Source organism: Bubalus bubalis, chromosome 1 (assembly GCF_019923935.1).
Source record: "Bubalus bubalis isolate 160015118507 breed Murrah chromosome 1, NDDB_SH_1, whole genome shotgun sequence".
NCBI lineage: Eukaryota > Metazoa > Chordata > Mammalia > Artiodactyla > Bovidae > Bubalus > Bubalus bubalis.
The window spans coordinates 152572671-152861028 of NC_059157.1; the positions used below are offsets into that span (position 1 = coordinate 152572671).

The 288358-nt window shown below is 42.2% G+C and overlaps 1 protein-coding gene, 2 long non-coding RNA genes, 1 other non-coding gene and 1 pseudogene across 9 annotated transcripts; 1 reads left to right on the plus strand and 4 right to left on the minus strand.

Moving 5' to 3' along the window:
• Positions 1 to 9971: 9971 nt before the first annotated feature.
• Positions 9972 to 188214, minus strand: LOC102407618 (schwannomin-interacting protein 1). 6 transcript variants are annotated; one of them, XM_006072850.3, is made up of 8 exons: positions 188127 to 188214; positions 154660 to 155352; positions 44099 to 44217; positions 21784 to 21901; positions 19022 to 19219; positions 17973 to 18096; positions 15350 to 15443; positions 9972 to 10613 (listed from the first exon to the last, which is right to left on the minus strand). In XM_006072850.3, exons 2-8 carry the CDS (start codon positions 155332 to 155334, stop codon positions 10562 to 10564), a joined length of 1380 nt encoding a protein of 459 aa, XP_006072912.1. In that variant the 5' UTR covers positions 155335 to 155352; positions 188127 to 188214; the 3' UTR covers positions 9972 to 10561. The 6 variants fall into 6 exon arrangements, with proteins under 6 accessions (XP_006072912.1, XP_006072913.1, XP_006072911.1 ...); XM_006072851.3 differs by lacking the exon at positions 188127 to 188214 and adding an exon at positions 155870 to 156007; XM_006072849.3 differs by lacking the exon at positions 188127 to 188214 and adding an exon at positions 155567 to 155776.
• On the plus strand, positions 39188 to 41954 carry LOC123334220. The gene is made up of 3 exons (XR_006552051.1): positions 39188 to 39291; positions 39935 to 40001; positions 41798 to 41954. It is a non-coding gene; the product is annotated as an uncharacterized LOC123334220 (long non-coding RNA).
• On the minus strand, positions 63060 to 63131 carry TRNAE-UUC. Its single transcript has one exon. It is a non-coding gene; the product is annotated as a tRNA-Glu (tRNA).
• On the minus strand, positions 130970 to 134896 carry LOC123465919. Its single transcript, XR_006641240.1, has 2 exons — positions 134105 to 134896; positions 130970 to 132203 (listed from the first exon to the last, which is right to left on the minus strand). It is a non-coding gene; the product is annotated as an uncharacterized LOC123465919 (long non-coding RNA).
• Positions 185553 to 188114, minus strand: LOC112585730 (annotated as a pseudogene).
• Positions 188215 to 288358: the final 100144 nt, after the last annotated feature.

Here is a 288358-nt window from a genome sequence, read left to right on the forward strand (position 1 = left end):
TTATCTTATAAATAAAATAGAGCTGTAACAAAAAAGCAAAAAACAAAAAACAAAGGCCATAGCTATTAATACCACTGACTGAAAGACCAGACTCTGATTACAATAGGATACTGCAAATATGAATGGGAGGAGGGACCAAAGAGATTTGGGATGCAGGTAAAGTTGACATCAAGACTGGTTTTTATTGACTTGACCTTCTAAAACAAAATAGATTTCCATCTTTGGCAACTACCTGGAGATTCTGCCACTTGGAGGAAGAGTTTCCAGGCTTTGGTAGCCAGAGAAAGCTAAATAAATATGGAAAGATAAATATATGTGTTTGTTGCTCGGTCACGTCCAACTCTTCGTGACCCCATGGACTCTAGCCCACCAGGTTCCTCTCTCCATAGAATTCTCTAGGCAAGAATACTGGTGTGGGTAGCCATTCTCTTCTTCAGGAGATCTTCCCAACCCAGGGATCAAACCCGGGTCTCCTGCATTGCAGGCAGATTCTTTACTATATGAGCCACCAGGAAATATATAGATTAGAATATACAGACAGGGATATATTTAAATATAAAGATATTTATTTGGTTATGATACTTTTTTGGTTCCTCAAAAGAATTTGAAGCAATATACAGGGATTGGATCCCCTGGAGAAGGGAACAGCTACCCACACTAGTATTCTGGCCTGGAGAATTCCATGGGTTGTATAGTCCATGGGGTTGCAAAGAGTTGGACACGACTGAGTAACTTTCACTTATCAGGGATAATAAAGTAACTTAAGAGTTAAACCATCCCAAGTTCTTAACTAATTTGTCATAGGTGGGATTCGGAACTTGGAAAGTAAAGTTTTGTTGTTCAGTCGCTAAGTCGAGTTCAACTATTTGCAGCTCCATGGACTGTAGCACACAGGCTCCTCTGTCCTCCACTAACTCTCAGAGTTTGCTCAGATTCATGCCCATTGAGCTGATGATGCTATCTAACTGTCTCATCCTCTGCTACCCCCTTCTCCTTTTGCCTTCAACCTTCCCCAGCATCAGGGTTTTTCCAATGAGTTGGCTCTTTGTATCAGGTGGCCAAAGTATTAGAGCTTCAGCAATAGCCCTTTCAGTGACTAGTCAGGGTTGATTTCCTTTTAGATTGACTGGTTTGATTTCCTTGCTGTCCAAGGGACTCTCAAGAGTCTTCTCCAGCACCACAGTTTGAAAGCATCAATTCTTGAGCAGTCAGTCTTCTTTATGGACCAACTCTCATATCTGTACATGATGACTGGAAGAAACCATAGCTTTGACTATATGGACCACTTGACTAAATGGTAAAGCTATTGTTTTCCTAAAGACCTGGCACCTCCACTTGCAGTGTCGTGAAACTGGTCCATGTTTTGGATGGTTTGTATGACCGGCCTGGAAAGTGAAGCCAAAGGAATTCCCAATGAAAAGGCTTTCATCTTGAGCCAAGAAGCCTGAGTAACTTTGAGTTGGGAATGACCATAAGTACTTGTCTCAGAAATCTGAAATGGCCCTATGATTTGGCTTTCATTTTCTTGTGTGATGTAAGAGCAATGCTGTTTGCCCAATTAATTGGTGGTAGAGGAAAATCCATGCAAGCACCTGAAATGAAAGTAATTTGTATGAGAACTTCCTGCTTTCTTTGAAATTCAAAATTCTGAGGATGCGTGAGTATATTCAGCCCCAGCTTGTATGTATAGAGGCTCTTAAGATATGAAATCAAAACAACTTCGATGCTTTAAAGGAGCAGTTAACTGCCTCAGACAAAAACAACTTTTGAATGATTTTATAGTCCAGAATTCTTGACAATGAGTATAATTTGGGAAGTGATACATATATGTGTACTTTTGCAAAGAGGAAGTGGGCACTGAGACTTTTTAGTTCCGTGAGTTGAGGAGGGCATTGTTGGTATGATATTGGCACACCAGTTATGCAGATCAGGGGACTGGGCTGATTATAATGGAAACAAGAGATAGAGAAAATAAGACTTGAAAGGGATGCTAGGGGCTGGTGCACTGGGATGACCCAGAGGGATGGGATGGGGAGGGAGGATGGGGGGGGATTCAGGATGGGGAAGAGATGTACACCCGTGGCAGATTCATGTAAATGTATGCCAAAACCACTACAATATTGGAATTAGCCTGCAATTAAAATAAATAAATTTATTAAAAAAAAAAGAAAGAAAGAGGCAAATGAACATCAAACTTCAAGTGTGGTCAAAAGGGGAATAATTTCAAACTATTATGTTTTATTTTTTACTGTTGGATTGACCCCTTCCTTTTAAAGCCTATTAATTTGTATTTCCTGAGTGATTCTTACAAATACAATCTTGCCTAATGTTTGTGAGGGAAGAAGCCCTCAGATCAGCTTGGAAAGTAGAGGAAATGCAGATGAGGCTTTTAACTGTTTCAGTATTGCCTATAGAACTCAGAAAACCTTAGCAGTTCAGTTCCTTCAAGGCTGCCTTTGCTAAATTGCCAAACCCCTTCTAGGCCTCAGAACTCCTTCAGGTGGGCCTGGCTCTGAGCTTCACCAAGTCCCACTGGAGACTGAAGAATGTCCTTAAGAGACACTGCGGGTCCCCTGCAAGGCACGCCAGGCAGTTCTCTAACTCTGACTCTCACAGAGGAAACACCCACAGGAGATGGCCGGGCAAATGTGTTCCAGCGCCACAGTTTCATCATGGGAAGGCCTGAGGCAGAGGCGCCGGGGTCTGTAGACACTGCCTCGTCACCCGGGCTGCTCGCTGAGGCGTTTCCATTGTCTGTCCTCACGTTCGCCTTTCCTGCTCTAGGCCTCAGCCCTGGAAGTGAAAGCTGCTGTCTCTCTGAAGACCCAGCACCCCCCTGCTTGCAGTGTGGTGAGACTGTTTGGGAACTCCGAAAAGACTCATGTTCTGTTTTCCTCCCACTCTTAGTTTAGCCAGAACTGCAGGGAGTCGGATTTATTTCTCCCATATGAAATATCCCCGCACGGAATTATTCTTCCTGAGGCGTTTATTACTTCCCTTAAAAAATTACTTAGCCTGACAGAGTTGCCTGGTGCCCCGCTCTCAATCTGATTTGCATCTGAGGCAATGACACATCTTAAAATCAGCCTTCTTAAGCAGCAGGGACAAGAGTCCACATTACTGGAAAGAGGAAACGGATGCTTTGTGATAAATAGTAAAGTCCTCTCTCTCTGTTGCCTGTGAGAGTCCACACCTTGAACTCTCACATCTGAATTGCTACTGAAGTGAACCCACGGTTGTCTTTCAAATGTCATTTCTAATACGTGGGGGATGCTCTGTGATCTAAAAAGCCCCCTCACAAGGTGACTGTAATTTCTACTGAGAACTAACAGACATCTGGAAGGAAGTAACTTTATGAGGCAGAAAATTAAAGAACTCACTTGCAGCCTTGTCTATACTTTACCAGAATCAGGATACATGCCACTATTTTCTGCAAAGCCAGAAAGCAAATAAGGTATTGATTGAATATAAAAGAAAAAAGTCTCCGGTAGTAAATAATCACTGAGAAAGTTTGAGTGCCTAGTCTGGAGGGTGAAAATAAAATCTGTTTTACCGTTAGTACTGCTCTTCTACCTCGTGCTGTTAATACAGTGTGCAGAGCAGTGGGTTCAGGAGTTTTAAAAACAAGGGCCACGTTATGAACACAGGCAGAGCATTGTTTTCAAACAGAGGGATGTTCAGAGAGAAGGATGCTATGGCAAAGCGTTACTTAAACTAATTAGTCCTGGTAAGTCATTTCCTACCAAAGCTACGAAATGAAAGGACTACTTCTGAGGAGTGAGACTTTTCATTCTGCGCAGCTAGGGGGTTGCAAAGAGTCGGACATGACTGAGCGACTAAGCAGAGAGACACCATTAGTTCATAAATTATTAAATATAATACTAATTTATACCAACAACTGACTATAAGCCTCAATTAAAATATCCTGGAAAACTCATTACCCATCAACCTATCTCATAATGAATATGTCATATCCTATTTAGAAACAAATAAATGAACGTCAGTGCAAAAGGTAATTGCATTTCTAAGCATCAGAATTCAACTGGGGTGGTAATGGTTGAAGCGTGGTGCTGAGGATTGCAGACACCCATGGCTTTTCCAGAGGATGCCAAAGCAGTCTCCCGTAGTCACTTGATAAACATTTGTGTTTGTGACACCGTAATAAAATCCAGCTTCTTTTTTCTGGCATAAACTGATTGTTTGCTCATGATGAATCTTATTTTGACCTGATCTGGTTTCTGTCCTGGTGGCTAAAGGAAAATATAGACTGGGAGACAGGATTTAAGCTGAACTGAAAAGGTCCATGAACTGAAAAAGGGTGAGTCACTGACCTAGAAGAGATTTTCTAGAGAGAAGAAGCAGAGCCTCTAGCAGTGTGGCGTGGCGACTAAGAAAATGGAATTTGTCTTCAGAGACCTGGTTTGAGTTCCAGATCTTTCGTAAAGGACTGTGGCTGTCCTCGTTGACTTGCATCAGCTATGGTACTGCTAGTTGTGGTGACAAAGAGATTGATGCAGTGTAATGGCTCAAGCATTGTCAGGATTTGTTTTTACTTCTGCAACCATCTGAGGCAAACCCTAGTCTACAGCAGGCAGCTCTCGTTCAGTGGACTCAGGAACCCAACACCTTCCATATGGTGGCTCTGCCTTCCTCTAGGTCCTTGGGATTGTGGCTGGTGCAAGGAGAGAGAAAGCACGGAGATGGCCCTTCTTCAAAGCCTCGCTCGGAATTAAGACACATAATACTTCTTTCACTCCACTGGTGAAAATCAGGCATCGGTCACAGGTACATGCAAAGGGACGGTGGGTCTGAAACCAGTCTCTGTCTGTTTAGCTGCTTCCTAGGAACAACTCTGTTACAACTCTGTAATTCTCTGTAAGAACATGGTGGAGAGGGATGGATTTCAGCAGATGAATTACCTGCCAGAGGGCTGTCTGTCAGAGACAGCAGAGACGACATTCTGTGGAAGGAAAGTCTTTGGGATCATAGATCCAAAACTTGAAAAGGGAGGGACTTAAGGAAGAGTCGACCGGATAGGGGGTTTCAAGCTTGAAAGCAGTGAGATTAAACCTGAGTGAAAGTCAGGCCAAGGGTCTCCTCCCGCAGCTAAGGGGAGGGGTGTTAGGCATCAGGAAGAGTAGGGTCACACCCATTAGTGAAAGCATTGAAGTGGCGGGTCCCAATGGTCAGCATTTCACTTCAAGAGAGATTCTGCCTGCTTCTGTGCTGAGGGCTATCGTTACAAAGATGGCTGAGGTTTGCCTCTACCCTCAAAGAGGAAACAGAAAAGTCTGTGTTCAGGAAGCAGTTGATAATCCTTGGAGCCTAAGTGTGGGTATATGTGTGTGTGTGTGTGTGTGTGTGTGTGTGTGTAATAGAAACAGTTGCGTCAAGGAAGTGACACCTACGTTCTACATATGAATTGGTGTTAGTCAGATTGGGGGTGGGGGGTGGCCCAATTTTGTTTTAAGAAATTGAACTTCTCTACAATAGACTCACCTGGTCTTTCCCACCTTAATTAGCTCTCTGTACTATAAAGTGGGCTTCCCAGGTGGCTCAGTGGTGAAGAACCTGCCTCCCAAAGCAGGAGATGTAAAGAGACCCAGGTTTGATCCCTGGGTCAGGAAGATCCCCTGGAGGAGGGCATGGTGACCCATGCCAGTATTCTGGCCTGGAAAACTCTATGGATAGAGGAGCCTGGCAGACTACAGTCCATGGGGTCGCAAGAGCCAGACATGATTGAGTGAGCAAACAGCACACACGATGAAGTATCTAAACAAAACACCAAGTAATAGTTAAAGAAAAAAGGTGGTAATCACAGAATTAAAGCACAGGAGATATACCTACAATCATGTTTATTGCATCACTGTTTTTAGTGGTGGAGATCTGGAAAGATCCTTAAAGTCCATCATTAAAGGGAATGACTAGTAAAGTATATTCCATCATACTGGGCATTACCATACAGTTTTTTAAAATAGCTTAAGTCTGTATGTACTGATTTGGATGGGTGTCCAAGGATAAAGCAGGTTGCAAAGCACTGAGCTGTATGTGACCCCACCTTTGTGTAACAAATCAAAACAAAACCAAAATGTGTGCATCTATTTGTACAAGTGCTGAGAAAGGTGTGTAAGAATACATTTGGAGTTGTAACATCAATATTTAGAGGAGGGAGGGGGTGCTGGAAGATTGAAGTGAATTTCTTCTTTAAGCATCTGTTTTATAAATGAATGATTAATAAACAAGAAAAAAAAAAAAGCCTACAAGGATGTGTTAAATCTCAAAACTGGTAAAATACAGAATGCCTCCTAAACCCAAATTGTGATCATTTACTTCTCCTTTCAACAATTATTGGATATCTACTGGGTGCCAGGGGCTTCCCAGGTGGCTCAGTGATAAAGAATCCTCCTGCCAATGCAGAAGGCCCAGGAGGTGCAGATTAGATCCCTGGGTTGGGAAGATCCCCTGGAGGAGGAAATGGCAACCCACTCCAGCATTCTTACCTGGAGAATCCTATGGACAGAGGAGCCTCGCAGGCTGCAGTCCAAGGGGTCGCAACGAGTCAGACATGACTGAGTGACAAAGTGCACACGTGCTGGGTATACCAGTTATTTTATGGAGACTATTTTATTCAATCTTTGGAGTAACCCCAAGAGATCCTATGTGCAGGAGGTAAACTAAGATAACACAGAGCCTTAGTGACTTGCTTAAGGTCTAATTACTGGGAAGACAGTGGAGTCAGCCTTGTGCCCAGTCCCTCTGGCCCCAGAATCCATGCATTCTCGCTTACACCTCTTTCTCTTAAAATTGGGAGGAGAGGCAGCCCAATATTTAGGTCAGGAATTCTAGCATCTACCTAAGCCAGGTAAATTAGTAAGGGTCCTAGCTAATGCATGGAGGGGTAACCTAGAGCAGATAAGAATCCTTTTGGGAATAATCCCAGTCCTTGCTGAAAAAGCAAAGGGACCGGAAAACTCAATTTTGAAAGAATCCTCTTGGAGGTGAGTCACTTGGTGACCTCTCTACCAGGGGTAGGGAAGTGTGACAGGGACACTGGTACAATTTCCTCTGAGGGTCTTCGAGTAGTGGGTGAAACTCCTCTATTTTCAGCTGGCTTTGCCCCCAGAAGTGTTTTGAAGGGCCGGGGAAACAGTGGAAGCAGTGTCAGACTTTATTTTTTGGGCTCCAAAATCACTGCAGATGGTGACTGCAGCCATGAAATTAAAAGACGCTTACTCCTTGGAAGGAAAGTTATGTCCAACCTAGATAGCATATTCAAAAGCAAAGACATACTTTGCCAACAAAGGTCCATCTAGTCAAGGCTATGGTTTTTCCAGTGGTCATGTATGGATGTGAGAGTTGGACTGTGAAGAAAGCTGAGCACCGAAGAATTGATGATTTTGAACTGTGGTGTTGGAGAAGACTCTTGAGAGTCCCTTGGACTGCAAGGAGATCCAACCAGTCCATTCTGAAGGAGATCAGCCCTGGGATTTCTTTGGAAGGAATGATGCTAAAGCTGAAACTCCAGTACTTTGGCCACCTGATGCGAAGAGTTGACTCATTGGAAAAGACTCTGATGCTGGCAGGGATTGGGGGCAGGAGGAGAAGGGGATGACAGAGGATGAGATGGCTGGAAGGCATCACTGACTCGATGGACGTGAGTCTGAGTGAACTCCAGGAGTTGGTGATGGACAGGGAGGCCTGGCGTGCTGTGATTCATGGGGTTGCAAAGAGTCGGACACGACTGAGCGACTGAACTGAACTGTGGGTGTAATCTGACTTTTTTTTTTTTTTTTAATTTACTTGTTTATTTAGCTGTGCCAGGTGCTAGCTGCGGCGTTTGAGATCTAGTTCTTTGGCCAGGGATTGAACCTGGGCCCCTGCATTGGCAGCTCAGAGTTTAAGCCACTGGACCACCAGGCAAGTCCCTCTTCCTTCTCGAGTAAGGGGATCTTCAGTTATAATTATGGGCTTCAAACAACTCAAGGGTTTCAAGGCCATGAATTTCTTCAGAACGTATTTCAAGCCAGAGAGACTGCAATGCTTAAGACAAAGAAAGCTCACTTCTAAATTTTTATTGGAAAGGGCAATTCTGACAAGGATTTAAAAAAAATGAAGATTGTCTTTCTTGGTGGGCCGAGTTTTAGTGCAAGGATTTCAGGTTGCAGATGTCACTGTAGGAGGTTTTGGTCACTGCACCTCTCTCACCTGGGCTCAGGCATTTTTGTGGCACTCATCCTTGGTTGGCTTTCCCCTAGAGTTCCAAATTAATAGGAATATACTTTAATAGATACTAAAAATGATTTAAGAAAAGCTAAAAAGAAGGAAGTTCAAGGCCATGGTTCTTAACATTAGTGTCACAAAGGGAACTTGAATAAATCCTGATGCCCACGCCACATCCTGGACCAATTAAATCAGTGTCTGTGGAGGTGGGATGCAGGTACCCATGGTTTCTGAAGTTCCCCAGTGACTCCACTGTGCTGCTGAAGATGAGAACCACTGGCTTAGTGACTAATATCCTCACTTAGCTGGAGCAGCAAAGCTCCAGCAGCTATGCCTGGATTTTCAGGGCTGGGGTCACCTCAGGGGAGCGCTGACAGCCAGTGCAGGGCTTTGGGGCTCAGTAGAGACCTTGACAAAGGGAGGACTTGGGGCTCCACCCGCCAGCCCAGTGGTGAGCACCCTGCTCCACTCAACAGTCAACTCTCAAAAACCAAATATAATTATGGGCTGCATTATTTTTTTATTCCAAATGAAAATAATCTGATTGAGGCCCATAAAGAAATGATGAGTGTTTCAGTGTAAGATGGCCTATTTTAATAAATTCTTATTTCAGGCTCTGAAACCTGGCAACTCTGAATTACTTAATACTTATCAGAATATTTTTAAAAAAGGAAAACGGAAACAGTGGATTAACCTTCTATCTTTGGATTATATCATGGACCTTATAGTGAAAACAGGTGGTCTGTGGGTGGTTCTGGAATGCTGACTGTTCATCTCTGCTTTAGTTTATGACTCTCTAATACCTACATGGACATTCGTGGATGCCATTGATCTTTTGAAGTGTGTGAGTCGCTTAGCTGTGTCTGACACTTTGTGACCTTCTGGACTGTAGTCTGCCAGGCTCCTCTGTCCATAAAATTCTCCAAGCAAGAATACTGGAGCGAGTAGCCATCTCCTCCTCCAGGGGATCTTCCCAACCCAGGGATCGAACCTGGGTCTCCTGCATTGCAGGCAAATTCTTTACTGTCGGAACCACTGAAACTTTCTACCTACTGAGGAACACTCTGTAATTGCGTTAGACTTGGCATTTTTCTTCACGTGACCAAAAGAAGTGATCAAAATGTGAAAAATGGCACCAGTTAGCCTTGGGAAAAGTGTAAATCTGGTGTCATTTGTTCATGCAGCAAATGTGGTTTGGATGCAGTCACTGGCTCTGACAAGTCCAGCAGCTATTAAATCGTGTGTATGTGTTAGTTGCTTCAGTAGTGTCTGATTCTTTGCGGCCCCATGATCTACAGCCCGAGAGGCTCCTCTGTCCATGGGATTCTCCAGGCAAGAACTGGAGCGGGTTGCCATTTCCTTCTCTTGGGGATCTTCCTGACCCAGGGATCACACCCACATCTCTTACGTCTCCTGCATTGGCAGGCAGGTTCTTTACCATTGAGCCACAAGTGTTGAAATTACAACTGATAACTTTAAGCAGGGACAAACATGCTGGCTCTGATGTTGTTGATATTGCCTTCTTTGGACCACACACACACACACACACACTCATACACACACACACACACACACTCACACACAGGCTCCCAACACTCCACAATCTTCCTAGCAATTCCCTGCATTGCCTGTTCTCTGGAGCCCTTTGTTTTTCACTGATAAAGGCTTCCCAGTGGGGGATTTCAGTTGAGGAAGAGTGAAGACAGACATATATATCCAGGGCTTGCTAGTGAGCAAAAAGACATATCCTATGAAACAAAGTTTTAATTTTTATTTTACATATTTATACATAAAACTTTTAAGGAACCCTCTGAATCCAACAGAATGTTAATAGCACATCTAAAAATGAACTTCAGGTAGTCAACATTCACAAAATGTTGAAAACTGATTAAAATATACATATTACGGAGAGCTACAACTTCACTACGAGGCAGGCATGTATTTTTTGACTTGGATAGCACCGTCATTTACAGTTCTTCTTTAAAACTACAGTGAAGAATGACAGCAGTCAATGGTAAAATACTGCTCCAACTCATAATCTCTAAACAAATAAAAATAAAGTTAAAACTACCCTCTTTGATTAACCATGACTTGTGGTGGTGTAAGTACTATACATTTTTTTTGTAACAATATTTTATTAAAATGCCTGATATTGAGTGGCACAGTAAAAAAATTAAAATAAATTAAGAAGCAAAGGCCAATCACCGGACGTTAAGCTTCAGACATTATCAATGACTAACACTGATATTTGTTTGTTTCTGTGCCACCTTTAGCAACAGCATTTTTACAACCACAGAAGCAAAAGAAAGTCTAGCTTGTCCTCTGGTTGGATGGCTTCTTTTCACTTTGCAGGCATTTTCTCGGCCAGGTGCTTCTGTTGACTCTCAGCATGTCTGTGGAATGAATAACACATTATTTAGCGCTGAGGAGGAAGATCCAAACTACTCTTCCATTGGCAGCTAAAACATCCTCCATAGTTAAATCACGGGAATCAAGAAACAGTACTTAATTCAAAAAAAGAGAGAAAAAAAAACAAAAAAAGAAACAGTACTTAATTGAAATGAATGTGCCTTCTTTTGATTTTTTTTCATGGCCAAGCTGCCTGGCGTGCAGGATCTGACCAGGAATTGAACCCGGGCCCCCCCTGCATTGGGAGCATGGTTTTAACCACTGGACCACCAGGGAAGTCCCTAACTTTGGATGGTGATGGATCTTAGTTGTCCAACCAGGGACTGAAGCTGTGCCCTCAGCAGTGAAAGGGTGGAGTCCTAACCACTAGACTGCCAGGGAATTCCCTTCAATTTTTACATTCTATGTATGATTCCTTTTATCTAGTAAGTCACTGGATTAGCCTGAGACGTGTAGATGCCATTTTTCTTTGAGAAGAAAAGTGTTGTGTTTAAAAACGAAAAGGGAAAATTAACTAGGATAATTTATTCAGCAAATGTTTAATATGGTCTTCTCTGTGCCAGGCACACTGCTTCTGGTGATGGGGATTTGGTGGTGAGCAGACAATGAACTCTTTGTTCTCATGGGGCATATATTTCAATGGAAAGAGACAAGAAAGGAACGGACAACAAACAAGGACACAGCAGACAGAAAATATGTGCTAAGCAAAAAAGTCAGAACAAGCTATTGTGACAGAAAGTTAACTGCATGACTACTTTATCTAAATATGCACAAAGATGCAAATTTAAGTATTAACAAGGCCCCTGTTAATAATACAATAATCCAATATCATTCTTACAAAGGGTAGTAATGTCTTTAGAACAAATGATAGGCTTTGGTGGATGCAAAGATTTCCCATATTTGATACTCTTCCTCCCCTCAATTAGTCCTAAGGGCATGATTGGGTCAGTGAGGGTGGGGACAGGGCTGGGTAAACTTTCTTACTCATCAAGTCCTATCATGGCCTGTGAGCCCAAAGGCGGGCCAACCCAGCAGCTGGCCAGTGGAGATGGAGACAGGGGAATGGCCAAGCTGCTGACATCACTCAAACAGGCACTAATCAAACGTCTTCTGGGAGAGTGGTAGGGTCTGAAGGTTGCAAGAAACAAATGTTTTGAAGGAGGATCTTAGGAAATTAAAAATTGGGCAAGAGAAAAGTTATCTAATGCTGTGCTTTCCAGCTGTAATCAAAGGTTCGGGTGCAACTTCTGTGCACTGCCTTGACTTGGGTAGTCAGTGACATCAAGTGTAACTCACTGGTGTTAATGATGCAGAATGTTTCACATCTATGGCACAGGGAAGAAAACCACAAATATTTTCAGAAAAGGGAAGTGACAGTCGTGCCCTTGCCACATGCAGCAGCCCACAAATAATATTCTGATATTCACCGAACACTAAAGGGACTCGGGAAAAAAGATAACAATAGCACTGTATCCCCAAGAAAAATCATGCCTTTTAGCAGACCATCTTTTTTATGTGTGTAAAAGAATCTTGATTATTTTCATAAAGTAGCTCATGGGCCTCACTTGAACAAATTCAGCTCAAGAAATATTTTGATACCCAGTGGCTAAGATTCCATGTAGCTAATTAAATTATGGTTCTTATAGCAGCTTTAAATATGTATCTCTTTGTGTGAATGTGTTGTGCAAACCTACAACACGAGGTTTTCTGAGAGACAAGGAAAGAACAGATAGGCAATAGCTTGAAAATATTGAGAGTTGGGTGTTATTTCTGAGACACATACAAGGGTGAATTTCATTAAAATTTTAGACAAAGGAGGGAAAGAGTTTCAGTTTATAAAACTAAAAGGTTCTCATCAACTATTTATATGAAAGTCTTTAGCAGAATTAATTTCACTCAAGCCCTACAAGAAGGAAATGGCAACCCACTCCAGTGTTCTTGCCTGGAGAATCCCAGGGACGGGGGAGCCTGGTGGGCTGGCGTCTATGGGGTCACACAGAGTCGGACACGACTGACTCGACTTAGCAGCAGCAGTAGCAGCAGCAAGCCCTACAAGAACTCCTTTACATCAACAATCACTTTTGAGGACTTACTATGTGTTTGGCAGCTCCTGTCTTAGGCTCTGAGGACTCTGAAATGAATGAAAATAAGCATTGTGTCTGAAGCTGAAGATCTAATACTTTGGCCACCTGATGTGAAGAACCGACTCATTGGAAAAGACCCTGATGCAGGGAAAGATTGAAGGCAGGAGCACAAGGGGGCGACAGAGGATGAGATGGTTGGATGGCATCATGGAGTCAAAGGACATGAGTTTGAGCAAGCTCTGGGAGACAGTAGAGGTCAGGGAAGCCTGGTGTACTGCAGTCTATGGAGTCGCAAAGAGTTGGACATGACATAGCAACTGAACAACAACACAGCCAGGCTGGGAAAGACAGCAAACAAATGTAACACAATATGATCAGGCCCCACTTGGGAGGAATGCCGTGCTGCCAGAAGCACAAAGAGGGTCCTAGGCCAGTCTTGGGGGTTCAGGGAGCACTACTTCAAAGAAGTATCTAAACCTGTGGTTTTCGAATTAGGCTGTGTATTGGAGTCATCAGGAAAGCTTTAAAAAACTTCTAATGCACAGAAGTCCGTCTCACAGAATAGTTAAATCAGAACCTCTGGCAGTGAGACCCAGGCATCAATATTTTAAAAGCTCCCCAGGTGATTCCAATGTGCAACTGAAATTGAGAACCATGGACCTGAACTGACACCTGAATGGTAGGAGCTGGACAGGTAAAGGAAGCAGGTGAGCAAGCCTTCCTGGTAGCCATGCTCTCAGTCTCTGGGATCTGGCTGCAACATTCTGGCATGGCCACCTTTGGGGAAGCTGAAGTATATTTAGATTCCCCCGCCCCCAACCCCCCGCTCCATGAGCAAAATTATATTTTTGCAGCTAGAAATGGACATAGAAACTACTCTCCACCTGCTCTTGTTTCAAGGGTTCCTCCAACACCTTTAAATAAGTGACTCCTTTCCTCTAAACCCCATGGTTCTGCCCTCCTGTCTCCCACGATCATACCATCTGCAGTATAAACATAGTACACTGCAGACCCAGGTAACAGCTGAACATTCCGAGGAAAGGGAGGGGCCTCTGAATGTCTTCTTTGCACCAAGGAGTGCCAGCACTGCTCGGAGGGACAGAGAAACTGTCCTCTGTTACCACTGGCAAGTCACAGAACTGATGAAAGAGTTTACATATTTTTCAGAAGATGCATGTCCTTGTACAGTTCACTACTGATTTCCCATAATCTTTTTTTTTTAATAATTTTATTTATTAGCTGTGCTGGGTCTTTTGTTACTGCATGTGCTTTTCTCTAGTTGTGGGGAGCAGGGGTTACTCTTTAGTTGCCTTGTGCGGGCTTCTCATCACGGCGGCTTCTCTTATTGTGGAGCACGGGCTCTAGGGCACTGGTCTGCAGTAACTGTGGCTCACAGGCTCTAGAGCAGAGGCTCAACAGATGCGGCTCAGGGGCCAAGTTGCTCTAAAGCTCCTGGACCAGGGATTGAACCCCTGTTTCCTGAATTGGCAGGCGGATTTCTTTACCCATGGGCCACCCATGATTTCCCATAATCTTAACCCCTATATGCAAAGTTGTTAGCCTAACAAAAAGGGAGGTGTCTTACAATTGCTGGTGCAGTGCCTGAATATATCTGTAGGGGGCAGTAACAATATTTGAGTGGTACCGTATTTCAGATGTAGGCAAACATGCTAAGAAGGTATGAGAAGACCTTCTGGTTTTTTGTTTGTTTTTGTTAGGAGCAATGGCAATAACATCTAAAGCATACAAAACAGAGTGCTGCCCATAGGTCTTGAAAAACAAACTTTAAACATAGTTCTGTAGCCTTTATTTTGCTACCTGAGCTACTTTTATAACATTGCATTTGCAAAAATATTTTACACAGTGTCTCACACAGAGAAGAGGTCCCTGTGGTTGAATGCTGAGAGCATTGTCGCTACATATGTTGCCAAGCTTCCCTTGGATGGTTCTGGATCACATGGTTAATTCCTTATGCTATTGTGACAAGAGTTTTCTTTCTTTGGGAGCCTCTACTCTCTGAATACCATTTCTGGGATTAATAGTAATTGTTGCCTTGTGGCTTAAAGACTTTCTATAAACTGACTCAGAAAAGGTGTCATAAGACGGTAGGAATGCTCACAGTTTTTTTATGCACTTCACATACTTATTGTGAGAGGCGTTTCTACAAAGAAAATGACGAAGAAATGCAAGATCTTGACCAGCATTAGTCTAGTTTCCCTATTCCCCAGGGAAGGAGGCATTCTTCACCTCTTTACAGAGAGGGGGCCTGGAGCCAGGCTCAGCTAGAAACCCAAGTCTTGGAGTCTCCCCATGGTGAGAGCAATCTGGTGGCACTGGTGCTGCGGAAAGATGCCAGGGTCCTTGCCTTCTGGGCATGGCAGATGTCATCAGGAGTTGGGTCAGATAACAGCAAGTGCCACTTGGGGGCACCCACCATGTGCTGGAAACATGCCAGCATGGAAGGGCTTAGGGACAACTCCCCAGGGGACCTTCCCGACCCAGGGATCAAACCCTCATCTCCCGTGTTGGCAGGCAGTTTCTTTACCACTAGCACCACCTCACTCCTGCCTTAATTCTTGAGCTTCTAATCATCCCGGGCTTCTTTCCTTTTTTGGGAAGGGTGAGGCTCCACTGACCTGGTCAAGTCCTCGATGTCCACCAGCATGGCGTCCTGCTCCGTGTGCAGCTCATCTCGGATAAGGAGCAGCTGGACCAGCTCTTCATTCAAGCCTGGGGCAAAGGAAAGAGAGCAATAGAAATAGATAAAGCTGCATCAAAGTCAGGATATGAAACTACGTATGGACCATTGTATGTGTACCATATAGACACACACGTATATACAAACAGCTAAACACAGGAGGAAAGTATTTTTGCTGAAATGTTAGGGTTCTCATTAGTTTCTCAGAAGCTCAGGAGAAGTCACCCATTTGAGAGCACTAGTTTGCCTACTTATAGAAGTGTTGGAAGAAAAGGAGAATGAAGTAAATCCAGTTACATTCACATTAAAGTGGGAAAAGAAGTGGTTAGCTGTTAGGAAAGTAGCTTGTTAGAAGCAGTGGGATTTTATTTTGAAGATACGTGAGTGTAAAAGTCTGGGGCATGTTGAGTTTTCCACTGTTCATCTTCAGGGGGCTCCAGCCACACTGAGAGCTGGAGGGGCCGCCGCATCTGACAGGCACCACATTAGATGCCCAGCTGGAGAGGGAGGGGCCCGAGGATGCTCAAAGGTTACCTGGGGCCACGAGGAGGAGCAGCCCAACGTGCAGGCTGTTCAAAGAAAGAGTAATATCTAAAGACATGGGAGAATGAAATATGAAGGACCTGAAGAAATAACCCCTGGTCTCCAGACAACAGGTGCTGAGGAAAAGACTCCTTAGGATTTATACTGGGAATAAAATAGATGGAAACATGGCTAGTCTTCCTGAAATCTGTGCACTGGGTTAATCTGGCTTCTGCCATTGGAAAATATAAACAAGCCTGGGGCTGCTGCTTGCTTTTTCCCCTCATACTGACTTAGAACAAAAGCTTCTGGGTCTGAACACATGCACATGTGGGGAGAGCATTCATTTGGCAAGAGCTCTAGGCCCAGCAACAAAAGAAAGGAAGAGGGTACTCAGCAAGGTCATCCTTGAAAACGCTGGATTCAGACCTGAAATGATGCATTTATCTGCCTTTAGTTCAGATTTGTTTCCAATTTTAAAAAGGAGAAAAAAAATCATACAAAGAAATCTAAAACTTCCTGTACTCCTGAAAAGGACTAGCTGGCAATGTTATTATTTAAAAGTCTAAGGAAGATATTTCGATGGTAAGAGATCAGAAAGCCTTTTAAATCCTTGAAAGAAAAATACTCCTAGTAATTTATTCTCAATGAAAATGAAAATGTAGTAGAACTTCAAAAAAAATCCTATGAATCTATGGTTTCCTAATTAAAATGTGAATCTTTTCTTTTGATTTTAAAATACTGAAGGTATTGGGTTAAGAGGTTAAGACTCGGCTTGCACTGCTGTGGCTGTGAGTTTGATTCCTCGTTGGGGAACTAAGATCCCTCACACTGCCTGGTGTGATTGCCCCACCTCCCCAAAATACTGAAGGTATTAAATTGCCACTGCACATTTTATTTTTCTAGTGAGTTCTTAGGAGAGCTTTCTATACTGGCATAGCGCATGGGAATGTCTTTTCTATATGAAGTTTAAAATTTTTTATTATGGACATTTTCAAAGTGATACAAAAGCAGAGACTTGTTTAATGAATCCCCTTGCCCTATGCATCCAATCAGCTTCAAAAATAATCAACTCCTGGCCAGTTGTAACTGACCTTTCTCCCCTTCTCCAGTGAGGTCATTTTAAAGTGAATTTCAGACATCCTGTTGTTTCATACATAAATGCTTCAGTATGCATCTCTAAAGACAGGGCTTTTTTAAAAAATTAACATAACCATAATGCCTTTATTGTACCTGAATAAGTCAATACATCTTTAATAAAACATTTAGTCAGTGTTCAAATTTCCCCACTTGGTTCCCAAATGCTTTTTTATAGTTGGTTTGCATTGGGTTGGCATGTCTTTTAGGTGGTTTTAATCTATCAGCAATGGACTTTATGGACTCATATGTTTCAAGGCTGGAGTGCTCGAGAGTTCATCTGGACTCAGCAAGATGCCCCAGTGATTGAGCTCTCTCTGTTACTGGCCCAGCATGTGTCCTTCTCTGCACAACCAGCTGAGTGAATGCCACTCACTCACCACAACTCCCAGCACATTTCCGGTAGAGGTCCTTCTTTACTCTGGGGGTAAAAGGCCCACTCCTTCTCACCCTAAAATTTTCACCTATCAGTCCTATACACTTTCGCCACCTGAAGTCCCACAACATAAGCTGTTTTGGATCTGATGAGCTAAAATAAATGTACATACAAATAAAGCTGAGCATATAATTGTATTCGTATAATACATATACAAATATATATAAATATAATAAAAGACCTGGAACTACTAAATTGTATTCTACAAACAGGTGTTGTAACCCAACTATATGCCAGGCACTGTGCTAAAAGCTGGGGATTTCAGATGAATAAAAAGGACCCTTAATCTCTTTGAATCTTGAAAAAGTCTTAAAGTTTCTCAACATTTTATAGTCAAAAATCAAAGGAAAAAAGACAGCGTTGATTCTCTTCCTTTCCTTGCAAGGGCACAGAGGGCCCCAAGGAAACGTGATATCCCATGATATTTAACAATAATATCCCATTTGCCAGAGTGTCTCACACTTACTTTCTATCTGGGAATGGAGATCATTGACTATCACTTGTAGCTGCCCAATAGTCATGTCTCTCAGGTCAGTGGGCTTTAAACTTCTTTTCATCAAGCATTCACTTATATGAGGCAAGTGTGGCAGCTGAAGACACAAAGGGAAGAAACAGAGATGAGAGCAGAGCAGTAAGCACACTGAATACAGGACCGAGTTTTCTCCTAAAAACCCACCTTCATTCACCCACTTCAGGGTCCTCACTGAAAAGCTTTCCCTGTCTGACTTTTCCAATGCAAGGCCCTCCATTCACACATCACACATTCTCAAATGTTATCAGCATCATAATGGGACACTACTCAAATCAAACGCCTTTGGACTGGTCTACAACTTAGAGTCAATAATTAGATCCACAAATGAATTACCAGGGAGCTCAAGCAGTATCAGTTACATAGATTAAATTACTAAGATCCAGTATTTATTAATTTATAGCATGCTACAAGCACTGTGCCAAGTGCTTTGAACACTTTTTCCACTGAATTCTCACAATTATGCTCTGACACAGGTGTTATTATTATCCCCATTTTGTAGATGAGAAAACTGAGACTTGCCTAGAGCCCCACAGTAGATGGATGGCAGGGCTCATCTTAAGCTCCAAAGGCCAGGACCTTTGTCCACGCTATCATACTGTCTTCACTGAACAGTAGGAACAAAGAGTTAAAGTAATAGTGAGTTTGCCACAGCAATGGGTTCTTGAACTGAGACTGCTTTAAAGGAATTAAAATATTCTCACAACAGCTAATACTGCCCCGAAAACAGAGTAGATATGAATGGGGAGCAAAGTTTACGTTTGTGAAATCTGTAGCTTATGCATCCTTCTGTGATACAGTAGGAAGGAAAAAGAAACAGACTTAAATATTTCTCAATGACGTTTTACACAGTGCCTTCTAGAAACCCAAGTTTGCATAACTCTGGGAAAGGACTGAGACAGCCTCAACCATTTGCAGCCAACACTCGCCAGCCAACCACGGCATGCAAGCCCCCACTTAGTTGTGTTTCAGCGCTCGCTGCTTACGAGATCAGCGACGGGAGACTTTTTCCTGTTCTGTTTTTCCACTTCTACTTGCATTTTGGCCATTGGTTTGGCCATGGCAAGGGCCATTTTGGCTTCGGCTTGCAATTTCTTTTGCCTTGTGAGGAAATCCATGTCATCCAGGGATTCGGATTCTTCTTCAGTAGTGTCTCTATCTGAATAGGAAGAGCTCTGTTTGCTCTGCGAAGGGAAAAAAAGCAGCACCTGAGCTTTGTGTGCTGGGTACCACCTTTGGAGATGGACTATAGCCTCCCTGAGCCCTCTCTCAGAGCAGCCAAGAGTCCGCTCCATCAACACAACTCAACTCTTGAGTTGATCTGTACCAATCACAAATAACTTTTATTGAATGATTCTTTATTTACCATTAGCATTTAATGGGTCAGGAAATTCCCCTGGAGGAGGGCATGGCGACCCACTCCAGTATGCTTGCCTGGAGAATCCCATGGACAGAGGAGCCTGGGAGGCTACAGTCCAGGGGGTCAAAAAGAGTTGGACAGGACGGAAACAGCTTAGCACACAGCATTTAATGGAAACAATGTGCTAGCATTGTTCTAAGTTCTTTGCATATTATTTTTTTGCATTTATTTATTTGCTACTTTATATTTAATAATTGGAGAAGACAATGGCAACCCACTCCAGTACTCTTGCCTGGAAAATCCCATGGACGGAGGAGCCTGGTGGGCTGCAGTCCATGGGGTAGCTGGGAGTCTGACACGACTGAGCGACTTCACTTTCACTTTTCACTTTCATGCATTGGAGAAGGAAATGGCAACCCACTCCAGTGTTCTTGCCTGGAGAATCCCAGGGATGGGGGAGCCTGGTGGGCTGCCGTCTATGGGGTTGCACAGAGTCGGACACGACTGAAGTGACTTAGCAGCAGTAGCAGTAGCAGCAATATAATTATTTTTTAACTTTTTAACTAATTTTTATTGGCATATAGTTCCTTTACAATGTGGTATTAATTTTTGCTGTACAGCAAAGTGAATCAGTTATATGTATGTGTGTGTGTGTGTATATATAGTGTATATATATATATATATATATATATATATATACACTCCTCTTTTTTAGCAAGTAACATTTTCAAAGGTAGTTTATCTCCGTAGTATCAATAAAAGGCTGATTTTAGCATAAAAAGTAACATAATTAATAATAGGGAAAATATATATTTATAACAAACTTGAGACTTTTCTTTCTTACTCTCAAAACTTTCTTGAAGTGAACAGACTACAGCAAAATATTTCACCCAGAGCTAAGGTGGTGTGTTACTCCCCAAGTGGACAGGATCTCAGCTATCCAAAGAAGTTCTCATGTGGCACTGTCCTCAACAACTAACACAGTTTCCTGTTAGTTGGTCTTCGATAAGAAAGGTGCTGGATAGAGCTCCCAGAGAGGAAAGAAATTCAGGAACAAGCACTCAGGATCATCAAGCCATCTTTTATATAAGTGTGCAAGGAAAAGTGTTGTTTAGTTGCTAAGTTGAGTCCCACTCGTTGCCACACCATGGGCTGTAGCCCGCCAGTCTTCTCCATCCATGGGCAAGAATACTGGAGTGGGTTGTCATTTCCTTCTCCAGGGGATCTTCCTGACCCAGACATCTGACCTTTGTCTCCAGCTTGGCAAGCGGACTCTTTACAGCTGAGCCACCAGGGAAACCCCGCAAGGAAAAGTAAGCAATGCTTAACCCACATTATCTTTCTGGTTTCTCTGAGTGGTATTTTAAAATGTGTCCACTGCTAGTCTATGCTCATATTTCTAAGACCAATGGGGAAGGAATGGTATCTAGTACATTTTCTATTTTTTTATTTATCGTATTAAATTAATTTTTATTGGCATATAGTTGCTTTACAATATTGTGTTAGTTTCTGCCCTATAGCAAAGTGAATCAGCGATATGTTTACATATATCCCCTCTTTTTCGGATTCCCTTTCCATTTAGGTCACCACAGAGCACTGAGTAGTTCCTTGTGCTGTACAGTAGGTTCTCATTAGTTATCTACTTTACGGCTAGTAGTGTATATATATCAATCTCAATCTCCCAATTCATCACCCCTCTTTCTCCTTTCCCCTCCAGCATCCAGATGTTCTCTACATCTGTGTCTCTACTTCTGTGTTGCAATAAGATAATCTATACCATTTTTCTAGATTCCACATTATGTTAATAATATAACAAATGATATTTGTTTTTCTCTTTCTGACTAATTCAGTCTTATGACAGTCTCTAGGTCCATCCAGGTCTCTGCAAATGGCACCATTTCATTCCTTTTTATAGCATATTTTCTTTTATAATTTTCAGGGCCTATGTGATTTTCCTGATGATTTAATATGAAAGTAGTTGCTAACTTTAACAGAACTTAAGTATCCTCAGATCACAGTTTTAAGTTTTCAATCACTCAAATTTTAGGAGCATCTCATGTTAAGAAGGGCTTCCCCAATGGCTCAGGCAATAAAGAATCTCCTGCAGTGCAAGAGACAGGAAGATCCCCTGGAGAAGGGAATGGCTTCCTACTCTTGTATTCTCGCCTGGAAAATTCCATGGACAGAGGAGCCTGGTAGACTACATACAGTCCATGGGGTTGCAAGAATCAGACACGAATGAGTGACTTTCACACTTCACATGTTAAGAAATGTCATGAGACATCTGTTTTTAAATCTCTGCAATGTTTGTTCCTGATCAACAACAGAAAAGAAGCTAAGTGACCAGGAAAGCACACTCTGAACCTCAGTGGCAGCTCGGAGACTCACCATGGGAGACAAGGGGGTGTCCAGGCTGGTTTCGGTCTTGCTGTCATCAGCATCGCTGTCCTTATCACTGCCGCTATCGTTGACAAAGCAAATCTGCAGGTTCATCCCACTCTGCAGGCTGGGCAGAAGCAAACAGAACACTAATTCCACTCAGCTATTTGTTATCCGGCAGCATCCAAAAACAGTCTGGTTTTGCTAGAGAAAGCAGTTTAATGTGTTCTTCACAGGGAGCAGTGAGTGATCAATATTATGCCCAATTCATAAATGGTAACTTTTACTAGAGGATAAGAAAGATACATTGATAAACAGTAAGGTGATAACTTTTAACTCCTATTGTAGTAGCTTTTTTCCACACAGCAATTCATTGTTGTTTGAAAACTAATTTCAAGCCACATTATAGCACCCGGCGCAATACCAAACACATAGTTGGTACATGATACAAACGTGTTGAGACACTGAGTTTACATTTTTGTTGATGAAGATGAATGGATCCTCAGCCAAACAGGGCTGCCTGGTGTCATCGTCCTGCCCCATGGGGACAATCCAAAGATGCTCATTAAAGAAAGCATCCCGGGGCCAGAGCTCTCAGAAAAAAAGACTCTTTTTATGCCTCAAATAGAAAAAGGTCAGCTATCAGATGAGTTGATCTTTGCATCTCTCACTGTGACAATAATCCCAGAGCTGATTCAGTGTTAGGGAAATTTTATTTGAGGCAGTTGCCAAAAGTCAACTGAGGGAGCTCATTTATGTCATTAAGGAAAAAAAAAAACACACCAGAGGTTCACCCTAGAGAAACTTAAGGAAACTTCCAACCTAGTTATAAAGGCACAACATTGGAACACAGCAAGGCTCTGCAGACCACCTGGCGCCCCGAGCCTCAGAGGCAGAGATGTCTTGGGAGTTCATTATGTTTGTGGCGAATCCGGGAAGCTCCAGGAGGGATGTTTCTGGAAATGTGGTCACAAAGGGCCGCCAGGCTGTGTATCTGCCACACACACAGCCAGGCTGAGGATCCAACTCTGTGTCCTAATGCTCATTTGAAGGCCAACACGTTTCATGACTGTTTGACAACAAAGAGTTTTTCAAGAAGCACTTTCTATTTTCTATTTGAGGCAAAAAGAAGCATCCCTAGTGTCTCCAGCCTGTGTGTAAGCCTTGAGAAAGAAAAAGCAGAAGGAAACTCCTTAAGCAGCAGGGGGTCCTAAGGAGGGTAGCGTAAGCCAGGTTTAGAACAGCGGACGCTGAATCTGCTCTGGCGTTACTGTCACAGTGAGAGACGCAAAGATCAACTAGGCTGATAGCTGACATTTGCATTTCTAAAAAATTCCAGTGGGTAGGGATGCTCTGTACAAAATGCTCAGATGACTCATTGAAAGCACTGGTTTGACTGAAAATAATACAGAAGTCAGAAAAAGAAAAAGTACTGATTTAACACAGGCACCACTGTTACGTGTAGGTACTGCCACCTGTTGTTAACTTCTGTGATTACTGAGAGTCCCAACTTATTTCCCCAGGAAGGAAATGCACCCTTTCTCTCAGTAGGTCCAATTCTGTTGTTCCTCACCCTCCTGTGCAGGCCAGCAGAGTCAGGCCCAGGGCTGGCTGCAGAAGGTGACAGGTTCTTCTGTGATCAGCTGAGGGTGCTTGGAATCAGCAGGACTTAGGTTTGAATTCTCACTTCATTCCCTAAGTACAATACTCAATCTGTATCCTCATCTGTAAAACAGGGTGTATAATTCAGTACTTTGTAAGAAGGAAGCTCCAATACTTTGGCCACCTGATGCAAAGGGCTGACTCATTGGAAAAGACCGTGATGCTGGGAAAGATTGAAGGCAAGAGGAGAAGGGGATGACAGAGGACGAGATGGTTGGATGGCATCACCGACTCAAATGGACATGCGTTGGTGGACTCAATGGATTCAATGGACTCAATGAACAAACTCCAAGAGATAGTGAAGCACAGGGAATCCTGGCGTGCTGCAGTCCATGGGGTCGCAGAGGGTTGGGCATGATTGAGCAACAGAAAGATTGAAGGTGGGAGGAGAAGGGGACGATGGTTGGATGGCACCACCGACTCAATGGACATGAGTGAGTAAACTCCGGGAGTTGGTGATGGACAGGGAGGCCTGGCGTGCTGCAGTCCATGGGGTCACAAAGAGTCGGACACGACTGAGTGACTAAACTGAACTGAGTGACAGAACAACAAAGAAAGATGAGAGGATTTAGCTCAGAGCTGGCATAGGACAGGTGGTTTGTATGCATTCATCCTCCTCCTCTCTACTTTCTGAAAGCCTACACAAAGGAACACAGGATTTTTTTTAATATATACACAGATGCTTTACTAGTATATTATGCATGTTATAAATAGGTTACTATATACATTTTTGAATGATAAAATTATTTCAAATGAACGGAACACAGGATTTTAAAGGTGATGCGACTTTGTAGAGAGACCCTTGAAGTCACATACTTGAACACCTGGGCTGCCACGGCAATTCCTGATGCACAACTGACTCTTTGAGAGCGTCCTGAGCTGACTTGAACTGTTAGGCAGCTTGAACATTTATTGAGATGGAACTTGTCTCCTTTTAATTTTCTTCCATTAGAATATTTTTTTCTGGAGTAATCTAATTATGTTCAGGTTACCCTTTGATCCCATATAAATTAAGCTTTAAAATTCATTGTTTGTAGTTGGTAAAAAATTTTTAAAAAAGTCAACCATTTTTAACAATAAAACTCAAGATCCATGGATTGGACAATAGTGGGAAATAAAAGTGCAAATTAAAAACAGACATATTTTAAAATAAAGACATTTCAAATTAAACCTAATTTGAATTTAGAATTATATCAGTTCAGTTCAGTTGCTCAGTCGTGTCCGACTCTCTTCGACCCCATGAATCCAGCACGCCAGGCCTCCCTGTTCATCACCAACTCCCGAAGTTTACTCAAACTCATGTCCATGGAGTCGGTGATGCCATCCAGCCATCTCATTCTCTGTCATCCCCTTCTCCTCCTGCCCCCAATCCCTCCCAGCATCAGAGTCTTTTCCAGTGAGTCAACTCTTTGCACGAGGTGGCCAAAGTATTGGAGTTTCAGCTTTAGCATCAGTCCTTCCAAAGAACACCCAGGACTGATCTCCTTTAGAATTATATAGTATTTCCTATTTATAGAATAAAGTCTTGAAGAGAAGATGATACTACATAAACAGATTATAAACACACAAAATTACCGATAATACCATTGCAAAATAAAGTTTAAAACATCCACAGAAATATATTTCATTCTGAAGAAAGCTTGATCATAAATTCTGATGTTTTGCCCCCAAACTGACCTTTGTGCTAAGGACCTTAGACCTAAATCAACCATCCCACACAGTGTTTCTAACTCAGGAAAGGCAAAGAAAAAAAAAAAGGGAAGGATTTAGTAGTTGGAGCAATATGAAAAAAAACACCTCAGGTAGAAATTCAGAAAATCGCCTTAGTAACACATTATCACCGTGGGAAGCTGTGCAGACCTTCTTACAGGGGGAGCCTTATAATTCCTTGTAGTGGTAATCATCAAGAATGCTACTCTCAGGAAAAGGAAATTATATGACACAGCAGCTAATAGTTCAGCAGGGATTTTAGTAAAGACATCTTAAAACAGACTCAGGTTTCAAGGAGGATTTGTTTGCCTTTAGCCTTTAAGCGGGTTTAAGATGAAGGCGGCTTTTAGGAAGACTCGACCACAGCTCCCAAGCAGCGGCCGGGCTGTAGGGTGAGTGGGCTCCCCTGGTGCTGCTCAGGGTCTCTGTGCTGCAGGGTCGGGGACCATGACCCCTGTTCGGGGCCCCTTCCCACCCTGGGGAGGCATGGCCGCCCTGAGGCTCTTCCTCTGGCCGCCTGGAGCCCAGGCCTCTGTCCTTCCCACTACAGTGGGGCCTCACTCACAACAAGGCTACAGAGTCTTGGGAAATTCCAGCAGTTGGGGGGCTAATTTGCCTGGATCTCTCCAGCACAGTCTGAGGTGAAAACAAAACACCGTCCTCTTCTTGTTAATTAGTGTATAATTGAAAGCATCCAATTTGAGGTTACTTGATGTTTGGAGTGGCGCTTGGCAGATTGCTACGTGCAAAAGGCTGCTTGACATGTGTCTTGCCTTGGATTTGATTTCTGGAAGGTCTGTGTCCTGGTCACCCCAGGAACTGCTCCTCCTTATGCCACGAACAACCATACTGTTGTCAGGGTTACTGACAGGGAGCCAAGCGCCTGAGAAGGGGCTGTCCTAGATGAAGAAGGCCCAGAAATGCAAAGAGATAAAAAGACCAAGTGTGTCTTCTGGACGTCCCTTTGAGTTCATGTGGCTTTTTGAGTGACAGTTCCTATCACCCAGAATTAGGAAGGCATCTAGTTGAGAGGCTGTTCAGCCTCAGTGTCCTCTTGGCATTCATAGTGAGGGAAGCTGTTACTTGGGGCTTCTGGGTGGCTCAATCGTAAAGAATCTGCCTGTAATTCAGGAGACTCAGGTTTGATTCCTGGGTTGGGAAGATCCTCTGGAGGAGGGCATGGCAACCCACTCCAGTATTCTGCCTTGGAGAATCCCTGTGGTCAGAGGAGCCTGGCGGCCTATAGTCCATGGGGCTGCAAAGAGTTGAACACGACTGAGTGACGAAGCACAGCATAGCATTTACATATATAGGGTTTCCCAGGTGGCTAAGTGGAAAGAATTCCCCTGCAGTGCATGAGACCTGGGTTCAATCCCTGGGTCAGGAAGATCCCCTGGAGGAGGGCATGGCAACCCACTCCAGTATTCTTGCCTGGAGAATCCCATGGACAGAGGAGCCTGGCGGGCTACAGTCCATAGGGTCGCAAAGCCTTGGATATGACTGAAGTGACTAAGCAGCAGCAAACTGTTACTTAGAAAATGTTTGCACTGATTTCTCACTACCATCACCAGACACATTACGAAAAAACACACAATTGAGAGAATGATGGAGTAGCAAAGATCTTACCTCCTAAGAAACCCAGCTACCTGGTGATAACATTTGGTAGAAAGATAATACTTTTTTTCCCTTCACAATACAAGGAAAAGACCAGTTTACTCCCTGGAAGAAGTGATGGCTGGTCCTAAAGTTTGCTGTGACTTCTACTGGGGGCAGCAGCATTGGAAACCCAGCCTTTGTCCTGACCTTGGGTTTCGATGACTGAGAGTGACCTGATGTGATGGCCAGCTCCAAAACCCAGAACTAATTTGGTGTGTCTCAATTTTAGAAACAGGAACCTCCAGCACCAGCTGAAACTTCCTGCATTCACACAGAAATGTTTAAGATTCTTTGGTTCTATACCCTACACCACACGTTGGTTAACTTCACTTGGACAGTTGCATTAAATGTGAGTTTAAAAGTATGTTCACTACTTTCTTGCCCTGGGTTGAACAACCATCTGTGGATTACAGGCAAGGCGTGCTCAGTCGCTCAGTCATGTCCGACTCTCTGCGACCCTATGGACTGCAGCCTGCCAGCCTCCTCTGTCCATGAGATCTTCCAGGCAAGAGTACTGCAGTGGGTTGCCATTTCCCTCTCCAGGGATGGGCAAGACAGGGGTTACTTAAAGAACTCAGATATCTTGCCCCTGATCTGTAACAGCCTGATTATTAAAATGTCACAATTCTTCTCTTCCCTCTGTCTGCTCCCTCTGTAATAAGATTGTGGCTTCTCCATCCAGAGGTAGAGTCTATCTCCTGATCCCTGGGCTGCCCTCCTGATCTGCCATGGCCAAAAGAGTGCAGAGGAAGTGATGGCGTTAGAGTTCTGAGTCTCCCCCTGCAGGGAAAGCTGCCAATGCTCAGGTCCAGCTCGGCCTGCTGGCAGAAGACAGACTTTGCAGCACAGAGCTCAAGTGGCAATTGTCCAAACTGAGGCTCCAGGCACCTGAGAGAGCTCAGTGAAGAGCAGTAGAGCACCTTGCCAACCCATAGCTGACCACAGACCAGGAGGAAGCCCCATGTGAACCCAGGTCTGACCAGCAGTAGAAATCAATGCTAATCATCTGATGCCACTGATGTGGGTGGGTTTTTATTATATATCATCACTGTGGCAGCAGATAACTGGTGAAAGGTTACAAAGCAAGAGACTACAGGCTGTACCTCCAGTGGCCTTTCCCCCATACTGCACTTAATCTCAGGTGTGGATTTATCAAGTCTTGCCTGTGATGGCAATATAACTTTAAGCGCATATACCTCCTGTTGTTGTTTTTTGTTTAGTCATTAAATCGTGTCCTACTCTTTTGTGACCCCATTGTCTGCAGCCCACCATGCTCCTCTGTCCATGAGATTTCCCAAGCAAGAATACTGGAGCAGGTTGTCACTCCCTTCTCCAGGGATCTTCCTGACCCAGGAAGCAAACCCGAGTCTCCCGCATTGGCATGCAGATTCTTTACGGCTGAGCCACCAGGGAAGCCCATGTATTAATCCTGTAGTTGCCTATAATTTCAAGGCAACTGTATGGTTTCCTTAAGAAACAGAGTAAAAGGGCACTTCAAAACGCCTAGGCATTTCAAACATGCATTGCTATCTTCTGTCCAAAACCACTGTGGTTGTGAGAGCCTCTGGCTCTGCTTTTACTCATTACTCAGTATTCCCAACTAGTCTGTGGCTGGGCTGTTAAAATATACTTTTATTTATTTTAATGGATCTTTGATGCATTATTCAAAGGCTTTCTACATAAAGCCTTTCTATATTTGCTGTTTTATGAGAATTTCAAAGGAGATGGAAAATAAAATGTATGCTGTAATTAACCAAGGGTAGCTGTAAACACATTTCATTTTTCTAAGAATTTGTCATGAAGAAGGAATGTGGGAACACCTGAGGTCTGGGTAAGTTCTAGATACATAGGGTGTATGATGGTGTCTATGTAGGATGCACTGAGATGGGTTAAAATGAAGCGCTGCTAGGGACTTCCCTGGAGGTCCAGTGGTTAAGACTCAGAACTTCCACTGCAGATGGCATGGGTTTGATCTCTGGTCTGGGAACTTGATGCTTTTGAACTGTGGTGTTGGAGAAGACTCTTGAGAGTCCCTTAGACAGCAAGGAGATCCAACCAGTCCGTCCTAAAGGAAATCAGTCCTGAATATTCATTGGAAGGACTGATGCTGAAGCTGAAACTCCAATACTTTGGCCACCTGATTCGAAGAACTGATTCATTTGAAAAAACCCTGATGCTGGGAAAGATTGAGGGCAGGAGGAGAAGGGGGATGACAGAGGATGAGATGGTTGGATGGTGTCACTGACTCGATGGACATGAGTTTGAGCAAGCTCCAGGAGATGGTGATGGACAGGGAAGCCTGGTGTGCTGCAGTCCATGGTTTTGCAAAGAGTCGGACAGGACTGAGCGACTGAAATGAACTGAACTGAACTGGGAACTAGCATTCTGCATGCCATGCAGCATGACCAAAAAAACAGAAAAAAATTGTGAAACACCTTTCCCATTTCCCAAACCTTGCTCTTCACTCTTCTTTTCCCTACTGACTGTTTCATATTGACATTTACCACGAGATTTACAGAATTACTATTCAGAAAAGGAAAGGCAAAGTTTCTGTTTCCCAATGTTTGTTATTGTGAAAATATACTATTGCTTATTTTACTTTAGTGGGACTGTGTTAACTTCCTTTTGCTAAAGACTGTGTAGTGCATGGGGTGATCATTTGACTTTTAAGAAATTTAAAAATTTAAAATTGAAGTATAGTTGCTGTACAATATTATATGTTATAGGTGTACAATATAGTGATTCACAATTTTTAAAGGTTATACTCCTCTTACAGTTACTATAAAATATTGGCTCTATTTCCCGTTGTACACTACATCCTTGTAGCTTATTTTACACCTAATAGTTCGTATTTCTTACTCCCCTCCCCCTCTGATGCCTCTCCCTCTTCCCCCTCCGCACAGCCATCTCTCCGAGGTGCCCAATGTGGTAACCACTAGTTTGTTCTCTATAACTGTGAGTCTGTTTCTTTTTTGTTATATTCACTAGTTTGCTGTATTTGGTAAGATTCCATATGTAAGTGATATCATACAGTATTCATCTTCCTCTGTCTGACAATTTCATTGAACCTAATGCGCTCCAAGTCCATCCATGTTGCTGCAAGTGATAACATTTCATTCCTCCTTAATGGCTGAGTTAAGCTGACTTTTTAAAAAGAGTGACATTCATACAACAGGTTCAAATACTGCTGGTCTAACATATAACATCACACACACAGTGATGCTTACAAGTATCTTAGAAAAAAAGGGGATGTTTAACTATTCATTCATTCATTCGGTGATCAGGCAAGAACATCTCTGAAAACCCCACAGCACTGGTCAGCCAGTGCTGAGCCTAAGATCCCCCCCATTCCTCCCTTCCCCATACCTCCTCAGGCCAGGACACAGGCCTTCTAGTTCCCTACAATCCCACCCATTGCCTTTTATCTGGGCAACCTCATTCCTTCAAGCTTCTTCCTGGCCCCTGCAGGCATTTTATAGTTCACAACCCCTGAATTAAGTGGAGGCATGGAGGTAGTTGATCTAGGAAGAGAAACCAGGTCTTTGAACAGGTACCAAATGCTTGGATCATTAAATCACAATATACAAACAGAAATGTGGAATATATAAAGCACTAGGACAAAACTGAAAAACAAACACTTACTAGACACTCCTTTTCCTACATATGAGAAAAGAAACACTTTCACTTAACCTGAACGTTAATTAGCAAGTAAGGTGTTAACCAAGAAGAGCGAATGAGCAGGGAGCCAACTGCAGAAGAAAGGCCGTCTGGCCACTGGAGGTGGGGTGAGCAAATGCAGAGAGGGATGGAAAGCCAACCCTCCAGCAGTTATGTGTCAGCGAAGTTAAGGGTTGTTTCAAACCGTGTGCTAGAGATGGGACTGGGGTCAGGGGCCATCATGTCTCTTCATGTCCTGTCCTGACCCCACATCTTACACGACTCAGGCTTCCGGCTTCTTCAGCAAAAGCAGAGGAAAGCAGCTCCGAGGGTGGGAGAGTGTGGACGGCCCTCTCTGGGTTTTCTTCTCCCAGTTCAGGGCAGACCTTTTGTCCGCTCTCTTTTCTAAGGCTCGTTAGTTCCGGACCCTCCATCGGTATGTGTTCACATGAGGGCTGGTGGGCATCCAAATCCACAGACTCTTCTCACTACTTAAGAGGCTAGGGGTGGGCTAGCACTCACCAGCTTTTCTCTGATGAAGTGCCAGCCTCTGGAGCCTTGCCTGATTCTTCAGGGAGCCATAAATACCTGAATTCCTCAGACAGCTGCTGGTTCTAATTCCACATCAGTATCCATTCCCTTCACTAATGACCACTTACATGTAATTAAATTTGGAATTATACGATCTTAATGTTAAAAAATGCATTTTCACCAGAAATATTTCCTGCATGAATTGAAGACCAGAATGAGACCTCTTCTGATACTGCAATAATGATGGAATGAAACAGTCATCTCTCCTAAGTGCCAAATGTGGTATACTTTCATCTTAATTAAAGCCAAATGATTTCCAAGTCATCTACATCCTCAAATACAAAGTTACCACCTTTGAGCATCTACTATGTTGTAGGCACTTAATAAATATTATCTCTAATTCTCAGATACACATAAAACAAGTATGATGAACTCCACTTTACATATAAGAAAATCAAGGCTCACAGATTAAATTATACAAGGTCACAAAGCTGGCCTTTTATTATAAGAGAGTGTGGTGCCAGGCACTTTAACAAGGCTAGAATAAATTCATGAATGGAAGAATAAAAGAGAAGATGAAAAAATAAAAGCAAAACAAAAAACTGGAAAAAACTTCAATATCTAATGATAAGAGATATAAGTATATTATGGTGAAATACATGATTGGCCATTCTGTGGCTGGTAAAAAATATGAACAGCTATGAAATGGGCAAATGATCTTGATGTATTGTTAAGTCAAAAAGAAAAACCAAACTCTAAAACAATAGGTATAGTATGATTCCAACTCTCTAAACAAAAATGTGGAGATACATGTACAGAAAAAGTGGTAGGAAATACACCTAGATATTTTTTGATGGAAGAAATTCAGCTGACTTTTAACTTCTCTCTTTTGAGTGCCTCTAAATTGCCAACATCTGCTGGATCATCAAAAAAGCAAGAGATTTCCAGAAAAATATCTATTTCTGCTTTATTGACTATGCCAAAGCCTTTGACTGTGTGGATCACAATAAACTGTGGAAAATTCTGAAAGAGATGGGAATACCAGACCACCTGACCTGCCTCTTGAGAAACCTGTATGCAGGTTAGGAAGCAACAGTTAGAACTGGACCTGGAACAACAGACTGGTTCCAAATAGGAAAAGGTGTACGTCAAGCTTGTATACTGTCACCCTGCTTATTTACATCATGCAGAATACATCATGAGAACCGCTGGGCTGGAGGAAGCACAAGCTGGAATCAAAATTTCTGGGAGAAATATCAATAATCTCAGATATGCAGATGACACCACCTTTATGGCAGAAAGCAAAGAAGAACTAAAGAGCTTCTTGATGAAAATAAAAGAGGAGAGTGGAAAAGTTGACTTAAAGCTCAACATCATGGCATCCGGTCCCATAACTTCTTGGCAAATAGATGGGGAAACAGTGGAAACAGTGGCTGACTTTATTTTTTTGGAGCTTCAACATCACTGCAGATGGTGATTGCAGCCATGAAATTAAAAGGCACTTACTCCTTGGAAGGAAAGTTATGACCAACCTAGACAGCATATTAAAAAGCAGAGACATTACTTTGTCAACAAAGGTCCATCTAGTCAAGGCTATGGTTTTTGCAGTAGTCATGTATGGATGTGAAAGTTGGACTATAAAGAAAGCTGAGTGCAGAAGAATTGATGCTTTTGAACTGTGGTGTTGGAGAAGACTCTTGAGAATCCCTTGGACTGCAAAGAGATCAAACCAGTCCATCCTAAAGGAGATCAGTCCTGGGTGTTTATTGGTAGGACTGATGTTGAAGCTGAAACTCCAGTACTTTGGCCACCTGATGTGAAGAGCTGACTCATTTGAAAAGACCCTGATGCTGGGAAAGATGGAGGGCAGGAGGAGAAAGGGACGACAGAGGATGAGATGGTTGGCTGGCATCACTGACTTGATGGACATGGGTTTGTGGACTCTGGGAGTTGGTGATGGACAGGGAGGCCTGGCGTGCTGCCGTTCATGGGGTCGCAAAGAGTCAGACATGACTGAGCGGCTGAACTGAACTGAAGTTGCTATGTGTGGGCATTTAGCAGGAATTAAAAAAGGAAAAGGAGAGAAAATGGGCGAGTTGATTAGCGCTTGTTTGTTGGAGAAAGGTGAGTAGGATTAAATATTTGACAGCTGGAAGAGGACCACTGTGTGTGTGACTCAGATGGTATCTATGCAGAGACCATGACTCATGCATGAGTCAGGCTGGCTTTTGTTTCTGGCAGGGAGGTGGGGTGGGGGCGGTGGAAGATCCTCTTTGAGGGCAGTGAGAAACATATTTTCTTGCAAATGGACATTTCCCTGGATGGACTCTTTGATTCAACTATTGTCATCCCTCCCCAGCCTAGCCTTAACCTCCTTCTCCTTTTTTTATCTGCACAGATAACAGACTCTTAAAGCAATGGATATACATTTCACCATTTGTATTTTTTTCTTTTTTTTTTGAACTTTGCCTTAAAAAAATTTTTTTTTTTTGGCTTTGCCACACAGCATGTGGGATCTTAGTTCGCTGACCAGGGATCAAACCCACATCTCCTGAAGTGGAATATCCCCTGGAGTTGAAGCATGGAGTCTTAACCACAGGACTGCCAGGGAAGTCCCTCACTGTATTTTTAAAGCCAGCCTGCTTATTGATTCTGCTCAGCCCAGGTGGAGTTTAAACTTGTATCTGCCTGACCCACTGATGATTTTCAGCTGCTGGAGCTGAAGTTCAGCTCATACCCCTTCCAGACCTGTGATAAGGTCTGTGCTGCTGCTGCTGTTTAGTTGCTTAGTCACGTCCAACAATCTGCGACCCCATGGACTGTAGCCCACAAGGCTCCTCCGAGCATGAGTCATCCCAGGCAAGAATACTGCAGTGGGTTAGCCATTTCTTCTCCAGGGGATATTCCCGACCCAGGGATTGAACCCTCATCTCCTGCTTGGCAGGTGAATTCTTTACCATTGAGCCACCTGGGAAGCCCTAAGGTCTGTGAGGTTAGGTTAAAGATAGGGCAGTTGAAGACTCAGTGCCTGTGGATGTTTTTGAGTGGTATGGTTGGATTTGGTGCAAATTTTAACTGCAAATTCTTTTACTCTCTTGAACACTGAATTACTGCTTTCACCACTTTTCATGTTTATGTTTTAAAAAAACATTGGGGCTACCATTTAGGCTTGGTCCCATAGTAAGTTTTATCTCAGAGACTTTCTGTTTCATGATTTAATATGTGGTCATCTGATTCCATGGGGTCGTGAAGACATGACTGAGCAACTTCACTTTCACTTTTCACTTTCATGCATTGGAGAAGGAAATGACAACCCACTCCAGTGTTCTTGCCTGGAGAATCCCAGGGATGGCGGAGCCTGGTGGGCTGCCGTCTATGGGGTCGCACAGAGTCAGATATGACTGAATCGACTTAGTAGCAGCAGCAGTAGCAGCAGCAGCAGCATCTGATTCCATTCAGTCATTAGGAGAATGCAGTAGATTTACTGAATTGTGCTAATTCTGTGACACATGGTTATTCATCTTTGGCCATCTTTTAAAGTCCAGATATGTCTCACGATCTCAGTCACCCACACAGCTGGCAGCATAACTGTTCTAATGAGCAGTAGCCCCATCAGCCAACAAACAATATGAGGACCGATGAGAAGGAGGTAGGCTCTGGAAGTTGGCTATCCATGCCTTCTGATGGAAACATGCAGAATGGGGGTGTGGCTTGGAAGGTGATATGCAGCACCTCCTGATGGCACAAGGGGTGACACTGTGGGGAAAGGTGGACAACTCCAAGGGAAACTGGTTAAAGGAGAATTGAATTGTGAATGTGAAAAGGGTGTAGGACTACCTTAACCAATTTCCCTTTTTCTTATTTTTTTGTATGCACAAAAGACACATGTGACAAAAATGTATATCCAAATAAACCTGAAAGAGCTTTTCAATAAAACAAAAATTCTGGAATTCCCTGAAAATCCAGTGGTCAGGGTTCTGAGCTTCCACTGCAAGGGACACAGGTTTGATCCTTGGAAACTAAGATTCCACATGTACGTGGCACAGCTCCCCACTGCTGCCCTGATTAACAAAAAAAATAAAATTCTATGTGTTAAGCAGGCATGTGTCACCATTTACTTGACAGTGATTTTCTGAAATATCTTGCATGGGTTTTTAATGCATGTGATAATCTGATTGAGGTATGCTTTTTCCAGTAGTCCAGGATATGAGAGTTGGATCATAAAGAAGGCTGAGTACTGAAGAACTGATGCTTTCGAATTGCAGTGGTACAGAAGACTCTTGAGAGTCCCTTGGACAGCAGAGAGATCAAACCAGTCAATCCTAAAAGAAATCAACCCCGAATATTCACTGGGAGGACTGTTGCTGAAGCTGAAGCTCCAATATCTTGGCTACCTGATGCGAAGAGCCGACTCATTGGAAAAGACTGATGCTGGGAAAGATTGAAGGCAAAAGGAGAAGGGGGCAGCAGAGGATGAAATGGTTGGATGGCATCACCGACTCAATGGACATGAATCTGAGCAAACTCCAGGAGATAGTGAAAGACAGAGGAGCCTGGCTTTCTATAGACCAAGAGGTTGCAAAGGGTCAGACATGACTTAGCAACTGAATAACAACAACAATCTGAATGAGAATGATCTGAGGGGCACAAAACATTTGATAACAAAATCAAACAAAAGGATTGTGTTAAACCTCCAGATGACAGAGCTCACTTGCAGTCAGTGAGGCTTTTTTCTCGTAGCAGCGAGTGCTTATGTAAAGTCTCAAAGAATCCGGTCCTCATATAAGCTGTGTGTGTCCAGGCACATGGGAGGGACCACTGTCTGTAGGGAGTGCAAATGGCAATAATAAAGTCATGATAACTTGTCAAAGATGATGCGCCAATGAAAAATCATTTCTAGAAGTTCTTTTAATTAAACATTTGGCTGTCCACTGGAACCATTTTTAAATATAAAATGCCAGCCCTGTGGCCTTTTTCTCCCCATCTCCCACCCTTCTGCAGTAGCTCTGACAATTGAATTCTCACTGGTGATAATAATAAAATTCATAAGACCGAGTACAGCTAGTTATGCCTCTAGCAAGATGTCAAATTTCACTTGCACAAAATTAATTGCACCTAATTAAACTGGGGTCATTGGCATTACCGTAAAGTGAGGCTATTTATTAGACAAAGAAAATTTCACAAATATCAATTTGCTGTCCTTTCAGGTTTGTAAAAGAGAAGAATTGCTTACATAATTAAATTTGTTTTGCCATTTTAATAGTACTAGTCCTCAAAAGATCCTCTTCAAATTTTCCTTTACTTTTAAAATTGTGTAATATTTTAGAATACTGGAGGTAATTCTTGGAGGAGGGCATAAAAAATATTAAGAGTTTTCTGCAGAGTACCCGATGACTTTTCAAATAGTATATTAAAAAAAAGAATTTGTAAATGATCATTTGCAATGGCATGTACCTTGGAATTACTCATATGAAGGATATTCTATGCAAATTAATAGTGCGCTTGTGTGAGATTAATATGAAGTTTAAGAGATATGTCATACGTTTTAAATAGGTTGCTGGAGTATGTACCTATTACTTAAGGAAAGCAAATTTCACTGCATTAAAACAGGACAACCTCTTCTCACCCATGCTGGGTATATATGACCACTGTGCTTACTTCTAGGAATTTATGCAAACATTATTACTGTAAGAGACAAAAGGATGATTTACTTTACTGGCAAAATGATGCTGCTTTGACCTGTGATTCCACAGCATATTATACATTCAGATTCTCAATTCCTCACATTCAAAGCTCCTATGAATCCAGTTTCTTTAAAGGTGCTCTGCTGCTGCTGCTGCTAAGTCATGTCTGACTCTGTGTGACCCCATAGACGGAAGCCCACCAGGCTCCCCCGTCCCTGGGATTCTCCAGGCAAGAACACTGGAGTGGGTTGCCATTTCCTTCTCCAATGCATGAAAGTGAAAAGTGAAAGTGAAGCCGCTCAGTCGTGTCCAACCCTCAGTGATCCCATGGACTGCAGCCTTCCAGGCTCCTCCGTCCATGGGATTTTCCAGGCAAGAGTACTGGAGTGGGGTGCCATTGCCTTCTCTGAAAGCTGCTCTAGATCACTGTTATCTGTCCTACTAATACAACTCTTTGGGCTATATAGTGCCTCCCTACTCCCCCTCCCCTCCACCCAGCCCAAACACAAAAGGAGGTGGTGGGTTAATTTTATTGGTCTTGTCTCAGTCATTCACCAATAAACCTGTAAGAACAAGAAAGAAATGCATTTTGATTTGGGGATATTGGAATGGCTGAGACAAGTAAACAGTAATCATTATTCAAACCAGCATCTAAAAAACTCTCTGGGGAACTTCAGTTTTTCATAATCTTCACACTGCATGGAGAGAGGGGTATATAACCTTTTCTAGGTTACAACATCCCATTGCATATTTTATGAAATAGACTGCATTAAATTGCATTTATATTTATATGCATGTAAATAAAATCTGGGCTTCCCTGTTGGCTCAGTGGTAAAGAATCCACCTGCCAATACAGGAGCCTTGGGTTGGATCCCCACAGAAGATTGGGAAGATCCCCTGGAGAAGGAAATGGCAATCCACTCCAATATTTTTGCCTGAGAAATTCCATGGACAGAGGAGTCTGGTGGACTATAGCCCTTGAGCTGGAGATGGCTTAACTACTAAACAACAACAAATAAAATCTATCTAGGGAAAGGGAAGAAGAGTGGGGGTCAGGTTTATTTTGTGTTTACTCTGAGAAAAGGAGAATGGAAAAGGCAGAAATAGCTTTCTCTACAATATCCAAACAGGTTGTCCTGTTTGAAAGATGAAAGATTTCCTAGATGTCTATTACTAATGACCACTTTGTCTTGTATTTTCATAGCAGCCAAGCCAGTTTCCATTCCTTTGATATTAATAACATTAAGCTATGTAAACTAAGAATCCAAAATATAATGCTGATTCAAAATTAATTTGGTCAAGGAGAAAAATTTTATAGCAAAGTATTGTACTAGTCATAAAAGAAAATGAATATTTTTTGAGAACATGAGTAATTTCTTAGAAAGCTTATTTCAAAAATAGGTAATTCATTTTCCTCATTTCCTTTTAAGCTTTTAGCTGAAGCATTTTTAAATAGAAAAAACCGACAAAGGTCATACGATCTCCATTTGAAAAGGCTGATTATGTGTGGATTAGCAAATTTGGAAGAAAAATATGGCACTTCCTGTACTTGCCACATTTCAGTATAAGTCAAATTTAATTACTTGAGTTATGAAGCAATATCAAAAATTCTTTTGCTGCAGTATTGGGCATGAAATGTCTTTATGGGATTATAGTAAGTCTAGCTTACATTTAATAACTTGTCATTCTTTTAAAAAGTGCTTTAGGAGATAGCACCAATTAGAAAAATTCAGTGGGGCTGAAACCCAAAGGCCAACTGAGAAGAACTTACATTTGCAGTAGCAGCTTAATAAGCACGTCTTCCCAAGGGACCTTCATGCCACTTCACAATTTCTCACATAACGCGTATGAAGTTAATTTTTACAGGTAATCACACACCCTTTAAAATGCATAAATAGAACTCTATTATTTTGCCAAAGGATCCTACTTAACCAGGTAAGCCCTGCCTTAAAAGAAAGCTTAGCACTTCAAAACCCGTTGCTTGGTCAATTAATTTTAAGTCCTCAGCCTCATTTAAAATTGAGTACTGAGCTCCTTAAAGTAGTAAATTCATCTAATATTTACCTGGTTTTGATTATTTAACTAATTCAGCACATGTGCTTAGGTGCATTTTGGAGTGCCACATCGAGACCTCAGAGTTCTAACATCCCTTAAGTACTTCTGCAAGGAAGAGGTAAGGTATTTCCAGCTTAATGAAGAATTTCAGGAACTGTAATACATTAGAACATTAATTCTAATAGGGATGAAGAATATGGGTTACACAATTGCAACTGAACATCTCCTCAGGCTTTTCTCCTACATTATTACTGAACAAAGGGAATGGCAGTCAGTCTTTGCAGACTTAAAATTTACAGGGATAAAGTGATATTTCTTACAAACATTAAGTATCATTATTAACCATCATCCAAAAAGTCATCGTGTTCTCAGAGAGGATGATCTCATCCGAGGATGAAAACATCTGAAAGAACAGGATATAAATAATCTTCCTTATGGCGAGTCAACAAGGGTAGCTTGTTCTGAGCTCCTGTGAAGTACATATGTGTTTAGAGAGCTGTGTCTCCAAAGGGCGTGGATGACTCACTGATTCTCAAATGATGCTCTGCTAGAAGAGTGTCAGGTGGGCTCTGAGGGTTTACAGGGGAGGGGTGGTGAGGGGCAGTGAGGGTGGAATGGAGGGGCACTGAACGGAAGTGGTGGGGGAGGCATATTCTGGGCAGGGTTCTCCCAACCCCTCTCCTTCAGTCCTCCTGAACCAGAGGTCAGCTTTGTTTTACATACATGGTTTCGGCACACGATTTTATCTGCAAAGATATTTCTTCTATTAAAAATAATGAAAACCTTTTGGGACTTCCCTGGCAGTCCTGTAGGTTAAGACTTTGCTTTCCAATGGGTAAGGGGGCAAGTTAGATTCCTGGTCAGGGAGATCCCACATGCCTCATGGCCAAAAAACCAAAACACAAAACAGAAACAATATTGTAACAAATTAAATAAAACCTTTAAAAATGGTCCAGATTAAAAAAAAATCTTCAAAAAATAATGAAAATCTTTATGAGACATCTAGTTACAAATGGCGTATGGAACACAGGTATTTATTTACTCTCGCTTCTGAAATCCTACTAAAATAATATAAAAGGAAGGAAGAAGGTATAAACCTACAGGGACGAAGAAAATGGAAAAGGAGACAATGGCACACAAGAGAGTTAGGAAAAAAACAAAACACAGATGGATGAGCGGCATCTGACTTTATTTCAATTTGCTAGATGCCTGCAGGGGAGGCTGGTGGAAGAAGCACGTGCATTTTCACTGCAGGATCCTGGAAATGCTCAGGTACATCTGAAGCTGGGAGAGTGGGGTAGACTGTATGTGGAGAAGATTGATTAAGCAATTGAAAGAAAAATCTAGACCTTCTAACTTGCCCTGTCTACCTGTGGTCTGGCAGAATGAGAAAGTGTACTACCTAGAGAGGCTGAATGAGAGGAGTTCCAGGCTGGGGCTCCCTCAGGCACAGCTGAGAAGGCAATGAAAGGCCTTATTGAAATCATGGGAATTAAGTACATGATGAATCGTCAACCATTAGCCTGCTCAAGTCTTACACTAGCAGCCAGGCTTAAAATTCCTCAGGACAAAGTTGCAGAGGTTGTCTCTGGGTAACTTACAGTCCAAGAGAAAAGAGATTTAGATACTTTAAATTGGATTCGTCCTAACAAAATAGTTGTGTTTTCACCTGACCATTCTAAACTGAAGTTTGTGCGTGCGTGCTAGGTCACTTCAGTTGTGTCCATCTCTTTGCGACCCTGTGGACTGTAGCCCGCCAGGCTCCTATGGGATTCTCCAGGGTGAGAATACTGGTGTGGGTTGCCATTTCCTTCTCCAGGGGATCTTCCTGACTCAGGGATGGAACTGGTGTCTCTTTCATCTCCTGCACTGGCAGGCAGGTTCTTTACCACTAGCACCACCTGGGAAGCCCAAAGAGAAGTTCATCATTCATTAATTCAGTAACTGTTCAGTGACTGACTATTAGACACTATCTAATAGTTATGATGGTGAACAAAACAAAGATCTGCTCTCTTGAGGTTAATATTTTAGTACTAGAGAAAGACAAAGAGCAAGTTAAAAGTATATTTAATACAATGTCAGGTAATGATAAGGGTCACAAAGAAAAACGAATCAGGGTAAGAGGCTGGGTGTTGACTTTTCAACTGGGTGATCAAGGCATGTTTCTCTGAGGAATCAGTATATGGCTAACAGGCCCTAACCAGAGGGTAGTGTTAGGACTTGGAGCTAACAGCTCTTCGAGTTTTATACCTAATTATTAACAGAAATGAAAACAAACAAAAAAATAAACTCAGAAGAAAAATCGTGGGCCTACAGAAATCAGAAGAAAACATTTTGAACAATTTAACTAAAATTAATACCTTTAGTAAAATGAGAAAGTATGATGTCATGAAAAAATTTGAAAACATAAACAAAATGGATAACTTCTTAAAAAATACAACTTACCAGAACTGACTTATGAGCTAATTTAGAAATACTGTCCCACTCTTAGTTTAAAGGCTCAGGACTTCCCTGGTGGTCCAGTGGCTAAGATTCTGCACTCCCAATGCAGGGAGCCCAGGTCTGATCCCTGGTGGAAGAACTATACCCCATGTACCTCAACTAAGACCCGTTGCACCCAAATAAATAAATAAATGAATATTAAATTAAAAAAAAAAAAAAAAAGGAAATAAAAAGTAGGTACAATCTTAAAATCACTTAAAAAACAGTAGCAATTAAATCAAACATACAAAGTAGGCACCAGGCCCAGAGGGTTATACAGGTGAGAAACAGCTCATTCCAATATTATGTACAATGGAAACAGAATAAAGAATCCAACAGAAATTTGAATAAGGTCCAAATAGATATACCACATAAAGGGAAACAAAGAGTTAATAAGCACAATGAAATACCATTTAATACATATGCAGTTAAAAAATATAAAAGAAATTGGCAATATTGAGTGTTAGAAAGGCTATGGATCTATAAGAGCTTTGAGCTATTGCTGGTAGGAGTGTAACTTGTGCAATTGTTTTGGAGAACAGTTTTGGCATTATTTTCTAAGTAGGAACATTCATGTATTTTTCTAGGAATTCCATTCCTAGGAATGTACCAAGAGAAACCTGCACATGGACGGCAGAAGACATGTACAAGGATGTTTAGAAGCAGCACTATTTACAAGAGCAAAACCTTTGGAACAACCTTTGAAACAAGCCAATGCCTTTCATCAGAAGAGTGGCTCCATGAATTGGGATACATTCACACAGTGGAATGTAATAGAGCACTCCAACTATGGACTGGCAAAGGGAAAAATGGGGCAATTAAAATTTCAGAATAAACAATAAAATTTCTCAAATAATCATAGCTTACTACACGGTTCAAGGTGAATAATATATGATCTTAATAATGTAAAATCAAACAGTTATTTTATCCCAAATTCTGAAATAATTACATGGGGAGGTAAGGGGGATATATAGATATGTCTGTGGGAGGGCTGTAACAGAGAGTTAAACCCACGCTTTCTGTTATTTGGTAGTCAAAAGATGGTTTAAAAGAAAAGCTAAGAAGATCAGCATTTTATTCAAAGACATAAACACCAGCAGCAATAGCTAAGGAGTTAAACACTATTATTTCTGGAGAGTGAGGTAGGATAGAGAGGGATAGGACCAAGGACTGTTACTTTTGTGTTGTTATTATACACTCTGTAGTTAATTCTACTTTACTTTTAAAGCCATGTCACACACACACACACACACACTTTGATTCTGAAACGCAGACCTCCCATTTGGACCAGATGGATATGACATGGCCAAGCAAAGAAATGGGATTTCTAAAAGAAAACTTTTTGGGGCTTTGGGGAGAGAGTAGTAACAGAGATCTAGAAGACTATCTATGGGTCTACTCTCCTCATTTTACAAAAATGAGGAAACTGAGGTATGGTAAAACTAAGTACATTGTTCAAGTCTCAGAGTTAAGCTGACTCGGATGAACCCTCAGGTGTCCAGGTTCCTAGGCCAGAGTCCTCCTGCCACTTCCCACTGGGAGGAGAAAGAGGTGCTTCAACAGCAAAGGCAAAGGCTTCCAGCTCTGAAATGACATATGAAGAGATGGAGGGAATCCTCTGAGCCTGTGCTGGCCCCACGCCCACCAAGGAGGACATGCCTGAACACTGCGTGGCCAGGTCTCAGCCCCTGACTCCAGGCTCTAACCCACTGGCAGTAACTCCTTATATGCACATATGTGTGCTTTCTGATTTGTGCTGATTTAGGTAAATCTGTAAGGATCAGACAGAAGTATGAGGCTTACTGAAAGACAGATAAAATAGATATCAAAGTGTCTAATACTGGACCTCATATGAAGGAAAGAGTGGAAACCAGTTCACTGGTTGAACAAATGCATGAATGCTATTATTTGTCTCCCATACTTGGTTTATCATGGTAAGTATATCTAGTATTTATACAGGGGATATTTGCTCTTAAGAGAGTCCAAAGGAAGAGACAGATATTTTGACAAGAAACAGATATCTGAAGAGGGATCAAGAGAATGCTGATGCATCTTCAGTTACTACCATCTTTCAAAAACAGTGTTCTACGTGCTTTCACCACTTGGAATACCTGTACTCGTAACAGTTAATTTTGCAAACTGTCTATACCCCCTCAAACAAAGTGTGACCTGTGGACTGGCAGAGGAACATCAGCTGGGAGCTTGTAAGAAATATAGTATCTTAAGCACCCCCCAGACCTACTGAATCAGAATCAGCATTTTAACAAAACCCCAAGTGACACATTTGCACATTAAAGTTTGAGAAGCTCTGATCTACAGTCCTATTTTCTAGGTAGAATTATAATTTTAACATATTTTCATTGGAATTAGAAGCTATGCAAATAATCAATGATACCCTGAAATCAAGATTAAAAAAAAAAAGACAGGTTAAGCTTGCAGTAAATATTCAATGATCAAAGTGGGAATTGTATTTCTCAGTTACCAGTATTCATTGTTATCAAATGTATCAGAGGGGTGAGTCTGGATGTTTTGGGATTGCTTAATGGCAAATCTGGTGGTCTGCCACAATGTTCCAAATATCAGTTGGCTTGCTTAAGAGTGTAGCTTGATTTCACCATCACAAAGTGAAATCAGTATTGTGTCTAAAAATGAAATATAGAAATCTGACCCCAATGGCTGGGCAAATGGGCCCCACATCCCCAAAACTAAAACCCAAAAGACCAACCCAACAAACAGGTGGGGAGGGATCTGTCTAGCACACAAATAAAGGTGGTAGTATTATGGGGGAAAAATACTCAAGGATTTAAAGGATATCTCATTAAACATAGAGTCAGATGACAAAATCCATTAGGTATATATGAAAAAAATCAACTCAAAACAACACTCACCGGGAGGAAAGGCTTGGCTTCCCGCTTTTGCTACAGCTGGTATAAATTCCTGGGCCATCATCAAAGAAGCTTCCCAGTGCCAACTTCTGTCGGATAGATTCCCTCTCATTTTTCTGTGCCTAAAATTTCAGGAAAATAAAACATGCCGATAAGCAGGCAGATACATCACAACCAGAGGCAATCTAACTGCTAGGTCTCTTAGAACTGTAATATTAGACAAAAATAAAATAAAACAGGCCACAGCACAAGAGCATTTGAATTAATAAGAGCTGAAATGCAACCCGTCATCCCTGACTCCAAGTCTGTGAGTTAATTTCAGTTCTTCAGAGCACATTACGATCACTAGTCTAGGAAATCACCCTCATGGTACTAAATGGTTGTCATCAGGATGGAACTACAGCTGACTCTTGAACAACATGGGTTTGAACTGCTCAGATCCACTTACAGAAGACTTTTTTCAATAGTAAATACTATAGTACTTCATGATCCATGACTGGTTGAATCTGTGAACCACACACAGGCATGGCTGACTGTAAGTTACAGGCAGATTCTCTACTGTACTGAGGGTCAACACCCCTAACCCCCTGTTAGAGGGTCACCTGTAGATTATTTGGTGCTTTCATCTTTCTTCTTACCTGCTAGATATGACAAGAGTAAAAGAGTAAAAGCATGGAGGACAAGCACTTTGTCCTAAATCAAATCGCTTTTATCTTAAATGAGGGCTCATGTCTTTTGCCTTCTTTACCTGGTCCCTTTCAGTCCACTTTCTCTTTGGCAAGAACATCAGTTCATTCAACTGGCAGGCACCAAGCCTCTATGAGAGGCAGGAGCCATACTGTGACGCTGGAAGTAGGGCTCAGGATGGATAGACAGAGCCTCTGCCCCCACCCAGCTTACAGTCTTGATGGGGACATTTGTTTTTGTTCAATATCCTGATCTCACCGGGTTTAGAATGTGAGAAATCCTAACACAGTGCTTGGAATAGCTGGAGGATTCTCACTGGACCCATCTGTTTCATATTTTGAAGGGAAGTCAGGTCCATGTGCATAGGAACAGAATTTGGTAAACTACGCTACTGGGATAATTTGGATATGTTTACAACACTTGGCTTCCCATAAAAGTCCCATAAAAACTCACCATGCTGAACTTCTAAACCCTTTAAACAACAGGAGAGGAGATTAGACATGATTTCCTTAGTTAAAAATAAACCCACAAAAAACAAATATAATGAGTTGGATATCCTGGGGTGAGAATGAGACTTAGGTTTTCTGTTTTTGTGGGGTGAGGGGGACTGTGAGAAGCACCATTTTAAGTTTTGAGCAGGGAGCTGAAGACGATGCTGACCAAATTATATTACACAACACAGCTCCGGTGATGGGGTGTGGTCACAGAATACCCTATGACCCTGATTCTCCCAGGAGGTGGTTCTGGGGCCACATTTGCTGCCACCAGTACCCACAAGTTACAGCGGAAGCTCTGATCCACCATCTGAGCCTCACTGTCACGGTAATGAAATGTACAGCCTGCCGTAAGGACAGGCTGAAAAAGGGCTTCACTTCATCCCCAAGTGAAGGGCAATATACTACAGGCTAAGGAGGCTATCTAACATGGTAGTTACTAGTCACATGTAGCCATTTACATTCAAATTTAAAATTAATTCAAATAAAAAATTCAGTTTCTCCGGTCTTACTACTGCATTTCCAGAGCTCCAGAGCCACAGGTGGCTCTAGCAGATACCATATTGGAAGCTCAGAATAAAATATCCGACAGCGCAGCCCCGCTAAGACAGCGTTAGCTTCAACAGTCTGCACCAGGATTTCCTGCAGAGACTTAAAAATGCACATTCCCATCGCTTCTGAGCCGTCTGGCTAAGATCAAGTGTAAAATACACACTCCTAGTCTCTAGCACCGGATATTTAGTTTCAATAGGCTTTCCTTCTAGTTCAAGGAAAGCTCTTTATTTTCCTTTTTTCTAACATTTAAAAATTCTTGGACACTATAACCATTCTTTCAACTTTCATATTTAGCAATTATATTTAAATCTATCCATCTACTCAGGTATCTTCCTATTTTGTCACGTATCCATGGAACTGTGTCATACTAGCAGCTATAGAGTGTGTGTGTGTGTGTGTGTGTGTGTGTGTGTGTGTGTTACACAGCCACAAGGTGAAAGACTGCTTCTGTACAGTTACAGATGTGATGCTGATCTCATTTGATTACTGGGCTAGGAGAGCACTGAGCCCTGAGAAGGTAACCACAAGGTTGTAAAGGGACGTAAAGAATGCTCTTAATCTCACTAACCACTTGAAACTGTATTTTTGGAAACCTTAGTTAAAGCAACCCACCCTTCCAACTATGCAGGGCTGGTACTTACTGGTGATGGTCCTGCCAAAATAGAACCACACTTGACATCTTTACTTAAAACAAATTCATTTCAAAGTCCCAAAATCTGCTACGCAGATTGAACATAGTCAGAGAACTTATTTCTGAATCCATGTAACAGACAAGAGAGATTATTACTCAATGTCCTCTACAGTCAGAAAACTGTTGAGTGGAATGAAATATCCAAATATAAAATCAGTAGATCATAACATGAGTGTTAATGACCAATATTGTCCAACATTATCCTGGGGTCTGGAAGAGATTTTCTTTAAAAAAAACACCTATCCCGGGTGTAAAGGTGTTAACATACCCTTGATTCCATGTCTGTCCTGATTTACTTGGTATGTTAAAGCGATAGATAGTAGCTGCTAAGTCACTTCAGTCGTGTTCAACTCTGTGCGACCCCATAGACGGCAGCCCACCAGGCTCCCCCATTCCTGGGATTCTTCAGGCAAGAAGACAGGAGTGGGTTGCCATTTCCTTCTCCAATGCATGAAAGTGAAAAGTGAAAGTGAAGTCGCTCAGTCATGTCCGACTGTTAGCAGCCCCATGGACTGCAGCCTACCAGGCTCCTCCGCCCTCGGGATTTTCCAGGCAAGAGTACTGGAGTGGGCTGCCATTGCCTTCTCCTGATAGATAGTAGAGAAGCTCTTAAAAATATTCTTATTCATGTTAATTACAATTTTAATACCAGAATACTTAATAACAGTTTAAAGAGGTCTGTTTTATGAATGGATAAAGAACTTGTGGTACATTTATACAAAGAAATATTACTCAGTCACAAAAAGGAACAAATTTGAGTCAGTTGCAGTGAGGTGGATGAACCCAGAACCTCTTATACAGAGTGCAGTAAGTCAGAAAAAGAAAAACAAGTGTTGTATATTAATGCATATATATGGAATCTAGATAAATGTTACTGATAAACCTAGTAGAGAACACACTTGTGGACACAGTAGGGGAAGATGAGGGTGGGATGAATTGAGGAAGTAGCATTGAGATATATATATATATATATGTATGTATACACACACACACATATATACAATCATGTGTAAAGTAGTGGAAAGTTGCTAAATAACACAGGGAGCCCAGGCAGGCACTCTGTGATAACCTAGATGGGTGGCATGGGGGAGGGGAGGGAGGTTCAGGAGGGAAGGGATATATATATATATATATATATATATATATATATATACCGGAGGCTATATATATATAGACTGATTACATTGTTGTCGGAGAAGGCAATGGCAACCCACTCCAGTACTCTTGCCTGGAAAATCCCATGGACGGAGGAGCCTAGAAGGCTGCAGACCACGGGGTCACTGAGGACACAACTGAGCGACTTCACTTTCACTTTTCACTTTCATGCGTTGGAAAGGAAATGGCAACCCACTCCAGTGTTCTTGCCTGGAGAATCCCAGGGACAGCAGAGCCTGGCGCACTGCCGTCTATGGGGTGACAGACAGTCGGACACGACTGAAGCGACTTAGCAGCAGCAGCATGTTGTTGTAGGGCAGAAACCAACACAAAATGTAAAGCAACTTTTCACCAATTAAAAAAACAAATAAAATTTAAGAAAACAAAGAGGACTATTTTGTAATACACAAATGTCCCCCCCTTATCCTTTTCTCTCTCTGGATCAAGAAAAGTACAGGGCTTCCCTGGTGGCTCAGTGGCAAAGAATCCACCTGCCAATGAAGGACATAGGTTTGATCCCTGATCTAGGAAGACCCCACATGCCACAGGGCAACTAAGCCCAAGCAACACAACGGCTGAGCCTGTGCCCTAGAGCTCTGGAAAGGCAGCTACTGAAGCCTGTGTGCCCTAGAGCCTGTGCTCTGCAACAAAAGAAGCAACCGTAATGAGAAGCCTGGGCACCGAAATGAGGAGTAGCCCCACACTTGCCACAACTAGAGAAAAGCCCATGAAGCAATGAAGACCCAAAACAGCCACAAATAAACAAATAAATAAAATAACAAATTAAAAAAGGAAAGTATGAGGAATATAAAAGTCACCATAATCCCACCACTGAGACACAGATCACTGCTAACATTCTGGTATAGTTCCTTTTAGTTTTTTCTAATCTTATGTGTGTATTTTTCTCTTTTTTCTAAAATTGAGATCACATTGTTTATTATACTTTGAGAACTGCCCTCATTCATTCAAAATCCTTTAAAGATACCATTGTAAATGGCTGCATGCCATTCTATCCTCTGGAGTTATCTTCTATTGTTACCCATTTGGGTTGTATCCAATTAAAAATGACATAGAAGTTAGCATTTTTATATCAGTCCTTGCCCACATGTCTGATTATTTCCTCAGGATAAGTTCCTGGAAGTGGAATTACCAGATCAGCTGAGTGTGAACATTTGTTGAGGCGCTTGACACATTTTGTCACATTGCTCGAGAGGAAATCTGTTCCAATTTACATGCCCACCAGCAATGTGAAAGGGTGCAGCTTTCACTATATCCTGGCTAACACTGAGTTATTTTCACTTAAAAAAAATGCTATTGGTTTTAATTCGATGGGGGAAAAAAGGGCTATCCTTTTTAATTTCTTTGATTACCAGTGAGATGAAATATTTACATTTTTTCAATTAACATACTAGCTTTTCTGGAAACTACTTACTATGAGCTTTGCTTATTTTTCTATATAGGTCTGAGAGTTCTGAAAATTTTATAGAAAGCATATGATTCATCTTTTTGAGTTTGGAACCTAAGTGTTACATAGTTCAGTCAATAGTGCACTCCATCTGAAGTATCCGATGGCTCTGTGCTTGGAAAACCCTTCCCAGTCCAGAAGTAAGGGCTCCCACTTGATGTTGGAGGATTCATTGAGAAAACTTATGTAAATTGCTTAGTAGTAGTACCTGCCCTATGGTAATGTAAATCTGCAATAAATAGTAGCTGTTATGATTAATCCTCCAACCATTCTTGCTCTGAAGCTGAGGAAACAGAGGCTGCAGGAGGGTTACGCTACTATTAGATAGAAGAGCAAGGATTCAAGTCCATCGTTCTGGGGCCACATCTCCCGGCTCCTCTTCCACATGGATTAGTCAAGTGTCCAGGCGGACACCATGCTGGAGATAGATATGTATCAACTTCTTTCCTGAAATGGATGTGACACTTTCTCAAAAAAGGAGAATACACTTGACTTTAAAACATATACTCTGCATGGCTAATCATAACCACAAATATTTACAACACAAATATCTTCTCATCGGAGCCACTCTCTTGCCATCACTGCTCAATCTTCCTTCTGGAACAAATGTGATTCCTAACATTTCAAATTACTATATTCAACTGACTAGTAAAACAGTTTTTCTCTTAAACTTCAACAATTGGAACCCAATTTCCTTCCAGTTGCCCACATGTATAAAGTAGGAGTGTGTGTGTGTGTATGTGAAATGGAATATTCCTTGCCAAATCAGTAAACAAAGGATACCATAGTCCTCAGCAATTGCGGCCCAATGAGTTGGTGAGCCTTGAGGAAACTCAGGAAGGAAAGAATATCTGCCATCTAGCAGCCGTCAGACTGCAGCCACTCCCTAAGCTGAGCCCTAAAAAAACTCAGGAAGTGAAAACACAGGATATTGGCCCCAGATAGCTGAGGTGCATATCAAAGGAATGATTTGAGTGAGCCTAGACTCTAGCATCTTTCCATACATAGAAAAGTGCTAAATTCCTTAATTTGGGATATCTGGTTTTCTTTAATTAACAGTCATCTTTTGCTGTTCAGATCATCTGCCCTTTATTACAAAACTTTTCTTTTTAATTGAAGGATAATTGCTTTTCAGTATTGCGTTGGTTTCTACCAAACATCAACATGGATCAACTGCAGGTTTACCCATTTCCCCTCCTATTTGAACATCCCTCCCGCCTCTCTCCCTCTCCCACCCCTCTAGGTTGTTACTGAGCCCCAGTTTCAGATCCCTAAGTCATACAGCAAATTCCCATTGGCTATCTATTTTACACATGGAACTGAACTTCCCCTCAATGCCTCCTTGGAGCAGTTCTCTCAGGGTTACTTGAGATGCTGACTACTGGGCTTAAAGTCCTAAAAATTCCCACCAAATAAAACGTAACTCTCAACTTCGAGGTTGTAAGTATTTTTTAAGTCTACACTTGTGTGCACGTATAGTTTCGAGGTTCTTTTGTTCTCTAAGGAATTATACCTGCAGGGCAGTTATGTCTTCTAAGCCACCAAAGCCCAAAGATGCCCCAGGGTGAAGAACAGCAAAGTTCACAGGAAAAGGAGGAGGCGGACACAAACTACACTCTGCGACTGTGTTTATGGCAAGTTGAGTCACGTCCACTCCTAAAACAGCCTTGGGAAATACTGTCATAAAACCAAAGTGAAACATCTAAAATCGATGTTGCTAGCAAAATGCAAGAGGGCACCTGAGGAGGAGCGGCTCATCACTATGAGACAGAATGGCTCTCACGACCCTCATCAAGAGTGAAAATGCGCTCACAGATTCACCATTGTCCAGTCACAGGCAGTTTTTGTCCTTGCCTGTCACCGAATTTCCCACTGCCACTCTCTGAGCCTGGACAGATAAGGCTCACAATGGCTTTTGAGTGCATCACGTGAGCAGAGATCTCAGAACATGGACCACTGAGCCCTTGGACACTCCAAACGCCAGGGCTCAGCCTTTCCCATTGTGTTCTAATTCCCCAAACTCGACAAGAATCAAGACGGGCGTTTGGTAAAAGCAGTGCTCAATCATGTCCTACTCTTTTGCGACCCCATGGACTGCAGCCTGCCGGTATCCTCTGTCCATGGAATTAATTTTCCCAGGCAAGAATACTGGAGTGGGTTGCCATTTCTTCCTTCAAGGAATCTTCCCAACCCAGGGATTGAACTTGTGTCTGCCTGCACTGGCAGGCAGATTCTTTCCATCTCCAAATCTGGTCCATCCCAAATTCTTTTCATACTTTCTTTGGGATGTGGCTGTACCCAGTCCTTACATACCCGTTACCCACACCCCTCCTCTGGTCCTGTCTTCGTCTCTCTCAGTTCTGTTCACCTTGCTCGCAGCATCTGGTTGCTGATGCAGGAGCCACCTAGTCTTCCACATGCTGATCTTATAAATTTATAAGCAGAAAATTGTGTATTTTGCACATTTCTAAACTTTATTTGACAAACTGTATTTTTGTGAGGGCAGCTGCAGGCCCACCAGGGTTCTCAGAAACACACAACATCCTGCGCCCAAACCTATAGCCAGCTGGTGCTCAGGACACTGCCAGCAGCTGCTTCCTTCTGACCCCTCCACAGATGCTGGTCCCATGTAGCCGGAAAGCGCCTGACCCAGAGGAAGGGGTTCCTTAAACTCCCTAAAGCAGGAAGACACATAAGGAAGCTTGGCTTAGAGAATCAGGGAGAACAGTTGATGCAAACGATTCAGCGGCGCTTTGGGAACAAAGGCAGACGTGAGCTTAGGCGCAGTGACAACCTGAGGCTGGATGGGATTCAGTTATGGGGAAGGAAGTAGGGGAAAGGAAAGCATTTCTCCCTGGTTTCTTGTTTTCCATCTCTTCCCTGGGTTGATCTTCCCCTCCTCCCCAGCTCCATGGTTTCCTACTTCTACCTGTTCACTATGGGAACAGAAATGGCCTGTTATTATTGGATGTGCTTATTTTACCATGCTGTCTCAGTACAATTCACTATAAATCCTGTAAGATACCACTTCCAGCAGCCTCCTTCCTGCCTTGCTAAGGTTGTTAACTCTGTCAGGGCTTCTTATACCCCAGGGTGCATACCAATCACCTGGGGATATACATTCTGATTTAGGGCCGGAGAGCTTGCATTTCTTTCTTTTTCTTTTTTTAAAATTGGGGTATAGTTGCTTTGGGCTTACCAGGTGGCACCAGTGGTAAAGAACCCGCCTGCCAATGCAGGAGATGTAAAAGATGCGGGTTCGATCCCTGGGTTGGGGAGATCCCCTGGAGGAGGAAGTGGTAATCCACTCCAGTATTCTTCCCTGGAGAATCCCATGGACAGAGGAGCCTGGTGGGCAACAATCCATAGGGTTGCAAAGAGTCAGACACAACTGAAGCAACTTAGTCCACACGCAAGTTGCTTTACAATGTTGTGTTAGTTTCTGCTGTACAATGAAGTGAATTGGCTATATGTATAAATATATCCCCTCCCACCCCACTCCTTCCATCCCACCCTTCTAGGTCACAGAGGTGAGCTCCCTGTGTATGTAGCTACTTCCCACCAGCTATCTCTTGTGCACACGATAGTGTGTGTGTGTGTGTGTGTGTGTGTGTGTGTGTATATATATATATATATATATCAACCTCATTCTTGAGACCTTGCCTATCTAACACACTCTAGGAGTTGCAAGGAGTTAGTAGGCTCACAGAAGGTCCTCTCTCCCTCTCTAAGCTCAAGAAGCCTCCAGGCATGAATGTTCTTTCTCCATCTTTCACCTAGGCGTCCCACGTAAGTCTCAGGAAATGTCTGTTAAAGTGATGACATAAACATTTTCCACCAGTGGGGAAAAGGAAAGCAATGTGCCATTGAGGATAAACCTCCTGAGGTCTGGCAGCTGCCTTATTCCAGGAGCTGATGAATACCCTGGTCCCCCAAGGCCCAGGAAGAAACTTGGGCTGTAGGGACCTTGCTGTGAAGCCAGCATGCCAAATGGAGAATGGCATAGATGGGTACCCGCACAACGTGGTCTTCTCTCTCTGTTCACAAGTTTCTTTAAATCAGTAGTGCTCAAATTTGATTATGCATGAGAATCACCTGGAGGGTTTGCAAAACCATACACTATTTCTCTGATTCAGAAGGTCTGGGGTGAGGCTGAGAAAGTGCATTTCTAACAAGTTCCCTGATGCTGCTGGCTCAAACACCTTGAGAACCATGGTTTTAAACACCTGAACCGATCAAGGAACTACACAGGGCACAAAGCTGGTACTCTTCAACTGAGCACAGCTGTGTTGCCTGTGGACTGTCCAGATTCTGGATCCAGGTGCACTGCATTGGTAGCTGTCTGCTCTCTGCAGACAGGCCTTGACAGGATGCCTGTTTTGAAGCGATTAATGTGCCCGTTGCTTCAGTGCAATCTATTGCCTAGTGATATCTGGCATCATTGCTATTAGCAGCATCTACCAGGGGATGCAACTGGGATTCTGGAGCTCCCTGCAGAAAAGAACTCTTCCTTTAGGAGAATAATAGTGACTCTTATTTCTCTCCTTAAGAAAGGAACTTTTACTCTAAATTTATAGGCAGCATTCAAGTGCGAAGGAGTCTAAGACTTTTAAACATTAGGAACCAGAAGGACAAACTATTTGTTAATTTGGAAAATTTTCTTTTTAACAAAAAATAAAAACAAAACCCCCCAAATATTGATAGTATTTTCTACTTATTTTCTCACTGAAACAACTACAGGTTTGTCACAAGATCAAAATATGAACACAGCATTCTGTAAGAATACAGATTGCATGCTTTTGAATGGCAAGGGCAGAAATACTTGCTCTGGGCAGGTTATTTCAAGTTCTTTCATCTGATTTCATCCCCTGGGAAGGCCTTTACGATTCTTAGTGGAAATGTAAGTTAAATAACTAAGTATCTTCCCATTGTATCACTGAAATGGATATTAAATCTGGGTGCTTTTTTTCAGTTTGTCTTTCTGACATTTTCTATTTCAGACACTGACACTAAACAATCCAGAAAAGTTTCCTGAAGTGCTGTTGAAATCTCTTATCTTTGCATCCCTACACTGATCTGCCTAAACAAGTCCTTTGGACTAGATGTCAGGCCGGGCTGTTGGGCGATGTTGAGGCCTGGGTTTGGCTTGCTCAACATCAGTACTCAGGAGAGAGGTGCCCTTGGATCAAGTCCAGGACGGGTATCCAAGCAGGGCCCAGGAGCCTCCTGACACCTATTTTACTTAAAAATTTGCCAACAGCTAAAGTGTTGAGATACCAGTCCAGAGGATGGAGATTTTTTTTTCTTTTTTTCACTCTTGGTTAATCCTGAGGATGGTTTGGCCTATTTACTGCATTCCTTTTCCTCCAGCTATTGGGAGAGGGTATCAACGAAAGGAGGCAGACAGAAATGCTGGGTGCACCTTGAGCTCTCTCCTTTTCTCAAATGACTGCCTTCAGAGACTACTTTTAGCAGGACAGTGTTATCTGGGACTCTATTTTTAACAGGCACCATCTTACAAGTCTGTAAAACCATCTCGGTCATTCCGTATCACTGTCGGAACACAACAGTTCCAAACACCACTGCAAGGTGATGAAACGGCCAAACTACAATCAGCCACAGGAAGCTGGGTCCCCTACCTCCCATGTCAGGGTGGGCTGCCCATGTGGGGGAGTTGAACACATGTGCGTGACCAGGAAGGGGTGCAGGAGCCCAGAGCAGGGCAGTCAGAGCCAGGAAGACCCACGTCAACCTCTCCACTGTGACACCTAATAGTGCAAGTTATGAAAACACTTTAAGCCCCAGTTTCTTTTTCTGAAAAAATGGGATAAAGATACCTTATTTTTTAGGTTGTATTAAGGATGAAATAAAATACTATATAGAAAGTACTTGACCCAGTGTCTGACCCAGAGAGAAACTCATTAAATGGTCCAGTTGTTAATATTAAAGAGAGGGGTGGGGTAAGTTGCTGAGAAGAGTGGAGAAAGGGATGAGAGAGATCCAGAAATGTCCAGAACGGACAGATCCATAAAGACAGAAAATGGATTAATGATTGGGGGTGGGTGGGTAGGAATTAGGAGTAATTACTAATGGGGACAGGCTTCTTTAAGGAGGGGAGCTGATGAAAACATTCTGAATTAGATAGCAGTGGTTTGTAGAACCCTATGAATATAACGAAAACCATCAAAGTGTACACTTGGAAATGTGAATCTTAAGGTATGTGAACTGTATCTCAGTGAATAAATAAACCTCACTCTCCCTCCCACAAACTGCGTGTGTGAGTCTTTTTTAAACTGAGACAAAATCCACATATCATATATCCGAAAAATCTATGGGTTCTGAAAGAACTCATTCCCTGACCACGCTGGCTCACCGAGGTGTACCAACCAGGTGATAAGATGCAAAGAAGCCTGAACGAGGAGCCAAGAGGCTTCATATTTACAAGACCTAAAACCAATCTGGCCAATTTCTCCCTTGAAAGAAAAGGAGACTCTGGCCCAGAGAGCGGAAGAGACTGTCCCTGGGGGGCTGAGGTGGGGCTGTCCAGGGTTCAGTAACTTAACGGAGTTCCTCAAGCGCATTCAGCCTCACAGATAGGAAGACGTGAGGGTGCACAGAGGTCGACGGCTGCTTTTCCTCAGTAATTGCGTGGGGCGGGCAGAGCTCCCGTCTGGAATGGCAGCTGGCATTCTGTGCTCCTGTTTATTGCAGTTTATCTCAAGCAGTCATTTCCATTCACCTTTTTAAAAAAACATGAGGCGCAGCTGTGGCTTCACTTTAAATATTGTTCCTTCCAGCCTTTTAATTTTTTCACGGGCTCCTCCCTAATCTTTCACCATAATTGGATGCACCACACTGGAGACGGCACCCCGGAGAAACAAAGCCTGGCGAGCCGGCTTGCCCATCCTCCAACCACACACGGCTGCGGCTGCGGCTCCTTCTGCCAGGAGTAGCCTGGGGACAGAAAGCCAGGCCGGCTTCCCTGTGTTTGCTCTGCTCTGGCACGAAGTGGGAGCCAGTCCTCTGCTGTATTTCATGTTAAATTTTCTTGATTTCCCCACCTCTCCCCTCCACTGGTACAGTTTGGATCTATCCCCCGCCCTAAGATGGCATAGGCTGTGCCTTTTCTAGGTCCACATCAGCCATCTGAACATCCCTCCAGATGGCATCAACTTCAGGGTAGCCTATGTGTGTGTGTACCTCCCCATGTGGACTGTAAGCTCCCTGAGGGAAAGCCCAACCTCCCTTCTGTGATCCTGACCCCGAGCACAACGCCAGGGACCCAGGAGGGCTCTTGGTGAGTGACAGCTGAAGGAATCAGGACACTGACCTGTGTGCCTTTGTGTCTTGAAGACAATGGGCTGTGTGACCAAAGGGCCAGGGGCTGCTCAGAGCAAGGCGGGGCCATAATGCACTGAACGTTCACACCTCGGATTCTGCCAAGGTGCAGGCTTTCCTTTCTAGATACTCAGCTATGTTTTTCGTTGAGTACAGTCTTACTACTGTTCCTGAAAAAACCAGAGATCCTAAATGAAACATCTTTCTTACCAACAGGACCTTCCCCAAGGAAACGAAACAGATGCGTACTCTTTTCCTTCCTCTGCCTGGGTGGAAACTAATTTCAGTCACTGTAAAATGACCTTTCCCCTGAAGGCTGTTTGCCTGACTTTAAAACAAACTTGTAAAATAATCCCTATACACAGGGCAGTATTTATTAGTGCAACTGGTATAGGAAATTCTATTGTACCCAGGCAGGGATATACCAATTTTCAAATTGTTTTGGACAACTGACCTCAGAATATAAGGAGGTAAAAGAAGAAATTACTAAAACTTTTGCTTTTGGTTATATTTTAAACATCTTAGTTTTGAAAATACCTATTTGTGTACAGTCAGTCCTCCACATCTACAGATTCTGCATCTGTGGATTCAACCAACCACAGATCAAAAATAGTTGGAAAAATACTTCCAGAAAGTTCCAAAAAGCAAAATGTGAATTTGCCATGCATCCAGCAGCTATTTGTATAATATTTACATTGTATTTACAATTATTTACATAGCATTTACACTGTATTAGGTAGTAGTAAGCAGGCTTCCTTGATGGCTCAGTAGGTAAAGAATCTACCTGCAAAGCAGAAGACACAGGAGATGTGGGTTCAATCTCTGGGTCAGGAAGATCCCTTGAAGGAGGAAATGCCAACTTGCTCTAGTATTCCTGCCTGGGAAATCCCATGGACAGAGCCATCTGGTGTGCTACATTCCACGGGGTCACAGAATCAGATATGACTGAGCATTCAGAGGTTAGAGAGAGGTGCTATAAGTAATCTGAAGATTATTTAAAGTATACAGGAGGATGTGTGTGTTATATGCAAATACCATGTCATGCTTGAGCATCCTGGGATTTTAGAATCTGTGGGGATCCTGAAACCAATCCCCTGTGGATACCAAAGGACTACTGTATAAATTTCATACACACAAGATGGATTTTTACAGCGGTATATGTGTAATTATGGGGCTTCCCAGGTGGCGCTAGTGGTAAAGACCCTGCCTGCCAATGCAGAAGACATGAGAGACTCAGGTTCAATCCCTAGGTCAGGAAGATCCCCTAGAGGAGGGCGTGGCAACCCACTCCAGTATTCTTAGAGCTTGGAGAATCCCATGGACAGAGGAGTCTGGAGGGCTATGTTCATAGGGTCTCAAAGAGTTGGACACAACTGAAGTGACATAGCATGCATGTGTAATTATGAGTGGGATACGTGTATGTTAATGGCTTAGGTTCAAAAACATTTTACTGATAAATATGAGATCAAAAAAGCCTGCAGACCACTGCTTTATGGCATCTAAGTATGTAAGTTTTCTACTTAGTAAACCAAACAGCAAAAAAAAAGAAAGAAAGAAAGAAAAAAAATATGTTAGAGGGGAAAAAAACTTAGAAAAGGAAGGTTCTAATTAGGAAAAGTAATTTTTATTTTAGGTAACTTCTTTCTTATCTTTTGTGTTTTAAAGAAGGCCTATATCACCTGGCTTCACTAGACATTCTTAATGAAATGGTTAATAGTTTTTTTTTTTTTAAAGCATAATGAAGCCTTCATAGTTCCATGATATGTATACAATTTGAAAGCACTTTGCCTGAGAAAGGTAGATAAAGCTAAAATGATTAGAGAACAACTCTCAGATTTAGGGTCCAGAACGACACATACTGATCTCTGTGTTTCATCTCTAGATGAAACACATCTAGAAGTTTCATCTAGTAGTCTTCTATACTAACCTCTGAGATACAATTTCTCCTAAAGTCACACGTGGTGTGCTACTGCCTTGGTGAGATAAAGGGTGATACAATGCAACTCTGTTTTGTTGTTGTTGAGGTGTTAAAGCTACTTGAGCATTTCATGTTTGACACTTTAGTCAGCATTGTTATCACGCAGCCCGCAGATCATGGTTCAGTCATTCCTGGCATCTGGGCTCTGTTTCTAAGCAGATAAAACTACAGTGGTCATTACTTTATTGTTACTGCATTAGCAAATGGTATGTCTTTCATTTCTCCTAAGTGAAAACTGACCTACACTTTCCTTTTTTGAGAAACGCTGTGACAAAGAAAATGTGACCAGTCCTTTGGCACTGAATGTAGAGGCAACGTGAGACCTGAGCACTTGTTCTACCGGGTTGGGTAAGTGACTCTGACTTCTGAGCATCCCAAGTATCTTTTGCACACCCACTTCCGGCAGGAGGGGACATCAGAGAAGTGTCAGGGTTTCAGGACACTGAGCATTTATCCCCTCGGGCGCTCATTTCCTTTTGGGGATCACAAAGGACAAAAGCCACACAGAGCAACCCTGTAGGTCCTTTAAACCTCTTTTACAAATTTAAGTTTCAGTTTCTGAGAAAGAAAAGAAACTTTGAACTGCCCTAAGAAATAAAGGATATACTTAAACAGCCCCCCTACTCACACACAATTATGCATATAAGATCTAAACTGCCATATTTTACATTATTATATATAAAGATCTATTAAGACAGATCTTCTATCTCAGTCTAGGGGGAAAAAAAAGTTAGTGACATATTTGATCTAATTAAAAATTTAGGAGCAAGTTCTACTGTTTTAGGTCATCTGCTTCTGAGGGAAAGAGGTCTTTCTTTCCAGGCCCTGATTTTTCATACTGTGCTGTGTCGTGACCTACACTTGACTTACAGGAAATAATAAGGGGGAAGGACATAGTGTTTAGCCTTCTGTGGACAGACAAGTATATACTGGTAGTTTAATTTCATGACCTCACCCATGTAACTAAAGCTATTTTTACTTGGGGTTGTTATTATGAAACGATTACCATATAAAACATACTAAAAATATATTTACTGACTTGCAAAAGAAAATGCAAGCCAAGAATTAGCAGATACTGTACCAGTTTTTTTTTAAACCCCCACACTTCTCTTAGTAAAACTTCATAGTTTTCATTGTTTAAAAAGATCAAACTGAAAAAAAAGGTCAAACTTAGAAAGATGGATTAAACATGCTAGTGGTTACTTCTTGCAGGTGAATTGTCAACAGGTCAATAACTTAAAAATTTATTCCTTTCATAAAAAGCCTAACTAGAAACTAAAAGCACAAGAGAAGTTTTCTTCAACTTCAGGAGAACAACATGTGCATTCTAGTTACTGCTATAATACGTTAATGAATACAAGCTGAAAAAAGCAGAAGGAAGTACTCTCCCAACTTAATGCGTTCGATTCTGTGCATTGAGCTTTCCTGAATATATTATGGCAATGGCCACTGAGTGTGGAATCTGGCCACTCCTCTAGGGTTATCTTTCTCCCAGTTAGAAAAATGGTCCGATTGTTTACAAACAAAAGAGCTCTCCCCCCTTACCTTTTTATAATTCCCCTCCATATCCAATAGGGATTCTTGACTGATGATGTCATCCATTCCATCACTGTCCAAATTCATCCTTTTAACTCTTTACAATTTCACTTAAGAAATAAGATCCCATGAATCCTGATAGGCTGATGTGCTGTTGCCCAGGACCCTGGTTCCCACTCATGCTGACATGGAGAGCCAGCTAAGAGTCTGTGTCCGGCTGTGTGTGACCTTGCCCCCTTCTGTCCCAAAGACACCGCCCCACCCGGCCCCCCTGGTCTGTTCCGCGCTCCGGCACAGGGGCAGCTGCTGTTCTCTAAGGCTTACTCTGCCCTGACACTTGGCTGGTTAAGAGTCCAGCCTTTCCACATCTGCTGTCACCTTCTTCCCCTGAACTGATCCTGCCTGGATGCCTCTCCCCAGCACCTTCTCTACCCCCAATCCAGGAAAGGCCAATTTAACCCCTGAACTTCCCGCTTCAGGGCTGAGTGTGGATAAGAGTTCTGGAGGAAGCCAGCAATCTTATTCTGAACTAGGGATAGAGTGTACGGGATAAAAATAGATGCAAAGCCCTGCCTCACAGACTTCACTGGAGAGTTAAAAGCCGGGTATTGCATGACAAAACCAAACAGTATAATTTAAAAGTTAACCTGTAAGACAGATGTTTGCCTTTTCCCCCTTGCCTTTTTCCTATAACCAATCATTTCTTCAAATCAAATGTGAAACTCTTATCTTCAGGGAGAAACCCCAGCACAAGAATGAAATTCTTCTCCAACACAGAGAGGGACCCCTCTGCCTCCGGAATCGTTGCTTTGTTCTAGTAATATAGGCAGGAGAAAAAGATCCATCAACTTTTTTCTAAGAGCCGGTGGCGGGCTTTCACAAAAGAGGACGTTCCTTGCTGCTGCTCTTTTTACCCTTTTCCCATGGCTTTTGGCTTTGTTTACTGGCTTTACGTACAGAGAAGGAAAAGGCCCACAGCTGCAGGATGTTTTGATGCAAGAAGCAGACTAACAAGTGCGCACACAAACATACGCTCCTTGTTATCAACTTACTATGGCCATAAACTAAAATATATACGCGGTATTTTTTTGAAAGTTACTGTGTGCAGGAGAAACAGGTCAAAGAAGAATTCAAGGGCCAAGGCTCCATTTAGCAGCATAATCTTACAGTCTAACAGGCTTAGACAGGAAGCAGTAAATGTACCAGTCAATAGGTTTTCCAACGTGAATGCTTGAATTGACCAGCTTCAACGCTGTTAAGAACAGAGTTCTAGGGCAAAATGCTGTTCAAGACAGTTCTTGACATCTGCACCTCTGCTGACGTGCTCACATCACTTTAGTATTTTCTCTCCACAAATTAAAAAAATAAAATCAATTTGTGGAAGACTTGCAGGATAAAGTTGTCTTAACGTGGTTTTCTGTAGCACTATTTCCATAAAGCAAATACTTTCCTCTACAGCCCCTAACTCAAATCCAAACCCCTGCTTAACTCTACCCTCATCCCCCACCCCAGGTCCTGAGACTGTCTTGTGCCTTTGTCAGACAGTCTGATGGAGTTGTGTCTCCCAAGCCACACTTGTCTTTGGGCAGGCCTTCTCCTAGCAGAGATCTCCCGTCTTACTCTCTTCCAGACCCCAGGACCCTTGCTCTGGACAGGGGTCCCACCACCTGCATGCAAGAAGCCCAGTACACCCTCCAGGCCTGAGAGGTCATGCTGGTCACTGCGTGCTGCCATACGCTGGGTGTGTACCCAAAGCCAAGAATTTTCCAGAGGTAAGGCTTTGGGGTTAAAATAAAGGATGCTCGACTTTGAAGGACCTCTGCATACTAAACTCTGCCAAAGGAGGCTAGTTAAAATGAAGGAAGCACGCATCTTATTACATGACATATATTAACATGCTTCCCAGATGGCACTAGTGCTAAAGAATCCGCTTGCCAATACAGGAGACATAAGGGATGTGGATTCGATCCCTGGGTTGGGAAGACCCCCCCAGAGAAGGGAATGGCTACCCACTCTAGTATTCTTGCCTGGAGAATCCCATGGACAGCGGAGCCTGGTGGGCTACAGTCCAGGGAGTTGCAAAGAGTCAGACACGACTGAAGCGACTTAGCACACATGGCATACCCTTTATTGGGGGTTGCTATAGGCTAGGTACTTTACAGGTGCCTCTTACATTTGTCTTCAGTCCTCACAGGAACCCTCTGAGGTAGATATTATCATCAAACTGCATTTCACAGTGGAGTGAGAAATCAGTGAGGCTAGGGAATTGCCCCAGAGTGGCAGCTTGCTCACGGTCAGGCCAGAATTTGAAGCACAGAATTTGCTTCTGTGGCCCATATTCTACATGGGTGTGGAGACTGCCTCCTACTGTCTGCCCCTCTAAGAAACAACTGTACCCAACAATAATCAAATGTAGCTTTTAAAAATGATATCACATGCTGCCACTATTTTCTAAATCACATATCTGTAACATGCAGCACGTGTCACCGCTGTCCCCTGATGATCAGACCTCAAGGAATGAAATAAAAACTCCTTCATCGATAGTTGTGACTTAACACACTGTACAGTGAACTTTCCTTGCAGGTTTACCCTGCTGCTTTTAGACTGCTAATGGTTTTTCTCTAACACCATTACAGTTTCAAGCCTTTCTCTAAGAGGGCAGAGATCTGTGTTATTCATCTTGTTTTTCCCACAGCATCTAGACACCACCTCCCACATGTTAAGTGGACAATGAATATGCTGAATAGATACATGCACAGAGGAGAAAGGTTTGGGCTGCTTACAATGTTTCCTCGGAATGCTGTCCATGGAAGGAAATAGTAATAGTTTATATGAGTGCTTTTCAACCGAAATCTTTTTTGGAAACCACATACACATAAGAGGTAAGTAAACATGGATCTGCCCAGGTTGAAGGAGAGGGCCTACCATGAATTTCAGTGATTTATGCCTCTTACCTAGGTTAGCATCTAGTGCATTTAGCTATCTATAATCAGGAGCTAACATGCATGCGATTATAAAAATTTATTTATTTATTTGGCCGTGCCACGCAGCTTGTGGGATCTTAGTTCCCTGACCAGGGATTGAACCCAGGCCACAGCAGTGAAAGTTCTGAGTCCTAACCACTGGACCACCAGGGAATTCCCAATAAAAATTTAGATATTACAAGACTTAGTAAAGTACATAAAACTATACATCTAATTATTATCTTTTGACTTTAATTTTAACAAGCACGCACACATGCTAAGTTGTTTCAGTCATGTTCGACTCTATGACTCCATAGACTGTAGCTGGCTAGGCTCCTCTCTTCATAGGATTCTCCAGGCAAGAATACTGGAGTGGGTTGCCATGCCCTTCTTCAGGTTTTAACAAGGTGGCCTTAAATATACAGTTAAAAGGACTGAACTTTCAATATTAACTACGTATATGTATAAACATATTCAAACTAATTTATATGCACCAATAATATATTGACCACATACATATATATGTGTGTGTGTGTGTATATATATACACACACATATACATTTGTAATAGATTACCTTTTGGAGAAGGGCATCTCAAAATCCAAGATGGAAATTTCCCAGCTGTACAACAGGAACAAGGGTTAGTCCCAAGAAAGTAATAAAAACCATTCTCCTCCTCTACTCCCTATATCTTTTCTTGGCAAAAGTGATCCTCTACTAAGTTCTATGTAGAGACAAGTGATAAAACACCTTCTTTTAAAAGTTGGTCTCCAGTGGTGATGAATGTATTTTGCGACCTCCCTAAGTGAGTGCTCAGGACATAGGCTTGTAGCCTAGACCCTTTCCAGAAGGAGCTGTATCATTACTATCTGGATGGCTTGTGCCAGCTTAAAATATATCCTATCTTCCTGTCACAAGGACTGATCTTTGGTGCTTTCTAGAGCTTTGCTCTGTGTCCTCCAGCCACAGCATCTACATCACCTGGGAGTGGACAGGAAATGCAAACTCTCAGTTCCCACCCCAAACCTACTGAATCAAAACCTGCAGTCTTACAAGAGCTCTAAGATTTTTGAGTGCACTTTACATTTCAGAAGCACAGCTTGAGACCTTGAAAAAATTCAGTATAAGCCATTATCTTATTTTTGATCATATTTCTAGGCTTGGTGGTAAGACCCTGACTTTACATGCTTGGGATCAACACTGTAATTAATTTCACTTCCAACTGGTTCAAACGAATACAGGAAATGAAAAAAGCAAAACACCACCTTAGAACACTGGAGCTGAACTTAATGTTTGGTGGTTTTGTAGCAGCCATGCACAAACAAGAGGAGAACAGTCAGTCATGTCCTTACAGAGAACTTTTCCTGGTTTCTTCTTTACCGGGCTTCCCTGGTGGCTTAGACAGTAAAGAACCTGCCTGCCATGCAGGAGACCTAGCTTCGATCCCTGGGTCAGGAAGTTATCCTGGAGAAGGGAATGGCTACCCACTCCAGGGTTCTTGCCTGGTGAATCCCATGAATAGAGGAGCCTGGACATGACTGGATGACTGAATCTTTCAATTCCTCTACCGCTGCCCTCTCTAAAATGAACTCTGCCTGCAAAACATGGGGCCAGATACTAATGCTTCCTCTTAGAAAATGTACACAGAGCCACTTACAATCCCTGAGGTTGAAAGGGCCTCTGCTCACCCGCCCTGCCCTGAAATTCAAGGACCAGAATGGAGAGCTTCAGTTTCCTGTCAAGCCATAATTTGAACTGTGAGGCGCATTGGTCACGTGAGCTAATGCTTTTAAATGATCATTATCGGCCACTGGTGGAAATTATTGACTCTGAGAACACAGACCGCATTACTGGGAAATCACTTATGCACTGTCAAAAGATCTTTCTATTCTTATTAATGGAAACTCTTATTTCATCCTGATTAACCCTTTAGCGTCCCACCGCCTCTCCTTCAGCCTTAGCCTCCAAATTCCATGTGCTACACAAACCGACACTGATTTATAATCTCTTTTAAAATTATTTTTTTTCTTTTGTACAGTATTCATCTAAATTTGCTTTGCTTTTCAATTAAGGTATTCTGATAGCTAGATAAACCGTGAAAATCTGTATATTGTTTTGCAGAGGACGTTTCATTGTAGATTTAAAAAGTTAAACTAATGGCATTGGGAGTGTGCAGTGGAGGAAGTTAAAGCGTTGGAAGGAGACAGAATGTCAATTGTTTATCCGTATCAGAAAAACTGAGGACCACAGGCTCAAGCTTTCCGCCCATCTGAAGACCTGAGTATGAGAAACGCCAACTGTGGCCACTGGCTGACGATGCCGCGCTTCAGAGGGGGACCATTGTTAACGCCCTCGCTATGTTTCTCTGTGCTCTTAGCATTCTTTCCCCCTTAATGGCTCTCCTACGCTGATTGTCACTAGGCCTTTGGATGACTGTTTTCTTCTGAACTCGAGCAATTTTGTCAAAGTACTTTCTATTTCAGGAAGCTTGGTAATTTCTGATGCTTCCACATAGTGCTCAGGGGAATACTAAGCACACCAAAATCTCACATTTTCCCTTGGTACGGAGAATATAAATAAATAATAGAATACGATGCTATTAATCTTGAGCTTCTGCATGTGAAGTCTTAGTTACCCAAGACTGTGCGTGTGTGCATGTGCGTGCATGCACGTGTGTTTGTGTGTGTGTGTGGAGGTGAGGTCTCTGCTCTCCATGCAAGCACTGACATGTATCATCGCAATGTGCCCATTTCCTTCCAATCCCCACCACCACTCTCTTTCCAAGAGAAAATACTAGACTTTTGGCTTAAAATATGCATTGCACATTTATTTCTTAAAATCACTTGATGTCTAAATCATGATGTTTGAGGCTCTCAGTGCTACTTTAAATAGGAATGATGTGCTTGTACTAAATTTCTATTTCAGATCAGGCCCATACTGAAACCCTGTTAAAATGATTTTTTTCCCTCCCATCTGGGCACTTATCACTGTGCTCCTTTTGTGGTAAAACATATACATTATATTTTCAGACATACAGCCTAAAAACAAGTGCAGATGAATTTGTATCCAGAACTATTTTCTTAATTTTTAAGGTGATAGACATGTTATTCCCTCTTCAGACAAACACTGTATCTCAACAAGGCAAAATACAACTGTACCCTCAACCAGGCAAAACAATGAAGACAACGTATTCTTCAACACTCCAGGGAAAAAAATTCTCCAATCAAATAAAAATCTATACAACAAGACATAAAAATAACTTCATTGAACTTTTACTCATTTATTTTTCATTGAACTTATATTTTAAAAGCCTGTATCAAATAGTGCACTAAATGCTTTGAAATTCCCCTATTAGGTCAGTGTATTTTTTTTTTCCCTTCTGTGGATGAAACTAGGCTTAAATTGAGTGGAATCTTAAATGAAGTCAAATTTGATACCTTGTTTTCTCATTCACAGGAAGAGGGGACTGGAAAATGAGCCCTCTCTTGGCCTGGTGTCAACGGGGACAGACTATATTTCCTTTCTTTTGTTAACCAGTAAATAACCCACTAGAGAGACTTCCCTGGCAGTCCCGTGGCTAAAACTCTATGCTTCCAATGCAGCGGCTGAGGTTTCCATCCTTAGTCTAGTAACTAAGATCCCACATACCATGCATGGAGGCAAAAACAAAACAACACAACAACCCACTAGAATCTGGGCATGAAGGTCTGTTTACTACTTTCTCCCAGCAAGAGCTTTTTAAGATACCTTGATGTACTACTTAAATTGATATACTCCCTAGTTTTATCATTTGAGACCAATACAGGACACCTTTCACTCTAAGTGATGGGTACAATATTTCAATTGGGCTGAATCATTTTGCCCAAGGAATATTTGGTGTTTCAGGAGGCAGTAAAATTACCCCTCTATAGGATAAGAAGATTTATGAAAACTTTGCAAAATTCAGTATATTAAGAAAGGTGTCTTGAGGATGACTACTAGCTTCCACTGACCACGGGTGCTTTGAAGAAGTGCTTGGGGACAGACCATGAGGCTCACCTTGGGGAACCTCTCTTGGTGAAGGAGAAGTAGGTGTGGTGGTATATTCTTAATGACTGTCTCTGGGAAGGGTGGGATGTGTGTCTCTTTCATTTTGTTCCTTGCACAATGTCCCTCATCTCAGCACATGGGATGGCAACTGGGCAAGAGGCTCATAAGCCACATACAAGGAGTAGAAATTTTCATACTTCCCATATTTTCTTTAGGATAAATTTCCAACTCCTTTGCATGGCATTCAAGGCCTAACTATGGGAACTTCCCTGGTGGTCCAGTGGCTAAGACTCTGATCTCCCAATGCAGGGGGATCACCTTCACCCACTCCCAGTTGCAATGCACCGATCTGAGCTCCTCTCTGGTATTACGAAGCAAAACCATTATCCTGGGGACTCAGAACAGGACCAACTGCAGAAAATGCAATCAGTCCAACACACATTTATGGAACACACAATCTGTGTATAGGGCAGGAAATGAAAATCAGGTGTTTGTCCTCAAGGAGCCTGTTGTCTAATCGGGGAGGCAGACTTATATGTCACTAGCTGTAAATGGGTTCTTACAGAGGTAAAAACAAGATGCACTGAGGAGGAGAAAGTTTCCTGATGGAAGTGACACGAGCCTCAGAGTGCACCAGCTTGCAACAGGCATAAGCAGGTGTAGGGATAGCAGGGTTTCCAGGCTGAGGCAGCACAGCAAAGAAAAAGGATTGACGGCTGTGTGGGGGCAGGAGGACAAGGTGGGGAGGGAGGCGTGTTTCTGTCCAGGGTTCAGATCATGGCCTTTAAAAAAAAAATAATAAATATATTTTTAGTATTTATTTCTTTATTTGGCTGTGCTGGGTCTTAGTTATGACACAATGGATCTTCAATTTTCATTGTGGCATGCAAGATCTTTAGTGTTGGCATGTGAATCTAGTGGGATCTAGTCCCCAGGGATCAAACCCAGGCCCCCTGCATTGGGAACATGGAGTCTTAGCCACTGGACCACCAAGGAAGTCCCCATGATTAGGCCTTAAATGCCATGCAAAAGTTTATCCTAAAGAAAATGGGGAAGTATGAAAATTTCCACTCTGCTTTTTCAAGATCAGGTATGCATTTGAAGGAGAGTCTCTTTATGCTCCCAAGGGAGGAAAAAGATGAGGGTCATTCACATACCATTTCACTTTTTTCCTCTTTCATTTCTACTGGAGCTGAGACCATGAGAGTGTGGTTTATATCTGGAGTGGTCATAAAGGAATTTAAGCAACAGAAAGAAAGGGATAAAAGTGTGTCACTGGTTTTATATACACATTAATCCCCAAAACTGACTGCAGGGAAAGAGGAGAAAATCTTTGGGAGTTTTTAAGCAAAATGGACCCTTTGACCTAAGCTTGTGATTTCAAGTTAACAGTATTTTGACGCTTTCTATCTGAGATCGTGTAGAGGAATCTGGTCTCTTAAAGGCTGCCAGGCCCGAAGCTGTGGGCAAGGCTCTTTCCTGAAGAGATTGGCTTCCTCCCAAGACTGGAAAATGGAGGCCGATAGCTCTATCTTTTAACATGGCTACAACTGAAAATGACAAGACATGCTTCAGTAACCTCTGTGCTAATGTAAATCCTGCAAGGGAGAAAAGTATACAAAGATGTCGACAACCTGAGAAACTTTAAAAATAAAATAACCATGAAAAATTCTGCCTGAGAATTTCTCTCTGAACATCCCCCCACTCAGATGAAGTTGTTCATAGCATGGCACATCCATCCACCTCCAACAGGGGGTTCAAGCTCTAGGAAGCAGTGAAAATCTTTTTCAAAACAATCATCTATTTGGAAAAGTAATACCTGAGGATCAGTTATACTCTCTATATTAGCAATAAATAATTGGGAAGTGAAGCATGGTTTCCTGGGGCTGCTTTATAATCTTCACTGAGCCTTTTATGTAAACATTGGGAGAAAGTGGCTCTTAATTCATGGTAACTGACTTGTTAATGCAGAAAGGTGGCCTCTGGCAGGGACCTGCCAACTTTTATGCCAGGATGTTTAACAAGAAAAAATACCATTTCACAGATGAGAAAAGTAACAAAAAATAAAGGGATAATCTGATCCTAAGACACTGAAATCAGGGCATGTTGATGGCAGGGAGTTGGAATAGGAATAGGATTGAAAATCATCCCAATGGCCATTAAAGTGTAAGAAACCACAATGCTATAGAGTGTTTACAGTGCCTTTTTTCTTACTCAATTTTACATACAATAGTCACATCCATCCATATTATTTGAGAGCGTGTTCTTAGCACGGAGAGAGCAGATGGACACAAACCTAAAAATCCTTGTCCCCATGGAGCTTCTGTGGATTAAGGAAGACAGAAAATAGACAAAAATGTAATCTGATGGGCTTCCCAGGTGGCACAGTGGTAAAGAATCCATCTGCCAACGCAAGAGATGTGGATTCAATCCCTGGGTCGGAAAGATCCCCTTGAGGAGGAATTGGGAACCCATTCCAGTATTCTCACCTGGAGAATCTCATGGACAGAGGAGCCTGGCAGGTTATAGTCCATAGGATCGCCAAGAGTCAGACATGACTGAGCGACTGAACACAGCACAGCACATGCAGTCTGATGGACGGTGATGAACGCCAAATAAAAAAGTAAAGTGTAATAGAAAGATTGGGATAGAGTTGGGGAATTGGAAGTTGACACAGAAAGTCCAGAGGAGGCCTTCACAAGAAGGTGAACATGAGAGCAAAGATCTGAAGAAAGTGAGAGTAAGCTGTGGGGGTCACCAACAGGACCAATACCTGATGCCAGGGTGAATCTGAATTTCAGGTAGAAGTGAACAATTTTTTAGTATAAACATGCCCCAAACAGGGCAGATTGCTTGCTAAACCTGCAACCACCTGGGCTCCCTGGAGGGAAGCACATGCCAGGCAGGAGGGACAGCACATGCAGGAAGCATGAGAAGAGGGGGTGAAGGGGCAGAGGGGGTGAGAGAGGAGTCTGAGAGGAATCAGGGGTGAGGTGATGTAAGACCATGGGGGCCCCTGGTGGGATGCGGGCTTTTATGCCGAGGAGGAGAATTATGAGATGGGTGACAGGCTCTGATTTAGGTCTTAAGAGAGCATTTGGGTTCTGTGTTGAACACAGACCACAGAACAGGGGCAAGGGCAGGAGTCGTCTGGAGACTGCTATTGCTCAGAAGATGATGATGATGGCGACAAAGGTAATAGCAACACACGCCCAGACATGCGCACCAAATTACCCAAGTGAGTCTGAGGGGAATGGCCTCTGGAGCCCCATTCAGGGTTTCTCCATTCAGAGACCGTGGTATACAGGACTTCCTGACAGTCCAGTGGTTAAGACTCTGCTTCCACTGAAGAGGGTGTGGGTTCCATCCCTGGTCAGGAAATGACCGTATGCAAAAAAAAAAAAAAAAAAAAAAGAAAAGGGAGGGGAAATATATATACCTATGGCTGATTCATGTTGATATTTGGCAGAAAACAACAAAATTCTGTAAAGCAATTATCCTTCAATTTAAAAAAAACACACAAATAAAATCAGATAAAAAAAAAGAAACTATGGCATACATTATGGATGAAAGGAATCAGTCCTACAAATAAATTCCTTCTACTCACTAAGATGCTAATCTAGGGACTTTGTTTTAACTACTCTATTATCATCCTTAAGAATAGATAAATCAATAAGCAAGCCTTCATCAGAAAAGGGGACATTTCTAAAAAACATCATTGTTGATATTACCAGTGACCATGATAACATCAAGAACTTAGAGAAACTGCCCTTTCAGAATCTGTGATGTTAGGTGGGTTCTAAAACTAAGTTTTCCAAGTAGGATTGAGACATGGCTTCATGGCTAATATTTCATTATTTGCTGAGTTATGAACAGAGGGAGAGCATTTCAAAAGGACAGACACATAAAGTTCTATAAAACCCCATGGAGATGTAGAATCTATTGCCTATTATCACCTGCCTAATGAACATAATTTTATGCTAAAAATAAGCAATAAGTACTTCAAAAACTATTGAACACACAATCAGTGTTATATGTTGTAGTTCATATAAAAGAAAATCAATTTGTTTTCCTCTGGAAGCAGAAGGCTAAACAACCCCTCCCCTCCTGATGGCACTGCTGATATTTGACCAATCTGTGACTTATAAAACCAGTGACTCCATGTTCAACCAAATGAAAAGATCTAGGGAATAATCTTGTAGCATCTTGCCTTCAAAAAATTACATTACATAGCTTCTCTAAAAAGTGAGCAGAAAAACAATTTTAATTATTATAGTAATTTAATCACCTGGAGCCATGCCATAAGTAGGTTAGTCTCTCCATAAAACTCGACACTCTCCACTTCCCCACTGTATTATGTGAAAGTTTTGTTGTTTCCTCAGCATCATGACCCTTTTCTCATGCATGGTAAGAACTCCTATGAAGCATAATCTTGTTATCTAGGATCTATGGACCTAAATGGACTATAAAATGAAAATACTATAAGACAAGCCCACAATTACAAAATTCCAATTATTAAGCAGAGAAAAAAGTGCATAAACATATTTTCTAGGCATACATTGCTTAGCTGGGAAACGACTGCTTTGAGTCTTGTGAGATGTACTATTCTGCCTGCATACATTCACTACTGTGAAATCCGACCTTCTGAGAAACACCTGCTGGTCTCAGGTATCTCACCTCACACAAGGAAGAGGCATTGTTAAATTAGAGACATGGTCCCTTGGAGCTTCTAAACTCAGTCAGTTGAGTGATACCCTGATATTAACTATCCACGACTTGGACTAGCCGTGCTTACTGCTGCAGAGAAATTACTCTGAGAACCTTCTCGTTGTCTGTTTACAAGGAGGATATTTTCAGTGTTGCTTCCACAGTTCTAGTCACACTCTAGAACTGGTCTTTTGAGATCCTCTAAGTGCTTACTTCAAAACTCCAGACAGAAAATTAAGGACAGAGATGAATACATGTTACTAAAAATTTCCTATTTGGAGTTTTTTACGCATGTTGGTACCTTAATTCTTATTTACTAGTCATTTAAAACAACATACTAGTAAAAATAAGTTTGGAGAGACAAGTGCAACTTTAAATGTCAAGTGCATACCAGCTGGTGTTTGAAAATTTCTCAGATCATCAATTATTACTTTCGATTTATATAATTTCCTTCAAGACAATCCTAAAAACTAGACGTGAAGCAACTTGCATCCTATGCAATGAGCAAAAATATTTTTCCCTTTTATCTATGTGAAATTCCACCCAGATTTATCTTTTCCAAAGCCCCTTAAATTCAAAGTTTAACGCGATTTCTCTTATTTTGCAGAGACATACAGAATGTGCAAAACACAGATCACCTCAGCGGATTTCACATATGCTTTAAAGGCCAAGAAGCAGAGTTTTCTGCCCCATTACTCCCCAGAAAATCTAATTACAATTCAGATACTGTATGTGATGGAGGCCAGGAGTGTAGGATGGCAAAATCCCGTGAAAACCCGGAAAGAGGCAACCTGCTGCTCTGGACGAGGAAGGCCTCCTCTCCCAAAGGATGCCGGCCTCACGATCAGGCTTTAAATCTTACCTGATACGAACAGTTCTCCTGATGTACCATCTCAGTGCATCCTAGGGAGCAGACCCCAAAGCAGGACTGCTCAGCGAGGCTGCGGAGGGAAAGCGCGGAGCATCCACTGGCTGAGAGAACGCCAGGGGAAGGCAGGGGCTCCCCGCAGATTAAAATGGATGCTGTTTCGCTGATCAACCTGCGCAGTGGCACTGCCTGCGCTGGGAAGCGCGCAGCGAGCCGAGCTGCTCTCCTCGGAAACCAGCAGTAAGGCTTACAAACATGGAGCTAGGACCGGGCTGGGGGAGGGGGCGCGCTCATCACTGGCACAATCAGCCAATTATATTATCGGCACAAAGAAAAGGATCAGTCTGGGGCTGGTGTGACCTTCTGGTGCTTTATGAAGGCAGTTAACTGATGTGGAAACATTCTAGTCCTCATTAAAGGGGAAAAAGGCCAGCGAGGGAGAGGGAGAGAGGCAGACACAAATCAATGTTGCAGTTGAACATTTCTAACCTCCGGCATCATCCTTCCTGCCCACTGATGTTGCTTGCCTGGTGCTTGTGAAACGAGAGCCCTTAAGGATCATTTCAGAACTTTGAACAGGCGAAAGGGAAAACAATCCATTCTGAATTTTGATACCGAAGGGGTGTTCTCTGTGTTGAGTGTTTGAAGTGTTTGTCAACTTTATAGCTAAAATGAGGACCTTCATTTTTTATAAAATATTATTTTGGAATTCTTTTGATTTTCTACTCATTTTTGGTTCTTATTTGCTTTTTAAGTCAAACAGAAGAAGATGAAATAATTATTCCCATAACTTTTTAGGGAGAGGGCTTAGTAAAGTATTAAAGTCAGTATAATTCATTTCATGAAAATAAAACTAAAGTGCAAGTTTTTTTAAAAGGTCATATATATATATATATACACATACATATATATAAAACCCAGTGCTATGACTTGAATATATAGACACCCTCTATATATACAGCAATATGATCCTAGAAACAGACCATTCCATGTAAGTGACCATAATAGAAAGGATTCTGGACTTCCAGGTAGTAATCAAAGGACACACAAGTTGGACCATACATGTCTCTGCTAAAAAGAGGAGCCAGTTTTGGACTTCTTCAGGGCCGTTGTAGGATTTCAGTTTATAAGGAGGAACAACTAGGCCTATAAATTCTTGAAGCTGTAACGATAGAAAATTTAAAAAATAAACACAATGAAATTTCCCTATCTATATTTCTCAGTTGCTACAGGCAACTCATTTTGTTGTTTCTTAATAAAAACAAGTGGTTCTCAAAATGATTTTCAAACAAATGGAACCCAGTAAAATCTTGACTGAATTTAAACCAAGTTTAAAAACATTCTTAAGCTATTTTGCTATATCTATATCTATCTTCTTCAATACTCTTTTTAATAACTGCAAAGTCTTCATTATGCTATTAATAAGAAAAACAAGTGCTGTTGCCTGATGAGTGGGATCAACACATTTGACAAGTTTTCATATCAAACTCAATCTTAGAGAGTGCTGAGAGTTTGTGTTAAGGATATTTGGCGAAATATTTTTAATCTTATAACTTAACAACATCTCTGTTGCTTGGAAAGAGAAAAACCTATTTTTCTGTATGTTCTTAATTTTCATGACTTGAGATTCTGACAGGAGAGAAGTTGGCTGAGTTCAATTCCAAAGACACATTCACAAGCCTGGCTTCAGCTTCCTGGTTAAGACAGTGGAAAGGTGACAGGAAAGACCCAGCTGGTGATCTCACAGGCTGCCATTTCTGCATAGGCTCGTTGGATTCCAAGGAAAAAGCACTCTGGACATGCACCCTGCCAAACTTGAGGGCCTGGAATCTAGGGGATAGCCAGGCCACTAACATGTACAAGACTTCTTAGGCCAGCTTGTTGGCAGGTGGTCCAATGACAGCTTGATGAACGAAGCAGACAGCTGAGCTAGATGATGAGTCTTCTTAAACAGAAAAGAGGACAGAAAGTCTTCAACGAAAGCAAACAACAGGCAACATATCCCCATCCTAAATTTCATTCCTCCCTCTTGAGCAATCCATGTACGACAGAGACAGAGGCTGCTTTGTGGAGTGCCTTGCTATACAACTGCACAGATGAAGGCTCTGGAATCTGAAGTATGTGCAAGGAAAAGTAAGCCAAAGTTCCTTTGCAAGGTAGCAAATAAGATGAAATGGAAATCTTATGCCTGATATAGGAGGCACAGTCGCAACTTTCCAAGACAGAACAGCTTTACTCCAAAGGCTGCTAAAACTTTAGTCAGGCTACTATTTTGACAATCTAGGACCCTAAGACTCAGGAACATGCTTTCAAGCTATACAAGGCCTAAAAAGTTGCTTTCTGGACTCTGTTCTCTTCTGAAAACTGAGAGCTTCGGGATATATTACATAAACTTCTAAAGACATTTATCATGTGTTGTTTAAAAAAAAAAAAAAAGCCTAAACATGATCCCACTCTTCACAGTTGCTGTTCCATAAATAGTGGAAGTGACTCAGAGGTGGCTATGGGGAGAACAGATTTCTGACAATTGTCTCCCAAATCCTGTCAAAAAGCCCTCTCAAGAGGTATAAACAAGGTTTTAAAAAAAAAGGAATATATCAAGCAAGCTTCCTTCTATAGTCATTCACTGGAAAGGACTTTGTGTTACAATTTAAATTATGATTTGCTAGTACAAAAAAACTAACAGAAATCAGCTGTTCCAAGACCACATAAGCTAGAAAAACTTACCAAGATACAGTAACATTTATTATTTTTGGACTAAAAAATATTGATGAACTGTTTAATATACTTCTGTATGTAGCATAGAGATGCTTTTTGTTTTCTTCTCAGGTCTTCGCAACTTTTCTTCCCATAGAAAGTATTGGGTTTCAGATTTAGATTTTTGGACTAAAAAATATTGATGAGCTGTTTAATATACTTCTGTATGTAGCATAGAGATGCTTTCTGTTTTCTTCTCAGGTCTTCACAACTTTTCTTCCCATAGAAAGTATTGGGTTTCAGATTTAGATGGGGACTTAAGAGATAAACTGTTATTTTCCAGATATGGACACTGAGGCCTAAGAGAGTGGTGACATGCCCAAGAACATAAATCTTCCAGCAACAGCAGTAAGAAGAAAAAAAAAATCCTCCAGATTTTCTTGTGAGTGAGTTCATATAAAAAATGCTAAATGAAGGCCACAGGACTTGAAGAAATAAACCCCTTTTGACTGAACTAATGTAGGCTGGCCTTGAAATCAAAATCTATGGTAAGGTAAGAGAGAGGCAGCAGAGTGGTTTGACCTAAAACTGAATTCAAGGTATGTTTTAAAAGGAGAAAAATTAGACTATTGCCTCATTAAGCCATTTTTCCTGTTTCTTCCACCAAGCAAACTATTATGTCTTTAAATCCTGAAAAGTACTTTTTTGTTTGTGGCAATTAATAGCAACAGAATGAAGATGACCGACAGACACAGGAAAGATGGTCAGCATCACTAATCATCAGGGGTATACGAATCAAAACCATAATGAAATATCACTTCACATCCATCAGAATGGCTGTCATCGAAAAGACAACAAATAACAAATAACAAGTGTTGGAGAGGATGTGTAGAAAAGGGAACCCTTGTATACTATTGGAATGTAAATTGTAGCAGCCAGTATGAAAAAGAGTATGGACAGTTCTCAAAAAAATTAAAAATAGAACTGCCATGTGCTATGCTGTGCTCAGTCACTCAGCCATGTCCAACTCTTTGCAAACTGCCAGGCTCCTCTGTCCATGGGGATTCTCCAGGCAAGAGTACTGGAGTGGGTTGCCATGCCCTTCTCCAGGGATCTTCCCAACCCAGGGATCGAATTTAGGTCTCCCGCATTGCAGGTGGATTCTTTACTATCTGAGCCATTTGGAAAGCCCATATGACCCAGCAATTCCACCTCTGGGTATGTTTCCCAAGAAAATAAAAACACTAATTCGAAAAGACATATGCACGCTTATGTTCACTGTAGTGTTATTTACAATAGCCAAGATATGGAAGCAGCCTGTGTCCATCGACAGATGAATGGATAAAGAAGCTGTGGCATATATATATGTGTGTGTGTATATATATATATATATATAAATAAAACTCAGCCATAAAAAAGAAGGCAGTTTTTCCATTTGTGACAACATGGATAGATCTAGAGGGTATTATGTTCAGTGAAATAAGTCAGACAAAAACAAATCCTGTATGATTTTATTTATATGCAGAATCTAAAAAACAAAACAAATGAACAAACAGAACTAAAGAGAAACGGACTCATAGCTACAGAGAATAAACAGGTGGTTGCCATGGAGAGGGGGTAGGGATTGAAAGAAAAAAAAAGGTAACTATATGAAGTAATGGATGCTAATTAGCTTGATTGTGGTGATCACGTCACAGTGTATGTTAATAGGAAACCATCACATTGTACACCTTAAATATATACAAATTTTGTCAATTATACCTCAAGAAAGCTGAAAAAAAGATTAAAATAAATTTTTGCAATAGGAACAGAATGATGGGGTGTTTCAGATAGTAAATATAGTAGTAAAAAGTCACATCTGCAGATCATCTGAGCATACAGTTTCAAGAGTGAAGTACTGGGGTCAGGGACTGACTTGGGAAAGGTATAAGAGAACTTTCTGGCACAAGCTGAATGACTTGAAAGGGCTCGGCTTCCAGAGGAGTATATGTTGTCAAAACCCATTGAATAAAACATTTAAGATTTGTATATTTCATTGTATGTCAAATGTACCTCAAAAGAATAAAAATGATCTGGTTAATGATATGCAGCTGAAGAATTTAGGGGGCAGTTTAGTGATACCTTCCTTTGAAATGCATCAAATAAATGAGATGAATGAATGGAAAGATAACTGGAAAGCTGTGACAAAGCAAGTTTAGTAAAACAGTAATTGTAGAATCTGGATGGTGCATAAATGGATAGTCATCTAAAAAACTTTTCAATTTGTAAAGCTTTGTAATGAAATATTATGGAAAAAAAGGAAGGTATTGGGGGGATGGGGAAGATGAACAAGAGAGTCATTGTCTTAAGCAATAACTTTTAAGCTTTTCCTTAGGAACTTGCGGAAAGCTGGTAGACATTGTATTGGATTGGCCAAAAAAAAAAAAAAAAAAAAAATCATTCAGGTTTTTCCGTAAGATGATACAGAAAACCTGAATGAAAAGAAAAGGAATTGTAAGGAAAATTGACCCTGTCCACATCAAGGGGAATTGGGTCCTTGGATGACTTGCCCAAAGAAGATTACAGCCAGCATCACTAATGACAATAAACCTTAGAAAATGGCTTTACGGTTTACAGAGTACTTTCCTGAACATCTTCTTTGACTCTTACAACCTTGTAGCTGAAACAAAATCCTGTTATGTGCCATGTGAGGCACTGTTTCTGCCCCCAGGGAGTTTGGTGAGGGAGATAAGGCAGTATACAAATGACTATATATAGTGTTGAATGAGTAAAGTGCTACCAAGGAGATTTTGTTGTTTGCTCACTAGGAATTCAGAAAAGCAAGAAAACACTTAGCTAGGTTAGCTGGGAGACTGCAATAATCATGTTCATTTGGTTTTCTACTTCTTGAGTCTATTTTTTCTATTTCTAGATTAATGTAACTTTCCTTAGAACTTAGATCATGGTTAATTAATGCAGTACTATTATCCCCAACATTTAATACTTGGCCTATAATAGGCTCTCAATATTTTTAAATGAATAAATGAATGCTTATGACTTTTAGAAAGTTACTTCATTGCTCTTAGCCTCAGTTTCCTCATCTCTAAACTAAGGATGTTAATTCCTGGTTTATTGGGTTGATGACATGATAAAATTAGAATAAATGTAAAACAGCTCTAAGGGGCCCTAGAAAGGAACAGAAAATAGATTTCCACCCCCACCCCCCACACCTGAATTAAAAGAAACAACAACAGTCCAAGGAATAAAAAGAGGCTGGAAGGATGGAGGTGATAGTGGGAATGGAAAGTTGAAGACAGAGGGATGCATTTCATGAGACTGTGAAAAATACATTGACGGAACGTAGCCAGTGATCCGACCTGGAAGAGTGAACAGTTCTGAGACCACTGCTGGAGTAAACTTGGTGCTGTGAAACCAAACAGAGAAGTTAGGAGGAGGAAATGATTCTGAGGGGTTGGGTTGCAGTAGTGGTCTTTTATTTTCCACCATAAAGTTTTGAGTTGAAGGTGTAGGAGGTAATGGGGGTTCAAAAGAGAAGTCAGGCCAACAGAACATGGGGGGTCTTCTGCAGGGACAGGATAGTTGCAGAAATGGATTAGATGAAGGGAGAGATTGAAGAGAAAGGACTAATAAGAAACAGAGACATTGCTATGTTGGGCACATCAATCCCCACAGAGCTGGGGTTGGGGCGTAGGGATTAGACTTGTTAATCAGCTGACCTTGAGACAAAGAGATTACTGTGGGTCATCCAGGGCCAAGTGTTATCACAAGGGTCCTTATAAGGCAAAAAGAGGGGGCAACAGAGGAAGAACCAGAGAGATGGCAGCGTGAGGAAAACTCTGCCCAATGTTGTTGGCAGTGAAGACAGAGGAAGGATCCCAGTCCAAGAAGGTGGGAATCCTTTGGAAGATGGAAAAGGCAAGGAAGTGGATTTCCCCCTAGAGCCTCCGGGAGGTGACAGCCCTGCTGACACCAGTGAGATTTCCTAGGGACTTCCAACCTCCAGAATTGTAAGATCATAAATGTATGTTTATCTATTTCAATAAATAAATGTATGACAAACCTAGACAGAGTATTAAAAAGCAAGAGACATCACTTTGCTGACAAAGGTCTCTATAGTCAAAGTTGTGGTCTTTCCAGTAGTCATATACAGATGTGAGTGCTGGACCGTAAAGAAGGCTGAGTGCTGAAGAAATGATGCTTTTGAATTGTGGTGCTGGAAAAGACTCTTAAGAGTCCCTTGGACTGTAAGGAGATCCAACCAGTCCATCTTAAAGGAAATCAGTCCTGAATATTCACTGGAAGGACTGATGCTGAAGCTGAAAGTCCAATACTTTGGCCACCTGATGTGAAGAACTGACTCACTGGAAAAGATCCTGATGCTGGGAAAGATTGAAGGTGGGACGGGAGGAGAAGGGGACGACAGAGGATGAGATGGTTGGATGGCATCACCGACTCGATGGACATGAGTTTGAGTCAACTCTGGGAGATAGTGAAGGACAGGGAATCCTGGCATGCTGCAGTCCATGAGGTAGAGAAGAGTTGGACACAGCTTATCAACTGAACAGCAACAAATGCATGTTGACTTAAGTCACTAAGTTTGAGGTGATCTTTTACCTAGGGTGAAAGCCAGCATTTAGAGGGCAAGAGGAAGGAAGGGGCGTGGGGTGATAAGGTGAGGAGAAGAGGAAAACCAACACAGTGGGGGATCAAAGGGAGAGAGCTCCAGGGTTTCAAATACTGCAGGGAAGCACAACCATCAGTTGTTAAATTTGACAACTGGGAGGTCATCAGTTTCCCTCGAGAATAATTTCAATACTAGTGTGTTAGGGGTAGAAACCAAGTTACAAGCCATTAAGAAGTTGAAGGACTGAGTAGAGAGCAGTTTGTAAAGAAGGTTGTGGATAAATTAGAGCATCAGGTTGATAGCTTGAGGATATAATGGAATCAGAGAGGTGGTTGTTGTGGTTGATCTGTAAGATAGAGGAGATCCAAATGTCTATGTGGGCATCAGGGAAGGAGCCAGGAAGAAGGGAAAAACTGATGGAAAATAACTGGAAAGACCAGATCCTGAATGAGTTAGATCAGGAGCACATAACAGGGCTTCATTTAGCCTTGAAATTGAAGATATGGGGAATGAAATTACAAAGAAATGTTGAGTAAAGAGGAGCCTGTAGTGGAGATGCGGAAAGATGAAAGTGCACAGACTGGCATCTTGATTGGGTCCTTGACAGAAAGACCTCAAGGATGGGGAGGCTGGCTAGAATGGAATCAGAGAAGGAGGATCAGTGTGGGAAAAGCTCTTCCAAGATATCTTGTAGAAGGTGTTGCTGTATTACTTGAGAATATTCGAGAAATGCTGATTAATGCTATATAAGAACAAGAAAAACAAACGGGATAGATGAAACCTATAAGATGTGTTAAGTACAGACAATGAAGTATGTAAAGGGTTGTGAGACACAGATGAAATGTGCAGGATTTAGACAATGAGGCAGAATTCATGAGATGTGATGTATTAAAGAGTAAGTTAGTAACCTGGATGCCTTAGTAATTCAAGCTGAACACAGAAAGGGATGGAAAGACTAGAGAAGCACTTAATATTCATGACATGCTAAACAACCCCCATGCCCTCAATATTCATTAGATTTTACATTGTCCACTGGTGGCACACATTCTGTCCCTACTTGTCCTCTGCCCAAGAAATACAATTCCACAACTGCTCATCAGGTGAGGGAGCAAGTTGCAGAGGGAGCCTGAGGGACTTGCCCCGTGTCTCTGATCAAGCAGGCTGTGTGTCATTGGCAGACACTTTCTGTCTAACTGGGCCTCCTCTCTGAAACCTCAACCCTGGCTTCTGACTGTATCATCAACAAGGAAGGTGGTTGTGGCAGAAAGGTTGGATACACAAATATTACCTAATCCTAGACTCAGGCAGTGCAGTCCTTCACATTCCTGTAGCATATCCTAAGTAGGATTCTGGGACCAATTCCAGTTGGTGCAGGGGAGGGCGTTTCCCCACAGCATGTCATTCTTGGATACCAACTAAGTATCCTACAAGTCAACTCAGTTCTGACACTCTCTACCTGGAGACAGTATCAGAGCCCACAGGTTAAAGGCTCGATCCACATGATTGTCCCCCCTCCCTATTTCAAATGCCAATTGCAAGTCCAGGTTATTACTTGCACTTTTGACCAACGGGCTAGAGATGGGAGGTTCAAGCAAATCCCTCCTTGAGCTCAATTAATTTGCTAGAACAGCTCACAGAATTCTGAGAAACATTTCGTTCACTAGATTACTGGTTTATTATAAAAGGATATAACTCAGGAGCAGGTGGTGCTAGTGGTAAAGAACTCACCTTCCAATGCAGGAGACGTAAGAGACATGGGTTTGATCCCTGGATTGGGAAGATCCCCTGGAGGAGGGCATGGCAATCCACTCCAGTATTTTTGCCTGGAGAATTCCATGGACAGAGGAGCCTGGCGGGCTACAATCATGGGGTCACAAAGAGTCGGACGTGACTCAGTGACTGAGCACTTACGCATAGGCGCCATCAGATGGGAAAGATGGCACAGGGAAGGCGTGGGGAAAGGCTCAGCTTCCATGCCCCCTCCCCCAGCACTCCACTCTCCCTAAACTCCCAAGTGTCCATCAACCCAGAAGCTCTCAGAACCATGTCCTTTTTGGATTTTTATGAAGGCTTAATTTCATAAGTGCAGCTGATTAAATCACAGGTCAGTGGTGATTGATTCAACCTCAAGCGCCTCTCTCAGGTCAGGAGGTGGGACTGAAAGTTCCCATCCTCTATTTCTGTGGTTGACCCTCCAGGCAACTGGTTCCCATCCTGACGTATGTTCAAAAATCACCTCACTAACACAGATAGCAGGAGAGACGCCTTTATCACTCTCATCACTTAGGAAATTCCAGGGGTTTTAGGAGCTCTGTGCCAGAAAGAGGGAAGAATGCCTAATCACAATATCACACTAAGTATGCCAGCTCATCCCATCTCTTTCCCTTGCATCTTGATACGCATTTTAAATTGATTGAATAAGCTGTGATCTGAGCATCTTAATTTGGTCTGAGACTTCTTGGAGGAGTGCCTGGTAGTGGACTTGGAGACTACTATTGCACCAAGGTCATTTCCCAGAGAAAAGGATGCTTGGTATTTGTATTGTCCACAACTTCTTCCCACATCCTCTGAGCCCCAAAAGTGGGAGAGAGAGAAGGCTAAAAATAGGTTGTAATTTTTTATCCTTATAAGAAAATTACCTGAGAGTCCTACAAATGTACACCAATTAATTTACTCAAAAGTTTTTAACTATTCTGACAATGGTTCCACCTGTGTCTATTATTTCAGATATTAAAAAAATAGTTGCCTGAGTAAATTGTTAGCGTGAATCAATTGCTGTCACTTTTTCTTCAAGTATTCAAGCCTGCTTTTCAAAAGAAAACTCATATATAAAACAAACCAAAGTGTTTTCAATCAGAATAAAATTATTTTTCATTCAAATTGATACTATTTACTTATTAAATCCTTGACTGGGAACATGAGACTGATTTTTTATGTACAAAAATTTGAAAATAGACTTTATAAAAGTCAGTGACCGTCTTATTCCAACTGCATGCTTGCTTTATTTTGTTTGTGCCACACCAAGAGAATCCTGTTTCACACAGATAAGTGGTTGGAAATGGTAACAGTCCTTCATAATAGCTTATGCTGCATTCCCCGGATAGTCTTCATTAAACATGTCCAGGAGTTTGAAAGCAACATTAAAAAACATTTATTTTAAAACTGATTCACTAACAACATACAGCAACAGCTCACATTCCTTTTTATAGACAAGATAAGAAAAGACAGAGTACCCAGACTGACACTAGGTCATCAACCTGGAAACAGACCTCTTCAGGTGATACACTGGGCATTCACTTGTGATTTGCACAATCTACCTATTAGGCTTGATGTGGGAATGTGCCCAAAAGATGTGTAGACCTAACCTGACACTGAACTCAGTTGGGCCTCTCGGACAGCCCAGCTCATTTTTCCTACCTGGACATGAATTTTCAGCAAGACCAGTACGGAGCCACCACATTTGTGGTAAATGACACATTTACAAGTTCAATTTTGAGGACTGTAAAAGACTACTTACCCTGGCAGGATAAATTAATATGCTGACGTCAGAAAAGTGGGTGGAGAGAAGTTCTTTGCATAGATATGAGGGAATGAGACCCTACAACTTGGGCTGAAATGTCGTTATATACTTCTTACCATGGCTTTACAGGAAAACTCTTTTCCCAATGCCCAGAACCTCACAATTTCATTTGTTCTCTATTCTGAATTACATTCACATCTCAGAACTCTTTCATTTCCACTTTAATTTTTTAGGGGCTGAGGTGTTCAGCAGTTCACAGAATAGGAGCAAACGAACCTCTAAAAATACCTCCTGCAGCCCTGGGGTTTCTGCAGACACAATCTGAAACCTGATGCATCAGATGGTGCTATAGCCGCTGCCTCCCTCTCCCTCTAGAATAATGAGATGGTTTATATTTCAATACAATCTGCCAAAGCACTTGTTTATTGGACCCAGTCCTAGTCTTCTCCCCATAGTACTCTCTGGCCAACCCTGCCTGAAATTCACAGACTGCATAAGAGCCAGTTATTGGAGAAAGATAGTAACTGACTCCTAGATAAATTTCGGTGAAGTCTATATGGTTTCATCCCAAATTCTGCCAACGTTTATGGACCATTTCTTTTAGTCTCCATTTAGTCTCTGACTTTGGAGTCAGAGAGAGCAGTGGCAGAAAAAGTGAAAAGTAGTATAAACCTGTCAGGGTTAACACAAGACCTTCCAGAGAAAAATAAGCTGGTTCATCAAGAGGGGCCAAGCCAGAACTCACACAAACTGTGTGTGTGTGTGTGTGTGTGTGTGTGTGAGTGAGAGAGAGAGAGAGAGAGAGAGAGAGAGAGAAAGTAAGTTGGTTCGTCAAGAGTGGTCAAGCCAGAACTCACACAACGTATGTGTGTGTGTGGTTTGTGTGTGTGTGTGTAGGTGAAGAAGGGAACACACCTCCCTTCAGCCCCTAATAGAGTTACCTACCAATATAAGTGCATTTAGCTAAAGCAACAGGAGGTCCCTGACCACAAAAAGGGCAGTTCATTTTTCTCAGGTGTTGGTTGATTTAAATCCAGACTCAGTATAGGGAAGGGAACTGACCCTCATCTTGAAGAAAGGTGACCTCTAGTGGACAAGTGTGTTTTGCAATCAGTTCAAACTGAACAGGATTAGAAAACAAAAATAATGTTGAAATCATGCTCCATTGTCTTACTGAAATTTCAGTGATATTTTTAATACTAATTATAAACATAAATACATAAGTCTTCACTAATATAAGAACGTAAATGTCACACTAATGTTAATACATTCAAAGTTACAACCTAGGCCATCTTTGATGGTTTCCAGAATGGATGGAGCCTTGAACCAGGAGTCACAGGCCTGGATTCTGGGCTTGACTGTGCCTCTGATTAGGTGTATTCTCTTGGGCAACCTCATATATAAGAGCCTCTATTTCCTAATCTATAAGATGGGTTTATTTACAAACTATCATCTCCCTGCACCCTCTCTCTTCCCTTCAGGCCATCAGGCTGTTGTCTTCTAAAATTAACTTTATTCTTTATGATGAGGCTTTCAAATCAGTATCAACAGCAGCAACAAAACAAAACAAAATTAACATCACATTTTATATTAGCACTGGATAGTTCCACAAAAACTATTTGCTTTCAACTTAAGATCTTTCCTAATATAAATGTTATGAAAGGTAATGATTTTTAACTTTTCTTCTTACATTGACTGTGGGAAAAAGCATTTCAAAAGCTAAACACACTAGATCATTAGTTTATTATGAAATTTCAGTTTACTTTGAAAGTTAGAGCTACTATTTTCAAAAAAATTTTTTATAAAATAGAGTAAAAATAATAAAAAGAAGGAAAACATTATAATTTATGAGTATATATCTCTTCTGAAAACTACCTGCTCACCAGCTTCATATTTTCCTGCTTTATCACTGAACACAGGACAGAGCATAATAATTCAGGATTATACTCAACATAATCTCTACTGCTACTGCTGCTGCTAAGTCACTTCAGTCGTGTCCGACTCTGTGTGACCCCATAGACGGCAGCCCACCAGGCTTCCCGTCCCTGGGATTCTCCAGGTGAGAACACTGGAGTGGGTTGCCATTTCCTTCTCCAATGCATGAAAGTGAAAAGTGAAAGTGAAGTCGCTCACTCATCTCCGACTCTTAGCGACCCCATGGACTGCAGCCTACCAGGCTCCTCCGTCCATGGGATTTTCCAGGCAAGTGTACTGGAGTGGGGTGCCATTGCAATCTCTAAGGAACTATTTAATATTAAAATTCTTTAGTGCTCTTTAAATCTTTCCCCCCCTCCTCAATACAAGAGTTGTGTAGAAAGGCTACTAGTTATAATGGGATTTAATACTAGTTAGTTATAATGGGATTTAATACTTAAGAGCTTCCTCAGGTAGATTCTCTAACAAGCTTTCCCAGGGCCAGGTAAGCAGCAATCTGGAACGGTTTTTATCATCTTTCTCATTCTTGCCCCTTAAGAGAGGTATTCAAATGATTTTAATTGCTAAAAGGTAGGAGAGAAAATGCTGGTCTAAAAAAGTGTTTTGAGGGATAATAAAATGCTAGAATATCAATGAATTATTACATTAGCTTGCTTTATCTTAAATCTATAATTAAGAAACTTTCTCATTTTATAGAAATAAATTTTTTCAGAACAGAAATCTACTAGTTAGGAAACTGTGCTGCTCTGCTCTGACCAGTAGACAAGGGGTGAACTTGTTAAGGGTTAAGATTAGTCATGGGTTCATGAGAAAGACAAATTACATAGGATATCACTTACTGTGGAATCTAAAAAAAAAAAAAAACAAAACACAATGATACAAATAAACTTATTTCCAAAACAGAAATAGATCATAGACATAGAAAACAAACTTATGGTTACCAAAAGAGAGGGTGGGGGAGAGGGACATTAGGGATTTGGGATTAATAGATACACACTGCTGCTGCTGCTAAGTTGCTTCAGTCGTGTCCTGACTCTGTGTGACCCCATAGAGGGCAGCCCACCAGGCTCCCCCATCCCTGGGATTCTCTAGGCAAGAATGCTGGAGTGGTTGCCATTTCCTTCTCCAATGCATGAAAGTGAAAAGTCAAAGTGAAGTTGTTCAGTTGTGTCCGACTCTTAGTGACCCCATGGACTGCAGCCTACCATGCAGGCTCCTTCGTCCATAAAATAGATAACCAGTAAGGTCCCACTATATAGCACAGAGAACTATATTCAATATCTTACAATAACCTATAATGAAAGAGAATGTAAAAAAATATATATAAATATATATTTAATATATATAACTGAATCTGTTTACTATACACTTGAAACTAACACAGCATTGTAAATCAACTGTATTTCAATGAAAATTTTTTAAAAAGCTCAGTCATGGATTACTCATAAGCAATAAATTCAATCTGCACATTAATCCCAATTCCCTAACTTAACCAGTTTTCCTTTGTGAATAGCAAAGAGCATCTCTTTCAGGCACATAAGCAGGGTCAACAAAATGCCCACTTCTTGTTGAGTGCTAGGACTGTCCCACTGTGTTCGTGCGTTCATTATTTACTAAGAAAGCCAAGACAGAAATGAGCGGTCCTTCCACGATCTGGTGCTTCCCAGAACACCTGTCTGCCTCACTCCGATCTCTCTCTCCTCATCTGAGATGACGCTGAGGGAAGGTGGAGTTCACTTGCTCACATTCCTACCATTCAATCAAAGGAGGGGAAGAAAGGAAAGTAAACATGATCCATTTTGTCCAAGCATCCACGTTTCCTCTCCTCCTCTCATGGCCTCTGTCCCCAGTGTAACTTGAGGAACAGCTGAAAAAGCTCACGGCTGCTTTGCAGACAGACTGCTTTGCACTCTGGTGGTTCCAGCTACTTGTGTTTTGTTTTGAGGTTTTAGGAATCAAATTTGCTTTCCCAAGGACAGAAGTGATTTCTTCACCAGAGCCCTCACTACGACCGAGGCGATCCAGCCTTTGACCCTAATTTTAGATGGCATAAATTTATAAAACGTCACTTTCAAAGAAGTTTAGCTTCGTTCATTCACCCAGCTGCCCCCGATTTCATAGTCTCCATAGCTGCATACTTTCTTGATCTCATTCCCAAATTGTTATACAAAATTAAGCATTTGTAGACTTCCTGTTTGTGAATGAAAAATCCTTCTGAAAACATAAATCAGATTATGTCACGTCTTGGCTTAAAATCCTTCAGTGGTTTCCTACAACATTTAGGCTGAAATTCTAAATCCCTAACACTGCCTGTCACAGGCCCTGCTCTACTCTCCAGGCTTCCTCTGTGCCTCTCACCTTGCTTAATTAGCTCTGGGCACACTGGCTGCCTTTCAGTTTCCTAGAAAATCCAAGATTGCTTCTGTCTCAGGCCCTTCTCAGGAGCTGTTTCTCAACCTGGAGTAACACCTCTGGGTTCCAGTTGGAGGCCTTTCCTTAGCCTCCAAGGCTAAATAAGGTCCTGCCTCAGAATCTGCCTGCAATGCAGAAAACCCTGGTTTGATACCTGGGTCAGGAAGATCCCCTGGAGAAGGGACAGGTTACCCACTCCAGTATTCTTGGGCTTCCCTTGTGGGCCCAGCTGGTAAAGAATCCACTTGCAATGTGGGTGACCTGGGTTCGATCCCTGGGTTAGGAAGATCTCCTGGAGAAGGGAAAGGCTACCCATTCCAGTATTGTGGCCTGGAGAATTCCATGGACTGTATAGTCCATGGGGTCGCAAGGAGTTGGATACGACTAAGTGACTTTTACTTTCAGATTCACTTAGCACACCGTGTTTTCTTTTGTTTTAAAGAAATTTTTATTTATTTATTTGGTTGTGTTGCGTCTTAGTTGTGGCACACAAGATCTTCCTTGCATCAGGCAGGATCATTTGCTACCGTGCATGTCACTGCAGATGGTGACTGCAGCCATGAAACTGAAAGACGCTTACTCCTTGGAAGGAAAGTTATGACCAACCTAGATAGCATATTCAAAAGCAGAGACATTACTTTGCCAACAAAGGTCCGTCTAGTCAAGGCTATGGTTTTTCCTGTGGTCATGTATGGATGTGAGAGTTGGACTGTGAAGAAGGCTGAGCGCCAAAGAATTGATGCTTCTGAACTGTGGTGTTGGAGAAGCCTCTTGAGAGTCCCTTGGACTGCAAGGAGATCCAACTAGTCCATTCTGAAGGAGATCAGCCTTGGAATTTCTTTGGAAGGAATGATGCTAAAGCTGAAACTCCAGTACTTTGGCCTGCTCATGGGAAGAGCTGACTCACTGGAAAACACTCTGATGCTGGGAGGGATTGGGGGCAGGAGGTCAAGGGGACGACAGAGGATGAGATGGCTGGATGGCATCACTGACTCGATGGACGTGAGTCTGAGTGAACTCTGGGAGTTGGTGATGGACAGGGAGGCCTGGCGTGCTGCGATTCATGGGGTCCGAAAGAGTCGGACACGACTGAGCGACTGAATTGAACTGAACTGAACTGAACTGATGTACTCTCTAGTTGCGGTATGTGGGCTCAGTTGCATGTTGGATCTTAGTTCCCTGTCCAGGGACTGAACTCATGTCTCCTACATTTCAGGGTGGATTCTTAACTACTGAACCACTAGAGAAGACCCAACACCATGTTTTCCTTCTTAGCACTTTATGGCAACCCACTCCAGTATTCTTGCCTGGAGAATCCCGTGGATAGAGGAGCCTGGCAGGCTACAGTCTGTGGGGTCACAAAGAATTGGACACAACTAAAGTGACTTAGCACACACACAGTATGTAAGTATCTGTTAACTTGTGGGATGTATAATGCTGATTTGCTCTATTGAACTGTGTACTTCATCCAGCTTGTCCATCCAGCATCTAGCACAGTGCCAGGCACACAGCAGGTAATCAATAATGGAAGGAAGGAAGGAAGGAAATCCTTGAAATTCTCTTGCATCAGGCCTTGGGATCCAGGGCAGGACAGTGCCTGCAACTAGCTGCTCTTAATTCAATTCATCATTGTGGCAAAGCTGGTGAAACAGCCACATCTTCATCCCAAGACAGCGGGGGAGGCCTCACCTGTACACCAAGTGGCTGATGGCCAGCTTGTGAGCTAAGCCGGGTGAGGCATTCCGGCTGCATCTCCCTCCTTGTGAGCAGTGGCTCAGAGGGGCCCCTCACCTTGTAAATTTGCCTCAGAAACTGGATCGACTGTGCCAGCTGGACCTGAGAGAAAAAATAACCATTTACAGCTCCCCATGGAAGGTTAACACATTCTAAAATGCATTCACTAGACTACTACCCCCAATTGAATTCAAAATTAATTCCCAAAAAAAGGAAACAGCTTAGTGTATTTTTTTCCTCCCTTCTCAATTTGCCACCGGCAACTTGTGCATCTAAAAATAAAAAAGATATTGATAAGTGTACAAAGTCAGAATTCTTACATTTAAGGAATGACAAAGTGTCCCAACTAGTTTCCTAACCAAAAGAATAAGATGCAAAATGACCAGTAGGAAGGTGAACTGGGTTTGTGAAAGACTGACATTTAAAAATTTGCCTGCCTCCCATGGAGGTTTAGGCTGGAGGGAGAAAAAGCACAAAAAGAAAAAAATGAGGACTTTTGTTTTCTTAGAGGAAAACAAACAAAGATGACAGCTTAAAAACAAGCAAGAACCTACAGTTTGGGTTGTGGTTTTACAGAAAGTGTTCTACTGTTTGAAGAAGAAAAACTGGATGTGGCTTGAGTCTACCTAATCCCAAAGCGTGCTCTTTGTAGAAAATACCTCCTATTCCACAGTACATAGCATCGTGCTCTCCATAGTAAAGGTGCTACCAAGTTTCAGGACTCCAGGCACTGACCTGCCCTCTCTCAGTGATGAGTTAATTGTGAATCAGAGTTAAAGAATGGATAGAGTACAGGTCATGCATACAGGCTAAGTCACTTCAGTCACATCCTACTCTTTGCGACCCCAAGGACTGTAGCCCATCAGGCTCCTCTGTCCATGGGATTGTCCAGGCAAGAATACTGGAGTGGGTTGTCGTGCCCTCCTCCAGGGGATTTTCGACCCAGAGATTGAACCCAAGTCTCTTATGCCATCTGCATTGGCAGGTGGGGTTCTTTACCACTAACGCCACCCAGGAAATGCATAGTACAGGTCTGGAACTGCAGAATCTAGATAACTAACAGGTGCTTCATTTAGCACAAATCACCACAATCCAGGTTTGATGCCTTAATCTGTATAGAGACTTTGCTTTTCACAGACAGTGAGAGAATGAGGCAGGTTTGCTGACTACCCCCAGATCAATAACTGGAATGCACACCTGCCCTGCCCTGGTGTCTCTTTCTTTCCTTCCTCTAAGGCCACTGCTCTAAGATGTACACTCTACAGGGAACAGATGTCTCCAGTAAAGCCAAGAGAGTTCCTACAAGGAAGTGAGAAAGGCTCTCAGGGAAGGACTCAGTATTCTATTTGGTGTGATAATTGAGTCATGCTTCACTTGGAGTTAAAACTAACTTTAAGATTTTCAATGTATTGATACATGGGGGTAATGAGAATAAATGAAGAATCCTTCTGAAAGTGATGCTGGTTCTTAATGTTGAAAAAATCTATGATTAAAAATTGGGTGTTGATCCAATGTTCACTGCAGCAGTTTGCAATAGCCAAGACATGGAAGCAACCTCAATGTCCACCAACAGAGGGAAGGAGTAAGAAGTTGTGGTATGTATATTAATGGAATCTATTATTCTCAGCCATTAAAAAGAATGAAATAATGCCATCTGCAGCAACATGGATGGACCTAGAGTGTGTTATACTGAATGAAATAAGTCAGACAGAGAAGGAGGTGTTGTTTGATATCCCTTCCATGTGGAATCTAAAAAGGACTGATACAAAGGAACTGACAAGACCAAAAGGGACTCACAGACTTCATGAATGAGCTTACGGTTGCTACAGGGAAGAAAAGGGGGAAGGGATAGTTAGGGAGTTTGGAATGGACATGTGTACACTATTGTATTTAAAATGGATAACCAACAAGGACCTACTGTATAGCACATGGAACTCTGCTCAGTGTTATGTGGCAGCCTGGATGGGAGAGGAGTTTGGAGGAGAATGGATACATGCATATATGTATGGCTGAGTCCCTTTCACTGTTCACCTGAAACCATCATAACATTGTCTGTTAATCAGCTATCAGTTCAGTTCAGTTCAGTTCAGTCGCTCAGTCGTTTCTGACTCTTTGGGACCCCATGAATCGCAGCACACCAGGCCTCCCTGTCCATCACCAACTCCCGGAGTTCACTCAGACTCACATCCATCGAGTCAGTGATGCCATCCAGCCATCTCATCCTCTGTCGTCCCCTTGACCTCCTGCCCCCAATCCCTCCCAGCATCAGAGTCTTTTCCAATGAATCAACTCTTCACATGAGGTGGCCAAAGTACTGGAGTTTCAGCTTTAGCATCATTCCTTCCAAAGAAATCCCAGGGCTGATCTCCTTCAGAATGGACTGGTTGGATCTCCTTGCAGTCCAGGGGACTCTCAAGAATCAGCTATACCCTAACACAAAACAAAAAGTTTTAAAAATTGGGTGTGCCTAAGATTTCAGATGTATTCAATTATTTTCTGATTTACAAATTATATAGTTAGGGTGTTTTCATTATTTTCAAATTACCCATCACTGAAACATTGACATGTAGAGGGGAAGATAAATCCAGTGGCCTGACTCTTCCATGGTCATTTTTTACCTGTTATTTGTTCTTTTAGGGGTTGGATTTATAATCACAGGGCCAGCTACATACTCTATAGGACCCTGTGAAAAATGAAAACGGGGACTCTTTGTTCAAAAATTATTAAGAATTTCCGTATGGCAGCAGCAGAGCATGAAGCCAAGAGCCAGTGCCTTTGAAGTCTGGCACCCTGGGTGAACTGCAGAGGTTACACAGCCATGACACCCATCCTGGGTGGCAGAGGAGGGGTGGAGAAGGAACCAGACATATAGACATTTCCTTTGAGATGTCCATGGGTTCTCAGATACAAAGAAAAGAGTATCTTTGATTTTGGCAGGCGAATATCAATGGCAAGATGAAACTTCCCTCAATAGGAGAGGAAATGAAACTTAAGAGGCTGCTGAGAAGGAGAGGAGAATGACCTTGACCAAGCACACACCACATGCTGGCTGCTGGGCCCCGAACTGGCCTTGAGATTGGCGCTATTCTTTCTCGTTCCAGCGTAGGACTGAGTCCACACTACAAAAGCAGAGTTAACTGAGGTCAGTTGATGGGTTTAAGCTCAGCCACTTCCAGGTTAAGAGATACAGACACTGGGACAGCTGGGGCTATTCTGTACTGGAGATTTCTCTCCTGACTCATATCCTCCGCCTAAGACCACTCAGCCCCACCAAAGATATCAGCCCAAAGACTCCAGAGGTCTGTGTGTTCTGGGCAAGAACTCACCCTCTGCCTCCAACACGAGCAGTGTTCCCCTCAGTGTTGGTCTCAGAGACAGACCATCAACCTTACTGAGAGGTCTTTTTGCTCCTAGTCATGTTCCTTCACCCCTCAGGGCATCCCTCATCCACCTGTATTCCTTTCTGTATGGCTCTCTAACCCCCATCTCAGGCCAGCTCCTCCCCCTGCCAAAGTCCCCAAAGCCTTCCCGGGGGGCCCCACTTCACTGTCTTGCTCTAACAGGCACTGTCTCCCCTATAGCTCTTTGAAGTGGCAGCTCTTTGCCTTCCCACCTCCCTCTCACTAAAAGGGTCTATTGGATGGGCAGTGTCTTCCTATTCACCTCCTGCTTTCCGACCTCTGCTGCTCTCCCTAACACCCTGCTCAGGCTCCTCAGTCACCCCTAGTTAGCCCTCCAGGTTATAATCACCTATTCCTCCCCAGGTGACTCTGCCTCAAGCCTTAAGGAGTTCCTCTCCTCTGTGAGTCCTGTTGTATTCCTAGGAATTTCCATGTTTGCTAAACAATCCCTCTAATATCCTGACCTGTAAATTCCTTGACTGCTTCTTTTTTCTGCTTTTGGCTGCGCCTCGGGGGATGCAGGATCTTAGTTCGAGGACTAGTGATGGGACCCTCTGTACCCCTTGCAGTGGAAGCTCAGAGTTTTTCACCACTGGACGGCCAGGGAAGTCCCTCTTCTTCCATTCTATCTCAGTTATACCTACTCCCATGCTCTTATCCTGACCTTGCCATCACTGATCAAGCCTCCTATTCTCCAACAATCTTGCCTCATCACTCTGCCTGACTCTCTAGTAGTCTAATTTCAACAATTCTTCAACTGCACTGGGCCCTACACCCCATTTCTTGCCCACCTTTCTACCATCCTCTCTCCCTTTACATCCCCCCTTCTCTCTATATACATCTTAAACTCCATGGCCCATCGTTAAAACCACCAACTCTCTCCCTGACTTTCACTTGCCCCTCTCACTTTGCACTCCTTTGGTTAAATTCCGACTGTGGATAACTCAGCTCTTTGCTACTCTGTGCTTGTTCTCAGGCTGATATTTGTGGCTGGAGAAAAATACACAAGCATACCAACTGATCTCACTTGAAATTCATGACCACTAACCCCAAGGGTGCCTTGCTGCTGCCTGGCCTCCTCTATATTCCCCCGTCCATTTACTCCCACACTCCTGTAGACAACCACAACACTCCTTCAGAGAGTTGTCCAGATTCGCTGTCTACAATTTCTCTCTGCCCTTTCTTCTCTTTTGAACACCCTCCAGAGAGGAGGCTCTTGTGCACCCGATGCCACTGAAATGGTTACATCTTCCTAAATACCAAGATCAAATCTCACTCTTTCTCATGCCACATCAGTGAGTAATAGTCAATACTGTAGGCTTCCTAGACAACATTCTCTCCTGGGTCTTTTCCTACATTAAAGGTCTGTCCTCTGTGGATTCCTCCTCATTTCTTCAACCTTTACCCACTGGAGCTGTGCTGTCCAATATGGTAGCCACTAGCTTTGAGTGGCTATTTATATTAAATTATCATTTTAGTTCCTTAGTTCCTAAGTGCTCGATAGCCACACCTAGTGGCTAGTGTCCTGGATGAAGTAGATAGAGAATGTTTCCATCATCACAGAATATTCTATTGGGCAGCGCTGCACTAGAACACCCAAGGCTCAGTCCTTGTGAAGGAGGAAACAGAACACGCTCTATCTTGAAAGCAGGACTCCATCTTGGCCGGATTGTGGACTTTAAGCTATATGCCCAGTATCTATGGAAACGACATACCAACTGGAAAACCAGGCCCCCAGAAGGAAGAGCCCCAGGGCTCTCCTTTGCTTAAAAGAATACCCTAATTAATACCCTAATTATCTGTGTAACCAAATAGAATCATACATTCTATTATGCTTATTGGGGTATGACCACAAGCCTATTGATAATTGTCCACTGTTAACTATCCAGGCTTAAGGCATATGAATCATGGGTTAACTTTGATTGTATGTTTCTTTTTCCTTTGTTCAGACTAGTTTCAGGGAATTTTTGGGAGGTGGGTTTGGGCACGTAAGCTTAGGGTATATAAGGTTTTCACAACAACTGGTCGGGGTCCTTGGCAAAGAGGAGACTCTGTCTTGGGCCCGCGGGTGTAATAACTGTACTCTACTATCTACATTGTCCTTCTGAGTGAGTTTGTTTCCCGGGATGCGTGGCTACAACTCTTGGGCTTCTTCTCTATCTGAACTCCCTCTCCTCAAAATATCAGCCAGTCGCTTGGCTGGTGGACTCCAATACTTATACACCTAACCTGGACCATTTCCTGAATTTCACATTCCTTTATCTGACTGCCTACTCACCAATTCCACTTGCATGTTTAATAATTATCTTACTTTTATCAGTCCTAAAGCGAACTCCTGATCTCTTCCAACCCCTGACTTCTGCAACTCTTCTACCTGATCTTCCCCATTTCAGAACCTGACAGCTCCATGCTTCTAGTTCATCAGGCCTAAACTCTGGGGGTCATCCTGGACTTTTCCCTGCTTCTCACACCCCACTACCTACCAGCAAATCCTCTTTGGCTGAACCTTCAAATACATCCACTGTCTTCCCACTTCTCGCAACCACCATGACTACCATTCTGCTGTGAATCATCACCATCTCCCACCCAGATCTTTTACTCAGACTTCCTGCTTCCATCCTTCCAATTTCTTCCACCTTGGTCTACCCTCAACAAAACAGCCAGAATTAATTCTTCCAAAGGATAATCTGAGTGCATCAATTTTCAGGTCTGCTCAAAATCTCGTAGCGGGAACGGGAGCCAGATTCTTGCTTGGAGCCCAGGAGGCCTCTGTCCTCTGCCTCCCAGCCCTTGGAGGACATGTTCTTTCCCTTTACCTTCTCAATTTCCACCACAAAGCCTCCGTTATTAGTCCTCGATCAAGCTAAGCACTCTGCTTCTCACGCTTGGAGCTCTCTGCTCCAAGAGAGCTGAGAGCTGAGCTCTGCCCCATGTAGCCTGTGACTTACTCTCATATTTTCTCCAGGTTTCCCTTCAAATGCTTCCTTAATCGTGAGGCCTTATCTGACCCACCCATCTAAAGTCATGGTATTCTCACCTTTGTGCCACTCAGGGAACTAGATACTGCATGCCGCAATGGAAAAAAAAAAAAAAAAGGATCCTGTATACTGCAATGAAGACCTGGCACAGCCAAATAAATAATAAAAAAAATTATACAAGTACTTATTTGTTTATTGTTTAACTCCTGGTATCATTTCAGCCTTAGGACTTGAAGGGACCGTTTTGTTTACAGCAGTCTCTAACATGTAGAAAATTGTCTGACATGTGCCGGGCACCTTAACAAATATTTCTTGAATGAATGACCAAATAGAGGCACACATTTTCATTCCTTTCTTACTTTTCTTCAGGTTTTAATCATGTTGCTCTAATAACTACCTGTACCCCTTTGCGGTAAGATCCATTTCAGACAGAACAAAAGCTAAAGATTTTTAAAATATTCTATACTCTATTGATAAATTCATTTGAGAATATATATATATATATACATTTTTCTTTAACTTGTCTGTAATCATAATTTTTAGAAGTTTTATTAATCATTTCCTCTCAAAGGAAGACATCATAATTTCAAGTGTTTAGTCTTGGTGTCTAATTTACCTTTAAGTGGCAGAAGTCACTAATGCTTATTCTGATTAAGGTAGGTGCAGGGGGGAAAGGTAAGAATACTCAATTCTAGAACTGGTTTTGCTCTCTTACTCTGAGAAAAACACTTTCAAATATTGAATTCACTTTGGGGTTGCCCTGATAGAGCCACTTAAGTCTTTTTATAGAGCATCCACCTGAGGTCTGGGCAGAGAATTCTGAGTGACCAACAGCAGAGCTGTGCAGGCTGCCAGGTGTGTGACCCTGGTAACCAGCACAACCTTCATTCAAACCTGGAAATAACCGACTGATCCCAACTATTGATAAGACCCTCTTACCCAGAGAGAGATGGTTCCCAGGAACTGATTACCTGAGCCATCTGCCCTGAGGGTATGGGTACCAGGTAGGGGTGGTGCTATGCTAAGCCGCTTCAGTCTTGTCCAACTCTTTGCCATCCCATCGAGTGTAGCCCACCAGGCTCCTCTGTCCATGGGATTCTCCAGGCCAGAATACTGGAGTGGGTTGCCATTTCCTCCTCCAGAGGAACTTCCCAACCCAGGGATTGAACTCGCATCTCTTAGGTCTCCTGCATTGGCAGGTGGATTCTTTATCACTAGTGCAAGCTAGGAAGCCCAGGTAGGGTGGAGTTGGGGGTTAAGCCCCACCCTGTCTCCAGCCTCACCTAGGAGACAAGAAAAAATCACATGCGGCAGAATCTGCAGGTAGGGGTGCTGCAGGCACCAGCTCAGCCCCCCTTACACCACTGGCCTGCAGAACAAAAAGCAAGAGACAGATTCTAGACAGCCCCCCAAACCAGGGCTTAATCAAGAGGACAAGCTGTAGCCCTGTATTTTCCAGTCTCTGTAAATTCCTTGGGAAAGTAAAGATTTCTCTGCTAAAAGAACAACCATTTCCTTAGGAAGCGTTTTAGGGATAAGAAAATGTTTACTCAACTGGAGTGAACTTGCAAGTGCAAGTCAAACAGAGAAAGAGCAGAACAATTACCTTTTGGTGATGGTGGGTCTCCTCTGTCTTGTTTGCCTTAGAAGACGTATGGATATGGGCTAGAGAGAGTGAGGTGGTTTAAAATCTGTCCACAAATTCTCTGATACTCTCCCCTTGAAGAGGCAGAGCCTCATTCTCTTCCCCTTGAGTATGGGCTGGACTTAGTGGCTTTCTTTTATAGAATAGGAAAAAAGAAGAAAAAAAGCAGAAGGAACACAGAGACTAGGTTAAGAAGCACAGATTTGTCTCTCTCCCCAACCTCATTCACCTGCATTGGGGGAACTTAGCTGCCAAGTTGCAAGAACCCTCAAGCAGCCTATGGAGAGGGCCACATAGTGGGGAAGGGAAGCCTTCAACCTCCAGCTCCGTGAGTGAGTCACCTTGAAGAGGACACTCCAGCCCCAGTCAAGCCTTTGGATGACTACAGCCCTGTGGACATTCTGGCTAAAACTCACCAGAGACCTGGAGCCAGAGCCACTTAGCTAAGCAGCATCCAGATTTCTTTTGTGCGTGTATGTTAAAGAATGTTTTTTTTGATGTAGATCATTTTTTTTTAAAAGCCCTTATTGAATTTATTATAATATGGCTCTGTTTTATGTCTTGGTTGTTTGCTGCCAGGCATGTGGGATCTTGGCTTCCCGACCAGGGATCAAACCCACACCCCACGCCACACCACACGCACTGGATGGCGAAAGTCTTAACCACTGGACTGCTTCCAGATTTCTGACCATCAGAAACTTTGAGATAATAAATGTTTGTTGTTTTAAGCTATTCAGTTTTATAGTAAACTGAAAGGGATGTGTAACTAAGACAGATAAGGACATGAAAAGACCACATAAACTTTTCTCATGTTTAAGTTAAGAACCTATAACATAATTTTGTTAATGAGGAAAAAAATAGTCTTCAGCTGAGAGGAAGAAAAAGGACCTGAGAGGAAGCACAGACTGGAGCAGACCTCTGGGCCAGCCATGCCCAATCCTTGGGCGGGTAAGTTGGCTCCCCCAAGCCTCAGTGCCTCCTCGCAGTGGGGTTAAGAGACCATGTGAGATGATGAGTGCCACGTGCTTGGCGCAGCTCCTGATGCTGAGAGACTGATGGCAGTGACAGGGATCCTGCCACCAGGATCCAGGCTGCCCTGCACACACACAAAGGCCCAGCAGACCCCAGACAGTGCTCTGCCCGTGGCTCCACACTGCCCCTTCCTAGGGAAGAGGACACGAACCTGAGGTGATCAAGAAACAAGAGAGAAGCAGGGAGAGATGCTGGTGACAACACGTTCGGGAGGCTTATAAGTTACCAGGCTTGCTGCACTACTGGCTGCTCTGTCCACTTTGGTTTCGAATCTCAGTGCTATCAATCCCACTTTAAAGTATCTCTAACAGAAGGCGATGGCACCCACTCCAGGACTCTCGCCTGGAAAATCCCACGGACGGAGGAGCCTGGTAGGCTGCAGTCCATGGGGTCGCGAAGAGTCGGACGCAAATGAGCGACTTCACTTTCACTTTCACTTTCATGCGTTGGAGAAGGAAATGGCAACCCACTCCAATGTTCTTGCCTGGAGAATCCCAGGGACCGCGGAGCCTGGTGGGCTGCCGTCTCTGGGGTCGCACAGAGTCGAACACAACTGAAGTGACTTAGCAGATACACAACTTTGCAAACCCTCTTTTGGTGCTGACCACTGCATGATTTGCTTGATTAGGATGTTTGCTGAGACTTCAGTCAACTTCAGGTGCTGAAGGTCTCATCATCAGATGAATGTGACAGGGTTGCATGTTTATTTTATTTTTTAAAAATATCACGAGGATTTATTACATAACTATTTTTAAAAAAATATTTATTTCTTTATTTATTGGCTGCGCTGTGTCTTATTGCTATGTGTAGGGTACTCTCTAGTTGTGGAGAGTGGGGGCTACTCTTTACTTGTGGTGCACAGGCTTCTCATTGCAGTGGCTTCTCTTGTTGAGGTGCACAGGCTCTGGGGCTCACAGGCTTCAGTAGTTGTGGTGCAATGGGGCCAGGTGCCCCACGACATGTGGAATCCTCCTGGACCAGGGATCGAACCTGTGTGCTCTGCATTGGCTGATGGACTCTTAACCATTAGACCACCAGGGAAGTCCTGCATGTTTAAAGTCAAAGTTTCTGGAAGGCATACTGTGGTGTATGCATATATAAAGGAAAACCAAAACAAGTGAGAGTACTGTGTGCCTGAGACCATTCAAAAGTCAAGGCTTAGAGGCTGTGACTGGCAGAAGTCCTGCCCATAGTAAAAATGCAGTGACAAAAGTACAATGAGGAATTTAACTAGAAGGTGACAGGTTACACTCAATTCCTCCTCTGTTGTCATAAAAAAAGCTTTCCTTGAAAAGATGTTTTAATCCACTCAGTTGCTCACCCTAGGGTCACAGGAGTTAACTTAAATCTGATCTAATCAGTAGTAAGAAGGTGTGTTTTTTTTTTTTTTTTATAGTAATCCATGAGGAAAACAAGCTGAATTGTAGGCACTTTTTAAAAAGTCAGCCACAAAAGTACAGATATGGGCCAACACCAAAACGGATGCACAAAAGTGGAAAAATTACTTTAAACGCGGCTAAGCGCTTCTTAGTGTGACTTTCTTTCCCTGGAAACAAGATGCAATTCAGTGTCCACGTTGCTTTGTGTGACCCTTTAAGGTATTAGACTCTGCTACTCTCACTGGTCAAACCCACTGCTTGATTTTCTCTCTAAACCTCACCAGCCAGGCACGACAATCTTTCTTAATCCACAAAGAAATTTTTTTTTTTTTTACTTGAGTATGGGTTGTATTTTCCATGTTCATGGGCTGCTGTCAGCTTAGTTTTATCCATCATAGATATTTAATTCCTTCACTTGGGGCACACATAATCTACTGAATGCTTCAGATAAAGCAGTCATATTGACAGCGGCAAGGAATAGAGATGAAATAATACAGAACCTCCTTCTCAAAGTGCAGACAGGAACATAAACAGACAAGTATACTATACATCACAGATTTATTCTATTTATACATAATTTATGTCATAGGTTAGGGTACCTATCCAAGTCTAGAGAAAGGAGGGGTCAGGAAAGGTTTTCTGTAGTTGGTGATGGCTGAGCTAAGTTTCAGCAATGAGTGGGAATTGACTGGGCAAGTAAAGGACAGAGTAAACGGGATGGAGAAAACATTTCAGGGAGAGGTACAGCAGAAGCAAAGGCATGGAAGCTAGAAACAGTGTGAACCAGGCAGGTCAGAGAGATTGCTTTCTTAGAGCACAAGGGAGTTGCATAAAATGAGGCCAGACTCATATGGGAGGTCTTGATGCCACATTTAGATTAGGTTTTGGGCTTCCCTGGTGGCTCAGACAGTAAAGAAACTGCCTACAACGCAGGAGAGGTGAGTTGGATCCCCAGATTGGGAAGATCCCTTAGAAGAAGGGCATGGCAACCCATTCCAGTATTCTTGCCTGTGGAGTTCTGTGGACAGAGGAGCCTATGGGCTATAGTCCATGGGGTCCCAAAGAGCTGGACATAACTGAGAGACTAACACTTTCACTTTTTCACGAGGAAGTCATTAAAGGATCTAAGAAGGAGACCCACCTGAACAGGTAAGACAGGTAGACTAGGGGAGGGATTTAAAGAGTGCAAGGCTGGAGGCAGGGAGACCAGGTGGGAGAAGCTATAGCAGCTAGATTGAGAATTAGTAGCATTTGCAGGATTGGGGCAGTAGCTGCAATGGAGAGGGGAATGATTTGAGACACATTTAGAAGGGAAAACTGGCAAGACTTGGTGACTGATTTATTCTAGGAAACGAAGAGCGGGGAGGAATGTGTATGTTGGTGGTGGCCACTGCCATTATCTGAGAGGAAAAGTACTGGCATAGACACAAGTTAGAGGAGAAGATGATGACCAGTTAGTCTGAACATGTTACATTTAAGATAGTTTGTATACTTTATTTATTCTCCCACTGTCTTCAAAAAGTAAAGGAGTGTTGAACATCTCTAGTGGTTCAGTGATTAAGACTGTGCTTCCAATGCAGGGGGTGCAGGTTCAATCCCTGGGCAGGGAACTAAGACTCCATAGGCTATGCGATGCAATTAAAAAAAAAAAAAGTATTGCAAAACAAGTAAAAGAGTGTATAAGCTAAACTTAACTTTGATCTAAAATAAAGGTAACAAATGCTGTGTTAATGGACAACATCACTGATCCATCAGAGCACCCTGTTCACACAGCCCAGGCACAGCTCCAGCATCCTTCTCAGCACACTGCGCTGTCCCCAGAGGGCAGCCACCATGCTTCATACAACATGGTGGCCACTAACAGTCCAATGGAGAGTGCATGCATTGGAAGCCCATGACGCCTCCTAATCTAAAGGCTTGAGAGAATATCATTCTTTAAAGTTACATACCATCATTTGGAGGTACCCTTGTCAAATTTAAATATGCAAGACTACACTGATCTTCAGTAGCAGGGTCATAAAGAAGTCATAACATATTCCTGTGGGCTTCCCTGGTGGCTCAGATGGTAAAGAATCTGCCTGCAATGCAGGAGACCCAGGTTTGATCCCTAAATTGAGAAGATCCCCTGGAGAAAGGAATGGCAACCCACTCCAGTATTCTTGCCTGGAGAATTCCACGGACAGAGGAGCCTGTACAGTCCATGGGGTCGAAAAGAGTCAGACACAACTGAGCGACGCTCTCTCTCTCTCTCACACACACACACACACAACATATTACTGAGAGATTCCTAACTTAGTTTAAGCCAAGGCAGTGCAGACTACGGTGATCAATAGAATTTAGTTTAATGTTTATTAACCGCCTACTCTGTGATGGGCCAGTGCTTCTTGATATGATTTAAGTAGGTCACAAGCCTGGAAGGTGTCAGGAATGGGCAAAGATCTTGCTGTTCAGGTAAGATGATTTGAATTTCATCCCCCTCTTTGAGATCACAAGGCACAGCAGCGTATTAGAGACAGAGAAATCCTATAGTAAAGAAATCCACTGAACTAATTTTAGCCTGGTATCATCCAGAGTTATTCTGGCCAGGGAAGCCTCCTGTCACATACTGCAAGTGAAATCCGGAATATTTCAATCCTCATAGCATATCCATTTTCCAAAGGAGGAGCAAAAGCTCTAAAGTCCTGAAGGAGGAAACAGAACAGGCTCTATCTTGAAAGCAGGACTCCATCTTGGGCCGGACTGTGGACTTTGAGCTACATGCCCAGTATCTATGGAAACGACACACCAACTGGAAAACCAGGCCCCCAGAAGGAAGAGCCCCAGGGCTCTCCATCACCTAAAAGAATACCCTAATTATCTGTGTAACCGAATAGAATCATACATTCTATTATGCTTATTGGGGTATGACCACAAGCCTATTGATAATTGTCCACTGTTAACTACCTAGGCTTAAGGCTTATGAATCACGGGTTAACTTTGATTGTATCTTTCTTTTTCCTTTGTTTAGACTAGTTTCAGGAATTTGGGGGAGGTGGGTTTGGACACATACACTTAGGGTATATAAGGTTTTCACAACAACTGGTCGGGGTCCTTGGCTAAGAGAAGACTCTGCCTTGGGCCCCCCGGTGTAATAAACTGCACTCCACTATCTGCACTGTCCTTCTGAGTGAGTTTGTTTCCCGAAACTCGTGGCTACAACAATCCCACCAGCAGAGAGTGGGCTAGGGAGATCTTAAATTCGGATCTTCCCTTTCCAGCTTTAGGGTCCGATTCACAGGATGACTGACGGCTGGGGCCATATCCTCTCAAGGCCAAGGCTGACTTATCTGGGTTACACATTCACTTTATAAAGGACCTGTCAGGGTGAGCTCCAGTATTCTCATGGGGCAGTACCCACAGCAGGTAGGTCAGCCAGGTTTTCTGGAGCACTCTCCATTGAGAAATGGAATATTTCCTGCCATATCAGCAAACAATGTCAGACATGAGTAATGGCAGCCACCACAAAAGGTGTGCTGGTAAGCCTTGAGGGAACTCAGGAAGGAAAGAATGGCTGCCGTCTAGCAGCCATTCCCCACAGGATACTAGCCCTGATAGGTGCATATCAAAGGAATGACTTCAGTGAGCCTAGACTCTTGCATCTTCCCATACAAAGAAAAGTGCTAAATTCCTTAACTTGGGATATTTTGTTTTCTTTAATTTCCAAAAAAACTTTTGACCTTCAGACTACCTGCCCTTTGTTGCAAAACTTCTATATAACCTGGCTTTGCCCCATCCCCCTCCTCCGAGCAGTTTTCTCAGGGTTACTTGAGATGCTACCTCCCAGGCTTAAGTCCTAAGAATTTCCACCAAATGAGACACTGTTGTTGTTCAGTTGTTAAGTTACATCCAACTCTTTGAAATCCCATGGACTGCAGCACACAAAGCTTCCCTGTCCTTCACCATCTCCTGAAGTTTGCTCAAACTCATGTCCATTGAGTCAGTGATGCCTTCTAACCATCTCATCCTCTGTTGTCCATCCCCTTCTCTCTCAACTTTTAGATTGCATATATTTTTTCTGTTGACATTATCAAGGCTGATACCTCACTTTATCTTTAAAAGTCCTTCACCATCTGCCCCCTTTTTTCTAGGCTTTGAAAAACGATTTCATTTTCTCTGCTGCGTCTTCGAGAGAAGCTGCAGTCTCTAGGCCTTTGTTGATGTTGTTGCTGCTGTCTGGAAACCTTAGGGATCATTCGATGCAGTTGGGTTTCCCAGGAAGTGGACTCTGAGGTGAGAATCATACCAGGACCTTTGTTGAGGAACTTTGGGGATCAGCCCTTCGAGGAAAGAAAGGCGGCAGGACAGGACAGAAGAGGAGGTTCAATTCTGACACAGCGGCCGCAAAGGCCTCACTGCCCCTGTAAGAGCTTGGAGCCGGGCTGGCCCTGGAGAGCGGACCCAAGCTGGGAGAATCGGGTCTCATCTTCAACCAGACATCGGATATGGGCTGCCCCAAAGAGGTATGACCTTGGGGAAGGCAGCTCTCTTTGGCCAAGGGCACCTAGGGCAATCCTTAAAGAGGGTCTCTGATGAGAACTGTCGACTGCCAGCCTTCCCAGCAGCATGGAGGTGGGGAATGAGTGCTTCATTTCTGAAGGGAGTGGGTGGTGTCATGCATCTGGGCTGCCTGAAGGTATCTTCCACCTTGTTCAGGTCATGCTTCCTACTCAATTACTCAGGACCAGCACCTGTCCACATCCTGTAGATGCCAACAGAACTTAGTGTCTGAGGTGTGGGCTCTGTTATACTAACTTTACTTTTAGCATGTTTCATGGGCTTTATCTCCCTACCTAGATTGCAAAGACCATCCACATTTTATATTTCTCTTGTATCCTTAGTAGTGTTTAAGAAAGTGATCAATAATGTAATGAAATGAGTAAGGGATGTGGAGCCTAAAATTCTAATTTTAAATCCCAGAATTGCCACTTACAGATGTATGAAATTACATGTATGACTTATAGTTTTGCGAATCTTAAGTTTCACCATTTATAATGTGGGAAAATAGAAATCTTTACTTTATCCAAGCTCCAGGGTTGCTCTGAGAACAGTAAGATGGTGAACTGAAGATGCTTTGTAAACTAATAAACTAAAACCAGTGTTTTCCAATGTTGTGTACTAGACACCCGTTAAAGGGAAAAAAATATTGAGCCAATAAATGTAAAACTAAGTATAAATTCCTTACGCTGATCATATATAAAATACAAACAAACAAATTTATAAATAAATATAAATAAAAATGATATACAATCAATTTCAATGAGCAAATATGGAGTTATTGTGACAGATGCTGCTGCTTTATTGGCTTTTATACATATGGTACTAACTTCAAGCAAGCTTATTTGGATTGGAGATGCCTATATTCTGTATGCTATGCAATAATTCCATTTTCTCAACACTTGCCTCCATTGTAGCCACTGTGAAACCTGTCATTTAGACAGTGAACCATGACATTCTTTGACCTTCACACTGAAATATTTATGTATGTTAAGTCCTCTTCTATTCCTTTCATTTTCTATTTCATTTACCCATTAGAACATACATCAGGATTTCAATTTAGCTGAACAAAGTCCATAAAACAATGAATTATAACATTAAGGGACAAAAGAAGTGTGAGATTTATTTACTGAAAACTACAAAAAATATTGCTGAGACAAATTAAAGAACCCTAAATAAATGGGGAGATGTTCTATATTCATGGTTCAGAAGACTCAACATTATTAAGACGGCAATTCTCTCCAAACTGATCTATAGATTCAACACAATTCCTATTAAAATTCCAATAGGCTTTTGGCAGAAACTGACAAGCTGATCTTAAAATTTACACAGGAAAGCAAAGAACCCAGAAATACCTAAGCAATCTGGAAAAAGAACAAAGTTGGAGAACTTACACTTTCCAATTTCAAGACTAACTACAAAGGTACATTAATCAAGATAGTGAGGTACTGCCGTAAGGATGGACATGTAGATAAATGGAAGAGAATTGAGAACTAGAAATAAACCCTTTAATTAATAATATTTTGAAGTATAATTTACATTTTGTGTTAGCTTCTGGTGTACAGAGAAGTGGTTCCATTATATATATATAGTACTCAGTTAGGGCTTCGCTGGTGACTCAGATGGTAAAGAATCTGCAGCAATGCTGGAGACTGGGGTTCCATCCCTGGGTCAGGAAGAACCCCTGGAGAAGGGAATGGCTACCCACTCCAGTATTCTGGAGAATCCCATGGATAGAGGAGCCTGTTGGGCCACAGTTCATGGGCTCATGAAGAGTTGGACACAACTGAGCAACTAACACTTTCACTGTGCTCAGTCACTATATATACATTCAGTTACACACATACAACATTCTTTTTGGCTTTTCTATTATAGTTTATTACAAGATATTGAATATAGTTCCCTGAGCTATACAGTAGGATCTTGTTTATCTATTTTATATATAGTAGTATCTAATAGTACTATAGTAGTATCTGCTAATACTTCTAATTTATCCTTTTCCCCCCTGCTCCCCTTTGGTAACCATGTTTCTTTTCTATGTCTGTGAGTCTGCTTTGGTTTTGTTTATATGTTCATTTGCATCATTTTTTAGATTCCACATATAAGTGATATCATATGATTTTTGTCTTACATTTATAGTCCACCAATTTTTGACAAGTGAAAAAGTTGGCTTAAAACTCAACATTCAGAAAACTAAGATCATGATGTCCGGTCTAATCACTTCATGGCAAATAGATGGGGAAACAATGGAAACAGTGACAGACTTCAATTTTGGGCCTCCAAAATCACTACAGATGGTGACTGCAGCCACGAAATTAAAAGATGCTTGCTCCTTGGAAGGAAAGCTATGACCAACCTAGACAGCATACTAAAAAGCAAAGACATTACTTTGCCAACAAAGGTCCATCTAGTCAAAGCTATGGTTTTTCCCAGTAGTCATGTTTGGATATGAGAGTTGAACTCTAAAGAAAGCTGATCACCGAAGAATTGATGCTTTTGAACTGTGGTGTTGGAAAAGACTCTCGAGAGTCCCTTGGACTGCAAGGAGATCCAACCAGTCCATCTTAAAGGAAATCAGTCCTGAATATTCATTGGAAGGACTGATGCTGAAGCTGAAACTCCAATACTTTGGCTACCCGATGGGAAGAACTGACTCATTGGAAAAGACCCTGATGCTGGGAAAGATTGAAGGCGGGAGGAGAAGGGCCCAACAGAGGATAAGATGGTTGATGGCATCACCGACTTGATGGACTCGATGCATCTGAGTAAGCTCCAGGAGTTGGTGATGGACAGGGAAGCCTGGTGTGCTGTAGTCCATGGGGTCACAAAGAATTGGACATGACTGATTGACTGAACTGAACTGAAACCATTAGGGGAAACTACTACAGTCTTTCAACAAATGTTGCTGGGACAACTGGATATCTGCATGCAAAAAGATGAATTTATACACTTCCCTCATTCATAAACAAAAAATGAACTCAAAATTGATCAATGTAGGGACTAAAACTATAAAACTTCTAAGAGAAAAATATAGCTCTTTTGTGGCTTGGGTTAGACAACACCAAAAGCATGATCAATAAAAGAAAAACAAAGAAAAAAATAAACTTCATCAAGATTAAAATTTTACACTTAAAAAATTACCAATAATAGGACTTCCCTTGGTGATCCAGTGGTAAAGAATCTGTCTGCCATGCAGGAGACACAGGTTCCATCCCTGATCCAGGAAGATCCCACATGTCGTGGAGCAACTAAGCCCATGTGCCACAACTACTGAGCCTGTGCTCTAGAGCCTGGGATCCACAACTGCTGAGCCATGTGCCTCAATTCCTGCAGCCTTTGCCCCTAGAACCCTTGCTCTGCAACAAGAGAAGCACCACAATGAGAAGCCTGTGCACCAAAACCAGAGATTAGCCCCTGCTCTCCAAAACTAGAGAAATTAGTTGCCTGAGCAGCAGTAAAGACCCAGTGCAATCAAAAATAAATAAATAAACAAACAAAATTATACAAAAAATTACTAATAATAATGGGCAAGCCATGGTCCCAGAGAAAATATATGCAAATATTGTTTTTGAAAAAGGATACATATCCAGAATATATAAAGACCTCTTACAAATCAAGAAGACAAACCAGTTTAAAAATGGGCTAATAATTACATGAAATAAGGTTTAGCATCGTTAGTCATTAGGGAAATGCAAATATAAATAAAAGACCATTTCATGCCCACTAGAATAATAGAATCAAAAAGACAAAATAATTATTGGTGAAAATATGGAAAAACTAGAACCTTTACACATTGCTGATGGGAATGTAAGATGGTGCAAATACCATGAAAAAGCCTGTCAGTTTCTTTAAAAAAAAAATTAAACATTAATTTACCATATGACTCTGTAATTCCATTCCTAGTATCTACCCAGGAGAGATAAAAATAATGTATCACAAAAGACCTGTATGTGCTTTTAGCAGTATTATTCACTATGTCAAAAGAGTGAGAAAAAAATCACGTGTCCATCAACTGGTGAAAGGATAAATGAAACATAGGGCAACCATATAATGGGATCTTAGTGAAAGAAGGAATGAAGTATTGATATATGGATGGAGCTCAAAAATAATAAGCCAAGTGAAAGAAACCATATGCAGAAGATTGCATATTGAATGGTCACATTTATATGAAATGTCCAGAAAAAGCCAACTTATAGGGACAGGAAGCAGAGCCATAGTTCCCAGGTGTTAAGAGTGGGATTGAAAATTGTCAATGAGCAGGTAGGATATTTTGAAGGTGATGGAAATTTTCTAAATTTGGATTATGGCGATGTTTGCACAACTTTGAAAATTTACTAAAAATCATTGAATTGTACATATAAAAGAGGTAAAATTTTATGGTATGTAAATTATATCTCAACTTTAAAAATGAGGAAGCTAACGTTCCCATATAATAGGATATTTGTAGATAGTTAAGTCCAGGGCTATTTTGATGCGTTTTGTACTCACTAGTGAGTGAAAGTGAAGTCGCTCAGTCGTTTCAGACTCTTTGTGACCCCATGGACTGTAGCCTACCAGGCTCCTCTGTCCATGAGATTTTCCAGGCAAGAATACTGGAGTGGGTTGCCATTCACTTCTCCAGGAGATCTTCCCGACCCAGGGATTGAACCTGGGTCTCCCACACTGTAGGCAGACACTTTACCATCTGAGCCACCAGGGAAGTCTAGAGACCCAGCCTTTTCCATCTTCAGCCATCCCTAGCATGTGTTCTTGCCCTCATGGTTACAGCTTGACTTCTGTCCAAGGAAGAATAGGAGAAAGAAGAGAGCATACAAGGCATTAGCCTGCTACATTGGCCACCTTTAAGGATCTTTCTGGGAAGCCCCACCCCATAGCTCTCTTACATATTACTGGCGAGAACAGTATCTTGTGGCAATTCTTAGTTTCAGGGAAGGCTGAGAAATGTAGTAGTTGTTGTTGTCCAGTTGCTCAGTCATGTCTGACCCTTTGTGACCTCATGGACTGTAGCATGCCAAGCTTCCCTGTCCTTCATCATCTCCCGGAGCTTGCTCAAATTCATGTCATGTATTGAGTCGGTGATGCCGTCCAATCATCTCATTCTCTGTCATTCCCTTCTCCTTCTGCCTTCAATCTTTCCCTAGCATCAGGGTCTTTTCTAATGAGTCGGCTCTTTGCATCAGATGGCCAAAGTTTGGAGCTTCAGCTTTAGCATCAGTCATTTCATTTACTCAGAGTTGATTTCCTTTAGGATTGACTGGTTTGATCTCCTTGCAGTCCAAGGGAGTTTCAAGAGTCTTCTCCAGCACCACATTTTGAAGGCATTAATTTTTCGGCACTCAGTCTTTTTTATTGTCCAGCTCTAACATACACACATGACTACTGGAAAAACCATAGCTTTGACTATATGGATCTTTGTAGGTAAAGTAATGTTTCTGCTTTTTAATAAATGTAGAAAATTGGAATGTAGAAATGTAGGAATATTGTCAAATCAGGAAGAAAGAATGAGTGGATATCGAGTAGAGCAGCTAGCCATCTCTGGGGTGGAGAAACACTTCTTGGGGTCAATGGAAACACAAATAGAACCAGCACTGTTTACATAATCGAGGAGGACTCAATTATAAAGTGATAATCCAGATGATCCAAATGCTTCTTATTAATCGTTTCGTATCCAAAGGAAAACAAAAACAATCAAAATCTCAGTGAAAACACAAGAGTTCCAAACAAACTGTTAGCTCTGTTGAGAAATACTAATGTGGAACAAATGTCTATTGTTATTCGTATTTTTATTTCTAAGACAAAAACTTGAGGACCGAGCCACTTGGAACAGTAGAAAGAACAGCATCCTTGAGTTTGGAAATGTCTGGATTCAAAACTTGCCCACCCTCTTTTAGTGCCTATGCCTTAGGCAAATGCCAAAGCTTATCTAAGCCTCAGTCTCCTCACCTGTACAGGAAGCATGATGACACCTCCTTCACAGGGTACTGGGTAGAGGGGATAAGCCCTCAGGTGTAATAGCTCTTGCCAGTGCCTTAACCTCCCTCCTTCACGGTCACACTGCAGAATGACACAGGGTGCCTCACGCACCCAACAAAGAAGAGTAAGCCCTACTTTTTTCTCCTGCCAAAATTAAACAGCTGTCTCAGAGTTCTTCAGCCATGGTTTCCCTGTATTTCTCAGGATGAAAATTTTTCTCAAGAGAATTCCTAATTAAATATTATCTATTCACCACACACAATTACAACTGCAGGGTGTGGAAGGGGGAGGGGAAGAGCAAAAAGCCAAGCCAAAAAATACACTTAAGCAAACAAAAAACAAAACCAGGGACTTCCCTGGTGGCCCCCTGGTTAGGGGGGCCTGCCAATGCGGGGAGACCTGGTTTCATTTCCTGGTGTGGGAAGATTCTATATGTTGGGGCGGGGCGATGAAATCTATGCACCACAACTATTGAGCCCGTGTTCTAGAGCCTACGTACCGCAACTAGAGAAAGCCCACGTGCAGCAATTAAGACCCATTGCCACCAAAATTAAATAATGAAAACAAAACCAAATCAAAGAAAGCACCCTGAAGATAAAAGTTAACACGTAGACAACAAACTTTTAAAAATACTTTCATTTTTGTATCCAAAGTGTTGTAACCTTTCTAATAGAATTAGGAATGTTGTTCATGCGCAATCAGAGAGAGCACTTAGAAAAAACACACCAACTACATTTATGTCCTTAGCACATTAAAAAAGTGCCAGGCCTGTGCCAGGTGCTTGGGTAAGCAGGGGCGCAGGTGGGTCTGCTGGCACCAGCCCCAGGTCATCCGTTACTAGTCCATTATTCATACATCAGTTTGACAAAACCAACAGAGATCCTTTTTCATCACTTTCTCCCTGAGGCACAAACAGTTTAAAAGAGGAGACTGTTCAAACTGGCTGATTGGGGTCAGTTTGCAACTTCAGTTGTTGCTTAGTTGCCAAGTTGTGACAGACTCTTTGCGACCCCATGGACAGTAGCCCATCATGCTCCTCTGTCCATAGGATTTCCCAGGCAAGAATATTGGAGTGGGTTGCCATTTCCTTCTCCTTGCAACTTTAGTGGCTTTTTAAAAGTCAGTTAAACACTGACTGGATATAATCTATATTTCTATAAGACCACTAGGTATCCCGAAGGAGAAGAACAAATCCAAAGCGGAACTGTGAAATTTGTCAACTGAATGCTAAAATAATATTTAGTACCCATCTTCATTCTCTTCAAAATATTCAATTTTATTAATAATGATAGCCTCAACAATAAATAGCATTTCTTTTACTTAAGAGCCAAGAGAGGGCTTCCCAGGTGGCGCCAGTGGTAAAGAACCTGCCTGCCAGCGCAGGAAGCTGTAAGAGACACAGGTTCGATCCCTGAGTCGGGAAGATCGGGAGGTGGGCACAGCAATCCACTCCAGTATTCTTGCCTGGAGAATCCCACGGACAAAGGAGCCTGGCAGGCTACAGTCCATAGAATCACAGAGTCAGACATTACTGAAGAGACTCGGCATGCACGCACGCATGAGACAAGAACAGGCTAGCAGAACTGATATACTTTAGGAGACAAGGATATAGTCCGTTTTTTCCAGTCCCTTTGTATCAGTGATTTAATTTTTTCCCATCCCGTGACCCATGTTCCCATTTTGCTTTTCCCTGTGAAAAGGGGGAGAGAAAGACTGTGTGGGACTCCTCTCGGGGAGGAGATCTTGCAGGCTGCGAGAGGAGAGGGCCCCGGACTGAGCCAGCGCAGCTTCCCGTGGTGCGCAGCAGCTGGCCTGCCAAAACCCAACAGCTCTCGGGGTTTCTACAGCCGTGGCTGCCACCGTTTCCCAGAACTCGCTCCTGGAGCTTCGACTGCGAAATCCTATCTATCCCTTCGTGCCCTCCACTGCGAGTGGCAGTTCATTCTTCTCATGGGTTTGTGCAAAAGACCTCTCATCCTGCAAGCTGTTGTGTGTACAGTTGAATCAGAAGTCAGTGAAAAGCAAAACAAAACAGAACCGCATTCTATTTTCTTGAGAGCCATCCTATATTATGGCCACTTTCTCGCGTTTCCTTTTCACCCTTATCCCAAAGTGTGGAAGGCAGAAAAAGCCCTGTGACCCAAACACACAGACCAAAGAAGGGGCCCATCCGCTTTGTCAGCAGATCAAAGGAGAGCTCCCAGCAGTTGTTCTTGCTACTCTGCACAGACGTCAAATCAGTTTTCTCTGCTATCCTACCACGTAGCGACCATTTCACATCACAGAGCATGTGAATTTGGGGTTGCTGGACTATTTTCATATTTATGTATGTATATATCTCAAACACAATTTTGGTAGCTTAGTTTTATTATTGTGAGTACAATTAGGCTGATCTATTTGATCTTTGTAAGTGAAAGCAGTGACTAGGGTAGGGAAGAGTAGAGCTGAGCAACATCTGGGTTCTTCACCAAGCATCCAGGCTTGGGTGCTTGGCGTTGCCGACTTCGCAGCCAGGTCTGCCCTAAGAGAGCACAGCCTCCATTTAGGGAAGCAGACATACTTTGAATGACTGTTCGCAGGTGTGACAAGGGTTACAGAGTGTGCCCTGAGGGTGCGAGTCTGCAAGGTCAGGAAGGCCTGTATACTGGGTCTTGAAGGGTCTTTGGAACAGTTCTAACTAAAATCACATATGCATTACAGTTTGCTAAGTGGCTTCAGTCGTGTCCGATTTTTACGACCCCATGGATTGTAGCCTCCTAGGCTCCTCTGTCCATGAGATTCTCCAGGCAAGAATACTGAAGTGAGTTGTCATGCCCTCCTCTAGGAGATCTTCCCAACCCAGGGATCTAACCTGCGCCTGTTACTTCTGCACTGACAGGCGGATTCTTTATCGCTGAGCCACCTGGGAAGCCCTCTCATTGTACAGGTTAACTCAAATCTCTGGATCCTCCCTCCAGTGCTCTACTCCAAACACTAGGGGTCAGCAGCCTTCCAAAAGTCATGAGGCGGCTAAGAGCCCCAGTCCTGGGGTGCTGCTGGGGTGGTAGGGGCTGATTCTCAGAACAGGGAGAATCTAAAAGACACTGTGGATGCCTTCCCAAACCCCACTTCCAGTCTTTTAGTAACAATCTTAACTTTTATTTGCTCAGCTGCTCTTGCGAAGTCCAAGTGTTTGGGGGAAACTGATCTGAGAGAGGGATCTGTGGCTCTGCCTAAGTGAATTTGGGCTTCCCTGGTGGCTCAGCAGGGTAAAACATCTGTATGCAATGCAATGAAGCGACTTCACTTTACTATCCCCAACTCCACAGGATTGGTTCAAGGATAAACAGGTGACCCTATGTGGGCCAACAGAGATTGAGAAGTAATTTTCTGTGGATGACGGGCAAGTAGCTTCCTTTCTCTTCTGGGAGAGCTTCTGTTAAGTCTCCCTCCCTCTCCTTTTCTCTCTCCCAGGATTAAGATGAAGAAATCCCAAACCCTAGAGATATAAACACCAGATATAAATCTGGTGGTAACCACCAGGTGTGGAGGCACCGCTATAAGATGAAGGTAACTGGGGAAAAAAAAGAGTAGAGTGGTGAAAACAGACATTTAAAAAGCAAAAAACCCCAGGGACAGAACACAGCCCCTGTTCTTTGTTACTGACCTCACCTGCTCAGCCCTAAGCAGTCTGTACCCTTACTGCTTTAAAACAGTGTCATTTCCTACAGTTGACTCTACTGAGGTTTTATCTAGTCCACTGGTTCAGTAAAGAATCAATGAGAGGGTTGAGGGGTCTTAACACAACTCAGACGGTAAAGCATCTGTCTGCAATGCAGGAGACCCAGGTTCTATCCCTGGGTTGGGAAGACCCCCTAGAGAAGGAAATGGCAGCCCACTCCAGTATTCTTGCCTGGAAAATCCCATGGACGGAGGAGCCTGGTAGGCTGCAGTCCATGGGGTCACTAAGAGTCGGGCACGACTGAGCGACTTCACTTTCACTTTTCACTTTCATGCATTGGAGAAGGAAATGGCAACCCACTCCAGTATTCTTGCTTGGAGAATCCCAGGGACAGAGGAGCCTAGTGGGCTGCCATCTATGGGGTCGCACAGAGTCGGACACGACTGAAGTGACTTAGCAGCAGCAGCAGCAGCAGAAACACAACTCCAGGCATCAGGAAAAGTTGACCCCAACATCCTACTTTTCTTAGACTGTTACACACACACACACACACAAACATTGAAGGGGTCCTAGTTCCTTCTTGTATTTTTTAAAGATGAGAGGCTATGGTGACAAAGGGTTTAGATTTTTGGAGTCCATCAGACCCAAATTCAAATCTCAGGAACTCCCCTTACTACTTATGTGACTAAGCCTCTATGTCTGTAAGTGAGAATGAATAAACCCTACCTTTCAGAGTCACTTTGAAGTTTAAGCATAGTAACATGTAATGGGCTTGGCATTCAAAGAATGGCTGCTATCATTATTATTTCAAAGTTCCTTGAGTGGAAGGAGCACTCTGGCAGAAAAGCAGCCAGCTCTCTAAACATTCTTCTCAGTGTATTTATAGTCTGCCTTCCCAATCAAGGGGGTCTGCATCCTCGGATCTTGTATTATGTTCACAATCCACTGTAAATGACTATGGCACTTGAACACTGAGGATTTTGGTATTGGTGGTAGGTCCTGGGTACCAATCCCCTGCAGAAACGGAGGAAGGACTGTATTTACTTCCCACCCATGATGAGATTCTCTGGGTATATGCTTACTTATTTTATTTTCTTGCCCTCCAAAATCACTGTGGATGGTGACTGCAGCCACGAAATTAAAAGATGCTTGCTCCTTAGAAGAAAAGCTATGACAAGCCTAGACAGTGTATTAAAAAGCAGAGACATCACTTTGCCAACAAAGGTCTAGATAGTCAAAGCTATGGTTTTTCCAGTAGTCAGGTATGGATGTGAGAGTTGGACTGAGTGCTGAAGAATTAATGCTTTCAAACGGTGGTGCTAGAGAAGACTCTTGAGAGTCCTTGGATTGCAAGGAGATCCAACCAGTCAAACGTAAAGGAAACCAATACTGAATATTCACTGGAAGGACTGATGCTAAAGCTGAAGCTCCAATACTTTGGCTACCTGATGCAAAGAGCTGACTCATTGGAAAAGACCCTGATGCTGGGAAAAATTGAAGGCAGGAGGAGAAGGGAGATGGTTGGATGGCATCACTGACTCAATGTACATGAGTTTGAGCAAACTCTGGGAGATACTGAAGGACAGGATAACCTGTCCTGTGTGCTGCAGTACATGAGGTCACAAAGAGTCAGACACGACTTAGTGACTGAACAACAACAATGCTTACTGATCAGTTGGCCAAGAACTTTGAAATCCTTGTTCCTTGTACACAGTCTGTATCTATGTCAGGCAGCACAGGCTTTGAAATGGAAGTTGACAGTTTCAGATAGTCATTGCAGTTTTGGAGTTAGTGATTTACTAATGATGTAATTCCTAGGTAGATTGTGCTAAAGCAGTGTGAAAAGGAGCTACTAAAAAATAAGATTATTGTCATCTTTGATTTTTTTAAATACATAGGCTCCTAAGGATTTCTACCATTTATTCAGAGTAAAAGTTTAGGACCTACATTAGCACATCTGTTCCAGTATTCCTATCCTAGGGCAAGTGCACATATGGTATTCTAGAACAAAAGGTTGATCACAGTCAATCTTTCTCTTTTCCATTCTTTCTGTGCAGAAAGTCCCCCAATATCTGTTCTTTCTCTCTTCCTATTGACAGCATATGCCCCATTCCCCCATCCCTTCCCATAAGACCACATATTTCACACTCCTTTGCACCCGGGTGTGTGTGTTCACAACCACATGACTGCATTCTGGCTAAATGGGTCTAAGCAAAGATGTCATGTGTGACTCCTGGAAAGTGCCCTTAAAGGAGAGGAGATGTGCCCTTCCACCTCCCCACCGGCCACACTATGACATGATAGTAGGTGTTTCAGCAGCCAGGCTGGACCACAGGGCAGAAAGTCATGTATTGAGGATGATGGAAGAGCAAAACCGAAAACGAACAGTCATCTTGAAACTGCCTTAGATGCCTGACTTTCACACTTGTTTTTACATGCATGAGAAATATAACACTATCTTATTTGAGGCCCCAGCATTGAGTTGTATTTTTTTTATCACTCGTTGCAAAACCTAATCTGAATGGACACTTGTGTATATCGATTGTTTATGTTTCCTGCATGCATCTGTAATATCAGAATGGCACTGTGTCTAATGTGACACACCACTTATAAAGGGGATGTGGGTTCATCGGTGATTTCCATCATACTCCCAAATCCCACTCACATCCTACAGAATGAATTCTATCCACGGTATAACATCAGAAAGGTCATCTCTCAGACATGGAAAGAAATACAGATTTTGTTTTTTTAAACCAAGAACAAAACCTTTTATTTTACAGAAAACCCTATCTATTCAAGATGACTGCTTTCTCCTACTTTGGCTGGCAATTTTATGAAATGAAGACTATTTTCTTAGCGACACAAATGCTCACTATCAGTTAAAAGTACAATACTTGTTACTTGCAAGCATCAATTAGATACAATGTAGTAAGAGACAGTGGCTTCAGACAGTGGTCAGGGGCCTTGACTTCAGATCTAGGAGAACTTGTAGGCTTTGCCACTTACTTGCAATGTGACCTTGGTAAGTAACACAACCCCTCACTAGCTCCAGTTTCTTTATCTATAAAATGAAACCTCTTTCAGTATACTTGTAAAAAAAAACCAAATAAGCTAATATATTCAAAGTACCCAGCACACAAATAGTGCTCTAATAACAAATGCTTCTTTCCCTTTGCTCTTTAGTTTTTTATTTGTTAAAAAAGAAAGCCTATGGAGTTTAGATCAGTAGAACTGTCATTTTAATAAGTTCTAGTCTCTAAAACTTATTGGTTTTATAACTCTATTGGACTTGTTACTTAAGAGTCAGCTTCTTCAACTGTCAATCAGGTTTATAACAAGTGTGATATCATTAATTATAGCAATAACAATTATTGGCATGTTGCATGATTATCAAGTGTGAGGCACTACACTAAACCTTTTATTTTTATTATTTCAGTGAAACTTGTTTTTTTTTCCTCCTAGAGATGTTTTTAAAAATGTAAGTAAAAATAAGCATGTGATTATAAGGATACAGTGTATAAAAGAAATTTATAAAATTGTAAGGAACATACAAATACAGCAATAGTATTGATCAAATCAATTACTTCTTTTAGAAGAAAATACCTTAATTTTAGAAAGAAAAATATTTCACTCGTAAAAGGAGGTGCAAGACATTTGTTTCTTCATAAAACTTGTATTAAATTTAAAAAATAATCTACAGCTACATAATGCCAGAATAGAGGCACTTATTTACCTAATTGGTTACAGAATATATTGATTTTCTTTCTTTTATACTTTAAGTGGTCCTTTGATTCATTTGATTCAGGAAAAACTATCTGATAATTCCTAGGAAAAAGGTATTATGTACTCATATGTGGTGTGTATTAATGTATATTTAATATGCCTGCATGTACTTTCTCTGTTTTATTTATAAATAAATGTTTGTGTTCCATAACATGTGTTTGTAAATTGACTAGAATTTAGAAGTTTCTCCCTTTAGAGAGAAACAGCATTGGCTAATATCCCCAACTGAAAATTCTTTCTTATACAAGAATATTCTTGCATAAACAAACTTATTTTTGTATATAACTTTTGTATAAAAGCAAGAACATTTTGGCTAATTTGGGGTGGGCTGCCGTCTATGGGGTCGCACAGAGTCGGACACGACTGAAGTGACTTAGTAGCAGCAGCCTATTGGATATAATGGACTGTAGGATTCAGTGGGGAGTGAAAGGGTAGAAAAGCAGATGCCAGAAGTGGAGGTTTTTGTGGGGCAGCCTTGGAAAAGATCAAAGGAGAATCCAGCCCACAGATAATTTAAAAAAATGGACACAGTTGCCAACATTTTAAAAGTGGAATTTTCACATTAAAAAAAAATCCCATGACTTGCGCTTCTGCAGAGTCACACACAGCTGACAGCACACAGCACTGTCTGGACCTCTTTGGGTGAAGCCTACTTTCTCTGTACCTGTGGCGGGGCAGGGTGAGGAGGGGTACTCCCTTTAGTTACAGACCGGCCTGGCCTGTACTGAAGACAGATGAATCTTCACAAATGATTTAAGGTGTCTGAGTTTGCACACACACACCTCTGCCCTGTGAAAACGGAAGACCGTGCACCTGTAGGTTGTGGGCAGAGAGTAATGATGAATGATCTGGCATGGTTCAGTTCCCCTTCTGTCACTGGGACCCTCTTGGCCCACCAGTCTTGAAGACCACACGTGGAGAACCTCTGCCCACAGCCACACAGCAGCAATTACCATGGCGGTCCGTATTCCTCAAACCCAACGGACTCATTGCAAAGTTCACCTTCCAGCACCAGACACCTTCTGTGTAACATAAAGCCAATAATGATATTCTGCCCCTGAAGGCGTTTGAGTCTGTGACCCTGGCATTGAGTCACTCTGAATTGGTCCCTTTTCCTTATCTGTTAGTGGAGGAGGAGCAACTGCAAGAGGGGCTCCTGGAGGAGGTCAGAAAACTCTGGCTCTTGGGACTTGGGTGTGTTGTTCTTGTGATCAGAGATGTCCATCTATCCTGTGCACTAGGAGGTTGGCCTGAGAAACATCCACTCAACTCTACTGACCTCTCCTTGTAAAAGTGACATCAGCAAGGTGGGCACCGACTTGGTCATAAAATCAGAGAGTTATACATGCTTCATTTATATCCACTTGTGTTACATGCTGAATGTAGCTCCATGAGGGAGGAGCTTTGTTCACTACAGGACCGTAGGCAGTTAGAATGGTACAGTACATGGTACATAATAGATGCTCAATTAATGTGTATGGGATAAGTGAATGAATAAAAGCACCACTTAATTCTCTTTAGAGGCCTCCTCTTTCTAAGACCGTGCCTCCATTGTCTCTCACCTGGAAGACCTCAACAGCCATTCAACTGAATGGGACCCCAGACCTCAGCATAGCTCCCCCTCATATCCAATCTCCACTTTGAGTTATCTTTCTAGAATCCAATCTCTGATATCTCTTCACTTAAAATCCTGCTATAGGGCTTCCCTGATGGCTCAGTGGTAAAGAATCCGCTTGCCAATTTGGGAGACTTGGGTTCGATTCCTGATCCAGGAAGAGCCCACACGTTATGGAGAAACTAAGCCCTGGCACCACAACTACTGAGCCTGTGCCCTAGATCCAGGGAGCCGCAACTACTGAGCCCACGGACCACAACTACTGAAGGCCGCATGCCCTAGAGCCCGTGCTCTGCAGCAAGAGAAGCCACCGCAATGAAAGGCCTGCACAGCACAATTTGAGCGCAGCCTCCACTCACCGCAACTAGAGAGAAGCCCATGCGGCAATGAAGACCCAGCACAACCAAAAAGAAAATAAATAAAACTGCAAAAAGAAAAAATCCTACAATATGCTTTTCATTATTCTTAGGACAAAGTCCAAGTTTTTAAATGAGGCCCCCGGCCATCCTTCCCGCCCCGGCCAGCCTTACTGAGTTCCTCTGCATGCCCAGAGGCCTCTTGTGCACCCTTCCTTCTCATCTCCACCAGGGGGGGTGCACACTCCCATCTCATCCATCAGCAATCAGCATCTGTCTTCCACATGCTCTCACCACCACCCTTCATTCCCTCACTGTGCTTGCTGTGCCCTCTGTCAGATGGTCTGTCTGCAGGCCACACTGTCAGGTGGTCTTGTGACCCTGGTCACTTGCATCCCTGGCATCTAGCTCATGGAAGGCCTGGCACAAAAGAGGCAGTGAGGAAACTTTCACTGGATAAATACATTCTATTTTGTGCTGGGTTTGGTGCCATGCTCTTGGTAATCCTCCACGTCTCATGGATGAGAAAGCTAAGGCTACAGAGGCTAAGTCATTGCCCAGGTTCAAGCACAAGTCTGTGGACCTGAGCCTACTTCCTTTGCACTGTGCCACGTGATGGCACCTGGCACCTGGCACCTCCTCTTCCAGGTTAGCCACCTCGGCAGTTCACTTGTGTCTGATCTCTCCCCACAGCACTCACAAGAAAGTTACTTTATCTCAGCAAGAAAGAATGCTACCAGGAGCAGATGGAATGTTTGCTGTTACTCAGGAGTGTGAGTGTTGCTTTGAACACCAGAGCAAAGGAATGTAGGTCAAATGATTGCCCTGCCCAGTATCTCCGTCTATTACCCAACTTTTCTCATCCTATGTGTGAGGCCACAAGTGGAAGATAGCTAAATGGAAAATTCTAGAAGCTATGCAACTATCATGAAAACAAAAACTCATTAAATCAAGGAAGGGATTTTAAAATCACTTTCTGTTTCAGCTTATGATTATTCTAATGCAGAGGTTCAGATTTATTCATTTGTTAAGAGTCAAGCAGGTATACAAAATCACAGCAGACCCCTAAAAACATAAGTCCTATTTAGCTATTATGAAAATAAAGTAAATATGATGATAAAGAAAAATATATAACAATAATTATGGGTCAGGTATACACATCACAAGTTAATCCTCTAACAGCCCTTAAGTTATACACTATCAATGTCTGCATCTGTAAAATCTGCAAAGCACAGAGAGGTCAAGTAATTTGCTCAAGGTCACACAGCTAGATGGGACAGAAAGGAATAGATCTAGCCCAGCTGCCTCCAAAACCTGTTCTAGGCAATAGCAACTTTCTAGTTTGTATAATATGAATATAAATTACAGTCTCTAATACCTAGTTTTATATTTTTAAGAAAAATGTAGTACAGAATTAGTCTAACAACATTCCAATACTAATTGTATCTTACAAATGTGTCGTCTATAATAAGAAACTTCATAAAGTTGATGTTTAATTTCTTTTAAGGGAAGGAAGAGAAAATCCTTTGGAGGAAAAATTTCAAAGAAAGTCTTAAGAAATAAGCGGTTATAGGAGTTTCACATTTTAACCTAAGAGAAACGTAAAGACATCTAATAAAACCAAGTTTTACAATGACTTGCTGGTTAGTGTTACCAGTGGGGCAAAATAAATATCCAGGGTCAAAAGCACACGATGACCTTACTACTTAATCAAGTCTATGTTGCAGACATGGGAGCAACCATTCCCTCCCATCAATTTAGACGAATTAAAATAATAGATTTTCAAGTCAATAGTTTTTAAGAGTGTGGGGTTGAACTAGCAGCTGTGAATCTCCTGAGCAGCAGAAATTCAAACACCAAACAAAAGAGAAGACAGTTAGTCATGGAAAAATGGGTAATTCAGTCACTGATCATATAAGTCCTTGTTCTAACTGAATGACATCATCTGAAAGCAAAACACAGTGATGCTTGTCCAGAAAGTTCCAGTCGTTTCCCTCCCTGACATTCAGAGTGCCTGGTTTGGGTTTTTAATCCCCCTTTCATGATTTCATGGCCTTGGTATGCTCAGAGTAATTATTACGTTGCTTTTCCATGGTTAGTGCAAGACTTCTTTGTCACCAAGGTATGCTCTAGATCAGCACTTTGCTTTAGTACAGTGACTGTCAACTCTTTGCATGGCAACGTCTATTTCCCAATGGCAAACCTCCTTTACTATGGTTACCATTACTTACAAGTGTCACACAGAGGGAGGGCTGTAGTGAAACAAATGGTGTTCCCCCGTTACCTCCAGGTGCTGCCACCCAGTCATGCTATGCTTCCATCTCTGCTTTCCTCTGGGGGATCCAGGGAGGCCGCAGGCACGACACTCAGCCCTGGCAGGTCTCCTTTGCAAGAAGTAGTGCTTTAGAGATGCAGTGGATTCCAATCAATCACTTCATGTCAACCAATAACCCATCGCTTCTATACACAGCCCATCTCTCACTACATTCTAAAGATTCTCCATGCTTTGCATCACTTCTGTTTCTGCCCTTCTCTCTTCTGCTACCACCTTTTGTCTTAGTTCAGGAGTGTGCAATTAGGACACTTATCCCCCTGCAAGAATCACTCCCACCACACCAGATGCCACCCCCCAGCACACCCCTCACCTTCCTCTTCCACGCTGTTCAGAGTGATCTTGCCGAAAATCCAAATCTGACCTGCAGTGGCTCTGCCTGAGTCCAAACACCTCAGAGAACACAGAAGACCCCTGTGATTTCTCTTTCCCCTACAGCATTGTCTGTGGTTCACCAAACCTTAGTCTTCTTAGACACATAGGGTTTGCTTCATTTAAAATGCAGATGGCCAGGCTCTAACCTCAGAAATTTTGATTCATTACATATGCTAGAGGCCCGGATTCTGCATATCCGGTGCTTCTAATATATATCTGATGCAGCACAACCCTGGGTAAACGCTGTTCCTCAGCATCCCTCTTGCTTCCTTCCATACATCCTACTCCACGGCCAGATGCTCACCAATGCAGCCTCTCTTCATAATTTTCCATGTGCCATTTCCTCCACCTGGAATGCCTTCTCCTGCATCCTCCTGGCCAATTCGGGAAGATTCATTACTTTTCTAGACCCAATTAAAGATTCTTTTCCTCTAACCTACTCAGATGAAGTACTTCTTCCTTCCTTCCTTCCTTACTTTGGGCCACCACTGTGCCTAGTTCATCACACTGACTACCCTATCCTGAGATGGTATGCATGTGAGGCATCTCTACATGAAAATCAAGATACAGTTTCCAATCCCAGCTCTGCCCCTTCACTAGCTGTCAGTCCATTTGGGTTGTTGTGGCTCAGATTGTGAAGAATCCACCTGTAATGTGGTAGATCCAGGTTTCATCTCTGGGTTGGGATGATCCCTGGAGAAGGGACTGGCTACCCACTCCAGTATTGTTGCCTAGAGAACTCCATGGACAGAGGAGCCTGGTGGGCTACAGTCCATGGGGTCGCAAAAAGTTAGACATGACTGAGAGCAACTAACACGCACGAAAACCATAGAATGGGTGATAAACAATAGCCACTTATCTCTTTTAATTCTGGAGGCTGAGATTTTGGTACTTGTTTTTTAATTAAAAAAAAAAAAAATTAAGCCACACCCAGTGGCATGTGGGACTTTAGTTCCCAGACCAGTGATCAAATCCATGCCCCCTAACCATTGGGATGCTATGGAAGTCCAAGATTTCCTTCTTTGAAGGGCCCTCTTCAAAGAAGAGTGCATGTTCGCGTGCTAAGTTGATTCAATCATGCTTGACTCTTTGTGACCCTATGGACTGTAGTCCTCCAGGCTCCTCTTGCCCTGGGATACTCTAGGCAAGAATACTGGAGTGGGTTGCCATGCCTTCCTCCAAGGGATCTTTGTGACCCAGGGATGTAACTCATGTCTCCTGCAGCTCCTGCACTGCAGGCGGATTCTTTACTGCTGAGCCTTCAAAGAAGAGGGTTTTTGCTATATCCTCAGGTGGCAGAGAAAGGAGCTCTGGTCTCTATTACTCTTCTTATAAGGGCACTAATTCCATCACTGGGGCTTCATCCTTAGTCTATACTTAATTAGCTTCCTAAAGCCCCACTTCCTAATATCATCATATCAGGAGTTAGGGCTTGAACATATGAATTTTGAGGATACACAAATATTCAGGCCATAACAGCAGCTGTGATATCTTGGAGGAGTTACTTAGTATCTCTAAATTTCATCTATAAATAGAGCCAAGAACAGTACCTACCCCACTTAGCTGTTGGTTACGATCCTAGTAAGTTATCATTAGGGAGGAAACTAAGGCAAAGAGATTAAGTGAAATTCCAAAGATCTCAGGTGGCTCAGACGGTAAAGCTCTGCCTACAATGCAGGAGGCCCAGGTTTGATCCCTGGGTCGGGAAGATCCCCTGGAGAAGGAAATGGCAACCCACTTCAGTATTCTTGCCTAGAGAATCCTATGGATGGAGGAGCCTGGTGGGCTACAGCCGATGGGGTTGCAAAGAGTCGGACATGACTGAGCGACTTCACTTTTCACTTTCTTGGGATTAGCCTCCAGGCAGTCTGGTTCGTGCCCACATTCTTAACTGGAGACCTGTCTTCCCTACAAGGAAATGAGCTGGCTAAGGGAGGAACAGAGGTTTGCTGAGCTGCCAAGTGTCTAAGTTTGGTTCTGTCTTACTCAGAGGTCACAGAGTCTTCAGCAAACTGTTTGGCATAAGAACTGGGGTGGGGCTGGTAGGATGAGCTAATGGACTAACTGGCTGTGTCCACATCTCAGCTCTACTGAACTGTTTTCGAATCCTTTACTCAGCTGCCACATTCTCCAGGTCTCCCCATTCTGCTTCACTTCTGCGAGACCAAACTCAACACCACTTCTGCATTCAGATGTGAGAGCCTTCCCCAGAATCAAGTCAGAATCTCTGTTGGTGGGTCCCAGGTACTGGTATTTTTCAGGAGCACCACCCACCTTCTACCCATTAGCCCAATAGGCAGCTAGAGTTGAAAACCACTTCCAGAAGCTTCCTCCTCCCTTGGGCAGCTTCTGGCATCTCAGGATCATCTTTTTGTTGAGACCTACCATTCTATTAGGATCCTATTTATTGGCCTTGCATAGGAGTTCTTCATCATTTTTATGTCAGGAGGACCTCTTTGAGGCCTATGGATGTCTCCCCCCTCTCCCCGCAAGGCCAGTGTTTTTCACATGCATGTAGTAAAAACATATGATTACAAGGTAATCACCTTATTAAAATACAACACATTGACCACTAGGGGTGAATTCTTTGACCCTGACTTAAAGGTCAGGAATATTGTTCTCTTGTGTCTAAGGACTGAGTACACCTGTGGGGTTCAATAAATGCTTGTTGGAGAAATGAATTCAAGTATAAGTTGAGGATCACTGTTTTAGTAGCAGAAAAGAACCCTATCTGAAGGACAACGTACCATTTAAGAGCTGATGAAATTCAAATGTTATGCAATTTATTTCTGAAACAAATTCCCAAGACATCTGAAAAATTTAAAAATTGGTAGTCTTCTAAAAAAAATCAATAAAAAGTTTGAAGATGGTATCATCACCTCCAGCCTTTGCAAAATGTTATTTATTTATTTATTGCCTATCAAAACTGTAGAGAAGGAAACTGTGGCTAACTCTGGGGTCTCTGTACTCAAATAGGAAAAGTGGGAGGATCTGAATTTTTTTCCTGCTGTGGTAGGCAGAATAATGGTGTCTCCCAAACATGTTCATGTCCTAATATAAATGTCCTTACATGCCAAAGAGATTTTATAGACATGATTAAGATACTGGGATGGTGAGAGTACCCTGGATTATCCAGGTGGTCCCAGTGTATTGATAATTACAAGATCCTTATAAGAGAGAGGCAGGTAGAGTCGGAGCTGCTGCTGCTAAGTCGCTTCAGTCGTGCCCGACTCTGTGCGACCCCATAGACGGCAGCCCACTAAGACTCCCCTGTCCCTGGGATTCTCCAGGCAAGAACACTGGAGTGGGTTGCCATTTCCTTCTCCAATGCATGAAAGTGAAAAGTGAAAGTGAAGTCGCTCAGTCATGTCCGACTCTTAGCGACCCCATGGACTGCAGCCTAACAGGCTCCTGTCAATGGGATTTTCCAGGCAAGAGTACTGGAGTGGGTTGCCATTGCCTTCTCTGAGAGTCAAAGAATAAGATGTAAAGACAGAAGAAAAGGTAGGAGTGATGTGGGACCATAACCCAAGGAGTGCAGGCAGCCTCTAGAAGCTAGAAAAGGTAAGGAAACACATTCTCCTTCAGCCTCCAGAAGAATTGACCTTGCCAACAAACTGATTTTAGCCCTGTAAGGCCATTTCAAACTTCTGGTTTCCAGAACTAGAATATAGCAAAGATGAGATGTTTTAAGCCACCAAGTTTTTGGTGATTTATTATAGCAGCAGTAAGAAACTAATGCATCTGCCATGTGAAATAAGTAATGAAATGGCCAATAAATACAACGTAAGAGAAAGAACCAAGCATACAGGTGGGCTTGATCCTTTATGCCCAAGTTTTTCAATGCTGGTGGCTTATCAGAACCTTTCCAGATAGATAGATAAATAGACCACACAGACAGACACAACACAACAAGCTAATGCTAGGGTCCCAACTGAATCAGAATCTTAGGGCGGGATGGGAGATGCCTTGGGTTTGAATTTATTGAAGGCTCTCAAGGGATTATGATACTCAGGGAGAGCTAAGAATCTTGCCCCATACCAACAAAAGTAGGTTAGGATATAGTCTGTACACAGCCTTTTTCAAACAAAATAAATATACACTATATGCTATTTATAAACATTCTCATTAATTCTTATAAGCATTGTGAATCAAGAAGACGGCAAATATAAAATGAAAACAAGCAGAGAGAATAAAGTAGTCAGCCTACAGTTATGGGCAAATCTCTGACATAGTTAAAAATAGACAAGTTCCTTCCAAAATGTCAATTCGGTGCTCTAGTCACTAGAATAGAATACATCTCCCTACTCAAGTCCACATCAAATCTCCATTCTGATGAACAAACTCTTAACCATTAAGTTAGTATGAAAACCAAAGACCTAAAAACTGATGAAAGTATGTGAGTTATTTCTTTTTAATTCTTTTATTAAAACCTTGTAAACAATAAGCCAGCCACTCAAATCCTTTTTGGAAGTAGGAAAGGCAGTTAACCAGATCCTAAACAAACTAGTAAGTCTATAGATTTAAAAAATTTTAAAGAAAAGTCTTCTAGGCCAACGACAACTAAAATGCTGGTTGTGCAAATGAAACACAAGTAACTAAGTAATGAATACTTTGCTGCTGAATTTAATAATGTCTAAAAAGTCTACCAAAACTACGAATTATTACCAACAATAGTCAAAACAGTAAAAACACGTTACCATTTCTAGAACACTATGTCCTAGACACAATGTCAAATGCTTTGCCACATATAATTCTTCAACAACCCTGTGACATTAGTGTTATGGATGAAGCCACTGAGCTTATCAGGGTAAGAAACTTAGGAGGTTGAGCTGGAACTCAAAGCCAAGCCTGTCCTAAGCCCAAAGCTCTTCTCACTGCCCACCTCCTCTGCCTTCAGGATACAGCCTGGCATTGGACAAGCCCTGCTAAAGGGTGGTTCAGCTGAGCTGAACCCAACACAAGGACGGCATTATCACTGCCAACTCCATCATCTCTGAAATGAACAAACAAAGGAATTGTAGCAAAAAGTGATACCCATGGAAATCTAATCTTTAGGAGAAAAATGATTCATTTTCTAGACACAAGATAGACACACACGCAAGAATGGTTCTTATGAGAACATACTTTTATACCCAAATAAGAATGAGACGTAAAATCTCAAAAGTGAAATGATAACATACACAGTCATTCTAGTCTCCAGGAAACTTAAACATTAAAAATAAATTGAGATTGAGGCTTCCCTGGTGGTCCAGTGGTTAAGACACTGTGCTCCCACTGCAGGGGGCAGCGGTTTGATGCCTGGTTGGGGAACTAAGATCCTACATGCTGCCTGCTGTGGCCAATAAATAAATAAAGAAATAAACAGAGATTTTCCTTTCCCTCATTAATATAGAAGTGTTTCCTAATAATGACTGGGGAAGCATCAGTAAGATCAGCTATACGGATTAATAGATTTCCTCGGTGAGGTCAGTTCCTTGGCTACAGAGCGCCACCCGTGGTGTGGTCTCCTGTGATCTGACTGTGGCTGCTTTCCAAGTATGAGCCCAGTATGCTCCCCAAGGTATGCCATGTCCTCCAGGGGCTGTGCCTTAACCCCATGAGGCACCTCCCAGGAAGATTCTGGTAACACCATCTCTGCCAGTTTGTGGTGTCCGTTCTGGTGGAGGTGGCTGCTTCTTGCAGTTACGCGTCTCTGGGTTACCTCGATGAGCGTTTTTTGCTTGGTCAGCCTCCCTTCACTCGTGTAACCAGTTCCCTGTATTAAGTCAGTTCCTTGAAATTCCTAGATTGCTTTCTGTTTGCTAACTGGACCCTAGACTAGTGGGATTTCCAGGTGGCACTAGTAGCAAAGAACCTGCCTGCTAATACAGGAGACTTAAGGGACTCGGGTTTGGTCCCTGGGTTGGAAAGATCCCCTGGAGGAGGACATGGCAACCACTCCAATATTCATGCCTGGAGAATCCCATGGACAGAGGAGCTTGGCAGCCTATGGTCCAAAGCGCCGCAGAGTTGGACACGACTGAAGTGACTTAGCATGCACACAGGCACCCTGAATCGGTAGGACAAAGAGACTGAAAGCCTGAGAATGCACGTGCATTTGCCATGTCGCTGAGATTCCCGTGGATATACTTCTTATCTGCACTGAGATCTGGGGACAATAACCCAGGGGCAGCTCCCACCACCTACCCTCACATCCGAAGGCTATTTATTCAGAAAGACTGGCTAGGTGAGTGGGTTGATGGCAATTAAGCCACAGATTTCTAAGAACCAGCTTTAAGGGTCTGTCTTTCCACAAAAGACCAAACTTTTCATACTGAGGAAGGCAAATGCAGAACTCTTTTAAAAAAAGAACACTGAAACAAATAATATACACATAATGTTTTGGCAACACAATTCAGTTCAAAGGTCTGTATTAAGCGAAGAATCCCATTCTTAACTATTAATAAAAATCTAAAAATAGCACAATGGAGGCAGAAAGCCAAAACTCAGGGGAAAGTGGCTCCTAAATGGACATGGAAGATTCTGAAAATATGAAATGTGTAACTGTTTTTTTTCAAACTCAAATCCCTATAATGTACAAAGAAATGTGAAAATAGCCTTTGAAGGGGAGATTGTAAATTCACTCAAAGTACAATCATGAAAGGCTACCCAACATATAAAGGACACACACTAACCAATTCTAATGCTGCCCAGTCTTCTCTTTCATAAAAACAGTATGTGTTATAGCTAATGAAAAGTTACTATAAAAAGTAAATTTTTAATGATTTACTACAAGTATTTCCAATCTCTGTGGACTTTCAGCCCCACTGCTGAGTACAGTTTGCAGTACAGAGAGAAGCATTCGTTCAGACCAGTACAAACTAAGTGTCCACTTAGGGCTGCTGCTGCTGCTGAGTCGCTCCAGTCGTGTCCGACTCTGTGCGATCCCATAGATGGCAGCCCATCACGCTCCCCCGTCCCTGGGATTCTCCAGGCAAGAACACTGGAGTGGGTTGCCATTTCCTTCTTCAGTGCATGAAAGTGAAAAGTGAAAGTGAAGTCGCTCAGTCGTGTCCGACTCTTAGCGACCCCATGGACTGCAGCCCACCAGGCTCCTCCGTCCATGGGATTTTCCAGGCAAGAGTACTGGAGTGGGGTGCCATTAGGGCGTCCATTCCTTAAACAATAGCCCTGTCTTAATTCTTGTACAAGGTCCAGGGAGAGAAGGCCCTGGCCACAAGACCTTGAGAACATGACCGACGTTGTGGTGAGGAAGCTGTAGCAGACAGCTCCCTCTGATCATTGCTCACTGTTCCATGAAGTGGCCCTATGGAGACTACCCCTCCCAAGCAGACACCATTATTCTAACCACTATGGTGGTTAATGTACATCCTTGCACTGATGTTTTGCACAGCAGCTTTGTAATCTCGGTTCATTTGGGTCCATCCCTGAGAAATAAAAACCTTTATTATGATCACAAAGTCAGTTTCTGAGCCATGAGGCGAAGGAGCAGCCCCAGGATTACATGAAGCAGTTTGTTCTCAAAGTGTGGTCCCTGCATCAGCAGCACTGGCATAACCTGGGACTTGTTAAAACTGCACATTCTTGGGCCCCATCCCAGACCTCCTGAATCAAGAGAACAGGAGCCAGCACTCTGCTTTAACAAGCACTCCAGGGATTCTGATGCCTGCTTAAGTCTGAGAGCCATTAAATGGAAATGAGATAGTCACTTGGGGGTGGTGGGAGGGAACTGATGTTTAATTTTATGTGTCAACTTGGCTAGGCCATGGTGTCCAGTTGTTTGGTCAAATGCCAGTATAGATGTTGCTGTGAAGGTTTTTTTGGGTTTTTTTAGATGTGATTAAGATTTAACTTCATGGGCTTTGTGTAAAGCAGATTACCCTCCACAATGTGGGGCAGACTCATCTAATCAGCTGAAGGCCTTATGCGAAAAAATTCTGGGGTCCCCTGACAAGGAAGGAACTCTGTCTCCAGACTGCCTTTGGACTCAGAATTCAAACATCAACTCCTGGTGGCCTGTCCTATAGATTTCAGACTTGGCAGCCTGGACAAAAGTTATTTCCTTAAATCTCTAGATAGATAGATAGATTGAAAGACAGACAGGCAAAAACAAACACATCCTACTGGTTCTGTTTCTCTGGAGAACCCTGACTAATATAGGGTGGTTCATAGGCCTAATGTATGTGTCTATATAAGGACTTGGAGAAGGAAATGACGACCCACTCCAGTATTCTTGCCCGGGGAATCCCATGGACAGAGGAGTCTTGCAGGCTACACAGTCCATGGGGTAGCAAAGAGTCAGACATGACTAAGCACTACATAAGGACTAGCATTCTACCTGTTTCTTCTAGTACTGTATGCTCAGTGCCCAGCCTATAATAGGTTCTTTCTATGTGTGTGTATATATATATATATATATATTTTTTTTTTAATATGTATTTATTTTTGGCTGTATTGGGATTGCTCAGCAGTGTTTGGGCTTAGTCTCCCCACTGTGTGTCGGATCTTCGCTTTCCAATCAGGGATCAAACCTGAGTCCCCTGCATTGGAAGGCAGATTCTTAAGCATTGGACTGCTGGGGAAGTCCCTGTTTCTATATTTTTGATAAATGTATGATCTGCGTTAAACTCACTGGGAAAGGGAAGTGGATAATTTGGCTCTGAGAGGGGGCTCTTAGCAAACAGTCAACACTGTTGGAGGACTCTTGCACTAAATTCCGGTGAGCAATAAACCTCTCCTCAGGAATCTTCTAGAGTATATAGATGAACCAACAGGAAATCACATCAAGGAATTGTGTTTAGTGTTTCTGAGTTTAATTTCTTACAAGTGAAAGCATGCTCAGCACTCAGCAGGCCATTCTTAAGATTCTGTTCTATCCACAGGAGCCGCTGGTTTAAGTGCCATGAGCACGGTGACTGCATCTTGTCATTTCTGCTAGGCCTTGTATCTCAGTAGATTCTTATCAGTACACTGCTTTTCTGAAAAGAGTAAAATTGAAAACTTCACCTCAAATATTGTCTGTTTTAGCGTTTCTGCCCCAATACATCAATCTAGAAAGTCTTTTTAAAAAAACGTCCTTTCCTGGAACTCAGGGACAAGGACATTCCCCCTCTACTTCTGTGTTAGCCACTCAGCGGGGCAGCTAATGAAGAATGAAGGCAGGGCTTGGTCTCCAGGCTAAGCAGACTACTCTGAGCAGGGGTCAAATCACCTTCATTAAACTATTTTTTTAAATGAATAACATTTATTAAAAATTATAATATGTGCCTAACAAAATTATGTAAGTCAGACAGAAAGTAGATGTAGTTAAGGTGTTCACAGACCTTTCTTTCTCTGGAGAAAGAGCAAAGATGTTGACTAATTTCAGATTTTGATAAGTATACCATTTTGAAATCTTAGGGATGGTAATTCTATCTGCCACATGAAATCGGAAAAAGTAAACATTCCTTGGCTAACCTTTTCCATCCCACCTACTGAAGCCCAAGTCAAGTGTCATGGAAACTATGCCAGATGTTCCACGCTGACTGACCAGCTGAGACTGGGCTGAGGAGGTCTGGTCCCAGCGCAGTAGGGAGACAGGAGGACTCTGGGCTAACAGCTGCCTCTTCAACACAGTCGTCAGTCCTTGGTTGAATCTATGTGCTCTCCACTCACCTTAAAAACATAGAATTTGAGGAAAGGGATTCATCATTTCAGTATGAGTCCATTCAGTCCAGGAGACACCCAGCCAGGGGGAGACTCTGGGGCAGGGTCCTCCACAGGCTGCTGCTGCTGCTGCTAAGTCGATTCAGTCGTGTCTGACTCTGTGCGACCCCATACACGGCAGCCCACCAGGCTTCCCCGTCCCTGGGATCCTCCAGGCAAGAATACTGGAGTGGGCTGCCATCAGTCACTCAGATCCCGGGGTCTGAATGTACAGCCCTGAGCCAAGTGTGCATGAATGTGTGGGGGATGAACAAGGATTGGAAAATCAGAGGAAGGTGCCTCAGCAACTTCCAGGGTTTGAAAGACAACCCAAACCCAAAGAAACAAAACAGGCTGGAGGTTAGGCTCATAGTCTACCTTCAGCCTGGATGGGAGCTATTTTGAGACAAATTCTAGGTATTTGCTGCATCATTTAAATGTCTTAGAATAAAAATAATTAGATCGTGTATGTGTGTTAGTCGATTAGTTGTGTCCGACTCTTTGCAACCGAACGATCTGTAGTCCACCAAGCTCCTCTGTCCATGGAATTCTCCAGGCAAAAATACTGGAGTGGGTTGCCCTTTCCTTCTCCAGGGGATCTTCCCCACCCAGGAACTGAACCTGGGTCTCTTGCATTGCAGGTAGATTCTCTACCTGCACCTTATTAACAGAAAAAATGAAAGGAAAACTATTTTCTTATAGAAACCAAACAAAACATCTCATTTCCCTTCCCCTCCCTCCATAGAAGGACAGAAACAGCTAATTGTGTGTTCTCAATGGTCAGACTGTTTAAAATAACAATAAAAAGTACACACACAAGAAAGCTATAGACGATGTATTGAAATTTCCTAATCAAGTGAGTATCACAGAAATAAATCTGATGATTTCAACCAATCTGTTTTATAGAAACCAAGTAATCACTGTCAGTGAAAGAATAAGCCGTTCCAGTGCCAGACAGCTCTTTTGTTTCTGCAAGCAGCAGTGTTCAGCGGATACCCTGGATGTTTTGTTAAAACTTCTGACTAACATCCTCTTTATTATTCAGATTGATTAGGAAAATATATTTTTCTTTTGACAGAGTCGGGTTGCTTTTTAAGGAATTACTTGTTTCAAATTACATCCTTCTATTGAGCGCTGGAATTTGACACCTCATGCATAACACACTGCTTGTCGCTCCCCACCTCCCAACAGGAAACGTGGCCCTGTGGGGATGACTCTGTATTTACATTCAGCCTCACACATCAGCATTTACCAGCGTGAGGCCGAGGGCTGTCAACTCCTGGCTCCTAGTCAATATTTAATCACTGTGCAGTTATGGAGGGAGAAGGAAACATTCCATCTCCCAATAACATGCCTTTAATATGAAAAAAGCTCTCATTACATTTATGGATGCATGGTTACACTTTTCAGAAAAGCTATCAAATTGAGAAGTTGCACAACTGCTCTGATATGGCATTTTAAGTGTATTGCCTTTGGTGGGTGGATAGATAACCTGAATAATACATAATTGTGATTTTTAAAAAAGTAATATGGACCTTTGAGTTCTCCCTAAAACTTTTTTCTTTTTTAATGGGTGAGAGTTTTGGGGGGAAAAAAAAACATGGAAACCTTGTCTAGTTCATTACCTGTAGCTATAGTTCAATCTCTAGGTAATAAAGCAAAGGATGTATTCTAAGGAGAAAATTCAGATTGGTTTTGTGATTTTTACTTGGTATTAAGGCATTTGCCATTTTTTAAAAGTCTTTATTGAATTGGTAACAATACTGCTTCTGTTTTATGTTTTGGGGGTTTTGGCTGAGAGGCACGTGAGATTTTAGCCCCCTAATCAGGGACCTGAACCTGTACCGCTGCATTGGAAGGCAGAGTCTTACCCACTGGACCACCAGGGAAGTCCTTGAAGTTTTGTTTTTGATGGAGATGTATAAACAATTTTCTCAGTCCCAGCACAATGCTATGAAGCCATTTATTTTTCCATCCATTTTTAGGATAACTGAAAGAACAGAAACCATTGGTTAAAGGAATACAGTGATGGAAGCCAATGAGAGGTACCCATGTTACAAGGAATCCTTTGGCTGTAACCTGACAAAAACATCTCCTATTTCTTGCGTAGCAAATGGGCCTGAGCTGGAGACGTTTTCACCATTTAAATGAGATCTGCAGTGTTCCACAGGGAAGGTTCATGCATTACTTACAGTGTCAAGATGAAAGGAAAACTGCAATGAAGGTGAACGCTGGAAAGTGAATCACAGTAATAAGTATTTAAAATGCCTTAGCTCAAAGGCACACAGTTCTTTTTCATTCCTTCTACTAACCAAGGACCAGATGAACAGGTGTGGACTTGTTCAACTTGATGATATGTGGCAGGAAACATTTTTACTTCAAAGTTGCAAACCCTATTTGACAGTTCAACAGCTTTTCATTGTTGGTGGGTAGAGAGAGGATTAAGCTTTACCTCAGCTCATACTATTCACTGGTCCTGCTCAGACATGGTAATTACCTATAGCTCCTAACCAAGGCTCCAGATCCAATCATCTCAAGTTGGATGGTTGGGGGAGGGGAGGGGTTTCTCTCACCTCCCTGGGTGTTGTTCAGTTGCTAAGGTATGTCCAACTCTTTGCAACCCCATGGACTGCAGCACTCCAGGCTCCTCTGTTCTTTGCTATCTCCGGAGTTTGCTCAAATTCATGTCCATTAGTCTGTGATGCTATCTAACCATCTCATCCTCTGCTGCCTTTCTCATTTTGCCTTTAATCTTTCCCAGCATCAGGGTCTTTTCCAATGAGTTGGCTCTTCACATCAGGTGGCCAAAGTACTGGAACTTCAACTTCAGCATCAGTCTTTCCAATGAATATTCAGGGTTGATTTTCTTTAGGATCAATTGGTTTGATCTCCTTGCTGTCCAAGTGACTCTCAAGAGTCTTCTTCAGCACCACAATTCAAAAGCATCAATTCTTCAGCGCTCAGCCTTCATTATGGTCCAACTTTACATCCATAGATGATTAATGGAAAAAAATCATACCTTTGATTTCCCAAACATGCCTGCAGAGCATTGTGGGGATTTCTGAAAGGAATTCCTAGGATGGAGTTCTCACATGGCCAGCATCAGAATGCCTGACCTTCTGCCCCGAATCCTGTGAGCATCTGGCATGTTAACATTTCTACCCCATCCTGGGTTAGTGTGTCTAAAGCACAAATAGCTCACGAGGAAAAAGGCAGGGACTCCTGTTTTTAACATATTCCCAGCCTACAGCATCCAGTAGACCTGAGCAGAAAACCCACCAATATGCCACCTCCTTTAAACCAAAATACTCTAGAAGTTTCTGGAGCCTGAGAAGTTTAACATTAATTCACCTTGGAATTTAAGTAGCTTCTTCCCTCTTATTTTTCTAAAAGGCTCCATTCCCCACTGTACCCCCATTCTCTGGGTCCAAGGAAATGGCATTTCAAATATTGCCTCTTTTATTAAACTCCTTACAGCATGAACAGTTTTAAAGTTTATTATAGGAAAATTGCACAGTGATTTTATTGTGAAAAAGATAGCTTTAAGAGTGTGGTGGAAAGTTCCAAAAGTGACGTACAGACTCAAAAGGCTGGGATGTTTGCTGAGAAAGACAGTGATTTTGGTCAGGATACTCCTGGCTGATTTCCATGTGCCTTTCCAAACTCCCTCCTGCTCCACAGCCCTTCCACCTGGGTAGTTCTTGCCAGCCCCCCTTGTACAGGGCTCCCTCCTCCCTAGATCGCCATTCCATTGTCCTCCCCCACTGCCTCTGCCCCCTGGACCTCTCCTGCATAGCACTTACCTTGGATATTAAATAACTAGCTGAGTAAGTTGTTTAACGGCCCCCTCCCTCACCAAAATAATGATGCCATTTGGGCAGGATCATCACTCTCTTGAGCAAACTCCATGAGTTTGAGCAAGCTCTGAGAGATAGTGAAGGTCAGGGAAGCTTGGTGTGCTGCAGTCCATGGGGTCATAAAGAGTCAGACACGACTTAGTGACTGAACAACAACAACTTCTCAGTGTCTACTACAGCAAACTACTGAGTGAATGACTATTAAGTGAATAAGTGCACGAATGGGCAAAATCAAAATCATAGAATGCGGTGTGTTCAACTTCACCATATCCAACCTTGTCCCTCTTCCTGGTTCTCTGGGTGATGGTCTCTTCTAGAACTACTGGCACAGATAAAGCCACTGCTGAATGTGGTCTCAGGATTTTTGGAGAGAAAGCTCTGGGTGCATTTCCTTGATGGTAAGGGCTCCCGAGGCTCCCCATCCATTTGAGCTGCCTGGAACCTGAGGGACCCCCTCATCCCATTCTATGCATAAAATAATTTAAGAGGAGCCACTTGCTCAAGATTGAGTGTCAAGGGAGTGAGAATGCAGTTTTCTCTCCATGAGCTTCCACTCAACCAGAGGGTCATTACGTCCCCTTCAAGCCAATACGCTGGGTGAGTTTTTGACTGAGCCTTAACAACTGGATAGATTTGATGATTAAATGTAAGCACAGAGGGTGGGTAGTAGGGACTTTTAAAAGAGAGAAAACAAACATAAAGCCACACATTTATGTTCAAATGAATTTCTAATTAATTATTAATTAATTACTTAAAGTTTCAGCTTATGAAAAATTCTCAAATACAAACAGGTGGGCATAAGTAGATATTCTATATCACAAGATCACGGATATTTAGATGTGGTCATAGCCATCAGGAAAAATAAGCAGTTACTGTGTTATAGAAAGTTAGAGGGGCTACATTCCAAACAGTTGGTGTAGTGGTTTCTAGCTGAAGTGGAAAGTACATGGCCCTTGGAGCCAGAAGAATGTGTACTAACTCTGTGATCCCATCATATACTTCAGATGTTTTTTGTTTTCAATATTGTTTATTTATTTGGCTGCATTGGGTCTTAGTTGCATCACACAGGATATTCATTGCATCATGTAGGATCTTTCATTGCAGCATGTGGGCTCTCCATTGGAGCATGCGAGCTTAGTTGCCCTGAGGCATGTGGGATATTAGTTCCCTGACCAAGGATTGAACCCACACCCCCTGCACTGCAAAGTGGATTCTAACCACTGGGCAACAAGGCAAGTCCCTACTTCAGGGCTTTTTTTTTTTTGTCTATAAGATGGGAGTAACAGCATTCACCTGGCCCCACTGTGCATTAGGCAAATACACGAAAAGCTCAGTGCCTGCCCAGTAGGCACTCAATAAGTAAGAGCTTTGTTTTTCTCATTAAAACAGGTTTAGGGCACGTCTCTGCAGTTCTCACAGCATCATGGCCTTCTTCAGCAGAACCTGCACATTTGTGTTTTTATATGATTCATGTGGGTCTCTGCAACTCAACTGCAAGCTCCATGAAGGCAAGAAGCCCCATGACACAACAGCTGCATGTGAGCTTCTGCTCGTCTCTATCTCCCACGCCCAAAACACAGCAGACCTGCAACATATAGTCACTGACTGAATAAAGCTTAGCTCTGGAGAAAAAAATAATGACATATATTAAGGAAAGTCTTGGCAGACATCATATTGTAGACTTCTCACTTCGCCAAAAAGTTTCACATAAGCAATTTTAAAATATAGCTTTTGCTCCAAAATAAATTCAGAAAATTTACCCTTTCAAAGCTCAGAGACTCGTTATACTTAGACAACATAAAAGCACAATTTCTATAAAATAAGAGGTGTCTAGAAGACAATCTTTAAAATTCACATGAAAAACATGAGATTTTTACCATAATATTAGTTGTTTCTTGTCCCTAATCACAAAGAAGCTACTATTACTATTCTGGGTCAGGTCTGGAGACTGCTGGTAACTACTTCCTTATACACAGTCTGAGCTGCACCAAAGGACACATCGGTGGATAGACCTAGACTGTCACAGAGAGTAAAATCAGTCAGAAAGAGGAAAACAAATATTGTGTAATAACTCTTGCATGTGGAATCTAGAAAAATGATATAGATGAACTTACTTGCAAAGCAGAAATAGAGATAGAGATGTAGAGAACTAATGTATGGATGCTGGGGTGGGGAAAGAGGATGGGGGCTGAGATAAATGAGATTGACATATATACAGTACTATGTATAAAATATACAACTAATGAGAACCAACTGTGTGGCACAGAGAACTCTATTCAGTGCTCTGTGATGACCTAAATGGGCAGGAAGTCCAAAAAAGAGGGAATGTATGTATGTATATGTATAGCTGATTCACTTTGCTGTACAGCAGAAACTAACACCGTTGTAAAATAATTATACTCCAATAAAAATTAATTTCAAAAAAGAATAAAAAACAAAGGACACGTGTGGACTGGCATCAGAGGGCACCTTTCAGCTCAGTGTTTGAATACTGGCTCTAATATTAATACCACCAGCCATAGGTTGAAGCCCTGTGTGGTCCAGTTAGATTTGCTCCTTTCCAAGGTCACTGATGCTCTTCAGGGTTACAGATTTTGACTTTACAGGTTTTGACTTTACTTCTGGCCAGTCACCGGATAAATGGGTACCATGGCACCAGGGTCAGAGAAGTAGAGGGAGGGCAGGAGGACAAGACGCCCTGAGCAGATGAGTCATGAGGTCTCAGTGGAGGTGTCAGTGTGGCACGTTCTATTTGTAACACCATGAAAGTCTCTTTCACTTTGTGTGGTTATTTCCTTACCTATAAAAACGGAAAGAACTGAGAGCCCAGTGTGAGTTACCCTGCCCTTGGACCAGCTGAGCTCTAAGGTCCATCCCACCTTTGATATTCAGTGATTCTGTGAAAGACTCAAAATACCTTAGAGGCATGTACTTAGTGCCCTTGGGCCTACAACTGTCACATTTGAATCTGAGTCATAAGTTTAGAGACTGCTTTTTAGTATCAGTTTGTTGTTATTCAGTTGTGTCTGACTGACTGCGACCCCATGAACTGCAGGAGGCTGGGCTCCCTTGTCCTTCACTATCTTCCCGAGTTTCCTCAATCTTTTGTCCATTGAGTCGGTGATGCCATCCAACCATCTCATCCTCTGTTGCCCTCTTCTCCTTTTGCACCCAACCTTTCCCAGCATATCAGGGCCTAGTTCTGGAACTGATGAGCTAGTTCATCAGTTAGAGTTCCTGATTTTAAAGCAATAAGACCAACCCTAGTTGACTTAAGCTCACAGAATCAACAGGAGATGGACATTGAGAAACTCAGGGATGTGGAAAACGTAGGGAAGGTGAAGCCGTGGCCACGATCCCCTTGTGGGAGGGGTTCAGCGGCCGTCACCAGCTCAAGGAGGCCTCCCACTGCTCCTGAGGGCCTCACAGGGAATACACTAGACCCAAAATCCCAGGGGAGCTCCTCCACTTGCAGCAGTGTCAGGGGAGGGAGAATCTGGGCTGAGGTCTCTAGAACAGGAGTCAGCCACTTGGCGATTGTCCTCCCACCAAAATAACACACAACAGCAAAGAGTTAACTTCCTAAGGAGGACATAGGTGCTATTAGGAAGGGTAACTCATGCCAGGCAGAAACCCCATGTACATCCACCAGAGGAGCAAGAACCTAAGAATACAGAGGTCAGTGATGTCTGTATGTTCTGTCTTTAAGCATAGTGTCCAATGAATTTCAAAGGAGTATATAAATTGAAGCAGTGGGTCAAAACAATTTTAGTCTGAAATATCCTGTGATAAACCATAATGGAAAAGAATATAAAAAAGAATGTCTATATGTGTATAACAGACACTTTGCTATACAGCAGAGACTGGCACAACATTGTAAATCAACTATACTTCAATTAAAAAAAGTGAAAAAAAAAAAAAACAAAACCCAACCATTTTGGTCTGGAGAACACAGTTTTCAACTCGATTATATGGGTTCTACCAAAAGAACGTTTACTTAGTAGTAGCATAATCCACAATACATTGAACATGTAATTAACAAAGAATTCTGGGAAATCTGAAGAAACCTTAAGAGGAAATCACTGGGCCTGTCAGCCAAACCAGGCCACCCAAAGGCAGGGAATGAGTAACCAGGAAACCCTCCTTATGAGAAGTCACTGAGTCACAGGGACATCTTTCTATGGCTGAGAAAACTATGCCTGGAGCCCATTACCAGTTTAGTTTTGAAACTTCAGAGTATTCAATCAGTCCGCAAATATTGATCATTCTCACATGCCAATTTTCTTTCCTTTTTCATTTTCACAAGTCTCAAACCTCTTTCCTCACCATTTTTAGTCTGTGAAATCTCCAACGTGTTCCTCATGACCCTCCCTCATTTCACATCTTGAGTGGCCTGTGTCCCCCAGGTCACTTACACCTCTTTCTAGTCAACTCTCACTCCCTTCTGCTGGAATGTTCACACTACGGGCTCACTGAGCCTTTCCAATTCCACCTGACCCTTTACTTTAAAGAACGAGACTCTCAAGCCAAAACGCTGCTCCCTCATTAAAAACACAAGTAAACAAAAGATTCAGAAGTTGGCGAGCCAAATAACATTCCAAAGGACAGTGACAACTTGTGGCTGGCCACAGCCCATGAAACTAGGCGATGACTCAGGACAGCCCCCGCCTCCCGCCTTCCTGCTTGGAGGAGCCTCTCCTCCACAGGTCTGTGTGATGGTTTCTCTCTTCACCTGGCTCTCCTGTCCCTTCATGACACAGGCTTCCTCCTTCAGGGGAGAGACTGAGAGAAGACAGCCTTGTTGGAAGAGAAGCTGGGAGTCCCATCTTCAAAATGCATTTACAAAGCAAACACACAAGCAGAACTTGTTTGAGTTTCAAGTTTGCTTGGGATGACTTTGTGGGAGCCGAGGGACAATATGAAGCACTTGACGCTCCCCTCTCTCCTCAAGCCACAGCCTACATGTTATTCATTAGCTTTGTTGGGTTGGTTTTAATACATACTTCTTAATTTTTAAAGCTAATATAAATCCAATTAAAGCCTGCAGTTTAGATAATAATACTGTGCCAATGTTCATTTCTTAGTTTCAACAAATGTACCACAGTTATAAATGACTCACACACACAAACTATTGTATTTGAATAAATATTAAAAAACAAATGTATTTCTCTTAATAATTATATATATATATTGTATATAATATATATTATATACAATCTTAACATCAGGGGAAGTTGGTAAAGGATAGTCAGAAACTGGTACTATCTTTGTATCTTTTTAACATCTCTGTAAATCTAAATTTATTCCCAGGTAATAAGTTTGTTTTAAAAAAGCTAAGTGAACACTTTCTATTTTTTCAAAGGAAAGTGAAACAACCACCTCAAACTTGTCTCATTTGTTTGAAATCTGTTGACTTTGGACATAAAGCCAATAGTTCTACAGAGTAAAAAAAAAACAAAAAAAAACTCTATACTTTCAATGCTGCTGCTGCTGCTGCTGCGTCGCTTTAGTCGTGTCCAACTCTGTGTGACCCCATAGACGTCAGCCCACTAGGCTTCCCCATCCCTGGGATTCTCCAGGCAAGAACACTGGAGCGGGTTGCCATTGCCTTCTCCAATGCATGAAAGTGAAAAGTGAATACTTTCAATAGGTCCTCCTAAATACTATGTAGTAACAGCTACAATTAAATAAAAACTCAAAACAATTCAGCAGTATTAAAGTTTCATTGGATTCTATATAACAAGAAATTTTATTAGAACTCACCCCTACTGTCACCCCTTGGAATTAAATGGTCTCAGAGGAGTTTCCAGAAGATAAAAGAACTGAGGCCACATATCCTGCAGTGTGTCTGGGTCTGTGTGCACACACATGTTTATGCTTAAGACAATCTGTTCTTAAAGACCCCTTTCCTTTTCATCCTTTGCAAATAATGAAATACCCCAAATCCAAATCAATCAATTTCTGAACTGCTTTGAAGATGAAAGAGAAAAGAAAATTCTAAGTAATGGAATGTATATAAAAATAAAGAGGAAGGTGTGTAAGGTATCTTTTATTTTTTTTCTCTGGGTGTTAACTGCTTTAAATTACTTTAAGCACTGAAAGTGGGGGAGATACTCTGGTGTCAGTAAATCAGGCCAACACTCCTTCAGGAGTTTTCCTCCCTGAGATCTCTCATTTCTAGACTCTTATCAAACCTTTCAGCAAGTTACCCTCATCTCATCCCCACATCAGGTAAGTCATCTAACGTCTTTGGGTCTCAGTTTTCTTACCTGTAAAATGAAGGGGTTGGGTTAAGAGTAGGATGGAAAACTGGTAGCCCAAGGGCACCTTTTGAACTGCAGATCTGCATCTTAATTCCACAAAACTTGTCTTTATTTAAAGTTATTTGCAGTGCATTTAGTATTCAAAATGCATCCATGCTCAGTTGCTCAGTCGTGTCCCTCTGACTCTTTGCAGCTGTAGCCTGCCAGGCTCCTCTGTCCATGGGATTTTCCAGGCAAGAATACTGGAGTAGGCTGCCATTTCCTTCTCCAGGGGATCTTCCTGACCCAGGGATCAAAGCGGCATCTCCTGAGTCTCCTGCACGGGCAGGTGAATTCTTTACCACTGAACCACCTTGGAAGCCCCAGTATCTAAGATATTTTTCCTAAAAATCTGGGTCCTGGGTTTCTCCTGACATATCAGAACTCTGAGACTCTACCTGGCACAGCAACAAGTCGGGAGTATGAAAGAACAGCTGTCTTCTGTCCCAGGACCCATCCTCCGCTGCTCTCATTAGTTCCCAGCGTGGCCTCTGGAAGCATTAGAATTTGCCACCTTCGCTATGGAGTCCCTTCCAGCTCTAACAGTCACATTCTCAGTGTGATTGTTTACTAGAGTTTTAATTTGCTTCCAGAGTACTAGAATTTCTGCAGAGGTCTTACATGTTAGTACAAGCACAATCACCATACATTTGCTTTGTTGAGTTTCTATATGAAACACAAGAAAAATACATCTAATGAAAACACCATACCATAGGAGAGCCAGTATTCAGAAAAACTTAAAGTTACTGCTGCCTGAAATTATTCTTCTAGAATGAGCTCTTACTTAAGGGCTATTTGGGTCAGAGAGTGGGGCCACTGTTGACCAGATGACAACTCTAACAGGAGATGAATGGTTACATAATTTACGTAATTTAAGTATTTAAAAATAAAATCCCAGTGGCCTTCTCTTACTCCTCACAAAACCAATTTCAGAGTGGAAATAAAAAGAACAGAGCACTTAAGATGTTGTTACTCATAATAAAATGTCAGACCAGGTCAAAATGGACCCAAATTACGTAAGATTGCACAAAGAAAAAAAATTGTAATTTTCATAAGTGGCATAATTTTTAGCCACCGGAACCATGAGGAGAAAAACAGAAGGCTATGTTGGTTTTGAAACTATTTGAAAACATGTTATTTTTATAGGAGTGGAGATGAGGCCTTAATGTTCTTTTCTAAGAAGACACTGTGCTAGGTTCCCAGAGGTCCAGACCCTTCTTATTTTAGAAGGAAGTTGAACACTACTCTTTCTATGGATGGAGAAAAGGAGGTACAACTCTTATGCTGCCGCACTTGACATTTAAAATGCCCCAGCCTTTCATAACACAGCAGCTTTTCTGTTTTTATTTTTTAACGCTTTAACCTCAAATCTAAATTTACAACACGGCTAGAGATCTCAGGAATTATCAGGAAATTACCTCATTCCCTTTAAACTTTTTTAGACAGCAAAGTTCTTTCCATGTATGGCAAACAAAGAAGGAAACAGAACCAAGTTACAGAATCAAGAAGCTGCTACGACTTACCTGTTATTTTGTTCGGGACATGTCTACAGCCTACTAGTGAACAGGTGGGCTCTGACCACAGCTAGCTGGCAGGGGAGAGTGCCTGTCCTCAGCTCTTCATCATCAAGCGGTCCAAGAGGGAACCTGGCAGGGACTCTGGCCACCAGAGGTACCCAGCACAGAGGAGCCACTTTCTTACCGACTTTGCATTGGTTCTCAGACAGGTCACCTGCACAGGTGTGAAAGGGGAAACAGAGGCAGGCTGCAGATCACAGTGGGGAGGGGTGTCCTGGAGGAAGAAGTGATGGGTATGTGCCGCCATGGGGACAATGATCTACCGGCCTGGCTGGTGGGTGTCCAGGAGGTAGGGGCAGAAACTCCACCTTCTGGAGGCTTGACTGTGAGGCTGCAGAAATGGTGCTCTGTTTTCTGCTCTTCCTCAAAGACCTTGAAACAAACCCCATCCACCTGGGCAAATGGAGCATCACCTGGAAAAGCCCAAGTCCCCACAATTTCTTGATAGAAGCTTTTTGAAACATTTTGTAAAAAAAAAAAAAAAAAAGTCTATGAATAACTAAGACATTATTTCTACAAGGAAGAGTTGTGAAGAATCAGTCATGTCTATTAGGACATGGGTAATAAAACTCTTGAAGTGATGAATTTGCAGAAATCAGTTGCTGACTAATGCATTGCTCCCTGTAATCCATAAAAATTGAAGCTTTTTTTTTTTTGTATACTGGGCTAATACCCCAAGGAAGATTCACAATCACTTTCATGAGCCATAAATATTAAGGAAAGACGTTTAAAAATAGAAAAAGAGAGAAAGATGAACATGATATTGTTGATGATGGATATACCAGAAAGGCCATTCAATTACAAATATAAAATATTTGGATGGAGATACAGGGGTATCAGTAAAATGGACATATACAAGAGGTAATTATTAGGAAATCTGATATACAAAGCTAGATTGAAGAAAACTGGTAATTTTTTCACTTCCAGTAAGCTTTGGTTTAAGAATAACCTCATGCCACTTAAATATAACTAAAAAATATTTTACAAGTACTTAAATAACCATCAACCTGAACAAGGGGCCGAACAAGACTGGTCAAGTTCATTCCTATCACCTGGGTGTTTCCTAATCTAAATCATCACCTTTTGAATTACATATACTTTACTGAGAAAATACCATGGAAGTAGGTAAAAATAACCTAAAATAACACAAATATTAAAAAACAGGTCAGGTGGAGAGAACAAAATTAGGTTAAAATATTTATGAATGAAAACAGAGCAAAACAAGTGATAAAGATTGGTGAAAGCACATGCTGGACATAATTAACAAAGAAATATATAGGAAAATAACAGAATCACTCACAAAAGTGAAATAGCAATCAGACCAAACCAAAACAAAGCAGACAAACCAAGAACATCTGGAATAGTGAGCACCCTTAGGGATTTCATGAAGCTTGGCAAGTGAAGGTGAATTATCACAACTCTTCTGGACCTGACAAGAATGAAAAGTGATGGCTCAGTTCTACAGATTAAGACACATCATACAGGCAACAGAAAAATCCAAACACATCTCCCTTCCCTGACATCCATTTTTCTATTCCTAGTTCTCACCCATATTCTTTGAAGCCAGAGTCCTAATGGAGACTATTCCATGGGCTGCTCCTGAACTCCATAAATGCCTTTCTTTCTAGTCTTTTTCTTGGTTTTTGTCATTTTGCTCTTTTGGAGGCTCATAATAAATGATCACTTGAAACTCTGTGCTGTGCTGTGCTTAGTCGCTCAGCTTCATCTGATCCTTTGTGACCCCATGGGCTGCAACCTGCCACACTCCTCTATTCATGGGGATTCTTTAGGCAACAATACTGGAATGGGTTGTCTCCTCCAGGGATCTTCCCAATTCAGGGATCAAACCCAGGTCTCCTGCACTACAGGTGGATTCTTTACAATCTTACCCACCAGGCAAGCCCAAAACTCTGTCTAGATAAAACAAAATCAGTTTCAAAACAAAATCAATCACCTTGCTGAGTGAGTCACAGAGAGGTCTTCTCTCTGTCTTTTTGAACACAGGCACCACGTCACAGCGGGACAGTCGATGGACAGATTGTAAACAGAAGTGATGTACACAACGGTGAGCCCTCACACTCGCAGCTTCCTCCTCTGTCTCCTGGAGCTCAGGTGAGTCCTTGCAGGGTTCTCAAGGGCCACTTAGCCCTGAACCCGTGACAGGAGAGGACTGAGTGTCCCCCAGTGCTGGAAAGGAGGGTGGACAGTCAGAGAAAGGTATTTACAGATAAGAAAGGACAGGAAAAAAATATCTGTCAGCTCAAGGAGAGCACTGTTCTGTTGGTAGAAATACACACGGTGATGAGCTAAACTCTGAATGGAAGAGACCAAGTTTATAATTGTATTACAATATGGGTTTAAAAAAAAAAGAGAAAAACAATAAAATGAAACTTTTTTATCAGGTAATAAAAATTAGAATCTACTTCTAGTCGTGAAGCTCTTAAGTGATGAGCCTGGATCTATCCTCCAATTAAGTTGTGAAAAGACTTTCTTAAAAAAAAAAAAGATAGCTGAAGGGGACAGAGTTCACAAAAAGTGGAAACTGTGAGCCAGGTGACCTGAGACTGGTTCGGTCCTGGGTTGAGGAAGGTGGGTGAAGATGTTTAATCGTCATAAGCCTGTTTCTTCCTCTGAAAGTGGCGAGGGTTTGATGAGTTGACCTCTCAGATCCTTTCTATCTTTAAAATCTTACTACTTTTCTATTAAAAACGCTCAGTTTCATAACTGACACTCGAATTTCTCAAAAGCTGTGTGCAAAATAATCTCCCGGTGACTGACAGTATAAAAGCAGTAAGTGTGTAAAGCGTCATCAGTCCTAAGAGCTCAAGGAACATAAAGCAGCTAAAGAAAAACATTTGCAAAGGCCTTTGTTGTTTAAAAAAAAACAAAAAAACAAAAAAAACTTAGGATTGAATTTCAGAGGTAAGAAAAAAAAACACATTCATGGCTTTGGTGCAAAGGTCCAAGAGTAAAAACAAATTTCTTTTAAAATGCAAATGTAATGTCACAGAGTTTAGAGAAGCTCTTAAGGAAGGACCTGAAATTACTATTATTAGGACTATGACTAATTCATAGTCCAATGAATCAGCTCATAGTATAGCAGCTTTGAGCAAATTTAAAAACTAAATTTGTAAACTAAAATTTACAAAATGCATTAGTACAGATAACAAGCATCCATCAAATGGCTGCTGCTGCTGCTAAGTCGCTTCAGTAGTGTCCGACTCTGTGCGACCCCATAGATGGCAGCCCACCAGGCTCCCCCGTCCCAGGGATTCTCCAGGCAAGAACACTGGAGTGGGTTGCCATTTCCTTCTCCAATGCATGAAAGTGAAAAGTGAAAGTGAAGTCACTCAGTCGTGTCCGCCTCTTCAAGACCCCATGGACTGCAGCCTATCAGGCTCCTCCTTCCATGGGATTTTCCAGGCAAGAGTACTGGAGTGAGTTACATGCTAATGGATAGAGCAGCCTTGCAGCTCTTAAACAGGAATCAACATAAATTAGAAAAGCAGACAGTGATGACACTAAATATTTCAAAGTAAGGTGATACACAGAATACAGTCAGCCCCCAGTCATTTCCAGTTATGGTTTAAAAAAAAAAGTGATTGTAATATGGTCACGTCGTACTAAGAAGGATAAATGGTAACTGCAAACCACTCAGAATGTTTTCACTGTGGTGTCCCAGGCTGAGGAATCACATAACTTATTAAACACAAACTTTACTATATTTTGCAGGAATAATAAAGATGTCTTAATTTAGTCTATAAAAACAGGAATTCATGTAATTTAAACATAGCCTAAGTAACTAAGGAAACAAACTACTTAGCCATTCAAAGCTACTTTAGCAGTGTCGTTGATGGAGGAGTAACTGGGTTGTAATTCTTATAGAATAATACACTGAAAACAACCTGTAATTAGTACCATTCTAGGAAGAAATGTAGGTAATTTAAAGTTTGCTACTAGTTAATAGTACAAACAAATAAAAAGACAAACTGCTTTCAAGTACTTTGGAAATAACTTCACCAGGAGAATCTACTTTCAATTAACATGTCAATTAAAATTACTCTTATCTTCTCATTAAAAGAGGGAAATGCACCTGTCATAGATGGTAAAAAAAAATAATAAAATGGTGATTAAAATGTTTCAGGTCTACAATTAGAATTCTAATTCAAAAACGAGTCCTTTTCTTTTTCTGAACAATGGGTATAATGACTGCAGGTTGGATATAAGATGTGATCCTGGTATTTTGCTGGGGCTTTCTCTTAAGGCAGAGGGCAGCAGTTACCCCAATCACTTGAAGAGAGATGTCCCGCCAGTCCCCAAGAACACAGGAGGAATACAGCAACTGGTGGGAGAGGAAGCCAACATCAAATTGGGCAACTTTTTTAGAAAACAGGCAACTTCTCAAACAGTTAAACACACACCTCTCATACGATCCAGTCATTCCACCCTTAGGTATTTTCCAAAGAGAAGTAAAAGAATATGTCCATGGAAAGACTTGTATGTGAATATTCATAACACTTTTATTTGTAATAGATAAAAACAAATAAATAGAAACAACCCAAAGGTCCCTCAACTGGGCAATAGAGTATATCCATAAAATGGAACTCAGCAATCAAAAGGAATCAAAGCACAAAATAATTATATGTTGACTGAAACATGTCAGACAAAAAGATGAGTGCATATTATATAATTCCTTTTACATTAGTTTTAGAAAATGCAAGCTAACTCATAGTGATAGAAGTGAAATCAGCGGTTGCCAAGGGACAGAATGGGGGGATTACAAAGCAGCATGCGTTTACTTTGGGGAGTGAAAGATAGGTTCATTACCTCGACTTTAGCCATGGTATCACAGGTGTACGTACACATAAGTCACAACTCATCAGACTGCATACTTTAAATGTACAGTTAATTGTACGTCAATTCTGCCTCAGTGGAGTTTTGTTATTTTTTAATAAAAAAATCAAAAGGAGAAGTCAAAGGGAGAAGAGGTAGAACAGGCTCAACGTGAGGGATCACAAAGCCTGAGACAATTTCACAGAAAGACCATTGAGAAAAAGGGGTGAAGTTATACTCCATTTAGGAAGAGGAGTAGGCTGAGGCAGTGGGCACCCCAACTCCACTTGGGGTGATGGGAAGACAGGAGAATGACTGTGACAAACTAAGGTCCTGGAGAAGCAGGAGGAAGGGAAAGCCAACCACTTGGGACTGTGTTCAGAAGCGGGAAACAGGAAGAGAAGTTCAGGTTTCCCTAAGAGTTATCCATACCAGTTCCCAAAGAGTAGGCAGGAAGACAATGGGCTTTGCCGGTGGCTCAGATGGTAAAGAATCTGCCTGCGATGTGGGAAACCTGGGTTCAATCCCTGAGTTGGGAAGAGCCCCTGGAGGATGGCATGGCAACCCTTTCCCGTATTCTCGCCTGGAGAATCCCCATGGACAGAGCCTGGTGGGCTACAATCCATAGGGTCCCAAAAAATTGAACGTGACTGAACAATTAGGCCAGACAAGGCAATGGCACCCTACTCCAGTACTCTTGCCTGGAAAATCCCATGGATGGAGGAGCCTGGTGGGCTGCAGTCCATGGGGTCGCTAAGAGTCGGCCACGACTGAGCGACCTCACTTTCACTTTTCACTTCCATGCATTGGAGAAGGAAATGGCAACCCACTCCAGTGTTCTTGCCTGGAGAATCCCAGGGACGGCGGAGTCTGGTGGGCTGCCGTCTGTGGGGTCGCACAGAGTCGGACACGACTGAAGTGACTTAGCAGCAGCAGCAGCAGCAGAGTGATTAAGCACAGCACAGCACAGCAAGTGAACATATGGGGGCAGGAGTCACATAACTTGGTACTCTAGTTCTGGGTTGTGTGCGGCCCTTGAGTTTACCAGGAGCCTTCACACACCTGCAGGTGCAGGGCGGGACCGTGAGAAACACAGGGACATGGGATGGGGGCAAGGTCTGGCCAACTGAAGGGAGGACTTCGGGGAGTAGTTCTGGTTGTTGGATGGAACCTCACCCCCTACCCAGCGCCTCCATAGTGCCAGGCATCTTTGGGACCCATGGGAGCTACTGGGGATAAGGCAGTGGAGTAAAGTGACCTCGCTGCCCTCAAGGCTCTGACATCAAGGTGAGGGGCTGGGCCATCTGAAGCCATGCAGGTTTGTGCTGGAGCAGCCCAGAGAAGACAGCAGCAAGTCAGGTCACCAGAGGCTCCTTCAAGACTCCCCAGGCCCCTCCTGCTCTGGCACCAAAGACAGTTCCCAGGAGCATCCACGCTCCTCCACCTCCACTGGCAGCAAGAGATTAGCTACTTGAAACTGTCACAAAGTTAAGGTCAGCCCTAGGTTTTTCATCCTACCCAACACTGTATTTTTAAATTTGCCTCTAAATCTTCCCTAGATTAGAGACAGCTGATTGTCAACACATCTTTGCAATCTCAGTCCTTCGTTTTGAGCCTGTCACTGTAGGTGAGAGGAAGAAAGAGGCATGAACAAGGGTGAGGAGGCTGTCACTGCTTTGATGGACAGAATTCAATATTATTCCATTCAAACCAAACCAAACCAAAGCCTGTCTGTGAGAAGAGACTCATAAAGTCATGGGATTTTGATGATCTCCTACTTTAGTTGTCCTTAACACTGAGGAAACACAAGAGAGGACCTGCCATTAGGAAACCCTTTAAGTTATTTCAGGAAGGTAGAAGCTCTTTCCTGTTATTTCAATTAATTTTAAGCATCGAAAGGAAAAAAACCCAATCTAGCAACAGAAGAAAGAACAAAATCCCTTTCATGATTTTCTTACTGGGGTCTTCTGCAAATCACTTAACCTCTCTGGGGCTCAATTTTCTCAATGGTACAATAAGGGGACTGGTTTTTAGGTCTGGGGCATGTGAGTCTTATAAACCATTCATTCATTCAATATTCAAGAACTATCACAGATACTAGGTTACAGCAATAAAACAATGCAGGCTAGCCCACTGCACTCCAATTCAATTCTAAAAAGACCAAAAATGAAGAACTGAATAAGATCATGTCAGGCAGTGACAAGCACTAAGAAAATACACAAAGAGTGCCTGGGTAGAGGGTGGAGTGGCTTACTCTGTACTTGGGAGGGGGCTTAGGACAGCCTATCTGAGGAAGTGAGTTGAGTACAGTCTGGGATGATGACAAGGAACCAGTCACTCAATTCCACAGAGCTAACAGCACAGGCAAAAGTCGTGAGGTGGGAATAGCTTATTTGGGTCTCCTCACAAGTGAAAAAGAGGTGCCCTTCTTTTTCATTTTATACCCTTCCTTTCAGTACTATGTGTTAACTTCACTTAAATATATTTGCCCACAGCCCTTTTTAAAAATGATTTATTTATTCATGGCTGTGCTGGGTCTCCGCTGCTGCACGGGCTTCTCTCCAGTTGTGCAGAGCAGGGGCTACTCTCCAGCTGCAGTGTGCGGGCCTCTCATTGCCGTGCGTGTGTGCTAAGTCGCTCCAGTAGTGTCCCACTCTTTGCAACCCCGTGGACACAGCCCACCAGGCTCCTCTGTCTATGGGATTTTCCAGGCATGAATACTGGAATAGGTTGCCATGCCCTCCTTCAGAGGATCTTCCCGACCCAGGGACTGAACTCTCATCTTTACATCTCTTGCATTGGCAGGTAGGTTCTTTACCACTTGCAGTGGCTTCTCTTGTTGCAAAGCACAGGCTCTGGGGTACACGGACTTCAGCAGTTGCAGCACATGGGCTCAGTAACTGAGGTTCCCAGGCTCTAGTGCACAGGCTCAACAGTTATGGTGTTTGGGCTCAGTTGCTCCGGAGCATGTGGGATCTTCCTGGACCAGGGATTGAACCCGTGTTGAACCCGTGTCTCCTGCATTGGCAGGCAGATTCTTCACCAGAGCCACCAGGGAAACCTGCACACAACTTTTTATTTATTTATTTTTCATTGAAGGATAATTGCTTTACAGAATTTTGTTGTTTTCTGTCAAACCCACACCCAACTTTTTAAGGAGGTGCAAAAACTAGCACTTGATTTGAGCAGTTCCTTCAAGACAGACTTCTTCCACACCAACTCCTTTGTGACTCTCAAGCTTCTGTCCCCAGGGTTATAAATTCTCATACTTTTTCCAGGCAGGAGTAAACAGGATTTTAATCAGTGTTTTCCATACTTTTATGACAGTGAGCCACAGTGCAAAAGAAATCCTACACTGTAACCCAGTGTCTACATACAACTGAAATACAGCTTTTTAAAAAATCAGTCACTGTAATACATTATATTTAATTTTATTTTTTTTAAAAGTGATAAGGTAATTTCATGGAGAACTTACAGTTTGATAATCACTATTCTAACCCAATAATAACTAGTAGTTTTGTTCAAATTTTTCCAAACTATGGAAAAATGCAATATTCAACAACCTCAAAGGCCATTTCCCCCTCCCGTTTTTCCTGTACACATACTTGCTTTAGAGCAATGGAACCCAAATTTCTGTGAAAGAAATGCCCAGAGGGGACATCTTCAGGAGGGTCAGGGAGGGAAGGAGGAGGAACCCACACAAGAAAACTGTTTACTAGGTGAGAAGACAAGACACCTCAGGTTTCAAAGATAGCCCAAGAAGGAAAGATTCAGTCTCCACAATAGCTAGAAAGGAGTGTGTGTGTGTGTGTGTGTGTGTGTGTGTGTGTGTTGGCAGAAGCAGGTCTATTAGGTGAGCCATTAGATTTTAAGTTCCGAGAAGGAAGTCAATCTGTATCCCTACCTTGCTCATCATAATTCCAGGCCTATGTGGACAGATGTGTCACTGCAGTCCTGGGAATCAAACTTTGAATTTAGCACAGAAGTCATGAAGAGTCCCTTGGACTGCAAGGAGATCAAACCAGTCAATCCTACAGGAAATCAACCCTGAATATTCACTGGAAGGACTGGTGTTGAAGCTGAAGCTCTAATACTTTGGCCATCTGATGCAAAGAGCTAACTCATTGGAAAAGATCCTGAGGCTGGGAAAGATTGAGGGCAGGAGAAGAAGGAGGCGACAGAGGATGAGATGGTTGAATGGCATCACCGACTCGATGGACATGAGTTTAAGCAAATTCTAGGAGATAGTGAAGGACAGGGAAGCCTGGCATGCTGCAGTCCATGGGGTCCCAGAGTCAGACACGACTTAGTAACTGACCAACAACAACAAGAGTGCTCAAGAACATTCTGAATAATGGAGCTCATTGTCATCATTAAACCCTAACTTTGCATGCATAACCCAATGATTACATTTTCCTGGAATGTAAAAATGTCAGGCCATAGTAAAGGAAACTTATTTATCTTCAAGTCACTGTTTAAGTCCAGGGAGCTTAATCAGATATTTTTTCTCAGCACTAAGTGGGAGAAGGATGTTTTGAATTGCAAGATACAAGAGCAAGTACTGGCTGTAATGGAAAGATTCCGTGTCTGCTAGTGGCCATGGTAAACAGCTGGGATTAAAACGAGTGTGTTAATTTAATAGGTATTTTCTCAAGGGACACTAACCAATAGGCTCTGTCAGCCAAGGGCTCTCTCTCATAGAAACCATGCCAATTTCTCTGTGAAACACAGTTACTGTCCTAACCCCTGAAGTCAGAAGTGCACGCACCCAATTTCCAGTAGCCCTGGGGCCAGGAAGCCAAAAATTACACCTCCAAGCAAGCATTCTCCCACACTGCCGCACAGCTGCCACACACAGAGAGACTCTCATTTAAACTGTGTACCCTTCAACCCCACGTACGATCGTCATTAATGATTTCAAATTACAACTGTTGCTTTCTCCCAAAACAGTGATAAATAGAGGAGCTACTCTCAAAATGCTGTTCTTTTAAGTCATTTATTTGCTCTCCTCTCGGGGGCAAAAAGATTTGTTGAGACAAGTGTGAACCTGCCAGAGCTTCTTATTATAGATGCAGCCCCGCTTCCCTCCCTCTTTTCCACTCCAGTACCCTTTCCTCTCTGGGTTTCCTGAACTGAGGCACAGGCCTCTGGTAAGGAACTGCAAGTGGCTCCTTATCAAAACTAGGAGGGATTCACCGGACAGTGGGGTGAGTCAGCCGACAGAGGAAAAAACCACTCCCTTATCCTAGCAGGTCAACAATAAGTCGGGTTTCAGAAAGGGAAAAAGTCTGAGTAGGGTGGTAAACCCATTCCAATTCCAGAGCATCCGCACACACGTCAAGAGGGAACAAACAACGCGTGCTGCCTCACCGGAGGTGTGGGCAGGCGAATGCATGCTTCTGTGCAGGGACAGCCTATATATGGGCGAGACATCAGTGGCAGAGAAGGGAGACCCACCACGCTTGACAAAACCACAAGTATTACGACTTGAAATATCACCCGCAGGGTACCGGCTTCGTTGCCAAAATCTCCCCGGATTTATTTTCAGGCAAGTGACTCACAGTCTCGTCTCCATAAGTAATTCCATTAAAATGAGTCGCCAGTTCCACTAACCCGACTTTCCGTTGCCCTCTGTCTGCCCCTCCCTCCTCTCCGCCCATCCTGCAATCCCAGACAGCTCAGAGACTGAGCAACCATACCCTCGGGAAGCAGAAGGCAGCCTCACCGGCCCGGCCCCCACCCTCGCGGCAGAATGAATGGGGCCGGCGGCTGGCGCGAGCGCGGGGAGGGAGCGTGCGGGCCGTGCGCGGGGTGGGTACGTGTGTGCGCGCGTGAGCACGCACCCCGGCCAACTTACGGAGGTGGAGTTGGTCCTCGCCTGGCCTTGGTTCCGCACCTCCTGCTCCCGAAACTGCAACCCGGCCAGATGCTTCTCCAGCGCCTCCCAGTCCATAGGGGGAACCGGGGGCTCCTCAGGGACGCACGTCCCGCTGTCCGTGGGCTGAAGGCAGAGGCCCCTGGCCGCCGGGCCCCGGCCGCCGCGCCGGCCCCCTGCCGGCTGGGGCTTCTGGACCGCCCGGCGCGGGGCCCGGGAGCCGCTCGGCCGGCCGGCCACCACCACGTTGCCATTGTGCCTGAGGTCCTGGGGCTCTTGCGGGTGGAGGTTGCCGTTGGGCACCGGGGGCGGCATGGCGGTGGTGGAGCTCCTGCCCCCGCCGCTGCGGGTCCCGGCGCTCACGTCCCCCGGCTCCCGGGCCGGACAGCGGTCATCCCTGTACCCTCGCTCGTGGCGCCCGTCCTCCTCTTCCTTCTCTTCTCCGTCCTCCTCCGGCGCCCACTCATCAATCACCTTCTTCTGGTAGACCGGGAAGGGCTCCTCATAGTCCTCCAGGGCAGACACCAAGTCCAGGCTGCCCCCCGGCGACGACGAGGATTTGCACTCGGAGCAAGGGGTCACTTTGGTGGAGTTGGACTGCGAACTGGCGCGGCTGCTGTTGCTGCTGCTGCTGCCGGCGTCACTGCCTAGATCCATCCCATCCTCTCGGTAATCCTGGGGGGAGGAGGCAGAGAGAGTGAGCCGCTGGCCGAGCCTGCTCCGGCCGCCCGCCGCCCGCCGCGAACGCCCCGGCCCAGTAGTGCCCCGCGCCCGCCAGGCTGGAGGTGCGCCCCCGAGAAGGCGTCGGGGTGGGAGCCGGCACCAGCTAGAGGCTTCCCTCATCGCATCCCTTCCCCTGCGACGAGCGGATTTCCTCCGGGCAACTGACCCTCAAATCAGCAAACGGGGTGCCCAGGCGCTGGCGCGCAGACTTTTCATAACAGGGGCCCCTAGGCGCGCGTGGACTTTTTTAACCATTTTGTGCCGGGTGCGCCCCCGCACCCCGCTCCAGGGATTCTCCGAGAACCACTTTCCCAGAGAATTCTAATTCCCTGGGGGCGGGGACCAAGAAGAGGGTGGGAAGCTACTAAATTCGCACCTCGCGCGAGGCGCGGAGACCACCCCCTACCCGGCCCCGCCCCGCCCCCGCCGGCGGCCCGGAGGCCGGCTCCGCTAGAGAGCTGAGCTTTACTTTCTAAGGAACCGCAGGCAGCTCGGAGGTCTCACTCCCGCCTCCGCACCCCTTGAGCCAGCCCCGCCTCTGCTCGCTGGAAGGCTCCGGGTGGGGGGCGCTCTCGGCTCCCACTGGGCAGGGTGGCTCCCGCCGCCCCCAAAGGTGTGCGGGGCCGGGGCGCGGCGGCCGTGGCTGCAGGCGCCGCCGCCGCCCTGGGGGAAGGAGGACGCGCCCTGCCGGCGCGGAGCGGGTCCCGCCACCGAGCATGCCCAGAGGCTGCCGGGCGCGGCGGAGTCCGCTCTCCCGGCTTTCTCGGCTACAGGCTGGGGCGGGAGGCCGGGCGGGGACGAGGTTGGAGGGGCCGGGAAAAGGCCCAAGGGAAGGGGACTCGGGGGCTTTAGGGACGCAGACATGGCCACTTAGCAGGGCCGGCTCCCAGGGGAGAGTGGTGAATTTTAACCCCCAAACACATTCATATTTCTTGCGCGCGCCTCAAGCCCTCTCTGCGGGGTTCATTACCCCGCCTAAACCTCCCGGCACCCCAAAGCGAAGGCCCCTGCCTCCTAAACCCACGCGGAAGTCCCCGGGTGACCCCTTGCAGGACCTCCCTCCCCCTACACGCGCACATACACAAGCCCATGTGGGAGCCCGAGTGACGTGTGCTCCGTGGTCATGCACCATCATTTCCCTTCCACCTTCCTCCTCGCCGCTTCCTCTCCCTCCACCGCCCAGCTCCTGTCGCCTGGCTCCAGCCTCCCCTTCCAAGTTCAGGCTGTGGGTGGAACCTGTTGCTTTAGCACACGTTTTCTTTCCCTTCCTGGCAGCTCGCTGAGAATGACCTATGAGAGGTGTGTGTATGAGGAACAGAGAAGTGCAGATGGGACTAGTATCTGGCATGGAGGTGGGGAATCTGTTCTAAAGGTTTGGGCATGCCTCCGAAGTCCCCCTTGGCCACCTCCAATCTAGGAGACATTAAAGGAGGGGAAGAGGTGGGTGTCAGGTCACATGCCGTGTGGCTTGGCTTCCTTCAGTTTTTCGGAAAACCGAATCAAAGAAACCTTTGCTGGGTTTTTCAAAACACTACATCGGCGTTAGTTCGTTAGCTCATACTCTTTAGGAGCAAGGTTCTATGAAATGAAAGAATGGACACTTGGAGAAAGGAGTTGGGTCACAGAGCATCTTTTAAGGATTGAGAGTTTTCTGTGAAGAAACTGTTAGCCAACTCTGGGGAAGAAGGAAATGCCCTCTTTTCCGATTATGAAAAACAGTACTTGGAACGTAAGTGTTCTTCCACAGGCCAAAAAAAAAAGAAAGAAAAAAGATACACGAGGTGATGGATGTAACTAGGTGCAGGGGTGGGGGGGTCCCATATATATATATAGGGTCCCATATATATATATTTAATTTATAGATATGAAATCACCATGGTGGACACTTAAAACATCTAATAATTTTATATGTCATTTGTACTTCAATAAAGCAGGAAAAAAATTTTTTAAGAAAATGAAGAACAAGAAGAAAAATATAAGTGCTTAATTTTACTACAGATTGGGGAAAACCAGTTTCCTTGAACTTCCAGATTTGGGCCTGTTACTAATTATTCCCTGTGAATTCTAGTCTGGACCAAGCCACTACCCTGGCTTGGCACCCTCCAGATTGAGAAAAGGGGGAATGCTTGGAATTCTTTAGTAGGGAGTGGCTGCCACCCTGACATTTCTTCTAAGTCCTAAACGGGAGAGACCCTTTGTTTAAGTGATTTCTGTGAAATGAGACTCTTTTCCTCTCTTAGGTAGGCTTGAGCCAGGGAAGATAAGCTAATCTTTTCACTTGTCTGGAAGCAGCTATCTTATTTATGAATAACAGGAAAGGGGCCTTCTGGTCTGTCCCGTTTACAGCTCTTCTGTAAAATAGGACGGAATATAACTTAAAATGTCTTTTATGGTAACATCTGTAAACAGCCTGCCTCCTGCTCCAAATATGGTTTGATTTTGAGGTTGTTGCGGAGCCCTGGGTCAGTGGGCTGCCCCCTGTGGAATAGAGGTGGCCCTGTGAGTGTCCAGAGATAGGAGTAGAACACACTATGTGCTGAAAACTAGGGAGCTACTTTTCAAGTCACCGTGTGAAGGCTTAGGTCAGAAAAAGCTCGTGCTCTGTGGCAGGACACAGGTAGACGGACAAATGTTGATCAACTGGGGCGATAAAGGACAGCTGTGGTCTCCGGCCAATTTTCAAGCATCAGGACCCCCTCAGCCAGCCCCTCAGACTCCCTCCTGGGTTCAGGCTTAGCCCCCTGCTGCCCAGATGGTCTGTGTTCAGGGAATGTAAAATGACGCCTTAGCAAAACATTTGGCAAGATAGATCCCTGCCAAAAATGCACGGCATTTCAAAGCCAAATAGAAACATCTTTGAATTATCTGTCCTTTTAAATTATTTTCTGACCAGATATTCTGGATCAGATGGGAAAGTACCATGCCTTTTTTTTCTCTTTTCTCTTCATACAAGGTGCCTAGCTCGCCCAGTTTGCATCCTGCTTCCAGCTTTCCATCTCCTGCCAAGAGCCGTCCCACTTTGGAACATGAAACCCTGCCAACTGCTAGGCCCAGCAATAGTCTACAGATATGTCCAATGGGATGAAGAAATGATTTGCAAAATGATGGAAAAGCCCCGTCTTCCTGTTTACAGGAACAGTTCCTCAAGTCAGGGGCTTGGGGCTTAACAGACTTAGATTTATCCCTGCAGCCTCTGTAAATTAGATGTCACACATGTGAGTCACCTGGGTGTCATCCCAGACCAGCGCTTTCAGCCCTATCAATCACCAGGGTTCTGTCCCTCTCAGTGCCCACTGCTCCCACCCTAGTCTAGACCACTGTGTCCTGAAATTACTAAACAGTCTCCCTACTAACTCTGCCCATTCTGTGTAAGCAGCCAGAGTGCTTTTCTAAAATGCAAATCTGAGGGATTTTCCTGGTGGCCCAGTGGTTATGAATCTGCCTTCCAATGCAAGGGACTCAGGTTTGACCCCTGCTCAGGGGAACTAAGAGCATACGTGCCATGTGGCAACTAAGCCCATGTGTCACAATGAAGATGCCACTACCACCTCCACCCACCCCTCCCCCATACACACACACCATGCAAATCTGAGCAGCTTTCTCCTGGATTCATTAACCAGGGCTCCTTACTGCTCTTAAAGGAACTGCTTTCTGTCCAACCTCCCCCAACTTCTTTTGGTTAATTTCTACTCATCCTTTAAGTCTCAGCTTCAATGTCACTTCTTCCTGGAAGGTTTCTCTGATTCTGTGTACCCATCAGAAAGGGATCATATGACTTTACCATGTTCCCATGACACTTCACTTATCACATAAGCTATACTCAAGTTGCTGTTTAATTGCTGATCATCTTTGCTAGACTAAAAAAATCCATTTTAGATCAAGACCCACGCCATACATACATATAAAAATATTAAAAAGTTTCCTAAAACTCTTAGTTTGTAAAATCCTATCCTAATCCATTTAAAACAAAATGTAGTCACATTTCACCATTGACTTTACAACCCTCGAATGGATCAGAGATTGGGTGTGAAAAAAAGACTCTAAATTCTATATAGGGAGGGGCTATTTCTATCTTGTTCCTGGTAATTGGAATGGAATAGGAACTCGATTGATATTTGCTGCTGGAATTATTAATAGTTACATTTAATCCTCAAAAACCCTATTAAAAAAATACAACACCTAGTATCTCTATCTATAGGTAAGGAAGCTGAAGACAGGTTAAGCAACTAATGCCAAAAGCTAGAAAGCTGGGTGGCAGAGCCAGATATTGATTCCAGGTAGCTGGGCTTCAGAATCCTCTCCCTTAGTCACAGAGCTAAGAGCTCAGCATCCCTTGGTCCAGATGCATATAGATGAATTGACTAAGCCAAACTAATTCCTTACAGCCACCTCAGTGAGTTCTCTGTCTCCTGACCTGCAGAGGCTCCTTGCGCAGTGTTTATATCTATACAGAGGACAAGGCAGCTGGCAAGAGCAGCTGTTCCCCTCTGCACATACGTGCTCCAGTCAACGTCCTCAACTGTCAACAAGTTCATCAGTAATCAGCAAGTCGGGGCACTTCATTGTCTAAAAGGAAGAGTCTAGACATCTCAGAAAATGAATTTCACATTATTATGAACTCCTTTAAGAAGGCAGCCACCTGAGATTGAGGTCTTCATTTTGACATGGATAGGAAACTGGAATAATACTCAAAGGGTCTGGATGAGATCACCTTCCTTAGAGATCAGTGCTATTTATAGGATTTTAATCTGTAAAGGCAACATTTGTGAAAAGACACAACTGAAATATTTAAATCATAAGGAATAAGAATAGGTAGGGAAAAGATTTATTTGCAAAATTTCCAAACTAATTCTGAAGTTATTAGCCCTAATGCTGAACCTTCTCTAAGTTGTAGCATTTAGAGTAATAAAGATATGGCTAGCAAAGGGGTTTGTATTTTATCTTTATTACATGAATTACATGCAAGTCACATGCAGTACACAGATGCTCTCCTGTTTCATCACCTGAGTGTGACTATATGGGAATATTTAACAGCACTGTGGGGCGGAGTGTCCTGGGTATAGAACATCTGGGCTTTCTTTCCTGCAGTGTCTCTAACCACTTTTGTGACCTCAGCTTCCTCATGAAGGAGCTGGATTGCCTGCTCCCAGTGTTAAGCAAATAGTAAGAATTAACTGACTGAATGATTAAGTGAATGCACTAAAAGGCTTCTTCTAGCTTAAGGACCTTTTAGAAATGTCTCTGCATCATTTTATCACTTTCCTTCTTGGGAGGTACAAAGTTGGTTCCTCCAGCAGTTCAAAAACAAGGTCTATCTCCCTTAGGTAGGTTGAATACATGGTGTGTCTCTTTTATTTCTGTAGGGCAAATGAATTGATTTAACTTATTAGTCTGTACGTGAAGCTATTTTGGAGATGGTTCCTATACACACCTAAAATAATTTTTTTCTTCCACTTATAGAGCTATGCTTTAATGAAAAAAACACAACTTAAAAAAAATTATCTGAAATATTTTGATTCTCTAGCAAACCATGACATTGCATTTATTTCCTGTGCTTTCCTCAGTAAAAATGAAATAGCAAAATCTAGGCAAAACTCAGCTCATCAAAGATAGCTCCAATGACCTATTTTCTAAACCTGAAACCAGGACACTTGGCTTAACAAATACTACAGCACTCACAGAAACTAGGTGAATGCGTGTTTGAGATGAAGATTACCCTGAAAGATCTGTAAGCACTGGCGAAGAAAGCAAGTCTAACTGTGGCAAAAGGACAGCATCTTTATCAGAGAAAACTGACATAGAATGTGTCAGTCAGGACCTCAGCATATGGCCACACAGACTGTGCCCTGAACAGTGCCAGGAGGCTTGTGAACCCCACCCCAGGTGCCCACCAGGAGGGGCCATTTGGTTCCCTTTGCATAGATGACAGTGTCAATGATGCCCTCTGGAGTTGTTCAGTATACAACAGTACACATAGGCTCTGGTGGGAATTCCACTGGTAGGAAATTTCTTCTCTGTTGACATGACTAGAAGAGGAAGGCTGCTGTTCTTTTCCTAATCAAGTCATACCACAGACTGGATGGCACGAACACAAATTCAACTTGTCGAAAGCCTCCAGTCTTTCTTTCCCCAGACGTTTTCTGTCATCAGGTTCTACTTTCCATAAGTTCCTAGCACTTCTTGAAAATGCAAGTCTGTCAGCAACTCTGAATTTCTTTTTTGAACTTTATTGAAGGGTATGCGTACGTGCTAAGTTGCTTCAATCCTGTCCAATTCTTTGTGGACTCTGTAGACTGCAGCCTGCAAGGCTCCTCTGTCCATGGGATTCTCCAGGCAAGAATACTGGAGTTGGTTGCCATGCCCTACCCTAGGGGATCTTCCTGACCCACGATAGAGCCCACATCTCTAAGTCTCCTGCCACCTGGGAAGTCCACTGAAGAGTATACATTACATAAAAGGATGTTTAGGAAAAGCTGGGAAATTTTGTAGACACACTGCCTGAGTGGAGGGAAGCATTACAAGTGATGGGCACTGAAGCCCACTTGCCCATCACTTGATACAGGATGAAGTGCGGAGAAAGTGTATACCTTAGGCTTCCCTGGTGGCTCAGTGGTAAAGAATCTGCCTGCCAAAGCAGAAGACATGGATTCTATTCCTGGTCTGGGAAGATCCTACATGCCACAGAGCAAGGAAGCCTGTGTGCCACAACTAATGAGCCTATGCTCTGGAGCCCGGGGACCTCAACTACTGAGCCCATGTGCTGCAGCTACTGAAGCCTGCATGCCCTAGAGCCCGTGCTCTGCAACAAGAGAAGCCATCACAATGAGAAGCCCTCATACCCCAACTAGAGAGTAGCCCCCAATCACTGCAACTAGAGAAATCCCCCACATGGCAATAAAGACTCAACACAGCCAAATATGCATATATATATGTATATATATATATGTGTATATATATATATATGGAAGTAAAAACTTCTGGTCACTTCTTGACATAACGTTGGAAGCATTCTAAAATTTGAAAGTGGCTACTGGCATTGTCGGTGTAATGTGAGCAAGAAGAATGCATTGGAAAGTGGAAGGAGGTGGTGAGGTGGGACAGGAGAGAACTCTTCCAAGAGACTTGACTCTGCCTCTGCCTCTGCCTCTGCCTCTGCCCAACTCTACATTTAGGGGCAAGGTGGTCCCTGCAGCTCTTGGGGCCACTGGCCTCATCATGAAAGGAGAACTGTATGAAATCATCAGATGCCTCCAAGGGTCAGGCAGGTGAGGCAAATGAGTGAGGCTGGCAGCAGGGGCAACAGGAAGTCACAGGCTGAGCCGCTAAATCACTGAACAGCACAGAGCCATCTGAATTAAAATTCAGGACAAAAAGCAGGTTTATCCTCATTAGAAAAGACTTTGATGCTGGGAGGGATTGGGGGCAGGAGGAAAAGGGGACGACAGAGGATGAGATGGCTGGATGGCATCACTGACTCGATGGACGTGGGTTTGGATGAATTCTGGGAGTTGGTGATGGACAGGGAGGCCTGGCTTGCTGCCATTCATGGGGTTGCAAAGAGTCGGACACAACTGAACGACTGAACTGAACTAAACTGATCCTCAGTTTGGGCTTCCCTGGTAGCTCAGTGGGTAAGGAATGCACCTGCAATGCAGGAGACCTGGGTTCAATCCCTGGGTTGGGACGATCCCCTGGAAGGCATGGCAACCCACTCCAGTATGCTTGCTTAAAGAATCCCCATGGACAGAGGAGCCTGGCCAGTCACAGTCCATGGGGTCACAAAGAGTCGGACATGACTGAACAGCTAAGCAGAGCATACATCCTCGGTTTATCCCTGGATCACCATTTGGACCTCTGCTCTGAGACCTACATCCTGAGAATTCTAAGTCCATATGAAATGAGTTAAAGAGGCCATATATCTTAGCTTGTACAGGACAGTCCTGCTTTATACCTGCTGTCTTCACATAATTATTAATGGCACCCTCCCTTACTCGCAATAGTGCCCCAGTTTCCATGATAAATTACATGATCATCCCAGTTAAGGGGGAATCATCAATGACTAAACATAAACTTTGTGGAGCAGTATTTCCCAGATCTGTCCAGACCTTCAAACGAAGTTAAGCAGGTTGGGCAGCACTGCTTTATAGGTTATTAATCTAAATAAATCTCCAAAATAGTGCAACAAAAATGGTTCAGTAAAAGCATTATGACATGAATTTTAAAATTACAGAAAGTATATGAGAGGCTACCAATTTATGAAAAATGTTCAACTTCACTAGTAATCAAAGAAAGGCAATTTCAATCATAATGAGGCAAAATTTTGCCTGTAAAAATTATTTAGAATGACAGTGTCAGTGTCAGGATGGGTGTGATAGAAGGAACACTCATATATGGTTAGTGGGATTATAAATCGGCTGAGATATTATATGATAACATCTCTTAAATGTCTTTACAATAGTTATACTCCATGATCTGTTAATCAACAAATGTTTATTGAGCACACATTACATGCCAGGCACTGAGAGATAGACAGGTAAAAGAAATAAATACTAATTGCCCTAAAATGAAATTTCACTGTTGCAGAGAAAAAGACATTACAGAGGGGAAAAAATGTAACAATTTGGATTACAGTTTGTAATAAGTGCCATTCTAAAGGAGATCAGTCCTGGGTTTTCTTTGGAAGGAATGATGCTAAAGCTGAAACTCCAGTACTTTGGCCACCTCATGTGAAGAGTTGACTCATTGGAAAAGACTCTGATGCTGGGAGGGATGAGGGGCAGGAGGAGAAGGGGACGACAGAGGATGAGATGGCTGGATGGCATCACCGACTCGATGGACATGAGTTTGAGTGAACTCCGGGAGATGGTGATGGACAGGGAGGCCTGGTGTGCTACGATTCATGGGGTCGCAAAGAGTCAGACACGACTGAGTGACTGAACTGAACTGAACTGAATAAGTGCCCCCAGAGTCACTGGCTATGACACTGAGAGTGCATGGAGGTAGTGGATGTGTTGGAGGAGGAGCAGGAAACAGGAAGTCACAGGTTGATAAATTACTGAACAGCACAGAGCCATCTGAATTAAAATTCAGGACAAAAAGCAGGTTTATCCTCATTGGAAAAGACTCTGATGCTGGGAGGGATTGGGGACAGGAGGAAAAGGGGACGACAGAGGATGAGATGGCTGGATGGCATCACCGACTCTTTGGACGTGGGTTTGAGTGAACTCCGGGAGATGGTGAATGGACAGGGAGGCCTGGCGTGGTCAGGCTGAAGAGGGAGAGAAGAATCTAACAGGCAGAGGGAGCATCTTGGACAAGGTTTTGAGGTTGAAAGACGCTTACCACAATTGAGTAACTGAAAGGAAACCACTGGTTGGAGCAAGAGAGTTCAGGGAAAGTGGCGAGATGAAGTTGAAAGGTGAGGAAAGGTTGCCATGAAGATCTTTATCCTAACAGCTACTTAGGGGTTGTAAAAACAGACTTTTTTTGACACTTTCTCCATGGTGAAGAATTGCGTGGGGACAGGATAGAGCAGGACAAGAGTGGATGCAGAGAGACCGATTAGGAAACAAATATAGCAGTCCAGGAAAGAGATGGATGTGGCTTAGGTGAGAGTTGGGGAGATAGGGTGAAATAGAAATACTGAACATATATTTCCAGGATAGAATCAACTGGATCTGGTGACTGAATCGATGGAGGTAGTGAGAGAGAGAGATGTCACTGACAGTTTCCAGGTTGTTATCACAGGGAATTTAGTGCAAAGGTCATGTCTCTTTACTGAAATGGGCAGTTAGGAGGAGGGTGTTTGGGTAGGGGAGCATAAAGAAGGAAAACATTGACTCCTTTTTGGACATTTTCTGTTTGAGATGGTGTAAGACATACAAATGGAGATCACAAGAAGGTATTTGGATATGTAGGACTGGAACTTAGAAGAATGATCTGGGGCTGGTGATGTAAATATGGGAGTTGCAGCATATAGATGTGAAAGTTTGGTATACGTGACATTGGAGACAAACAGAGAGAGTGAGAAGAGAAGTCTTTAGCCCTGAGGAACTCCATCATTTATAGATCTTAGGTAAGAAGAACGGGGTTTGTAAGAAAAACAAGGAAGAGAATGGGAGGGGAGACAATAGTTACTCTGTAAAAAATGTAGCCTAAGGACACAGAAATGAGGATCTGGATTTACACATAAAGATGCTCATTGTGGCATATACAATAGTGAAAAATTAGCTTCAACCTAAACGTCAAAAAATTGGAAGATGTGTAAATAAATTGTGACATATTCATTCTGTGGAATAAATGCAGTCAAGTAAGATGTTTTTGAAAATTATAACATTAAATGAATAAAGGAGGGTATACTATTATACACACAATGTGATCCACATTTTAAAAAATTAAATGGATATATACCTAGAAAAAGATGTAGCCAAATGTTAATGGTGGTTAACTCTGGAAGGTAAAATTGCAGGTGATTTTTTAACATTTGTATCTATTTGTATTTTTCAATTTCTTTACAATCATCAAGGAATAGGTTGTAACATTTTTTCAAACTAGAAAACAAATTATGCATATTTATTTTATTCAAAATGAATGATTCTAAATTTGTTAAAGAATCCCATTAAAATGATTGTTCCAATGAGAGAATTTATTTATATAAATTCTGTGATGAATCTTCATATAAAATAAATAATTTTATAGTTTCAAAAATTGCTTGTTTAATAAATAAATAATAAGCAAATAAAAATAAATTTGACTAATTAATAAATAATGAGTAAATAAACTCCAGGAGATAGTGAGGGACAGGAGGCCTGGGGGTGCTGCAATCCATGGAGTTGTAAAGAGTCGTACACGACTTAGTGACTGAACAACAACAAAATGGCTTATTAATATAAAATTTTTGAATATAAGATTTTCTTTCAAAATTCTTTCTTTTCAATTTTCTTTCAAAAAGATTGAATCAGCACACTTCTGAAAAAAAAGTTTGAGACCATAATGAATGGAAGCAGGGGCTGGCAAACTTTTACGGTAGATGGCTAAGTAGTAAATGTTATTAACTCTGTGAATCATACAGTCATACTGAATGTTACTTTTTTTTTTTTTTCCTAAGAAACCCTCTAAAAATGTAAAAACTCCTAGTTTTCCAGCCATACAAAACCAGGTTGTAGGCTTGATCTGGCCCATAGACCATAGTTTAATGAGCTCTGGAGTAAAGGATGAATATGCTAAGAACAACACATAACGGACTTCTCAGGTGGTCCAGTGCTTAGGAATTGCCTGCTAATGTACAGGACACAGGTTTGATTCCTGGTCCTAGAGGATTCCACATGCCAGGGACAGCTGGGCCTGAACGCTACAACTACTGAGCCCATCACCTAGAGCCCAGTGTTCTGCAGCAAGAGAAACCACTGCAATGAGACACCTTTAGGCAACAAAAGACAGCCAGCGCAGGCAAAAAAATAATAAATTTTAAAAATTAAAACAAACCAAAACATTAAAAAAAGAACAACACATAACTACTTTCTCATTAAAAACTAACATAATATTGGGATTGAATGTTCAATTATTAAAATCCTAGAACCAGTTGGGATCTATTTTCAACAGGAAGCAGAATAAACAGAAAAGATCCAAAAGTGTGTCTAGTGTGTGTGTGCTCAGTCGTGTCTGACTCTTTGCAACCCCGTGGACTGTCTGTGGGATTCTCCAGGCAAGAATACTGGAGTGGGTTGCCATTTCCTTCTCCAGGGGATCTTCCTGACCTAGGGATTGAACCTACATCTCTTGCATCTCCTGCACTGGCAGGCAGACTCTTAACCACTGGAGTCACCTGGAGCAAACTTTAAGAAGAAAGTCTTTATCTTTTTTAGTGGAAAACTGAACCTGTACAAATACATCACGAAGTTGGTAGTTTTACCTAGAAAGTAAAAGCTAAAGAAAATTTTCTTATAAAATGAATCTTTTCATCATTCTATAATCTTGATTTTTGGTGCCATGAGGGGAGTGTTACTGTTATATCCAGGAATCTATTCATTTGTTCAAGTCATAACCCTGGGAGCCATCCTTGTCCCTCCCATCTGTGCTTCACCTCCAGTCACCAAATGATGGAGCTTCCCTGGTAGATCAGCTGGTACAGAATCCACCTGCAATGCAGGAGACCCTGGGCTGATTCCTAGATCCCAGATTGATTCCTAGAATCTGCAACATATTTATTCTAAGGTTATATTATTTGAGCTTCTCTGGTGGCTCAGATGGTCAAGAATCTGCCTGAAACGCAGGAGACCTGTGTTCAATCCCTGGGTTGGGAAGATCCCCTGGAGGAGGGCAGGGCAACCCACTCCAGTATTCTTGCCTGGAGAATCCCCATGGACAGAGGAGTCTGGCGGGCTACAGTCCATGGGGTTGCAGAGTCAAACACGACTGAGCAACTAAGCATAGCATAGAGTGCTGTTAATGCTCCAAGCAGATCCGTGTTCTTGGCCCCTACACCCACCCCCCAGCTGCTGTGAATATTGGCTTATGAAGGCTCACAGCTATCCTCTATGGTGCAATTTATCCCTCTGCCTGCATCAGGCCAGGAATAGACCATCTGATCCACATGCTACTTGGCATTTCTCCTGCCCCATCCTGCTCCTCTCACTTTCTTACAGGCTTATCCCTTAATAAACCCCTTGATAGGAAGAACTGACTCATTGGAAAAGATCCTGATGCTGGGAAAGATTGAAGGCAGGAGGAGAAGGGGACGACAGAGGATGAGATGGTTGGATGGCACCACCGACTCGATGGACATGAGTTTGAGCAAGCTCTGGGAGTTAGTGATGGACAGGGAGGCCTGGCGTGCTGCAGTCCATGGGGTTGCAGAGTCAGACACAACTGAGTGACTGAACTGAACTGATCTGAAATCACCTGTATGCAAATCCCTGTCTCAGACTCTGTTTCTAGGGAACCTGACCTAAGACGTCAAGATCCCATGATTCTGCTTCTTAATATATTTGGCTTTCTGACCACTACATCTGCCTGGAGAAAGGAAACAGGACTGGGTTATTCTTATAATTTTATTCTAATCCAGAAATACATTTCAAAATTTACTGTATGACATCAATAACTTTTATGAATACCAGGAAATAGTTCTTATAAAATATGTAGTAATGATCTGATAAACAAAAACACTCATAAAGACAGACAAAGAGCATAGGAGAGATTTAGCTTTAGGTTGATATTACTAAATAGAATTATTGCTCGTATTATTTGTACTAGTGAGTGGAAGCAGCTGTATCTCCAATATTATCAATTTTGCTAATTGTTATTGATTATATTTTAAAAACTGTACTAATAACCAATAGCCTATAAATAATCTTTTATTATAAGGCTTTTCCACTTTATTATACTGTAATAGTTTCCTTGGTCCTTAATATGATGTGATTATTTGCTGACTTGGAAGAATACCTTTATTAGAATATGCATATGTGTTCAATTTATCTTCTCAATTACACCTACATTAAAACCTTCCAAATCAAGTTTGCAAAAACAGACAAGCAACAGAGCCTATATGGCTTGTGATCTCCTGCACTATTGCATCTGGTTAATGATGACAATAACCTTCAAGAATAAGCACTGAATTAATCGAAGGGTTCTGTGTGTGGCTCCCAGGGAAGTGTGCACTGCAGTCCAAGGGCTGGATCCAGAGCAAGGTGAGAACTGGAAGCATGAGGAACACAAATCCTCTGCAACATCCAGGGAGATGGTATACGAAAGCAGAGTTTCACCAATAGAAACGTAACCGTTTTTCACTCTTTCCTCTAAAGTGATTTTACTTTTCTTATTCTGGAAGAAGGAAATCAGCTGCTTCTCTACTTTCTCAATGAAATACATTTTGCTTCAGGTTATTCATAGTTACTCTCAACTGACGAATCTATTATGAAGAACAAAGTCGACCATTCTTTGGTTTGATAATCACTGAAACTGAGTGTTTAGTGCTCAGGTAGCCATTAGCTCAGTTGGTAAAGAATCTGCCTGCAATGCAGGAGACCCAGGTTTAATCCCTGGGTCGGGAAGATCCCTTGGAGAAGGGAATGGCTACTCACGCCGGTATTCTTGCCTGGAGAATTCCATAGACAGAGGAGCCTGGTAGGCTACAGTCCATGTAGTTGCAAAGATTCAGACACAACTGAGAAACTAACACACACACACACACACACACCAGGTTATTCCAATGCCTATAATGAGTCTATTTCCTGGGAATTTCTTTTCACTCTCATCAAATAACTTCAATGAATGATAGTCACATTCCTCAACCTGAGCATGGGCATCTCAGACTCCTGAGCATGGGCTCAGACTCCTCTCCCACTCTCAGTGGAAGAGTCAGGCTCTCCCTCATGTGGATCTGGGCACAGGGCTAGAGGGTGGCCAGGTTGGTCTGAGCTGGCAGGGGTGGACAAGGGACAGAATCTGGGACTAGACTCTAGTCTAAGGCACAGTCACTTGGCTACCACCTCCAGGATTTTGTCATACTATGTACCACCTCTGGCTTCCTAATGAGTCAGCAGGTAAAGAATTCTCCTGCAATGCAGGAGATGCAAGAGATGAAGGTTCAATCCTGGGTTGGTAAAATCCCCTGAAAGAGGGAATGGCAACCTGCTCCAGTATTCTTGCCTGAAAAATCCCATGGACACAGAGGAGCCTGGCGGGCTACAGGCCATGGAGTTGCAAAGAATAAAACAAGACAGCATGCACACATACCACCTCTACTCCAACTTATACAATATTTTACGCTAAATCAATTGTTGTTCAATTACATTCATTCAAAGGAGAAACTTTGTATTACTATGATAAATGGAGTATGAGTATTATGTGCTGAAATAGAAGTAAAGTATACACATATGACATTTTATCAACTTAAAAATAATTTTAACACCTCTGAAATTGAGATGTATCTTAGAATTAATGGCATCTTACAATTATAATTGTCAACATCATATTTTAGTAGCACATAAAATAATGATGTGTTCTACTTATAAGTGATATATTAGATTTGATGAAATATAGTAAATTCTATAAAAACAATGTTACTGAACTTTTAAAAATGAAAAGTAAAAGTGACAAATGAAAAACAGAATAAATCAAACTGACTTATAAAATGTGTGGTTGGGGATTTCCCTGGTGGTCCAGGGGCTAAAACTCTGCACTTCCAATGCAGGGAGCGCAGGGCTCCATCCATGGTCAGAGAACTAGATCCCACGTGCCACAACTAAGAGTTTGCATGCCACAACTAAAGATCCCTGCATGCCACAACAAAAACTGAAGATCTCACGTGCTGCAACTAAAACCCAGCACAGCTAAAAAACAAATAAATGGAATGTATGGTTGAATATAAGTTTCTTGTTGATTATCATGGAACTTTAGATCAAACTAACTAGAAATCCTAGGATTTCTAGTTAGGATTTCAGACAAAAATAACGATCCACATTAATGAGACAAACCTGTTAGTTTCTATATTAACCCACTAACTTGCATTAAGACATGGCTATGTGCATGCTTGCGTGCTAAGTTGCTTCGGTAGTGTCTGCCTCTTTGCAACCCCTATGGACTGTAGCCTGCCAGGTTTCTCCATCCATGGGATTCTCCAGGCAAGAATACTGGAGTGGGTTGCCATGCTCTTCTCCAGGGGATCTTCCTGACCCAGGGATTGAACCTGCGTCTCTTATGTCTCCTGCATTGGCAGGTGGATTCTTTACCTCGAGCACCACCTAGGAAGACCAAGGATGTGGTTAAGACAGCTCAAAAATATTCAACTATTTAATCTGCTATATTTAAGTGTACATATACATACTCAGCAACTTTAGGAAGTGATATTTCAACATATCACTTAATAAAACACAGAGGTACCTGTAAAATTCAGTATGTGGGAGTCCTTCCCTCTTGGTGTGAGTCATGGTTGTCTATGCTTCTAATGGGTGCTGCTGAGGGTTCTGTTATTGAGGGCTTGGAACACTTATGATTATGCCTGAGCACTGCACCCCTGATTTATGAGGTCTAAGTAAGCTTGATTCCCATGACAGTACTACATTTGTCTCATCCTAAGCAATATTCTCTGTGAAATTACAGGTTTTATGCGCGCATTCCCTTCTGCAAAATATATATGAATGTAAATACAAGACTGTCAAAAGACATTTGTCTGAGTATCACCTAAAAATTACTGTGTATCACACTTTGGGCAACATTCATCTTGATGGAACACCAAGCAGAAAGGACTCAGCAGAGACGGGGACAGTTGGGTTACAGCTAGAACCAGGGGGGTCAGGTGGGGCGAAGAAGGCAATTAGGAGGCAAAAAGCCTGCAGGAGCTGTCCAGGACCTAGGCCTCTGGAGAAGGCCCTGGAGTAGGGAGGTGCTACCTTCAGAAGACAACAACATTAATTTCTCCATTTCTCTGTTCATTCATTGACATATCTACCATGTGCTAGGCACTGTGCTGGGTTCTGGAAAGAAAGAGTTGAAAGAGGTCAAACAGCTCACAGCGTAGAAAGGAAATGAACAGCAGTGATTATAGTTGGGCTTCAAAATATTAGGGTGGGTGTAGACAAAGAGTACAATGGAAAAAAGTATTGGAACGGGGCATTTAACTCAATGTGGATCGCCCAGGGAAGTCTTCCAGAAGGAGTGATGCTTGAATTGAGTTTTGAGGTGTAAGTGAAAGTTGCTGAAATCCTCCATACGCTGAATGACAGAAGGATACCCCCATCTCAGGGAACAGCGAGGTCAAAGTTTAGCAGTTTGTTAAGAAAGCATGATCTGTCACCCACAAATGAGAGATGTTAATATAACTGGAAAAGAGAAAGTGAATATCAGAGGATGGTAGAGAAAGAAGCTGGAAATGGTAGGAAATCACAAGCTGGATGTGAAGGATACTGAACTTGACCTTGAAGTTCACAGAGAGCCCCGAAGGATTTTAAGCCAGAAATGGCTGGATTATATGTGTGTTTTATGTGTTGACTGATGCTGAGGAAAAGTAAATTCTGTATTAAAACATAACCTGAAGGCCTCAGCCAGAGTGCTAGACAGTCAGCACGTAGAGATCTGTGTCATGTAAAAAACTGAAGTATGATCAGGACACAGGACTGTGGGCTGCTGAAAGGGTGTGAAAGGGCAGATGATTAGCACTGCGGATGTGAGGTGCTGAAGGAGTCCCACACAGGCAGGAGGAAATCTCCCAGGTGGGAATAAGAGTTTGTGAAGAAAGGAAGAGGAGGCGCCAGTGCTAACTTTCACAGTGAGCCTAGAGGGCTGGCTGAACCTCCAGCAGACCACAGTGACAGGGAAGGCTGGCGAGTGCTGGAGGCATTCCCTCTGTATATCCTGAGATAACCCATTGTGTCAACTTTTATTTATACATCTACATTTTATTTATATACTTATTTTTTTTTTAAAAAGTTTTTACTGTGGAAACACTTCAAACATGTACATAATCGAATAGCGCAACGAACCCCATGTATCCATCACCCGACTCTAGCAATTATCAGCCCACAGTAGTCTTATTTCCTCTATTAGCCTTCCACTGGATTATTTTGAAGCAAACCCCAGACATCATACCTTTTTAAAACAATGATCTTTATCCTTAACCCAAACCTGTGTCAGAATCATAGGATATGACGAACTTTGTACTGTGGCTAATTAAAAAATACTGAAAATTCACAAATACAGAAGCAAAGTCTACTCTCTAGTAAAGAGAAATTCATAATAAGACAATATGAACATGATGTTATTTAGAGAAAGGGGTATTTAGAGAATAAATCTCAGTTATTTAGAGAAAGGGGTAAAACAGAATAATTTAGAAATAATGCTCATCTGGTAAGCAAAGTTACTAGTAAAATCCTACAACCTGAATTAAACTAATGAGGTTAAATATATGAGCAGTGTTCTTGCCTGGAGAATCCCAGGGACGGGGGAGCCTGGTGGGCTGCCGTCTATGGGGTTGAATAGAGTCGGACACGACTGAAGCGACTTAGCACCATATAAGCAGGAAACAGAAGAAAATTGATTTGAAAATGTGTATACTAAAGCATCAAAGAAATAAGCTATTAAATAGGAAAAGCAGAAAGACCTGGGCTGACGGTGGGATAGGGAAACAGATTAAGTGTAAGTTGGAATATAGCATAGCTCATTTAAAAGAGATCCCAATTAATTCCTTCATGCAATAATTACTGAGCGCCTGCCACGTGCAGGGCACCGTCATGTCTCTGGAATGTCACCGGCCTTTAGTAAACCATCTTCGCTGCTTAGAGGAGGTAACAAGTGACCTGAGGGCAAGCAGCTGCGTGTACCTGATTCTGCCTGAACCTCATCCAGATTCTTTATTAAACACCTGGCTTCTTGAGAAATAGAGGCAACTGGAAGGGGTTCAAAGGAATGGAAAAGAAAATAATTAGAGGAAGAGGTTGGTTTTAACAGAAGGATCAAAGGGAAGAAATATTGGGAACTTGGCTAAGCTGGGGGCTCAGGGTAAAAAATGAGCTATCTGAGACATGTAAAGAGTGAAGCTACATAAGAAATATTGAGGTGGTGCAGAGGGCATAATGGAGAGCCTCGGACAGAGGAAGAGAGGGAAAGGCAGCGGCCAGGGGCAGGATAAGGCACTCAGGAGGCCCAGGGCTACAGACAGCACATTCTGACATCAAGTGGGACTCTGTCCAATGGTTACAGAGTGTGGGCACTATTTTTAACCTTTCAACTTTAGAAAAGAAAGCATTCTGAATCACTGCTAACCTTGATGAGCAGCATGGGAAGGGAGAGGAAAAAGTATTTTCTCTCAAATGTAATTCATAGATAAGTTCTAATGCTTCTCACTCCCACAATGGTTTCTCCAGTCAGCAAAATTCTTACCAGGGATGGCAGAGCAACAGAGTATTAGTACTCTGGTTAATGTTTTACCTTTTCACTTAAGGTCTTAGTGACCTTATTTTGGCAACTTTTTTGGTTCTTGATCAGTTTCTTTCATTCAGGCTCTGGGTCTTTATTTTTGTGGAAGGAATTACTTTTTAAAAAAATTTTAAACTACATCATAAATACAAATCAGGGTCTACAAGCATTTATGTAGAGTTTAAAGAATAATGATGACATGAACACCAGCATTTCCCATCTCTCCAATTAAAGTCAGATCCTTCTTTGAGGCCCTCTGGGTATCATACCTTGATCACTTTTCTTCCTCTGTCTCTTCTTTCTATTCCTCAACATTATCCTAAAAGTTAGCTTAACCCCTTCCTTAACATTTTACAATAGGGTATGATCCAGAGCTTAGCTAAACTACTCCAAGCTATTGCTGCCTCAGCATTCAATGTTTTGGCTAAGAGGCCTGTGAGGGGGGGCGGGGTGGGCTTAAACTGACGCCAGCCCCTCATGTCATCAAGCACACGCCCTGAATAACAGCCTGCAGACTCACAGCAAATGTGCACTCCTGATATAACTCCCAGGGTTATATCATCGTCTTTCACCTCCCAGGGCTTTCCCCTTGTGCACCCCTTAGATAAGACCCCCAGGAGCTTACCAAAAAAGTGAAAGCAAAGTCGCTCAGTCATATCCAACTCTTTGTAACCCCATGAACTGTAGCCTATGAGGTTCCTCCATCCATGGAATTTTCCAGGCAAGAGTACTGGAGTGAGTTGCTGTTTCCTTCTCTAGGGGATCTTTCCAACCCAGGGATTGAACCTGGGTCTCCAGCATTACCAAAACCCTGCTCTTTTTGGTTCCAAATATGGCTTATTACTGTCATCATATCTCTGGTTGTATCATGGTCTCATGGTGGGCTCTTCCCCACTCTCAGGACAGCACTATTGAAGGCCAAATGGACTCAATTCTTTCCACAGAGGACAGAAAAATTAAAAATATAATTGAGTTCATGACATTGGCTACTCAAGTTGCTTAGACAAGTAGGTGGATGAACCTTAAGTAGCACATCACTACACTGAAGTTGGAGATGTACTTTATTCTTCCCTGTGGACAGTGTTCTGGAAGAAACTCTCATTCAGTACCCCTCAGAAATGCCATTGGCGATTCCACATTTCTGGGGGCAGGGACTTCCTGCCCCAGCCCTGCAGAAGCATCCGTTGGGCAGCAGGCCTGGTGCAAGGAAGTGGCACAATGAACTGCATTTCCCTTTTCCTTTTGACCCCTTTCCTGAGGCTGGAGTCACCCGTGCGTGGTCCTCCCTGATTACACTAAAGCTCATCAAACTCTTGGCCACTGCCCAAAAGTTTTGCCTCTGCACCGAATCTCAGTCCCCTCACATCCAAACTCGTGGAACTGGACCAACAGGGGTTTGTCAGGCTCTGGACCACCTCTGCTGGCAGCCCCAACCCCCTCCCTTCCTCCCAGCACCACATCAGCAAGGTTTTACCATTTTTGGTGACTTGGCTAAACAGGCCAGGGGGTTCATCCTATATGACCTTTCCTATGTTCTTTAGCAATTCTAATTGAGGCCAGGGTGATTATGAATTTTAAATAAGTGAAAGGATCAAAGCTGATGAAGACAAGATACAGGCAGTTTTAAACTTTCTGATTTTTTTTTTTTTTTCCCACCTCCCTAAGAACAGCTTAAAGAAGCATGAAGTCATGAAGTAAGGGATCTGGAAACTTCTACTCAGCAATTTTATACTAGGTTTTTACAAATATAAGACATTCCATTAAGGCTAAGTAACACTCTGGTATTTCTAAAATCCTGTGAAATTGGTGTATCTCAGTGGAGACATAGGGTATTAGAAACTGTGATGTCTGAAAATTATTGCTATAATATCTAAAATTCCCTCTTCTCTCTTTTTAATTCCAAGAAGTCCAAGATCTTATGGGCAGAATATATGGCTTTTAGCAAAAGCTGGCTCTTGAGGTTTGAATTGGCTCAGGCTCGTTCTTCTCTGTTTTTAGATTCTCTCTAGTCATTCATTCAACAACATTTACTAAACATCTAGTAAGTAAGTGTCAGGTACAGTGCTAAACTCTGGAATTTCTAAGAAAAATCCTGACATTGGTACCTCCTTTTGAGGGCGGGGGGTTTGAAGAGCTAATAGAGAAAGAGATGCAGATAAAGAAAGAAAAGCAGTAGTGTTCTAGATGTGCCAATGGGAGCATTTTCAGGAGCCAATGGGGGCAGCATGGGGACAGTTATTAATTCAGGGAGAGAGAGAAGTAGGAATTGGGTGAGGTGGATGGTTTGTTTTGCAAGAGGCTAGTCAAGGCTATGGTTTTTCCTGTGGTCATGTATGGATGTGAGAGTTGGACTATAAAGAAAGCTGAGTGCTGAAGAATTGATGCTTTTGAACTGTGGTGTTGGAGAAGACTCTTGAGAGTCCCTTGGACTGCAAGGAGATCCAACCAGTCCATTATGAAGGAGATCAGCCCTGGGATTTCTTTGGAAGGAATGATGCTAAAGCTGAAACTCCAGTACTTTGGCCATCTCATGCGAAGAGTTGACTCATTGGAAAAGACTCTGATGCTGGGAGGGATTGGGGGCAAGAGGAGAAGGGGACGACAGAGGATGAGATGGCTGGATGGCATCACTGACTCGATGGACGTGAGTCTCAGTGAACTCTGGGAGTTGGTGATGGACAGGAAGGCCTGGCGTGCTGTGATTCATGGGGTTGCAAAGAGTCGGACACGACTGAGTGACTGATCTGATCTGATCTGATCTTAGGGAAGCCATGAAGACCTTGAACTGAATTATGAATTACACTCTCAGTGCACATCAGAGTCTGAACAAACGTTTGATCAACTCTTTTTCAGAAGCCCAAGAAGCTGACCTTGTCCAAATTCACACGGTTGGGACAGGATCTGTTACTGTGTAACATTTGCTGTTTCCCTTCCATTCCATGGTCTTTTTTCCCCTCTTTTTGCAGCCAGCTGTGAAGGGCCACTTTTGCTGGACCACACTTGTACCCAGAGGTGAAGACAAAGCTTCTTCTTTGTTGGTATTTACAGTTCAGTGAGACCACTTGCTTTTTTAATTCCTAGGTGTTTGGTTTATATAGATTGGATGTGTAAAATTTAAAAATAAAATAAAATTAAAAAAAATAAAAAGACAATAGTAATTAAAAAAAAATTCATTTGGGGGTGGGCATTGGTTCTATCCATTTTCTCTTTCTCTTCTTCAGTTTCATCTCAAAATTGGAAGGCAAGATGTGAGTCTGTGAGTCCCTGGCTCCACCAGCTCTAGCTGGAGCCTGTGGTATGGTGTTTCACCTTTCTGTATCCAGTCCCAAGTGTTTCTTTGGTGATACCTCTCTCTGCTCTGCGGACACAAGATTCTGGTGGAAAGACCCACCACCTGACTTTCACACTCAGTGGAGCCATTCACTGGCACGAGATGGCCTGAAGCCAGCTGCCTTTCTCTTCTGCTCCTCCACCCCTTCAGCTCCGCCTGGGGGTGTGTCTCCCCCCAGCTATTGGAGAAGTACGTTCTTCTGCAGGTGAGCTAATGGGTTTCCGTGTTGTGCTTTATGGATCTCTGCATTTGCAGGGACATTGTGGGGGCAGGGCAGTATGGTGGCACCTGTCATGAGGGGACAGGAAGAAGAGATAGCCATGAGCTGAAAAAAGAAGATAGCAGCGAGGGGAATTCTCTAGAATTTTGGAAGCTGAATTGCCTCTGTCGGGGAGTAGCTGATGCACCTGAAAACTATTTGCAAGACTTTACTGCCCTAGTAAAATTAGTACTGAAATGCCTGGAACCTCTTCAGGAGATTGTGATGTTCACTTAATGTTCCTCTTCTGGCAGAAAAAAAGGTGAACTCGGTTATTCATGTGATTAGGCATCAGTTGTGTAAAATGATGCATGTAGGCTAATTCCTATTGACCCTTCAGAGGGAGAAATCACATATTGTTATTCAAGTAGCGCATGTAATTTTATCTCTTTTTACAAGCCCAAATCAAATAGATTACTTCCCTGAGCTATGAACAACTTGAAATGCACATAGATCTTCTAGGTTAAAGTGCAAGAGGATAAGGACTTGCATTTGAAAGAGCAAAGTCTGTAATTTGGTGCCACAAAGATTCTGTTAAATGGCTATAGAAGAAACCAGCAGATTCCAAAACTGTAAAAATTTTAAAGGAGAAATAAAAGATAAAAGGGTTTCCCTGGTGGCTCAGTGGATAAGAATCCGCCTGACAATTCAGGAGACATGGTTCCATCCCTGATCCGGGAAGATCCCACATGATGTGGAGCAACTAATCCTGTGTGTCAGGATTGAGCTTGTGCTCTAGAGCCCAGGAGCCGGAACTACTGAAGCCCGTGTGCCCTAGAGCCTGTGCTCCACAACAAGAGAAGCCACTGCCATGAGAAGCCTGTGAACAGCAACTAGAGAGTAGCCCCCCTTCACCATAACTAGAGAAAAGTGCACAGCAACAAAGACCAGCATAGTTAAGTTTAATCGCTCAGTCGTGTCTGACTCTTTGCGACCCCATGGACTGCAGAACACCAGGCTTCCCTGTCCTTCCCTGTCCATCCCTGTCCATCGCCAACTCCTGGAGCTTGCTCAAACTCCTGTCCATCACGTCAGCGTTGCTATCCAACTATCTCGTCCTCTGTCGTCCCCTTCTCTTCCCTCCTTCAATCTTTCCCAGCATCAGGGTCTTTTCCAAGGAGTCAGTTCTTTGCATCAGGTGGCCAAAGTATTGGAGTTTCAGCTTCAGAATCAGTCCTTCCAATGAATATTCAGGACTGATTTCCTTTAGGATTGACTGGTTGGATCTCCTTGCAGTCCAAGGGACTCTCAAGAGTCGTCTCCAACACCACAGTTCAAAAGCATCAGCTCTTCGGTGCTCAGCTTTCTTTATAGTCCAGCTCTCAGATCCATAAATGACTACTGGAAAAACCATAGTTTTGACTATACAGACCTTTGCTGGCAAAGAATGTCTCTGCTTTTTAATATGCTTAAATATGCTTAAAGACCCGGCACAGCCATAAATAAATAAATAAGTAAATAAATAATTTTTTAAAAGATAACATGGGGTTGTCATGGGAAAAAACATTTTATATTTACTTACTTAAGCAGTCTTCTTGAAGGTAGAAATATTGGCTTAGCTAAAAAGTTCGTTTGGCTTTTTCTATAACATATTATTGAAAAACCTGAATGAATCTTTTGGTCAACCCAATACTTCTCAAAACCATTACCGTGACTCCCCTGCCCAGGCCACCATTGTATCGCCTCTACTCTGGATTACTGAACTAGCTGCCTGTTGAATCTCCCTGCTTCACCTCCGACCCTCACAGTTCACTAGGCTCTCAACCAAAATTATTTTTTAAAGATCATCTTTTAAAGCTTACAGTTCTCCACGAGCTTGTCACTGTCCACAGGATAAAATTCAAGCTTCTTACCCCAGAAACTCCTCAGGCTTTCTCAACAGAGACAGTATGTGGAGGACAGGAAGAGCAGGACAAGTCTTCTTGTGTGCTTCCATCCACAGCAGTGCAAGACGTTTAGCATCCCTGGTCCTGCCCACAAAAGCCAACAGTGCTGTCCTCGACTCTGTATTTTGCATCCAAATCACCAGCTGCATATCCTCACACACCATCTAGGTAGGGGAAGGAGGGTGGCATCACCCCCAGCTCAAAATCCCCACTAGGCTACCTGATCTGGCGCCTGCCTACCTCCAACCTCAGGATCTCTGCATGAGCTCTTTTCTCTGCCTGGACTGTTCCACTCCCAGACTAGCCATGTTTGGCTCCTTTTCCACATTCATGTCTTATTTTAAATGTCACCTCCTCAGAAATATCATCCCTGGGTCACCTCTTCTAAAATAGCAGTATACACACACACAGAGTCACTCTCACTATGTATACTTACCACGATACACAATTTTCCCCTTTGTTTACTTGTTTATTGTCTGTCTCCCCTCTCTAGAATGTAAGTTCCATGAGAACAGTCTGTTTTGTTTGCTGCTATACCCCCAGAGCCTGGGGATAAATTTTTATAAATATTTGTGGATTGAATAATAGATGCCATAAGGTTATTTTTCATTTTACCACATACATAATACATACTGGGAAGAAGCAGAACAGCATTATCAAACTCATTTTTCAGATAAAGTACCAAGACACTAAAAATAATAAATCTCACACTGAATATTAGTGATGGAGGGAGGAACAAAACCAGAAATGCCATTGCCGCCTTATTAAGTCACAGTGGATTATTCAGGACATGGTGATCTGTTAGGTCACAATGAAAGACATATAACATAGAGTTGTTGGTGTTTAGTCATTTAGTCATGTCTGACTCTTTCGTGACCCCTTGACTGTAGCCCACCTCGCTCCTCTGTCCATGGGGTTTCCCAGGGGAGAATACTAGAGTGAGTTGCCATTTCCTTCTCCAGGGGATCTTCCCAACCCAGGGATAGAACCTGTGCCTCCTGCATTGGCAGGCGGATTCTTTATCACTGAGCCACTAAGGAAGCTCCTGTAACATACAGAGACATACATAATTAATCAATTCTCTTGTTTCCACCACTTTGAGGCTAAATGTCCATTGTGGCTACTACTATATGTATATTAACTGGATTTCATTTTACTTTACAAGCTATTATACCTTTTCAAATCTAGCCTCAAAAATTTAGATTCACCCTTTGGAGAAGGAGATGAAAAAGGAAATGTTTTATTATTCTCTGTGAAACAAGTCTGAAAACCCATCTCTCATCTGATTCTGCTGCTGCTACTGCTGCTAAGTCGCTTCAGTCGTGTCTGACTCTGTGCGACCCCATAGACGGCAGCCCACCAGGCTCCCCCGTCCCTGGGATTCTCCAGGCAAGAACACTGGAGTGGGTTGCCATTTTCTTCTCCAATGCATGAAAGTGAAAAGTGAAAGGGAAGTCGCTCAGTCGTGTCCAACTCTTCGTGACCCCATGGACTGCAGCCCACCAGGCTCCTCTGTCCATGGGATTTTCCAGGCAAGAGTACTGGAGTGGGGTGCCATTGCCTTCTCTGCATCTGATTCTAGTAGCTGACAAAACTGATCCATGAACAAGGCATCACATGGGGCATAGCAAACACGTGGCAACTGGCTTCTCTCTCCACTCCTGCATCACAGCAGGTACAGCTCACCAATCTTAGTACCTCCTCTTGCTGAGCACCCATTCCATCTGGGACTCTCAACTGAGTGTTTCTGGCAGCAACTAGCAATGAACTGGAGTTGACATACAAGTTAAACATCTATTTGCCAGCCCTAGAAGAGTGGAAAGAGTAAATCTTTCCAGATCAATCTGAGTGTGAATACCACATTTGCTCTCTGTCACGTGTGAGATCTTGGTTACTCACTCTCTTTCTGTTGGTCTCATAATACCAAACTTGTAGGGTTGTTGGGGAAAATTACAAATAATGGCAGTAAAGTGTTTACCACCATGCTTGTTGCTATTAGAATTTGCTAAATAGTAGCATAGAACTGTGGTGAGGAGAAGGCTTTGTTTAACCCCCAAGAACAGAGAGGAGATATTTTGGAAGGCAGGAGGTGGTGCAGGTTACTGGAAACAGTAGATTGAGACTGAGTGTTGGACTAGATGAGTGGTTCCTAAACAAATTGTACATAGGCCCCAGCTCAGATCTACAGGTCGGAAACTCGGGATGGATCCCAGCATTGTGTGTGTTAACAAGCCTTGCTGATGCATGCTCTCTCTAGTTTGGGAAGCACTGCAGTAGGGAGAGGGAAGGCAGAGGATGGATAGATGTGGTAAAGTCAAACAAGAAGCATGTGTGCTCACCTGGTGATTAATCAGAGAGGAAACAGGAAGTGCCTCCCCTAAAAGAAGATGTGGCCATGAATATGCTCCACCCTAGCAGCCGCTTCCACAGGCAGGATAGCAGTTTGCTATAACTAAGGACAGACTCGGAGCTCACCAAAAGAGAATGGGTTTGTAGTACAAAGCAAAGGAATAGCTTCCCAAATGCGGCCCAGATGTAGGGAGACCACAGACTGGAAACTGAAAGGCTCCTTCTCTGAGCACAGGAAGGTGGCCCTTGTTCTTGGTGGTTTCAAGTGCAGCTTTGACTGAAGGCAAACAGCTGATCTAGACACTTCCTCAGGCTCCCCCAGCTTGGTAATTTCATGAAAGAATTGCATCTGACAAGCTCAAGGTGCCTGGGGGCAGTGGGAAGGAGGGGGCATCAAAGATGTGTCAAGAGATCCAACTCCATGGGGATCTCTCTGCTCCACCTGCTCAACCTGGACCATTGCATTCCCCCATTCCAACTCTTTCTGCCAGTATACAGACACAGAAGTACGTCTGCTGCTAAGTTGCTTCAGTCATGTCTGACTCTGTGTGACCCCATAGACGGAAGCCTACCAGGCTCCCCCGTCTCTGGGATTCTCCAGGCAAGAACACTGGAGTGGGTTGCCATTTCCTTCTCCAATGCATGAAAGTGAAAAGTGAAAGTGAAGTCGCTCAGTCATGTCTGACTCTGCACTTCCAACTTTCCTGTTCTTCCCACAACCACGTGTATGAGTATTACTGTCATTCCCAGGAGGCAGACCATGGACCTGAGGCTCAGATACATAAAGGACCTAGCCCAGAGTCTCACAGCTACTTTAAGTGGCCGAGGGTAGATCCTAAATACCAGTGTCCTGACAGAGGTGGTGTTAATCCACTGCTAGAAGATTGGCTACAGGGGTGACCTACCCTTATTTGGGTTAAAAATGACAGCTCTCAATTCCCAGCCAATGCATGTGCTGTGATTTGTGTTTCCAGTGGAATGTTTCTGCTGCTGCTGCTATTTATCATCACCTTTCTAAGCTGGTGGAAGGAATGTTTTCAATTTAACATTGTGTCCTACACACAGCCCCATTGCAGGTGTGGCAACCCTGATCTTAAATGGACAGCAGTGAATGATTAAAACTCTGAGAGTGGCACTAACCATGTTCTTAAAGACAGCAGTGGGAATGTGTTAGGAGATTTTACTGAAAGTTAGTAATTGGTTATTACTGAACCACTTATAATATGTGGCTTCTAATAACTACAACAAAAAAAATCCATTAAAAATGCCATTTAAACTTGCTTTTGGATAGACCACCTTTATTGAGATTCTAAGGTGGTTACCCTTGGACTGCAAGAAGATCCAACCAGTCCATTCTGAAGGAGATCAGCCCTGGATTTTCTTTGGAAGGAATGATGCTAAAGCTGAAACTCCAGGACTTTGGCCACTTCATTCGAAGAGTTGACTCATTGGAAAAGACTCTGATGCTGGGAGGGATTGGGGGCAGGAGGAGAAGGGGATGACAGAGGATAAGATGGCTGGATGGCATCACTGACTCGATGGACGTGAGTTTGAGTGAACTCCGGGAGTTGGTGATGGACAGGGAGACTGGTGTGCTGCGATTCACGGGGTCGCAGAGTCGGACACGACTGAGTGACTGAACTGAACTGAACTGAAGGTGGTTACCATTGTTCTTCACGCATATGGACTATCTTTGTGTGCATGCATGGTTAAGTTGTTTCAGTCGTGTCCAACTGTTTGACACCCTACAGACTGTAGCCCGGCAGGCTCCTCTGTCCATGGGATTCTCCAGGCAAGGATACTGAAGCGCACTGCCATGACCTCCTCTAGGGGATCTTCCCGACCCAGGGATCAAACCCACGTCTCTTATGTCTCCTGCATTGGCAGGCAGGTTCTTTACCACTAGCACCACTTGGGAAGCCCGTGGATTATCCTTACACCATAGGGAAACAACCAAATATTCATATCTCTGAACACAAAATAGGTGGAAGTGAGTTTGATTTAAGAAAAACTTCTGAGCAATGAGCCTGGTTAATAATTAGGAATGGATTTTCTAGGGACTTGGGCATTCTTTCTTGAAGGAGGGTGGGGAGAAGGGGGTGAAGTAACAGGGATTCTAAAGTTGTGCTAAAGAGCTGGTTTCTGCTCTCAAAACTCATTTCCTCCTCTGCAAGGAACAAAATAGTTTCCTAAGTCATAGAGAAAATAATGAAAAATAATATTTATGGAGTCTCTACTGGATTCCAAGATTCCTCTAATTTATTTATGATCTGTGATTTTGTTTTTAATTATCTGAAGTCTTAGGATCACATAATTTATACATTTTTGTTGATTGTATTATCTCCTCTAATGTTTCTAACAAGTTGGCCAAAGCACCATTGCCAATCACATATGATGATTCTACAGTTATATGTGTTTTGGAATAGTAATTTAAAAGACCGTCCTGAATTATAACTTTAGTTTGACTTAGTAAAGAATTCAAAAGCAAAGTTTGCCACTATAGCTCATGAAACTAAATTTTAAAAGCATGTGACCTTGTGTGTGTACTAAGTCGATTCAGTCATGTCTGACTCTTTGTGACCCTATGGACTGTAGCCTGCCAGGCTCCTCTATCCATGAGATTCTCCAAGAAAGATTACTGGAGTAGCTTTCCATGCCCTCCTCCAGGGGAACTTCCCAACTAAGAGATTGAACCCACATCTCTTATGCCCCCTGCATTGGCAGGTGGGTTCTTTACCTACCACCTGGGAAGCCCATGTGACCTTGCTTGCTTGCTTCCTTGCTAAGTCGCTTCAGTCGTGTCCGACTCTGTGCGACCCCAGAGACCGCAGCCCACCAGGCTCCCCCGTCCCTGGGATTCTCCAGGCAAGAACACTGGAGTGGGTTGCCATTTCCTTCTCCAATGCATGAAAGTGAAAAATGAAAGTAAAGTCGCTCAGTCGTGTTCGACCCTCAGCGACCCCATGGACTGCAGCCCTCCAGGCTCCTCCGTCCATGGGATTTTCCAGGCACGAGTACTGCAGTGGGGTGCCATTGCCTTCTCCGCATGTGACCTTACAGATCGCCTATGAAATATGAAAAGAATTAAATATTCTTTATATGCTTTATACATGAACTGCACTAAAATGTCTTTCATTGAATAAAAGGCAACATTTTAGATACAGGGGATTTTGATTAAACTGGTAATAGTTAAGACCAAAAAGATAGAGTGGACATTACCAGCTTATCTTCAGCCCTTGCCTTTAGCAGGCTAATGAATACAACGTGAAACACAGGTGAGTCTTGCTGTTCTATGACACAGTGAAGGGATATCCTCCATATTTAAATATATTAATGTAATCAGTTATATAAACTTAAATGCAAAACCAATTTCCTATAGGTTTTGAGATGGCATTCACCATCTCTTTGAAGAGCTGAAAACTACTCATCAGGTCCAGTCATGTCTTTAGAAGGGGACAACAGAGATAGTACTTGCTGGACTAGCATTAGTATCAAAATTCAAAAAGCTGATCATATTAATTTAACCATGAGTCAGTCTATATAAATCAGGACTATCCAAAATAAATATCCTACCAGGTATTCATGATTGGAACACTGCTATATGAGGTCTATTTAAATGTGGTACATATAAAAAAGCTCATGAGACATTTCTGTTTTGTAATAAACAAGGCAATGCACAACTATTACTCATTAGTAGCTTTTCTGGGATAAACTATTAAGTCTGCCCTTTCTGCCATTTTTTAATGCCTGTGAAGATCATTTTTGTTCCACGAATGTACTTCTTGGGATTCTCCATATACCCCATCAGTGTCTCCTATCCCCAAGAGATGCCTTTGTTCCTGTTGGAATCTGTGTAAGAAAATCCAGGGGCCTGACCTGTCTTTGGCTCAATCTTGTGCCTGCCTCCCTTATCCATGGTATGGCACTGGATGCACTTCTGAATAAAAATCTTCTTGTCCTTTTCAACGTTACCCATGTTTAGATCGTTCTCTTTTCACAATGTCCTGCTCTCCAAGTCCAAGGACATGCAGGTCTGAGCCTATGTCCTGGTAGGTTCCTCTCATTCTGATGACGTTGTTAATTATTTACTCTCTTTAGAAATAAGGAAACCAAGGTTCAGACTGGCTGTGTAACTCGCTTAAGGTTATGGAATAAATGAAGGGATTGGAAAATTTAACCCAGATCTGCTCAGTTCCAGCTCCAATGGATCTTTCCATTTTACACTGGAAAGTCCCTCACAGAAATGCCCCGTTTAATGGTGAGGAAACCGAGGCACAGGTAAAATAAATCGCTTAAGAGATGTCCTCTAGTTGATGTGATTGAGGGTCAATATGTGAAATGTTCAGGAAGCCACATCTTTTTTCCCTTTAACACTTTGATTTAGCTTATAAAAGATCACAGTATGTTACTTTTAGAGATTTTCCAGCTTTGGGGATTAGACTTTGTTTTTCTTGGCAGTGTTCATATTTGAAAGCAGTATATTCGACACTGCTTTCTGGATTTTAACTTGAAACAAATGAAGTGAAATTATACTCACACTCCCTGCTCTCTTCCAAATTATGAACTCAAAATTTAACTTTATGCTCAGGACATCAGCTTTTCGGCAAGCTATAATTCTCACTTTGCCCAGCCATCACAAGTGAGAAAAGAGGAACTCTTGCACCAACAAATCCCTGTTGATAAAACAAACCTTTTTTTCATGGATGTTCTGTCTTTAGAAAACAAGTAGATAGAGCACTTGTTAGTTAATAATAAAACAAATTCTTCAGTGACTACTCAGATGAATGAATATTTTTTAGAGGCATGGGGTATGTAAGGAATTTTAATCCAGCCTCCGGGTTCACTCCCCCACACAACAACTGTAGAGAAACCACTGGCCTCTGAATGATGAATGGTCCCAGACTCAACCAGGAGGGAAGACAAGCCCAATCCTATCATTTGGCATCACTCTTTTTAAAAATTCCTGGGTGGACTTCTATTTTGGCTGTAGCTGACGAATGGGCTCAGTTAAAGAGCTTTGCATACATTGTAAAATGACCATCAAGTGTTTCTCCTCTTATGCCATCCTGTCTCTTTTCACCCTATCCACAAAATCCCAACCCCAATCCCCAAATACTTCTCAGCCTCTCACAGACACACTTCTGCTAACACATCTCTAGCTGTTAAAAAGTTCTATTCATTAATTTCAAATTAATATCTTAGGGGGCTCCAGGCCATGGGAGAAAAGAAATCAGGAAACTGAATTAGTAAATGACAGAGCAGTAAGCAGCTTAAATGAGACTTCTTGCAGCTCTTTGCCTGTGGATGACACAGAATTTCTGAGCTTAGAAAAGCTCTTTTCTCTGCAGGTGGTACTGTGGGGATACCGGAGATGCGGTTCCACGATCATAGATCACAGTCTTATCCATTTGTTTTAGTCTCTACTGCAATACTCCACACAGGCATCCCCACCCCCGCCCGTGCTCTGTGCAGTCAAATCCTACTTGCTAATCAGCCAGGCTGAATGAAGGGTTAAGGCTGCAGCCTTCGATGCCAGCAGACGCTGCAAACATTTCACATTCACTTTCTACAGTCAACCCTGTAGCTCCATCTCCTGTAAAGCCTTCAGCATTTGCAGAAGTATTATTTCCTCTCACCTCTGTCTGGCTTAGACTTGCAGCTGACCAGGTTCTATAGCTTAGAAGTCCAAACTCACCCCTGCAGGGTCTTACCTAGAGTCTGTCCCTCCTCCCCTGCTTGGTCCTGGAAAGCCTCAGGGCCTCCTGTAACCTTGATGCCGCCTCCCCACTGGAAGTTGAAAGCATCCTCCTTGGCTGCATTACTGCACATTTTCCTAGTAAGCTTTTTTTTTCCTTCAGCTCAAACTTCTTCAAACAACACCATCTCTATTGACCCTGAATTTCTCTAGCCCTCTGTAAGGGCATTTCCAACTGGCATGGCCAGAAGAGAGACTGTAGAGGGCAAATTGGGGAAAGAAGGTTTGGAAACTCACCTGCACAGCTGCGAGGAGAGGAGCAGACACAGGATGGGGCTGCCTGCAAACTTCCCAGGGACCATCTGCAGCCAAATCTCTTGGCCTTAAAGCGACAGGGCGCTTTTCACCATATAAGGAAAACAGTTTCACTTGTCTGCTTTGGGACCTGTTTGGGCAAAGCAGCTCCTTCTCTGGACATTGCGGAGGCTTAAACCAACTGGGAAAATCTGGAGCCTGTCAGTTCAAGAGGATCTGTACATAGTAGGCAGCTTGAAAACTGCTGGATAAGGTACACGAATGGTATTTGGCAGGCCATTTTGAAGACTGGAAAACCCTTTATCTGGGGCTTGCGCCCTACAGAAAGGGTTTACAGTGACTGGGAAGTCTGCCTCAGTGACAGGAAAGGGCTCTGCTCCTGTTTCAGATTTGGCTTCCTGGAAACAAACCAATGATCTTGCTCATCTCAAAAAGAAGAGGCAATTGCTCCTCGCTTCCTTCAACACTCAGAAGAGGACAGCAAAGTAGCGGGGCTTGTGGTTGGAGATTTTGGTTGTTTAAGATACTTTAGCAGTGCTTCCCTCAAAACGAGGGAAATGGAGATGATTTTGTTATTTCAGCTCAGCTGGCAGAGGCCCTTCCTAAACAGACACACATATACAGACCTTGACCAAGGACACCTCCACTCATGAGCACCCCTTTCAGGCCCCCTTGGCTGAAGCCCACAGTTGAAGTCTGAAGAGCGCTTTTATCTTAACCAGAAGGGATAAGAGTGTGTTTTAGCAAGAGCAAACATTTTCTGTTTGGTACAGAAAATGTTTGAGGTGTATTAAAAGAAATTGTAAAATTTTAGATTCTGAGGAAAAAAGTGGAGCTTAATTTAGTTATCACTTGGATGGTCACACATTTTTCTCTTTTTTCCTTCCTTTTTGCTTAATATATTTAATTAATTATTAATTTTTAATTGAAATATAGTTGATTTACAGTATTATGTTGGTTTGAGGTATAAAACATATAAGATATATGTATATGTATGTGTGTGTGTGTGTGTGTGTTTATGTGGAGAGGGAAATGGCAACCCATTCCAATATTCTTGCCTGGGAAATCCCATGGACAAAGGAGCTTGGCAGGCTCCATGGGGTCACAAGAGTTGGACACAATTTAGCGACTAAACCACAATATATATATATCTGTACACACACACATATATACATATATGTATATATGTGTGTGTGTATGTGTTAGGTGCTCAGTCATGTCTGACTCTTTGTGACCCCATGGACTGTAGCCCACCAGGCTCCTCTCTGTTCGTGGAGTTCTCCCAGCAAGAATACTGGAGTGGGTTGCCATGCCCTTTTCCAGGGATTGAACCTGGGTCTCCCACATTGCAAGCAGCAGATTCTTTACTGTCTGAGTCACCAGGGAAGCTCATATATGTGTGTGTGTATATATATATATATATATATTCTTTTTCCTTATAGGTTTTTACAAAATACTGACTTTAGTTCCCTGTGCTATACAGTAGGTCTTTGTTGGTTTTATATATATATTAGTGAGTATATGTTAATCTCATCCTCCTAATTTATCTTCCCTGTTCCCCTTTGGTAACCATAAGTTTGTTGTCTATGTCTGTGAGTCTGCTTCTGTTTTGTATATAAGTGCACTTGTATCATCACATACCCCCACTTCCCCAACACACACGCTTTTTCTTCACTGAAACTAAATATTGTTTCTTTATTGCCAGCTGACTATGCCTAATACTTGGTATCTGTATCATAGATTTTGGATTAAAATATATATATATAATTTGGCCCTTGATTCTATAGTCTCATGCTGCTGCTGATGCTAAGTTGCTTCAGTCGTGTCCGACTCTGTGCAACCCCAGAGACGGCAGCCCACCAGGCTCCGCCGTCCCTGGGATTCTCCAGGCAAGAACACTGGAGTGGTTTGCCATATCCTTCTCCAATGCATGAAAGTGAAAAGTGAAAGTTAAGTCACTCAGTCCTGTCTGAGTCTTCAAGACCCCATGGACTACAGCCTACCAGGCTCCTCCGGCCACGGGATTTTCCAGGCAAGAGTACTGGAGTGGGGTGCCATTGCCTTCTTGTACTACCTTCATATTTCACTTTCTTCCATAGATTTTGAGTCTTTAAGGACAAAGGTCACTTCATATTCTTCCATACTCTGCTTAATACCTAGCATGGAACAAGCATAGAGCAGGCGGGGAAATACTTGTTGGATTAAATCAGTTGAATAGGACTCAGGGTTTTATATAATGTCTACCTAGGTTTATGAATAAAATGTGTTTTTATAAGATTATTGTTGTTAAATAAAGCCATGATTTCTTTTCTTGGCTTTTATATCAACTAGTATTTATTTTCCATGCCGTCACATTTTCTTCAAGGGGAAAGGTTAAAGGAATTTCTTTGAAAGTAATCATTGTGATAAACTCTTTGACCTAGCAATCTATTCTTAGAAAATTAATCTAAGGAAATAATTAAACAGAAGCAAAACATCTGATAAGTAGAGATGTTCATTACATTGCTGTCTGCAATAGCAAAAGCAAGAGATGACCTGAAGGCTCCAAAGTCATTTACCTTGATACATCAATAACAATAGTTCACATTTAATGATTGCTTACCATGTACCAGGCACTGTTCTAAGCACTTTAAGAAAATTAATTCGTTTAATCATGACAAACCCATGCCGTTGGCGTTGTCATCAACCCCATTTTACAGACCAGAAAACTAAGGCATAGATGTTAATAAACTTACATTTGAATCGAGGTGCTTTGGCACTAGCATTTAGACTAGCATCATCCTAAACTCAAGGAGGGCACGGTAATCCAATCCAGTGTTCTTGCCTGGAGAATCCCATGGACAGAGGAACCTGGCAGGCTACGGTCCATGGTATCACAAAGAGTCAGACACGACTGAAGTGACTGAGAACACATGCACTCATCCTATGTCTCATCAGGATTCGTTGAGCATAATAGGCATCGAGCATAGACAGAGTAATAAAATTAATCAAATGGCCTTCACATAGTCATTAAAAATAATAATTATGAAAGCTCTATACAAACTTGGAAACATGCTTATGATATAAAGTTAACTGAAGCAGAAGATAAAATACCTATGATTATAACTAGTGTTAACTGTCTATAAGAAATGGAAGGCCTTATGCAAAAGAGAAAACAGTTATATAATAGTTTTGGACTATGATATGATTTCTCTAAAATGGTCTTAAATGTTATTTATGGTTTTCATTTTTAAATTGATAAGAATTAATACTTGCTACAAATACATTGACCTTGGCATTCTTTTGTCTCTAAGCCCATCTAAATGATGCTATCAGCCTAGATTAGTGAGTGTCAAGAGGTTCTTTTGGTGGTGCTATTATCCCAGGGGAGCTCTCTGCCAGCCAAGTGATTCACCACACTTGGGGAAGAGACCTGTATGTCGCATCCCCACACTACTGTTCAGTCACCCTTGAATTGACTGTACATCAAAATATTTTTCAATGTCCATTTTCACCTAGTGTCTTATGATTTGTGGACCTGCCCTGGTGGCTCAGTGGTAAAGAATCTTCCTGCCAATGCAGGAGACGTGGGTTTGATCCTTGGTTGAGGAGATCCTCTGGAGAAGGAAATGGCAACCCACTCCAGTATTCTTGCCTGGAGAATCCCATGGATGGAGGAACCTGGCAGGCTACAGTTCATGGGATCTCAAAAGAGTCGAAACGACCTAGCAACTAAACAACAACAAGGATAAAGCTTTATGTGATAGTGTTGTTCAGGAAAGAAGTATAACCTACATTTTTCCTTATGTAGGAAGGCTTCCAGTGAGGGATTCTAAATCTGATAATATTTATCAGTAAACAAACAGATATGTCTTAGAAGATGGGTTTATTTTAGGATTAAAGAGGGCAACTTGGTGTAAATTAACCAAAAATTAAGACATTATATGTATTGCTTGAAGCCGTTGAGGGTTGTATGAAATGAATATATTTATACCTTATAAGGTGCTGCAAAATCAAACAAGTTAAGCTCTAAAAAACAAACTGAAAACTTGCTTCCGGAGGCATTAATATTTTTATAGTTTTGACCCCGTAATCATACTTTCTTTTCTAAAATTGAAAGTGAAACTCTCATTTGTGTCTGACTTTTTGGACCCAATGGATCCATGGAAACAGTCCATGGAATTCTTCAGGACAGAGTACTGGAGTGGGTAACCTTTCTCTTCTTCAAGGGATCTTCCCTAGAAGATCCTAGGGATCGAACCCAGCTCTCCTGCATTGCAGATGGATTCTTTACCAGCTGAGTCACAAGGGAAGCCCAAGAATACTGGAGTGGGTAGCCTATCCCTTCTCCAGGGATCTTCCCAACCCAGGAATCGAACCAAGGGTCTCCTGTACTGCAGGCACATTCTTTACCAACTGAGCTATCAGGGAAGCCCTTTCTGAAATTAGGTCAGAGATATTCTCTCATGGGAGAAGGGAAAAGAAAGGGGGAGGAGGGACTTCTCTGGTGGTCTAGTGGCTAAGACTCCGAGCTCCCAAAGCAGGTGGCCCGGATTTGATCCCTGGTTAGGGTACTAGATCACACAGGCCACAACTAAGACCCAAAGCAGGTAAATAAATAAATATTTTTTTTTAAAAAAGGAAAGGGACAAGAGACCATGTGATTCCAAAATTCCAAATGAATGTGTAAATAAAGATTTAATAAACTTAATAACATGCCTAAAGGAAAGTAAAAGTTTTTTTTCTAATAAAATGTTAATAATATAAACTAGAATTTCATAAAGCTGTAGATTGAGCAAATTTATTTAATATTCTTTTCAGCTAAATACATATCACATAATATTAATAGTATGTTACCCCTTTTGGAAAAGAAAAAGCAAGTATAACAAAACCCAAACAAACAAAATAAACTAAACAACAGGTTGAGTAGTAGGTATTAATCCATCTGTGGTCACAGATGCTTTGCACATGATGGTTAGAAGCATCAGTCAAGAATATAATTTTTCATGCATTATCTTTATGTTCAAGCTTAAGGTGAAGCTTATTCTTAGGAATATCAAAGTTATGTGTTTTTTTTTTAAATTTACATTTATTTTACAGTTTTATATTTGTTTTTCTAAAAATATATGTAGATGCTGATAGTAAAAGTGAAAAGGGAACATTCCTGCTGAGTCCCTTATGGTTTGTTTGAGCTTTTTTTTTTCTGAATATATAAATGAATATTATTGATATTTGGGGTGTACATTCCAGCCCCTTGTGAGTTACCATGCTCCTTCTGAAGGTGGGAATTTACTCATTCTTTGACAAAATTTGATGAAAGTCTACAGTATCCTGGGCTTAATGCTGAACCCTGGGGATGCAGCTGTGACAGAATGGGCAAAGTCTCAACAATCATGAAGCTTACAGTCTCAGGGTGAGAGAGACCAATAAAGGAGAAAATGTCAGGCAATGATTAACTCGTTGATGAAAATACAATATGTGAAGGAGATAACTGTGTTGCTTAGAAAAAGATTTTCTGAATTCTTGACTTTGAAGCTGATATCTTTCTTCTTAGTTCCTGTAGCACTCTACCTTGCAAATGGTTGGTACTCAATCAGTATTATAGAATCATGTATTTATTTTTAAAACGTGACAAAAATTTCTATTTTATAACTTCATTGGTTCAGAGAGTAGAATTTATTTTTTAATCTCCAAATCAGATGGCATTCTCAATGGCTTTTTTTTTTAAGATTTTTTTTATGTGGACCATTTTTAAAGTCTTTATTAAACTTGCTATACAGTATTGTTTCTTTTTTTTTTTTAATGTAACATTTAATTTTAAAAAGAAGGCATTGGCAACTCCCAGCAGATTGTTTTAAAGGAATTCCATCAGCTTCTTCTAGTCATGCTACAATTTAAAGCAATCATTCTCAAAGTGCAGCCGGGGTCAACAAGAGCCGCATCTCTTGGAAAAGCCTTTGAAATGCAAATTCTTGGGTCTGACCTCAGCCTACCAAAGATATTGTGGGACTTGCCTGGCTGTTCCCCCAGTGGTTAAGACTTCACCTTCCAATGCAGAAGGTACAGGTTCAGTCCCTGGTCGGGGAGTTAAGATCTCAATGGCCTTTTAATGTAAGCTTTCTCTTCTATGTTTCTGGTATATTCAGCTGTCATTTATACTAGTTACAAAAGAGCAAATGCAAAAAAAAAAAAAAAAAGTCAAATTCTGGCCAAGAAACATCTGCTAAATAGTTGGCATTATTCTTAAATGGCCTTCTCTTCAAGCCATTTTGGAAACTCCCTAGTTGTGCTTCTGTAAAGGGTTGCACCTGGGGAATGGCACAGAGGCTTTTATGAGGAGCGCTATTACAGGCTTCTCGCCAGGGCTGAGAGAAGAGAGGCTGTAGCAAGCTCTATTTTATGGTACAGTGAGGTTAGCCATTTACTGTTCCCATAAGCTATTTCACTTGCAATAAAGGTCAATGGGCCTTTTTAGGAAGGAGAGCTAGGCCCCTGTCTAAAACGGCCATCTTCTTCGACAGTCAAAAAGGCTGCTTTAGATTCTTCTGGAAAGTGGCAGGATGTTTATTTAGCTGGGAGAGTGGTTCAATATGATCAGCTGATGAGCAAGGCAATAAGAATTCACCGACTTCAGGGGGGAAGATTTAAATTCTAAGGTAGCTTGACCGCAAAGCTAAGCAGGGCGTGGCTCACTGTGGGTCTGTTGCTACCTTGACACATGAACTCTGCCAAGAAATACATTTCTTACTTGGCACTCTCTATCCTTGGACTTTCTGGGAAGCTTATGTCATAAATTACCATGGTTTGCAACCCTTGGCATCTTCAAGTCCAGTCTGGCAGAAGCAGTTCCATTAACAGTGTATTTTTCTTTCTTTCTTGATAGTTTTAAAGAAAAAAATAATGTTTCTTTAATATAATAATGTTTAATGTTTAATATAATAATGTTTCTTTAAATATAGGATAGGATACTGGGCTGCTATGCTTTTGTTCACTATCTCCTAAAGATATTTTGAAAAACTGCACCCTCCTTCAGTTTTATGTTGTAATATAAAACATTTTATCAAAACCTTGAATAGTAGCAAAGGGTATAATTTATGGTCTGTTGTCCATACTGGCTTTTTCAGAGTGATGTGTGTGTGTGTGTGTGTGTGTGGTGTGTGTGCATGTGCACTCAGTCCTGTTTGACTTTTTGCTATTCCATGGACTCTAGCCTGCCAGGCTCCTCTGTCCACGGGATTCTCCAGACAAGAATACTGGAGTAGATTGCCATTTTCTCCTCCAGGGCATCTTTCCAACCAAGGGATCGAACCCACATCTTCTGTGTCTCCTGCACGGCGGGCAGATTCTTTACTGCTGAGCTGTCCAGGAAGCCCTTTAAAGTGATATTTACTTAACTTGTTATAATAACTCCAAGAGAATGTAAATACTATAGCAAATTGATATCCACTATCATCCACTGAGTAATAGTTGCAATTTTACATCTTTTTGTTTTCTCCTTTTATTTTTATTTCTATTCATTTCCATAATTGTATCCCAATAAATTGTATTTTTGTGATTAAGAATATTTATCTATTTCATGCACATAACAGTGCATCTGTGCTCAGTCTTGTCCGACTCCTTGTGAGCCCATGGACTCTAGCCTGCCAGGCTTCTCTCTCCATGGGATTTTTCAGGCAAGAATACTGGAATGGGTTGCCGTTTCCTACTCTAGGGGATCTTCCTGAGCCAGGGATTGAACCCACGTCTCTTGTGTCTTCTGCATTGGCAGGTGTATTCTTTATCAACTGTATCACCATACTTCTGTATAAAAATAAAGTAAAATTAAAGCTTTTTTAATAATCTGTAGTCACAAGATCTGTTAAATCATCTGGATTAAGTTGTCATGACAATCATTACTGGAAATACCTGTAGCAGAGACAATGTGTGTTCACCACATCCTTTTCTCTTTTTGGAGGTATAGGAAGTTTATATTTCTTAGTTTCCCATTGGAAGTGTGAACAGAAATGATGTATTGTTTCCTATTCTAGTTAACAGTGAGTTGAGCTCTGTTTCTTTCTCTCTCTTTCCCTTTCTGTGTCTCCTTCAGTTTCCCTGTTGGAATCCTAAAACTCTGAGATGGCAAAGATGAGAGATGGAAGCATAATTATCTAGGGCCCCCTTTGAAGAGAATCCTCAAAGAGCCTCCTTGTCTGAACTGGACTGTGATATAAAAATTAGCAATATGCTTTTGGTGTGTTAAGCCATTGAAGTTTTAGGTATATTGGTTACTAAGGTAGCTTACACTATCCTGATTAACATATGCCATAACTGATCAAAACAACATGGATATATTACAACTTTTGATAGTTCATTATTAAGAAAAATAATTTTTAATTTTTGAAAATGCATCTAAATAAAAACACCAAGACATCTTGTTCATGTAAATGGAAGTAGAGATAGTTATAGCATGTCTCCCAGTTGAATTATATGCATGTCTTAGTGCAAATCACCATAATGAGATTTTGTAAAATGAGAGAAACACTACAGGAAAGTTGAAATAGGAAAGGATTTCTTAGGCAGTCAATTTAAGGAACAAGTTATATAAAATGTAAAGATCTGGAACTTAACTCCTTTAAAAGTCTCTATATCTATATACCCCTTTGAAAGTCTCTATGAGTGTTCAGCGACACCTGTATTCCGCATTTAAGACATGTCTAGGAAAGAGGAAGAAGAGTCAAGGGTGGAGTGTCCCCTGACCTGATCCTCTTTTGGCTGCTGACCTTCACCCAAATCCTTGGTCTATCTTTTTCTACTCTTCCTTCTGACTCCCACTAGCTCACAATGAAAAATATCCTGATGAAGATTAAAGTCTGTAACATATAGAGAGTTATTTTAAATCAAAAAGAAAAATATGATTACTTCAGAAAAAAAATGGGCAAATGATCACAAATGTCAATTCACAAAAGAAGAAATACAAAATCCTAATACCCACAGAAAACAATAAAGCCCACTTGGAATTCATAAATATGCAACGTAAAACAATGAGATACCATTTTGGAAATACAATTGGAAAAACTAACCTTTAGTGATGGTTGGGAAGAGAATAACTTCTAGAGAGCCATTTGGCAATACATGTCAAAACTTTTAAAAATATATATAAAGTTGAGCTAACAGCCCACTTCTGAACATTATTCTAAGAAATAATCATGAATAGGTTAAAAGAAAAAAGATTCAGCCTTGAGCTTTACCACAGATTTTTTAGCCAAGGTTCTTTTAGTCAAAAGTATTAGGTTGTGAGGCATCTTTCATTTGAAATGCCTATTCTCTATTTTCTGGTTCTCTTAGTTAAAATTCTTGATTGATTTAGACTGATTACTTGCTGAGTGCTGATTGATTGGCTGACTTCATCCAATCAACCATCATTTGTCTGGGAAGAGAAGTGTCATAGGATACACAGAGTTACTTCTTCCAGGGGCTATTTATGGAGTGAGGGCTAGGAGCTCCATGCTCCATAAGAGACAGGGAATGAAATCAGCATAACCTATCTAGAATGGTGAAGAAGAGGAATCACTTAAAAGCCCAGCCCAGGATATGAAGTGAACTGTGACACCATGCAGTGAGATGATCATCAAAACTGTTCTTACAGAAGACTATTCCAAAAGACATAGAAATATATTTCTGATATATTTCTATTTCTAGAGGAAACAACTTGTTGCATACAGAATAAACAGGCTCATATTATTTTTAAAAATGTTTACATTTATAAAGAAAGAAAGTATCATTGGCTGAATTCATGTTCAGTTCAGTTCAGTCACTCAGTCGTGTCTGACTCTGTGATCCCATGAATCCCAACACGCCAGGCCTCCCTGTCCATCACCAACTCCCGGACTTCACTCAGACTCACGTCCATAGAGTCAGTGATGCCATCCAGCCATCTCATCCTCTGTTGGCCCCTTCTCCTCCTGCCCCCAATCCCTCCCAGCATCAGAGTCTTTTCCAATGAGTCAACTCTTCGCATGAGGTGGCCAAAGTACTGGAGTTTCAGCTTTAGCATCATTCCTTCCAAAGAAATCCCAGGGCTGATCTCCTTCAGAATGGACTGGTTGGATCTCCTTGCACTCCAAGGGACTCTCAAGAGTCTTCTCCAACACCACAGTTCAAAAGCATCAATTCTTCGCCACTCAGCTTTCTTCACAGTCCAACTCTCACATCCATACGACCACAGGAAAAACCATAGCCTTGATTAGACAGACCTTTGTTGGCAAAGTAATGTCCCTGCTTTTGAATATGCTATCTAGGTTGGTCATAACTTTCCTTCTAAGGAGTAAGCATCTTTTACTTTCATGGCTGCAGTCACCATCTGCAGTGATTTTGGAGCCCCCAAAAATAAAGTCTGACACTGTTTCCACTGTTTCCCCATCTATTTGCCAGGAAGTGATGAGACCAAATGCCATGATCTTAGTTTTCTGAATGTTGAGCTTGAAGCCAACTTTTCACTCTCCTCTTTCACTTTCATCAAGAGGCTTTTTAGTTCCTCTTCACTTTCTGCCATAAGGGTGGTGTCATCTGCATATCTGAGGTTATTGATATTTCTCCCAGCAATCTTGATTCCATATTATGCTTCTTCCAGCCCAGTGTTTCTCATGATGTACTCTGCATAGAAGTTAAATAAGCAGGGTGACAATATACAGCCTTGATGTACTCCTTTTCCTATTTGGAACCAGTCTGTTGTTCCATGTCCAGTTCTAACTGTTGCTTCCTGACCTGCATATAGGTTTCTCAAGAGGCAGGTCAGTTGGTCTAGTATTCCCATCTCTTTCAGAATTTTCCACAGTTTATTGTGATCCACACAGTCAAAGGCTTTGGCATAGTCAATAAAGCAGAAGTAGATGTTTTTCTGGAACTCTCTTGCTTTTTCCACGATCCAGTGGATGTTGGCAATTTTATCTCTGGTTCCTCTGCCTTTTCTAAATCCAGCTTGAACATCTGGAAGTTCACAGTTCACATATTGCTGAAGCCTGGCTTGGAGAATTTTGAGCATTACCTTACTAGCGTGTGAGATGAGTGCAATTGTGTGGTAGTTTGAGCATTCTTTGGCATTGCCTTTCTTTGGGATTGGAATGAAAACAGACCTTTTCCAGTCCTGTGGCCACTGTTGAGTTTTCCAAATTTGCTGGCATATTGAGTGCAGCACTTTCACAGCATCATCTTTCAGGATTTGAAATAGCTCAACTGGAATTCCATCACCTCCACTATCTTTGTTCGTAGTGATGCTTTCTAAGGCCCACTTGACTTTTCTTTCCAGGATGTCTGGCTCTAGGTGAATGATCATACCATCGTGATTATCTGGGTCGTGAAGATCTTTTTTGTACAGTTCTTCTGTGTATTCTTGTCACCTCTTCTTAATATCTTCTGCTTCTGTTAGGTCCATACCATTTCTGTCCTGAAGTAACAGGCAAATTTGGCTTTGGAATACGGAATGAAGCAGGGCAAAGGCTAATAGACTTTCATCAAGAAAATGCACTGGTCATAGCAAATACCTTCTTCCAACAACACAAGAGAGGACTCTACACATGGACATCACCAGATGGTCAACACCGAAATCATATTGATTATATTCTTTGCAGCCAAAGATGGAGAAGCTCTATACAGTCAGAAAAACAAGACTGGGAGCTGACTGTGGCTCAGATCATGAACTCCTTATTGCCAAATTCAGACTTAAATTGAAGAAAGTAGGGAAAACCACCAGACCATTCAGGTATGACATAAATCAAATCCCTTATGATTAAACAGTGGAAGTGAGAAATAGATTTAAGGGACTAGATCTGATAGATATTGTGCCTGATGAACTATGGATGGAGGTTCATGACATTGTACAGGAGACAGGGATCAAGACCATCCCCATGGAAAAGAAATGCAAAAAAGCAAAATGGCTGTCTGAGGTGGCCTTACAAATAGCTGTGAAAAGAAGAGAAGCAAAAAACAAAGGAGAAAAGGAAAGATATACCCATTTGAATGCAGAGTTCCAAAGAATAGCAAGAAGAGATAAGAAAGCCTTCCTCAGTGATCAATGCAAAGAAACAGAGGAAAACAACAGAATGGGAAAGACTAGAGATCTCTTCAAGAAAATTAGAGATACCAAGGGGACATTTCATGCAAAGATGGCTCGATAAAGGACAGAATTCATGTTAAGAGGACTGAATGTCTGTGTCACCTACCCTGCCCTCCCCTCATTCTAATATTGAAACCCTAACTCCCGATGTGATGGTATTTGGAAGTGGGGTTTTTGGCAGGTAATTGGGTTTAGATGAGGTCAAGAGGGTGGGGCCTCCCAGATGGAATTAGTGCTCTTAGAAGAAGAGGAAGAAACCAGAGTCTTCTCTTCCTCCACCACGTGAAGATACAGCAAGAAGGGAGTATTTGCAAACCAGGAAGAGGGCTCTCACCAGACACTATGCAACCTGGGTCTTGGACTCCCCAGCCTCTAGAACTGTGAGAAATATCAATAAATATTTGTTGTTTAAGTCAGTCTATGGTGTTTTGTTAGAGTGGCCTGAAATAACTAAGAGATAAAGGAAAATACAGTGCAGTTTCAAAACTACAGTGGTAGAAATATTTGGATGGTGGGATTACTGATTATTCCTTTTCTAAAAGAGAGTTTATTTTTATTTAAAAAAAATTTTGGCCATGCCCTGAGGGATGTGGGATCTTAGTTCCCGGACCAGTGATTGAACCTGTGCCCCCTGCATTGGAAGCACAGAGTCTTAACCACTGGACTGCCAGAGATGTCCCAGTGATTATTTCTTATCTTTATGAAACTGGTTTTTCTAAATTAATTAGTTAACATTTAAAAGTATTTTAATAGAAAGACATTAAGTTTTAGAGGTAGTTCTCCAATCTCTTAAGAGAATTCAAAAGAAACGAATTAGAATCTAAATTCTGGATGAGCAAAGGTCAAGGATTCAGACAAGAAGCTGCAAAACATTTACCTGATTCCTGGTACACTGTACATACACAGGCTTTGTTCATGAGCAACAGCAGATCCTAACGGCTGGAACTGCAAGAGGAAGAGATGCTACTGAAAGGACCACCTCCATTGCTCTTTCTGGTCCCCACTTTCCTCCAGGGGCATGGATGTGAACTCTAAGGCCCTTCAGTGGTACTGTATGATTTTACATATGAAGACATGTAAAATGGAAAAGAGAACTAGACCCAGAAATAGAAGCCCCAGATCTAGTCTGATTGTTCACTAGTTGGGTTAACTTAATGAAGCTACTAAACCTTCTTGAGCCTCCTCAGAGACAATAATAGGAAATCCACTTTCCTTATATACTTCTTGTGACAATTGAATGAGATAATATGTGAAAGTGCTTGAAAAAAATGATATGATACAAATGTGCACATGCATATATACACAAAATGTGTTTATTACAAATGTCTATGTGTATATATTACACAGTTGTGGATATAATAATCAGAAGCTTAGTTCCCTGACTTGACCTTGACTAAGTGTAAATAAAATGACAGATTACTGTGGACTTGATGAGATGCCTTGAGAAGGAAATGTTCTGTTGATCCAAATATTTTGAGAAATGTTGGTTATTACTCTTTTCCATAAGACAGAAAAGAAAAAGTTAGAGAATATTTACTTTCTGGTGAAAAGAAGAGCACAATAAATAAGGACTATTGTTGAAAGTCAACCTAGGGGAACAAAGGTCTTATTTAAATTTAAGTATTTGCCTACAGTGTTTCAGAAAATAATAAATGATAGTTCCTCTCTTTTCATGTTTACTGAGTTTTTAAATATTAGCAGTGAAAGGGAAAGTCACTCGGTCACGTCCGACTTTTTGTGACCCCATGGACTGTATAGTTCACGCAATTCTTCAGGCCAGAATATTGGAGTGGGTACCCTTTCCCTTCTCCAGGGGATCTTCTCAACCCAGGGATTGAACCCATGTCTTGAGCATTGCAGGTGGATTCTTTACCAACTGAGTCACAAGGGAAGCCCAAGAATACTGGAGTGGATAGCCTATCCCTTCTCCAGAGGATCTCCCTGCCCAGGAATCGAACCGGAGTCTCCTGCATCGCAGGTGTATTCTTTACCAACTGAGGAATCAGGGAAAAATATTAGCAATAAATATAATTTCCTATACCGTACATGTTTTACAAGCTTTGTGGCAATCTCAGACTTTGTGGTGGTCAAATGTTAGCAATATTAGCAATAAATATGACCATTAACCACAAAGTCAGAGATTACCACAAAGCTTGTAAAACATGTATGGTATAGGAAATTATATTTGTTCACTTGGCTATAAAATATGTTATAGGAAATTATATTTGTTCCCAAACTGAATATGAACTCTTTGCTGTGGATAGTAAGCTCATTCTTCAGTCATCAGACTTACCAGCCCAATTAAACCCTAGATATATGTTGGATAGATTCTCACATGAGTCCAAATGCTTCAAACCCTTGATTCTAGCTTTCTCTTGGTAGATCATCTGAAACAAATGTGATTCTGGAAGAGTCAACTTCGAATACGATGAAGTCTGATTTATTTCACAATGCTATCTGAAATTACATCTGTGGAGTGACAGTGGGAAGTGAGGGGAGAAAAACAAACTTCTACTGTATGAACCTGTGTGTTGAAATATTGTTTGTTTAAGCATTTACTACATTTGTAACAGTAAGCTCATTTTAACCACTTTGAATACAGCACAGCACTATACAAATTGTTATTCATATAAGGGCTGACAGGGAGGAAGTGAAGTGTTAGTCACTCAGTTGTGTCTGACTCTTTGCCACCCCATGGACTGTAACCTGCCAGGACTTCCTCTGTCCATGGAAGTCTCCAGGCAAGAATACTGCAGTGGGTTGCCATTTCCTTCTCCAGGAGATCTTCCTGACCCAGGGATCGAACCCCAGTCTCCTGCATTACAAGGAGATTCTTTACTGTCTGAGCCACAAGGGAAACCCCTATGGGGACAGGGGAGGCTTAATGGTCTCTTCTTCCATGTTCTGAAGTGGACCAAAAACTGCCATCCAGTTGCTTGTCATGAAGCTGAATCTGTTCATAGATGTATTTTGTCAACTCCCACATTATCAGCCTGCCTGTTGGTATTCATTAAAAATGATTTAATTACCAGCATTGAAAAACTCAGGTGATTTTTGCATCAAAATAAAATGTGATGGGTAAAATAGTTACTCTGCATGCATTCCACACACCCCTCTTCCCTGACCCTCTCACCCCCCACCCCAGAGGCTGGGCAGCTAAAAATGACATTTCTAAGTTGGAAGGGACTGAGTTTTAGCTTAGACCAATCAGATGCACACAGAGGAGATATAAAAGGCAGAGGCCAGTTGCCCCTGGTGGCAGGCTCAATCAAGGATGCTTCGGGCTTTTCTGTAACAGCAACCGTGTCAGCAGCTTTGTGGGGACCTAACAGGTGAGGTATGGCTCTGGAGCTGGCAGTGACAGCATTCACAGCCACCTAATCTCTAGGCTGTTCCTAGAGCTAACAGTTCAGGGAAAACATCCAGAATTCCCATCTTCCCAGCTGAGCCAGAGTTGGCAGCCTCCTCGGGGGCGGATTCTTCATTGTTCTTCTGGCAGTCAGCCCTGGAGGCCCAGCTTGAACACACTGTAAGCACCTAATTCCCTGTTTGAAGCCCTTTGCCCTTTGTGCTTAAAATAGCTGGAGTGGTTTCTGTTTTGTGGAACAGAACTCTGACAAATACACAGGAATACGAGGAGTTCTGACCACATCCGGCCCTGATTCTGGTTATAGTAACAACAGACTAGCAAGGAGCAGTGGCCTGTAGGTTGCATAGATCCCACCATGCCTTAGTGAACCTCCCAATGGGAGGCCATTTAGAAAATGCCATTTTTACTATATTTGTAGTGTGTGTGTGTATAACAGATGTCTCGTTTTTCTTAGTTATTGTACCTTACTGGACCCTATCAGGATTTTTGTTTGCCACCTCACTAATCTTGACCTAAAGCTTGCTGGAAAACTATGTTTTATTTCTTAAAGAGCATAATTCTTTCATTTTGAATATACTCCAAAATGCCCCCAAATCAAAACCAGAATGCTGTACATCTAAACAGCATCATTTAGGTCCCCTAGAGAATTGCTTTTATTGAACCATGAAACTGGTTGTATTGTTAACCCTAAGAACGTTGAGTAAATTGTAATGTCACCTCTATGACAACACAGTGAAGAGGTGTCCTTCCAGTCCATTTTATCTTACAAGCATGTAAGAGATCAGGTTTTGCTCTTTGCCCTGGCTGTCAGAAAGGTAAGACCAAGGGCCGCCTGAGTGGCTGGATTCTCAGAGTGTACATGAAATCACACTTGTATGTTGTGTAGGAACCCTAGCCCTGATCCAGTCTCATTGTTACTACTCTCGTTTTATCGTCATCTGGATTTCTTAACATGTTAAGAAAAATCCTACTGTATTCTGTTTGAATACAAATCCCTTACAATTATACAGTGGTAGTGAGAAACAGATTCAAGGGATTAGATTTGATAGACAGAGTGCCTAGTGAACTATGGACGAAGGTTTGTGACATTGTACAGGAGACAGGAATCAAGACCATCCCCAAGGAAAAGAAATGCAAAAAAGCAAAATGGCTGTCTGAGGCGGCCTTACAAATAGCCATGAAAAGAAGAGAAGCGAAAAACAAAGGAGAAAAGGACAGATATACCCATTTGAAAGCAGAGTTCCAAAGAATAGCAAGGAGAGAGAAGAAAGCCTTCCTCAGCGATCTATGCAAAGAAATAGAGGAAAACAACAGAATGGGAAAGGCTAGAGATCTCTTCAAGAAAATTAGAGATACCAAGGGGACATTTCATGCAAAATGGGCACAATAAAGGACAGAAATGGTATGGCCCTAACAGAAGCAGAAGATATTAAGAAGAGGTGGCAAGAATACACAGAAGAACTATACAAAAAAGATCTTCACGACCCAGATAATCACGATGGTGTGATCACTGACCTAGAGCCAGACATCCTGGAAAGAAAAGTCAAGTGGGCCTTAGAAAGCATCACTACGAACAAAGATAGTGGAGGTGATGGAATTCCAGTTGAGCGATTTCAAATTTTGAAAGATAATGCTGTGAAAGTGCTGCACTCAATATGCCAGCAAATTTGGAAAACTCAGCAGTAGCCACAGGACTAGAAAAGGTCCGTTTTCATTCCAATCCCAAAGAAAGGCAATGCCAAAGAATGCTCAAACTACCACACAATTGCACTCATCTCACATGCTAGTAAAGTAATGCTCAAAATTCTCCAAGCCAGGCTTCAGCAGTATGTGAGCCATGAACTTCCAGATGTTCAAGCTGGATTTAAAAAAGGCAGAGGAACCAGAGATCAAATTGCCAACATCCTCTGGATCACAGAAAGCAAGAGAGTTCCAGAAAAACATCTATTTCTGCTTTATTGACTATGCCAAAGCCTTTGACTGTGTGGATCACAATAAACTGTGGAAAATTCTGAAAGAGATGGGAATAGCAGATCACCTGACCTGCCTCTTGAGAAATCTGTATGCAGGTTAGGAAACAATAGTTAGAACTGGACATGTAACAACAGACTGGTTCCAAACAGGGAAAAGAGTACGTCAAGGCTGTATATTGTCACCCTGCTTATTTAACTTATATGCAGAGTACATCATGAGAAATGCTGGGCTGGATGAAGCACAAGCTGGAATCAAGATTGCCGGGAGAAATATTAATAACCTCAGATATGCAGATGACATCACTCTTACAGCAGAAAGTGAAGCACTAAAGAGTCTTTTGATGAAAGTGAAAGAGGTGAGTGAAAAAGTTGGCTTCAAGCTCAACATTCAGAAAATTAAGATCATGGCATCTGGTCCCATCACTTCCTGGCAAATAGATGGGGAAACAGTGGAAACAGCAGCAGATTTTATTTTTCTGGGCTCCAAAATCACTGCAGATGGTGACTGCAGTCATGAAATTAAAAGGCATACTTGGAAGAAAAGCTTACTCCTTGGAAGAAAAGCTATGACCAACCTAGACAGCAAATTAAAAAGCAGAGACGTTACCAACAAAGGTCCATCTAGTCAAGGCTATGGTTTTTCCAGTGGTCATGTATGGATGTGAGAGTTGGACTATAAAGTAAGCTGAGTGCCAAAGAATTGATGCTTTTGAACTGTGGTGCTGGAGAAGACTCTTGAGAGTCCCTTGAACTGTAAGGAGATCCAACCAGTCCATCCTAAAGGAGATCAGTCCTGAGTGTTCACTGGAAGGACTGACTGTTGAAGCTGAAACTCCAATACTTTGGCCAGCTGATGTGAAGAACTGACTCATTTGAAAAGACCCTGATGCTGGGAAAGATTGAAGGTGAGAGAAGAAGGGGACGACAGAGGATGAGATGGTTGGATGGGATCACCGACTCAATGGACATGAGTTTGAGTAAACTCTGGGAGTTGGTGATGGACAGGGAGGCCTGGAATGCTGTGGTTCATGGGGTTGCAAAGAGTCAGACACTACTGAGTGACTGAACTGAACTGATTCTGTTAGAAACCCGTTGTATTTTTATTTTTTTAAAGCATTCCTTTAAAAAAATTTTTTTTTTTTTTAAATTCACTTATATTAGGCTGTGTTGGGTCTTCATTGTTGTGCAGAGGCTTCTCTCCATTTGTGGTGCTCAGGCTTCTTGTTGCGGTAGCTTTTCTTGTTTTGGTACGTGGCCTCCAGAGTGCGAGGGCCTCGGAGGGCTCCTGGGCTTTAGAGCATAGGCTCAGTAGTTGTGGTGCAAGAGCCTAGTTCCCCGTGGCACATGGGATCTTCCTGGACAAGGGATCAAACCTGTGTCCCCTGCATTGGCAGGTAGATTCTTAACCACTGGACCACCAGGGAAGTTCTGAAATCCATTTAAATCCTTGTTGTAATATGATGGAGAATAAATATTTAAATAAACTGCCTCTACTTTCCCTGCTCTATTCCTTGTAATATGTCTACTAGACCCCCGTTCTCTCTGCCTTCATGTCCTTAAAGCATGTATTTCTGCCAAAAACTTAATGGATCAAGGCTATTCATGGGTGTGCTTGGGATTCTGCAATCTAACAAACATTCTAAAGATGTGGTCAAGCTGAATACTGAGGCACCTTTTAGCAAAAAGCAATTTGTTCAGCTATTATTACTGAATAAAAATCCCAGGAGCTATAGATTTGACTGTCAGTTTACATGTGTAAACTAAATGCAAGATGCAGTCTTTGGGGGAAACAAATAATTACACTTCTTTTGATGACATAAGGCCAGGAAATATCTTGCATCTTATCTATCTTAAACCAGCATGCTTTTTTCATTTTTAATTAAACATTTTATTTATTTATTTATTTTTAAATTTTATTTTATTTTTAAACTTTACATAATTGTATTAGTTTTGCCAAATATCAAAATGAATCCGCCACAGGTATACATGTGTTCCCCACCCTGAACCCTCCTCCCTCCTCCCTCCCCATACCATCCCTTTGGGTCATCCCAGTGCACCAGCCCCAAGCATCCAGTATCGTGCATCGAACCTGGACTGGCAACTCGTTTCATACATGATATTTTACATGTTTCAATGCCATTCTCCCAAATCTTCCCACCCTCTCCCTCTCCCACAGAGTCCATAAGACTGTTCTATACATCAGTGTCTCTTTTGCTGTCTCGTACACAGGGTTATTGTTACCATCTTTCTAAATTCCATATATATGCGTTAGTATACTGTATTGGTGTTTTTCTTTCTGGCTTACTTCACTCTGTATAATAGGCTCCAGTTTCATCCACCTCATTAGAACTGATTCAAATGTATTCTTTTTAATGGCTGAGTAATACTCTGTTGTGTATATGTACCACAGCTTTCTTATCCATTCATCTGCTGATGGGCATCTAGGTTGCTTCCATGTCCTGGCTATTATAAACCTTAAAAGCTTCTGCACATCAAAGGAAACTATTAGCAAGGTGAAAAGACAGCCTTCAGAATGGGAGAAAATAATAGCAAATGAAGCAACTGACAAACAACTAGTCTCAAAAATATACAAGCAACTCCTACAGCTCAACTCCAGAAAAATAAATGACCCAATCAAAAAATGGGCCAAAGAACTAAATAGACATTTCTCCAAAGAAGACATACAGATGGCTAACAAACACATGAAAAGATGCTCAACATCACTCATGATCAGAGAAATGCAAATCAAAACCACTATGAGGTACCATTTCACACCAGTCAGAATGGCTGCGATCCAAAAGTCTACAAGTAATAAATGCTGGAGAGGGTGTGGAGAAAAGGGAACCCTCTTACACTGTTGGTGGGAATGCAAACTAGTACAGCCACTATGGAGAACAGTGTGGAGATTCCTTAAAAAACTGGAAATAGAACCTGCCTTATGATCCAGCAATCCCACTGCTGGCCATACACACTGAGGAAACCAGAAGGGAAAGAGACACGTGTACCCCAATGTTCATCACAGCACTGTTTATAATTAAACATTTTATTTTGAGATAATTATAATTCACATGCTGTTGTAACAATAATATGAGTGATCTTATGCCTGTTGCCTGGTTTCCCCCAAAGGTAATATTGTACAAAACTCCAGTACAATATCACCACTAGGATACTGGCATTGATACAGTCAAGATACAGGACATTTTCATCACCATGAGAATCCCTGGTGGTGTCCTTTTATAGACACTCCCGTCCCTTCCAACCTCACTCATAACAACTACTAATCTTTTCTTCATTTGTACACTGTTTTCAGTTCAAAAATAGCTAATCTCTTTTTTAAAAATTGGGATATAATTGCTTTACAATATTGTGTTAGCTTCTGCTATACAATGAAATGAATCAGCTACATGGATACATATATCCCCTCACTCTTGGATCTCCCTTCCACCCCGCATCATCCCACCCATCTAGGTCAAACTGCAATAAAGCATCACCTCACACTGGTCAGAATGTCCATCATCCAAAAATCTACAAACAATAAATGCTGGAGAAGGTGTGGAGAAAAGGGAACCCTCTTGCACTGTTGGTGAGAATGTAAATGGATACAGCCACTAGGGAGAATAGCATGCAGACTCCTTAAGAAACTAAAAATAGAGCTATCATATGACCCAGCATCCCATTACTGGGTATATGTTATTGTTCAGTCACTAAGTTGAGTCCGACTGTTTGTGACCCCATGGACTGCAGCACATCAGACATCCTTGTCCTTCACTATCTCCTAGAGTTTGCTCAAATTCATGTCCATTGACTGAGCTAATCTCTTTTGATGGCATAAATGTTCATCACAGATAACTGCTCTACACTACATCACCCTTTGGCCAATCCCATCCGCCCTTTTCTAACCTACTCTGTACCTGAGAAGGCCAGCCTTTGAAGATTACATCATCTAGGCTCTCTTGTTCTTTGGTTTCCAACTGGGGTCACTGGAGGCACTGGCAGAAGATGGAGGGAATGGGAGAAGATAAACCTAAGAATAATTACCCCTTTGTGCACAACCCCTCTCTCCTGAGGCATGGGGAATAGAGGGGAAGGAGAAGAGGGAGAACCACTAGAGAGGAGCAAGCACCCAGATGAGGAAATGGACAGAGACCTTGACCAGTCGAGGTGCCTGCCTTCAAGGGTGAAGGTACTTGGACAATGAATTAATCATTAATGACCTTGAAGGACTGAAGATTAGGGAGGAGAACAGAATCCAATTACAATTGAGACTGAATTCCCTAAAATAGGGGAAAAAATTCCTGACCTGGGTAAGAGTAAGATTTAATTAGATTCAAATTAAAAAGAAGAATTGTGGGATTTCTTTCATAACAAGTTTGTGGACCATGGTTCTCACTCCCGACCACTAATGGTTTTGCGCTCCCAGCCTCAATGCTGAAATACATAGTGTCTCCAAGCTACTAGTTAGCAGTTTGAAAGGTTTTGCCTTTAATGAATAAATTGTCATTGTGATATTATGGTTTACTTATGGATGATAGACAACGTTTAATAAACACTATGTATTAGGCTCAGATTAAGCATTGTACTTTTGTTGTTTCATTTATCTTAGTCACCAATCCTGTGAGATAGGTATTTTCCTAATTTGACAGGTTAAGACTTCTTAAGTGCAGAAAGCCTAAATAACTTGCCCAAGGACACACAACTCATAAGTGAAAGGTATAGAATTCAAGTCTATCTTTTAATAATTAGGGTATCTTGTTTCTCAGTGAGTCATACTGTTTTCCAACAGGAAATGGGCAGACAGGGCTGCTCCTTGCAATGACCTTGCTTGCTCTGCCCTTCTCCCCTCTCCTGGATATCTCCTACTTATCCTTGATTAACCGTCATATCCTCAGGGAGCCATCCTCACCTTCTTGCCCTCTTGAAAGCTCTCACAACACTGTGGATTTCTTATTTGCAGCACCTGTCACCACTGAAATTTATATTTGTTCATGTGATTATTTGGTCAATGTCTGTCTTCTCTTCCCTAGACTGTCAGCTGCATGAGAGAGGTCATTTTGCCCCATTACATCTCTACCATTTAGAAAACAGTTCTTGATAGATAGTGAGTGATCAAAACATGTTTATTGGTTGGTTTAATAGGTCCTTTTATCTTTATTTCATAGAGTTACAGATTCTCAGAGTCGGAAGTCACCACAACTTCTAACTAACCCACATTCATCTGTCAAAAGTCCTGTAGAATTATTCCAACCAGCTGGTCTACCAACTGTCCTTGAAGCATCTTTGAACCATCCTGACTGCTAGTGCCATTGTTCAGGAGACTAATGAACTCTAGTGTTTCCTTCTACCCCCCGGAAAAGCCTTCATCTAAGTCTTCTTTGAGCTGCCTATGTCCAGTGTGCCTGGGATTATCCTCATCTGATCATTCTGTCCACATTCTATGGAATGTAAGTACATCATATTTAGTACTCAGGATAAAGATATGAACTTTATATGTTTTCTGACCACATTTATTAGACTCTAAATTAAGACGCTTTTGAACTGTGGTGTTGGATAAGACTCTTGAGAGTCTTTTGGACTGCAAAAAGATCAAACCAGTCAATCCTAAAGAAAATCAGTCCTGAATATTCATTGGAAGGACTGATGCTGAAGCTGAAGCTCCAATACTTTGGCCACCTGATGTGAAGAACTGACTCATTGGAAAAGACACTGATTCTGGTAAAGACTGAAGGCAGAAGGAGAAGGGGATGACAGAGGATGAGATGGTTGGATGGCATCATCAACTCGATGGACATTAGTTTGAGCAAGCTCTGGGAGTTGGTGATGGACGAAGCCTGGAGTGCTACAGTCCACAGGGTCACAAAGAGTAGTACATGACTGAGTGACTGAACTGAAACTAAGATTCTAACTTTATCTCCTCTATGGCTGATATGGAGTTTGCAGAAATCTTCAACTTCTATTTAAAATATGTGTAAGAGGGAATTCCCTGGTGGTTTAGTGGTTAGGACTCTGTACTTCCAATGCAGGGGACATGGGTTCTATCTCTGGTGGGGAAACTAAGATCCTGCAACTCTTGTGGTGCTGCCAAACAAAATAAAAAAATAAAATAAAATATGTGTAAGAAAGGAATTATTTAATCACTGTCCAGTATTTCCCAAGTCCCTGTGCTAGGCCCTTTTCTTCCATGCCACTCTACTCCCCAGCATCACTGGAGGCCAAGGATTCTCATTCCCTCTACTAAGGGACTGGTATGAAGCTTACAGGTATCCTGGATAGTAAAAAAAAAAAATTACATGGGGAAGTACTGATGGAGTTCAGAAAAGACTTGAGGTATGAGTAAATGTTCTTCGGTTGGACAATCCACAGGTAGTGAGAAGATGCCCGTTGATAGAAGGATTAGCAAAGCAGATATTTTCATTTTCTTTGAAAATATTTTTTATTGGAGTATAGCTATTTTACAGTGTTGTGTTAGTTTTTGCTGTTCAACGAATTGAATCAGCTGTAAGTATACATATACCGCCCCTCTTTTGGACCTCTCTCCCACCTTCCCCCATCCCACCTCTCTAGGTCGTCAGAGAGCGCTGAGCTGAGCTCCCCGTGTTGTACAGCAGCCTTCCATAGCTAGCTCTCACACACAGTAGTGCATATGTGTCACTGCTGCTCTCCCAATGGGTCTCACCTTCCCTCTCCCCGCTATGTCCACATGTTCATTCTTTACAAGAAGATGTGGTACAAATACACAATGGAATATTACTCAATCACAAAAAGTGAAGAAATTGGGTCATTTGTGGTAACATGGATGAATCCAGAGCCTATCATGCAGACTGAAATAAGTAGAAAGAGAAAAACAAATATCATATTTGATGCATATATATGGAATTTAGAAAAATAGTAGAGGTAAAACTATTTGCAGGGCAGGAATAGAGATGCAAAGCAGCTCTTCTGCCTACACCTGTGTGCAGTGTTCTTTCAAGTGGTGACTGGTCACCTTATTTTCCTCCTGGTACTGAGCTCCAGCAGTGTTGGGCAGTCTTTTGATGTTGCCTGTCTTCACCTCCACCAAGCCTCTTCCCTGTGGTACTTCACAGGGACTCCAAGTCCTTTTTGATTCCATTCCCTCACCCCAAGCGTTGTCCTATCTCTATATCTGCTAGTCCTTCTTGGGAGGGATTGGGGGCTGGTGGCTTGGCCCTTGATCTAATCTCTTTCTGTTTCTATGTCACGGTCTCTGGGCTCTCAAGATGTCCCTTTGATTTGCAAAAGCCTGCTTCAGAGTTGCAAAGCTGAACATGTACCATTCTTTTCTTTTATTCTCAATCTAATCTTTCTACTCTCTTTGAGATAGTGTGGCCAAATAAAAGAAAGTGGGGGGATAAAAGGGCAAAATTAATTTTTAAGGATATTATCCTGTTATAATTGTATTGCTGCAAAGCCCTATCTGTATTTGTGCCATTTCTTTTGGCCTCAAGAACAGGATTCAAATATTTATAAAATGGAGGTCTTTTTGGTGTTAAAGAAAGAGATTGTTTTCTGTAAAGGAAATTTTAATTTCCAAAAGAATTGCTCAATACAAAAATATTGGGTTGGCCAAAATGTTCATTCGGGTTTTTCTGAGTGATGTTATTAAAAAAACTTGTTGGTCAACTCAACAGATCCTCATAAAAAATGTTCACTCATTAAAAAAAACATTTATTAAGTTATTGCTAGGTGATAGGAAGCTTGCTTTTCCACTTGTCTGATTTAAAGAGGGGGTGTTTGGGAATCATAGGAATCAATATACTGATTGGCAACAAAGAAGACAGTCTCTAATCAGGTGAGATAATATCTAGTGAGATTTTAGTATGCATATGTTAATTCATTCAGTTATCCATCCAACACATTTTCTGAGCCCCAGATCAACCTTTGGCACTAAACATTTAGGAAAGACATGGCACCTGCACCCACTGTATAGTGGACTGATAGGCAGATAAAACAATAATTACTTTACATTGTATTTAACGTTATTTGATGCAAAGAAGGCCTTGGGAGAGGGAGTCATGGAGGACTTCCCAGAGGAGGTGAAGCTTAGGTTTTACTTATAGAGAGGAGTGGGAGCTTAAGAAGTGAGAAATATGGGATGGACACTTTATTTATTTTTAAAATATTTATTTATTTGGTTGCACTGTGTCTTAGTTGTGGCATGTGGGATCTTCGATCTTCACTGCAGCATGCAGGATCTTTTTTAGTTAAGGCATATGAACTCTTTATGCATGGGGATCTAGTTCCCTGACCAGGGATAGAAGCTGGGCCCCCTGCGTTAGGAGCACAGAATCTTAGCCACTGGACCACGAGGCAAGTCCCAAGATGGACATTTTGGAACGTACAAAACACAGAGATGAAAGGCACAAAATTATGTTTGGAGAATGAAATTTGCTTGGATTTACACCAAGTAGATAGCATATTCAAAAGCAGAGACATTACTTTGCCAACAAAGGTCCGTCTAGTCAAGACTATGGTTATTCCAGTGGTCATGTATGGATGTGAGAGTTGGACTGTGAAGAAAGCTAAGAGCTGAAGAATTGATGCTTTTGAACTGTGGTGCTGGAGAAGACTCTTGAGAGTCCTTTGGACTGCAAGGAGATCCAACCAGTCCATTTTGAAGGAGATCAGTCCTGGGTGTTCTTTGGAAGGAATGATGCTAAAGCTGAAACTTCAGTACTTTGGCCACCTCATGCGAAGAGTTGACTCATTGGAAAAGACTCTGATGTTGGGAGGGATTAGGGGCAGGAGGAGAAGGGGACGACAGAGGATGAGGTGGCTGGATGGCATCACTGACTCAATGGACATGAGTCTGAGTGAACTCTGGGAGTTGGTGATGGACAGGGAGGTCTGGCGTGCTGCAATTCATGGGGTCACAAAGAGTCAGACACGACTGAGCGACTGAACTGAACTGAACTGAATTGAGAATGGCTTTTGTCCAAACACGGTTCAATGTGCAAGAAAGAACTCAAGTTCTCTGAATTTCTGTGTTCCTTCTTTCTTAAGAATAAAAACCTGACTGCGTAGGTGGATGCCATTCCAGTGTGTGCTGGTATGGATGAAGTGCATTATACTAGGAGACATTTTGGGTGCCTCAAAATGTTTCAGGGCACTGGAAAGTGGAGTTGTGTCAGGGGTTGGTGCCAATAGTGAAACTGCTTGAGGATCCTGTTTTTGTAAAATACTGTGATAGGTCCTGCTGTGGGACCTCTAGTTCAATCCTACAGTTCCTTTGAGACATAATTCACCCATATCTCTATGGTAGAGCTTCTCTGGTGGCTCAGACAGTAAAGAATCTGCCTGCAATGTGGGAGACCAGGGTTCAATCCCTAGGTCAGGAAGATCCCCTGGAGAAGGGAATGGCAACCCACTCCAGGACATTTGCCTGGAGTATTCCATGGTTAGAGGAGCCTGGCGGGCTTCAGTCCATAGTGTCGCAAAGTGTTGGACACAACTGAGCGACTACAGTTTCACTTTACTGTAGCAGGTCAGCTACAAATCTTGGGTGAAATTCATTTCAGGCTGTTGGCAAATAGCACTTATTGTCAAGCTTTAACTCAACTTTGCCTCTACTATGTGTTCTCAGGTTGATAAGGGGGAAATGATTATGGAAAGAGAACGTTTATGGAAAAAAACTTTGAAAATCAGTTTCCTTCCATGTGAACAGTTGACTCATTGGAAAAGACTCTGATGCTGGGAGGGATTGGGGGCAGGAGGAGAAGGGGATGACAGCAGATGAGATGGCTGGATGCCATCACCGACAAATGGTTAATGGAATAAGGTTTTTAGTCATTCAGTCTAGAAGCACTCTGGAATTCTACTTGATTCTGCTGCTTGGGTTCTTGAATCATTTGATAGTTTATGGATAATCCTCCTTTCTCTCTCCAGTCCAGGCAGAAATGTACTACACTGGGTTCTAATCATCGGCTGCATTAAGATCAGAGGTATGAATTCAACTCAAGGTCCCAAACAAATGGCTCCTTCTTAATACCTTAGCACTCAGAGAATGGCAATCAGAATAAATGTATATACTTTGTCAACTATACTGACAATTATATAAGAAAAACTTTCCATCTTTATAAATGGAAATGCAAGAAAAATTGTATAATTGGCTGGCTTTCTTCACAAGCCTGCTTGGTAAGTCTACTTGTCATCACAAACTTTTGCTATACTTTGGTTTGGAAAATAATCCTTTCATTGAACTGCAAAAAATACTTTTAAGTTTTAAAATGTATAAATCATGTATAATAAAGAGTATGTAGTTGAACTTTAGAAAATTAAGTGCAGGAATACCATTGCACTTTTAATTTCAAATGCTACACTCATTTTCTGAAAATTTCAAGAACTAATCAGAAATTAACATCAGGTTCTAAATTCACCTGTTAGGAGGAGTCTGGGCAATTTATGTTCAGAGTTCTTTTTTTTCCCCCCAGAATTCAACTTAGCTTTTTGCTCTTAGTGACTTGCTGTCTCAGATGTAGAGAGCTCTGCCCACATTTGAAGTTAGGCTATGACTACAGAGGTAATTACTTTACAGATGTTCTCTGCTTAACAGTAAATGGTTTTCCCCTTATCCATGTGGAACACTTACATGTTATTTGCTGAAAAGATCTCAAAAACATTATAAACATGAGGTTGCCATTGTAAACAAAACCAGTTTCCAAACTACTCTTCTACAGAGTAATCTGGTCCAATTCACTGTAGATAGTTTTATATATTTAGTATTTTTTACTTGTAGTCCAAGAAACCTCAAGATCATTCCTGACTGTGGAGGTTCTCCAGCAGCTTTATTAGCGATGCTGGGTTTTGTGTTTATTAAAATAATTTAATATCTTATCTTTATGTACAAAGAAATATTGTTGTTGTTTAGTCTCTAAGTTGTGTTCAACTCTTTTGCTCCTTTGTCTGTGGGGTTTCCAAGGCAAGAATTCTGGAGTAGGTTGCCATTTCCTTCTCCAGAGATCCTCTCCAGAGGATCTTCCTGACCCAGGCATCAAATCCTTGTCTCCTGCACTGGCAGGCAGATTCTTTACTACTGAGCCACACAGGAAGCTCCTACAAAGAAGTATCAAGGTATAGCTTGTAAGTGCTGTGAAAGTGATCATTGGTATTCAAGCAAACCACCTTGTCTGTGATTATTTGGTAACGGTCACAGGCTTCCATTCCTCAAGCAGCCAGGCAAGTGTGTGAGGCAGGCTGGCTGCAGACTCTGGCCACCTGAGAGGTATGTGTTCTTTCCAAAGAGAGTAGAGGTTTATTTATTTATTAATGTTTTTTAACTTGGGGTGTAGTTGCTTTACAATGTTGTGTTCATTTCCCCTGAATCGGCTATAAATATACATACATCGTCTCCCTCTTTGACCTCTCTCTACTCCCACCCTTCATCCCACCGAACTAGGTCATCAACTAGCTCCCTGTCCTATACAGCATGTTCCCACTAGCTATCTGTTTTACACATGGCAGTGTTTATATGTCAATCCCAACCTCCCAGTTAATACCAGTCCATACCAATCCCTCCCACTGTACTGGTTCCATAAGTTCATTCTCTACAGTTGTGTCTCTATTTTAAGAACAGGGCTTAATATTGACAGCAGCCACACAGAAAAGTGAGTCCAAAATGCTGTCTATCACATTTGTTGGCTCTACTGGAGAACCCCCAAACTCAGATTTCTATTTGAAATCTCTGGATTAAAAACAAAAATGGCGTGTGGGTCAATTGGCCTCAGGCTACCTGTTTTTAGACTCTGATATACACCTGTATTAATTCATTGCTTTGCTTGTTTACTAAACAGACTAGGATTCCCTTCACCACAGATCATGTCTTAGCAGTTTGGGTTTTCCCAAAGCCTAGAGTCTAGTGTCTGGCACATAGACAAATATGTTCTAATAAACTGAACTGATCTCTAGATAAATGAGGGCCAAAGAAGGGTGCTATTTTTTTTAGAACTGGACAAAGCTATTAAATCTTATGGACACTTTGGAAAGTTAAACATTCACAACTATTATAAACTGTGTCCATTCTTTTTAGCTATCTTCAGACTTCAAAGCTCACTTCCATGGATGTGTTTTGTCAAGAGAAGATTAAGTTTGGCTTTATGTATGCTTTTGGAGAAAAAGATAGACAAAGAGTCTTAAATAATTTGTGTAAGAAGATTAAAGGAACAGGCATTGGCTGAAATCCCATTATTATTTAGATTATTATAATTTGTTGGGATATTAAGAATATTATGGTGGAATTAACAAATTACTTTGATTTAGTCAGGATTTGCTCACAAAGTGAAAACGTGATAAAATGAAAAAAAATTCAGGGGATTTCTTCAGCTCCTCTAGCGCTCTGAAAACTGAGGTGATGAACCAAGGACTCAAGAAAACTGACGAGGTACATGTATAACTTCGGCTGTGATTTTTTATAATTCCCTTGCCATTGCTACAAGTGGGTAGGTAAACCCTCTCAAGTTTGGGCTTCCATGGTGGCTCAGTGGTAAAGAATCTGCCTGCCAATGCAGGACACACAGGTTCGATCCTTGGATGGGGAAGATCCTTTGGAGGCAATCCACTCCAGTATTCTTGACTGGAAAATCCCATGGACAGAGGATCCTGGTAGGCTACAGTCCATGGAATCGCAGAAGAGTCAGACATGACTTAGTGACTAAACAACAACAAACCCTCTTAAACTTATGAATTATCCAAGTCAACACTGACTTATTTCCCAACTGGGACTTTTAGGGAATTTGTCAGGATTTTGCAACACCCTGACCTTGAGCATAAGGCACCTCCAGGTGTGGATTTGGATTGGGGTGGGTGCTGTTATTGTCATTAGCCACGTTGTACAGATGAGTAAACAGAAGTTTAGACATGATAAACCTAGACTTCAGTCTAGATCCGTCTTCATCAAAAGAACATGCTAGTAACCAGTATACCATTCTGTATTCTGATTCTTACACTTTCAGAAGTCTGGTCCACCTCCTGACTACTCCTTGCCCTGTGCTACCTTATGTAAATAGTTCACACAATAAAATAGAATAGGAGGCAAAAAAGATCAATCAGGATTAAAAGGGTCACTACATTACCTTTAAAACACAATAAAAATTATTAGAAAAATGGAGAAATCTACAACTGTAATGAGGGATTTAAAAATTTATGTTAAAGAATGCTAGATCATATTGAAAATGTGAAATCTTTTGAAGAATCTTGCATATATAAAATAGGCCTCCTTTTAAAATATTTAGCATATATTAATTTATATAGGAAAATGAAAGTTTAAACATAAATTCTACAAAATCAAGATCATACAAAGCACTTTCTCTGATGACAGTGCAACTAAATATCAATTTATCAGTTAAAAATTTCCATTTATTTGAAAATTTAAAAATCAGACCTAAATAATTCATCATTCAAAAAGGACACAGTGTTGGTAGTGGGAGATTTTGTATGTGTGTGGGGTCAGGGGATACATGGAGACCCTACTCTCCACTCAATTTTGCCATGACCTAAATGTTCTCTAAGAAATAAAGTTTGTTAATATTTAGAAAAGTATACACACATATATTCTCACAATGAAAATGATGGAAACTTTAGGGTCGAATGACATTGAAAGTCTGTCTAAAATAGAAGAGAAAAATCGATAATTTCCTCTCTAGATAGCCATGACCACTCTACAAAGTCTTGTGTATATGCTATTATAGCAAATGTTTACTCTGCCAAGCTTTGTATTATATTTAATTCTCATAGTATCTCTATGAGATAGGAACTGCAATTATCTTTATTTTAAGATGAGGAAAGATTGCTTTGCTCAAACGTCTAACAATGGGAATTAGCCTTACATAAAATCTAGGTTTTTCTAATTACCTACCATCCATCATCCATATGGTCAATACTGCCTGAGTGTGCATGTGTGCTAAGTCGCTTCATTTGGGTCTGACTCTTTGTGACCCTATGGAATGTGGCCCACCAGGCTCTTCTGTCAGTGGGATTCTCCAGGCAAGAATACTGGAGTGGGTTGCCGTGCCCTCCTCCAGGGGATCTTCTTGAGCCAGGGACCCAACCTGCATCTCCAATGTCTCCTTCACTGGCAGGCGGATTCCTTACCACTGTACCACCTGGGAAACAAACCCTTCTAAAGAGTGGGCATGGTTGCCTCTGAGGCCTTCACCATGTGAACAGAGATGACCTGGCATTATAGAACACCAGCCCCAAGGACACTTACTGTATCTCCTAGTTGTGGGTATCAGCCATGTGAGATCTCTGCCTGGTGCATCTTCTCCATTTCTTCTTTGAGAAAGCTTCTTTAATGTGCTTCTCATGAGCACAAGCAACTTGCCATGTGTTTCCTGGGATCCCTTTCCATTGTTTTATAGATACTTTCACTGTATTTCCTTATGCTGCCACTAGGTAGCATTTTAAGAATTTCCACATGGTCCTGCTGTACCCAGGTTTAATGATGAAGATTTAGAGGGAATTCTGCTAAGATTCTGCAGGCTACCCATGTCACTGTTCAATGTCCAATCTTTTTTTAAAAATCATTTAAAAAAATTTTTATTAAAATTTTTTTTATTGCGCTGGATCTTTGTTGCTGTGTGCGGGCTTTCTCTAGTTTTGGCGGGGGCTTCTCTCTAGTTGTGGTGCACAGGCTTCTCATTGCAGAGGCTTCTCTTGTTGAGGAGTACAGGCTCTAGTCGCATGGCCTTCAGTGGTTGTGGCAACAGGCTCAGTTGCTCCACAGCACGTGGAATCTTCCCAGATGAGGGATGGAACCTGTGTTCCCTGTATCAGCAGGTGGATTCTTATCCACTGTACCAACAGGAAAGTCCCTTATTTCATTCTTGCTGCTCACCTTGGATGTGACACCTCATACAGCCACAATTTGAACAGTCTTCCAGCACACTTTCAGTTTTATTGAATACTAGACCACCTTACCTGCCTCCTGAGAAATCTGTATGCATGTCAAGAAGCAACAGTTAGAGCCAGACATGGAACAACAGACTGGTTCCAAATTGGGAAAGGAGTCAAGGCTGTATATTTTCACCCTGCTTATTTAACTTCTATGCAGAATACATCATGTGAAATGCTGAGTTGGGTGAAGCACAAGCTGGAATCAAGATTGCTGGGAGAAATATCAAATAACCTCAGATATGCAGATGACACCACCCTTATGGCAGAAAGTGAAGAGGAACTAAAGAGCCTCTTGATAAAAGTGAAAGAGAACAGTGACAAAGTTGACTTAAAACTCAACATTCAGAAAACTAAGATATGGTACCTGGTCCCATCGCTTCCTGGCAAATAGATGGGGAAACAATGGAAACAGTGAGAGACTTTATTTTTTGGGGCTTCAAAATCACTGCAGATGGTGACTGCAGCCATGAAATTAAAAGACGCTTGCTCCTTGGAAGAAAAGCTATGACCAACTTAGATAGTATATTAAAAAGCAGACATTACTTTGCTGACAAAGATCTGTCTAGTCAAAGCTATGGTTTTTCCAGTAGTCATGTATGAATGTGAGAGTTGGACTATCTGAAAAGAAAGCTGAGCACCAAAGAGTTGATACTTTTGAACTGTGTTGTTGAAGAAGACTCTTGAGAGTCCCTTGAAATGCAAGGAGATCAAACTAGTCAATCCTAAAGGAAATCAGTCCTGAATATTCATTGAAGGGCTGATGCTGAAGCTGAAAATCCGATACTTTGGCCACCTGATATGAAAAACTGACTCATTGGAAAAGACCCTGATGCTGGGAAAGATTGAAGGCAGGAGGAGAAGGGGACAACAGAGGATGAGCTGGTTGGACGGCATCACTGACTCGATGGACATGAGTTTGAGCAAGCTCTGGGAGTTGGTGATGGACAGGGAAGCCTGCAGTGCTGCGGTCCTTGGTGTTGCAATGAGTCAGACACGACTGAGCAACTGAATTAACTCCCTTGCTCACCTCTCAAGTCTGCTTTTGTGATAAACACCCCTGATTGCTCCATTTAACTTTCCTCCCTGAGTGCTACCTGCTTTTACTGGGTTCACACTAACCCTCAGAGTGGGGCCTAGCCATAAATCCAGATCTAATGTACTGGTTAAGTTCACAGGCACTGGAAGCAGGCAGACCTGGGGCTGAAATCAAGCTATAGAACTTTCTAGATGTCAAGTTATCAACATGTGCTTAGTCACTCAGTCGTGTCTGACTCTTTGCAACCCCGTGGACTGTAGCCCACCAGGCTCCTCTGTCCATGAGGATTCTCCAGGCAAGAATACTGGAGTAGGTTGCCATGACCTCCAGGGGACGGAGGGATTGAACCCAGGGATCTTCCCAACCCAGGGATCGAACCCAGTTGTCCCACTTGCAGGTGGATTCTTTACCAACTGAGCCACCAGGGAAGCCCCAGAATACAAGAGTGGGTTCCCTTCTCCAGGGGAACCTCCTGACCCAGGAATCAAACTGGAGTCTCTTGTGTTGCAAGCTGATTCTTTACCAGCTGAGCTACCAAGGAAGCCCTGTTATCAACATATACAAGTGTAAGTCTCATCTTCTATATAATGGGAATATTCATATTTATTATATGGGATTGCTATGAAGAGTAAATGAGATAGAGCAAATGCCTAGGCCAATGCCCAGCCCATGGTTAACACCCAACGAACGGGAGCACTGGTGTTAGTGTTATCATGTCCCCATGGGCATCCTATGTCTCTAGCCCTTCAGTTTTCACCAGCCATGGAGACATAGTCAGTACATCAAAAAATGGTATTTAATAGAGAACAGATATAATAAAATAATGAGGCAAAGTCAAATTTAATAAAGTCTACATAGTTTAAAGTAATAAAATGTTCCTCAGGGTATAATAAAATAGTAAAATTATAGAGATAGAAGGGGGTCTTAAAATAACCAAATTCAATCCCTCACTTCATGTATGAGCCCATGAGACCCAGAAAGGCTGAACAGCCTTCTCTGAGCCCCTCCGCTAACTGAACAGGTGCGCTGCAATGCGCATCCATGCCTGCCTTTGGCTGGGATGGTTTCCTCTACTATGTATATACTTGATAATGGTGCACTTGAGATTTATCTTTTGGGCTTGGTCTAATGACTGGGATTATGATACAGAAATAGAAAATAAAAATCCCTCAGTTGTGCCTCCTAGGCTTTCCAATGAAATGGAAGAATCCACAGGAACAAAAAGAGACATGCTTACAAAGTATTGGGGACCTAGTCTTTCGGTCACGGAGCCCATATCCATTCCCCTTACCAGTAGACAGGGTTTGATTCCAGAGTATGTGTTCCTACATTTAAATGTTATGTTCAGTAAAAGAACAAAAAAGACTCAAAGAGTTCCTTGCAAAAATAATTAGAAAATTACTATGATGATACACAAGAGGAGTTTTGTTGTATCCTTGCATTCCAGAACTGTGAGGTTAGAAAGTAGAAAATCAAAAAACAAGACACCATGACAGGCCACTGCTGAAAGTAGGCTTGGGTGGTGCCAAGTGTCAGGTTTAAAGGTTGCTCATTTTTGTTTCTCTTTAACTATTCCTTCAATCTCATAGTCTCTTGCTAATTATTATGCCTAGACAAATATGATTGTCAAATTTTAATTGCACCATCACAGGCACCTTAAAAATGATGATAATAAAATAGCAATTGCAATCTGCTTTGGTAATTTTTGGACTGTAACTATGCCTTAATTTGAAATACATTTTGTTTGTCTTCAGAGTAGTTATTATAATATCCAACTCTTTTTTTAGATTACCCATTCCAGTACTGTTTTTCTAAAAACTTTATTGGTGCATACTAATACCATAATAATTTTTATCTTTCAATATTTATATTCAAGCAGTTTTGCCAATTAAACTTGGTTGTATTGCACACTGTTTATTTACTTATTCACTCACTCACTCATTCATTCATTCATTCAATAAAATGATCAGAGTACCTATCTCTTTCAGGCACAGTATTAACCCCCTGGTGATACAGAAGTAAATAATAGCACCATATTCATTCTTTTGGCTTTAATTGATCACAACCCATATGTTAGTGACTTTCAGATCTCCATTTCAAAACTTGTCTTAATCTTCTCCTCTGAGTTTTAGGTCCATGCATATTCAAATATCTACTGGACAATTTTACTTGTTTATTTTCCTCAAAATCTATGTGTCCCAAACTGAGCTTATTTTCTTTCTCTTAAAACTGCTCTTTACATGCAAACATTCCCAATTATTGGAATGATACCTATGCTCCTAATCTAGAAATTTGGGATTATCTCTGACTGCCTTTTCCATGTCTTGTTTTCTAATAAGTCAATGAATACTGTCAATTCTACCTCATAAGCAGTTTTAAAATTTGTCTACATTTCTTCACCCCAACTGGTACTGCCTACTTGCACCTGCTATCATCGCTCACTTGGATTAGTAATAGTGTCCTCATTTGTGTTCCTACATCTAACCTCTTTATGACCTCCCAACCACTCCACTCTCATATGTTGCACAGCGATCATTCTAAAAGGTGAGTCTGATCATGTCACTCTTTCCTTATAACTGATCAATGGCCTTCCTATTATTTGGGGGGTAAAACCCCAAATTCCATAAGCAAGGTTTCTGCAGTCTTCTGCTAGCTGGAGCCTCTCCCATCTCTCCAATGTCGCGTCTTGCCAGTCTATTTCCATTTGTAGTGAACTTGTTTCACTACAAAGGCCTGTGATCTCTCATTTTTAGGTCTTCTGTGGGCTGACTCTTTTCCTGGATCATGCCTCAGCCTCAACTGAAAGAAGGCTCACTAGAGAAACCTTTCCTGACCTTCTGGCTTGTGTTAAGAGCTCCATAACCCACTGAACCGTCTACTTTCTCTCCTATGGAGACACCCATTTTCTTGTTATTTCTCCCTTTCTAGACTATAAGAACTGGAGAGTAGAAAATTTGTCAAGCTGCCCATTATTGTATGAAATATAGTCAATAAATATTGGCTGAGTAAATGAATGAGACTGACAAAATAAATGTTATCTATGATTGAAGCCCTAATAGAGGTATTCATAGAATGGTAAGGAACCCAAATGAAGGACGTGTACATTGGGGTTAGGATTCCACGAACACATATACTGCTCTGAGCACAGTGCACAACACACAGTAAACTCAGTCTGAAGGACCAGTAAAATCAATGAGAGTTAATATGCCTTTCATGGTGAAGGGTGGCAAGTTTTGCCACCCCAAAGTATGCCTCTTTGGCAAAGGGTTACTTTGAGTTGATTTTTTTGAGAAACAGCAGACAGAGAAGAAACTTTGAAAACAGAGTAGAAGTTACCCTTCTGTAAGGAAAGTTTGGGCTTTCCCAGTGGCTCTGTGGGTAAAAGAATCTGCCTGTGATGTAGGAGACACAGGAGATGCGAGTTTGATTCTTGGGTTGGAAAGATCCCCTGGAGGAGGAAATCGCAGCCCACTCCAGCATTCTTGCCTGGAAAACCCAGGGACAGAGGAGTCTGGTGGGGTCACAAAGAGTCGGGCATGATTAAGCATGCAGACACAAGGGAAATTCATTTTTATAAAGAAAATCTCCATGTATTAGGATCTCTCTTTCTTTCCCTTTCCCTACCAGGGAGAGAAAAAAGACTCTAAACCACCAGATGAATGGTGATTTAAAAGAAGGTAAATCTGCATAATGACCCTCCTGCTCAAGGTTATCTCCCCATAACTGGCCTCCCCCACACCATTTTTATTTTAAGCTTAAGATGGTGTTTGAGCTTGAATTCTAAAACCATCTTTTTCAGAGTTATGTATTTTTCCCTGGGTATATCTCATCTATATGTGAGATATATATGTTAAACTTCTGTTTGCTTTTATTAATCTGTCTTTTGTTACAGCTTAGAAGTTAGACAGATAGAGGGAAAATTAATTTTTCCTCCCTTATGATGAGAAGGGCATTCCAGGAGGAATCAGCACATGTAAAACAAGGCATGTGTGACTAGGCTATGGGAACCACTCACTGTTTTTCACGGTTGGAAAAAAGAGCACAGGTTGCTGGGAAAGGAGGATACAAATGGAGGCAGGATCTAATCATAAACTATGTGTTATAAAACCAAGGAGTTTGAATGTTATTTTGCAAGCTGTGGGATTCAGGCCAAGAAATGACATATATTTTGGAAAAAACTCCACGGTGGCATTCAGAGGGATGGATTTGATGGACAGAGGTAGGGGACTCAGTATGGTGTGTGGTGTTCGTGGATTAGATTTGACTAATCGGTGAGGAGGTTAGAGCAACACTTCAAGCCAGAGGTGATAAAACCTAAATAAGACCCTGATGCTGGGAAAGATCGAAGGCAGAAGGAGAAGAGGGTGGCAGAGGATGAGATGGTTGGATGTTATCACTGATTCAATGGACTCGAACTTGGGCAAATCTGGGAGATGGCGAAGGACAGGGAAGCCTGGCTGCTGCAGTCCATGGGGTCACGAAGAGTTGGACAAGACTTGGTGACTGAACACATGTATGCCTGTGGCGGATTCATTTCGATGTATGGCAGAACCAATACAATATTGTAAAGTTGAAAAATAAAATTAAATTAAAAAAAAAAAAGCTAGCGGCAATGAAGACAGGATTTGGCGATCCAGGGATAAGGAAGGGTTGGTGAGCAGGGAGGATCTTGGATCATTTCTAGTATTCTGGTTCAGGTGAATTTATGCATGGTGTCACTTCTTTGAGAGTTCAGGCTGATTGGAGGGGAAGATAAAGAAGGTAATGGCTTAAATGGGACATGGAGACACTTGCCAAAGAAGTAAGAAGACAGTGGTTAGAGTCTCATATCAATACCACAGAAGGTAGCCAAGGAGGCTCGACTCTGAGTCCCAGACTAATACCCTGAACACCATCAAGTCCTCAACTACTCAGACAAAAACCACACAGTATCTTAGACTTCCTTGTCTCTTGAAGACTTCAAAATTCTCAGTGAAAAGAGGAATGAAGGAAGAAAAACCAAAAACGACATACGGGTGAAGTGGCCTGACAGGTGTGAGAAGGGGTGTGAGAAGCTGACAGGTAATATTGAGGTGAGAGTGGGGATCAAGTGGTGATTTATTTGGCCAGAGGAAAGGACACGGAGAATAAGGAAGAGTGGGGACTCTGAAGGAAGGATCAGTAGTAGGGTAGGACCTGAGGATGTAGGTGAAAGCCTGTAATGGAAGAGGAAAACATGGCCTTGGCTATGTTGAAGTCACTGTAAGTGTTTGGTAGCTGAGAATGACCTAAGCTGTGAACCTTTCTCTAAGACTGTTCACTTTGCTGTGGGTCCTTTTCAGACCTCCATTCAAGACACTTAAGACAGGCTCAGCACAGGGCCGATAGTGCCCTGCACAGCCCCTTTCCTATGGAAGGCACTCTACAAATATTTGTTGAATGTATTCATAAATGAACATCAAAGGTACAAACAGTGGTTTCCTTTGGGAGGATTTCAGGCCACAGGAAACTGGAGCAAGAAGCCCTAGAATTGTTGGGCTGGAACTTGTATTTTACAGTGGGGACAAGTCTTCTAAAACTTGGTGGCCTGTGAATTGCACCACACAGCAATCAGTCAAGCACGGGCCTGCTATGACAGATACATCTTGTCCAATCAACCAGTCTACCAGGAATCACAAAGCAATTGAACAGCTCAGTTGGAAGGGACTGAAGTGCTGTTGCGTGAACCCCAGATACCTGGTTTCAAGGAAAATTGAGCTGAAATATCCCCTTATTCTATCAGCTTCATCTCTGGAATTAGCAGTGGGCTCAAAAGAAGACTCCTTTCTTGTATCAGTGACAGGTCTCTTGCTCAGTCATAAACTTGGCAGACTTTGGTTATTCAAAGATATGATCATTTAATAAAAAAATTTTTTAATGTATTTGTTTTTTTAATTGGAAGATAGTTGTTTTTATAATATTATATTACTTTCTGCTGTACAGCAAAGTGAATCAGCTATAGTTTTACACTATATCCCTTTTTTTTTTGTATTAAAAAATATGTACTTCTCATAACAAAAATGTTTAACTACAATGCCTTGGAATTGGAAGCCCTTCAAAAGACTCTGTTGATTCCAACCTTAAAGGTTAAATATATCATCACATGATGAAAAGGAAAATTTAGGTTTTACAGGAAAGACCTTATTGAATCACAGGTGTGTGTGTGCACCTGCCCATATTCACCTATTTGTACTCACCACGGGCCTGAATTTACTAGCACAGGCTGAAAAAGCACCAAGTGAGGAGTCTAGTGAGACAAGCTGTCGTTGCTGTGGAAACCATAGCGCTGATCTTCAGGACACACGTACGTATCTTCACTTCTAACACTGTATAAATGACTTAATAATGGATGGATTCACTTTTTGAAGATAATCTCTAAAACTTATTAAACTGAAATCTTAAAAATGGGAAGATTCTGTAGTTTTGTTTCTGTAAATTTTGGCTCTAGGTGAGTTTTTTTTCTTATAGCCAAAGCTCTGAAAATTGGAGGATTTTGTTATTTCCCTTAAATGCAGATGTACAGAACTGAGGCTGATTCCATAGGACTGATGTGGGCTATATCAACAGTTACAATCAGAGATAGGCTAACAAAATCATGGACATTTCAGTGTATTCTGAATGTGTTTTCTAGTTGGTCTTCGGGAACATTTCAATCCTAGCTGAAAGAGGCACTTTATTCTCTAGTCTAAAACTTTAATGGTCAGCATACCAAAAGTGTCAGCTAAATTACATTTGTTGAGATCCAATTAATCCTTTCTGATGACTTTATCTACTTGGTTCATATCCAAGACTGCTGGCAGGAGAATCATCTCTGTATTTATTTCCAAATACAGATTTCACATACTTTCTCTTTATATATATATTTATCCTGAAAGGAAAGAAAGATCTTAGAATCTGTGTGAAAATAAAGTTTCTGCTTCAGTGAAAGCCAAATTATTTTGAATAACATTAAATGCTGTGATATTTTTAGGTGATAAGTAGAGTCATTTTTGAATTGTCTATTTATGGTATGCATTCTCATTTTAAAACAAAACCCTCCCTGTTGACATTTAGGGGTGACATAATCATGGTTAACAGTACATCCATCTTAATTTTGAGATTAAAAGAAAATGGATGGACTTCCCTGGTGGTCCAGTAGTTAAGAATCCATCTGCCAATGCAAGGGACATGGATTCAATCCATGGCCTGGGAAGATTCCAAATGCTGTGGGCAGCTAAGCCCCTGCGACACAGCTATTAAGCCCATGCACCAAGAGTCTGTGGTCTACAATAGCAAAAGCCACTGCAGTGAGAAGTTCATGTATCGTAATGAGAGTAGCCCTCATTCACAGCAACTAGAGAAAGCCCACACAAAGCAATGAAGACTTAGCACAGCCAAATATAAATAAATAAAATACACCAATCTTTTTTAAAAAGAAAAGAAAAGAAAATGGATTTCATCTTCATAGCTACCAGCCAAAGTAAATATATTTTTGTTCCAAATCTTTAATTATCTCAATAACACTATTTTTGATCCGTGTTATGGACAGAGGAGCCTGGCAGGCTACAGTTCATAGAGTCACAGAGTTGGACACAACTGAAGTGACTTCGCACACACACACACACACACACATGAGAAATGCATGGTAAATTAATACAATTTGCTAATGGCCTGCTCTTGAAACCTATAGGCTGATTGAAGACTTATATAACAAAACTCCGTGGTCCACACATTTTTGTCACAGGATAATTTTATTATCCTTTCCTGGTGGCTCAGATGGTAGAGTCTGCTCGCAATGAGGGAGACCCAGGTTTAGTCCCTGGGTGGGGAAGATCCCCTGGAGAAGGAAATGGCAATACACTCCAGTATTCTTGCCTGGGAAATTCCATGGATGGAGGAGCCTGGAAGGATACAGTCCATGGGGTTGCAAAGAGTCAGACATGACTGAGCGACTAACACACAATTTTGTTATATCAAGTTCATGGTTACACGCACTGTCTTTTTATAGAGACTGGATAAGAAAAGTTGTTGATGCAGCAGAAAAATATTTTGAAATATTACTGACTATATGTTTCCTTCTAAGTAATTTCCTTTGACCCTCACCCTGAGAGAAATTCTACATCTTAGAGAAGGGAGAAGACAAAGAAGCTGGTAAAAACAGAGTCATACTTTTAGCTTTGAGTTTTCAAAGACAGTCTTCAAAGCCAGAGCTTTCAACTCTGAAAGCAAGATTATCGATAAGAGAAACATTTTCATTGTTATTGTTTGTGTTTTTCACTCCAAAAGTCTTGAATATCAAGACAAATCATGCAAATCTCAGAGCATAGGTAAAATAAACACCAAACAGAAAAAATTCTTACATAATATATTATTGCACAGAATATTTTCCTGCAATATGAAAGGGACAAAAACATTTCTGGAATGGATGAGTTTAGCAGAGAGGGAGAGGAGAAACGAGAGCTCCCTTTGCAGTTCTGCTTGAGTCTGGGTAGGGAGGCTAGTGGGGTCACAAAAGACAAAATGGACAGAAAAGTTTGGATCTGACTATAGAGGGGATTTTTGCCTGGCTTACTGTCTGGGAAAATAGAGCTCCCTAAGTGAGGTTTCAGGCAGAGAGGACCTGAGGCTATCCCAGGTCATATGGCCCCAGAAGGTGGTCCAGCAGCTGGGAATTCTCCATGTTTTCTACAGGCACAAGCTAGGACTTATGGTCAGGGCGAACAAGAGTTAGCTGAGGGAACAGTGTGCAGAAGTGAGTGTGGGTGCTTCGATAATGTGTACAGTGAGGAGAGAGGCCAATGAACGCCTCAGGAGGGGAGAAAGCAGGGTTAGAATCCAGAATAAGATAGAATACCTCTCAGACCAAAACATAGGCCACAGGACTCGAAAAGATCAATCCTCATCCCAATTCCCAAGAAGGGTAGTACCAAAGAATGTGCTAACCATTGGACAATTGCATTGTTGTCCCATGCTAGTAAGGTCATGCTTAAAATCTTGCATGCTAGGCTTCAGCATTATGCAAACCAAGAACTTCCAGATGTCCAAATTGGGTTTAGAAAAGGCAGAGGAATCAGAGATCAAATTGCCAAAATTCGCTGGATCATAGAGAAAGCAAGGGAATTCAAGAAAAAACATCTACCTCTGTTTCATCAACTACACTAAAGCCTTTGACTGTGTGGATCATAACAAACTGTGGAAAGCTCTTAAAGAGGTGGGAATACCAGACCATCTTACTTGTCTCCTGAGAAACCTGAATGCAGGTCGAGAAGCAACAGATAGAACCCTGTATGGAACAACTGATTGGTTCAGGATTGAGAAAGGAGTACCACAGGGCTCTCTGCTGTTACCCTGTTTATTTAACCTATATGCTGAGCACATCATGAGAAATGCTGGGCTGGATGAGTTACAAACTGGAATCAATCAAGATAGGCGGGAGAAACATCAATAACCTCAGATATGTGGATGATACCACTCTAATGGCAGAAACTGAACAGGAACTAAAGAGCCTCTTGATGAGGGTAAAGGAGGAGAGTGAAAGAACTGGCTTAAAACTAAATATTAAAAAAAAAACTAAGATCATGGCATCTGGCCCCATTACTTTATGGCCAATAGAAGGGGAAAAGGTGGAAGTAGTGACAGATTTCCTCTTATTGGGCTCTAAAATCACTGTGGATGGTGACTGCAGTCATGAAATCAGAAGATAATTGCTTCTCATCAGGAAAGTTATGAAAAACCTAGAAGTGTGTTGAAAAGCAGAGACATTACTTTGCCAGAAAAAGTCTGTACGGTTAAGGCTATGGTCTTCCAGTGGTCACATCCAATTGTGAGAGCTGGACCATAAGGAAGGCAGAGTGCAAAAGAATCAATGCCTTTGAACCGTGGTGCTGGAGAAGACTCCTGAGAGTCCCTTGGACAGCAAGGAGATCAAGCCAGTCAATCTTAAGGGAAATCAACTCTGAATACTCATTGGAAGGACTGTTGCTGAAGCTGAAACTCCGGTATTTTGGTCACCTGATGCCATCAGCCGACTCATTGGAAAAGTCCCTGATGCTGGGAAAGACTGAGGGCAGAAGGAGAAGAGGGCACCAGAGGATGAGATGGCTGGATGGCATCAATGATGCAATGGACAAGAATTTGGGCAAACTCTGGGAGATAGCGAGGGCCAGGGAGGCCTGGCGTGATGTTGTCTTTGGGGTCACAAAGAGTTGGACATGACTGGGCAACTGAACAACAACAGTGAGGAGAGAGGCCAAAGTATGCCTCAGAAAGGGAGAAAGCAGGGTTAGCATCCATAAGAAGATAGAATACCTCATAGACCAAACGGCCATCCAAGGATATGCAAGACATTGGAACTTACATAGTTCTGAGTTACTGAGTACTGATGACTGAATATTTACCTGGAAGACACCATGTATTACCTGGAGATGTAATCAATACATTTCAAACTCTCACACCAACAGAAATAAAAGCAAAAGAGCTAAGTTCAATTATGGAGAAAAAGGCATTTATCTTTCTATATTAATTATTTTTTAATCCCCAGAGATTCTATTTGACCCTTTTAAAAAACTGCTCTGACAATTTCATAGATTCATGATTTTTTCACATATTTTCAAGCTTTAAAAATTTCTTTGACTATAACAAAGCATTTTTCACTTTTTTTAATAACCTGAGTATGGTAATTCCAATATCTGAAAGTTTCTGAGTGTCAGATTCTGCTGTCTGCTCTTCCTACTAGTTCTTTTTTCTTTTATGTTTTTATTTTTGGCTGTGCTGGTCTTCATTGCTGTGTGTAGGCTTTCTCTAGTTTCGGTGAGCAGAGGTTACTTTTCATTTGCGGTATGAGGGCTTCTCATTGGGCGGCTTCTCCTGCCACGGAGCACAGGCTCTAGGCGTGTCGGCTCAGTAGTTGGAGCACTGGGGCTTGTGGCTCATGGGCTCTAGAGTGCAGGCTCAGTAGCTGCGACACACGAGCTTAGTTGCTCCACAGCACGTGGGATCTTCCTGGATCAGGGATCAAACCCATGTCCCCTGCACTGGCAGGCAGATTCTTATCCATTGTGCCACCAGGGAAGTCCCATGTTCTTTCTACTAGTTGTTCTTCCTGCTGCCTTGTTTTTTTGTGTGTGTGCTTAGTTACCTTTGATTCTCTGCTGTTCATACCACTTGAGCAAGTGTATGTTGAGGACTCTCAAAGGCTCGATAACATGATGCTAACTTCCTCTAGAGAAGGTTTGCACTTGCTTCTTTTGGGGGCTTGGGTAGACAGTCTGGTATCATTCTAAACTAGACTTTGGGCAGTGATACAAATTTGGGGCTGCACATTTTAGGCTTCCAATATTCCTGTGGTTATAGTCTTTTGGGGTCTGGGTGGGATTCCTTTTCTTTGTGCTCTGATCTGTGCTGGGCTAAAACAACCATTTTCATAGCTCTCTGATAGGGGTGGGAGGGGATGAACTGACCTCTGGGGGAGCCCATTGTGTTTGTATGGGGTTCTCCTATTATACTCTCCACATCGACGGGCCCTGGGATCTGATTTCCATTCCTCTCACCCCAGGATTCCACTGAGGCCACAGCTCAGTTTCATAGTCCAAAAAGGCAAATGCCCTTGGAACAAAAGCAGCTTCAAGTGCTTGGCCTACTTTTCTTTGTTGTCATCTATTCTGAGCCTGGTAATGCCTTGCTAATGTTTTGGCTTACTGATGCTTTTTAGTGAAGATGAAAGCATATTTTATTCAGTACTTTTAGTGATTTTCAATAGGAGAATTGGCCTGAATAAATTAGCTCAGCATTGCTGGACATCAGAAGTCAAGCTTGAGTTATATGGGTGTGAAGTTCATGTTCACTAAATCTATGATGAGGTAAGAAAAAAACTGTTCTCGACTCTGGAATGGATAAGAAGAACTGGGAGAACTTCCCCTTCTTAAAAGCTTTTCGTAGTTTTGGCAAATAAAGCAAATTGTTTGGGTAAGTTTGGGAATTTAAACAAGCTCTTTTTGTAAGGATAGTAGAGCCACTTAAGGAAAAAGTGTGAGAAAAATTGAATGGTGACATGCTGATTACAGAATTAAAAAATTGCAAATAACCATCATTTACTTTTTCCCCTTAAATTTTGGGTCTCTGATTCTAAACACAATCTGAAACATAAATATGAAGCAGACAAATTATTGTTCAAAATTAATTTTCAAGTAACCGGAAAATTGGAGAAGGAAATGGCAACCCACTCCAGTATTCTTGCCTGCAGAATCCCAGGGATGGCGGAGCCTGGTGGGCTGCCGTCTATGGGGTCACACAGAGTCGGACACGACTGAAGTGACTTAGCAGCAGTAGCAGCAGCACCCAGAAAATAAAAACCCAAAGTTTTTACATTAAGACATGAAATAGCTTTGTCATGAATTTTGGGTCATGTTTCCTATAATGGAGTTAATTAATTATTTCTACCATGAAATTTGAAAGGATATAAAACTAGGAGAAGATCAGGTTCCTATTGTAGAACGTAGAATTTCTTTGAGGCGGGGGACATGTACATAAAAATGTAAGCTCCACAAAGGGCAGGAACTTTTGTCTGTTCATTACCGTATTTCCAGGGCTGAGCGCAGGCCCTGGTCTGGAGCAGTGGCTTGATAAATGTGTGTTGTATGAAGGATATAACTGAGATAGGTATAATTTAACAATGAGAAATTGTTAAACCCACTTGCCATGAGCTGATCTGAGCTCTGAATGACACAAACAACCCTGAGGATGGAGGGTTAGATGAGATCCAGATGCATCTCAAGAAGTTTTTTAAATTTGATGCACAGACTATGGACTGTTGATAAGGAAGCCTCGAAGTGGGAGAGATGGGCAGGGGTTTCATACAAAGAAAATGGAAGTGTTTGCAGATAGGAAAGTGATGCAGGAGGTTTAATCTAGGACAGTGTTGTTGCTATTGATGTTGTTGCTTTTAATTTATTGTATCCACAAGAGTTTTTTCCCTAGATAAATTTTATGAGGTAGTACAAGTGAAGATCTGGTTGGAATGAAGATGGAGAGCTCTAGAGCCAATCTGTTTTCCCCAGTGACAGCCCCTTGAGTTCTCAATGGAACCACGAGAGAGCTTCTCTGAGTAGTCTGAAGGCAGCTTATTTTAGCCCAAATAGACAACTGGTCTGGGGAGGAGCTGGGGACAAGGTCAGTGAGAAGGCATTGAAAAGGCAGGAAGAAAGCCTTTTGTCATCAAGGGAAAATCTAAATATAATGAGGTGATTCAAAGGAACCATGCCACATTTATCAAATGTAGATCTTTAGGAGTATTCTAAAAATGATTGAAGGAAAACACAAGGGCAGCACATCAGCTAACAGACAGTCGTAGTAACCCAAGTATGAGCTGTGAGGCTCTGGACTTCAATGTTCATGTGAATACCTAGGTAGCTTTTTTAAAATTCAAAATCCTAATTCCTACTTCCAGAAATCCTGAATCAATAGGTTTGAGATGGGGCTCAGAAATACGAATTTTAACAAGCATCCTTGATAATTCAGATGCAAGATCAAACCTTGAGAAATACAGTTATAACTGAATATTTCTCACTTCTACTTTCCTCCTCTTTGTTTATTTTATAGTTAAAAGCTTATTAGGGACCTAGAGATGATCATGGTAAGTGAAATAAGTCAGAAAGACAAATATCATATGTTATCACTTATGTGTGAAATGAGTCATAAAAAAGAATGAAGTCATGCCATTTGCAGCAACATATATGGACCTAGGGACTGTCATACTGAGTGAAGTAAATCAGACAGAGAAAGACAAATATTATATCGCTTATATGTGGAATCTAAAAAATGGTACAAATTGACTTATTTACATACCAGAAAGAGAGTCACAGATGCAGGAAACAAACTTATGGTAACTAAGGGCGAAAGAGGGGTAGGGATAAACTGAGAGATTGGGATTGACATATACAACACGTTACTACATATAAAATAGATAACTAATGAGAACCTACTGTCTAGCACATGGTACTTTAATGTAATGACCTATATGGGAAATGAATGACTTATATGGGAAATAACCTACTTGGGAAAAGAAACCCCAAGAGTGGATATATGTATACGTATAACTGATTCACTTTGTTGTATACCTGAAACTGACACAACATTGTAAATCAACTTTATTCCAAGAAAAATTAATTTTAAAAAGTATATTAGGGACTTAGAGATTATCAAACTAAATGAAGTAAATTAAAGACAAATATATCTCATATATGTGGAATCTAAAAAAGTGATACAAATGAACTTATTTACTAAATGGAAATAGACTCACAGACAGAGAAAACAAACCTACATTGCCAAAGGGGAAGAGAGGTGTAGGGATAAATTAGGAGCTTGGGATTAACAGACACTCAATATTACATAAATTATAGATAAACAACAAGGACCTATAGCATTGCACAGGGGACTACATTCAGTATCTTACAATAACCTACACTGGAAAAAAATCTGAAAAAGAATATATATTTATATACATATGTGTATGTATATAACTGAATCACTGTGCTATACACCTGAAACTAATACATTGTAAATTAACTATAATTCAATTTAAAAAAGTATATTAGGAATAAGGAGAAAGGAGTGATTTAAGTTAGCACCATCTTAAATTAAAGGCATCAGTTCAGTTCAGTTCAGTTCAGTCACTCTTTGCAACCCCATGGACTGCAGCACGCCAGGCCTCCCTGTCCATTGCCAACTCCCAGAGTTTACTCAAACTCATGTCCATTGAGTCAGTGATGCCATACAACCATCTCATCCTCTGTTGTCCCCTTCTCCTCCTGCCTTCAATCTTTCCCAGCATCAGGGTCTTTTCCAATGAGTCAGGTCTTCGCACCAGGTGGCCAAAATATTGGCGTTTCAGCTGCAGCATCAGTCCTTCCAATGAATATTCAGGGCTGATTTCCTTTAGGATAGACTGGTTGGATCTCCTTGCAGCCCAAGGGACTCTCAAGAGTCTTCCCCAACACCACAGTTCAAAAGCATCAATGCTTCCATGCTCAGCTTTCTTTATAGCCCAGCTCTCACATCCATAGATGACTACCGGAAAAACCATAGCTTTGACTAGATGGACCTTTGTTGGCAAAGTATGGCATCCGTGGAATACACAAATAAAATAATGGATTGAATGTCAGTTGTGAAATTTGAGCCCAAAGGGAATTTAATAAAGAATGTGTTGGTAGAAATAACTCCAGTTGCCAAGGGACCCCAGCTCAAGTAAGGTCATGCTCAGAATGCCTGCTTTGTTTAGTGTGTTTAGGTCACCAGATGGTCAGTCCATTCCAGTCATTTTTTCTGTGATCATGTCCTCTTAGGCTATCTAGAAGAAGTACACAGTTTCCTTCGAAGATCTAGATTTCCAGAGATTTAGTATGTATCCCAGTCATCTACTGGTTTGAACTTATCATCCACAAATTCATTTAAGCTCTTTTTGATATATATATACATATATGTATATACGTATAGTAGTTCATTGACATCCCTATAACCCTAATGTAAGTGGGCAGAAGTAATCAAGCAGCTGAATTCTGATGATATGCACCAGCCACTTTCTCATGTTTCTGAGCTGGAGCTGAGGTCTTTCCTGAAGTCATTTCATGCTCTATTGAGTTTCCTGGCAATTATTCAACCTTAGCAATGTCTTCTTTAGAAACTCAGTAGTTTCCCAGGTGGCTGAGTGGAAAAGAATCTGCCTGCCCATGCAGGAGACCCAGGTTTGATCCCTGAGTCAGAAAGATTCCCCTGGAGTAGGAAATAGCAACCCATTTCAGTATTCTTGCCAGGAAAATCCCATGGACAGAGGAGCCCTGTGGGCTACAGTCCATAGGTCGCAAAGAGTCAGACACAACTGAGAATGCATGCATGCAGTCACTTAATATGGCAAAGAAAAGGGAAGGAGAGAAAACTAATATTTACTGAGTGCTCACTGCGTACTACATGTTATTTCATTGAGAGGTTGGGTTATTTTTACTTTAAAGATGAGGAAACTGAGGCTCAGAAAGGATAAGTCACTGCAGTTGAGAGAAGTGAAGTAAGTCACTTAAGATTCCTTGCAGCAAGACAACAGAGGAAATCAAATAGGAAAGGAAACAGAAAAGAGCAAGTTTTGATCACTGGTGGCCATTGAGAATGTCCCCAGCCATTGAGAATAATGTGTATGCTCTGCTGGAGGGCGTGGGCTCCTGTGGAAGCATCTCTGTGCAAGATCCAGCATCCCCATCCTGGAAGCTCCAGACAACAGTCAGAGAAGGCTTCAGGCCACTCCCTGTGCCTGCCCGCTCAGTTGCTTCAGTCGTGTCCAACTCTGTGTGACCCTGTGGACGGTCACCTGCCAGGCTCCTCTGTCCATGGGATTCTCAGGGCAAGAATACTGGAGTGGGTTGCCATTTCTTACTCCAGAGGATCTTCCTGACCCAGGGATCAAACCCGTGTCTCCTGTGGCTCTGGCATTGCAGGTGTATTCTTTACTGCTGAGCCAGTCTTCCCACAATTTCCCCAGGGAGGTGTAAAGACTGTAGGGAATGGGTACAGCCTTACCTTTCCAGAAACTATCTACTCCAGACCCTCATTTTATAATCGGAGTACCAATGGGGCAGAGGTGGTGGTGATTTGCCCAAAGTCACAGAGAAAGATAGGAGCCAGGTTGGGAGCAGAACTCAGACCTCTTAGTCCCTGAGCACCCCCGTGCTAACCCAAGACAACATGGGCTTCCATTCGCTCCTCTGAAAGTCTAGCTATGAAATCAATGGGTAGTGTAGAGATGCTTTTGAACAGGAAAGATGAGGAACTCATCCCTAAACTAGCAAGACTTCAGTTAGAGAGAGCTGTTAGAGCAGCGCTTTTGTACCAGGTACTAGAGAATCTGAATGCTCCCTTGGATGGTTTCTGTGAGCTCCAAGAATTCTTTTTCTTTTTGAAAAATATTTATTTACATATTTAATACATATTTATTTATGGCTGTGTTAGGTCTTAGTTGCCATGTGTGGGCTCAATTGTTGCAGCGTGAAGGCTTAGCTGCCCCACGGCATGTGGGATCTTAGTTCCCTGACCAAGGATCAAACCTGCATCCCCAGCATTGGCAAGCAGATTCTCAACCACTGAACCACAGGGAAATCGCAGGAAGAGTTCTTGATGGTCAAAGTTTGGAAAAGCTAGATTAAAGTCAAGCAAGTTGCTTTTCTGAAAGACCTCTTGGAGCCTTTAATATATAAATGTGATACTAAAACTCCAAGATCTGTCTATTAAGTCCATTTGTGGACAGGCTCCCCTTCTCACAGTCCCCCCACGTCCTTTCCCTGCCCCAACACAGAACCCCTATTATAAGCACATCGGAAGTTCTGTGGAACATGGCTAGTTGGATAACATCAAGTTATGACAAGCCAAGTGACTCAACTGGAAGAGTTTTTCAAAGTCCAACTGATAACACAACCAGCAAAAAGAAGAGTGGAGAGAAGTAACCCAGAAAGAAGAGAAATGTCCACTGAACAAGTAAACTGTGGTACGTCAGTGACTTAATGAAATAGCCTTCAGGCATCAAAATATGATAATTTTGGGGATGCCAAGATAATGTGGGTAATTTTTATAGACTACCATTAAGCAGGAAAAAACCCTACAAATATAAAATTTTATTTATGCTATGATTGCAACTGTATGAAAAATTACATGTGCTTGTGATTAGGAACTGGAAGAAAATATGAAATAATAAAATCAATCTTTATTAGGGACATAGACTCACCAAAGGCTTAAGAATATTCTATTACTCGTAATGATGTTAGTTTTACAATAAAAAGTAAGGTAAAGAAACATCACTTGAGAATCAATTTCCCCCTTTTTTTTTCATTAGAATTTTTTTTTTCTCCTCATTCTCTGGGAACCCAAACCTTCTGCAGGATTATAAGAAGTTTGGGGAAATGCTGTTATGCTTGCTTCTCCCACCCATGATAAAAAGGAAATAAAGAAGAAAATTCTCACTCAGCTGTGCAGCTCTCACTTGCTGCAAGGAAGAGAGTAACCCAGACCTCGTGTGACAATATGGTTAACACAGCACCTGTAGATCAGGAGACCCTGAGGGATCAGTGGCCATTTCTTAATGTACACAGTGTTCTGCCCTTTTCTTTCAGATCAATTAGACATGTGAGTTAAAAGGCCAAAATTCTGAAAGCTGATATTTGGAACATATGTAGCTGTATATTGGATTTAGGATCTTTAGTTGTAATTACCAAAAAAAAACAAAACAAAAAAAAAAAAAACTTTTTAAAGTTTTCTCTTTTTTTTAAATTTTATTTTATTTTTAAACTTTACAGTATTGAATTGGTTTTGCCAAACATCGAAACGAATCCGCCACAGGTATACATGTGTTCCCCATCCTGAACCCTCCTCCCTCCTCCCTCCCCCTACCATCCCTCTATTTTTAGATTGAGCGCTCAGAAGAGAAACAGAATGCTATTCTTCCCAGGTCATGCTGTTCATGTGTAAAAAAGAATATTCATCACTGTAACAAACAGCTTTAATAACAGGAGGCGAGGCAAAGCTTACACTAAGTGTGAAAACATCCCCATTCTCATGGAGTCTATAATCTAATGGGAAGACATACAATAAAGCAGTTAGATCAGTGAAGTAGTCCATGAATGCCACAAGGAGAAAAATGCAGCGCAGAAGGGAGACAGACTATGTGAGAGGGAAGGTCTTAGAGGAAAGATGGCATTTCAGTCAAGTATCTGAGTGAGAGAGGCTGGTGGTGGAGAACTCCAGGCAGAGGTGCTAAGTAAGTTAGCCTGGTGTGAGAAAGGAGAGCAAGGCAGGTGAGGGATGCGGCTGAGCGCACTGTTGCTCTCAGCAAGTAGGGAGGGATTGGTATGAAACGGGGCAGTTGTGCATTAAGAAAGTGCACACTTCTACAAGTGGATGGACAATGTGGAACTTCTCCTGAGCCCTGCACTCCTGGAAAACAGTGACGGTTAAGAGATCTCCCTCCACTTCTGTGTTCCCGAAAATGGCTTACTGCCAAGAATCACCCTTCCCCATGTGACTCAGATAAGGCAGATGATGACTCCCTTGTCTGCCTTAGGGACATGCTCTCCCAATGCCCATCTTGTTTCATAACTGATTAGGTGAACCATTTGTCTCCCCGTTCCTGACTGATGGAGACTTTCTCAGAGAAGCATCCCAACTGAAAAAATCACTTCCTCTGCAAGTCCAAGGAGAAACCATGATGCTCTGATTTTCATATCTGGGGTATTCTCCTGATTGTAGCTTGAAGAATAAAAGCATTTTCTTCCTCACTCCATTAAAAAAAATCTCTGACAGGGTATTATATTATAAAACTATAAGAGGGATTTCCCCCCCTCATAACACATGTTTGCCAACAAGCCCTCTCTAAATTTAAAATGAACTCTCTTGGGTTGAAATCACCTGGATGCAGACTTGAAGAGCAGAGCCAGGCATGATTTGAATTTAATTAGTGAATTCTGAAGTCATACTCTGTGAGAATTAAACTGGGGCTTAGAGGAAATAGTTCATCAATAGAATCCTTTGGGCAATGTTCACTATTGAGAAAGTCACTTTCTCCTCTGTCAGTCACTGCCATTGATCCAATAACTAATTAAGTTTAAATTACTTTATTTTCTTTTACTGGGATATTTACTATATGGGATATTTTACTGTATTGGTCTTCTCATAAACAGATAATTTATAAAGTTAAAATATATTTTGTCATTGTTAATAAATTTTTGCTGATAAAAATTGAATTTTCAATTTCAATAAAAAGCAAACATTCTTATCTATGTTGTTCTTAAAATATGTCTCTAAGAGCAGACAGCTGAAGTTACTTTGTTCAACTCGAGTTTTTTTATATAGTCAATTGCATTTGAAATGGTGAAAAGGAAACTATCAATCATTCACACCGTAGTATGAATTAGTGTTTGCAGACTCTTTTTTCTTTCACTTGGATAAAATCGTCTTCAGTGAGGAAATGGGACTTTATGACAAAGTTGCGGGTGAAGTGGAGAATAGGACAATTTATGGAGATGCAGATTTGGGTGAGAAAGCTGCTGTCCAGTAGAGATGTTGGGTAGCTAGAGACAGCACAAAAGCTACGGGTTCAAAAGAGGAGATGAAGTAGACATAAAAGGCAGATAAGATTTATTGGGTAATGTTCCTGCTCCAATTCCTGGAGCTTTCACAGGTCTGTGAGATAACTAGAGTTATAGGAACATATGTGACAAAGGTCCTTCTTTCAAAGATGGACTTTGAGCAACCCCAGATGTACATACTGAGAATTCTCTGTGTCCAGTATAACTGAGGGACTGAGACGTGATCAGGAAGTAGATTAGCAGGTTGTGCAGACCTAAGTGATGCTGTAAAATGGGGATCCCCTCCAGCACTGGAGACTTCACCAGGGATTCCCATTCTGCAGCACTGCTGGGCCCCAGGACAGGAGTACAGATGGAGGCCCACTCACCGTATGTCTAAATATTTAGAGGTTGTCAGGCTGGTAAACTGTTAAATAAATATGTCCCATCGTCCTATCTTACAACTATACCTTTGTAACTGGAAGATTAGGCTCCAGTGTAGGATTCTGTAATACACACAGAGCTGGCTCTCTGTTTCCCAGCCTGTAGCCTGACTCAGTTCTATTCCTGCCTGTACTCTGGGGCCTTGTGTGTATATATATATATACATACCTCTCCCAGCCTCCCCTCTTACTGTACTATATGTCCAAATTTTTTCCACATTCCAAGTCGACAGCCCCCCTCCACTGGTCACTCCTTGGGCCTCTGAGCACACATACTGGTAGCTCAATCTGCCCATGGGGGTAGAACATGGCGTAGAGGTCTGTGTAGGTCATGGATGTAGACTTGGAATCACTTAAGCAGGAAATTCTAGGGTCCCGAGAACCTGAATCATGGCATAGAAGGGAGGACTTGGGTTCCAAGTGGAAAAGGCCCTTTGGTTCCATGAACTTCTTGCTACGGGAGGTGGGAGCTGTGGCTGGGAATGTGGTTAGAAGATGGCCAGAAAGGGATCCTCTGAAGCATGTGGGTCTATGGCCAGTGCTCTTGGTACCATAACAGACATGGTAGGCATAACCCCACTGCAGATGCCTCTATTATGTGTGTAGCTTGCTTGCTTTACACTTAGTAATTCTTTAATAAGTAGATTTCATTCTGTAATGTGGATTTAGTTCTTCTCAAGGAATCCATATTATTGACTCTATATAATCTTCAGTTAAAAGTGTTCCTTCAGGTTGGAGGGAGGCTGGATGGCTGAACAACTATGGAGCTCACAGCCCCAGTAGCAGCTCTGGTGGGTGGCTCAGTGGGTAAAGAATCCACCTGCAATGCAGAAGACTGCCTGCAATGGTGGAGCCGCAGGTTCAATCCCTGGGTTGGGAAGATTCCCTGGAGAAGGAAATGGCAACCCACTCCAGTGATCTTGCGTGAGAAATTCCATGGACAAAGGAGCCTGGTGGGCTACAGTCCATGGGATCGCAGAGTCAGATATGACTTAGCAACTAAACCACCATGCCTGATTCTAGTTTATTCCAGCTAGCCAGTCACATCTTTCCATAAACATCCCTTCTTCACTCCTAACCTCTTGACACGTGGTTTGAGGGTCTAACCACAGCTAGAGATACTGGCAAGGTTTTTCTGCATTACCTAAGAAATTTCTTGTGCTAAAGAAATGTCTACTTAAAGAGCTGAAGTTTCACAAATGATTTGTATTGTGTGTTTTTTTTTAAGGGATATGAAAAGAAAATCTTTGTCGAGGATTCAAGCTAACTAGATAATATTCTATATAGTGAAAAAAGAAGGCTCCTCACCATAGGGGATCTCTAAAGGATTCATTCTGACAGTGAAATAGAACATTTTGAAATACTCAATGAGTTTAATTTGCTAAATAGTAATTAGCTATGATTTAAATAGAAGATTATTTGAAGAACTAAACAGAATAACGCTGTTTATCTAAAGCATAATCTGAGTAATTGCCTTCTCTCGAACTTTGATGTAGGTAGAAGAAACTAACATCTGTTTCTATGGAAGAGTATTTTTGAAAGGAAGAATGGTAAAGCCTTTGAGAGCCTGATCTCCTCTGTAGCTACAGAAACACTTAGATTTCTATGTAAATATTAAGTTACCCTTCTGTGCTCAGACCTGACTCCAAGATTTCCATCGTGGGCAAGAGAGGGCAGACCTCACTTCTCTTTGCATAAGTTCTTTTTGTAAAATTTATTTATGGTTGCATTGGGTCTTCATTGCTGCACACAGGCTTTTTCTAGTTGCAGCAAGCAGGGTCTACTCTTCACTGTGGTTCGTGGGCTTCTCATTGTGTGCAGAGCACAGGCTCTAGGCACCCAGGTTCAGTAGTTGTGGTTCACAGGCTTAGTTGCTACATGGCATGTGGGATCTTCCTGGACCAGAGATGGAACTTGTGTTCCCTGCATTGGCAGGCAAATTCTCAACCACTGGACCACCAGGGAAGTCCTGCATAAGTTAAAACTTCCAAGCAGAAGGGATTTCTGATTTCTCTTCAGTGTGCTGAGGAGGATTTTTGCGAAAATAAAACTGGCAGTAGCTCATAAGGGAATTTGTTTGGGGCTTTCAGCATCCCTGAACTGCTCTCAACAGAGCTGTCCAAACCCATGGTACTGACCAAGGCCATGCAGGCTCAAGAGCAGTTCCCTGGCCTTTGGTGAGATGTCCCCAAAGATTTCACACTGATCACATTATGTCCCTTTTACTTTGTGTAAGTTTTTTAGAGTGTGAGAAATAAAGTCTGTGATCTAACATACCCTCAAGCTAACAAACTCATCATACATAGTTGGGGGTGGTGTCACCCTTTGCTACTTTCATATATATGAGTGATTCAGGGAAGCTTTGGAATATATCTGTAGCTGCGCTTCTTAACTTACAGACTGTGTCATTTAATATATGCCATTTCCCCCACCATTATCACCAGCCATTGCAAACATAGGGTTTTGCAGAACACAGAGAAGCTGTGGTGCCCTGTAATCTTGACAGTCTTTCAGTCTTGGAGAGGAGATATGTAAGCATGTCAAACCAATAAGTTCATTTCTGTCTCTGCACATCTAAGGATGTACAAATCAGTTGCCTCTCTGCTATTTCTTCCAGCTTGACCTCTGCTCTTTTAAAGCCCTGAAGCCAGGCCCTCTGAAGTACAGATCCACTAAAGCATGAACCCACGTCTCTGACAGGGGCTGTATTCTGGGCTTGTCTCGTCTGATCTGGGGTTGCATCAGCATTGTCCTCCTTTTCCCTCCAGCTGCGAAAAAGTCACTTCCAGACTTGAGCTCCACAGCCCTGCTGTCACTGTGTGCTTGTCCTGGTCTCTCCTTGATCTCTGCTGCTACTCCCTACAGAGTTATCATTGCCAGTGAGACCCAGGCGTGCTCCAGGGAGCCCAGGCACTGCTGCGGCATAACTTAATTGCAGCCCACCTGGGCTTCCTTCATAGCTCAGTTGGTAAAGAAACTGCCTGCAATGCAGGAGACCCGGGTTTGATTCCTGCATTGGGAAGATCCCCTGCAGAAGGAAATGGCAACCCACTCCAGTATTCTTGCCTAGAGAATCCCATGGAGAGAGGAGCCTGGAAGGCTATAGTCCATGGGGATCACAAAGAGCTGGACATGGCTTAGCGACTAAATCATCACAAACACAGCCTCTGGGACTGAGTTTTTCCCTAGGTTCTCATTTCCTGTTCTTGCTTGAGTACATCATTCCTTCCTCTTTCTCCTGGTCTCAATTCAAATCAACTTTCCTAGAGATAGCTTTTCCCAGTTCTTTCCGGAGGTTTGAATCCTGATCCCATATCTAAGGACAATAGACCAGGTCCTGCATGTGTGGACAGGTCTCCCACAGACAGCTGCTAGAAGTTTGGCCTTGACTTTCAAAGATGGTCTGACCCCAGTTGTTATGTCTCATTTACCTGCTGGATATGCCAAAAATAGGCAGTGGGAAGCAGGCCTGTGTGCGTTCTTCTTGGGCTGCCCAGCTGCCTTCTCTGGGCACCATCTATAACCAGGCTAGTCTTCCTGGGCCCTCCACAGCCAGCCAGTGGCTTAGTTCAGTGCCTCTCCTCCACCCTTCCAGTCCCAGTTTATCAAGTTTATCCAGTACCAGTTTATCACCTATGGTGATGCCTTGGAGAAGACAATGGCACCCCATTCCAGTACTCTTGCCTGGAAAATCCCGTGGATGGAGGAGCCTGGTGGGCTGCAGTCCATGGGGTCGTGAAGAGTTGGACATGACTGAGCGACTTCATTTTCACTTTTCACTTTCATGCATTGGAGAAGGAAATGGCAACCCATTCCAGTGTTCTTGCCTGGAGAATCCCAGGGACGGGGGAGCCTGATGGGCTGCTGTCTATGGGGTCGTACAGAGTCGGACACAACTGAAGTGACTTAGCAGCAGCAGCAGCAGCATGGTGATGCCTTGTGCCAAACTTATGACATAAAGAAGCCAAATTTTACATAAATTTGTAGGTTACATTTAGTACGTATATGAAGGTAAGGGCTGATGAAGAGAGTTAGAGTGTGAAGCATATTTACAATCCAGGGCAGGTTTTGCAGAGGAGACAGATTTGGTCCTTAAAGGACCTGAGAGGCATTTTGGTAGGAATATGTGAAGAGGATGTTTCAGGTAAGGTTGGATCAGCTCCTTGGAGAGGATTAAGCAAATAACTCACAGCCCCAGGCCCCGGGGTAGGAGGGATTTGAGGAGGACCCTGGGTCAGCTCAGCACAAGCATCCAGAGAGCAGGGGCAGGGCTTGTTCACTGTCATGTCCTGTGCCCAGCACACTGCCCTGAGCATGCTTGGCACTGGGCAACACTCCTTTACTGAGCAAATGCTAAATAAGGCCTGAGCCTTGTGTCTCTTATGCTAAAGCCATTCCTTGGTTGGAAATAGTAAGTGTGTGGGTGCTAAGTCACTTCAGTCATGTCCGACTCTTTTCAACCCCATAGACTGTAGTTTGCCAGGCACCTCTGTCCATGGGCCAGAATACTGGAGTGGGTTGTCATTCCCTTCTCCAGGGGATCTTCCCGATCCAGGGATCAAACTGAATCTCTTATGTCTCCTGCACTGGCAGGCGAGTTCTTTACCACTGGCACCAACTGGGAAGCCCTGGGAAGCAGCACATTAGATGGTAAATAACTTCCTCCCTCAGCATTCTCTTCTGATAAAGGCTTATCACTGGCTTATGCACTTCTGATGATATACCTTGTTCTCTTCAGGAGACCCAGGAGGATTTGCAGTAAGGATCATTTGCCTCCCTGAGGAAAACCCTGCCCATTTGGCCTGGTTAGTTACCCACATGAGAATTTTCTGAAGGTCTTCCCTGCAGGGAACCACAGTTGCCTGACATCACTAACGAGAGATCCACAATCAGGTGAACGGTCGCTCACCAAATAGGCCTGAGCTCTGTCCTTCAGAGACATTTCATCCGTAAAAGAGGAAGCAATTACATCTGCACCCTCAAGTTAGGAAAGTCTATGGTAGGATAGAAGTCACAGGGAACAGGCTTCACTGGTGGCCGAGTGTTTAAGAATTTGCCTGCCAATGCAGGCAACACTGGTTCAGTCCCTGGTCTGGGAAGCTTCCACATGCCTTGGAGCAACTAAGCCAGTGTGCCACAGCTACTGGGCCCATGCACCCTGGAGCCTGTGCTCTGCAACAAAGAGTAGGCCCTGCTCAGCTGCTCCACTAGAGGAAGCCTGTGCAAAGCAACAAAGACCCAGTACAGATAAAAATAATAAATCTTAAAAAAAAAAAGAAGTCACAGGGAGGTGTGCTCATCATGAGGGTGGAGGAAGATAGCATGTTCGGGGTTGAGGGGACATGACCCGGGGCAGGATCACACAGATTACTCATGTGGGCTCAGTTACATGGCTGGTGGAGACTTTGTGGCCCCATGGACTATAGCTTACCAGGCTTCTCTGTCCATGGGATTCTCCAGGCAAGAATACTGGAGTGGGTTGCCATTCCCTTCTCCAGGGGATCTTCCAGACCCAGGGATGGAACCTGGGTCTCCTGCATTGCAGGCAGAGTCTTTACTGACTGAGCCAACAGGGAAGCCCAGTGTCAGTGATAACTGAGTGAATTAGCAGAATTGAAAAGCTGTTTCAAGTTCACTGTGGTTGCATAACGTGGACTTTGTGTGTTTGAGAAGGGATGGAAACAGTAGTGCAAGGAGTGTTATAGACACTTCTAAACATCTCAAAGAAGAAACAAAAGGAGAAGAGCAGATTCTTGTTACATTTTCCTTCTCCTGGTAATAAAAAAGCCTAAATGGTTTCTGAGACACTCTCTCTTCCCCCAGGTATTTATGGGAATGAACTCTCCTGTTGCACAGGAACCAGCAGAACCCACCACCACTTCCATGACCACTGGTGCCTAGGTCAGGTGACTACATGTCAGGTGAGATTCAACATCCCACCTAGGTCTCTCACAGAGCAGAGCTCCTCAGCCATGACACTCCTGGAATTTGGGACCAGATAATTTTTTTCTTGAGAGAGGAGGGACTGTCCTGTGCATTGAAGGTTGTTTAGAAACATCCTTGGCCTCTATTGGACTTCCCTGATGGCTCAGTTGGTAAAGAATCTGCCTGCAATGCAGGAGACCCAGGTTCAATCCCTGGGTTGGGAAGATCCCCTGGAGAAGGGAATGGAAACCCACTCCAGTATTCTTGCCTGGAGAATCCCATGGACAGAGGAGCCTGGTGGGCTACAGTCCATGGGATCACAAAGAATTGGACATAATTAAACGACTATCACATTCATTTTGGCCTCTATGTGCTAAATGCCAATAGCACCTCCCTGGGTTGTGATAACAGAAAATGTCTCCAGACATTGCCAAGTATTGCTCTGGGGGTAAAATTGCCCTTGGATAAGAATCACTGTTCAGGGGGCTTCCCTGGTGGCTCAGATGGTAAAGAATCACTGTTCATAGGAAAAGTGGTTAACCTAGGTTTTGAATCCAAAGCTACCTTCAAACCTGACTCTTTGCTTAGCTAGAAACGAAGTTAACACGTAAGCATCAGCACTTGTGTGAAGAGACTGCCTTGCACAGCAGTAGAATGAGTCAATGTACTTTGGCTGTCATAGCAATTAATGTCAGTTTCAAAATAAAGGAGCCAATAACAATAACAGCTAACATTTATTGAGTGCTTACTATGTTCCAAGAGGTGTGCCAAGCACTTTGTACATGTTTGCCCATTTAATCATCTCCAGAACCTTGTAAGGAATGATATGCCTGCAGACTCAGCATATAACAAAGTAGATTCAGAAAAGGAAATTTTGCCATGGCAGCATCATGAGAGAATTCTGCAATGACTAATAATTTTTCAAAGTTCAACTCTGGAGTCCTTGTAAGGTATTAGATTTTAGTGACATGTGCAGTTCCAATTATCTTCAACTATGGAATGTACCTGGTCAAACTTGAGCTGTCAAAAAAATGATTGCTCTCAACAGTTTTCATGAAGCCAACCAATTAGTTGATAGGATTGCACATCCTTCTCGGTACTGGGCTCTCTCATGGTGTAGAACTGCCTGTCACCCCCTCAGTGACCCCTTTCCAGGAGAGTGAATGAAGCCTGTTGGGGAAAATGGAATCAGTTCAAAACTGGCTCCCTACATTTCTCAGACTCTTGGTTCCTTAGCACTCTCTCTCCTAAAAAGCCATGGATTTTGAAAGTGTTTTCTATTTCTAAGTCACAATCCCAGAAAAAAAAATGTGATTATGAACTCATTAATTTGAGTTCAGGCAATGACTTCACAGTAATCATTTCAAGGGAAAATTCAAGTCCAATGCCAGTGGAAGAAAGCTCAGGCATCAGTACCACACTCCAAATAAACAAAGGCTGACTCAGAACTTGGCTTAATAATTTGGTAACACACTGGACTGTGCTATAGCTCACACAGAGAAGAATTCTGACTATAGGTCAATTATCAAGCGGAAAATCTTTATTGAGTTTACTGCTGTGGGGTGGTTTGTGGAATAAAATTATTTGAATGTGGGATGGAGAGAAAGAAGGGCCTGGGAGAGTGGAGCAGGGATGGTAACTCTAAAGCAGAAGACACCTGGACAATAAGAAGGAGGAAAAGGGGGGACAGAAAGGAAGTCAATGAGAAGATGCCCAAACTGGACAACGTGGGGGGCACGTGTGTTGTCCAGGTGCAGGCTGGGAGGTCTCCTGAGCCTTCACACTGCTCATGACTCTCTTATCACCCTTCCTCCAGACAGAATGGGTTAATTTGGCATGTGAAGAATTGAGAAGGGGCTTCCTTGATGGCTTAGTGGTAAAGAATCTGCCTGCAATGCAGGAGACATAGGAGACATGGGTTTAATCCCTGGGTTGGGAAGAGATCCCTGGGTTGGGAAGAGTTCCCTGGAGAAGGAAATGGCAACCACTCCAGTATTCTTGCCTGGAGGATCCCATGAACAGAGGAGCCTGGCGGGCTAAGTCCATAGGGTCACAAACAGTCAGACATGACTGAAGTGACTCAGCAAGCACACACCGAATTGATCGGTTGTGGTAGAAGATGTGGTGGGATGGAGATTTGGGAATGGGACTGAGGAAAGCTCGAAGTGTCAGAGAGGGGGGCTTCTGGGGAGTGTGAGGACTCCTATGGCATCTGAAGCTCAGCATGGCCTGCTCCTTGGCCAGCAGGGGCTGGCTTTGTGCACACGAGATAGGAAAGCTGCACAGCGCCTGAAGCTCAGAAAGGCCCACCCTTGGCCTAATGTTCTGCTGTCACTCTGGAGAAATTCTTACAATTGCTGAATGACAGTCCCCGTATTTTCATTTTGCACTTGGATCTGCAAATTATATAGCTGCTCCTGGGCGGCAATGACCATGCTGTCCTAATATGTCCTTGTGACAAGGCATCTCTAGGTTACTCCAGGACCCAAGGGAGGACGGGGCTGTTTAGAAGGGGGCTCGTGACTCAAGGGCTGTGCACAAGACATTGTGCTGAAAGTTCTTAGACAAAAACAGTGAAGCATCCCATTTCTCTAATTCTAAGCATCAAACCTGACATTCCACTGGCTTAGTGACAGCTTTTTATTTTTTTCCTGAGAAAAATAAACACATTGGCTGGATAAATAAAATATCCAACCTATACTAATTTAAGAAATACTAAATTGTAAAGCATAAAAAAAAGGTCACCTTATAATGGCAAAAATACACTTTACAACATGTTTTCATCAACCCTGTGATTGAATTCTGGACAGTAAAAGGAAGCATTTACCTTGACCTGGCTGCTCTCTCTTCAGTTCAGGGCTGCTTAAATCTAATGAAACATGTTTTGTGGAAGAGCAGTTAAGGTGCTCTTCTGTGATTAGTTGCAAGGTGTCAACAACCAGACACGTAGGCTCTGAGATCTAACTTTGATGATGTTGAAAATTAGTGAGGGGCTTCCCTGGTGGCCCAGTGGTTAAGAATCCACTTTCCAATGCAGGGGACATGGGTTCGATCCCTAGTCAGGGAACTATAATCCCCCATGCTGCAGGGCAACCAAGCGCATGTGCCACAAGGAAGAGCCCACGTGCTGCAACTAAGACCTGATGCAGCCAAAAATATAGAAATACATATTATTTAAATATTAAAAGAAAATTAGCGAGAAGAAGGCATTTGAGCTTATCCTTGTCCTGGGTATGTTTATTCAGCTTAACTTAGGCAGACGTAATAATTTTAATACTTTGAATGTTCTAATCCAGCTGAGAAGCAGACGGATGCACCTGTATAGCCAAGACTCTGCCCTCAAGTGGAGCACAAGGTCCCTTTTCCAGATACGAGCTTTCCCTACACAAGATCGTTTCTCTGGAATTTTGGTTGACATCCTCCCATAAGGCGAAAGCTTCTTTAGTTGTTCAGAATGTGTGGCCTGATGAATCTCTCTTCCCCAGAGAGCCCCTTACCAAGGAGCGCATTGTTCACAATAGACACTGACTCACCCAGGTTCACTTATGACAAGCTCAGGCACCAGCTTCCTCTCTTTGCCTCTTGCCAACTCTGACTCGAGAAGATACACCCACTGCTTCCTCCCAGGGCTGGAGGATATCATGACGCGAAGTTTCCTCTGAAAAGGAGCATTTGTTCCTTACCATCCATCACCACGGACGCATTAAAGCATTCCCTGAGCATCTGATGCGGTGTCATAGGATTGTTTAATACTTGTATTTACCCATCTGACCAAACTGTGGCGAAATCCTGCTTTGTACAGGGAGCAGAGCAAGGGAGAGAATTTGAAAACAAAATGAAACAGATGCTTTGACCTAAGATGGAGTGAGAGGGCTTTTAACCTAGTAGAACAGAAAAGATCTGTGCCTAAATGTCACATTTGTACCAAGGAAACCCCTGCTTCCAGTGATCCGCTCATTTCACATCATTGTGTAGAACCTACCACTTCACAGCTGGGTCCTCTAGCTTCCTATGTATAGCTCAGGGAACTCAGTGCTCTGTGGTGACCTAAATGGGAAGGAAAACCAAAAAAGAAGGGATATCCACACTCTTCTGTTATAGTATACAGTCTACTTACAGCCCAGTTCTATGGTGATTACCACTGATTTAATATTGTCAGATTAATATTGTATGTATGTATTTCTAGGCAGATTATCATTGGGTCATTAGATTTTGTTTTTAATCATTGAAAATGTGCCATCTTCTAGGGAAAAAGTATTGTTTTAAAAATAATTTGAATAAAAAATAAAAGCCTTGTTGCTATTAAAAAAAAACAAAAAAGAGACAATATATGTATACATATGGCAGATTCACTTTGTTGTACAGCAGGAATTAACACAATATTGTAAAGCAACTATATGCCCATTAAAAAAAAAAAAGACCTTCCTATTGGATAGACTCGGGGTCCAATGCTCTTTATATAGTGATGTGAGCAGAAGGCTGCCTCATAAATACTTAACAATGGCAACAATACTAATGATCCATTTCCTATTTCTTTTGGTCAAAATAAGCCTAACTTTCTTTGGGTCATCTAAGAAGATACTTGTGAACTGAGCATCCATACTCTAGCCTGGTGGCTCAGACAGTGAAGAATCTGCCAGGAGACTTGGGTTTGATTCCTGGGTTGGGAAGATCCTCTAGAGGCAGAAATGGCTAACTAATACTTCAGTATTCTTGCCTGGAGAATTCCATGGACAGAGGAGCCTGGTGGGCTACAGTCCCTAGGCTTGCAAAGAGTCGTATGGGACTGAGCACTATCACTTTCACTTTCAAGAAGAAACTTGTAATAACTGTGATTATGACAAAACTCTAGCTACTACTACAATTACTAATGACTTTTCAGTATCTCCATGTGGCTTGCACTCTGCTTTGTTTTACATACATCGTTTCTTCCCTCTGTAACAACTCTGGGAGATACTTACTACCATCCTAGTTTCCCGGAAGAAGCAATGACATGTTGGAAATTTGAGTCGCTTGCCCCAGGCACAGGTGCCTTCACAAGGCCCTACTGCAGCCCTTCCTTCAGTGAGAACTCTGGTCCTCCGCGGCCCCTCCTCCCGTGGGAGCACTCAGGGAGGATTAAAGCTCAAGAACTCTGGGAGCATCGAGGAAAAAGCCTGAGGGAGGAGCTGGAACTGTCTTACTCAAAATGGAAATTGCACACACTGGGGTAGAACCTATGGTCTCATAAAAAAAATTTTTTTTTTCTCTTAGGTAAGCATTAGCATTCTGGAACAGCCAGAGCACTTGCTTGCTTGTAAAAAAAAGACCTGTAACTTTTTTATTTGAGAAGTCTAATGGCACAGAGGGAGGAAAAGGGAGAAAGAAGTTCTCTACTGCAGAAAGAGGAAATGGAGAAGGAATCGATGAGGAAACATTCCTAGAAAATTCATTTAGTAGCTTGAACTATTTAAAATAGCTCCTCAGCTCTTCCCAGCTGACGGCAACTGCGGGGTCTGGCAACCTGAGGGGAGTATCTTCAGAGAAGTCCAGAGCCCCAGGCCCTACAGGAGGAATGTCAGGTGCAAACCTGATGTCTCCAATAAAAAGGCCTCGTGTCAGCCCAGGTGAGGAAGGACAGGGTTAAGGAAGATGGGACAAGCCATCCAGCCATTCTTCTAGCAGTTCCAAGTCCCTTGAGCTGTCACGTCAGGTCATGAGAAGGCTGTGTACTTGAGGCAGCTACTTTCAGTTAGGATAAGTCAAGTTCAGTTAAAATAACTCTTCCAAAGGCCCATTGTGTGCAAGGCGTGAGGGATTCAAAGAAGATCCAGTTTAGTGGGGTCTCACTGATTTCCCCCTTTCAGCCCAACATTCGCAGCCACACTGTGGCACAAGACCTTTTTCCTTAGTCAGTATCTGTTCCAAAGAACCTTCTCTCTCACTGTCTTGGGCCCAAGTTCCTCACAAAGGGTCCTTTTCCATCTTTTCTCTTAAAGCTGCTGCTTCTGCTGCTAAGTCGCTTCAGTTGTGTCCAACTCTGTGCGACCCCATAGATGGCAACCCACCAGGCTCCTCCGTCCCTGGGATTCTCCAGGCAAGAACACTGGAGTGGGTTGCCATTTCCTTCTCTCTTAAAGCAGCATTTTTGAAATTGTGATATAAAATAGTATTTTATTTTATTTTATTTTTTTAATTTTATTTTATTTTTAAACTTTACATAATTAGTTTTGCCAAATAGAAAGCAAATGGAAGTGATAATATGAGAGTGAAGCATGCATGGTAAGAGACCTGTTTTGTGAAATTTTGTTCAGTTATATGTATTCACGTGTAAAATACATTTCTCTCTGTGGGTCGTAGTATGAATAGTTGGAAAAGCTCTGCCTGTGGGAGTGCTCTAACTTCCCCTTCCTCTGCTTCTAGTCAGAGTTTTTACAGAGCTCTTTTTATAGAGCCGTTTTGAAGGTCGCTGTGGCCTTGTGCCTTCCTCTGAGGCTCAACATTTCAAACTCAACATTCCTTCCTTCCAGAGGCCAGCTGATCCATGACCAGGACTTTGGTTCCTGTGTATCCTGTGCCTGCTACCTGCACCAGCCCATCCCCTCACCCTCCACCCATCACACACACACACACACACACACACACACACACATGCACACACACAGAGGTCTGTGGCTTGAGGCTCCAGTCTTGTCAGAACACTGGATGCCTTGATCATCCATGTAAGGGTGATTCAAGAACCCACCATATATACATGTCCCTCTGCATTTGCAACAAAGCTATTACCAACCTAATAGCCATTTCTTTACAACGTCATCTGCTGGTTGCCAAGGCTTGCCTGAGAGGGAGAACCCTGAACATTGCAGCTGGTCAAGGGCACAGAGGCTGGACCTCTTTCAGGATTTCTCCAGAAGGTTCCTCACCCTGGCCTCCCTGACCTATTTCCTCATGCCTCCTTCTTTGGGCATCTTAGGTGTAAGTTTGGTATTTAATCCCAGCCACAAGCTCCAGCTCCTGTTTTAGGCTTCCGTAATAAAAACTAATATATTGAGGGCTTACCATGAACCAGAGGCTATGCTAGGCGCACCATCATTATATTCCACATACTGTCACAGCAGATCATGTACATATTTTACCTCCATTTTACAGACAAGAAAACTGGAGCCATGTTAAGTGGATGGCCCGAGGCCAGCTGGCATTTGAACCTGGCCCACTGGCCTCCATGCCTGCAAGTTCAAGCACTACATCATGTAGGTTTCATTGCATGTATCTTCTGAAGCTCTGTCCCCTCATCCCAGTCTCACCGTTGTTGCCTGGCCAAGATAGGAAAACTAGTTAGTTTCATTGTGATATGTTTCTTTAAGGACTAAGCGTCAGGAAAACAAGTGTGTTTCCTAAATTTCAGGTATATTTTTATCCACCACCTAAGAATAATATAATTGTATTACTATTACCCTGTTTGGGGCTTCCCAGGTGGCTCAGATGGTAAAGAACCTGCCTGCTAGTGCAGTAGACGCAGGTTCGATCCCTGGGTTGGGAAGATCCCCTGGAGAAGGAAATGGCAACCCACTCCAGTATTCTCGCTTGGGAAATTCCATGGACAGAGAAGCCAGGTGGGCTAAAGTCCATGGGGTCACAAAGAGTCGGATATGACTTAGCAGCTAATCAACATTACCCTGTTATGCCTTGGCCTCTATGAAGCTCAAAATTAAGTTTAAATATAATATTTATAGTATGTGTGCTAATTGTAGAATTGGCATAAATCCTTTTTCACTGCTTTACTCTTTCAGTGCCGTTTATGTGAACATATGTACATGTATATTTGTGAACAGATGTACATGTAAATTTGTAACAAGGAAGGAAACACACAAATAAGCATTCTATTGTTTCAGAAAGAAAGACACCTAATTGTCTTGAGCATTTGAATTACTTTAGGAGAAGACTTGATAATATCCTTATAGAAAATTATGGACAACAAGGTCTTCTATTCTTGTTTTGCCTTGGGGGAAAAAACAGATGTACAGTATTATGTTTTACTATTTGCCTTGGCAAAACCTGGGGGATAGTTGGCAGGGCCGCCACATACAGCTGTGCACATTAGGCACTGCCCATCACAAGGGGAGGCCATTTACACTGAGGTCTATGAAGTTGCTCAGTGTGCAGTCTGGACATCTGTGCGTGTCAGCTCAAGGAATTTAATTACACTCATACTGTTCTCCGCTTTTCATCAGCTATGTACTGTCTGGGACTGGAGTTGTTGGAAGAGGAGGTGGCTGTGGAGCAGGAAGGTATTCCATTGCTCCTGTTTCTCTTCCCAGGCAAAACTATTCCTCCTGGTTTGGGCTGAAGTCCTAGGAAATGTGGGTGATGAGGAGAGCCCCCCCTCCCTCTGTGCAACAGTGGGGAGGCTGGGAAGGAGGAGAATGGGCCTCAGGAGACGCTAAACTGAGCAGGCAATCAATCATCTCACAAGCTCTCTCGAGTTTCTTCTGGCTTTATTTTGGGCACTAATTGGAAATGTCTGCTCCTTCACTGAGTCTGTTTTCTCACTAGAAAGGAAAGAAGGTTCCAGCAGAGCCTGAGGATGCTGAGAAGGATGTGATAACTTTTCAAACCATTGCCATTCTCCACTGTTTCTCCCTTCAGAGTCTCCCTTTGAGGTGTTCATATGTATGGTCTGTCAACTGCAAGGACACTCTTTTCATACTGGGTTCCCATCTCTGGAGACCACCAAATGGGATGAAGGGGATTTTATTAGGGTGTCAAATGTGTGGCCTCTTTTTATTTATTGTTAATTTTAAAAAATCTTTATTTTTTTCTATCTTTCATGCATGCTAAGTCCCTTCAGTCACGTCCGACTCTTTGCAGCCTTATGGCAGTAGCCTGCCAGGCTCCTGTGTCCATGGAATTCTCCAGGCAAGAATACTGGAGTGGGTTGCCATGCCCTCCTCCAGAGGATCTTCCCATCCTAGGGACTGAACCCAGATCTTCTGCATCTCCTGCATTGCAGGAGGATTCTTTACCACAGAGCCACTGGGGAAGCCCTTTTTCAACCTTATTAAGGTATAATTGACAAAGAAAATTGTAAGATGTTTAAAATGTATTTGGGAGGGGAGTTTAGGGAAGAATGGATCCATGTATATGTATGGTTGAGTCCCTTCCCTGCTCACCTGAAACTATCACAACATTGTTAATCAGCTGTACCCCAATACAAATAAAAAGTGAAAAAAATGTATATGATGGTGATCTGATATGCAAATACATTGTGAAAGGATCCCCACGTCTAGTTAATTAACACATCTGTCACCTCACAGATTTATTTTCTTCTTTGAAGAGAACATTAAAGTTTTGCTTTCTAAGCAAATTTCAGTGATATAATATGGAGTCATCAACCATAGTCACCATGTTATACACTAGATCCTCAGACTTCATACATCTTACAGATGAAAGTTTATACCGTTTTCCTACTCTCTATTTCCCCCTGCCCTCCATAACCACATTTTTTATGACTTTGACTGTTTTTAGATTTCATATATAAATGATATTGCATAGTATTTGTCTTTGTTTGGCTTATTTCACTTAGCATAATGCCTTCAAGGCAACCATACTGTCACAGATGGGAAGGTTTTCTTCTTTCTCATGACTGAATAATATCCATTATATTTATGCACCACATCTTCTTTATTCCCTCTTTATTCCTTCTTTATTTCCATTGATGAGCACTTAGGTTGTCTCTATTATTCATTACTATGAACAATGCTGCAGTGAACATGGGAGCACAGATATCTGTTTGAGATCTTGATTTCAGTTCTTTTGGATATATACCCAGAAGTGGGATTGCTGTATTATATGGGAGTTCTGGGCTTCCCCGTTGGCTCAGTGGTAAAGAATCTCCCAGCAATGTAGGAGATGCAGGAGACATGGGTTTGATCCCTGGGTCAAGAAGTTCCCCCGGAGGGCATGGCAACCCACTCCAGTATTCTTGCCTGGAGAATTCCATGGACAGAGGAGGCTGGCGGGTTACAGTCTATGGAGTGGCAAAGAGTCAGACACGACTGACGCAGCTTGGCACATATGCATAGTCGTTCTATTTTTAATTTTTTGAGGAGTCACATGTTGTTTTCTACAGTAGCTGCACCAATTTACACACCTACCAACAATGTACCAGTGTTCCCTTTGTGGGACAGAAGGGACTAGTTCTGCCTTGATCCTACAACACTGGCCTTATCAGTCTTGCAGGGATCATAACTAATTACTTAGAAGAAGTTTATTGTTCCTGGAAATGATGTGAAGGTAAAAAGACCCCCACTGAAAAAATAATTTTAAAATTGGCTCTGGTTTAGAAGAGCAGTGGGTCTGAGTCCTTGGGTTGCACATATTGTGTTTTAATTTGGGCTCCAATACATGACTTTGGGCAATTTACTTCTCCAAATCTCAGTTGCTCCTCTGCAAAATATGCAAAAGAGATAATAATAATAACAATTTTGCATCATAGGATTGTGATGAATATTTGAAGAGGTAATGCAAGGGAGACACTCAAAGCAGACATCCAGTCCATGAACAACAGAAAGGAAGAGGAGTGTCAACCCATTTGGGGAGCTCTGAGGTATGTGATATTGAGGATGTGGTCAGCTGGTCTCATGGAGATTTGGTTTCTATACGCCTCTTCTGTGGGCTTCCCTTGTGGCTCAGCTGATAAAGAATCTGTTTGCAATGTGGGACACCTGGGTTTGATCCCTGGGTTGGGACAATCCTCTGGAGATGGGAATGGCTACCTACTCCAGTATTCTGGCCTGGGGAATTCCACAGACTGTATAGTCCATGGAGTCACAAAGATTCAAATATGACTGAGTGACTTTCACACACCCTCACACACATGCCTTTTCTATCTCAGCCATTAAGTGATGTACAAGGGTGATTTTGAGTTCATTTGATTTTCAACTTATATACTATCTTTAGAACCTAAACTCCCTTCCTGAAGATGTGATCCCACCATAAGTGCTAAATAAATGGTGGTTATCATTGTTAAAGATTGCCCAGTCAGCAAGTGTTCAAGGATTTGTGATGAATAAAGATGATATTTGAACTTTAAAAAATAGCTCCCTGTTATACCAAAGGGAATATGGCTACTTTATTTCCTTTTATAAAAAAATAGTAAGAATTATATATATATACACACATATGTATATACATATTTAAATTTTTATTGGAGTATAGTTGATTTACGATGTTGTATTGGTTTCTACTGTACATCAGAGTGATTCAGTTACACATGTATCTACTCTTTTTTAGATTCTTTCTCATGTAGGTCATTACAGAGTACTGAATAGAGTTCTCTGTGCTATACAGCAGGTTTTTATTAGTTATCTATTTTATATATAGTAGTGTATTGGAGAAGGCAATGGCACCCCAATCCAGTACTCTTGCCTGGAAAATCCCAGGGACGGGGGAGCCTGGTTGGCTGCCATCTATGGGGTTGCACAGAGTCAGACACGACTGAAGTGACTTAGCAGCAGCAGCAGCAGCAGCAGTGTATATATGTCAATCCCAATCTCCCAATAATCGAAGTATGAATGTTTTATTTTTCTTCACTGATGCTTACTTGTGTCCCTTTCTCTCCTATCACTTCCCCCATCCCCTTGTTCACCCCCCAACACTTTGTAAATTTAACCTGAAGGATGTTGTTACTTTGGGACCCACTTCTTTGACTGTTGAGTTGATGACTTAGTTTGTGCTAAATGGAAGTTTACCAACATGATGTTGTCTGCGCAAAAAGGCCTTTCTGTTAAGAGACATGGAGACATGGTTGCCAAGGGTATGGGCAATCTAGTCTTGAGCACTAGAAGACAGATGATGTCAATTACAGATCATTGTTACTAAGGCCTAAACCAGAAGAGATTTGGTTATCAATGAACTGCCTCTCAGAGTAAAACTTTCCCTATGATTGGCATGTGACAGATGACAAAATGTTAGTCTAAACCACTGATTCTCAATCCTGGGCCCGTGTCAGAAAAAAAAAAGTGTTAGTCATTCAGTCATGTCTGACTCTTTGCAACGCTATGAACTGTAGCCCACCAAGTTCCTCTGTCCATGGAGTTCTCTAGGCAAGAATACTGGAGTGGGTTGCCATTCTCTCTTCCAAGGGATCTTTTCGATCCAGGGATGGAACCTAGGTGATTCTTTACTGTCTGAGCCACCAAGGATACCCTCCCACCCCCACAAGTTAGAGCTACCTGACAAACTTTCAGAAAACACTAGAGCCAGGGCCTGACTCCCAGATTTAATTGACTAGGATGGGGGTCAGACACCTGTATTGAAAGTCTACCAGCTGATTCTGTTGTGCACACTAAACCTTTCAACAAGGTTTATACTCTAAAATCACTGGAGGGCTTGTTAAAACACCGATTTCTGGTCCCACCTGAGTTTTCGATTCAGTAGATCTGAGAGGGGGCAGAGAATGTGTATTTTTAACAAGTGCCCAGGTGACACTGGCAATGCTGGTTCCAGGCCACTTGTACACACGGTGGCTGACAACCCACATTTCAGTGCAGTTCAGGTCAGCCGCTCAGTCGTGTCCGACTCTCTGCGACCCCATGAACTGCAGCACGCCAGGCCTCCCTGTCTATCACCAACTCCCGGAGTTCACTCAAACTCACATCCATCGAGTCCGTGATGCCATCCAGCCATCTCATCCTCTGTCATCCCCTTCTCCTCCTGCCCCCAATCCCTGCCAGCATCAGAGTCTTTTCCAATGAGTCAGCTCTTTGCATCAGGTGGCCAAAGTACTGGAGTTTCAGCTTTAGCATCATTCCTTCCAAAGAAATCGCAGGGCTGATCTCCTTTTAGGTGTCCTCAAAGCCTTGTTGTAGTCAGTGTTCCTCAGAGAAACACAACCAGTTGGATGTACAGAGAGATAGAATATACAGGAGATTGGTTATAGGGATTGGCTCACACAGTTGTGGAGGTGAAGTCCCACATTTGGCCATCTGCAAGCTGGAGAACCAGGAAAGCTGGTGGGGTAATTCAGTCTAAGGTCAAAGGCCTGGGAGTGAGGGACTGATGGTGTAAGTTCCTGAATCCTCAGGCCCGAGAGCTAGGAGCTCCATTTCTGAAGATAGAAGAAGATGAAGTTTCCAGCTCAAAACTGGAGAGAGAATTCATTATCCCTGCTTGGCCTTCCTGTTCTATTGGGCTCTCAACAGACTGGATGATACCATCCACAGAGGTGACAGCCATCACTCAGTCTACTGAATCGAATGCTAATCTCATCTAGAAACATCCTGCAGACACACCCAGAAATAATGATTTACCAACTCTCTTGGCATTCCTCAGGCTAGCCAGGATGACACATAAAATGAACCATCACAAGCCTTATTTTTTCTTTTCATTGGTTTCATATTCTCTTCTTAACCCCCCTCCCCACCCACTGACTCCTTTAAGTGAAGTGAAAGTTGCTCAGTCTTATCTGATTCTTTGTGACTGATTCTATACAGTCCATGGAATTCTCCAGGCCAGAATACTGAAGTGGGTAGCCTATCCCTTCTCTAGGGGATCTTCCTGACCCAGGAATCAAACTGGGGTCTCCTGCATTGCAGGCGGATTCCTTATCAACTCAGCTATGGCCGATCTCTTATGTTCCTCTAATAAATACATGTGTTCCTTCCACCCTGTGTGTGTGCGCTAAGTTGCTCCAGTCATATCCAACTCTTTGTGACTCCCCTATGGACTGTAGCCCACCAGGCTCCTCTGTCCATGGGATTCTCCAGGCAAGAATACTAGAGTGGGTTGCCATGCCCTCCTCTAGGGCATCTTTCCAACCCAGGGATCGAACCCATGTCTCTTACATCTCCTGAACTGGCGGGTGGGTTCTTTATCACTAGCTCTACCTGGGAAGCCCTCTGTCTACCCTACAGGTCTCTGAAAACATTTTTCCTTTTGCCTGGAGCACCTTCCCTGTCACAAAACACACTTCACTGAGAAAAGGCTGTAATTCAATTTTCATTGACTTGGCATTAGGTTTCATGTGGAGCTTGTACTGAATTTGTTAATGGTAATATTACATTGTTGTAAGTATTGTAAAACACTTTTATGACCTGCAATTTTTCATTAAATAAGGTTTTATTTCCTACATTGATGCAAGTACAAAAATAAACTATGGCTATCCTTTTTTTTTTCAACCTTGGGATGTTATAATACTTGAAGTCATTATAAGACTTTCTTTTGTTAAAATCCATAGTTTGTAAGGAACACATAAGGAAATAGAACTTCTACAGTATTAATAGTGGGATCACAGATGTGACATGGGGGCAGTATATGTCAGTATAAGTAAATATGAAGAAGACTGTGGGTCTCTCCACCCTCCACCACACCAGCCAGAGACTCATTTCTCTCATGGTGACTTTGCCTCCAGGGAAAGGGTGCTGTGCTGAGTGGGGCAGAGATGAATGCAATGCCTCTTTCTTCTGCAGTTTCCCCGGCAGGGTTTCCCAGTCAGTTAGCACCTTATGACCCCTTCTTGGCTCCCACTGCTTCCATTAAATCCTGTCAGAAGGACCAAATGAAACGAGACAGACAAATAAGCCTCAAATGATGGAATAGGAGATACCGTACAATTTGAACTTTTTATTTTCACACTGAGTTAGTGATTTTAAAAGTAAAGGGGACTCTTACAAGGTCTGTCAAAATGGAGGTCTAAAGCAATTACTTTTGCACCTTATACCCCACTATAGCTTGTTGAAAGGAATAATTTTGATGTGCTTTTTGTGAGCAAGCTGCTCAAAAAATGTTATTAAAGCATCTCTCATCTATCATATCTATCCCTCCTGTTGCGATTAAACTGGCTTTAATTTTCCTGACCCAGGGTTTGTCCATCTGGAAACAATCTGAAGTGGAGAATTAATATTTGAAAGACTGTCCAAATGCTCAAAACTGCTGCCACACGTCATAGTTATTAATGTGTCAGTCATCGTAGTGATATGTATGTATGTGTATCATACACACACATGTAGTACCTTATTTAAGCTTCAAAAAACACTGTGAATAGGTCATGTTGTTATACTATTATTATCCCCATTTTATATGTGAGGAAATTGAGGTGCATGGAAGTTAAGCCGCATACCCCAGGTCAAGGAGCTTGAGTCAAGATATGAACTCAGACAGTCTAGAATCTATGTGCTAAACTACCACCATTCTAAACAGCTTCTTTGGTTATCTCAATCAGTTTAACCAAATGGTCATGTGATGAAAAGGAAAATGGTAGAGTGACTTAGACAATAGAATTTTCACTTTTCCTGGAATTGGGTTGTTGTTATTTAGACCGGCATCACTTGGTCTTCTTTCTACCTTTAGGGAGGGCTACATTGAAATAGTGCTGTGGGGGATGTGTTTCTTGGGTGGAAAGGTTGTAATAGCCTATTTGATAAGACCTCCCTGGGATCTACTGGCAGGTGGGGACCAGGAGTGGGATTCCTTTGTCCTTGTGATGTACTTGATCAGAAAGACCCCATCTGACATCAGCAAGCTCAGGACTAATCCATAGAGATGCCCCTCTTGGTCTGAGTGTAAGTTAATGTCCTTGAAATTATTCACTTAAATTTAACTCAGTTGGATCTGTGGTAGGATTTTTAAGATAAGAACAGAGGGGAAATCTTGACTTATCCTAAGGCTGTGTGTGAAAGTGTGTTGTGTTAATAGGAAGTCTGGGGAGAATTTGAGGGGGAAGTTCTGAGGTGAGCTCTGACGGGAAGTAGAAGACTGATGGCTGCAAGGGCAGCTGAGTGAGAGGAACCCCCTCTTCTGTGACCTCTGCTTCCCAAGAATCTATCTTTTATGCAGTTGAGGAAAACGCTTCCCACACCTGGATCCATCTCTGGGATCTTTTGTGTATCTAACTCCTGAACAGTCTGAAAGTTCCAATTTAGTATCTTCTTCAAAAAGCATGCTCTGACCACTCTCATCCCCTCTCTTCTCTAATCATCACTGAGGTGCCCTCGTCATTGGCTACACTGAGATCCCATGAGAAATTCTCTACAAGTTCAGATCCTCTGTTTCCACCCTCTAGATGCTCTGTAGGTCTGGGATGCACCCCACACTTTAGGAACCTTCCCCAAATGAATGTTAGTTTATCTTTATAGGCAGTGATGTGCTGGTAAACTGGTTTGCCAAAAATATGTATATCAATAAAAATTAGAAGCCTGGGTTTTCATGGTGTAAACACTCCCACCATGACTCATTTCAAGTTATAAGCAATTTAATAATGGTTTCATGAGATTCTTGAATATACTGAACAATTGGCTGTTGCAAGCTGGTACAAGCTGCTTCTAGGACATCAATATTAGGCAATTTAAACAAATCATATTTCCTTTAACTCAGAAATTCCAAGATTTATTCTACTGATATGTTTTCCTATATAGGCAAAGATCTATTACAAAGGTATTTGTAATAAGATACTAGAAATAATCTAAATGTTCATCAATAGGACATTAATGAAATACATTACGGAAATTCTAATCAATGAAGTATTATGAGGAGATTAAAAAGAATAAGGTGGATCCATATGTACCACTACAAAAGACTTCCTCAGACTTGCCCGTGAGTGACCAGGAGTCTCTGGTGGGGGTGTGGGTTGGCGGGGGCCTGCTGCAGGGTCGGGGGTACTGAGTGCAGCAGTGCATGCATGGGACCTTTTGAAGGAAGTCACCATTATGTTTATTACCTCCACCATAGTTTGGCCTCAGGTCAAACAACAGGGAGGGAGCACAGCCCATCAACAGAAAATTGGATTAAAGATTTACTGAATATGGCCCCACCCATCAGAAGAAGACCCAGTTTCCCCCTCAGTCTGTCTCTCCCATCAGGAAATTTCCATAAGCCTCTTATCCTTATTCATCACAGGGCAGACAGAGTGAAAACCACAATCACAGAAAACTAATCAAACTGATCACATGCACCACAGCCTTTTCTAACTCGATGAAACCATGAGCCATGACACGTAGGGTCACCCAAGACGTACAGGTCATGGTGGAGAGTTCTGACAAAATGTGGTCCACTGGAGAAGGGAATGGCAAACCACTTCAGTATCCTTGCCTTGAGAACCCCATGGATATTATGAAAAGGCAAAAAGATAGGACACTGAAAAATGAACTACCCAGGTCGGTAGGTGCCCAATATGCTACTGGAGATGGGTGGAGAAATAACTCCAGAAAGAATGAAGAAATAGATCCAAAGCAAAAACAGCACCCAGTTGTGGATGTGACTGGTGATGGAAGTAAAATCCGACGCTGTAAAGAGCAATATTGCATAGGAACCTGGAATGTTAGGTCCATGAATCAAAGTAAATTGGAAGTGGTCAAATAGGAGATGGCAAGAGTGAATAACGATATTTTAGGAATCAGTGAACTAAAATGGACTGGAATGGATGAATTGAACTCAGATGACCATTATGTCTACTACTGTGGGCAAGAATCCCTTAGAAGAAATGGAATAGCCCTCATAGTCAACAAAAGAGTCCAAAATATAGTACTTTGATGCAATCTCAAAAACGACAGAATGATCTCCGTTTGCTTCCAAGGCAAACCATTCAATATCACAGTAATCCAAGCCTATGCCCTGATCAGTAATGCTGAAGAAGCTGAAGTTGAATGGTTTTATGAAGACCTACAAGACCTTCTAGAATTAACACCCCAAAAGATGTCATTTTCATTATAGGGGACTGGAATGCAAAAGTAGGAAGTCAAGAGATACCTGAAGTAATGGGCAAATTTGGCCTTGGAGTACAAAATGAAGCAGGGCAAAGGCTAACAGAGTTTTGCCAAGAGAATGCACTGGTCATAGCAAACACCCTCTTCCAACAACACAAGAGAAGACTCTACACATGGAAATCACCAGATGGTCAATACTGAAATGAGATTGATTATATTCTTTGCAGCCAAAGATGGAGAAGCCCTATACAGTCAGCAAAAACAAGACCGGGAGCTGACTGTGGCTCAGATCATGAACTCCTTATTTCCAAATTCAGACTTAAATTGAAGAAAGTAGGGAAAACCACCAGACCATTCAGGTATGACCTAAATCAAAGCCCTTACGATTATACAGCGGAAGTGACAAATAGATTCAAGGGATTAAACCTGAGAGAGTGCCTGAAGAACTACGGACGGAGCTTCATGGCATTGTACAGGAGGCAGTGATCAAGACCATCCCCAAGAAAAAGAAATGCAAAAAGGCAAAATGGTTGTCTGAGGAGGGTTTACAAGTAGCTGAGAAAAGAAGAGAAGCTAAAGGCAAAGGAGAAAAGGAAAGATATACCCATTGGAATGCAGAATTCTAAAGAATAGCAAGGAGAGATAAGAAAGCCTTCCTCAATGATCAGTGCAAAGAAATAGAGGAAAACAATAGAAAGAAAAAGACTAGAGAGCTCATCAAGAAAATTAAAGATACCAAGGGAACATTTCATGCAAAGATGGGCACAACAAAGGACAGAAATGGTATGGACCTAACAGAAGCAGAAGACATTAAGAAGAGGTGGTAAGAATACACACGGTGTAGTCACTCAGTCGTGTCCAACTCTTTGCGACCCCATGGACTGTGGGGGAGACTACCAGGCTCCTCGGTACATGGGGTTTTCCAGGCAAGTGTACTGGAGTGGGTTGCCATTTCTTTCTCCAAGAATACACAGAAAAACTATACAAAAAAAATCTTCATGACCCAGATAACCACAATGGTGTGATCACTCACCTAAAGCCAGACATCCTGGAATGTGAAGTCAAGTGGGCCTTAGGAAGCATCACTATGAACAAAGCTAGTGGAGGTGATGGAATTCCAGTTGAGCTATTTCAAATCCTAGAAGATGATGCTGTGAAAGTGCTGCACTCAATATGCCAACAAATTTGGAAAACTCAGCGGTGGCCACAGGACTGAAAAAGGTCAGTTTTCATTCCAGTCCCAAAGAAGGGCAATGCCAAAGAATGTTCAAACTACTGCACAATTGCACTCATCTCACATGCTAGCAAACTAATGCTTAAAATTTTCCAAGCCAGACTTCAACAGTACGTGAACCATGAACTTCAAGCTGGATTTAGAAAAGCCAGAGGAACCAGTCAAATTGCCAACATCCATTGGATCATAGAAAAAAACAAGAGAATCCCAGAAAAAAAATCTACTTCTGTTTTATTGACTATGCCATAGCCTTTGACTGTGTGGATCACAACAAACTGTGGAAAATTCTGAAAGAGATGGGAATACCAGACCACCTGACCTGCCTCTTGAGATATCTGTATGCAGTTCAAGAAGCAACAGTTAGAACTGGACTTGGAACAACAGACTGGTTCCAAATTGGGAAAGGAGTACATCAAGGCTGTATATTGTCACCCTGCTTATTTAACTTATATACAGAGTACATCATGAGAAACGCTGGGCTGGATGAAGCACAAGCTGGGATCAAGATTGCAGGGAAAAATATCAATAACTTCAGATATGCAGATGACACCACCCTTATGGCAGAAAGTGAAGAGGAACTAAAGAGCCTCTTGATGAAAGTGAAAGAGGAGAGTGAAAAAGTTGGCTTAAAGCTTAACATTCAGAAAACTAAGATCACAGCATCTGGTCCAATCACTTCATGACAAATAGATGGAGAAACAATGGAAACAGTGGCTGACTTTATTGTCTTAGGTACCAAAATCACTGCAGATGGTGACTGTAGCCATAAAATTAAAAGACGCTTGCTCCTTGGAAGAAAAAAAAACTTTGATCAACCCAGACAGCATAATAAAAAGCAGAGACATTACTTTGCCAAGAAATGTCCATATAGTCAAAGCTATGGTTTTTCCAGTAGTCATGTATGGATGTGAGGGTTGGACTATAATGAAAGCTAAGTGCCAAAGAATTGATGCTTTTGAATTGTGGTGTTGGAGAAGACTCTTGAGACTCCCTTGGACTGCAGGGAGATCCAACCAGTCTATCCTAAAGGAAATCAGTCCTGAATATTCATTGAAGGACTGATGCTAAAGCTGAAACTCCAATATTCTGGCCCCCTGATGCGAAGAACCAACTCACTAGAAAAGACCCTGATGCTGGGAAAGATTGAAGGCAGGAGGAGAAGGGAACGACAGAGGATGAGATGGTTGTATGGCATCACTGACTCGATGGACATGAGTTTGAGCAAGCTCTGGGAATTGGTGATGGATAAGGAAGCCTGGCCTGCTGCAGTCCATGGGTCCACAAAGAGCAACTGAACTGAACTGATATGTACCACCATGGAAACTTACAACTATTCAAGGTAAATGAAAAAAGGAAAACATTGTGGGTATCATTTCTGTTTAAAGAAGTGAGGGGAGACCTACATACCTCTTTGCTTTTTTTATGTATGAAAAATTTTCAAATGGATGAGAAACAAGTATTAACAGTTTTAGCCTAAAGGGTGGCTTCCCTGGTGGCTCAGATGGTGAAGAATCTGCCTGCAATGCAGGAGACTTGTAAGAGACCAGGGTTTGATCCCTGGGTTGGTAAGATCCCCCAACATGGAAATGGCTACCCACTTCATTATTCTTGCCTGAAGAATTCCATGGACAGAAGAGCCTGGCAGGCTACAGTTCATGGGGTCACCAAGAGTTGGACACGACTGAGCTACTAACACACACACAAACAACACACACACAAACAACACACACACATAGAGACACACAGCTTAAAGGATAGAAGGCTACGATTTTGATTATATACCTCTTTGAATGGTTTGATACTTTTAAAACAAGTGCAATTTTTTCTCAATAAAAATGAAGCAGAGTATTTTCTTATTTTCTTTCTTTTTTAAATCAGAAAACAAGTAAAACTGCTCAGGTGATTCTGATTTGTGCTGGGTTCAGAGCCCTGCAGCTTTGCCCAGTCATGGTTTTTGCTGCAGTTCACGTGAGTTAGGTTGTCTCCATATCTAGTGCCAAAGTCTTCAAGCAAGGGCTACTGAGCCACTGAGTGCTATGATTTTGGGAAGTGTACTGGGCATTATTTTCCTTACTTGTAAAAGGAAGGGCTTATACCAGGATTCAGGGATGGTTAACTCAAAGCTTTCAGGATCTATTGTGAGTAGGTGCCCTGGAAAACTGCAGAAGCACATTCTCATCATCCAAGCCCACCCCTTATACCTATGAGAAACATTCCAATTCGAATTAAACAAACACTATGCTGGCTACAAAACACATTTCACTTGCAGGACACCATGAATTAATCCTTAATGTCTTTCTAGACTAATAATACTTGCATAGATATTATTATACTGTAAGCTATCAGTAAATAAAATATATGGCTGCTATATATATTATGATATATATGATAATGGTAAGATAATTGTGACAATGATGATGATCATGGTGATAATAATAATAAAAGCTCAACTTGAAATCAGAAGCTCTGATCTCAAGTCTCAATCTTGAGATGTGAAATCTCATCTCATCTCTCACAATTATATATATTAAAAAAAATACACACATATATATATGTGTGCTTAGTGCTCAGTCACTAAGTCATGTCCAGTTATTTGTAACCCCATGGACTGTAGCCCACCAGGCTCCTCTGTCTATGAAGTGGGTTGCCATTTCCCACTACAGGGGATCTTCCCAACCCAAGGATTAAACCCACATCTTTTGCACCTCCTACATCGGCAGGCAGATTCTTTACCACTGCATCTCCGCATTCTTGTATACATATATGTATATATTACATGTATATGTGTACATGCAAAAAAGCAAAATAGCTGTCTGGGGGAGGCCTTAAAAATAGCTGTGAAAAGAAAAGAAGCGAAAAACAAAGGAGAAAAGGAAAGATATAAGCATCTGAATGCAGAGTTCCAAAGAATAGCAACAAGAGATAAGAAAGCCTTCCTCAGCGATCAATGCAAAGAAATAGAGGAAAACAACAGAATGGGAAAGACTAGAGATCTCTTCAAGAAAATTAGAGATACCAAGGGAACATTTCATGCAAAGATGGGCACAACAAAGGACAGAAATGGTATGGACCTAACAGAAGCAGAAGACATTAAGAAGAGGTGGTAAGAATACACACGGTGTAGTCACTCAGTCGTGTCCAACTCTTTGCGACCCCATGGACTGTGGGGGAGACTACCAGGCTCCTCGGTACATGGGGTTTTCCAGGCAAGTGTACTGGAGTGGGTTGCCATTTCTTTCTCCAAGAATACACAGAAAAACTATACAAAAAAAATCTTCATGACCCAGATAACCACAATGGTGTGATCACTCACCTAAAGCCAGACATCCTGGAATGTGAAGTCAAGTGGGCCTAGGAAGCATCACTATGAACAAAGCTAGTGGAGGTGATGGAATTCCAGTTGAGCTATTTCAAATCCTAGAAGATGATGCTGTGAAAGTGCTGCACTCAATATGCCAGCAAATTTGGAAAACTCAGCAGTGGCCACAGGACTGGAAAAGGTCCGTTTTCATTCCAGTCCCAAAGAAGGGCAATGCCAAAGAATGCTCAAACTACCGCACAATTTCACTCATCTCACACGCTAGTAAAGTAATGCTCAAAATTCTCCAAGCCAGGCTTCAGCAATACGTGAACCGTGAACTTCCTGATGTTCAAGCTGGTTTTAGAAAAGGAACCATAGATCAAATTGCTAACATCTGCTGGATCATTGAAAAAGCAAGAGAGTTCCAGAAAAACATCTATTTCTGCTTTATTGACTATGCCAAAGCCTTTGACTGTGTGGATCACAATAAACTGTGGAAAATTCTGAAAGAGATGGGAGTACCAGACCACCTGACCTGCCTCCTGAGAAATTTGTATGCAGGTCAGGAAGCAACAGTTAGAACTGGACATGGAACAACAGACTGGTTCCAAATAGGAAAAGGAGTACGTCAAGGCTGTATATTGTCACCCTGCTTATTTAACTTCTATGCAGAGTACATCATGAGAAACGCCGGGCTGGAAGAAGCACAAGCTGGAATCAAGATTGCCGGGAGAAATATCAATAACCTCAGATATGCAGATGACACCACCCTTATGGCAGAAAGTGAAGAGGAACTAAAAAGCCTCTTGATGAAGGTGAAAGAGGAGAGTGAAAAAGTTGGCTTAAAGCTCAACATTCAGAAAACGAAGATCATGGCATCTGGTCCCATCACTTCGTGGGAAATAGATGGGGAAACAGTGGAAACAGTGTCAGACTTTATTTTTTTGATTTTTCAAAAATCACTGCAGATGGTGATTGCAGCCATGAAATTAAAAGACGCTTACTCCTTGGAAGAAAAGTTATGACCCACCTAGATAGCATATTGAAAAGCAGAGACATTACTTTGCCAACAAAGATCCGTCTAGTCAAGGCTGTGGTTTTTCCAGTGGTCATGTATGGATGTGAGAATTGGACTGTGAAGAAAGCTGAGTGCTGAAGAATTGATGCTTTTGAACTGTGGTCTTGGAGAAGACTCTTGAGAGTCCCTTGGACTGCAAGGAGATCCAACCAGTCCATTCTGAAAGAGATCAGCCCTGGGATTTCTTTGCGAGGAATGATGCTGAAGCTGAAACTCCAGTACTTTAGCCACCTCATGCGAAGAGTTGACTCATTGGAAAAGACTCTGATGCTGGGAGGGATTGGGGGCAGGAGGAGAAGGGGACGACAGAGGATGAGATGGCTGGATGACATCACTGACTCGATGGACGTGAGTCTGAGTGAACTCCGGGAGTTGGTGATGGACAGGGAGGCCTGGTGTGCTGCGATTCATGGGTTCGCAAAGGTTCGGACACGACTGAGTGACTGAACTGAACTGAACATACATCACATATTATGTATATTATGTATTTTATAATTATATGTATATATACATATCACAATTACATATGACATGAAAATATATACACATTTACATATAAATATGTTATGGTATATGTATATATGCATTTTTATAAATCAGTATCATAATATTTTCTTCACTGGATTTTTGTAATATGACTGTGAAACTTTCTAGTACAGACTTGGCACATAGTAGGTGCTTAGTTTAAAAATCTAAAAATGTTATTTGGTTATGGGCATGGTCTATTTTTAAACAATGTGTAAGATGGTTAACAAAATTTATTCCTATAATTTACACATAGCTGGGCATGAGCATGAAAAATATTTATGTTAGTCCTTAATATATGGAGAGATACCTATATGGAAATTGTGTCTAAAATGTATAAACATGATTATATAAATTCTGTGGGATAAATAAGGAAATAAGAAAGGAAATTCAGCTTTCACATAGTTTAATCCTTACAGAAAGATATTCTGACTTTTGAAATTTGAAATCTCTGGTGACTTTTTGATGAAAAATTGTTGCCCCCTTAACATCTATCCAGAAACCCCTACTCCTGCCTTTTTATAGCTCAGCAGATATCAACCAGAGTCTGGGTTCCCTTGTTTCCCTCACCCACTAGGCTAAGAGTGCAGTGAAGCGTGCTGAGTTTTATTCATATCTGCAGAGCATGCTGCACAGGACCTAACATGAGTATACACTGAGTATACAAAATGATACAAGGGTGGGTGGGTCGATGGAGGGGTAGATGAGTGGATGGGTAGGTGGGTGGGCGGATGGATGGATGGATTTCCCTTTTCCAAGCTGCAGACTGCTGCCTGATTCTGTAGGCTGATTCCTCTACTATTCTCTTTGTTTGAATCTCTTTGGGACAATTTCTAAGACAACCTGCAGCAGATAATTTATGGATTGACTCAAGTACCTATTGATTTATTTTTGCTATAGTATTTCTGAAAGAAAACTGTAAATTGATGATCTTCCTGAAGTTTAGTCTCATCCTAGTCATTTAAATTCTCATTCTTCATTCATTTGTGCCTTGAGCATATTCACAAAAGATTTCTTTTAAAATATTTTCTTCCTGTACTGTCCAAATATATTTATTATATGTATACATGTATATGTTATATGTATATGTATGTGTGTTATATGTATATGTGCATATGTGCCTTCCCTGCCTGCAATGTGGCAGACCTGGGTTCCATCTCTGGGTCAGGAAGATCCCTGGAGGAGGAAATGGCTACCCACTCCAGTATTCTTAGCTAGAGAATTCCATGGACAGAGGAGCCTGGTCTGCTCCCCAGTTAACTCAAGGACTTAACTGGACTATAGTCCATGGGGTTGCAAAGAGTTGGACACAACTGAGTGACTAACACTTACATGAATATATGCATATGTGTGCGAGCATGTATGTATATATACATACATATGAAATGTATATCATATAGCTCTAAAAGAAATTCAGTCTTATACATGTTGTTGTGACAATCTATGCGCAGCTGAAATAGACTCAACATAGACATCTTCAACATACTCAGCTATGTTTTCAATAGCAATTTAAGGAAAGAAAACAACAGAGAAAAGGTATTAAAGCAAAAAGGTAGCTGTGTTGGCTTTTATGCCTGGCCTCCTCCCAGTCTTCATCCACTCTCTGAGCTTCCTTTGAGACCATTCATATCCAATCCCCATCTTGGTTTGCGTGGTGGCGATAAGGAGAGAGTACACTAAACCAGCTGCCCCCCGTGCTGTTTTCCGCTTTCCTTTCTTCTCAGTGACTGTTCCTTCAGGATTTGGAGATTCGAGTTCAAAAAATAGACTTTAATTCACTGGGCATCAAACATTCAGTCTTAACTCTCCCCAGCAGCTGCCAGAGTCAGAAAGAACTAAATGTGATGTCAAAAGATTTCAATATAATCCCCTCAAAATGACTAGATGGTGTCCTGTGTTGCTTGAACTTGTGTTAACTCTCCAAATGCAAGGCGATCAGTGGATAACACAATATATAATTCTGTCTTTCCTAAAGCCTCCCTCCCCCGTTTTTCATGCTTCAGCCTTTTGCAAGAAGAAAAAAAAAATGGTGTCTTATTTGAATTATTCATGCCACTTTCTGTTCTGCCATTTCCAGCACACATTTGAAATCATTAATATGTCATGACTTTTCCTTCATCTAGCCTTCTTGGATTTTTTTTTAATCATGAAGCATCACAAAAGGCATTGTGAGTCATTAACAGGATATTATTTTTATATTTTTAGTTCACTATTTTCAGTATTCTTCACACAATTTTACAAGTACTGAATGTTCAATGAGGTAGGCCCTGAGAATTGTACCTGTTTAGGGGGCTGTTGTGAACAATTCTGCTAGGAATACAATGGCACTTTGAAAGGAAGCTCCGTGGTTTGACAGTGCTTGGAACAATGCCACGTGGGTAAATGTCTCATTCACTTGCTACAGTCTGGTAACTGTTAAAAAGAAGACGCACCATTTGGATATGCTAAGAACCCAGACTCATCCCAAGGATGCTTCCAGTCATTCACCAGCAATCTCCCTCCTCCGATAAGCTTTCCATGTGCCCAGTCTGGCACAAACAGAAAGCAGGGCGAGCGTGTGCTCTGTCCTCATGGAGCTGTCTACTATCATCAGCTGGATCATTGCAACATAAGAGATCCTAAACTGAGCCCCAAAGCATGAGATAGCAGGAAATTGGAACTAGGAACAACTAGGTGTTTGGCTCATGCAACTAAAATGTAATTATTTATCGAGATGGAGATGATTATAGGAAGAAAAAACTGGTGGAGGAAAGATTAGAAACTTGGTTTGGAGTTTGCTTGATATGCCAGGTAAACATCTAGTGAAGTTGTTGATTAAGCAGTTGGATATGTGAATCTGGGGTTTGGATGAAATGTCTGAGAGGCTAACGTGAAGTAAGTCAGAGAAAGATAAATATTGTATGATATCCCTTATATGCAGAGTCTAAAAAGAAATGAAGCAAATGAACTTACTTACAAAACGGAAACAGACTCACAGACTTAGAGAACTAAATTATGGTTACGCAGAGGAAGGATAGTGGGAAGGGATAATTAGGGAGTTTGGGATGGACATGCACATGCGGCTATACTTAAAATGGATAACCAACAGGGACCTAATGTATAGCACAGGGAACTCTGCTCAGTGTTATGTGGCAGCCTGGATGGGAGGGGAGTTTGAGGAAGAATGGATACATGTATATGTATAGCTGAGTCCCTTTGCTGTCCATCTGAAACTATTATAACATTGTTTATCAGCTATCAGTTCAGTTCAGTTCAGTCCCTCAGTCGTGTCCAACTCTTTGCAACCCCATGAATTGCAGCATGCCAGGCCTCCCTGTCCATCACCAACTCCTGGAGTTCACTCAGACTCACGTCCATCGAGTCAGTGATGCCATCCAGCCATCTCATCCTCTGTCGTCCCCTTCTCCTCTTGCCCCCAATCCGTCCCAGCATCAGAGTCTTTTCCAATGAGTCAACTCTTTGCATGAGGTGGCCAAAGTACTGGAGTTTCAGCTTTAGCATCATTCCTTCCAAAGAAATCCCAGCTATACTTCAATATGAAAATAAAAAGTTAAAAAAAAATAAAGATGCCTGTTTGAAAGCAGTCAGCATGTGGATGGATTTAAAGCCATGAGACTGGATCATATTCCCAAGAGAGTGAGTGTGGACGATAAGAAGAGAGGCTCAAGGACTTAAGGGAGGCAGACCAGCTTATAAATATCAGAGAGACTGGAAGGAGCCAGAACTATTAGGAGTAAGATGTTCTGGAAGCAGGTAAACTCAGGGCATCATTCTGTCCTTTAATCTATCTCAGGTCATTCTCAAAGTTTAATATGATAAGAATATCTAAACAGAATACATAAAAATTGGCACAGTGTACTTGATTAGGTGTTTAAGGGATTTTTCATCAGTTAAAAAAAATAATTTTATTTATTTGGCTGTGCTGGATCTTAGTTGCTGCTCAGGCTTTTTTTTCAGTTGTGGCAAGTGGGGACTGCTGTCTAGTTGCAGTGGCTTCTCTTGTTTTGAATAACAGGCTTGTAGAGTGTTCGGGCTTCAGTAGTTGTGGCACATGGGCTGTAGATCGCAGGCTCAGAACTTGTGACTCACGGGCTTAGTTGCCCTGCAGCATGTGGGATCTTACCAAATCAGGGATCAAACCTGTGTCTCCTGCGTTGGCAGGTGGATTCTCTACCACTGAACCACCAGGGAAGTCCTCATCAGTCTTTTTTTTTTTTGCTTAAATGCCTGCCATTTTCCACCTTTCTCATTGACTTGAGAATCTGTCAATTCTCAGATTTGACAGACTCCCCAGATTCTGATTTAGAGTGACTCCACAATGTTGTCATCTGGACATTGCAGTCATAGATGGGAGACCATGAAAAAGACAGGTATCATGTCTTCTCCCTGAATCAGAAAGAATGTCAGTATTCAGAAGTGCAAAGCTTTATGAAACAACTCACACATCTCCCATTATGATGTTGGGACTCTTATTCACCTCCTGTCGACATAAATAGACAATTTGCTGCCCTTCCAGGTAATTAACTGTGAGAGAAATTGGGCCAGGCACCACTCTTGAATATCTGCCAGACTTTAGTGGCATTAGCCCAGAAGTCACTGGTTCTGCTAGGACAATTCTGGAAACAAAATGGCCTTTGATGAGACTTCCTGATTCCATATGTCTGTCCTGGGTTCCAGCTTCTGTCTCCCTGAGAACAAACTCATCACCATGGTAACTGCATCCACATAATGCATGCTGCCAAGAGTTCCTGAATCCTTTCATTTGCTTCTTTTCCAGTGTTGACACTTATTAATCTAAAATCAGATCTCACAATTAGCTTGTCTTCAGGAGGCCTGTATCTCTCTTTAAGTTCAAAATAGTTTATTTTGCAGCAAAAAAAAAACAAAAAAAAAAACTGATTCACTATCCAATCTATAATACCCACCCCAGGAGGCTAATATCTCTTTTAATCCCCACTGTTGCACAGATGACAGAAAGGTTCAGGACCCTCAGCATTATTTCCTGAAGAGTTAAATGACGTTCAGGCAGCAGGAAACTTCTGCCAATAAAATCAAAATCTAAACTGGTTGCCTTTTATTATCACTTAAATTATTCTCTCCACTTGACATGGATTTATTGGTCAGTTTAGACTCTGTGACAGATTTGGTTGTAGTCACACGGAGCGTGACTAACAGCCTTAACTACAAGCCCGTAAACGGAGTGTGATGTACGTGTACATTATCACCATCTAATAATATCTGTGGGCTAATTATGTAAAGGCTAAAGTAAATGAACACCACAGTAGTTGCCATGCACAAGCCCAGGGAGGGCAATTAATGCTCTACGGCGGCTGACCTGGGCCATCAGGTAGGGCCAGGGCAGTGCTGGAGGTCAGCGCTCTGTCTTGCACTGTTTATTCACACCATCTTCGTTTGAGGATGGTCACTGGCATCTCTTTCTTAGTGATTCCTAATTTCCTCAAAGTTTATTTCAGAATAACTGATGTAATGTTTATGGCTCTTTTTAATATGCATAGGCTGATGTGGTGATACATGGGGAACCCATTAAATTTCTAGTGGTTTTTCTGGTGTGAACACTTGAGGTTGACAGTGTGCTCAAGGAAGGACCCCGCCTCAGCCCCCACCCCCACCTACACCACAAGCTGTTAGCAGGATAGGGTGGGCCGTATGACTCACAGTCCCCAGATGTCACTGGAAGGGGGACACCCAGGCTGTGTGGGTGGAAGGCAGCTCTGGAGGCAGAGGACCTAGGAGGCCTCCTGCCCCCCAGCTCTCTGAAGCTGTGTGACTGGGCAGCTGACAAACTTCTCTGAGATTTTAGCCTCTTCATCTGCAAAATGGAGACCTTACTGTTGAGACTTGAACAAGCTAATAAAAATCATTTTAGGCCAGATGTTTTATAGTCGATTTTCATAAAACCTATGAAATAGATAAAATCATCATTCCCATCTTAAGTATGAGGCAGCTCAGGTTCAGAGAACTGAAACCCCTTGCTCAAAGTCACACGGTATATAAGTGGTAGAGTCAGGATTTGAATCCAGATCCCATCCTCTTAACTATTACACTGTGCGGCCCTAGGCAGGCAATATGCGTGACTGGCAGCAGAATCTTCCTGTTTTACAGAAGGAGGCAGTCAGCGGGCACTGAGGTGACATAAAGGGCAGGGGACATGACTGGCCCACCATTTCTGCTCAGCACTGCTGTTACTAGCGACAAATCAATGTGTCACTTTGAATGTGTGCAGATTGTCTCTGCATGATTTACGAGGAATTCTGCAGCTTAAGATAAAGTCATAGGCCATGTTGTAAAGTAGCTTCATTTTTTGAGGAGACAGTAATTGAAATTGGAGTGTCCCTTAGCTCCATCCATGCCCACACTCTAACCCACAGAAACCCAACGTATTCCTCCTACCTCCCTGGCACTCACAGACGCTCAGCCTCGCCTTCCGCTTGCTTCCCTCTGCCCCGTCATCTTGAAGATACACGAAGACCTGTATCTTCAGCTTATGGGCACACAGACACATACAGGCCCTGCCCTCAGAGAGGAAGGAGGCTGAGGCTCAACTTCATCAGAGGTGGAGGGGGCAAGGCTTGTAGACAGTGCATTGTGGACCAGAAACTGTTCAGAGATAAGCTGGGCCAATCACCTAGTTGTATAGACGAGGAATCTGAGGTCCAAGGGGACCCAGCAAGTTCAGTGGGTCTGCAGAGCTGAATGACTGACAGCTGGGTGCCAGGAATGGTGAGCCAGTGAACAGGAGCGGGTGAGCGGGGCCACAGTGGGGGAAGAGCTTAGTGCTGGATAGAAAAGGTGGTTCGTTATCCACCCCTGTAAACTTTCCTAACTCAGAAGGTAACTCAGTAGCCGGAGTGGAGGATTTCTCCAACATCTCTAGTCATTTGATTAGGACTATCTTCCTAATTATTTATGTTAGCAATTTAAAGAACCAAACTCTATAATTTAAGAGAGATAAAAGCAGGAAATAGTGACTGACCCCAAGTATGAAAAATAACTTTTCAATGATGGTATGTTTTAGACTTCAGGAAAATTTGAAAGTAGACTTTAATTGATGATTTTTATAGAGGTAAGAATGAATGATCATTAGAAGCTAACCCTCAGTAGTTAAAGGCCACTCCCATCACCTCCGCTTTGTATTTGCCATGGCTTCAGGCTTCATCTCAGATGTCATTTCCTCTGAAAGGTCTACTGCTCACCATCATTGCATCCCCCTGCCCCATCCCTGGGGTCACTTTCCTTCCTGTCACCTCTGGTATGTCCTTCGTGACACTCACAGCCTGCGATGGGCTTGTCTATGTATCTCTTTCCTTGTTTCTCCCTCAGGAATGTGAGCTTCCCTGGGCCACAGACCACTTCTGGCAGACACTCAGCAAAAGCATGGAACAGGTTTCAAAACCTGAAAATTAGTAGTGACTTCATTGGTTCTATTTCCTTTTAAGTGAATGTACTTCTTAATATGGCTATCACTACATTAAATGTATTAAAGACCACCTCTGACTGCCTCAGCAAAAAATAATAAATGCAAATAGAAATCTTCCTCCAGTAAGGCCCAATAAATGTATTGAGGATTCTAACAGATCCTAATGAACATGGTAGCCTGAATAATGAATAAATTGCCTCTATTAAGTAAATAAGGACCAACTTTACAAGGAAGCAGCAAAAACACAGTTTACTTAGTTTCTTTAAGTTAAATTGTAACAATATACTTTTCCTTCACTTAAGGTAACATTTTGAGAGGTTTAACAATAAAATGCTTTAGGCTTTTACTTTATGGTAGAGTTTTTAGTAAAAGAAAAGCTTGCTTACTAAAAAGTAATAGAAAATAATAAGAAAAATTGCATCTAATGTTTTCATAATTATACAATTTGCCTTTTACCTTGCAACTGCTTTTTACAGAGGCGCTAATGGAAATTGTTAAACCTTTCATGCATTTACAGAAACCAAAATGCATTTTAATGTGGTTGAGGTAATAACCAAAGAAGAATGTTGTTAGTAATAATAGTAGTGAAACCGCTCAGGACGCTACACTCTTACCAATAGGAGAAGTGATGGTCTTTGTTATAAAAGGTTTCCGGGAGGTCGGCTGTCTATATTATTCACTTGTGGGAGACTCAAATATGTGCTGACATTTCAGGATTCACTGATACACTTTATTAAACAATTCTTCCAATTTTTAAAAAAGTTTCAGTCATTTGAATTGCAAAACTAACACATTTTTGCAGTAGTTCAGAAGCTAAGTACCTGTAGAAAATTTATAGTCTTAACTTCTTCCCCTATTTCTACTCTGCATATATTAGATGCTCCATATTTAGGTTATAAATTTCATCTTTTCTCCTTTGCTTATATAAATGTAAACATTAACCATAATAATAAAAATAATAGCAAGTAACAATCTTGTAGTGCTTAGAATATGTTAGGCATTTTTTTAAAGGATGGGATATATATTACACAATACATGTAACCCTATGAGATAAGCATAAGTTATCAGCCCCATTTTGTAGATTAGGAAGTTGAGGCACAGAGAAGTCAAGTAATCTGTTAAAGGCCACACAGCTAGTGTATGGCAGACATGACATTCAAACTCATGTAGTCTTAATTACTAAGCCACATTGTCTCCCACACTTAGCTTTTCTGGTTGTCTTTATATATAAAGGGACTTATATCATATGTGCCCCATAACTTTCACCTACCTAACAAATGTCACTGACCTCTTTTCAGTCCAATGAAGATAGATCCAAGGTGTTCTGGTGGATGGTGGCATTGCTTTCTGTCACATGGACATATCATACATTATACAACTATTCTGTGATGCACATGTAGATTGCTTAAATTTTTGGCCATTATAAACAATAAACAGCTTTAAACATAAATCTCTATGCATTATCACTTTTATTCTTCTCAGAATTGGACTTTTGGGAGTCAAAGAATATGCACATTTTAAATCCTAATAAATACTACCTGTTTATCTTCCCCAAAGGTTGTGAAAATTTATATTTCTACCAAGAGTGAATCAGGACCTTTCTCATTACCTAATACTTTAAATAAAAATAATTTTATGAACTTGTAACTTTTATAACGAATCTTTATTTTATAGTTTTTGGTATTATGTCCTATTTCTGAGAAAATATTGGTGGATTTGTTACAAAATGATGATATAAACACAAGTAAAATAATTAAAAAGTGTAGTTATGAATGGCAGTTTAGAATTTTCCCTTTTTTTCCTGATTTCAAATGTAGAGTTTTTGTTTTCTCCTGCCAACAGTGTTCATTTCTTATTATTCATTCTTTTCCATCTCTATCTTGCTCTGGGGAGGACTAAGCAGGGACAGACGACCATCTGTCCTGATAGTTTACACCAGATAATTTCTCACAGTCCCTTCCAGCTCAGTGATTCTCTGAGAATATGAATCCTTTAAAAATCAAGTTACAAAATCCAGGATGATGGCTTGTGATTTTATAGAGCTTGTGTGTGGTTCCATAAAAAAATGTAGCCATGCTAATAAAATAAGTAGAGTGTACCTTGGTCTTGGGAAAATATAATTTCTGGAAACCTGACAGCAACCAGAATGATATGGAGGTTGCATATTCAGGGATGGTTTAGATGACACAAGATTCTTGGATCCTTTCCACTTTGGCCCTGCTTTCCTGACTCAAAGGACACTTTGAATATAAATATATTAATCAGAACTATAAAACACTGATTAATTTTCATTGAAGAAAGTATCCCTGAAATGGGCTTCAATAAAGTCAGTGTGAATCTCTTAATCAATTTTCCCCATGATGTTGTTGCATCATCTCTATTTTGTTTAATTTTTATTTTATTTAACTGAAGTTGTTTGTATTGGATTCAATTCTTTTCCATATAAATTAAACAGATTTGACTCATCAGTTTTCCTCTGTATAAAACTGTACTGATGCTATCTTCTATCATTGTCTGATAGCCATAATTTCTGCAAAGTTCTTTTTTTGAGTCTATGTTTGCAGGTCTAAATTTGGTGATAAAGATTTGGTTCTTTTGTCTCTTTCATTCAATATTAATTTTACATTGTAGTTTAAGCCATTGTCAGTTTTGGGTTGATTCTTAACCATCACATTTACTGTATCATGAATTTGAATAAAAGACTAATGGTTTACACTTATCTCCTAGCTAACCCATGATAATATTGTGAATATTTTTGTGATAAAGAGAGAGCAATAGAAAATGGAGGCTAAGAGAGACAGATATAAGAGACCAGCTTAGTCCTAAGGAATCATTGCTGAGTTCTTGAATATACAGAGGGGCTAAGACAGCTTGCAGGTATAAAGTGACAGAGACAATCACTCTTGGGATCCAATGGCTGAATCAAACCTTCCTGTTTCATTGCTGCTGAAATGAACGTAGGTATCTAAATGTCTGACTTCTCTCCTTAGAATCCTCTCATCAGGGTTCTTGGCCTCTACTGTTGTTCAGTTGCTAAGTCATGTCCAACTCTTTGCAACCCTGTGGACAACAGCATGCCAGGCTTCCCTGTTCTTCACTGTTTCCTGGAGTTTGCTCAGACTCACATCCATTGAGTAGATGAGGCCATCCAACCCTCTCTTCCTCTGTTGCCACCTTCTACTACTGCCCTTAATCTTTCCCAGTATCAGGTTCTTTTTCAGTAAGTCGGCTCTTTGCATCAGGTAGCCAAAGTATTGGAGCTTCAGCTTCAGCATCAGTCCTTCCAATGAATATTCGGGACTGATTTTCTTTAGGATTAACTGGTTTGATCTCCTTGCTGTCCAAGGGACTCTCAAGAGTCTTCTCCTGCATCACAGTTCGAAAGCATTAATTCTTCTATGCCCAGCCTTCTTTATGGTCCAACATGTACAGTCTCACATCCCTACATGACTACTGGAAAAACCATAGCTTTGACTATATATAGTTTGGCCTGTATAGCCAAATCCTATTCTGTCTGTCTTCTATCTCCAAGAAGTAAAGAAGACGGAGGTGGGCATTTAATTAGGAGTAGCTTCAGGTACCAGTGACAGAAGGTCCAAAGTAACCAGACAGAACTTCTCTCTCATCTACAAGAAATTGAGGGAGGCAGTGAGGAGAGCATTACGTGGACCCTGAGAACTGGAGCTGGGGAAGGGCTGTTATCTGAAAGAGGAACCCAGCATCAGTTAGAACCAGCCTGTCAAAACTGACAGAAAGTGAGAGGAGAGAGATTCTGAGCTTGCTCTGCTAACATGTTCTACTGACAGAATGTTGGTGTAACTGAACCAGAGGACCAGGGAGCCTGGCAGAAACTGTCCACAGGGGTAGACTCTGGGGGGACAGAGAAGGGAAGCAAGGGAACAGAGAAAGACATGGAATGGATTTGGGTGTGTTTGTGTGTAAATCCAGCATAAGGCAAATAGACATACACGGATAATGAGAAAAGACAGTGTTCAATGAGCACCATAAGAAAAGTATCAGTAGTTCTGATGATATTTTCAGCTACTATTTTCAAAATATTCAGCTATTTTTAGTTAATTCAATTTGTTGTTGTTTAGTCTTTCAGTCATGTCAGACTCTTTTGGAACCCCTTGGACTGTAGCCTGCCAGGCTCCTCATGGGATTCTCTGGGCAAGATTACTGGAGTGATTAAATAGTTATGTTCTAAACATATTCCAAGCAGTATCCCGTTCAGTCCTCAGGACAAGATTGTGAGGTAAGTTGTTCGTATTTTAAGAAATGGGAAACCTAAGCAGAGATGTAAAAAACTTGCTTAAGTTAGAACGCAAATGGTAGACACAGAGCTCTAAACTAGTCTGCTGGGCACCATCATGGTGATCTCATCCGTGGTTTTGATTTCTGTCCCGTGGGTCAGCAGGAACACATGACTTTCGGTGGGGCTGTGAAGCTGCCTAACTCTAACTTCCTGTCAAGGACAAGGCTGACGTTCTTTCCTCCCATTTTTCAGAGAAAGGAAGTTGGGGGCTGGGAGAGGAGAGGTGTGTGTTAGGGGTTCTGTGACAATTCCAGTTTCTCACCTTCCATCCTGTTCCCTTCAGGAAGCTCTTGCAGCCTCTTTAGTGGCTTGGCAATCACTTTCTGAAAAAACTGAGCGGGTCAATCTCATTGGCCTGGTAGGATTTAGTGGAAGAGTGGTTTGCCTCTTATCTGCTTCATTAGATTTCTTCTGGGCAGAGACCTCTGGATAATCAGTTTCTCTATGACCCTGAGGAAGTAAAGCCTGTTTGTTGGCCCAGAGTTGGGAGTGGGGTTAAGGGTAGGATCAGGGGAGGAGATTTTTGAAGATAGAAAATTTAAATTAATACAGTCTTTCTTGCTTTGCAAAGAAACCAAATGGGAAGAGATTGGGATTTAGATCCAATAGTTTTCCATTTTTGTTTCTGTCAGCAACTATATCAATTTAGCTTCTAGACAGGACATAGGAAAATGAACAATGCTGAACAATTGTATTATCTCCGACCAGTCCAGTGGGTAAAAGTAGTAAAAAGCATTGGAACATTAGCTATAATGGCTTTCCAGGGCAAAGTGCAATGGCTACGAAGACACACAATTAGCAAAGTCATTTGTTCTGACAGACACTGCTGGCCAGCACTTGAAACAGGGACAGAGCTGCTTCTCCATAGATGTTTACTGTTACTGCTGAAAATGCTCACAAGCACATGTCCTGCTAACCACAAAGAACCTGAGAAGGATCTATATTCCTTTTCCCCACAGCTCTGTCTCTCTCCTTCAGTTCAATGACAAGGTTCCCAAATGATCACTAGGCACCTGATCTCCACCTCACTTCCCATCCAACTCTCAACTCCCTGGCCGGTTGACCATCTCCTCCTCCAGCTTCCCCATCTCACCACTGAACTCATTTCACTTGTGACCTTGCTTGACCGTGGAAGCATTGCCATTGTCCACCACTCCTTTACATCTGAATTTCTCTTTCCTCTTGGCTTTCTCTGACAACACCCTCTTCTGATTTTCCTGTCTTTCAGCTTTTTCCCCTCATGCTAACTTCTTTTCTCTCTGTCTGTCCATTAAATGTTGATTGACTTTCTGGTTCTTTCCTTGGTTGTTGTCTGCTAAGTTGCTTCAGTTGTGTGTGACTCTTTGTGACCCCATGAACTGGAGCCCACCAGGCTCCTCTGTCCATGAGATTCTCCAGGCAAGAATATTGGAGTGTGTTGCCATGCTCTCCTTCAGGGGATCTTCCCAACCCAGGGGTCAAACCCTTATCTCTTATGTCCCCTGCATTGGCAGTTAAGTTCTTTACCACTAGTGCCACCTGAGAAGCCCCTATCTTCCTCTAACACCCTCTGTATATTCAGTCTTGCTGGTCTTATCCTCTAGTCTTCACCCAATAGTCATGCAATAAAAGCTTCCAACCTCTAGTCCACACCTCTCTCCTGTGTTCCAGATCTATATAGATACCTAACTTCCTTCTGGGTGCAGCAGGCAGCACTGGTGGTCTCCCCAGACAGTGCGGATCCCTTTCAGTATATCTGTATGTCACAGTCCCACTCCCCAACCAGGTCTTGTGCCCTTTTCTCAGAGGGATGTCCTCATATTACGAGAACAGCTTTGTGTACAAGCATGGAGAGTTTGTGTGTTCCCTCCACCCCACCCCAATCTGCCCCATTGCAACTCTTAACCAATGACTGTTGGGTCTAGAGTATGAAAACCTAGGTCCTTTGTGTTGAGTGGTAGGTTGGGTCTGCAAGAAAGCAGATGTCAAGATGGTTAGACGTACAAAGAATTATTGAACATACGAGAGCAAGAGTAGGCAGAGAAAGCCAAGAATTGATCTGACACTTGTGGAAGGTGAGAAAAGAGGAAGGAAGATTGGGTAGAATGAGCCTCAGACTACCACCAGGTGCTGAGAAAGTCTCAGGTACCTCCAGTGCAGAGATTGTTCATAGAGGAGTCACAGAAATGGTGACATTTTTCATACCCATATCTCCTCTCCAATCCTACTGACATGGATACTAAATCATCTTTTTGCTGGGTTATTACAATGGGTCCTCTCTAGGATAATCTGCCCCAATCCATCCTCCACACTGCAGATTTTGAGCTACCTAAACACACAGGGGATACAGGGTGGAGGGAGAATCTAAATTCCTAGAAGGGCACAATGGTGATTCTGGGGGTTGCAAGCAATCCTTCCATTCTGGAGTGTGAAACAGAATTTACCTTGAGAATGGCCTATCACTCTGTTCTGGGAAGAACCTTTTGAGTTGTGTGTGTGTGTGTGTGTGTTTCAATGATGTAGGGGCAAGTCAATTCACCATTTTTGTAGATGTCAATGGGATGGAAATTTTTTGACTCACCAAAGTTCCAGGTTTAGAGTGTGTTGCTGAGTAAAACAGGCAGCATTTCTTGTTTCAGATAAATGTAAACAGAGAGCCAAGCTTGGATAGGGGAAGTATTAATTGTGGGAAGGATCTTTCTCAAGTCTGTGTTTGAGTCATGACTTCTCTAGCTCTCACCTATGTGAACTGTCTTGTCCTCTTAAGCATTTCTGAAAATGAAATCTATCTTAGCTCTTTCCCCTCATTAGAATTGTGATTTTTTAGGTAAAACAGAAAACAAGATCAAGGCAATATTTGGTTAAGGTTGAATTCTCTATCTCAAACTTTAGGGGGCTGCTGGCCTAACTCTGCTTTGAGTCAGAGAGGTGTCAAGATTCAACTCAATAGCCTCATTATAGTCTCTGTCCTACCGAGAGTGTTAGCCCCTTGGGGGCAGGGTTTTTGTCTGCTTCCCCAGAGTTTTTAGCATATGTCAAGCTGATAATCTGACTCTTGCTACCCCATGTTTCAAATGCTTATATTTCAAGTGCCACAAGACAGGCGATGAACTCAAAAAAGTAAGTCAAACAGGAATATAATCTTGTGAATTTGTGAAATAATGAAGCTAGCTTTTAATTTGGATTTAGTGGGCATTATTCAATTTGCAGGCCTGTAGTCTACCTTGTTTACTTTTGGAGCAGTAAGTACCCTCACAGACCTGTTTATTGATTAGTGTGAGATGAGCATTGTAGCTAATCTTGTTTCAATCCTTCTGTGGCCACCAGTACGAAAGAAAAATAGTTCATGCAAAGCTCCAAATGGACAAAGAGAGAAAGATCAAAACGGAATGAAGTTGATCCATTTATTCAAAAGCATTACAGATAGTCGGAACAAAGTAGAGAAGATAATCACTTGTAGAAATTTAGTCCGTAACATGTGCCTAGGTATTTACATAGTTCCTGATTGGTGACAAACCAGTTTTAACATGTCCATAGGCTGTAGTGATGAGTCAAAGCATGCAAGATGAAATTTAATGGAAACAAGTGAAAAATACCGTGCAAAAGCCAGGGAGATGTAGGTGAGCTCAACAAGACAATTTAACAGATTTAGTTGCTTTGAAGCTCAATAAATCAATAATGCAATTTTGCTGCTGAGAAAACAAATTCCATCTTAGAGTACATTACTAGAGGTATAGTGCTTGAGAAAAATGAGTGGATGGGTGGTAGTTTCTGGGAGTGCATCAAACCATACCTGGAATCCTGTGTTTAATTCCAGATGTGGCTCTTTCAGGTGGACATCAGCAACCTAGAAATGATCTTATGTTGAGTGGGGCAAGTGAAGAGTGTGGTCAAAATCACTGCAACCATTACTAACAGATGGAGCTATGGTGAAGTGCTCCCTCTGCCCCTAAATAGAGAAGGTACGGAAGATAGAACTCTTAGGGTCAAATCATAAAAGTCAATACACTGGATGAGGAGAGATCCTAGGCCCCCATGAAACAGTATATAAAGGACTATGTATATATGGTAATATACATTAAACAAACCTAAAGAAGAAAGGCTTCCCAGGTGGCACTAGCGGTAAAGAATCCATCTGCAATGCAGGACACATGAGATTCGGGTTTGATCCCTAGGTCAGAAAGATCCCCTGGAGGAGGGCATGGCAACCCACTCCAGTATTCTTGCCTGGAGAATCCCATGGACAGAGCAGCCTGGCAGGCTACAGTCCATGGGGTCACAAAGAGTTGGACATGACTGAAGCGCCTTAGCATGCACGCACAAGGAAGAAAGCGACAATTAGAGATGTGGAACACAGGATGAAAAGGAGTCAGAGGAGATGATCAGAAAACCAGCCAATTCCAATCTAGGGTAGAAGAAGTCTAAAGTAATGGAGTTTTGTAAAGAGTCAAGGGTATTTCTATTATGATGCAAAAAATACAAGCAGCTCTTGTAGTCTAAGGCCATTAAACATTCAAGTCATCTGTTCCTTGTGTCCTCACTTTGTGCTGACCATGCTATCTTCTGATTGCAAATTGATTTCCTACTAGACTCGCCTACAGGGAGAGAAGGTGCCTGGGTGCCTTCTGAGTATTCTGGTGCGAAAGTAATAGCTCGGATTGTAAATGAGTCTGTTGGCACTCTGTGCATCTCATGGGCTTGGCTGACGGGAGTCTGCCCTACAGGGTCAGAGCCACTCCTGTGTGCTTACACAATCTGGTTTTAGAAATTGCCAAACTGAGCCAGGCTCAGGATCATGGCAATTTGCCATGGTAACAAATTTCAACTCAGTGGGAAACAAATTCTTCTGGAAATC

What these genes read in the sequence shown, in the direction of transcription:
- LOC102407618 (XM_006072850.3), bottom strand. Translation starts at nt 155,334, where the DNA reads ATGGATCTAGGCAGTGACGCCGGCAGCAGCAGCAGCAACAGCAGCCGC. An exon ending in AAGCCAAGCCTTTCCTCCCG is followed by an intron (nt 21,902 to 44,098) that starts GTGAGTGTTGTT and finishes GCTTCTGCCCAG; the next exon opens with CCTGCAGAGTGGGATGAACC. An exon ending in ACACCCCCTTGTCTCCCATG is followed by an intron (nt 19,220 to 21,783) that starts GTGAGTCTCCGA and finishes TTCCCTTCGCAG; the next exon opens with AGCAAACAGAGCTCTTCCTA.